The sequence below is a fragment of the Ursus arctos genome, unplaced genomic scaffold, assembly GCF_023065955.2.
Source record: "Ursus arctos isolate Adak ecotype North America unplaced genomic scaffold, UrsArc2.0 scaffold_3, whole genome shotgun sequence".
NCBI classification, from domain to species: domain Eukaryota; kingdom Metazoa; phylum Chordata; class Mammalia; order Carnivora; family Ursidae; genus Ursus; species Ursus arctos.
Genome location: NW_026622985.1, coordinates 46,585,373 through 46,855,552, shown reverse-complemented (window position 1 = coordinate 46,855,552; position 270,180 = coordinate 46,585,373). Strand labels below are relative to the sequence as shown.

General features: G+C 38.0%; 1 protein-coding gene, 2 long non-coding RNA genes and 1 other non-coding gene across 4 annotated transcripts; all 4 read right to left on the bottom strand.

The window, feature by feature from the left end:
- Positions 1 to 16,171: 16,171 nt before the first annotated feature.
- LOC130542101 (uncharacterized) lies at positions 16,172 to 19,932 on the bottom strand. The gene is made up of 2 exons (XR_008956410.1): positions 19,730 to 19,932; positions 16,172 to 17,320 (listed from the first exon to the last, which is right to left on the bottom strand). It is a non-coding gene; the product is annotated as an uncharacterized LOC130542101 (long non-coding RNA).
- A 39,800-nt stretch (positions 19,933 to 59,732) lies between these two features.
- Positions 59,733 to 106,203, bottom strand: AHR (aryl hydrocarbon receptor). The gene is made up of 11 exons (XM_026506964.4): positions 105,449 to 106,203; positions 94,238 to 94,425; positions 79,604 to 79,707; positions 76,884 to 76,973; positions 74,507 to 74,630; positions 73,714 to 73,844; positions 72,104 to 72,306; positions 71,253 to 71,362; positions 70,453 to 70,594; positions 64,635 to 65,835; positions 59,733 to 62,137 (listed from the first exon to the last, which is right to left on the bottom strand). Exons 1-11 carry the CDS (start codon positions 105,511 to 105,513, stop codon positions 61,994 to 61,996), a joined length of 2,502 nt encoding a protein of 833 aa, XP_026362749.2. The 5' UTR covers positions 105,514 to 106,203; the 3' UTR covers positions 59,733 to 61,993.
- A 397-nt stretch (positions 106,204 to 106,600) lies between these two features.
- LOC123001448 (uncharacterized) lies at positions 106,601 to 224,875 on the bottom strand. Its single transcript, XR_006410357.3, has 3 exons — positions 224,483 to 224,875; positions 160,761 to 160,910; positions 106,601 to 110,661 (listed from the first exon to the last, which is right to left on the bottom strand). It is a non-coding gene; the product is annotated as an uncharacterized LOC123001448 (long non-coding RNA).
- Positions 224,876 to 255,100: 30,225 nt separating this feature from the next.
- On the bottom strand, positions 255,101 to 255,207 carry LOC113267367 (U6 spliceosomal RNA). The gene has a single exon (XR_003320733.1). It is a non-coding gene; the product is annotated as a U6 spliceosomal RNA (small nuclear RNA).
- Positions 255,208 to 270,180: the final 14,973 nt, after the last annotated feature.

Below are 270,180 nucleotides of genomic sequence, written 5' to 3'. Positions count from 1 at the left end.
TGTCACTATTTTTTATTTTCCGGAAGAATTTATGTGATATGGGAATTATCTGCTCCTTGCCTATCTATGGAATTTGTTGTCACACTGTGGACATGGGTGTTTTTTTGTGAGAGGACAACAGTTTATTTTTTTTTTTCAATGATTATAAGATTACACAGGTCTTCCAGTTTTTTCATAAGTCCATTTGTGTAAAAGACAATTTTCTAGAAATGTGCCGATTTCATCTAAGTTATCACATTTAGTATTGTTTAGAAGATTTTACTATCGTTCTAGCTTTGTTTCTTCTGAAGCTTTGCTAATATTATTTGTATCTTTCCCCTTTTTTCCTGATCAGTTTTGTCTGAGATATCTGTCTTTGTTTTTTCAAGATGAGGTTTGTTTTTGTTGATTTCCTTATTGTGTCTTTATTTTCTACTTTATTAATTTCTGTTTCTACCTTTATCACCTCCTACCTTCTGGGTTTATTTTGTCAATATTCTTCTAAATTGAGATGGCTGCTTGATTTTCTAATACAAAAGCCTTATCACATAAGGCTATAAATTTCTCTCTATAAACTATTTTTTCTATATCCTACATGTTCTGATAGAAAATTTTATGATCATGAAAAATTATATTTCTTTTGATTTGTGTTTAGAAGTGTTTTAAAATTTTTGAAGTCTTTTCATAATCCTTTTATTAATGACTTCAAACTTAATTTTATTGGTTACATAATGATTCATAGCAAATCTTTCATATTTGTTAAAACTAATTTCATAACTATTTCATGGTTTCTATAGTCAGTATCATGAGTGCTTGCAAATAATATTGTCTCTAATTCTGTATTCTACATAATACAATTAGTTTAAGTCTGTTATTTGTATTCTCAAAGTCTTTTATATCTTAGTGATTTTGGGGGGGTGTATCTGTTTGATCTATTGATTGCTAAGCATTATGTCTAAAAATCACCCACTATAATTTGTCGATCTCTCTCTTTAATTTTTACTGTAAACATTTTGAGTTGTAAAACTTGGTGCATAGGATTTCTTCATCATTAGATAGTGACCCTCTAACTGAAATAACCTTTTTTATCTTAAGGTTTATTTTATCTGCTATTTTTTGTTTACCCTTTCTTTGAAAAATGTATGTGTATATTTTAGATTTATTTCTACGTATTTTGTGGTTTGTGTTTATGCTTAATACAGTTTAGAATTAATCTGTACCTTTCTGTACTTCATACAAGGACTTTAGCATGTCTAACTCTGATCGTGCTCTTTCTGACTTACTTGCTGTTTTAGTTCTACCTTGGTTATTTTTCTCCTAAACTCTAGCTGAAAACAGCCAAAGGTGTGTTGTGCCCTTGGGTAATTCTCTTTCCTTGAGTGCAGGCAGAGCTTGTGACTTGCTTCTAACCAATATAATATTGCAAGAGTAGTAGGATGCCGCTCCCTTGGTTACATTATATGGCAAAGGTGATGGGATGACATACCCCAACTATTGTTTTATACAGACTGGAGAGAGACTCCTTAATAACTTGAAGAAGTTAGCTGCCATATTGTGAGAGGGCCTTTGAAATGGTGTGGCCTCCAGTTAACAGCCAGTAAAAGCTTTGGGTCCTCAGTTGTAGGGCCTCAAGGAAATTAATTCTGCTAATAATGTAAATGAGCTCAAAATGAGTCTTTTCTGTGGTTCCGCCATGTGAGAACATAGCCTATTTGTGCCTTGATTGCAGCCCTGTGAGACCCCAGGTCAGATAACCCAACTAAGCTGTGCCAAGACTCGTGGTCCTTTGAAACTTGGGAATAATAACTATTTGTTGTTTTAAGCCACTAAATTTGTGGTACTTTGTTACACAGCAATAGAAAACGACTATGCTCTAAATTTATACTTTATTTTTATATTATAATGTTAATATTTTTTTAGATTCACTCACATTTACCACTTTATTTGTTCACCTTCTTGAACTCGGTTTTTCTGGAATCATTTTTTCTTACTCTTGAAGTATGTAGTATGTATTTTAGAATCTCTTAATTTTGTTTTCTTGAAGTGACGTTATAATATACAATTCTAGGTACATGGCTATAAATTTTTTAATAAATTTTGACATGATATTACAGTTTATGTTATATATTCATATATATATACACACACTGTGAATGTACAGTTGGAATATCTGAACTCTTTCTAGGTCTGATTTGTTTAATGTTTTTGATGGCATTTACTCCTTCATTGTTTCCTTTTTTTATACTTTTAAAATCTACACAATTTATATCAGGAAATTCTTTGAGGCTTGATCCGATGGTTGATTGATCTAGAGAGAATGATTTGCTTCTGACAGGCACTTGGGGAAACTTCAAGCTTGGGGTTGCGCTTGAGTCTTTCAGACTATGCAGGCAGTGAGGTGTGGGACCCTGGCCTATATGAGGATTAGCTCTGGCTTATTAATTCTTAGAGGACATTTTGTTTTATTTCTTTATTCAAGGCATATTTTATTTTGTTTGCTTTTTCTTTATTCTAATTGACACTTTGACTGAAGATTCAGTTCTTTATAGGTCTCACAACTGGAATCCAACTCTCCCACCAGTGTAGACCTGACCTGAGTTTGTCAAGGTCAAAAACTAAGCTCTAGGTTACTGGCATTAACAGATGATTTCATTGCTTACAAGTTTTTGAATTGGTTTTTCCCAGAACTTCTGGCCTCTGATGACTGATAGTTTCTCTCACTCTCTCCAACTCAAACATTTAGGTGCTTTGCAGCAGGATCGTTTTTCAGGATATTTATTCTGCCAATATTGTTGGAAAAGGAAGTCTCTGTCTACTCTTCACCTTCCTGTAACCAAGATTTGCCCTTAGCATTTTATAGAATCTACTCTTGCTCGGGTCACTGGTGACATCATAATTCCTAAATGGTAAATTCCCATCAGGTTTTTTCTCACTTTGTAGCCTTTGACACTACTGTCCACTTTCTCCATTAATCACTTTTCTTCCTTATATTATCAGAAGCCTCTTTCTTATTACATAGGCATGCACACAGATACACATACATACACACACTAACTCAGAATTTTCCATTATCAACTTGTAGGATATTCTTCTCCACACTGCCTGCTTTCCAAATAAAGTCTACTAAGAAATATTACCAAACCAAGGAAATTTTCCCAGTTCTCTTTCTGTCTAGTGGGGTGTTGGACATACATCTCAACACCTCTATTTCTTCTTATTTTTTAAAGAAGTTAATTGTCTCTCAAGACTGCTCTGTCATTATTCTAAAAATGCACAAGCCTGTCTTAAAGTCCTATTACTTGCTGATTTTATTGCACTTTTGCTTCACAGTTGATTCATTTGCTTCAAATTACTAGTGAGTAAAGCTAGCTGCCATTTTTTTAATGGCAACTTTCCAATTCTATAGAAGCCATAAAAGTCAATTTGAATAAAACTGCTATTGGAATAACTGGGGTAGATGGTTCTAGAGTTAGAAGCCACTTCACCACTAGAGGAGCAAGTTGAGGTCTCCTTTTTAGCCACATCACTGAGGCAGGATGCAGGCTCATCAGTGACTCTTTAGCAATGACTAGTAAGAAAAAAAAAATTGTCTTCGTGCCAATCTGAACATCCCTATGAGGCCTGCCTCTCCATATTTTGTAGTAAAATTCCCTTTTAATTAGAATTTGTTAAATAATGATACTTGGTTGGAAATGTTACCTTTCTTTCCACAAACTCAGGGAATGTCCGTGAACATCAAAACAAATACCAAGATCTGGACTTACTGCCTTAGCTATTGGCAAGAAACTGGAATGGCGTCTGTGCTGAGGAAAACTCCCTCTGCACCAGAAGCAGATATATACCCAGTGTCTCCTTCCTCTCCAGTTCCTCATATTCAAGCTCCTTGACGGGTTCCTGTCCTTTAAATATTACTCTTCTTCCGGTAGATGTTTAGTCATGATCTCTTCTCATGCCACCTGATCACCTTATGAGGAGATCTTGGCATTAATCATCAGATTTGCCCTGGTGCACTCCCATAGGTGTACTGTTAACTTCAATACCCATCTGAGTTTAAGGTACAATTTCAAATTGTTCTTGGTTATCTCTTTTATTTATTTATTTTTTAAAGATTTTATTTATTTATTTGACAGAGATAGAGACAGCCAGCGAGAGAGGGAACTCAAGCAGGGGGAGTGGGAGAGGAAGAAGCAGGCTCACAGCGGAGGAGCCTGATGTGGGACTCGATCCCAGATTGCCGGGATCACGCCCTGAGCCGAGTTGTTCCACCCAGGAGCCCCTGGTTATCTCTTTTAAAGGCACCTAACTTTCAACATGACTGAAAGTGAACTCTCTCCCTGTCGGCTGCCCACTCTCATTGCACCAGCAATTAGTAAAATCTCTTAGTAGCTTACTTCTTTAAAACTGCTCCATAACATTAAGGAAAGCCTAAAAATGGCCAAGACAGAACTAATCCTGCTTTATCATTAGTTGTACTTTTCCCCACAACTTCAGTATTTTCTGACATAAGAGATGTTCCATTCTTCACCTCAGAGTAAAGAAGTTAAAAATATTTGTGATTTCTAAATTCTTCTTTACCCTGAGGCTTTACTCTCAACTCTGGGTTTAGAGCAAAGGTACTCAAAATGGATGTTGCTAAATGCCTCATTTTAATGAAACATTAATGCACATATAAAAAGAAATCATCTCATGAGAATTGCTTAATTTGAAAAAAATCTAATGATAAATATGACAGTCATTATTAAATCTATAAGTAATGCAGGCAATAGGCAGGAAGAAAAATGACCCCAAAATACTGGCTTCCCAGAACCTAGAAACCAACATCTCTCTTACTTCCTGTTTGAGGTAAAAGAAAGCAAAGGGGCGTCAGTCCTTAGGTTGCCATGGTCAAAAGATAAATGAGTTGTTGTTATTTTTAAATCAATAAAGAACTTTCCATTGCTACTTTGGCAACTCTGTGACCAACCACTTCCCCTCGTCAGTCCAGTCAACGGTTCTCCTATCTTCTGAGAAAAATAGGTAAAGAATGTTTCCAGGAGCCTCTGCTGCTGAGGTTGCCCACATTCAGGTAAAAGCATGGGAAATAACTGAACCACCAAAAATCTATGCCTGAGAGACAGAAGTAGAAAAAATTTACACATATTAAAAAAGAGAAGTTGAGGTGTCATGGGGGTGGGGAAACTTCAGAAACTTCCTCGTGGTAAAATGAAATAAAATACAAGTATGTGCCACTGTATTGGCAAAAGCCAAGACCGGTCTTTTTATAGCCACCTCAGAGAATATCTTCATTGCCAAGTGTTTAGATATTTTCAACTTCAGCACCTGGGGCAACAGGAAGGGTGTGTGCAACCCTGTTAGCAGCACCCTTTGGAAGGAAGCTGGATGTGCATTTGAAGACAGCTTATCGTTTCCCTTTCTTGCAGATAGGCAGAATTTAGTGACCTTCTATGTAGTTTTTTTGAATACCGTATGCGAGCAAAATAACAAAAAGATGAGATTTCTTTCATATCTATGTTTTGTTTAAGGTCTGACTTAGGAGAAAATGACCCCAGAAGTCAATGTGTTTCGGGGGGGGGGGGGGGCGCGGGAATCATTGTAGTCTCACTGTTAATTCCACCTGCTGAGATGGATTTTGACTTTGGCATCCAGGTTACTGGGTCTTACTTCTGTGTCTAAAGTTGTATTGTATAGATGTTGAATAATAGGGGTGTGTGTGTGTGTGTGTGTGAGAGAGAGAGAGAGACAGAGACAGAGACGGAGACATTTTTCATGATGTTTCCATAAATTAATCAACTTTACAGTTGCGCTCTGTAGGTGTTGAACTGGGTTCCCCTTTGATTGCTGTGGGATACTGAGATAGGCTGTAAGGAAGAAGCAAAAAGTTCTAGAATTTGATCTGACCTACTACAAGTATTACATTCTCAAGAATAATTTATAATATTTGCCACGTTAGTTATTAGTATACTAATATTTCTTATTGGGTGATTATAATGTATATGGAGTTGTGCTTCATGTTAGGTGTGAGATAGTTTGCTTAATCCCTGTAAGAACTCTGAGGCCACTTCTATTTTTATCCCCATTTCAAGGTTGAAGACACTGAGACACAGAGATTAAACAATTTGCCCAGTCATTCAGCAAATAAGTGGTTAAGCCATGATTTGAATAGAAGCTGCCTGACCCCAAACCCTGAGATTTTAACCCTGCCTTGAAGGATCTGTTTGATTCGGAGACTATTTTGAATGTAGAGTTTAAAAACATGTGCTTAGATTATAAAAGCACAGTAATGGACAATATATCCTAAAGTCCTGTCTTTTAATTGACTGGACTAGTTTTCCTTTGGGAAAGTTGTATTTATTGTCCTTTAGGGGGAAAATGATACTTTGATTCTGTCATAGAGCTTCCTCCTAAAGACATGTGTCCAGAAAGGGATTTGAAGTTGAAAAATGTTTCCTTTTTCCTTAAGGCTATTCCTCATACACTTCTAATTACATGGGGGAGATTTTATGTTGAGATTCACTTATTTCCTTCACTTCCCAACTAAAAAAGATTTCGGAGACAACCAAAACAGGATCTGACACGGGAACAGGCTCCCTGTCATTCATCATCTTTGAGAATGATGTGTCATGAAATGTGACTGTTACCCTCAAGATACAGTGACGTGGGCCAAAGAGACACCGGGGAGGTTTACTTCTAGCTTCTTAATCCATCGTTTCAAAACTTAGCTTTTGTAGATCTGCAAGTGAACTTTGAGAACAGTATCATGGTTTTTGAGGTGGCTAAGAAGTGAGTGAATCTGTGGAAGAAAAGGGGGCTTTTTCTTAGATACTGAAATATCAGTGACTGTCTTCATACGCGAATGTGCATGCGCACACATGTTCCAGCTTCTGACTCTCCGTGATCTATGTCACATATACACAAACACTTATAAAAGATTTAATTTTTTGTGTTTATGTCACTAGTCGTTTTAACATTCAAAAGCCTTAAGTAGCACTATAGATGACTTCTAAGTTATCGACTTCTAACATCTCTGGCAATCAAAGAATGTGGAAATCTGGAAATCCCCCCATTGGAAGCCACAACGTAGCTAAAAACTGTGCTTTGAACAACTACCTCTCAGAAAATAGTCCCCCACATGTTATTGACAGGGATTATCTAACAACAAGTAATGAGAAGTTTAATCAGGCAACATTACTATTTCTCAAGAAAGCAAGAATGGCAAATGTTGCCCCAAGGAACAAGCCAAGATAGAAGACCATAAAATTCACCTCCCTGCAGGGTGCAGTTCTTTATGGGAAGTATACTGAGAGGAAATGCATAATTGCACCTAAAATTGGCCATCTAAGTGTATGACACACAAGTACAAATAATGCATGAAAGCCAGCCTACCCTCGTTATGAGAAAATTAGAGTTCTTTGTAAAGGGAGAAATTCCTGGAAACTACCCCCTAAAATTCTTTTGTCTAGCTTTCCTCTCTTTTAAGCACTTTTTGATGTGATTATTTGGCATTTAAAATGTCTCAACACAAAAATATTCTAAGGACTTGTGAAGTATTTCCACATCCTGATTGCAGAAAGTACATGTCACATCCACGTTTACATATATACACGCACTTGTACACATCTTCCCACTTTGACCCCGTCCCCCGCCTCCACTATGTACACTCAAGAGCCAGAACGATTTCTTAAATAGAATTTGAATCTTGCCTATTCCTTGCCCTCCTTGCTTTCCAGTTTTACTCAGGATCAAAGACCAATCCTTCTCTATGCCTTTTGAGGTCTGGTGTGATCTGGTTCTATTCATCTCTTTAGCTCACCCAACACTTTGCCTGTGATCTTTTACCACTCTGGTTTCCTTGCTGTTTCTCCTGTAGGCCATGTGTCTTACTGCCTCTGCGCTTTTTGTTGGCCTGAAATCTTTTTTTGTGGCTGACTTTGCATTTTTCCTAGTTACTTCTTCAGAAAGGTCATGTCTACTTCAATTTGAAGTGAGTCACTGCTGTTCTGTCGTGATACCCTGTTCTCTTACTTTACAATGCTTAAGTATGTATTTCTGTACTTCTGCTGAAAATCAATTAAAAGAAGGCAGGACCAATATCTGCTTTATTTTCCGTTGTATGTTTAGAACCCGTCATTGCATTGGGTACCAGTATATATATATATGTGTGTGTGTGTATACAGTAATTAGTTTTTTTCAAATGAAAATGGCTCCTGGCTTCCAGCTCTCCTCTATTTCACCTCTGATCACCTCCAGATACCTCACAAGAATCTTTGAAGTTATAGTGAGTTTTACAGTGAAGTGAGGCAACACCAGAGGTCTTACTTGCTGCTGTCCCTGTAAGACCAGAAAACAACGAGTTAAGGTAATGTCACTAGAAATGTGATTCTTCTGGAAGAATTCCAGCTCTAAACTTTGGTCAGTATCCTCATTATGATTATCTGATATGTGGTTGGCAGGATCAGCCCAGATCTTAAAACTCTTGCTTTCTTTACCATGATGACCATTTTGACCGTAACTGACATCTACATTGGCTCCCCAGTTCATTCTGGTAATGCATAGGTAGAAAAGAAAATCAGTCTATTTGGAGGTTTGTATTGTACGACCAAGGAGCAGGTTGGCCAAATTCCTCATTTTTTGCTAGTTATTTTGGTGTCCTAGTGATCCTGCCTTTAGCTTTAGATACTCTGCAAAACAGTCCTTAAAATGTCACATTTCAAAAGGGTCATGGTTATGGCTGCTACTTATTAAGGCACAGAAAAGAATATCTGTCCCTTAGTAGGCTCTGAAGAATGGTAGAGAATGTTTGTATCATTTCATTGAAAAATGTGAGATCACTTTACATGTTTTAGTTGCCATATTAATTAACAAACAAATAACAATCCTTGCTACCTTGCGAACATTTTTGAGTGAGCCTTTCGAAAACCAAACAACAGCTCTTGATACCCTGCAGATCCGTTCTCTGAATGGCTTCTCTTTCCATACCACCATCTTATAGTTCTTCCTCAGTATGTAGCTTGTGTATTGCCAGCTCTCCCACCATGACTAGTTCCATAATCCTTTATTATTCTCTCATGGTAAGCCTACTTCTCTAACTAATGGTGCAAGTATTAAAAAAAAAAAAAAAAAACCCTAGTAGAACCTTATGCAGAATTTTCAGGCAGAATTTGGAGCACAACATAGCTTGTTAAGCTACATTTGTTGACAGAAAGTTTTCACTGTTTTTAGATAATTGAGAAAAATTCCCAAATGGTTGTTGAAATACATGTATGAGTGTGTATTTCAATTTTTAAAATTCAGACACATAGGTTTATTAAACTTGTAGCTGGGCAAACAAAACAAAAAGAAAGGTACTGTTTGAAATATACTACATTTTTTAAAACAAGCAAAAAAACCAACAAAACCATAGTTATTGTGTTGGATCCGTAAGCAACACATTTTAGATTATTATAAAACTTGTGTACTAATAGGTAAATTATACTTAGGAAAAAATTTATTTAAGTTGAAAAACATGTCTCAGTTTTGGCTTGGCACAATAATTTTCAAATGTTAGTGATTGCCTTTTTTTTCTTTTTTCCTATCCAAGGGCATAGAAACATGCACTGGTTCTTTGAATTTATATAAAAGTAGAAAGAAAAACAGTTTATTAGCATTGGATGCTTTTGTGCTTGTGTAACAAAAAAATCTGGCTGAAATGCTTTGGCAAGTATGCAATGCATCATATAGTGTAATAACTTATGGTGTTTGGAAGAAAAATAAAAGCTGCTAAGATATTGTGGTTTTGAACTTGGCAAAAGAGTTGTAGAATGAAATTGGCCTATGTACTTTCACAAGAACTTTCACAACGGATAACAGACTTTCTAAGTGCTGTATGTAATGAGGTGGTAAGCAACTTACTGCACTGAATCCTACAACAACCTTTTGAGGATCCATATGTTAAGAGAGTCTTAGAGGGAGATTATTTTATAGAGAAGGGTCCCTGAAAACATGAGTAAATGAACCTCTTAATGTAGTTTAGGAAAGTCATACTTTAAGTTATAGTCAAGAGATTGCAATATAGCAATATTTTAATTACTTCAACATTGATAAATATTTAGTGAATACCTCCTGTGTGCTGGTGTCTACAGAGGATACAAATGTTAGTAAAAAAGATGGATCCTGCTTTTGTAGAATTCATGTCCACATGGCCTCCCATGCAGGCAGATGACCATAACAATTCTGTAGGCAAAATAAATCTTAGAAGTAAAATATTTCTGTTTCAGGCAGTGATCAGGAAAAGGTTTTGTCAGTGTCACTCTCTAATCTGCAGGGAAGAGCTAATTATTCCCATTCTCACAGCAAATCACAAATTAGGCAATAAAACCACCTTCTCCAAAGACGGAAGAGTAATATGACAATGAGTATGGGACAGAAAATGAATTCCTCAAACATGTTTATTTAAGATACTATAAGAATGAGTGGAGCATTCACCATTCTGTGGGAGGATGGAAGATTTTAGATCTTTTGTGTGCTTTCTTCCATCTCCAATCACAAACGTGGTCTTTATGGGAGTGTCCAGTGTTCTGAAGCAGCAGCTATAATAGGACATTTTGGAAATGGGGGTACCTCTTACTCTTGGTATTAGAATAAAAGGATGGGAGCTGTTGGTAAAGTACAAATGTCCCACCTCTGTGTGGAGAGCACAAGTGAGTTCAAGATTTGTTACTAATCCCTATCTGGAAATCAGGAGACTATTTTTTTTTTGGAGTGAATCCCATGACCATAACCCTCAGAAATAATGCAAAGATGGTGTCAATGCCACTAGCAGCTCATAAACGATTTTAGGATTAGGCATCCCAGCTGTTTCTCCTTAGGTGCTTTATGAAAGAGCTTTTGAAGTTAACCTTGAAAGTCACAAAAGATTTAAAAAATAGGAAGAACATTCTAGAAGGAGGAAATCAGTTATAGGTATGCAGAAGAGTGGGGCAGGTTGGGGATAGGAGTCTTAGAACTGGTGGGGGGAAGTGTTTCAAGAGATAATGATGGAAAGAGAGGTAAGGGTCATATTGAAAGCTAAGATAAGGAAGTTGTGACAGGGGCGCCTGGGTGGCTCAGTCATTAAGTGTCTGCCTTTGGCTCAGGGCGTGATCCCAGTGGGATGGAGCCCCACATCGGGCTCCTCCTCTAGGAGCCTGCTTCTTCCTCTCCCACTCCCCCTGCTTGTGTTCCCTCTCTCACTGGCTGTCTGTCTCTTTGTCAAATGAATAAAATCTTTATTAAAAAAAAAAAAAAAGGAAGTTGTGACAAATCTCTCAGGAGTTAGCCTGTCTCCAACATTTCTACTTGAACACGTGACCAAAATACTTTTCCTATGTCCTAGAGGAAAATGCCCTTTTCCCCCGGTGAACTTCTGTCCCTTCTGTCCCTGAGTAGTCAGATCTCTGTGTATTTCATCTTTTCACTCCTGTATGGAATCTTATGTCTATCTGATAGCTTACCCAGGTAGTCTCCTTTTCTGGGTATTAAAATGCCTTATCCCATGTATTATCAAAATTCAAAGCTGTCATCCAGTTTATAATTTGTCTTCACCGGGTAGGGAATTTTTTTTCAGTTTTTAATATACACTTATTTTCATCCAGGGTTATTTTTATTTCAGGGTCATTGAGTTATAATGTACATAAAATAAATTTTACTGTGTTTAAATATACAGTTCATTGATTTTTAACAACCACCATTATCAAGTTATAGAACATTTCCCCGGAACAAAGAGCTTTTTCCTGCTCCTTCGTGGTCTCTACCCTCTCCCAGTCACTTTCAACTCTGATCAGATTTCTGTCTTAATAGCTTGCATTGTCTACAATGTTCTATAAATGAAATCATAGAGTATGTATTTTTTTTGGCTGGGTTTTTTCCTCTAGCATAATGCTTTGGATATGAATCCAAGTTATTACATATACCAGTACAGGCTTCTCATTGCTGAGTAGTATGCTACTGTATAACGTACCTCAGCTTGTTAATCCATTTACTAGTTGATGAACATTTGAGTCGTTTCTAGTTTTGGCTACTATGAAATGAAGCTGCTATGAACATTCACCTTTAGGTGTTTTTGTAGAAATATGTTTTCAATTCTCTTGTTTTAATACCTAGGAGTGGAATTGCTGGGTCATAAAAGTATATATTTAACTTGTGTAAGAAAATGCCAAAATATTTTTCAAAGTAGCTTTACCACTTTGTATTCCTATCAGCAATGTGTGAGAATTTTCAATTTTAGAAATTTTAGTGAGTATATTTGAAGTGGTGTTAGAAGTTACTTTTTCTTATTATGTCTTTTCCTAGTTTTGGTAAAAAGGAAACACTGGTCTTATAAAATAATTTGAGGAAGGATTCCTCCTTTTCTATTTTCTGGGAGAATTTATCTTCTTCCTTAACTGTTTGGTAGAATTCCCCGGTGAGGTCAAATATGCCTGGCTTCTTTTTTTTCCCCCTCCAGGAAAGTTTTTTTTGTTTTTTTTATTTATTTATTTTTTTTGGTTTTATTGAAATATGACTGACAGCACTGTGTAAGTTTAAGGTGTAGAGCATAACGATTTGACTTATATGCACTACAAGATGATTTCCACTGTAAGTTAATATCCATCATCTCCTACAGATAGTTCTTGTGACGAGAACTTTGAGGATCTTTTCTCTTAGCAACTTGCAAATATACCATACATCAGTGTTAACTCTAGCCTGCATGTTGTATATTATATCTCTAGTGCTTACTTGTCTTATTACTGGAAATTTGTACCTTTTGGCCACCTTCCTCCAAATCTCCCACAGGCTGGAAATCTTTGCAATGGGAAAAGGGAAGTAGTTGGCTGTTCCTGTCTCTTAAAACACCTCTTTCTAGCTGCATATGCTGGTGACCAAAGGAGGGCAGGGAGAAGAAGAGGAAAGTGAAGGGAAGTCTTATTTGATCAGTACAGTTAATAGGTTACTGATACTCTCTACTTACAGCAGATACAAAAACTGACTTTTCCATGGGAGACCTTAGAGTTCCTTGAACCCCGTACCCCTCAACTCCCAGGATTGATGCTGCCTTTACCTGGAGTTCTATGGGCTTATGTACTCCCTCAGTTTCTGTAATGAACATTTGTTGTGTTTGTAGTCAGAAGCCCTCTTTCTTTCCAAGAGAGCTTGCAGCCAGCTCCCTATCTAGCCTGTAGAAAACATGTATCTTTTATTAATTATTGGTTGAAGGGAAGCCCTTTCTCTCTTTGCCTTCTCAAAATACTGCCAGATTTTTGCTCTGGACTATTTTTAGACTGGTCCCAAGCCCCACACTCTAAGAGAAACATGACAAATTCTCTAAGTGGTTCTTCGAAAGTTCACTCGATTTGAGATGAATGGGAAGGATGCCTTTCCTCTCCCTCATGGGAGAAATAACACGTTTACTACTTGCTTCGAAGTTATTAATCACTGCCTTCTTCATTCAAGGATTTTTTCTATGTATCTGGTTATAGATTGTCAGTTGTGCAATTTAGTATGTGCGGTCATGCCTCTCCATTTAAGATCTTGGGTTTCTTGGCATCTAATGCATTTTAGGTATCTCTGCTGAATTTTGACAACAGAGAAGGTCTAATTGAACTGTCCCATACATGAACAGGAGATTGAGTGTTTATGAATCCTGTTTCTATGGATCACACTTATAAGTTGCTTATATGGAACAATGATAGGGTATTCCTTAAAACCGTGTATAATCATCAGTGAAGACCTGTTAATGTGAGTTGCAGCTGTTAATATTTAACATACTAAAACAGGTATTTTTACAACACAAATATACAAGCACATGTTCCATTAGGCATCAGAGGAATGATGTTATCACATGTCATGTAGCCTCTAGAAAACTCCATTGTGCATTTATGAGAAAACAAATAAAAAAGGTAAATAGCATCTTGGTATGATGAAAATAGTTTGACATCATGAACCTGCTGAAAAGGATCTCAGGGACTTCCGAGGGCCCCTTAATCATACTTACACATTGCTTGTGTCTGGTAAAGAGGGGCTGGGATTTAGAAAGGAAGCATCGTGTTTAGGCATCCCAAGTGAAGAATTCTGATAATGGTTATGAGAAGAACGGGTAATGGGGATAGGACAGCCCACATACAGTGCTTTGAAAATGCTACATCATTGGAATAAAGGTGTATTTTTCTTCATTCATTAAATAAATGTTTATTAGCCAAGCACTAGAAAACAATAATAGATAAGACTGAGCCCTTGCTCGCATGGAATGTGTTTTCTGCTTTATAGAGGCAGATGATACAGTAAACAAAGATGCAGGTTAATTTGAAAATCAGGAGACCTTTGAAAGAAAAAGTAATTTGGTTAAAACATGAACATAAATCTCTAGGATAGAATGTAAGCTTCAGAAGATGGCAGCTAAAGATTGATTTTTCAGAAATCAAATGATTACGGTATCATTGCAGGATACATAATAAAAAAAACTCATGCATCTATGGGAGCAGAAAACAATAGGCCCCACTATGCTTCTCAAAGGTCTTCCAGCCCTAAGTCAACTCAACTTGGAAGTCAGAGCAAGATTTTAGGGGAAACAAGACGGAGAAATAATTTGTGTCATTTTAAATCTTATATTTCTTTGGAAACAAATGTCTTAAAAATACAGAAAGCAAGTGCACACAGGGAGAATGAGTCATACTTTGTACTAGGAGACTGAATTTTGGTACCTGTATTTCAGATGAAAAGTTTTGCCCACAAATTGCAGATAGAATTTTTCTGCCATCAAAGAGCACTTTCTTTGTGAAAGACTTCTGATTGGAAATCATTCAACAAATGTCATAACTAACTAGATCTTTCACCCATTGTCTTTCTAAGTCCATAGTCTTTGTATGGGTGTTATAGGTATGCATTTGGGAATGTGTTTTATGTGGGAGCATTGTCATAATTATTTACACCATTCTTCATTATTAAAAATAGTCGGCTCTGTCTAGGTATCTAATATAAAATTCTGATTTAATTTTATCTAATATGAAATCCTAATATAAAATTCTAACTTTACTGAGTTACAAGAAATCTATTTTCTCCTCCATTCTTAAGAGTATATGTGTCATTTCAATTTCAGACTTAAAATATTTTAGGTTTTTTGTTTTTGTTTTTGATGAGGAATGGGGTTTTCCTTCATTCGCTTACCCAGAATTATTAATCCATTGTTGACAAAATATTTTGCCTTGCATGTCTTTTTAAAATAAAAGAATGTGGGTAAAACATTTGGAAAACTGGTAGGAATAATTAAGGGCTAAAATTAATTATCAGAAGCTTTTTTTGTATATGTGATGTGATATTTGTATAAAATAACTTCTTAGCAAAGATTTTAGAACTTACATGCAAGGAAGTATTGTACCTTCAAAATAATCACTATAAAATGATGTTATCATATCTTGAAGTATTTAAATACGATCTATTGCTTTATAGTCACACCTAATAAAAATGTGCCATATTAGTAAAAATTGCATATATTCCACAAATGTTTATAATGCTCACAACATTTGAACTAGGCAAATAGCTGGTTTTAAAATTCTTCTGTACTCCAAATAGAGTATTATTAAACTTTACCCTAAATGTTATTTAAAATACCGAAGTTGATGTTTCGGTATTAGTCATGTGGCTTTAATTTGGTCAAAGTTTGTCCTGGTTTGGCATGAGTGTTGAAGCCATCGTGATTGAACTGTGCTATAACGTAAACAGTTACTTGCTACAGCATGAGATAATAAAAGGAAATTCAAAGAATGACAACAAAACTCCTGCCCATTGCATCATTTTTTTTCTTAAATACAAAAATTTTTTTAAGGTCTTTTATTTCATATTTTGAAAGAAAAGAAATGTTGCATTTTCTCTTAAGGCAAAGCCAAAGCTATGACAATCAATAGGACCCTGCACCAGCACCGACTCTCCGTATTGGTGACTTTATTTGTTTCATCAAATCACAGCCAATGGCATAAAACAGAAGTCCCGGGCCAAGAATAATAAGCTTCTAAGTTATGCCCAGATTCTATAAGTCTTGTAATCCCCCACAATGTACGTGTATGACTAACAGCTCCTGGTGTTAACTGGTTAAATATTTAGAGAAAACACATTTTTCTCAAATGATGATCCTTTTCTCAATTATACTATCAAATTGATATATTGATTAGAGGTAGAATAAGAAATATTAAAACAACCGTATATATTTTTAAAAAATCAGAAATATTTAATAACTGAAGAAACAAGGACTCATAGATTTAAAAGGTATAGAAGAAATCACAATAGAAAAAACAAAAGTTTAAAATTTTATAAACTTTAAAAAAAAACTTGTCTATTTCTGGAAATAATGGAAATAGATTACTAAACTATCAAACACAGACATAGTGTATAGTAATTCCAAAAGGCATATTATATTTTGTTATGGAGCTGTTCATTCAAGCTGTGTACCCTTGATAATATTTACCCATGAAATTAACCAATAAAAGTTAAAAAAAAATTCAGTGACTGTTTTAGAAAGCACAGTTATCTGCAGCTTGCCTTTTTCAAATCCCCACTTATGAGTCGTTTGTCCTTAGGCAAAGTGACATAACTTCTCTGGGCCATTTTCTTCATCGGTAAAATGGGAGAAAAATGCTGACTACCTCATGGTTCTTGTGAAGACCTTTAATACATGAATAAACTTAAAGCAGTATTTGGCTCATAGCAAGCACTTAACAAATATTAGCTATTAGTACACTTAAAATATATAAAAGTTTATATTTAGCAAGCTCATGATAAAAATTTCTGGAAAAAAAGCTGAAAGTAAACATCAAACAATATAAATAGATGTCTTTTAGTTGGCAGAACAATAAGTAATCTTTGACTTTATATTTCTAACATTGTATAACAATTTTGTGTTTTTTAAAAGAGGGGAAACTGTTGAAATACTTAAGAAAGAAGGGCATGCTATCTGCCCTCCTGAAGTTAGGAATTCAGCAGAAGACTGTGCTGAATAGGAGAAGCTATCATTTAGGGCAGAAGAAGTTAATACTAGGACAAGGAGTAGGGAACTGAATGAGCAAGGATGGAGGAGATACCTAACAGGGAAGGTAGCCTTTGGCTAAGGCCTGGCTGAAGTAGGTTTAAGTACATGCAAAGATCTACACTTTTCAGAGTGAGAAAACAATGAAAGCAAAGACAGGAACGTGAAAGGAACAGTTCCTGACAAGTCGCTCAGATTGGTTGAAACATAAGATTCTTGAAGGGACAAAGTTGAAAAAGCTCTCTGGAATCCACAGTGCGCTGAAGGTCTGAATGACAAGCTCTAAGTCGGTACTACTTTTGAAGGCACTTGAGTCTGTTTCGTTTTCTTTGTCTAGAGAAGGATAGATGAGATTTTAATTCTGGTTGAAATAACGTCTTCTACCTAAGGATACCAAACAATAAAACAAACCGTAGTACTGCCCCCCCTTTGATAATTCACAATGAAGAAGCTTCTCCATGAACTTGCTTACATGAGCAGCCAACAGCCTCTGGGGTCTGCCTGCATCCGACTTCCCCAACCCTGTCTGTGCGTACCCCCATGTGGTAGTTTCTTGTCCATCTCTTGAGCAAATCCTCCTTCCCACATTTCCAACTTTGGTCTAGAAACCCCTTTGTCCTTCCACTTGTCTTTTTGACTGTAATGCTGATTTCTATACCCAGTTCATGTTGTGGTTGCACCTCGGCCAGAGTGGTCCTCCGTATCTCTCTATGCTTGCTCTCTTTAAGACCTAGAAATCCTGCCTGTTATAGATGGCCTTGAGATCACTCAATATTCTTGGTAGGAAATTGTTTTTAGCAGTTAACACCATGTTTGGGTTCAAGATTACATTGTGATGCTTCTTGGTGTCCTGCATGTAAAGTCTTGTACACTGAGTCAGTGCTCAGCTTATTCTTTTAAGTGCTCTTTTTTTTTTCCCCCCAAGTCAGTGAATTACTAAACAACACTGGAGACATGAGGAGAATTCACTTAATCTATGTCATTCTTCTTCTGCTCAGGTCTGTCAGGAAATAGACTTAATTTTCTCATTAAACACTTGTAATTTTCAGATGATATTAGCGTTCCTGTAATTCTTACTGAAGAGTTTCAGCTATTTAGCAATAATTTCCAAACACCATCACCAAACACATTTGGCTTCTAGACTCAGATGAGCTTTTCTTGTATAATTTCTAGATGTAAACAAAAATGAGATGTGTATTTAGAACATTACTGGGCTTAAATGTGTTGACTAATATTTGCAGATTAAAGCAGCCCATTTGGAGACAATTAAATTCACCCTCAGTTTTTCAACTAATAAAGAAAGATGTATAAAACCAGCAAGAGGACAGTTGATAGTGGGAAGATACTCGGTTAAATGCGTGTCATAATGAATGCCCCAGAACAATCGTGAGGCTTACTGCTGATCCCTGCCCCTCAGTGCCGGCTTCATACAAACATACACATGAAATATTTGTAATTGGAACTCCATTTTTACATTAAAAATAGCACCAGCAAGGATTTTTAAAAGACAGTACTCAGAGATTGGCAAGGGTATAGTAAATGAGCACTTTCCCACATCATTAGCGGGAATGTTGATTGGTTGTGTATTTCTGTAGCATAATTTATTAAATATTGCCAGATGCTTTAGAACAACCATACCCTTTAATATAGCCATCCTACTTCTAGGAATTTTTCCTAAGGAAATAATCCCAGATGTGCGCACCAGTGTAGCTATCAAGATGCTTATTACTGCATGATGAACAGAGTGAAAAATTGAACAAAACCAAAATGTCCTACAACTTCAGAATGATTAAAAATAACTTATGACCTGTATATACCTAGAAACACACAGCTACTGGATATAACCATCACATAATAATCTGGGAAAATACTTTCTGACATGCAAATGTGTTCATGGTATGGTGAGTCCCAATGAACACACCAACAAATTCTTCCTGAAAAACAAAAATGTGCCTGACACTGGTTATAGGCTCCAAAGGTAACAGCTGATATAAATGTGTCGAGAAATATACCACAACCACAAATTTGGGATTACTGTTAAGGACGATAGAGAAGGTAAAGCAGGGTGATGTGGTAGTGACTGGAAGGCTGAGGATGGGCCACTTTGTTTAGACCAGTGAGGGGGGAGGCCTTGCTCCAGAGGTGACTTGGAATTGAAACCTGAATGAGGCAGGCTCGTGTCGAGCTGGGGAAGAACATTCTAAGCAGAAGAAACAGCAGTGCAAAGGCCTTAGGACACAATGAGCTTCTTAATGCCTAGAAATAAGTGTATCAGAAGGTTAACTAATAATATTTCTTTCCCATCAGTGGGACTACATATTTGTTTTTATTTTATTGTATTTACTTACCTGTAATACTATTTATCTATAATTGACATGGATTAATTTTTAATAAGAAATAAAAGGTAGCATAATAAAATACTTTCATCTATATTAGGTGGCAGTTTTCCAACATGATTGCTTATAGTAACAAAGGTAAGGTCTTAATCTAAAAAACAAGGAGGACATGCTTTGTCAACCGTATGATTAAAACAGCCAATTTTATAGATCATTCTTATCTTGGCCTGCTGTTTTCTTTGGGAAGTAATTCATTTAACTTGGGTAAGATACTCTATGGAAGCATAATGACAATTTAAATTTGCACGTTTACTGAAGAAAATAATCTAGACACTAATGATGGCCCTGCACAAATTGGGGCAAATTTATTTTGGTTTGAAGTTAGGATAAAAAGCATCACACTTACCTAGTGTTCAAATCGAATAGAGGTGGGGCAACAATCCTTCACACATGACTTCTAATAACACGGATCCACATTTAGATGCAGACATGCTACACATGGTCTTACATATAGCACCAGTTGCCAGGAAGGAAAAAGAAGACATCTGCTTTCTATTGATTGTGCAGGGGAGCAACTCACTGAATCATCACATTTCTGCCTAGTGAAATAAGCACTTTGGTCTTTGGTCCATTTTCTGATAAGAGGTTAATAAATAATCCAAGGGAAGATAGACATTTGAAATCACACTATATAGTTATTCTCAGATTCTTTTTATTAAATCAGTTTGACTTAATCTCCAAACACTGGTTGTTTGCTATGGCAGCAGAGAGAAATGTGATTAGAACCACACAGCTGGTTAATTTACTAAAGATGGAGGAGGTCTATGGAAAAAGAAGCTATTTCTTTGCAAATAAAGTCAACAATTGCAAACTTTCTTTGGCAAAAGAAGGAAGAGGCTTTGACCTCTACAGGGCTAAATTTTTATGAGCAGTTGTACCCCCAAATTAAAATGAAGTATGTGTGGGATTTGGATAAAGTACACCTTTGGGGATATGGAAGAAGGCGAGATGGATGTTTTGGAGGAAGACCAGGGGGGAAAATCACTTTCTGCAAATTTTCCTTTAGTTTGGCTCTGCCTATGGGATTTTTAGGATTTATCCGATCCTCTGAAGTTATATCAGACTTTACCTTTTAATGAAAAGCAGGATAGACTTAGAGTCATAAGGGGCTCACTTGGAAGGAACTTTAATTAAAATTGAAGGGTTGTAAGAACATTTATATTAAACATGTCAGTCCACTCAGTTTTCTTGCAGATGCATCTGCTCTTAAAAAAAAAAAAAAAGCTTTTTGACTTCTCTGTACATATTATGAGTCTATGGTTTAAAGCAGTGTATTAAACAGACCTGTATGCTTTTTCTGTAGACCAATGGACTCACAAAGTCTTGGTAGGACAGTAATAAAGAAAACTGTTAGCTTGGATTACATGTAAATCGAGTTAAACTACATTAGACTAACATTTTGAGTAATAGAAGAGACAAAGTATTTAGTATGACTTTGAAGGACCAAAAAAGGTCATTGCTGTTAATACATTATAAATGGCAAAAGTTTGCCCTTCAGAGGGTGTGATAAAAATATGGTGTTCTTCAAATCGTGGAAATTTCATGAATATCCTAGTATCACTAAACAAATCGCTGATTTGGATCAGCAATTGGATTGCTGATTTTTACAAAGGTTGCCAGGGAAAAGTCAGTATTTAAAACCAACTTTATTTGTCCAAAAAACTTGAAAGAATTAATCAAAATAGTTGGAAAATATGAATAAAATAAAGTAGTAAATGGAATAAATTAAACATCAAATATGAGTCCATTATTGCAGATTCGGCCCTGGACGTGAAATGACCGATGAATTGGTGGTTATTGTGTGTATCTAGTAAAATGTACAATCTTATGAGTGATTTTTAAATTTTTTATTTCCCAACTGAAAGCCTTCTATCAGTGACTTCGCTCAGCAGAGCAGGTCTGGACAATGGTAGCCCCCATGGAAGGACTGACCGCATTCATGATTATTAGTCTTTTGATAGTGTAGCTGTACCAAAATGTATAGACAATATTCTTTTAAGTAAATTAGTAAATAGAGTATGTCTGTAAGCAGGCTCATTCTCTAACTCTCAAGAGTAGAAAAGCCACCTCCAGGATAACCTGAAGTTGTGAGTTACATATTTTTGCGGCAGTTACAAAGTTCTCTCTCTTTTCAGGTTTGTTTTAAAATTGAAGTATTTTAAACACACATGCCAAATTGGATTTTCCTTTAAAGAATCTGAATATAATGAGATGGTCTACCCATTGCAAAGTTGTTCAGGCCTGCCTTGGAAGATGGAATGATGATATTTTTTTCCATTTTGTTTTTTTTTTAATTGGAAAATGATTGATATGGCATTAGTCTCCAGTGTTCAACACTGATTCAATATTTGTATATGTTGTAGGATGATCACAGTAAGTCTAGTTAATATCCAATACAAGGCATAGTTATAATTTTTTTCTTGTAATGGGAACTTTTAAGAACATGTTTAAAGACACAGAACCTCTAACTCAAACAAGATAGAATATTTATTTTTAAAGTTGATAAAGTCCGAATACATGATTTTAAGCTACAAGTTGTAAACATATTTTTGGAAACTTTCAATAAAAGAAATGAGAAACTACACACTCCTTTTTTTGAACTATCTTAATTTGTCCTCTTTAGATTTATTAGAAACAAAAGGAAAATGTAGATAAAATTATTAAAATATAAACAAAAGCAGTGAAATGTATTAATAAAATCGAGACAAACTATTCTGATATCTAGAAGAATATTGTAACAAAAATTTTCATAGATAAATTGCAATATGTCTCTGAATTCTCAAAGGCAGTGAATGACTGAAGCTGCATTTGGGCTGTGGCGAGCCCTCCCATGCCTTGGACACTCACATGCAATCCATGCCTTGTGAATTCAGAACCGCATTAAGAGCCATGGCTTCAGTGTCAAACAGTGGACCAACTATTAGTAAAGTGTAGCTTGTTCTCTATTCATTAAAAATAAATAAACAAATAAACTTTAATCTGAGCTCTGGTATTCTCCCTGGACCCCATTGGATCCTTCGGTGTATTTTCTGGGAGGGAAGAGCAGCACTTGACTAATGCTCTTAAGGTGTTTCCGTGACTTAAAATTCTAAGATCTAAGATCAGGTCATTACTCTTCAGTCTGTGACTGATGCATTAGGCTCTGATCCAAATAATGTTAATTATTCATCTGGTTGATATTGCTTCTGTGGATAATGATCAACTCCGCCTTAATATGAATACTTAACCATTAATAGTAATCCTTTTGTCTCTGGGAATGAAAACTAAAATGCTTGGCTATTTTGTACATAATCTGCCTAAACCCTTCACATTTCCTGCCATGTTTAAGGTGTTTGGGAGTATATATACTAATTTGTAATTAATAGACATTATTAATAGAAATACATTACCCATGGAATATTAACATATCGAAAGCAGCATTGGAAGTGTTTTAGGAGAAATCTTAGGATTTATCATAAAACCTCTAAACTAAGAGATATATGATTCAAAAATAGCAAAACACAGTTAGACAAGCTGCCCAGTGGCTCTCAGAACCCGAGTCTTCAGTGTCACCACATGGTTGGAACTAAGGAACTGGCCCTCACCCAGTTGAACTTTGCATTTGGACTTAATATGATTAAATATGGCTACATAATGGTTAATAATGTTAAATATGCTTAATTATATTTCCACTCATTTCCTTTTCGGTTTGTCATGTGAATCATTGAGACAGGAAGTGGTAGATGTAGATAGGGATAGAGAGTCTATGTGCTAATGTTTGGTAGAGAGGATATGAGAGTGCTTCAGTATTTGGTACCCTTGGGTAACTTTCTTTCAAATTACCTTTTTAAACTTGACAGTTGGTATTCCATGGTCCTATAGGTGCCTATTCTTGGCCCAAATTTCATGATATTTTAAACCTAAAACATTATACATTTCTATAGCTATAACTCAATTAGCTTAATGGCCCTTAGATACAATCCTTAGCTTTAAATACTTTTCATTTAAGTATAATTTTCATTGTGAGTTCACTTGAACTCACAGTCCAGTCACCAAGACCATTTCTCCCACCTCCCATAGATTTCCTGTTCTATGAGAGTCATAGAAAGTCTCAGGTGACGTGTTGTTACATGTAACACTTGACTGCAAAAGAATTAGAACTTTAATTGTTAATATTTGGCAGTTTTCATTGCTCAATGTTACATCTACCTGCTAGCTGAAGGAGATCCATTATTTTATGAAGTTAATCCCCTAAGTGGAGAATTATTTATTTTATAATTTGAGGCACAATGATCACGAAATTTAAAGAGAGCCATGACGAGAAGCAATGTGCTCTACCAAGGCTGTCTTGTTACAATATTTTTTTACTTTGGCAAAAAATCTAAAATATCCCCAGGAATATTAAAAAACAGCAAATATCAGCTTAAACACCTTTTGAACTATATGGCAAATAGAAAAAAACAATATAAAAACTAAAGTTGGATCAATTCTGGAAATGGCAACCAAATGAAAGGAATTGCCACGTCCTTGCAAGAGCACTTCTATGAGGGGAAAAGAAGGAAATAATCTTCCATGGGAAAGCCCAGGCACATCCACACACACGTAGACATCTATACACACAAATGCATGATAACCCACTCATGTTCCTCCACATGGGTGTATATTTACATGCTTCTGAATGTTCTCGTTGCCAAATTTACTATATATTTTGTATGGGACTATTCATTTAGCTATTTCTCTATGTCGACAATTCATATAAGACTCTTCATTCCATCTAAAACATACAGACCGAAGCTCTAGAACACAGACCACTCACAGTTAATAGGCCTCATGCACTTTTGTTTCTATCGGTTGAGTTGTGTCTTGACTGAGATTGATTTTATTTGTCCTAAACCTGTAATTACAAATAGTACAAATGAAATCAACACAATAAGGAAGACATTTACTGGGCATATGAAAATTCGGTTAAAACTTTTAAAATGCTTGGGTGCCTGGGTGGCTCAGTTGGTTAAGGGTCTGCCTTCGGCTCAGGTCATGGTCCTGGGGTCCTGGGATTGAGCGGTGTGGGTGGCAAGCTCCTTGCTCAGTGGGGAGTCTGCTTCTCCCTCTTCCTCTGGCCCCCTGCTTGTGCCCTCTCTCTCGCCCACATGCACTCTCTTTCTCTCAAATAAATCTTAAAAAAAAAAAAACCTTATAAAATGCTTTGAGAAAGGGAGTCATTAAAAAAATACTTTTGGTGGCACCTGGGTGGCTCAGCTGTTTAGGCATCGGACTCTCGATTTCGACTCTGGTTATGGTCTTGCGGTTGTGGGATTGAGCTCCATGTGGGGCTCTGTGTTCAGGGCAGATTCTGCTGTCCCCCTCTCTCTGCTCCTCCCCCTACTCACACTCTATCTCTCTCAAATAAAATCTTTTTAACAAATAATTAAAATACTTTTGAATGAGGGTAGGCAAGAGAGTTGTTAATGATCAGGAGGAAAACAGTAACATTCCTAGAGAGATTCTGCAGTCTTTCTTTGCAGTTGTCTCTAAGTTCTCATTCCATTAAAAAATGGGTCTGGGGTGCCTGGCTGGCTGAGTCGACAAAGTGCCCAACTCTTGGTTTCCGCTCAGGTCGCAAGCTTAGGGTTCTGAGATCAAGCCCCGCCTTGGGCTCCATGCTCAGCAAGGAGTCTGCTTAAGACTCTCTAGGCCCCTCCCACCTCCCTGCTTTCTCTCTCTCTGTCTCTCAAATAAATTTTAAAAAGTATGGGTCTCGTAGCTAATTGATGATATAATAGATACAAGAAAGACAGTGTCAAGTGCCATCTTTTTGAGAAGGTAAATTTCTGTGTCTAAAGACAAGGGCTTGGCTCCATATCAAAAGATCAATTAAAAGATGCACACTTATAGGTTTCACATTTTTAAAAAGCCCAAGATATATATACATCATGTTTTCATGACATTCTGCACAACACTGCATTTTTCAGTTAGGCAATTAACCTATTAGTCTGGCTCTCATCAGAAAAGTGCTTCTAATGTAATTAACTTAAGCTGGTTTCACTGCACAAGGCACTTGAGTCAACTTACAGAAACAGATGTTGTAAAAGTATCTAAAATGTTATATGTGTCAAATGTACATAGATGTTAGGTAAAAGTATAAAGTCAAAGCTCATATTTCACGGAAGGGAAAAATGAGACAGTAGTAAAGCCAGTTTTATTTAGTTCTGAGATACGGGTCACATTAGTTTTCTAACTGCTAACGCAAAGAGAGAAATTGACTGCAAGATTCACAGTATCCAAATTAAAGTAAAAGAAGAATGGAAACAGACTAGTTGCTCAGGCAAAGCAGAGCTTTTTCTGATATTAAGAAAAATCTGATGAACAGCATGTCAATCTGGTATGGTTGTTTGGATACTGCAATGTAGCTGAAATAAAATACGTGTATAAAGGGCTTGAAAAACCTGAAAGAACTTTATACATGGCATTATTTCAGTGTAAATTTCCAAGATAACTTTATATTAATAGCAGATCATCCTGGAGCCCTTAAGCATTACCAGGAATAGTTGAGGGCTTATGTGGATTTTCTCCTTCTTACAGCAGTCACAGAGGGTAGATGGTATCAGCAGTGCTGTTTTAAAGACAAACATCGGAGCCCCAGAGGCCAAGGTTGTAGGACTAGCAAGCAGAAGAGCAGCCCCAGGATGCCAGATTCCCTCCCAGCATAAGGCTGAAATTGACTTTATCGAGTATTTTTAGTCCACACCCCTGAGCCTAGTCCTTGAACAGCTTCCCTGAGCGCTTTTGCTTCCAATTATAACCAAACCTGACAGTGTATTAGAATCACCTGAATGGTTTTTTAAAAAAATACTTTTTTGGCTTCTCCCCCAGAGATCCTGATTTCAGTTTGTCTGGGGAGGGACTTGGCAACAATTATGTTTTAAAATCACTCTAGGTTGAGGACCTCTGGAGGTGAAGCAGGCACTTCTTTATTCTTAGTGATAAATGACACTTTGCCAAATAAGCGTCCTTATCCTCATCTTCTAGGTTGTCGTTGCAGGATGTGACATAATCTTTCCCTCTTCGGTCCCCTTCCCCTGACACCAAAGTACAGATGAGTGTGTGAGCTGAAACCAGTGAAGTTTCAGTTTTAGGTCTTCCTTTTGGGTAGGCATTGCTAATATCTAGGAATGACTGTCTTAGAGCTACCTTTCACCTGGCTTGCAGCCACTGGAGAGGACTCATGGGGAGGGGAAGGGGAAAGGTGCTTGCTACAAAGCCTTAATCACAGCCTTTCTCTCTCTTCCCCACCCCACATCTCAGTCCTTCCTTAGATACCCAGGGGTTTGGGCTGATTGCAGAACGACCTGTTCTGCTGCTGTTTAGCCTGCCCCAATTTTTGGCAGTTCTCATTAGAATTGATAAGCTTGTAACACCTCACTTTTCTAGCTTTATGGCATTAGTCACAGTTCCTGGGTAATGCAAAAAGTTTCCTTCACCATCCTGTTACGTTAATTTTTAGCCAACGTTATGGACTTTTCTGGTTGTCTACTGCAATGTAACCTAATTAAAGATTCAAAATTAAAAATAAGATAAAAGATGGCTAGTCCTTTTACCAAGCATGTTTTGTTTATTGGGGCAAATTTACTTCATGAGTCTTAAATTTGAGCTATCCTAGAACATTTCAAAAGTGAATCAACTTCAAAAACTGTTAGTTGCTTCCAAATGTTGGGAATACATTTATTGCATAAAGAAGTCAAGGAAGGGGGGAAATGATAAAAAATAAATAAGATAAAAAATTGGAAAATGGAAATAATTTTAATATACATATATATTTTTGAGCACCAAGAACTCTTAAATAGGTTTGGCATTATTAACCTCAATGCTTTTCCTTATATTCTGCAGAGGTGTCCAAATATATTACAGAAATTAAGATAAATTATGTAGAAGTGCCTGAGTCAGTATCTGGCACATGGCAGGTGTACAAGAAATATTAGCTGAATGTGAATAGAGGCGGTGGCAGCCGTGGGGCCGCAGATGGTCCGCAGCGGGAGGCGATGAATGTCATCCCCAGCGTAGAGCTCGGAGAGACAGGCTTTCCCTCTTTGTCCAGTAGAGGAGAAGGGGGAAAAGGGCCCCTCTCCTCGGCCCTGTGCCAGGGCCTCAAGCTATTAATATTAGCTACCATAAATAACTTGGGTTGACACTGACATGCTTCTAGGCCATCACGTTTTAATAATGTTAGAGAACCTATGAACATGAAATGAGTTTCTAAGTACTTAATACGTGTTTTACCTCAGAGGTCTTTTAACAGTGAGATAACAAATCTAATAACAAGTGGTTACTTTCATAAATCATTGTTGAGCATTTGCCAAAAGGCAAATACCTGATAAATTGCCCTCGCTCTGCCGTGCGCTCTCTTTCTCTCTCCCTTTTGTCAATAGAGTATTAGTAAAAACATTTTTCACTAATACTTCAGTGAGAAAGCCTCTCTCAAAATCACGTGGAGCGTATTGTAAGCTGACCTATCACTGAAAGTAAATACAAAATGCTCTGGAATTTAGCTAGCTAGATGGCTAAGCAGCTCGGGGTACGGGGTGGGGAATTTATCTTGAAGTGATGTTTGTGCATGTGTACTTTACACCCTACTGAAGACGGTTCGCAACCCAGCTGGATGGTCTCTGCTGTGGGGACATGTTGGTGCCTCCCCACAGCGCTCGTCTCACATTTTCTTTTCTTTTTTTTTTTTTTTTTTTAAAGATTTTATTTATTTATGTGACAGAGAGACAGCCAGCGAGAGAGGGAACACAGCAGGGGGAGTGGGAGAGGAAGAAGCAGGCTCACAGCGGAAGAGCCTGACGTGGGACTCGATCCCGGATCGCCAGGATCACGCCCTGAGCCGAAGGCAGACGCCTTAACGACTGCGCCACCCAGGCGCCCCCGTCTCACATTTTCTAAGCTTGTACTGATGACAGTGGAGAAAAGTATTGATTTCTTCCCCACCCCACCACAGCCGCAAAACTCAGATAAGGAATCAGATTTTACTTAAGTTTATGCCACTAAAAAATGGAGTACCTTGAATTCACCATTTGACTGGAAAGAATTGTGCCTCATCGTAGTAACGGTCTTTCTAACCTAAAGTCAGAGTATGACCCCAAAATACAGAAAAGCTCCAAGACTCTTTCAGATCTAAAATTATTTAACTCTATGGTTTAAGTTAGTTATCTTTTCCATCATGGAATTACTATTTTTTAAGGCAGTGGTTTTCAACTGGGGCGTGATTTTGCCTCCTAGGGGACATTTATCAGTATCTGGAGACATTTATGGTGGTCACAACTGGTGGTATGGTGCCGTAGGCATCTAGCGGGTTGCTGTGGACTGAATATGAGTGTCCCGTCAAGATTCATATGTTCACATACCTCATTCACATTGATTGATGGTGTTTGGAGATAGGTCCTTTGGGAGGTAATTAGGTCGTGAAACCTCTATAATGGTATAAATGTCCTTATAGGAAGAGAAACAGAGCTAGTTCTTACTCACTCCCTTTCTGCCAATATGAGGATACAATGAGAAGACATTAGTCTCTAAACCAGGAAGAGGGCCTTCACCAAAAACTCAACCATGCTAGCACCTTCGTCATGGTCTTCCACACTCCAGAACTGTGAGAAATAAATGTGTAGTGTTTAAGCCATCCAATCTATAATATTAAATACCTTACCTAAGACATGACTAGAGTTCAGAGATGTTGCCAGACATCCTAGAATGCATAGGACACCTCCCCACAGCAAATGACACATCCCAGAAAGTCAACAGTGTGGAGGTTGAGAAACGCATGTGTGAGTGCAGGTAGGAGAGAACGCTGTGACTCAGGGAAGAGAACTTGTTACAAGAGAAAGCTAGCACTTGTATTTCCTGGGAGCATTTTGCCAGTTGCCTCGTTGCAGTTTTGCAATGTTGATTTTGACTCAAGAGGAAGCAAAGCATGCTCAGGCTGAGTGGGAGATGCAGATGTGAACTGTCTTAATTACGAGAAGGTTCCTCTGCCAAGTACACACAGGAGTCTAATTCATGCATTGACACAAGCAGAAGATCCTTTTAGTTTTTCTTTTTTTCTGAAAGCACTCACAAGAAATTTCATTCCCCTTAACCATAGCCAAAGAATTCTCTGATGGGAACTCTTAAGCATGTCAGAAAAGGCTAATTCTCGATGGAAAGTATTGCATACCTTTCTCCTAGAGGCTCCAGTCCACACACACCAGGCCAGGGTGTTGCCTGTAAATACTTGATATTCAAAAGTGTAGGCCAACAACTTGGGCGCCACCTGGGAGCTTGTTATAAATGCAAAATCTCAGGCCCAGCCCGGACCTACTGAATCAGAATCTGCATTGTGACAAGGTCTAGGAGTGGGGAGCTAGTGAGATGCACAGTAAAGATCCAGAAGCAGTACAAGGCCATCTTCATTCTCTGCTAATGAAGCCCTAGTTTTTGAGACTGTGAGTAAAATGGATTTGACTCTTATTAAAATATGTGGGCATTTGTTTATCACTGGTTATACTGTATTATGCCAGTTGGTTTACCTTTTAAGCTTTAGTGCTCTCATTTGAAAGAAAAAAGAAAGAGGATGAGAAGACCTGTAAGTTCTTTTCCACTTCCGACGTTGTAGGGAACATGTTTTCTCCAGTATAAACATAATTTATAACTGAGTTGTCCTGGTGAATGTAAGCTTGAGAAAAAGAGAGTTTCTAGCCATAAATGCAGACCCATGTTAATTAATAGTCACTGAATTCTTAGGCAAAATATTCCACCTCCAACCTTGAAACTGAGCCTACTGAAGTCCGGGGTGTGCCTCTGGGTTGGCACTCAGGCCTACTCTTTATAGATTCTTTGCCTCCTTGGTTGCATGAACACCGTGGATAAATTAACCCATTACCATGTACCACCCTTGTCTCTACAAGCAGGGTCTGGGGGGACTCTTCTGTAATGCCTACTTGCTCCTTGTTCCCCCACTTGCATCCCAAAGCAGAAGTGGCCCGGCTCCCTTTGTCCAGCCAGTATCATTTGAAAACAGAAATGCTGGGTCCAGGTGTAGGAAGATCTCTCAGCACAACTTACAAAGATGAAAAGTTTCTGCAATTCAGCTTCTTTCAAGAGCTACCCCTGAAGGGTAATTTGGGGAGATGGTATTTTGCTTTTTTGTGTGCACGGTTCAGGCAAGATCACAGCCATCAGCCAGATGGTGGACATACCACATCTCTATTCCTGTAAAGTACTGGGGGGACCCTCAAAGTTAGTTTTTTTCTGGAAAAGAGGAATTAATTAAAGCAGAAAAAATTATTTTTACTATAAATGAGTTCATACAAAAAAATAGAAGTTTATTGTGCAGGTAGCCAGGTACAAGCTGCTCTGTGATCTGAAGATGGAAATAATGGCACATTTCTTCACTTCCCAAATCAAATGAGAACTGGGCCCAGCTGCCAAGTCAAGTCTTATTTCCTGTTCCCAGATCATTGAAGAACTCAGGAGGCTTGTGTCTTGCTTCTGGGGCAGGTGGCGAGGTGGGAGACGTGGGCTGGCATCCAGGCTACTGGCTACTGCAGCCCTGCAGCTGGTCCTCATGTCGGGTTCTGCTCAGAACGTTCTGGCTGGCCTGGCGGCCCAGATGCATTCAGCTTCCTGCTTGGCCCAGTCGGGCTCTGGCAGATTGCTTAGTCCCCTCTTACTCTCCCATAAGGAAGATGTTGGACCTTAGAAAACACTAGCCCTTCCAGCCTCCAAGAAGGAGAAAGTTAATCTTTCGTTCCTTGCTAATGTTGTGCAGTAGCCACCTTGTCATGCCCCTCCGTGAGCAGGGCACATGCAGAAAAGACAAATGGAAGTTAAATTCCCAGTAGGGCCATCTGCTCTCTTAGAATGTTAATTTCAGACTACTCTCCCACATGCAAGCAGAGAAACAGCTGTTGTTCTGAGTCAACCAGGGAATTTAAAAAATATACATGCATCTATGGGGGAGCAAATCTGTATTTTTAAAAAAGTTTTGTGGGTGTTTCAGGTGCTCAGCTTGGCTTGGAAATCCCTGCAGGAGAAAGAAAGCGTGAATTGGGAAATCCAACTGTCCCAACTATTCGACTCTGTCACTTACTATCCCTATAAACTCAGGCAAATACCTGTATGTCTCTGAGGCTGTTTTTGTTTTGTTTTTTTAAATATGTACCATGCATGTGGGAAAAAAATCATATATTCCAATCTGTCTTCTATCATAATGGTAAAAATTATAGAGGATAGTAATTAATGCTTGGTGCATTTTTAAGCAGTGCAGTAGGATTTGCATTGCTACAATCTTTGAGAGCAGTTGGCAGTTACCTTTCCATATTTTAAATTCACGTATCTTCTGATGCTGTTATTTCAAAACTAAGAATTTATCAAACAGTATTATCTCCAAAAGCGTACAGAGATGTACACATAAAGATGATTATTTCCACATTGTCAGTAAAATAGTAAAAATTATAAACCTAAATTCCCAGTAATAGGGGACAGATTGGATAATTTGTGGCATATGCATACAATAAATCACTACCCAAATTCCTAGAAAGGAAAAATTGAATTATATGTACAGTCATGCAGTTGACAATGCGTTAAGTGAAAAAGCTTCACACATACGCACACATGCAATACATGGAGATGATTGCTTGTGAATACAAAGAATTCTATCTTCGAAGAGTGGTTAGGGGAGATGATACTTTTACTTTGTGTTTTATGCATTCCTTTACCCTGAACTTCTTGCAATAGGAGGTACAACTTTTACAAACATGATTAATGTTCATCCTTTTACATTGGATATATACTTTGTAAGCTAAAGCAAATAATGAAGATGAACAATTTTGATTATATTACCAATCCCACTGTTTTGTAATCAACATATTATCATGGTGCATAATTTAGGGCATCACGGCCTCTCTTCTTGGTCTCTGTATGAATAATTGTCTCCCTTTGAACTCTCTCTGACAGGTGATCTATTCTAGCCAGGATTGACAGAGCAAAGAGCTCTTTAATTTCATGGGGGCAGTTGGAAAAGAGACAGATACAGGATTTAGGTTGGACCTCTCAGACAATTCTACCATTTAATTCCATCTCCTGGACCATTTCCAGCACTGCACCCTTCTGAAATGCTCCTCCTTCTACTAGTTGTTTTAAGGGCAATTGTCTGCCCATCCCTCTAACTCCCAGGTGGCATTTGGCTATATCTGGAGAAATTTTGTTGTCCTATTTGGAGGTGGGGCTGTTATTAGCACCTATTAGGGAGAGGACAGTGCTGCTTCTAAGCATCTCATAGTACACAGACCAGCTGTCCCCACAAGGAAGAAATATCTGTCCCCAAATGTCAATAATGCCACAAGTGAGAAAACTTGCTCCACATCAAGACAAAAGGGGCATTCCTTTTAAGCTGTTGGGGAAACTGTGCTAACCTCACAAAGTCAGCTTCTACCACCAATAATAATCTTTTTTTGTTCAGGTTTATTGAGATATACCAATAAAATTATAAGATATTTCAAGTATACAATGTTAGGATTTGATATCTGTACAGATTTTGAAAGGATTGCCTCCATTGAGTTAATTAACACATCCATGATCTCACACATTTACCCCAACCCCCCTTTTTTTGACTAGAACATGTAAAGTCTACTTTCTTAGCAAATTCAACTATAGAATACACTATAATCAGCTTTAGTCAGCATGTCATACATTAGATCGTCCGACCTTATTTATCTTATAGCTGAGAGTTTAGACCCTTTTATCAATCTCTCCCTGTTTCTCATAGACTCCAGCCCTTGACAACCACTTTTCTACTCTTTTGTTTTCAAGTTTGATTTTTCTTTTTTTAATTAAACATATTGCAGTATTTGTCTCTCTCTGTCTGGCTTTTTTTCCCCTCAGCATAATGTTCTTCAGGTCATCCATGTTGCAAATGACAGGACTTCCTTCTTTTTTTAAGGTTGAATAGTACTCCATTGTATTTATGACATATTTTCTTGATCCATTCATCCTTCAACAAACAGGTTTCCATAGTTAGCTGTAGTGATCCCTTCTGCAATGAACAAGGAAGTACAGATATCTCTTGAAGATAATGGTTTCATATCTTTAGGATATATACCCAGAAAGTGGGATTTTTGGATCATATGGTATTTCTAGTTATTGTTTCTTGAGGAGCTCCATAATATTTTCCATCCTGGCTATACCAGCTTCCATTCCCACAGTATGTAAGTGTTCCCTTTTCTCTACATTCTTGCCTGCATTCGTAATCAGTTGTCTTTTTGATAATAACCATCTTAACAGGTGCACGGTGATGTCTCATTATGCTTTTGATTTGCATTTCCCTGAAGATTAGTGATGTTGAACATCTTTACATGAATCTATTGGCCAGCTGTATGTATTCTTTGGAAAAATGTCTATTCAGGTCCTTTTCCATTTTTTAATTGGGTTGTTTTTTTGCTATTGAGTTTCATGAATTCCTTGTGTGTTTTGGATATTAACTCCTTACTAGGTATGGGGTTTGCAAATATTTTCTCCCATTCTGTAGATTGCCTTATGCATTTTGTTGATTGTTTCCTTTGCTGAGAAGCTTTTTAGTGTAATATAGTCCCACTTGTGAATTTTTGCTTTTGTTGCCTTTGCTTTTTTTCTTTCTTTTTTGAACTATTTTATTTAAATTCAATTAGTTAACATACAGTGTATCATTAGTTTTAGATGTGGAGTTCAGTAATTCATCATTTGCATATAGCACCCAGTGCTCATTACGTCACATGCCCTCCTTAATTTCCATCACCCAGTTACCACACCCCCCCCACCCACTTCCCTTCCGGCAATCTTCAGTTTGTTTCCTGTAGTTAAGAGTCTCTTATGGTTTATCTCCCTCTCTGATTTAGTCTTATTTTATTTTCCCTGCCTTCCCCTATGATCCTCTGTTTTGATTCTTAAATTCCACATATGAGTGAAACCATATGATAATTATCTTTCTCTTATTGACTTATTTCACTCAGCATAGTACCCTCCAGTTCCATCCACACTGATGTAAATGGTAAGATTTCTATCCTATTTAGTGGCTGATTAATATTCCATTGTATATATATACCACATCTTCTTTATCCATTCATCTGTTGATGGACTTCTGGGTTCCTGTTGCCTTTGCTTTTGGTGTCAAATCCAAAAAAATCATTGTCACGACCAAAGTTGGGGAGCTTACTCCCTATGTTTTCTTCTAGGAGTTTTAAGGTTTCATGTCTTTTTCATCTCTAATCCACTTTTAGTTGATTTTTATGTATGGTGTAAGATACAGGTTGAGTTTCATTCATTTGCATGTGGATATACAGTTTCCCAGCACTATTTATTAAAGACACTATCCTTTCCCCATTGAGTATTCTTAGAACCGTCATCACATACTAGTTGACCATTTATGCAAGGGTTTATTTCTGGGCTCTCTATTTTGGTCCATTGAACTATTGAATCTGTTGTTTTTTTACCAGTGCCATACTGTTTTGATGACTATAGCTTTGTGATGTAGTTTGAAATCAGGGAGCATGATGCCTCCAGTTTCGTTTTTCTTTCTTGAGGTTCCTTGGTTCTTCAAAATCTCCTGTGATTCCATACGTATTTTAGGATTTTTTTTCTATTTCTGTGAAAAATGCCATTTGAATTTTGATGGGGATTGCATTGAATCTGTAGATTATATTGGGTGGTATGGATATTTAAAAATGTTAATTCTTTTAACCCATGAAGATGTATCTTTACATTTATTTATGTCATGTTTAATTTCTTTTGTTAATATCTTATAGTTTTCATTGTTCAGATCTTTCACCTCCTTGGTTAAAATTATTCCTAAGTATTTCAATTTTTGATGCAATTATAAATGTTATTGTTTTCTTAATTTCTTTTTTTGATCGTTAGTATATAGAAATGCAACTGATTTTTGTATCCTGCAACTTTACTGAATTCATTTATTCTAACAATTTTGGGGTGGAATCTTTAGGGTTTTCTATATGTAATATCTTGTCATCTTCAAATTTTACTTCAGATTTTCTAAATTGGATGGGTTTTACTTATTTTTCTTGCCTGACTGCTCTGCCTAGGACTTCCAGTGCTACATTGAATAAAAGTACCAAGAGTAGGTATCCTTGCCTTGTTCCTGATCTTATAGGAAAAGTTTTAGCTTTTCACTGTTGAGTGTAATGTTGGTTGTGGGCTTGTCATATATGGCCTTCATTATATTGAGATATGTTCTGTTTATACCCAGAGTGTTGAATGATTTTACCATGAAAGGATGTTGTATTTTTCTGCATCTATTGAAATGATCATATGATTTTTATCCTTCATTTTGTTAATGTGGTGTTTCACACTGATTGATTTATGAATATTAAACAGTCTTTGCATCCCTGGAATAAATGCCACTTGATCATGGTGTATGATCCTTTTAATGTATTGTTGAATTCAGTTTGCCAATATTTATTGAGGATTTTTTGCTTATATGTTTGTCAGGGATTTTGGCTTGTAATGTTCTTAGAGTGTCCCTATCTGGCTTGAGAATCAGGGTATTACTATCCTCATAAAATGAGTTTGGAAGTTTTCTCTCTTCTTAATTTTTTCCGAAGAGTTTGAGAAGATTTGTTAGTAATTTTTCTTTGCATGTTTGTAGAATTCACCAGTGAAGCCATCTGGTCCTGGATTTTTATTTGTTGGAAAGTTTTTAATTACGGAGTCAATCCCTTTAATAATAATTGGTCTATTCAGATTTTCTATTTCTTTATGAGTTAGTCTTGGTAGGCTATATATTTCTAGGAATTTATTCTAATTTGTTGGCATATAATTGTTCATAGTAGTCTCTTAAGAGTTGTTTTTATTTCTGTAGTATCAGTTGCAGTGTCTCTTCTTTCGTTTCTAATTGTATTTACTTGAATCTTCTCTCTCTCTCTTTTTCTTGAGTCTGGCTAAAGATTTGTCTATTTTGTTTATCTTTTCAAAACCCAGCTCTCAGTTTTATTGATCTTTTCTATTGTCTTTTTAGTCTCTATTTGCACTCTGATCGTTGTTATTTCTTTCCCTCTGTAACTTTGGGCTTAGTTTGTTCTTCCTTTTCTAGTTCCTTGAGCTGTAAAGTTAGGTTGTTTATTTGAAATCTTTGTTTTGTAGTGTAGATTTTTATTGCTATGAGCTTTCTTAGAATTGTTTTTGTTGCATTGCATAAATTTGGTATGCAGTGTCTCCAGTTTAATTTGTCTCAAGATATTTTTTATTGCATTTTGGTTTCTTTGACCCACTGGGTTTCAGGAGTCTATTACTTAATTTCTACATATTTGAAAATTTTTGAGTTTTCTTCTTTAATTTTTTAAGATTCTATTTATTTGAGAGATAGAGTGAACAGGGGGAAGGGCAAAGGGGAAGGGAGAGGGAGAGGGAAAGAGTCTCCAGGAAACTCTGTGCTGAGTGTGGAGTCTGATGCATGACTCAATGCCACGACCCTAAGATCATGACCTGAGCCAAAACCAAGAGTCAGATGCTCAACCGACTGAGCTACCCAGGCATCCCTTCACTTTTAATTGATTTCTAGTTTCTTAACATTGTGATTAGAAAAAAATGCTTGGTATATTTCAATCTCCTTAAATTTATTAAGACTTGTTTTATGGCCTCATGTAAGATCTATCGTAGAAAATGTTCTATGTACATTTGACAAGAATGTGTTCTCCTTTTGAATGGAATTTTCTATAAATATCTGTGAGATCTAACTGCTCTAATGTGTAGTTTGAGTTCATTTCTTTCTTTTTTTCTTTTCTTTTCTTTTCTTTTTTTTTTTTTTTTGATTTATTTATCTATTTTAGAGAGAAAGGGAGAGTGAGCCAGGGCAGGAGGAGAGGGAGAGAGAGAATCAGGAGAGAATCCTCAAGCAGACTCCCCACTGAGCATAGAGCCTGATGTGGGGCTTGATCCCAGGACCCTGAGATCATGACCTGAACCAAAATCAAGGGTCAGATGCTTAACTGACTGAGCCACCCAGGTGCCCCAATCTTTATTTTCTATCTGGATGATCTATCCATTGTTGAAAGTCAGATGTTGAAGTCCCCCACTATTATTGTATTACTTATTTCTCCCTTCAGATCTGTTAATATTTGCTTTATATATTTAGGTTTTCCTATGTTGAGTGCATAAATCTTTAATAATGGTATATCATTCAGATGAATGGACCACTTGTATAATGATCTTTTTTGTCTCTTGTTGCAATCTTTGGCTTAAAGTCTGTTTTGTCTGATGTTAAGTGTAGCTACCTCTGCTTTCTTTTGGCTTCTATTTGCATGGGTTATCTTTTTTCTCCCTTTAGTTTCAGCTTATGTGTGTCCTTAAAGCTAAAGTGTGTCTCTTGCAGACAGCATATAGTTGGGTCTTATTCTTATATCCATTCTTCTACTCTGTGTCTTGTGATTGGAGAATTTTAATTCATTTCTATTTAATTATTGATATGGACGGTCTTACTATTGGCATTTTGGTAACTGTTTTCTGGTTGTTTCATAGATCATTCATTCCTTTCTTCCTCTCTTGCTTGCTTCCTTTCTCATCTGATGATTTTTTTATAGTGGTAGACTTAGCTTCCTTTATCTTTTGCATATTTACTCAAGTTTTTGCTTTGTGGTTATCATAAGGCTTACATGAAACATCTTATCTTTATAGTAGCCTATTTTAAGTTGATAACAACTTAACTGAGTGTATACAGAGGCTCTGAATTTTAACTCTCTCTGTGCACATTGTATGTTTTGATGTCATAATTTATACATTTTTAACATGTCTCCATTAACAAATGATTATAATTATAGTTATTTTTAATACTTTTTAATCTTTATATGAGAGTTATAAGTGACTTACCCAACACCTTTATAACATTATTCTGAATTTAATTATATATTTACATTTCTCAGAATTTTATACAATCATTTGTTTTCCTCTTACTAACTGGCATTCTTTTTTATTATAATAAATATATATATATATATATATTTTTTTTTTTTTAAGCTGGAAATATATTTATTTTGCATAGAGGACAGTTGTTCACATGCAGCAATCAGGGCATTGCATTTTTTTTTAATGTTTTTTATTATATTCTGTTAGTCACCATACAGTACATCCCTGGTTTTTGATGTAAAGTTCCATGATTCATTAGTTGCGTATAACACCCAGTGCACCATGCAATACGTGCCCTCCTTACTACCCATCACCAGCCTATCCCATTCCCCCACCCCCTCTCCCCTCTGAAGCCCTCAGTTTGTTTCTCAGAGTCCATAGTCTCTCATGCTTCATTCCCCCTTCTGATTACCCCCCCTTTCTTTATCCCTCTCTTCCCCTACCGATCTTCCTAGTTCTTATGTTCCATAGATGAGAGAAACCATATGATAATTATCTTTCTCTGCTTGACTTATTTCACTTAGCATTATCTCCTCTAGTGCCGTCCCTGTTGCAGCAAATGTTGAGAAATCGTTCTTTTTGATAGCTGAGTAATATTCCATTGTATATATGGACCACAACTTCTTAATCCAGTCATCTGCTGAAGGGCGTCTCAGCTCCTTCCACGATTTAGCTATTGTGGACAATGCTGCTATGAACATTGGGGTGCATAGGGCCCTTCTCTTCACTACGTCTGTATCTTTGGGGTAAATACCCAGTAGTGCAATGGCTGGGTCATAGGGTAGCTCAATTTTTAACTTTTTAAGGGACCTCCACACTGTTTTCCAGAGTGGCTGTACCAACTTGCATTCCACCAACAATGTAGGAGGGATCCCCTTTCTCCACATCCTCTCCAGCAATTGTTGTTTCTTGCCTTGTCAATTTTTGCCATTCTAACTGGCGTAAGGTGGTATCTTAGTGTGGTTTTGATTTGAATTTCCCTTATGGCTAATGATTTTGAACGTTTTTTCATGTGTCTGTTAGCCATTTGTATGTCTTCATTGGAAAAGTGTCTGCTCATATCTTCTGCCCATTTTATGATTTGTTTATTTGTTTCTTGTGTATTGAGTTTGAGAAGTTCTTTGTAGATCTTGGAAACCAGTCTTTTATCTGTAGTGTCATTTGCAAATATCTTCTCCCATTCCGTGGGCTGCCTCTTAGTTTTTTTTTGACTGTTTCCTTGGCTGTGCAGAAGCTTTTTATCTTGATGAAGTCCCATAAGTTCATTTTATCTTTTGTTTCTCTTGCCTTTGGAGATGTGTCATGAAAAAGGTTGCTGTGGCCGATGTCATAGAGGTTGCTGCCTATGTTCTCCTCTAGAATTTTGATGGATTCCTGTCTCACATCGAGGTCTTTCATCCATTTGGAGTTTATCTTTGTGTATGGGGTGAGAGAGTGGTCAAGTTTCATTCTTTTGCATGTAGCTGTCCAATTTTCCCAGCACCATTTATTGAAGAGACTCTCTTTTTTCCGCTGGATGTTTTTTTCCTGCTTTATCAAAGATTAGTTGCCCAACGAGCTGAGGGTCTATTTCTGGGTTCTCTATTCTGTTCCATTGGTCTATGTGTCTCTTTTTGTGCCAGTACCATGCTGTCTTTGTGATCACAGCTTTGTAGTACAACTTGAAATCTGGCATTGTGATGCCCCCAGCTTTGTTTTTCCTTTTCAACAATTCCTTGGTGATTCGTGGACTTTTCTGGTTCCACACAAATTTAAGGGCTGTTTGTTCCAGTTCTTTGAGAAATATCATTGGTATTTTGATCGGGATAGCATTGAAAGTGAAGATTGCTCTGGGTAGCGTGGACATTTTAACTATGTTAATTCTTCCGATCCATGAGCATGGAATATTTTTCCATCTTTTTGTGTCTTCTTCAATGTCTTTCAAGATTGATTTGTAGTTTCTAGAATAGAGAACCTTTACGTCTCTGGTTAAGTTAATTCCAAGATAATGTATGATTTTTGGTGCTATTGTAAATGGGATGGATTCCCTAATTTCTCATTCTTCAGTTTCATTGTTCGTGTATAGAAATGCAACTGATTTCTGAGCATTGATTTTGTATCCCGCCACATTACTGAATTGCTGTATAACTTCTAGTTTTTTGGGAGTGGATTCTTTTGGGTTTTCCATATAGAGTATCATGTCATCTGCGAAGAGAGACAGTTTGACTTCTTCTTTGCCGATTTGGATACTTTTTATCCCTTTTTGTTGTCTGATTGCTGTTGCAAGGACTTCTAGTACTATGTTGAATAATATTGGCGAGAGTGGACATCCTTGTCCTGTTCCTGATCTTAAGGGAAAGGCTTCCAGCTTTTCCCCATTGAGAATGATATTTGCTGTAGGCTTTTCATAGATGGTTTTTATGAGATTGAGGAATGTACCCTCTATCCCTACACTCTGAAGTGTTTTGATCAGGAAAGGATGCTGTTTTTGTCAAATGCTTTTTCTGCATCTATTGGGAGGATATGATTTTTGGCTTTTTTCTTGTTGATATAATCTATCACACTGATAGATTTGCAAATGTTGAACCACGCTTGCATCCCAGGGATGAATCCCACTTGGTCATGATGGATAATCCTTTTAATGTACTGTTGGATCCTATTAGCTAGGATCTTGTTGAGAATTTTGGTGTCCATATTCATTAGGGAAATCGGTCTGTAATTCTCCTTTTTGATGGGGTCTTTGCCTGGTTTGGGGATCAAGGTAATATTGGCCTCATAAAATGAGTTTGGTAGCTTTCCTTCTGTTTCTATTTTTTGAAATGGCTTTAGGAGAATAGGTATTATGTCTTCTTTGAATGTTTGGTAGAATTCCCCGGGGAATCCATCAGGCTCTGGCGTTCTGTTTTTTGGAAGTTTTTTAATCACTGTTTCAATCTCTTCATAATTGGTCTGTTTAAAAAATCAATTTCTTCCTGTTTCAGTCTTGGTAGTTTATAGGTTTCCAGGAAGGCCTCCATCTCTTCCAGATTGCTTAATTTATTGGCATACAGCTGTTGATAAAAGTTTCTAATGATCCTTCCTATTTCATTGGCGTTGGTTGTGACCTCTCCCTTTGTATTCATAATTTTATTAATTTGGGTTCTTTCTCTATTCTTTTGGATAAGTCTTGCCAGTGGTTTGTCTATTTTATTTATTCTTTCAAAGAACCAGCTTCTAGTTCTGTTAATCTGCTCCACTGTGCTCCTGGTTTCTAATACATTGATGTCTGCTCTAATCTTGATCAACTGCTTCCTCGTGTGTGGATTAGGCCTGTTCTTCTGTTACTGTTCTAGCTTCTTGAGGTGAGAATATAAAAACTGCATTTTAGATTTTTCTATTCTTTTGAGTGAGGCTTGGATGGCTATGTGTTTTCCCCTTAGGACTGCCTTTGCAGTGTCCCATAGGTTTTGGACTGTTGTGTTTTCATTCTCGTTGGTCTCCATAAATTGTTTAAATTGATTTTTGATTTCCTGGTTTATCAAATCATTCTTGAGCGGGATGGTTCTTAGTCTCCAAGTGTTTGAGTTTCTTCCAAATTTTTCCTTGTGGTTGAGTTCCAATTTCAAAGCATTGTGGGTGAGAATATACAGGGAATAATTTCAGTCTTTTGGTATCGGTTGCGACCTGTTTTGTGACCCAGAGCATGGTCTATTCTTGAGAATATTCCATGGGCATTAGAATAGAATGAGTATTCTTTTGTTCTGGGGTGTAGTGTTCTATATATATCTATGAGGTCCAACTCGTCTAGTGTGGCATTCAAAGCTCTTGTTTCTTTGTCAATTTTCTGCTTAGGTGCTCTGTCTATTGCTGATAGTGGAGTGTTGAGGTCCTCTACTATTAACACATTTTTATCTATATGTCTCTTTATTCTGGTTAAGAGTTGGTGTGTATCTTGCTGCCCCCCTGTTGGGGGCATATATATTTATAATTGTCATATCCACTTGTTGTATACATCCTTTAAGAATAATATAGTGCCCTTCTGTATCTCTAACTATAGTCTTTAGTTTAAAATCTAATCTGTCTGATATGAGAATTGCTACCCCAGCTTTCTTTTGAGGTCCATTGGCATGAAAGATGGTATTCCACCCCTTTACTTTCAGTCTGAATGTATCTTTAGGTTCAAAATGAGTCTCTTGTAGACAGCAAATGGATGGGTCATGTCTTTTTATCCAATCTGCAACCCTGTGGCATTATGGGAGCATTTAGGCCATTTACATTGAGAGTGATTATTGAGAGAGATGATTTTAATGATGCCATGTTGCCCGTAAAGTCGTTGTTTCTATTGATTGTAACTTTCTGTTCTGTATCACTCTTGGGGCCTTTTTACTTTTATAGACCCCCCCCCCTTAATATCTCCTGTAGGGCTGGTTTCGTGGTTATGAAATTGGTCAGTGACTGGCGATTCTGGAAGGTCTTTATCTCTCCATCAATTCTGAATGACAGCCTTGCTGGATAAAAGATCCTTGGCTGCATGTTTTTCTCTGAAAGAGCTTTAAAAATGCTCCCCCCCCCACAAACCCTTTCTCTCATTCCAGGTCTGTGTAGACAGGTCTGACATAATTCTGATAGCTTTGCCTTGGTATGTGAGAAATTTCTTCACCCTGGCCACTTTCAATACTGTATCCTTGGATCTAATATTTGCGAATTGCACCATGACGTGACGTGGCATAGGTTTGTCATGGTTGAGCTTGGGAGGGGTCCTCTCTGCCTCTTGGACACGAATGCTTGTTTCCTTTGCTAGATTAGGGAAGTTTTCAGCTACAATTTGTTCAAATATCTCTTCTAGACCTCTGTTTTTCTCCACCCCCTCGGGGGGATGCCAATGATTCTGACGTTGGAACGTTTCATTGAGTCAGTAATCTCCCGTAACACATTCTTGAGATTGGATTTTTTTGAGCCAAGTTTCTGTTTTAGCTTTCTCTTCTACTAACCCATCCTCCAATTCTCCAATTCGTTCTTCTGCCTCATTCACCCTGGCCATCAGAGCATCTAGTTTTGACTGGATTTGATTCATAGCATTTTTAATTTCTGCCAGATTCGCTCTCATTTCTGCCCTTAGAGATTCTATATTCTCGTTAATATTTTCATTAATATTTTTTCAAGTCTACCCATCATCTTGACCATTGTTACTCTGAACTCCATTTCTGATAATTTGGTTATATCCATATCCATTAGTTCTGTGGCAGAGGCCACAGACTCATTGTCTTTTCTTTGCTGGGGGTAATTTCTCCTTCTCATCATTCTGATGAGGAGAGGTTGCGGGGTTGCCCAGAGCCCAAATTATTGACCAGGACCCAGGCAGTGTGCACTTGTTTTATAGGGACCTTAGGGATGTGGGCTTCTTGATTTTTTAGCCTGCCTTCTGGGGGAGAGGCCTGCTGCACCGGTACTCAGGCAACCCTGTTTGGGTAGAGTCTCCCTGTCCCCTGCAAGGGGGGATGGGGATGGGCACACTGTGAGCCGGTATTTCCAGGCTTTTGTTCTCTGGCGGCTTTCCCTGGCGGTTTGCTGTGCCTCTTCTGAGAGTCAGAGCAGCAGTGGCCGAATCCCAGCCTCTCTCAGAACAGAGGGATCGCACGCAGTCTGCTCTCCACTGGGCTCTTCTGGTCACTTTAACTCTGTTTCTGTTGGTGCTGCTCAACCCTGCAACGTCCCCGGGATGTGCGCCCCACAGCCAGCATCCCAGCCCTCACTTCCAGGGCTAGCACGTCTCTGTCCTTTGTGTTTCTAACACCGCCAGTGACCCCCATGTGCTCCAGAGCTCCATTTCAGTGTGGTTTGTGCACTCTGGAGCTCCGATTTTCAGACTGGTCACGAGCATTCCCGGCTCACGGTCTCAGTCTGCTGTCTTGGTCTCAGTCTGCTCTCTCACGGGTGCTGGTCCCCGAGTCCGCCCACTCCCCCGTGCAGGTGGCTACTGCTTCCCAGCGCCCGAACGCGGTGGCTCCCTCCCCCTTCCATTTATCTTCTGATATCTGTGCACGGATTCACGGCTCCCCGCTTCATACCTCAATACTCAGTGCTGGAGATGTTCATTTGTAGAGATCCAGATGTATCTTCCTGCATCTCAGGCTGATTCCGTGGGTGTTCAGGATGGTCTGGTACATATCCAGCTCGACTCAGGGGACCAGCTGAAAAAGGGGACCCCTACTCCTCCTCCATTAACTCCTCCCTCCTAACTGGCATCCTTTTGCTTCAGTTTGAAGAGCCCTCTTCAACCTTTCTTGTAAGGCCAGTCTAGTGGAGACGAATACCTTCAGATTTCGTTTGTTTGGGCAACTATTTGTCTTTCTCTTCTGAAGGACAGCTTTGCAAGGTAGAGTATTCATGTTGGCATTTCTTTTCCTTTCAGCATTTGAATAAATCTTGTCACTCCCTTCTGGCCTTCAAAGTTTCTGCTGAAAAATCTGCTGGTAGTCTTATGAGGGTTCCCTTGTATGTAAAAAGTTGCCTTTTTACTGCTGCTTTTAAGATTATTTCCTTGTCTTTAACTTTTGACAATTTAATTATGTGTCCTGGTGTATGTCTCTTTAGATTCTTATTATTTGGAATTCTGTGGGATTCCTGGATCTGTATGTCTGTTTCTTTCCTTAGATTAGGAGAGTTTTTAGTCACTACTTCTTTGAGTGAGCTTTTTGCCTCTTTCTCTCTCCCTTCTCCTTGTAGAACCTCTGTCATGTGAATTTGATCCACTGGATTGTGTCCTGTAAGTGCTGTCAGCTATCTTCACTGTTTCTTATTGATTTTTCTTTTTGCTACTGTGGTTGAATTCCACTGCTCTGTCTTCAAGTTTACTGAGGCTTTCTTTAATTTGATCTAGTCCATTTTTGAACCCCTCTTTTGAAATTTTCAGTTTGTTTATTCTTCAGTTTTATGGTTTCTGTTTGGTAATTTTTAGTGTTTTCTGTTTCTTTTTTGAAATCCTTTCATGTATTGCTCTCCTGACCTTGGTGAACATCTTTATGACTGTTATCTTGAACTCTCTATCAAGTAAATTACTTACATCTGTTCCATTAAAAAATCTGTTTCTGGAGATGGACCTTCTCCTTTTGTTTGAAACATACTTTTGTTTATTTTGCTTGACTCCTTTTTGGTTTCTGTGCATTAGATAAAACAGCCACCTTCCAGGTCTTGACAGAGTGGTCTCAAGGAGATGAACCTCATCTATCAGCTTGGCTTGAGCTCCCGGTTTTCTTTAAAACTTTGTGATTGTCCAAGCTGGTTTTTTTTGTTTGTTTGTTTGTTTGTTTTTGTTTTTTTTGTTCTTAGTGAATCCCAGTAGTTGAAGGCATGCCAAGACCCATGAATGTCCAAAAGGAAAGGATTGCCTTCAATGCCCAGATGTAGATTAAATGGAAGCTGGAACCTCAGGCAGCAGATGACAATGTATGCAGTTAAGTCCCTTTCAGGGAAAAACCTGGAGATGGAGGTCTTATCCTGCTGTCTCTGTTCTGGGCTCAGGTGTATCACCACAGGAAAGTGATCCTGACTGCGACAATCTTATTGGACTTGTAAATGGGAGCCTCATTAGCTTCTAGAGCAGGTGTTCTAGGGATTCACTCCTTAGGCAGAAGATGGGGTATAGCCATGTGTACAAGCTCCTCCAGGGAGATACTGGTGACTTGGAGCAGGCTACAGGTAGTGGGAGGGGTGTCTGTCAGTTTCCCTGGTCTTTAGGGATGATTGCAGCCAGCCCCTATATGTGTGCTAAGTTAGAAGCCTGATTCTTGGGCAGCAGCTTTCGAAGTTTGCAGATGGACCCTTTTAGAGAAAGACTAGGAGATGGGCAATCTTGCCTCCTCTCTCTACACTTAATCCTAGGGGGATAGCCTACAGAAATTCCTTGCACACTGTTAACAACTGTTCCTTTGTTTGCTATTGTCTTATGAACACAATCATTGTTGACTTCTAGATGTTTTGGGAGCCTGCCCCTCATTTGGGAGTCTTAAAAGTTGAGTACTAAATGTTGGCTCCAAACCCTGTGCTTCTCAGGGAGAAGCTGGGGATTGGAAGTTCCCTCCCAAATGTGTGGTGCTGTGTCAGGGGTGGGGTTTATGGTAAGAGTGTATCTCAGCCTTTCCTACCCATTTTGATGGTATTTTCTCATTTGCCTGATGTGTAGCAGTTGCTTATTCATTTCTAGATTTCTTTTGTAGGTAATTGCTCCCTAACTGTAGATTCGATGTGTCTGTGGGACGAGGGGAATTCAGGATCCTCCTGCCAGTGACTGACCTCCCCATTCATAACTATCTTGATGGTTTATGTCAAACTTTTAGACACTCATGGGTTTTTAACTAAAGCAATTAAGGAAGATGAAAGAATTTGAATCCTCTAATGTGTACACTGGCACCATTATAAGACCAGGAAAAAAATTAGCTGTCATGAACATCATTAACATTTTATTCCAGATGGAACTGTGAATGTTAAATGATCTCCCAGCATCAGTTAGATCTGGTGCCATAGCATGTAGTAATCACGGTCAGAACCAGAATTATTTTTCTTTCTTCTTTTACTTTCTTTTTAAAAGCAGTCATTCCAACAAGTAAAAATTAATTTTATAAGGTTAAGAACACATAAAATAGTATAGCATGAAAAGAAAAATAAATGCAAAATAACAGCAATAAAAATATAAATCAGAGTAGGAGGTTAGTGCAAGTTAGGGAGAGGTAAAAATGTAACATAAATGTGCAGGCTATAAAGGCATAAATCATTGCTCTAGTTGTTCCCTGTTTGCTTTTAAGTTTCCTGGTGTTCAAAATAAAAAGAGAGTCAATTACAGTTTGATGAGGAGAAAACATGCTGTTTTCCTAGTTCTAACACTAAAGAAAGCATATGGATCCTTTCTAAGGGACTTAAATACACCCCCTGCAGTAAATGCCATAATACATTTCTTAAAGCTGCTTTTCCTAGCACCCCTCAACAAAAACTAAGATCAAAAACACCAAAAGAAAACTCAGTGAAACTCTGTCAGCAGATGGCCAAAATAATAGGGCTAAACTACAAAGAGTTTTTCTGATGGTCTTGACCAAAAGAAAAATTTAGAATATGTTTATATGTGATATAGATAAGAGACCAAACAGTGATTACTTCTGGTGTGAAAGTAACATTAAACTCTTCCACGTAATGAAAAGCTGGACTGGGCAATCTGTATGCTTAGGCAGAAAAATGGCAAGAAAGTTTAATGTAAATGAGCACATCGCAGGTATTCTAATCTTACCTGTACAATAAGGACTCTGAACCATAGGCTCAATCCAAGAGAAGAACCTGGGAAATTTTACCATAGCCCAGATTTTTCTCAAAGTATTTTCCTCGGAATAACTAGCATCATGTGATAAGCTCTCAAGATGGTTCCAGTGTCAAGTAAGTTCGGGAAATATTACACACCAGTTCTATCTCTTGGAGAATTACGATGTGCTGTAACACATTAGAGATCTGTAATCGAGGAATCTGATTAACTTTTCTTTGCCTAATGTTTCCCAATCTTACTTGGTCATCAAATCCACATGCTAACATTTTGTGTGACTAATATTTTATAAAACACACATTGAAAACCATTTCATAGTTGCAGAAGACATTGACTCAGTGTGCTATTAAGATTAAAATAGCTTTAAAAATGTCATTGTGAAGAATGTTCTAGGAAATGAAACAATAGATGTTAACTCAAAGCTCTTGCACACCCGCAGCCAGAATAGGATTCTGGTAAATCTCTTTCAAACAAGTATAAGATGGAAGTATGGCTTCCTCAAAACACTAAAAGGCTAGTGAAAAATTGTATATTGAGTATCTAGAACATGGAAGAAAACCAGAAGTCAAAGTCCCTTTTTATACTATTAAATTTGTTTGATAAGTTAATTTTTAAATGAATGTTTAAATGCTATCATTTGTGAATTCAAGGAAAACATGGGAGTCTATTATCTAAATGTTCTCATACTTTTTTTTATCCTGAAATGTTCTCATAACATTTTCAGTGTCCAGTTTGCAGTTAAGGACTTTGATGAATATACAGATATAAGAATAAATTTTGTAAATGGCCTTTGTGCAGAGGCACACAGTAATTTTCCAGGAAGGATTAAATTCCGTCAAGAGTGAAGACCCACCTTGAACACCCTAGCTGATAGGAATGTCCAGTGGGTAACATTATAGTTCGTATCTCATTTGAATAAAGGTGAGAAACCTTCTGAATCATGGGCCAGTTAAACGGTCAAATAATTCTTAAATCTGGTGTTACTTGCTAGACAAATGAGGGGCACTTGAGGTAGACCAAGCATTAATTATCGCCCATTCTAGCCTCAGTTCCCCCAACTGGAGGAATAATTCCTCAATAGTAATTCCTTAATAGGTTCCAAAGTAGTAGTCCTGCCTTGCCATCTGAGAATTAACGCAGTTTAGCACCTGACCTTCAAGGGAACTTGTAGCTGCTTGGATCATACAGTCAAACCAGTAATCCAGCTCTTGTTGTATCCTATCAGAGGCCACCCTGAAATATTTTTTTTTAAAGGTTGAACTTGGAAAAAAAATAAAAGTTGGAAGTTGGGGAAGAGAGATGTCTTGAGCAGAGTCTTTGATGCCACCAGTTAGTAGCTGTGTGGCTACTTTTGGATTCTTTCTTTTCTATAAAAGCTTACCTTATCCTGTAGTACTCAGAATCAATTCTGAAAATGGATGTGAAATTGCTATGCAAATAAAGCATTGAACAAATGTAGGCTGCACTGTGTTCAGGAAAAAAAAAAAAGCTTTACTGACAGTTTTAGGTGGCTTACTCTCTTTTTAAAACATTCTATTTCTTGAACACATGCTTCTTGCCACTTACTCTCTTAATGATCTTTTTTAGACCGTACTACTTGATAACTTCAGGTATAGGTAAAAAAAATTTTCACACATAAGCACTTTAGATACATAGCTGTAAAAAGCATGCTCAAATAATATTGTTAATTTTAAATGTAGAACAAATACTTATGGACATCTATCGGACACTACTTGTGTAATGTCTAACTTAGTGAAGTAAAGCCATTTTTTTTTCCCTAGGAATTAGGCCAATTTTCAGGGTTATTTGGAAAGATCAGACACATTTATCAGAACCCTTCTTCAGAAACACATGCGGGGCCGTAAGCAATGTATTTTCTGGCTTCTGACATGAGCGAAACATCTGGAAAAGCCAAAGCTGTAATGAAACTGTGAGTTGGCTGTGTTCTTGCACATTTCTTTGCAATGCCAAGGCAAGGCTGGAGCCCATCAGGCACCACTATCATCCTCATAAAGTGGAGGTCCTTTTGTAGGCCCAGATGTATCTGGGGGTGGAGAGGAAGGATGGGGAACACTGCCAGATCTTCCCGATCTCCCCACCTCCATCCCTTAAAAGGCCCAGGAAAGATACGGAGAACAGCTTTCCTATTTTTCTCTGAATATGATCATAATGGAGGAGTAAATATTTTCTTTCCAATGCCTCCCTTGCCTTCTGAAAATTGATAACCACTGTATTAGTTTTCTGTTGGCTTAAAATAGCACAAACGTATTGTCTTGCAGTACAGGAGGTCAGAAGTCCTAAAATCAAGGTGTCAGTAGAGCTGCCTTCCATCTGAAGGCACTAGGGGAGAATTGGTTTCCTTGCCTTCTCTAGCTTTTAGAAGCTGCCTGCATTCCTTGGCCTGTGGACCTCCATCTTCAAAGCACGCAGCAGAGTTTCTTCAAATTCTCTGTCTCTCCTCATTCACCTCTGCTTCTGTCATCACATCTCTTTCTCTGACACTGACATTCCTGCCTTCCTCTTATAGGGACTCATATTATACTGGGTACACCAAGATAATCAAGGATGGCCTTCCTAGTCCCAGGTCCTGACCTCAATAACATCTGGGAAGACACTTAGGCCATGTAGTCTGGGGATTCGAATATGAACATCTTTGGTGGGGTATGGGGGGTGGGGGGCGTTATTCTGTCTGCCAGAATCATCTTGGTTATTTTGATTGCTTTTTAAAATACTTTCATCATGTATGAATTGGGACAATTATATTTGCCTCATGGGACATAGGGAGTCAATGAGATAACCAGGATTAGGCAATAGAGCAAAGCTCTTGAACTATGGTTGTTAGAAAATTTTCCTCTTTGAAAGTACTCTTAATTCAAAAGTGCCTAGCCTGGATTCTGGATCCGCTATTGCCTAAGCAGGCAGCCTTGCCTCTTTCTGTCGGTTTCCTCATCTCTCTGTGTAACTAGAGTTTTCTCATCAGCCTGTGAAGATGGGCCATAATGACTCAAGTTTCAGTATGACCCCACCTACAAAAGAAAAGACTTATGACCTCCCCACAGTCCCACCCACTGATTTATAGGCATATGAAGGCAATGTTTCTCATGTCTCCACACAGCCGCCCCCACGTCTTCCCCCTGTGCCCTCTTTTGGTTTACTCTGGTTCAGCTAAGAAAGCAGATAATCTGTAGGATAGAGAACAATAGAATATGTAAGACAACTATGACTGGGAATATTAGAGGGGCCAAACCCCAGCAATTTCATGGACATTGCAAGTAACTTTACAATAGCAGTGTCAAAGAGAATGATCGTGAAGAAAATGTTGTAGCCACTGGAGAGGCAGACGGACCAAAGCCCTTATTCATAGTCATCATCACTTGATCTTCAGGCACTACTTCTGCGCCGAGCCAGTCAATCTGCTGTAAATGCTCCTACATTTTATTGCCCAACATTTTATCTTGCCTTATCCCCTGATTCTCTCCATAGCAGAAAGGCCAAGTGGGTGAAAGCCACTGTCCACATTCTTCAAATATGTGAAACAAATCTGTTAATGGTCCTGGGCATGAGGGAGTTGACCGTTAGCCTTTTTTCTCTATCTGGACTGTAAGGCAGTGATGTGGAAAAGTGGGCTGGTTTTGCCGAAACGAAGTATCCCAGAATAGTCTGTTCTAAGGTCTAGGTTGGAGACTGGGGCATGGAGTAGGTGATCTCTGCTTGACTCTTGTGCTTAATGGTGACAATTTTTTCTCCATTGATATTTTTTCTTATTTCTCAATAGCTTCAAAAGAGAGGTGCTATTTATTTTTTACTAAATACTTTAAGTATGTCCACCAAAATCTGTTTGTTCTTTTTCCGTAGACACAGAATTGTAGCTGGACAGACAGCTGCAACCAGGTGTGACCACATGACCGAGTTCATGGGTATAGAATGTGGGCAGAAGTGATGGGTGTAATTTCTGACTTATTTTCTCAAAGATCCTTGGCCTGGACACGTTCCTTCCTTCCCTTTTTACTGGTTGGAAAAGGCGACGGCTAGAGCATACTGAGGATGGAAGGCTTGCCCCATCCATCTGGGTGGCTTTGTGGAGCAAAGCCTACTTACTTATATTAGACAAACGTCTATTTTTTACGCAAGGCATTTTTGGTCTCTTCATTATACCAGTTTGGCCTTTACCATAGCTCATATAGATTTCAATAATAATAATAATAAGATTAATAATAAAAGTAAGAGCTAACAGTTCTTTAACCCTTACTATCACATGCCAGCGAGTATGCTGAGCACTTTACATGTATTATCTCATTAGTTCTCCTAAGGATCCTATAAGGTAAAGTCATTGTATTATCTTCTTTTTACAGAGAAGGGGAGTAAAGACACAGAAAATTTAAATAAGCTCCTCATATCACACATCTAGCAGGAGAGCAGAGTTCAAACCTAATGTGCCCTGGCATATTGCCTTGGGACAGGGACTTGGGACAGAGTGTTAAAGACAGGGTTTCAGAACATTTTCCAAGGAGCTTTAGAATACTGTCTTTTGAGGATAGAGGATATTTCTGGTTTTCCATGTTATCCATCTCAAAGGACAGCTGTCTCTGCAGTTAAGAATGGGGAGGCAGTCAAGCAAGGAAGGTGGTATCCTTGAAAGAGCAAGCAGGACCAGACATAAGTGATGGAGACAAGTTTCTGTGGGTCTCCTGTGTTTCTGCACATCTTGAAGAAAGCCCTGACTGCTTTTGTTCTGAATGGTCTTTTCAAGATGTTTGCATAGTGACCAGCCTTAGAAGGTGCAGGTAGTGTCTCCCTTCAGAGCAAAGGGTGAGGTGTGTGTAGCACCATTGAAAAAGATTTGGATTTCCTCCATTTGGGGTTCCTTTCCTGTAAGTGCCTGTGAAGAGGTTTGCTGGCCTTGTGGGGAGCCAGCAGACGGTAGAGCTGCTATTGTCCTTAGTAGTGTACTGTGCGTGGGCTCTGACGCTGGTGTCCTAGGTCTTTCTGCCAGCATTGATGACACTGTGGCTGGCTTACTTGTTAGCTTGAATGTAGGGTCAAATCTCAGACCACTCAAAGTTCTTGACAATAATGTAAAACTTCCTTCTTCTAAGTGCAGTGACTCAGTATTCAAAGACAGCTAGTGTGATTTTTTACATGTCGGGAGATGCAATAAGGAGGAGGGGAAGTGGCTTCAAAGGCAGCAGAAATTAATACCCATGAAAAAGGATACTTAGAATTGATGGTAAATTCTAATTACTTTAACTAATTCTACAACACAGATTTCAGTCTCAGTTCTAAATGTTTATGCCAAAGTCCCCAAATTACACTTTAATACCCTAGAATGTCAATAAATAGGTAGTTTAAAACATTTTCAAGATACAGCATCATGGGAAAATGGAGTTGAGAATAAATTTATAGATATTCTTCAAGCATTGGGATATCCAACATTACCTGAAACTGTAATTCTGAATAAAAGAAAACAAAAAATTTCATATATCAAAGTTAAAAAAGGTATTTGAGTATTTTGATTTTCCTAAATGGAAATAAAGCCAACTTCTTGTGTAGGGGAAGGACTACTGGACCAGAACTCAAGATACGTGAGGTCATTTTATCACCAACTATAAAACTTGTACAGGATAGTCTCTGGGCCTTTGTTCTTTTCAAACATAAAACAGGCGCCATGAAGTACACCATCTCAAAGGTCATATCCAACGTAGAAGGTATGGAATCACAGAGTCTCAGAAGGAATTTTAGTAGTGATAGTTTATATGACATCAGAATTTTGAATTATTTTCTCAGCATAAATTTGAAATGATCATTTCTAGAGACAGGAAGGTCATTAGATTTCATACCCCTCTATTTCATCTCCAGGCACCCATCCATCCATCTTTCTTTTCCTTCTTTCTTTTTCCTTTTTCCTTTCTTTTTCCCTCCCTCCTTTCTTCTGACAAGGAAAGTGGGGGTGGGAGGCGCAGAGGGAGAGGGAGAGAAGAGAACCTTAAGCAGGCTCCATGCCCAGTGGGGAGCCCAATGTGGGGTTTGATCTCACGACCTTGAGATGATAACCTGAGCCAAAATTGAGAGTCAGATACTTAACCAGCTGAGCCACCCACGTGCCCCCAAGCATCTTTCATAATAGTCTTCTTTACATCAAGACAAAAATCTATTAACTTGTAACTTTTATCATTGATCCTCAATTAACTTTTGTACCATAAATGACAAAAATATGTTTTCCCCCATGTTAGTATGTTAGTTATTTGAAGTGGGCAGTCATATCACAGACCATTCTTTTGTTTTCCAGTATCTTAATCCCTGAGTCCTATTAATTTTTCTGTATGTGAATTTGTGTTCCCTCACAGTTCTAGTTGGTCTTGAAATGTGAGCTGTTTCATGCAGGACTCTATACATCAGAGACCATAAATGGAAGTCTGTCTTTTCCCCCTCCTGAAAAATTTCGCTGGAGGTAGAGAGCACAGTGTCAGAAACTGATCATTAGGGGCTGTGGATCCTGTCCAAGATGATAGTGGTGGGGTTGGAGGTGGGGAAGGAAGCCAAAACTGGTTTTGCCTAGGGTGGAGTTTTCAAAGTTTAAACCTAAAAGCACAGGAAAGCTACTTGGGCAGACTTAAATTCTATCCAAGCAAGTGTTGGTATGCCAAAGATCACATGTTAGGAGAGAAGGGCGGTTCACCTAATGCGGGGATTTTGCTTCTCAGGTGAGAGTCAGAGGGCCAGTCAGGATCCCAAAGACCATGTAGCCTAGGGCAGCCTCCATACTCTAATAATTCCATCATAAGACTATGCTGTTGCTTTTCACATTTTAATGTATATACAAATCATCAGAGATACTTGTTAACAATAAGATTCTCAGGACTTTTGATTGAGTGAGCATGGTGTGTCTTCAGAAATATAATTTTTATAACACTCCCCATATGATACAGATACAGGATGGCCCATGAACACCCAGCAAAATACACTTTTTCTGGTTCTTTTGAAATCAGAGACACCAAGTCCTAAGGACCTGGAGGGACACAGATGGGTCCTACCAGGAGGGAGTCATATAGAAACTATTCAGCTGGATGCTTTAGCTTCAACCTAGAACTGCTCACTATAGCTCTGGTTACCTAAATGTTTATTGAGTGAATGATTTCTTGCTCCCCCTCTCTAATCACTCCGAAATCCTTGCTTGTTAAAAACATGTTTTTAATTTAAAACTTCTCTCAATCCCTATAACTCCTATACACCCCTTTCCTATCTCATGTAGATTATTCTCCCCTACTCTGCCTTTTCTTGCTGTGGGTCAGCACATCATTCTAGCTGAGTTCCTAATTATGATTCTAGTTGAAAGTGTCTAAGATCCTCTAAGTACAGAAACAAAAGGGTCCAGTGTCCAGTGGAACTGACTACTCTGGCAGTGGCGAGGGAGAGATGTGAGGATTTGGGTTTAGGCTCCTAGAAGCAGAGAGTTGGATGTGGACACAAATATGGGAAAATCATCAGACGTAAGAGGGAAAATGGTTCATTCAGTTTTGTGCAAAGACAATTTAAGGTGCTGGTAGGAGAGTTAGAAACTATACTATATGTTGTACAAAATATACCATGGAAAATCTGGGGCAGGAACTCAGAAGGGAGATCTAAACTACACATTGAGTCATACACAGTGATGAGTAGGTGAGATTATAAAGATAGAAAGGTGTAGAGAAAAGAGGAAAAGGACAGACTTAACCTTATAAAAGTGTCTATCTGGAGAGTTACAGGAAGTGGGAGAGCAGGAGCAAGAGTAAGCAGAAGTCAGGAAAGTCAAGTACAAACTTACAGAACTCAAGGAAAGAAAGGATTGAGGAAGATAAGCTTTATCACTTCAGAGCACATTTGTACCCATAAAATTGGAAATAGTGAAACTCAGAGCATGAAGATTTAATAAGAGGTCCGTAATGAAGGCAAGCAAGTCTTAGCCAGCTGCTCTATTCCCATGTAAAGTAATGAAAACAAAACAAAAGAATCAAACAGTAGTTTGATTTCTTTCTCTTAGGAGAGAATGGATTATGCTTGTATGCTGGAGAAACCGGTGCACTGAAGATGCGAGAAAATGGAATAAGGGAAATCTGAGAGGACGGTTGAAAGAAATGTAAAAGTCAGAGTAGAAGAGTATCTTCTACAAAGACTGAAGAGTATCTTCAGTCAACTAAGAGCTAATGCCATTGTAGCGAGAGACATGATGAGGATGTTATTGAGTGGGGGTGGGGTTAACTGAGTCAGTAGTCTTTTTATCTTTTATATAAAAGAGGTCCAGGGGCACCTGGGTGGGTCAGTTGGTTAAGGGTCTATCTCTTGATTTCTGCTCAGGTCACGATCTCATGGTTGTGAGATCAAGCCCCTTGTCCACACTCAGCTTGGAGCCTGCTTAAGATTCTCTCTCTCCTGCTCCTTCTCTTCCTCATCCCCCCCACCACCACCCCCGGCAAGAATATGTGCTTTCTCAAAAGAAAAAAAAAAAAGGGAAGGGAAGAAAGGAAGAGAGAGAGAGGGAGGGAGAAAGAAGGAAGGAAGGAGGGAAGGAGTCCAGAGGTAGGCAGACAAGGGGTGGTTTGGTGGCTCCAACTCATGAGGAACCCTGGTTCATCCTAGTTTTGCTTTACCTTTCCAGTTTCCAGCTCCTGTTTTCCCAGTTCGAGAGAGCTGCTAGCTCTGTCTTCATCACATGCCATGCACTGGCTAGCAGAGGAAAGGAAAAAGGCAAAGGAGGCTCCCTGCTGCTGCATTAGGGCTCTTTCAGCAGCCTTTCTGGAAGTATCACACACATGTTGCTTTCCTTTATTTGGCCAAAACTCGCATTAGCTAACCTATCCATGAAGGAGGCTGGAAAGCGTAGTGGCTTCCCTCAGTGTGACCACAGGAAAGTCAGGCTTCTCTGCCTAAGAAGGCAGGGGAAGTACTGAGTGTAGGTAATTGTCAGTCTGTGCCATAGGTATGGTAGAAGTTTGTGGTGAGGACAATTAGTTCAAGTTTTGTCACTTTTTCCAGCTTAGTAGGAAAAGAAGGTGTTTTGGCCGGGGCTCTGGATTGGAGTGGCCGTGACCAATAAGGAAGTGAGCCATTCCAGGATACAAGCAGCAGCATTGCTGAAATCCTGCTAGTGAGGTCCAGGCTGGTGGACTGAAAAAGCATAATATAATATGCCCTCTGGGGTCTGGACATCACTAGAGAGGGGAGGGCTAGTTAAATAAAGAAAACAGGATTGGGAGAGGAGAGAAGACAGAGCGATTAAAAAAGGGAAATTTCAAGGTCACAGAGGGAAGGCGTTTACAAATGCTCCAAGTCTGACTCGTGGCTGTACTCGCCTGGAATGGACAAGTGGACTGTTATAGTTGATGTGTGGGAGTTCCAGAAATAAGGCTAGAAGGATCATTGATAAGGATGATGTCAGGAGGTAAAAGTGGAAAGGAACCCTGGAGACTAAAAACCAAGATACTCATCATCTCGTCAGTAAACAGAATGAGAAGGATCGTATCATGGGCAGGATTTACCTCCGACTGAGAGGAGCTGGTTGAGCTCTCACAGGGAAAGAAGAATGGCAGGTATTTATTGAGTACTTACCATGTGGCAATCAATAAACTATGTGGTTTTCTTTTTTTAAATAGGAAAATGATTTTTAAATCAAGCATTTTGGAATAATTTTAGATTCACGTTGGAGATGCAAAAATCTGGGATTCCTTTATTCCCTTCATTCAGGTTCCTCTAACACTAATGTCTGCCGCAGCCACGGGACATTGGTGAAACTGGAAGTTAGCTCACAGTCGTGTGCCACTGTTCGACTTTACTGGGATTTCTGCAGTTGTTGCCTTTTGTGCAGTTGAAGCCGTTTCTGCTTTTCTTGACCTTTACATTTTAAAGAATACTCCAAGGAGTGGAATGTCTCTCAGCTTGCATTTTGTCTGATATTCTCTCACAATTAGACTGGGATTTGTGTTTCTGAAGATACCATAGAGCGGAGGCGTGCCTGTCATAGCATCATTTAGGGAGAACAGGCTACTATGACTTACCATTGGTGACGTCAACCTCCATCACTAGTGGAAAGCAGTGCTTGCCAGATTTCTAGAATGTAAGCTCATTATTTTCCCCACTTTTTCTACTCTGTTCTTGGGGAGCAAGTTGCTGAGTTTAGCCCCTACTCAGGAGGAGGCGGTATTAAACACCATTGATTGGAAAGTATAGTATCTACAAATATTTGGGCTTCTTCGTGAGGAAGAAGGAATGACTTCAAATGACCTCTTGCTCATTTATGTATTTAATCACTTATATATATGAGGATGGACTCATGGATGTTTATTCTTTGGGTTTTAATCCAGTGCTAGTCTTTATTTTGTTGCTCAAGTTGTTCCACTTTTGGCCATTGGGAGCTAAGCATTTTTACATAAATTATTTATTGAATCCTCCAACAATCCAGTGAGGCAGATGTTACCGTTACACTTATTCTGTAGGAAGTCTGACTCAGAGTAACAAACCTTCCCAGCGATTCGTATCGTACATGTGGAAAGCCAGGAATGACTCCAGGGTCTGCGTGCTTAGCTTTGCTATGTTTTCAGAGGGAGAGGATGTTCCACAAATGTTAATCAGTAATGGGGTGTCTTTTTATCTCACCCCCCTTTTTAGAGGTGAGATAACAGATTTTGAAGCAATTCATAAAGGCAGGGGTTGCAGAATGGATGTGCTTCCAAAGGTACAGTATATAGAGAAAAAAAAATCACAAATGGTAAGAACTAAGGCTGTTGCCAGATGGAAAGCGGGAGGAGTAGAGAACAAAGGAAAGAGAAGGAGTGATAGATAGGAGGCTGCGGGAGAATTAATATCATGGAAACGAAGGGAGGAAAAAAGTTCATTGAGGGTTCAGTTTGGCTCCTGGGCCACAGCAAATCAGCTTATAGCAGGAGGGAATTAAGTGAACTTCCACAAAGCAGTGTAATAGAAGGGTGGAAAATAAAACCAAACTTCAGGAGATCGAAAGTTGTTTTAGAGAAAGGAGGTACATAATTTAATAAGAAAAGGTGGCAGGGTCAAGTGAGGTTTTTCCAGGACAGAGGGAGAACCTGCACCCAGAGGAGTTTATAGAGAGGGGGGGCCAAGACCTGCCGGGGAGGTGTAGATGCTATGTGCACAAGACTTGGAACGGAAGGGCGTTCATCTTGGAGTGGGGGGAACCTCTCCTCGCATCGTGGAGGTGAGCCTCAGAGCCTCAGGTCAAGGACAGTGGTACGGCTGAGCTGAAGGTGCGGACACCCGGAGGATGTGTTAGGGTTTTCGATGATTTCAATTGTGTTAGTAAAACTGCCAGCAAGGTCCTCTGCAGACACTGGGGGAAAAATTAGTGAGGTATTTAACCAGTCCTGTGGGTAGCTAACATTGCTGGGTCAGTGTCTGGTAGGCTCGGTGAAAGGGGGCAAGTTGAAGTCATTCCTGCTAACAGAAGCCATTTGAGTGAAAGCAAAGATCAGAGATATGATTATCTGGATTTGTACTGGATGTTTTCAAGTCAAATGGTTAAACTCAGTATTTTATGTAACTCTTAGGTAAAAGAGTCGGTCTTTCTAAAATGTTCAGAATTAAGTATGGATACTAACTTGTTAGGTTTATGTATTGAGATGTTGACAAAAATTCCTAATAATTTTATAAAGGCTGAACATAAGACTGTAAAAAACAAACAAAAAAAGTTGGCAGAATGAAAACTTCATTTTTCTCAGGATTTTTTCTTCAAATACTAACTGAAGAATTCTTGGTGAATGTTTTAATAGTCAGGAATTTAATGCCAAAGGCTTATCATATCATTTGTATCTGTTGGAGGATATAGGCTTGAGCCATAGTTATTCTAATCTAAGCACAAAATATGATGAGTTGTTTAAAAAATTTGTCAAATATTCTTAAAACATTAAGATGGAATTTTAAAATTTGAGATATTAACACCACTATATCTCTAACAAACAAAATTTAAAAGAACACTCTATTTCAGAAGCACTTTAATCTATGAAGTTACTTGAGTGTTTTTATAAAAAAATATAAATTCAGGTAAAGGCTAAAATATCCAGGGGAAGAACTTTATGTTTATAAATTATTGTTTAGTGTATTCTTAGATTGTCTTCATACTTCTACTACTATACTAAACATGCTTATTTCCTCTATATGAACCAGAAAGAATTTACATTAAAACATATTGTTTATATTTAGTGATTATTTTATTACCATATATTGTATACAATTTTGTTTGATAAATCATGTTTTAAACAAAAACGTATGCATGGCATAGGTAAGCAGTAACATTTTGAAGAAAAGAGAAAAGCCATGAAAACATGTACCTAAAATTTGGTAATACTGAGAAACACTAGTTGGTGTGCAGTAATGATTGACAGCTTCCTAATACACCGGAGCACCGGTAAATCTTCAGACGCTGTAAGAACAACCTGGTATAGGAAGAATTCAAAGTAGACACATCCATATCCTTGGAAGTGCACATCAAGTCAAAACGAATCCCTCGTTAGGGCGGGTACACACAGCGCATCCTTTGTTTGGCACTTAGCAATATAGACAAATGTGTATTTGGTTTAATGTGATTTTATTATTCTTAGATACATTTTAGTTATTTTATATAGATAAAAATATACACTATTGCTTTAAAATTTTGTATATATAAGTGCATAACTGTCATCCTAGTCACAATTTAAAATCAGCCTATTTTTCTGCTAAATAATTCACCCAATAACATGTGGAAAAGACTAACAAAAATGGTTACATGAAGACTTTTAATGAAAGGCTTAAATGTAAAAAATGGAATATTAATGCAGACCCTGCTGTAAATCTTCAGTGATATCTCATGCTGAAAACAGAGATAAGTTTTTTTCAACATTAAATTGATTCTACAGATTGAAAATTTTGACTGAAAATGCATATAACTGACATATTTTGTCTGAAGCCACTTTTACGAGAAAAAAAAAGTGAAAAATATTTTAATACATCTCAGTTTGAGATTCCATCATGTTTTTATATAATACATGCAATCTGTGTCTGCCCTTCAGATGTCACATTTAAATAAAAGGCTATTTTTAAAAAATCACCTGAGGACGGTAAAGTTAGTAGGGTGATTAATTTGCCTTACTGATAATAAAGGTCATATCATATAAACAATGTTTGAAGTTAAGAGAAAGAACTTCATGGTTCTCTTAATACCAAAGTAAAAGCAGTTGGATTCATTGTATGATTTCTTAAAAAGACACACTGATAAAATATGTTAAGACCCAAATTAGGTGCATATATAGGTGCATATATAGGGTACAGACTTTTTAAACGAAAGATTGAAAATAATTTTGTTCATTGTAAACCATAAATGCACCATTCATTTCACTCATAACAATACTTTGCATCAAACATTGCTTAACACTCCTCAAATATGAGAAAACAAATGGTTTCCACTGTACTAAAGTCAACATACTGTACCTTAAAGCTCATTCTAGATCTAAAGTAAAGAATTTATACACATTGAAATGGGTGATTAATTAAAGAGCTAGAAATAAAGCTACTTCTCCTCACTGCAAGTTAATGGACATGGTTGCTTTCAAGCAGGTTTCTCCACATTGCAACATTCAGTGATCATGGAGATTTTAGTAAAGGTAAATGGTAGTATGTGTCTTCTGAAAATACTGTTGATGTGTTAGTGCTGCGGTCTTAATGTTTATATGATAATCATTCAAAAAATAATTCGGAAACACATTTTACTTTCAAAAATTTTTCAACATAAGGCACAGAGCAACATTTAGAGTCTAGAAGCAACTAGATTATATAATAAATATCTTTTCAATCATTATTTGCCCTTTTCCTGAAGAAAGTGGGTGAGTAGTGCAGTTAAAACATGCTTGGAATAATAAAAATGACTGAATTTAAGAAATACAAATAATATTTGTGCACAGAATGTTATTAAAAAACGGTATATTTTCTATCAAATATACATCCTACAGTGTTATAGGTACAAAAAATTGTGAGGCACTTACAGGAACAATGAAGGAGGAAAGCACTGAGATTATCTTTTATAAAAGCACCAAACCGCTTACTTTAATATCTGAGATAAAAGCCGAAGCTATAAATGAGTTTAATATTGATAATCTGGAAATTGAAAACTCAAAAGTATTTCATTTCTTTCCCTCACAAATCTTGGTTTAGAAGTGTCCTAAAGTTCCCCTAATTAACTTTTGTATATTCTCCAGTACTCAGAATCCCGTGAAATAGGGACGGAACCTCACTCTCTGCGGCAGCACACTTTGTATAATTTTTTTAACGCTTAAAAACACTGAAGTTTGGTTTGGAAAAACAGTGCGAACACCACACATCAATGCCTCCGTGTAAACTTGCAGATGACCAACACTGACAGTTTGATGATTCTGTAATCTTCTGCAAACTCATCCAAAAACCAAGGTGCTTAAAATGGGCTTACAGGAATCCACTGGATGTCAAATCCGGGAACGGTCTGGCTTCTGGTGGGTGATGAAGGGGCTGAAGATGTGTGGCAGTCTGAGTGTTATTTATATTTAATTCAGCTGGATAGGTTTCATTTAAAACGCCTCCATTCTGAAACTGTGAACAAAAATAGCAATTGTGATTAGACTAGATCTTTCAAGTATCTTAAGCCAATAAAATGCATTTTTAAAATATCTGCCTTGTATATTGTTAAACTGCAAATTCTTTACCATTGCTACATTTTAAATCATTCAGTGAAGATCAACTGGGCATATACTATGTGTTGCATTTATAACCTTTGGTTTCTCCATTAGATGGTACAGATGTGTGATACATGGGTCTCATCTCCGATTTTGCACTCCTTACGTTAGAAGAGTATTTGATGAACAAATTGCCTTTTGTTTGGATAGGAACTGATGGATCCCAGAGTACCAGCTCTGAATCAGAGTTATATTTATCTGTCATGAATAGGTTTGCTTCGACCAGATTTCATCTCCGTCAAGTTCTGGGTACTGATGAATTGACTGCATTCAAAATTAATACACCGGACTGCAGACCTAGGACTTTTCCCTAAGAGGTCAGTTCTTATAGAGATGTCTTAATATTCCTAGAATATTACAGAGATGGGTAGGATTTCCTAAACCAATTTTTTGTTACATGCTTTTAATAATCTGTAATTAGGACCGTTATAACAGTACTTAAGTTACCAAATAAAATGCTTGCTCTCATCCTCTTACAATAAAATTAGTCTAATTAGTCTGCAATGCTACTGAAAAAAAAAAGGCAGATACACAGCTCTGTAGGACTTTAGTATATAGTGAAAGTTGTGGAAACTTTCAAATAGGTTGAAATCATACCTTCAGTTGCTTCAAATAAAGCCTACGTAACGTTAGAGTTAATGTTAACTAACATTAGACTTAAAAGATCCTCCAAAACACACATTAAATATAGAGTAAGAGTCACATAATCTAGGTCTTCAATGAACAGCAGCTATGTGCAGTCTTCAAACGAAGTCGGTATTATTCAGAGAATGCTGGGCTTTGAATACATGACTCTTATCAGTCCTAACACCATGCGTGTCAGCAATTCTCTTTAAATATATTGTCAAAAGAAGTGCTATCCAATAGAAATATAAAAGACTTCCCTGGGGGGAATATATAGGTCTACAGACTTCCGATTACCTTACTATTCATAAAGAAGGAATACGGAGTAGAGGGAGAAAATGAAGAACTTGTGGTAATGCATTTTTAAACTATAATCGATTAACTGAATTTTAAACTAAATGATTAACCTGTCAACAGTTTAGTTACCCATCTCTGCCACATCAATGTTGTGAGGTAGACGGTAACTGAAAACTAAATTCTGAGACAACTGAAGGGTGTTGGGAATGAGGATGTACTCAGGAGAAGCTGCCACTGCTGTTTCCCACTACAAAGCTCATCTACAGACAAACCAAATGTATGAGAAATGTCATAAAAAACGATTACAAATATGAATCTTTTTTGCTAATCTAGAACTTTAAGACACAGCAAATAGAGACCAATGAACTTAATTTGGATCAGGATTTTCTTCAAAAGCCTACTTGATTATACTTTAAAGTGAACTAAATATTTTCTAAGGCGAAAGCCTGAATGTAAACATACATTCCCAGGGAGCCACAGAGAACAGCTATCATCGTTAACTTTTTTTTTTTTTTTGATTAAATCTAAAAGTAAAGTGTGGTTGCTGGTGAAAAGATTTTGATGACACATTTATAAAACAAAAATACAGGGGTGTCTGGGTGGCTCAGTATAGTATGTGACTCTTGATCTTGGGGTTGAGTTCAAGTTGGGTATAGAGCTTGCTTAAAAAAAAATAGGTAAAAATTTAAAAAATAGAAAGAAAATACAGTGTCAGCTTGCACCACATGAGAGAAAACCAATGAGCTAGGCTTCTTAAAAAAATGCCAGAAGAAAACATTCCACCTCAATGGATAAACTGAGGAAACTAGGACTGAATTCAGGCTCACCAAGGACAAAGGCATTTGAAGAAAGCACAACTACACTGACTATAACCCATATAAAAAAACTGAGCTTTGAATTTTTTTTTTGAGAGAGAGAGACGATGTGAGTGTAGGCAAGTGGGGGCGGGGGGAGAGGGAGAGAAAGAGTCTTAAGCAGGCTCCACACCCAGCATGGGGCCCAACGTCAGACTCAATCTCATGTCCCTAAGACCATGACCTGAGCCACAGTCAAGAGCTGGAGTCACCCAGGTGCCCCTAAAGAAATTACTTTTAAAAATGAAAATATATTTTGAACTCTAGATTTTTAAAGGACCATATAATTCAAAAGGAGAGAGAGAAACCCAAGGATCTATTCTAAACAATAAACTTTTCACTAATTTCACCTGGTAACTTACGGACATATTCATGTTGCCTCAGCCCTTGACTTGTTTCTCCTTTACAACTCAGGTAGGTAAAAAAAGATCTATCAGTATTAGTAACATACTAATACTAGAAAAGTACTGGCTTATAAAAAAGGAGTCACAGACCTAAAAAGTTTATAACTTGTGTACCTATAATGTGAGAAGAACCACTGAAAGGGTTTATTCAGGGTCTGATAAAACGCTTGCTTACCTGGTTTAGAAATGCCTGTGGAGCCGGCACGGTGGGACTGTAGGGCCCGGGAGCCACGTGGCTGGGCTGAGGCTCTGGCTGGCACTGGTACATGGACACGGCCCCAGCATAACACGACTGAGGACTCACTATGGTTGACTCTGGATTTAGTCCATGTGTTTGGTTTTCAGGAACTTGTAAACATGTGACAAAATCTTCTAAGTTTGTAGCAGGGTATGGGGATGGTTCAAAATTCCCTACGGGAAAGTCTAACTGTGTCCCCTTGGAATGTTTTGGTAACACAGACTGATTGCAGGGAACAAAGTTCTGAGTGTACGGCACTGTCTCGATCTCAGCTTTGTAGGGAAAATCTTGACTGGTCCCAGGTAAGTCGGGAAAGACATTATACTGTGGTATTTCTTGCTGAGGGCAACTAAAAGGCACAGACGGGTTAGAGTTCCAATTGGCAAACATGCCATTAACCTGCATATGCTTCATTTTCTGACACAGCTGCTGCTGCTGCTCGAACCGCAGGTGCTCCTGTACCATGCAGCTCGAGGTCAGAGCCGCGGGCTGCTGCTGCTGCTGGTAATCGGGACACCCGAAGGTAGGCTTACTTAAAGAATCTTGGACATACGTCAGGATTTCGTCCGTTAGGTCAATATCTCTGAAGTCATCCTCAACCGAAAAGTCCGTTCTGAAAAATTCCTCATTCTGTTGCATGTGTTTGATATCTTCAAAATCAATGCCTAGCTGTTTCATAATGCTGTACAGTTCACTATTTCTATTGTCTGGAAAGAGCCCTGACTGACCTCCGGAGAGTGGTGGGTTCATTTCCTGAGAATGACCTATTTCCTCGTGTTTCAGGATACTGTCACTTCCCATTGGTGTGATATTGTCTTGCCAATTACTGCATTCATTCACAGATTCACTAAAAAGATTTCTTTCAAACGGTGTACTACTTGAGGCGGGATAGAGATAAATAGACTCATCCTGTTGCATGATGGCAGCCAGGAGGGAACTGGGATTGAGAGAATCCTTATTTAGAGTTGATTTGGTAGCAGGATCTCTTCCACTTGCACCATTTTTAGTCATTATTGGTAAGGGATCCATCATGGGAGGAAAAGGGCTGGTTATCTCATATAACACAGCTTCTCCAGTAGTAAACATAAAAGGCAACTTCATATTTCGCTTTCGTAAATGTTCTGTTCCTTCTTCATCTCTAAAATTGGGTACCAAAAAAGTTGTAACTGAGTTTGATAGCAGGGAGCATGAACATAATTTTGACTTATATTTTTCTAATGACAAGTGCTATACAAATTGAGATGATTTAGAATTTGCCCCAAAACTTAGTACAATCATTATTTCCACACTTAGTTTACATCCCTGACATCCTGCAGAAAAAAATAAATTGTGACTAGAATAAAGATCCAAATATAAACATAAGCTGTTAAGAATTTAGGAATTAACCATCCTGGCCAGGGTGCTGCCTGTGCAGAGCAACCTAGGATTCTGTGCCCAGCACCGCAGCAGTCACTCAGCAAAAGGTGCCAGAGCCACGTAACTTACACAGGAGATGTTCCTACAGGTTATTCCTTCACAATTGGGAGAGGTAGCTGTTTTACCTAATTAGAAAGTCAAAAATTGAGAAGACAGAAGAATACGCTCCAAACAAAAGAGTAGGGCAAAACCAGAACCAAACTAAACAAACAGTCCACCTGATTAATAAGACTTGGGAGAAGAATTTCAACAGAGAGAGAGAAAAAGTTGAACACTATAACTGAAATGAAAAATACACTAGAGATCAGCCACAGATTAGAAGATGCAGAAGAATAGATCAGTGATCTGGGAGACAGGGAACTGGAAAGCACCCAAGTTGAACGGCAAGAGAGAAAAAGAGGTAAGTGATGAGACTTCTGTTGACCACATCAAGCACAAAAAAGTTCACAGTATAGGGATCCCAGCAGGAGAAGACAGAGAGGGAAAGGAGCAGAAAACATACATGAAGAAACAGCTGAAAAATTCCCTAAACTGGGGAAGGAAAGAGAGTGTCAAACACGATGAACCCAATTAAGAGTAGCAGCAGCTACTTATGTAACAAACGGAACCCCGTAAAGACGGTCAGCTGCTTTCTCAGCACAAACTTTGCAGGCCAGAAGGGAGCATCCTGAGATACTCAAAATGCTGGAAGGAAAAAAACCAACCACCAAGAATACTCTACTTAACAAGGTTATCACTCAGAATTGAAGGAGAGAGTAAGAGTTTCCCAAACAAAGAGAATTCATCATTACTAAGCGAGCCTTATAAAAAGCGTTACAGGGAGTGCCTTAAGCAAAAAAGAACAGAGCATAACCAGAAGAAAATTATGAAAGGAAAAAATTTTACTGACAAACCTACAGTAGAGGTTGATCAGTCATTTACAAATGATTGTTAAAAAAGTAGAATTATCTAGAAAATTAGGGAATCACAAAAGATGTATCAAGTACATAAAAGATGGAAGGGGTACTAAAAACAGTGCTTATACAACGTGTTCAAACTTAAGCAACCACCAATGTAATATAGACTGCTCTGCACTTAGGATATGTCGTTACGTAGGAACCTGAAGGTCGCCACAAACTAAAAATGTGTACTAGATACACCTGGATTCCTTGTGTGTGTGTAACACTAAAGAAAGAGATCAATCACAAGGGAAGAGAGCAAGAAAACAAGGAACAGGGAATAACTACAAAAACAATCAGAAAACAGTGAACAAATGGCAGTAAGTACATCCCCATTTCAACACCACAAGTGTTGAAGATGTGGAGAAAAGGGAACCTTGCGCACTGTTGATGGGACTGCAAATTAGTGCAGCCACTGTGGAAACCAGTATGGAGGTTCCTCAAAAAATTAAAAACAGAAATACCAGGCAACTCAGTAATTCCACTGCTGGGTATTTACCCAAAGAAAACGAAAACACTAATTCGAAAAGATATATGCACCCTTCTGTTTACTGCAGCATTATTTCTAATACCCAAATCATGGAAGCAACGCAGTGTGCATCAACAGGTGAAGGATAAGATATGGGATATTGCTCAGCCATATAAAAGAATGAAATCTTGCCATCTGTAAAAACATGGATGGACCTAGAGAGTATTATGCTAAGTGAAATAAGTGAGAGAAAGATAAATATACGATTTTACTTGTGTGGAGTCCAGAAAACAAAATAACAAATACAAACAAACACATACAGTCTCAAATACAGAGAATAAACTGGTGGTTGCCAGAGGAAAGGCAGTAGGAGGCTGGGTGAAGTAGATGAATGGGATTAAATCATGGGGATGAAAAGTACAACACAGGGAATACAGTCAATAATACTGTAATAACTTTTTATATGCTGACAGCATTGCACAATGTATATCACTGTTGAATCACTATGTTGTACACCTGAAACTAACATTGTATGTTAATTAAAAATTTTTAGAAATCTGAGTAGGAAGAGTCATATCTAAATAAAAAATCTAGACTCTGTAAAGGAAAATAGTGCCATAACAAATCTTGCATGGCAAAAGAATTCATAGATCAAGTTAAGGCATGGGGAAAATATCAGATTTATAATTTCTTATATATACTACATATAGTGTAAGTATAAATATATGCACTTTAATATTTATATTAAGTAAACAGCTCCAATGAGGACCAAGGGAGAGCCAAACAACAGAGTAGAAAACAGGCAAATGATATGAACTGAAAATTCACAGAAGGAAAATGCCCTAGAAAGATATAAAAAGATGTCCTGCCTCATTAATGAGAAAATGCAACAAATAACCTCTTAATAACTAACAGAACAAGCACACATGAAACTCAAATAAAAATATGAACAGCACACACTAGACCACGGATACATGAACACCATATATGCAATACAACATATATTCTTAACGAGAGCACATGGGATATTTTGACCATATGTTAGATCCTAAATAAGCTACCACAAATTTCAAAGAACTGAAATCACTCAGAATGTTTTCTAACTTCAGTGGAATTGGCCTAAAATTCAGTAACAAAAAGATTAGAAAATCCCCAACGTATAAAGTACATACCACTATATTTCTAAACAAATCATGAATAGAAAAAACCAGACCTATCAAAACATTAGGAATGTAGTTGAAGTTGTACTTAAAGGGAAATTAATAGTTTAAAGAAAAGGTTGGAAAAATAGCAAATTATACCCAAAGAGAGTAGAAGGAAGGAAATAATAAGCAGACATAAATGAAGTAGAAAAAAACCTACAAGAGGAAAAAAAGTTGGATCCTTGAGAACACTAAAAATTAATGGCCGCCTAGCAATATTTATTAAGAGAGAAGGCACGAATTTCTAGTATCAGGAAATGTTTGTTAATCACTATAGATCTTACAAAGTAAAAAGAAAATAGAGCACAAAAGAGAAAAATCATCATATCAATGAATCCAGAGGAAGCATTTGACCAAATTCAATACCCATTCATGATGATAATATTTAGTAAACTAGAAAGGGAAGCTTTTAAATTTATATATACATATATATATATAATGTATATTATACACAAACATACTCGACAGTAAAATATTAAAGGGTTTCCCTCTTAGGCTTGGAAGAAGACAAAAATGAAACCTGATATCATTTCTTTTACATTTTACTGAGGGCCTAACCAGTGCAATAAAGGAATTTTAAGAAATAATAAATGTCTAAAGATTAAAAAATTTCATACATGGTATGTATTAGAAAACTTTGAATAATCCAAATTATGAGAAAAAGATTTTAGCAAGGTCACCGAATACAAGCCACTATTAAAAAAAATCAACATGTAGAATACTATCACAAAAGATCAAATATCTAGAAGTAAAATTAAGAAAAATATATAAGACTCAGGTAAGAAAAATACAACTTATTACTGAAACAAAGACACAGGTACGTACTCATGTACGCATATACATACACATATTCACCATGTTCACGGGTTGGAAGAATATTATAAAGATGTTAATTCTCCCAAAATAAGCTATAGTTTCAATGTAATTCCATTCAAAATCCCAACAGATACTCTGGTGGAAACTGACAACGGATTTCTAAAATATGTGTGGAAATATAAAGGGTAAAGAACAGAGAGGACAATCTTGAAGAAGAACAACAAAAAACTCTCAACAAACGTGATCCATTCAGAGATCAAGATTTACTATAAAGATAGAGCGATGAAGACAACATGCTCTTGGTGTGAAAATAGACAACTAGACTCACGGAACCCAGAAAGAGAACCACAGACAGAATCCCCTAATTAAAATGCTGTGCAGCGGGGAAAAGATGGCTTTTTCAATGTTACTGGTCACCTGGATACACACAAAAAGGAAAATATCCATGGTGATCCTTACCTCAAGGCACATACAAACATCAGCTCTCTAGAGCAGGGAAAATATTTGCAATACGGTATTTGACAAAACACTCATATACAGAATATATATAAGAATATATAAAAACCACTGCTTGCTTAGAAAGCATATACTAAACATAGCATTCTTTTATATTTATTTTACAGATGGCACTGGCTTTTCATCGTTCCTTCACATACCAGAGTAAAACCCTGGAGTTTTCATTGTTGATTCTCTTTCTGTAATTCTATCTATTTAGTTGTTCAATAAAGTTTGTCAATTCTATCTCCTCAATGTCCTTCACTATGCCTTCTTTCTATACAGGCTATCTTTTCAATTTTTACTTCCAGAGAAAATTCTCATAGAACTTATCTGGAAGTTTTCACGTAGAGGATTTATAAACCAAAGTGTTATGAAAAATAAAATGAAGACATGAAACATTTTGTCTGCGTACTTACGTTAGAGGCCTCTGAGTTGCAATGATATAATCCGGTCTTCCATTTTTATACACTAAGCGAGCATTAGACTGAACCCAGGCCCATCGGTTGTCTTTGGTAAGAAGTCTGAATACTATCATGCCACTCTCTCCAGTCTTAATCACTAGAATCAGATATAGAAGTTATCAAACCCAAAATCAACATATTAAAGAAAATCGGAAATGAAGCCCCTCTAACATATGTTTGGATGTATTTCGTTTATCACTGCAGAGGATAGATGTCTTGACAACTTTTAAACACAGTATATTAAAATGCATGGAAACAGTTCTTCAGAGTTGTTTTTTTCTATTTCAGACTAAATTTGTTATATTTAGTAGGTTAGAGGGAAGATTAGGTCAGAAAATTCTGGTAATACATGAAACTATAGAGAGAGTATCCAGTGTGGGGAAAACAAAAGGATAAAATTATTTTCATTTTAAAAAGGGAACATTTCTGTCATTTATGCTTTAAAATTGTGTAATTAAGTATTAATCTATAAATCTCTTAACAGATTTATAAATTAGTGATACCATTAAATATGCTATTGAAATTGAGTGAAACACTGGGCAAAATGGTCATTTTCATAGTAATTAAACTGTATTCTTGTGTGGCAGCTGGAGAGCACTTAATGAATAAAGTGTGTAATTCAGGTTAATCATAATGGTATGACAGTGAGTGTAAGTTTATTCAAATAGTTGCCTTAAATACATTTTGTAATATCCTGAAATATGTACTAGAATGTATGCCATTTTTCAGGCATATTTAAAGGGAATACAACTTACTCCGGATATGGTACTCAGCACAGTAAAGCATATCAGCGGCATGAATGAACTGATATCCCGATCCTCTCACGCACAACTCCGCTTCACTATAGCCTAAAACAAGTTTTCCTCTGTTAAAAAAAAAAAAAAAAAAAAGGTAAAATAAGAAACTGGTTATATGCTATTTTTTCTGCACTATGTTTTCCTTGACATTCAGAATTTTACATTAGCAGGTAGAAACAATTAACCACATTCATGTAACTGCTTCCTTGTGTTTATGGCTATTAATTTCAGTTTTTAGATGATTTTCTTCTCCTGAATAAAGAACATGAAAATTAACATGGTTAAAGAGGGATCTAAGAGAATAGATGACATAGATAAAACAAAATCTTTAATAAAAATGTAGAATGCTTATACTCCCAAGTTTGAGGGGCAAAGTTTTTCAAACCTGTCTGAAATCCCCTATTAGAAGAAAAACAGTGATACGTTTTGATATGATATGAATGCTAATATCACAGTCTACTTCATAATTTTCTGGAAGTTACTACACTTCGAGGGCTAAAAATCAAATAAAGTTTGTATGTTTTAAGAATGTAAAACAAACCAACAATAAATGTCATCAGGATACTGAATATTACTAATATAAGCAAATCACCTTTATGATACAGAAATTGGGACAACTATTGTAAAAAATTATTATCAAATCTGTGAGCCTAATGAAACTATTTTAAAAGGCTGTAGTGAAAGAGTATGAAGAAGTAACAGCTCACATCATAATAAACATTATAAGCTACACTCTGTTTTACATGCTAAGAGATTTACTGCAACAACATGTACATTTAATGAAATACAACTGCAAATGCTTTACTTACTTGGCATCACAAGCAGTGGGTGTAAAGTCTAGTTTGTGTTTGGTTCTAAAGATGAAGTTTTTGGTTCGGATCTCGAGGATGGACGGTGGCTGAAGTGGAGTCGCTATTGTAAACAAAGCCAGCTGAGGTGGAAGTATTGATCCATCTTTCCCTTTCTTGTTCTGTCCATGAAGATACTTCAACCTCCCTTGGAAATTCATTGCCTTAAAAAAACAAAACTGGTTCATTAAAATTAACACTTTAAAACTGTTCATTTCAAAAGGCCTAATCGTGGCCATTTCCGCTATTCGTGGTAATTCCATAAAAGTTCCTGAGGCTGACTAATCCTACTTTCATGCCTTTCTCCGCAGGAGGCCCGTGACAGCTATCCCCAAAGGCAGGACGAACACTATCTTATAAAGGGCTGACCAGGGAACTGTCGCAACAAAATTACCTGCGTCATTTTCTGAGCTCAGGACAGCCCTGTCATTCACGCCTAGCAAGCATAGTTCCCCCCCCTTGGCATTCGGTACATATTTCCTCAATGAATGAATAGTGATAAAGTCATGAAGCACACATTAATTTTCAAATTCAGATAAGCTGTAGTCCATAGCTCACTATTTCATAACTCACGGTAATCTGTTATATAGAGATAAAAGGCAATTTAATTAAAATGCTACAATGAATAATGGAATCATGTAAAGAACTCTATTAACAGTAAGGGGCACTTTTAGAAGACAGAGGAAACAAAGATAATTTAAATGTGAACATGATCGATTTAGTTGCTTAAAAGGGTATTACCGAGGCTGAGGGATGATTCCAACCTCAGTACATGATAGCAACACAAAGAAGTCAAGACCCAGTGATACCAATTCCATCTCAGAAATACATGTTCACTCATCAACAGTACTAGGAAGACCATCTCAAAGCACAATTCTACCTCTGAGTCAGCAAAATTATCTTTAGAAATAAACACATCGACAAAAAGCACTGTCTGCTAATGTTTAAGATTTTATCATCTATTTGAAATTCCTGGTAATTCACAAAAGTAATACGCATCATGCTTTATGTTCTCTTCTCCTGTACCCAGCGGAGTGCACTACCTTAAAGACAAAGACCACTACCACTGCGAGGAGCCTGCTAAAGCCGCTCCCAGACGACCCTGTTCAGGTGTTCAGGCCGCACAACGGCAGCTCATACCACGAGAAGATTCTGCAATCGCGAATATACAACCCCTTCTCTAGATGGCAGTGACTGTAGCTATGTAGAAAGGGCCATGATAATTTTTCTGTCTGGCAAGGATGAAATCCAAAGAGGATACGCATTCTGCTGCTACGTAGGACTACAAAGTTCTCTGTGTTAAACATTAAAAAGTCCTCAAAATAGGCAAAATACAAGGTTCTATGTTATTTCACTCAGTCTTTGTCATTACATCCTAAAAGACTGAGATTTTGACTGATGGAAGATATTAGAAATCCAAAAAAAAGTAATCTTTATTTTCCATCGTGAAATTATTTTATAAAGGAGTTTTAAAAACCAAACTCAAATCTAACCAAAGAAAATGGTTTTAGGTTTCTTTTTTGCTTTCTGACAATAACAATTGCCAGTAATCATACAATCTTGCGCCTTACCAGAAAACCAGATGAATTATCCAGCAGACACCTGAGTCGGCACACGAAGCTCCTTTCCATAAGGGAAGAGTTTTCTGGAGGAAGCTGGTCTGGGGTATAACAGCCTACTGCCTGTGGCAGGCCATTAGCTTCTACAGAGATAATAGCAACATAAATTTATATGTCATTTTGCTGTATAATGAAGTGTTTGGATAGCTGAAATTTGTGTTAATTTCCAAACTGGGTTCTATTCTGAATACAAAAAAAGAATAGCCATTTTCAGAAGAGTAGCTAATGAAAAGAAACTAAAATATATGGAATATCACTTTTACTACATAGGATTTTACCTATTCAGTTTTGTTTTTATTGTCAACAACATCCATATTTTCTAATGCCTTTTATCTTAACACTTTCACAGACTTCTAAAAGCATTGCCCTGAGAGAGGTTTTTGTATACTTGCATATTCCAGTTTGTTTTATTTGGTCCATTTTTCAGACAGAACAATTTATACATACTTGAGTATCACCCTTATACATTTCTTCCAATCTGTCGCAATAGTATAAGTGATTTTTATAAAACATATTGCTGAGAGGGGCGCCTGGATGATTCAGTCCCGTTAAGCACCCGGCTCTGGATTTCAGCTCAGGTTGTGGTCTCAGGGTGTGAGATCATGCTCTGTGTCTGACTCCCCAGCAGGGAGTCCGCTTCTCTCTCTCTCTTTCCGCCCCCACCGCCCCTTTCCCCACTGGCACACTCTCTCTAAACAAATAAATAAATCTTTTAAAATCACCAGGCTATTTTTTGCATTCTTACCATCAATTCTTTGTCCAGAGTCTGTACACTGTGAAGGGTTTAATGTCCAGTGTAGCTGACGCTGAAATTCACCTCGGTCTTCAGTATGAATGAGTTCATATACGCTCTGATGTATGACATCAGACTGAAGAAAAAAGATACAAGGAAACTTTTTTAAAGTACTGATTTAAAAAACGTGGCTTACTAAATTAATTTCAGAATGTAGCTCGATTACTGGGTGCTTGTCAGTGGTGATGAGTGTACATGAGATGGTCGCAAAGCTCTCCGGGGAGAGGGGAGCACTGAAACTGGTCAGCCAAAAGTTATCTGCCATCACTTCCTTACCTGAATGCTTTTCGGTCAAGGTCACCTCCTCATTCCTTAATTGGAAAACATTAACTTCTGCTCATGTTTTATCCATTTATGGATCTTTTATTTTTTTTAATTTAAATTCAATTAGCTAACATATAGTACACATCATTACTTTCGGATGTAGAGTTCAATAATTCATCAGATGCATACAACACCCAGTGTTCATCACACCATGTGCCCTCCTAAACGTTCACCATCCAGTTACCCCATCCCCTCACCCATCTCCCCTCCAGCAACCTTGTTTCCTAGAGGTGAGAGTTTCTTATGGTTTGTCTCCCTCTGTGATGACTTCCCAATTTTTCCTCCCTTCCCCTATGATCCTCTGTACTGTTTCTTATTTTCCACATATGAGTGACACCATATGATAAACTTTCTTTGATTGACTTATTTCGCTTAGCATGATACCCTCCAGTTCCATTCATGTCGATGTAAATCGTAAGTATTCATCCTTTTTGATGGCTGAGTAATATTCCAGCACGTGTGTGTGTGTGTGTGTGTGTGTGTGTGTGTGTGTGTGTGTGTGTACACACACCACATCTTTATCCGTTCCTCTGTCGATGGGCATCTGGGCTCTTTCCACAGTTTGGCTACTGTGGACATTGCAGCTATGAACACTGGGGTGCAAGTGCCCCTTCAGATCACTGCATTTGTATCTCTGGGGTAAATACCTAGTAGTGCAATTGCTGGGTTGTAGGGTGGCTCTATTTTCAACTTTTTAAAAATCCTATTTCTTTCACAGAAACTTGTCTGAAAACCCAGTCATCTTAGACTTCCCTAAAGCTTAAAAGTATTATGTATTTTTTTCACTGTCCTCTAATGATTTTCTTTATATTAAATTTTTACTTCTGGTAGACTCCGGAAGAGTAAGGGATTAAGCCTTGATCAGCTTAGAATCCCTCCTCCACCTCTTGCCTCTCAGCAAGTCAGGTTTTGTGGCAGGGCCAGGTTCCACTATCTACTTAGTTTAGCTCTCTAGACTTAAACCTCCCTGTGAACTTAATCTAGCATTAAACCATCTCGATGCCGTCCATTACCCAAATGCCAGAGTTTTCATCTAAAACACAGACTGCAGTATACACATTCCCTTAACAAAAACTCTTCAAGGTTTCTACTGTGTATATGACATAGTTTAAACTTGAGGCTATAAAACACTGTAGACACTGCATTCACCCCAGCAGCCTTGACAACGCCTGTGAGCTTGTTAGAAATGCAAATTCATAGGCCCCACTCTGACCTACTGAATCAGAATATCTGGGAAGTGAGGCCCAAAGACTTTAGAATTTTACAAGTGAGTCTTAGACACATTAGAATTTAAAAAATACTGATACGTAAGAATAGCTAGCATTCAAGCGTACTTATAAAACTGTTCTCAAATTAGATGTTCTTGTCCTTCAAATATGACAAATAACTTACCACTCCATTTATGCACCATTTATTCAATAACACTAAACAAACCAAACGTGCTCTTAAAGTATTTCTAGTCTACTGTTTAGAGGACTTGTCTCTTTTCTTTCCTGTGTTCCCTGCCCAACTGTCCAGTCTGAATCTTAGGCTTTCTTTAGGTTAGCGTAAATACCATTTCCTTCAGGAAAGCTTCCATAATCAGCTGGAGTCAGAGTTAAAGGTATGAGCCATGCTATTTGCGCCCGTACCTTTACATATCACCTCATTCATTTCACAGTTGCCATATGCCCTCCGGTGTCTGTAACCAACGTGATGGCAAATACTCTCTCGTCTGCCCCTCCCATCCAAAGCCTATCTGCCCCCAACCTGAATGTTTCTTATGTGTAAGAAACACAATATCCGTGAATCTCATGAACATTTAAAAAAACTAATGTAGTAAATTATTAATAATATAAAAATTATTAGCTACAAATATATAATTTTATTCTATAGCATATTTTAATTGACATTTTATATCTATAAATTATCAGTTATGTCCCTAAAACACATGATACATAAAAGGAAGAGATAATTTTCTAAAAAAAAAATTTTATTTTTACGTGGCTTAGAAAAATATACTTACTTGCTGAAACCCTAGGTAATCTTGTATGGTAGAAGAGGCATAGAAGACCAAAGCGTCTGTGGTGACAACCAGCACGAAGCCATTCAGAGCCTACATGGAAAAAAATTATAGAATTAGTAATGTGACTAAATAACAATATTGCCACTCATAAATACTGACTTCAGTTATGGCTATTACCTTAACTGCTGAAAAATCTTCTCTTTAAAATGGTTACAATGATTACATCTCATAAACACAGACATACCATCTACTGTGCAATGAGAGGAATCTATTCACACCTCTCGATGTAGATAAGGAAAAGCTTACAGCTAAACTTAATGCTCAATCACCATAACTTCAATAAAAAACTGGTTTCTTCTTCCCCATGCCTTGGGTTTTCAGAGACAGCTACAGTACCTTGGAGAGTCCCCCCAGGACGAGTGGTGGTGGCACCCGCCAGGAACTTAAATGTATAATAAATAACACCTCCACAATTCAATAGCCTCCAATTTCAGTTGGCAGTAAGTTACACCCATTTTTGTATTTTTTCCTTCCGAAAACAACTTCTTTGTAGACGAGACAGTGTGATGCTTACTCGAACAGGCAAATGAATTTAGTACTTTCTAATAAGCTCACTATGCCAGGAAACACCAAGATAATTTAAGGTACAATATCACACACTTTTAGACAAATGTTAATTGTCAGAAATTAACCAAAAGGCCTTTAAAAAGAACATATGCATACCAATTTTATGTATATCTCAAAAGATCTTAAATACTATATGGAACAAGGTTATTACTTATATTGAATGACTGGTAAATGAACAGAAAGAATATGGTAATTACATGCTAATGAAAGAGATTATCATTCTTCAGTCTTGGTCACAAAGATCTATCCTACTTATCTGCAAATTATGACGAGGTTCACTTACTATTTGCTATAAGAGAAACACTGCAATTGATGGTGTTTATAGTCTCAACTGCTGTTAACTGACAAACGAAGCTGCGGATTCTACTGGGCACAGTGGTAAACAGCACTGGGCAGAACAGGAGTAAATAAATGAAAATGACTGAAATAAATAATGGATAATGCAAAGATACAAAAAGTCTTTTTATTTTCCTTTTTGATCTTTCTTTATATAATAGTAATAAATTTAAGCTAAGCTTGAAAGTAATTAAGTTTTTCTTAATAAAACACTCTTACACTTTCTTTATGTTCCTCCTTTGTTAAAACTAAAGGAAACGATTTGCCATTAAAAGTTTCATGGCAAGTGGTTATACTGTATCTCCAGAAACCTTCTCTAAGCCTTAGGGATACTCGGTTGATAATCACATGTTGCGAGTATGCACTTAGATGCCATTATGGCCACTGGATGTAATGAAATACGCCATTTTCATATGTCCACAGTATTTCTGATCATCTGTTCCAGAAGAGATCCAGCCAACCATGGTCCTAGCAAATCATGTAATATGTGATGCTTCCTATTGGAAACTAATCTACAAGTGATATCTTATAGAATTCATAACAGATACATTTATTTTAAATACCTAAATGTGCCCAATTTTCAGATAATTAAAAAACGATACTAGTCTTGCATTAGTATTATTTTTATTCTCTGTCCTTGACATAGAATATGTTTACAATTTGCCTGAATATTCTAGGAGGGGAAAAAAAATCACTGGCCCATAATTTAAACTGCTTTACCAAATGTTAAGTATTCCATATCTGTTTATTTTCACTTGAAATAAAGGACTTCCTTTTTACTTTACTCCATAACCCAAAGTGTGTGTTTAATCACATAAAGCAGGAATTATAAAAATGCTTTCCTATGACCTGAATAAGGAGTCTACGTTTCAAGCTATTATATACATAAAATCCTCAGCCACAGATAGGAAGAGGACTCATGCTTGAATATATTTAATTTGTTTAACCTATTGTGGGCAAAAGTTAATTTTCACAATTACAAAAATAATTTTAAAAATGTTATAAATTGTTGGGTTACACATAAGCATTTTCAGAATGAATTAATGGAGTTACTGTAAGTTGAGCCTACTTTCTGTCATGATGGCAAATTAAGTTTTTCACTCCATTCACTGGGTGGAACTGAAAATGATCACATTACTAATAATAGCACATATCACAGCACACACCTTCATTCTATTTTTCAACAAAATAAATGCCTGAGAATTTTAGTTAAGAATCAAGTATCATATTAGTTCCAAGAAATAGAGCAAAAAAATTTTTTTAATATATTTTTAAATATTAAAAAAATTAAAATATTCTGAGTTCTAAAGCAAAATTTAGGACTTCTAGTTGTTGAGAAAATCTTTAGCATGTTGCTAAGACACACCCCATAGCTACGAGACAATAGTTACAAAACACATTGAAAAATTAAATTCAGGTTAAGAACACTTTTGAACAAGTAAGTAAATACAATTAACTGGTTTAATAAAGCTATATTCCTGAAAAAGCATATATAAATTCAATGTCTTAAATGAGAACCTTTAAAATAATCTAGGAGTTCTTGCTAGTTAAAGAAATACAACAGGGAAATTGCTAAGAAGACTTCTAATCTACTTGATACACTTTTTCATATACTAGCATGACACCACTACTGTGGTTCAGATGAAAGTGACATGAAACGCTGGGTGAGTGCTAAGTAAACTCGAGTAACTAGAAGACTGATTCATTAACCTTTCTACCATGTCCTTATTATGAGAACTCTATGTACTAAAATTTACCTGTAGTAAGAATTCTCCTTCTTGCAGATGCAGGCCTTCTCTGAATTTCGTTCTACAGTTTTCCTGGACTTCATTTCTGTCAGCTGGGGAGGACTGTAATGCAACTATGAAAAAAAGGGAAAAGCAATGATAAATTAAGTAGTTTCTCAGTGATTTCAAAGGGCTACCATGGAAAATCTCCATATACCTCGCGAAGACACAATCTGCAATACTGGTACCATAACGACTAAGTAAATAATCCTTTGTCAATGAGTGGTTTCCAAATCGGTGGACAGATTGCTAAAAATAATTACAAATAATTAATGTATTAAAAATAATAAAATAATTAATTAAAAACCATTTGTGATGAGCTCAGTATGATTTCTGGCCTGTAACTGACGGGTTTGGAAGAACTGCCTGGGGCCGCCACCCCCCCCCCCCCCCCCCCCCCCCCCCCCGCGCCCATTTTCTCGTGAGAACAAGAGCTTCTCATCTATCTGTCTGTCAACAGCGAACGCGCCGTGGTGAGGAGGAAGAATCCGCCAGCAGCCTTATCAAGAAATATATTTCCATTGAGTTTAGAATCCTCCTGTCTAGGTTTAGAGTAAAAAGCAATTTGTATTGTTACTAGAATCTTGTTAAATTTATAAATCAACTCATGGAGAAGTTTTTCTCCCAAAGTGTTAGTACCACTTATTTTTTTTTAGGTGGATTTTTTTTGTTTTTGTTTTATTTTTATTTACTTATTTATTTAACATATAAGGTATTACCACGTTTCAGAGGTTCAGGTCTGTGATTCGTCAGTCTTACATAATATCCAGTGCTCATTACATCACGTGCCTTCCTCAATGTCCATCACCCAGTTACCACACCCCCCTAACGCCCTCTCCTCCAGCAACCCTCAGTTTGTTTCCTATGATTAAGAGAGTCTCTTATGGTTTGTCTCTAGTTTCATCTTGTTTTATTTTTTCCTATCTTCCCCTATGATCCTCTGTTTTGTTTCTTAAATTTCACATATCAATTAGATCATATGATAATTCTTTCCTGATTGACTTAATTCGCTTAGCATAATACCCTCCGGTTCCATTCATGTCACTGCAAATGGCAAGATTTCATTTTTTTTTTTTTTGAAGGCTGCAACTCATGGACAACTAACATTTATGATTTTGAATCATTCTATCCAAGAACACATGTTTCCTTCTGTTCAAATCTATATTTTTTGTCCCACTAAGAGTATTTTGAAGTTGTTCGCAAAACAGATTTGCACATTAATTTTTATGTTCATTCCTACATATTCCATCTTCTAAAGTGGCTTCTCCTTCATTATTATCCTCTAACTGCTTGTGGATCCTGTATATAACGGGAAGTCTGATGCCATGGCGGGATGCTTGCTTTTGGAAGTAGCGGGTTGCAATGCTTTCTCTCCTCCCCTCCCTTCTGTCTTCTTCATCGCACGTATGTGTGTGTGTGTGTGTGTGTGTGTGTGTGTGTGTGTGTTAGTCCAGGAGGCAACACAACTGAAGAGTACTAGCAGCTACTGTGTACTTAGAATTTTCCCAAGCACTCTCAAATATCATTTCATTTAATATTGATAAGTGACAGAATTAAGTTCAAATTTTAGTTCTGCCACGTACTGAATATGTAGGCTCTCTGAGCCTGTGTCTCAAGATGTGAACTGGTAACTGAAAACAAACGACAAAAAACCATCTTGCCAGGTTATTGTGAAGAATAATGGAATATACGTGAAGCTCCTGGCATACAGCAGCTCAGCAGGTCAATAAATGGCAACTTTAATTATTAGCCATGTTTCCTATAGACTATCTTCTTATAAAGTATAACCTTTTCCATACAATTACAATATATTTCGAGTTTTCTTATCTATTTTTAACCTTCACTATTTAAATAAGAGAAACCATTAAAGGAAACAGACTTTGACATTCTTTTTAAGACTTATTTCATTAGATTTTTATTGTGCCAAAGATAATCTGGCTCAGTGAAAAACGAGATTTTCTAATAACCAGATTTCTCTCAGTTTAAGCAAAGCCTCACATATAACACGTTCGTGCCGAAGTCTAATTTCTGGTAAATCCATGCATGTGTCACACGGCGATCTTATGCCAAGTTCTTGCCTTCGCAGAACCTGAAACACAGGGCTCTTAAAGAAGAGGCCAAAAGTTTGGCCTCTGAATGTGACAATTTCAAAATGCCAGAGAATATATTTCCCTTAGGCCAAAAAAATAGTTTGAGGTACATAAATTGATCTAACAGTTAATCAAGACCAAAGGAAATGCTTCATATTTCTCATTGAAAAGGAGAAGAGAAAAAGGCCTTTTCCCCCTTCCTATTCTGCTGCTGCTTGCTTTCTAATGGACAAAGTTCACTGAATGCATTAAAACTTCACAATGTCGGGGTTAACTACACTCTATTACTTTTCCAAAAGCTCCAAGATGAGGCACAAATGAAGAGTTACAGCAAATACCAATAAGATTTACCATTAAAAAGAAAACAACAAAACCAAAAACCTTCACATTGCAAAAAGAAGCAAAGTAATTGTAAAAATGGATAGATGTTACTAGTATCAAATTTTAAAATATCTAAATTATCTTATTAGGAATCTTTTAAAAATAATTTTTAATTAATAGAATTGATGTCAGTTCCAACTAAAATTCTGGACCACTGAGACCATTCATCTCAGAGTAGTTTACGATTTGTTTCTGGCCTTGTTATTGGGGATGTTGGCCAACCTAATTCGACATCAGACAGACTCTGCCTTTAGTTGGGAATATAAGTTAGGAAATAAAGAACTAGAAAAGAAAGTCAGAATCATTAAGTAGCACAATGGGATTTAATTAAAGTATTACAGGAACTTGAAAGAAAAAATAAAGAGAACAAACTCTTTAAAAACAACAATGCTTACAATTCTAAATGTTGGGAGGTTAAATCTTCAATATGTGTAAGTAGGAAAAGTGACAAGTGAATATTAAGGAAGGATCACTCAAGAGTTCTTCCAAAAATATTTCTGTTGCTCTTAAGTTTAAGGTTAATAATTAGTAAAGGATTTAAGCAAAAACCACGCAAAGATGAGTCCAGGAAAAATGAATTCCCTTCGCATTCTCATCTTAAAAATACACTAATGTGACTGTTTAGAAATCTTATTTTATGTTGGGGCCTCTTGACCCAAACTACACAATTTTTGCTCCTCCACGAATTTTTCCTCTATTTCTTAACCTCCTACCACCTCTACCTTCTTAAAAGTGCCAAAACACCTTAATACTAGTCACTTTCATGTAAACATTTCTTGCCTTGATTAGAAAGCAGCAGACTAAGATGACGTGGGGTACTGTCACCTGTGTCCTTCGTACCATCTGAGTGGCCTTAAATATTTCCTTAGTAATAATATGTGATACTGAGCACACACTGTATGCCAAGTTTCCATATATTAGATCTTATTGATCTTTATAATAATATCCTACGAGACTGGTATTATTTTGTCCTTTCAGTGAAGCTGAGACTTAGGTTAAGAAACTGTCTCCAGGTCAGAGGGTTTGAAGTAGTGGAGCCTAGATCAACGCCAGGTAGCCTGACCCCACACGTTCATGCTATTATTAACCACCTGCTGCACTTCTCCCCTATGCCGACCACCTTTGACCTGCAGTGTCTTCATCTCTATGTGAGGACAATGATACCGCTAGAGACAAATTCTTGTTAGGGCTGAGCTAAGATGTAGAGGGCCTAATGCCTGGCAGCCACGATTCATAGCCCAGGACAGAGGTAATGGGCTGTATGTTGAGTTGATATACCCTCAAACCTTTATGAAAAGCCGATACCAAAAATGAGTATTTATTAGGACTCCTATGATGCCTGTACAACATAGATTTGACAGTACTTCAAACTGTGAGTTGTTACAAAATTTATACACATAATCAGATGAACAGGACACTTTAAACACCACATCACCGGAATTAAATTCATGACATTTTATAGAAACAAAATGTAATATCTGAAAGTAAGTCGCAGCCAATTCTGCTACTTGAGAAGCATTTGCTGTAATAAACAGACATTTGCTAAAATCCTCCCCATCTGCAAGAACACTACACCTTCCAAAATATAAAGATCTGACCTTAAACTGTCTGTGGAATATTAAGATAATAAAGCATTGGAATATTTCAACTATTTCCTCATTGAGAGATCACTGAAGCAATTATACCAGAATTTCATCTAACTGACGAAGGAATCTAGAATGTAAATATTATCAGAGCATATTATCAAATAGTCATTTTACCAACTGATTCAAGTCTTAATCCCACAAGTATTTAACCATATCCGTTTCCTATATGACACTTTCCTTCCTTATACATCTAAGCTTGGATTTCCACTTTTCCCTACAAGCCAAATATTTCCTCTTTGAAAAACATGCTCTGAATTGTTCAACAGAGAAATTCATGAGGGAGAAATACTGGCATGTGGTAAACTATATTTTGTATGTTACTATAGTTTTCAATTAAACAGAAAGATGACATGGTGAATATCTTGCCAGGAAAAAGCCTAAGACTTTTAAATCTCTTTGTGTTGATATAAATTTAATTTATTTTATAATAATATTTATCATCTCCTTTATTACTTCTGGCAGAAAAAGTTAAATTCCATTCCCACAGTGATATAAGCATAAAAGAAAGCAAAGCTATCACTATAAAATTCAACCACATAAACTTCTATAATTTAGAAAGAGTTAAGTAATGCAGTATTTCTCAAATACAAGGAAAATATTCCTAGCTTAGTCCAGAACGAATTAGTATTTACAAATAAATTCCAAATAATATATTAAGTGTGCCTAATGAGAGCTTCTTCTACATACTTTGGGGTAAGAGAGAGAGATTTCATTTCAACACAGAGCTTTTATTTGTTTGTAAGTGACGTGTTCTTTTGAGGGGAAGAAGGAAGAAACTGAAATTAAAGAAAACGATACTATATTCTAAGTTCCTAGGACACAAAGATTAGGTCTACACAGTTCACACAATAGTTTCTGATAATATTGACAGATTTTTTTTTCTACCTAGAAATTTCTAATCACCAAGGCAGAATCAAAGTAAATTCAGTTTTTAAAAACACAAATGTTCGTTTATATCTTTATGAATGAATGTAGGTTGCATAACTGATAGTTTAGGGTCTTTTTAGCAAATCTAAAAAACCTATTTTAAAGCTGAGTAAGTCCTTAAAATTAGACCTATTCCTGCTCTCAATTAAGTGGAAACCAACTTCCAAAGATGTTTCACATTTTTCCAGTTTTACATTTCGTTATAGACAGTTCTACCGTAACTGCATTAGGTCACGAAATTACCAGAACCAACAAGAGCAGACAGTTTACCTTTTCGGCGGTGAATGAGTTGCATTCACAGTTTTCCACATGTACAAGAGTGAATTCAAACTGCATTCTGTAGCGGACTTTAATCAAGTAAAGCAGTGATTCTGAAAATTTCACAGATGTTAGAATCGCCAGGAAGGCTATGGCTATTAAAACGCATCACTGCACTTGACTCTCTAAAATTTCGGATTTAGGAGGTCTGGACGGGCCCTTGTAGTTGCATTGCTAGCAAGTTCCAGGTGATGCTGAGGACCCGGTGCCACATTTTAAGAACCAGTGGCTTTGGAAATTCATGAGTTTGGAAATAATTTACAAATGTTCCAGATCTCACTGCCTTATTATTTTCTAAAATTATCATTCCTCTGGCTAAATAATGCTCTTATTAATATGAAGGTCTTCAGGAAATAACTCAATGCCAATTGCATGAAGATAAAACAGAAGCACATAATTTAGGACTGAAACAAAAAATTAAAATTCTGTATGTATAAAAATACAGCAAGTAGCACACTGCCCAGAGTTTCTTTCCTCACCAAAGCAAGCCATGTCACCTTTCCCTGAACAAACTGTCTAGATTTGAGTGTGTGCCACTTCTGAAAAAAGAAACAATATGGGGAAGTAAATTACATATTATGCTAAAAGGCTAAAAAGTTTATTAGCAAATTTCCATCTCTAAATTCAAAATACAAAATTAATTCAAGAGACTACCAGATGATATGAATACCAGGTCTGAAAGACCTCTATGCATATTCCACGATGACCACAAAATCACCCATTAAAACAAGTAAAATACCAGTATTCCGCAAGAAATCATTATAATTTATATAACAATTTTAATTATAAAATTGACTTCACACATCTCATTTTTTAGGATGAATCCACCACAAACTTAAAGCAGGGGGCACGCAGCATTCTTATGGTCCATGCTGAGAGGATGAAGCCCTGGGCGACGGCGAGGTTAAAGGTCGTATCTAAGGCCACAGGATTAGCCTCTATGTCTCCTGCCTGCCAGTGCTTTTGTTAGGAGACAATCATAAAAGGCACCCCACATCATATGAGAAAACTGAAGGCTAGAAGAAACCAGAATAATTCAATACAATTTTACGCTAAATTGATTCAATGTGACTGCTTGTTTCCCTTCTCAACCTCCCACTGCAAACACCTGAATGATGGTCTGGCTTCTATGGACAGTCGAGGACCATAATACTACTCCTGCAGTATTCTGATTTTTTTATATGGACTTTCATTTCATTTTAGTTTATACTTTCATGCGCAATTTTCTTTTGACCCTCTAATTTAAGAACTTGAAACACCAGATGAAGGCATCTTTACGCAAACTATCACCTCAGCGCAGTTTTATATTCCATAAACACAGGATTTGCTTTCCTCCACTTCTGCTCATCCTTAAAACGTCTCATCTCTGGTATTTTTCCTCCTATTCTATATGCTCTCCTCCGGAATATTTTATTCACCTTCATGATTTAGAATATTATTCCCACGATATTAAAAGTATCTCAAAATCTAAATCTCCAGCTATGAACAAATAAATAAATTTGAGTTACTGATTAAAAACGGTTGATCAAAAAGTAGCTGTAAGAGCATGATTTGAAAATAAGACATAAACATGATTACTAAATAAAATCATTAGTGGTAACATAACCGCATTTCATTACAGGATTTAAAGTGATCAATTTTCTACTCTGTGTGCATACGGTTTCTAAAGCACTATGACGGGAAGATGAGGTAGACTGCCACTAGCCAGATCGGAAAGCCACACAGAAAATCAAACAAATTGGGGCGCCTGGGTGGCACAGCGGTTAAGCGTCTGCCTTCGGCTCAGGGCGTGATCCCGGCGTTATGGGATCGAGCCCCACATCAGGCTCCTCCACTATGAGCCTGCTTCTTCCTCTCCCACTCCCCCTGCTTGTGTTCCCTCTCTGCCTGGCTGTCTCTATCTCTGTCGAATAAATAAATAAAATCTTTAAAAAAAAAAAAAAAGAAAATCAAACAAATTAACTACGGGGGGGGGGGGAGGAAAAAATGCTAAAAGTTGGCTGGCTTTAATATTACCCCAATGGTAATCCTCCTCTTAAAAAAAGAAAGCTAAAGCCATCGATTTATGATCAAGCAGTGAAGGATCACAGAGATATACGTAACCCTAGGTAATGATCAAAGAGAAAATCCATTAAAAAGCAAAACATAATATAAAGGATATAATGAACAAAGATTCATTCAGTCTGAATCTTTGATATATACTTGTCATTGTGTTTTTTGAAAATACTTGTCAAAGCAAATGAATACTCAGTGAAGAAAGTATCCTATATAAAATATCATAAAATATTAAATCTATTCATAGAATCGGGGGTTCCCGGGTGGCTCAGTCAGTTTAGCATCTGACTCTTATTTTCGGGTCAGGTCATGATCTCAGGGTTGTGAAATCAAGCCCCGTGTCCAGCTCTGTGCTGAGTGCAGAGATTCTCTCTCCCTCTCTCTCTGCCCCTCTGCCCCCCACCCCTGCTCGCGCTCTCTAAAAATAAATTTTAAAAAATTCATAGACTCTAATGAATAAGTTAGAATATTTGAAGAAAAGAAAAATTAAGCTCCTTATCCAAAGAGATATTTTTAATTTAAGAGCCAGGATTTAAATACCACTTCAACTGGACTCGGTAAGAATATTCTACTATTCTTTGTATTCATCCACGTTTCAATTTGCATAGATTTAAAAGAATCTTTAAATTTTATAGCTTTAGTTATGGAAGCTATCATGAATGTTACAGTTTCATGTTTTAGAATGTGAATTCTGGAAAAAAATACAGTTCAATTACAATAAAGTAGATGATACCGTAGATAAAAGAAACTCAATACTATATGATGATTTCAAATGTGCTCCTCTTTTGGGCAAACAAATCTACTACAGACATATCTAGAATTAAGAAATCCCATTTGCTATAATTCCGTGACACAGAAACTTCGGTAAACTACTTGGTATATAGTAACTTAAAAATTAGAGCAATGCAGATGAAATTAGCATACAAATCCCATGGATGAAAAGCACACATATAAACCCATTAAACTTATAAGACTTCAACCCTCAAAAGGGCTTTTTATTTAATTCATTTCTCTGCTTGTTCAACCTCATTCTTCTCATATATGTTTCTTAAGATAGTGTTCTGGGTTACGTGGACACCAAAACGGGATTGAAATCCAGAGAAACACACAAGCTGAAGATGAATAAACACAATGGCTCTCTTTTGAAAACCTAATGAACTGGAAATGAACTGTTAAATAACTACAAAGGAAGACCAAGAAAAAGCACAGATAACTTTTTAATTTAAGATAAAGTCAACAAAGATCCATGGTAAACAATGAGGTTGAATAAATGTTAGATCATCACATCATGTAAATTAACTATTGTCATCATCCCCTCGCGGGGCATTTTTAGACTTCGTGAATCTAGAACATTCTAAAACGTAAATATTACTACACTTTATAAAATGGTGATTATTTTAAGAATGTGTAATGATTCAGGAATCGGATTTTCCCCTATGTTACTTAGTTCTTAAACTAACCAGAAACTGTTCCCTATGACAGCTGCATAATCCAGGAGTTGGGCATTAGAAACTCTGATCCCCAAACTCACTTTTGTCAGGCTTCCTGAAACCGAGACGAAACCATCTCTTTCTAGTTTCTCAGTTTTCCTTTCCACAGATTAAATTTATAGATCTCAATTATAAAGATGTCCCAAAGAATAACCCATGCCTTAGATATAATGGAGGAAGTAAAAGACCTCACAGGTAATAATTATATTTTAGTGGTGTAATATGTACTACGAATATTTTATTGCAATAACAAATACTACATGCCACTGACCCTACTACTGCCTCACTGCGAGGAGACCTTCTGCCTTTGCTACCTCATTAGATACTTGTGTCTCAGCAGAGAGATGAATTAGTCATTCCCTTGTTTTTAATTTTGGGGGATGTTGTCCAAAAGTAAAATAATTTAAACACAACACTTACATAATGGTGCGTATTTCAAAAAGTGGTAATGAAATCTAACTCAATTTTTTTTATATGCTGCAATTACTCTTACTAAGAATAAAACATCACCATACTGATTCCAATTGGTCAACAGCCCAATGTCCGCTGTTTGACCTGGGACTGAGAGACACAATACAGGAGGAAACAAGCCTTTCCCTTCATATCAACCAATTTCAAAGGCTGGGCTGTAACCACCCAAATCCTAGTCTCCCTGAAAAAACTATTATTGATCATAGTCATTTAGTTATGTAAACTTATTAGATATTTTCCCTCCCAGAAGTAACATGGTATTTGAGTTTAATACTCATTTTGTGCAGAAAAAAAAAAAAAAACAACTATTCTGTAACTCTAGTGTTCCACTTTTCTTTTTAATTAACAAAGTAAGGTTTAATCTCAACATTCTAGAATTTGGTGAAGAAGTCTGAACATAATGTTAACGATTTTCGGCTTTCAGTCTGTTCTTCCAGGATCTGCGTCCACACTTGTGACTTGTCAGATCAGAGCTCTATTTGGTCATTTAACCGTCCTCAGGTCTGGACTGATTTAATCCGTCTTGAGAGGCAAAAATGGCACTTTACCATGTTTAATCGCCCACATCAGAAAACATCAATTTTGGATTTGGGGTATTTATTTTCTAAAAACACTAAAGACTACAGAGAAACTTCAAAGATACATAATTTCGAGAAGTCTTCAGGGGAAAAGAGAAGGTAACACAGAAGGGCAATGTTACTGAGGAAACTGAATAGAACTTAAACAGCTTTTACTATTTCAGTTAGTCTCTCATTATTAATATATTGCGGTTGTTAATCCTCAAAACATGTCCACATGTGTCCATTGTGCAGAAACTAATACTAAAGTTTCACCCTCTGGAATTTTTAATCTATCAAATTTACAAAGGGAGTGAATTTTAAAAAAATACTGAGTTCTATTTGCACATTCCATCTACGCTGACAAAAATTTTTAAAAGTACCAAGACTGCCAGACTGCTGGGAGGTACAAAAGGAGCATCCAACAAAGAAGAAAACAGCCAGTGAACCACGAATAAGATAATATCCGTAGAGAGAAGGCAAAGGAGCAGAGACAGCTAACGATGCAAAGGGAGGCACTGATGTGACAACAGAACAGTTGATACTAATTTGTCCTAAAAAGGTGTATGTAGCTTTCACATTTGCATCTTTAAATACTTGTACACGCTTAACTGGATGAGCCAGCCAATCAGAGGGCACGTACAAAAACGTACTGCTGTAATTCCATAAAATATTTGTCACGTCCGTTTATTTATAGGCAGAAAATAAGATAACTGATGGAACCAATAACTATAATTGGCTACTATCTGGAAAAAGAAAAATAACATTGTAAAGTAAGTCCTAGAACTGTATTTTTGAATACATCATCTAGAATTTCAACATGAATTTGACATTGTCTTTCAAATGTAACTTCGTGAAGCTGAGGTAAGAAATATTTACTGAATGCCTACAGTGGGTCAGACATTGTACTAAGTGCTTAAAATACGGCAGTACACATAACACGCCCAAGGAGTTCCCATGTAGTGAAACAGGCACAGCACTTTTAAGTGCACCAGGAAAACCAAAGCATTTTAATATAAAAATGAAAAATTTTATAATTAGTTCATCTGCAGCATAAACAGGGTATGAAGTGAAAAATAACTCCCTGACAATTCTCTTTATTGTCTAGCAGATACACAGTTCGAGAATTTTCAAGGATTAAGCATCCAAAGATTTTCTCAATTATTTCTTCAGTTCAAACCAAAACTAATATCTAACAAAACTTCAAATCTTCTTACTTCCCTTGAAAATGCTACCTAAGTATTCCCTTAACAATACTGGATAGGCACATTTTTAAAGGATCTCACATACTGTATTTGCCACAGTTGCTGAGACACTATTAGAGCTGTTAGCAGAAATCTTTTTCTCCCTCTTTCTTTTTTGTGAATTCAGCACCTGCACTGTTTAGAATAAAGTGTAATCTTGAATTATAAAATTCGTTATAAAATAATTTTAATCAAATAGTGAAGAAACTGCTTCTAACTTTACCATAACTGAAAAAAATAACTAAATCTTGTTCAAGTACTTCGAAGTTATATTTCAGAATGTTTTGATTCCGTAGAAATGGATAAATATTAGTGTACTTAAATCTTAAGTGCTGCTTTTCAGACAGTCACGGCAGTAGAGCCACGGCTCCGGAGTTTGAGAAGATCCACCCAACCTGGATTATTTAAACTCGCAATAAATAGATGTATTTTCTTGGAAAAATATCTATTGTTACAGTAAAACTGGAGCTTCCTTTCTAGCAGGATTGTATGATTACTCGTTTATATTGTTCTTTCCGCAGGAATTCGCACGGCCCTGCTCGCATCCTGTTATTCACTTAGAGTTCCCCGCGCTTCGCTGTACTGTTGCCCTAACAGCCGGAGAGTGGTTTCTACTGCACATAAAACCCTCGTCGGTCAGCGTACTCCGAGTCTCCTCATGTGCAGTAGTTCATAGGTGTTCAGGCCTTCGGAATTGCCTTGAAAATTTTATTGTCTTTGTCCTTTCAAAATACTGCATGGCCTTCCCAGATCACTGGATGTCTGGAGAAGACTATGGGATCTTTTCTACGGATTATTTCCCTCACCTTCCATCTAACTCTGTTCCTGTACTGAACAACCTAAGAAGCTACTAGGGTACGGCACTCCCCTGAAACCTAAGCAAACACATTTATGGTCTTCCGAAAATTTCGTACATTTGAATTTGTCTTTCTGAAGGCAAAGAAAACAATTTTTAAGTAATTCAGGCATAATCAAAGCCAAGTTAAATCACTGCCTCACACTCACCTAGGATGCATATGAAAAATAGAAATTCCTTGGTTCTACACAGAAACTACACAGAATCAGCGTAAGAGTTACATGCCCTAGAATGTGCTAATTTTAATAGGCCTTCCACGTTATTCTCATACACAATGAAGTTAAAAATCAGTAATGCAAAGGACCTAGAATTAAAGGTAATATAATTGATGAAGGAATGACACAAATAGGGTAATAAGATCCATCTGTTAAATATACTGTACCGGAATAAAAAATAAATTCATTAATGAAGAGTTAAGGAAATAATTTTCAACACGTAAGAACTCCATAATGAGCCCCGCTAAGCTATAGCATTCTCTAGAAGGTAGGCTTAAAATCTCCTCTACTTGAGGCACTGAACAGGACAGACATGTTTAATCATGAAAAAACATATACATAAATATAAATTTATACATTAAATATGCACATATTATCTTAATTAGCATACATACACACACTGTCTAGAAAGCAGTAATTATGTCAACATTTAAACGGCAGCTGGCTCCTGGCTACGCTGCTTCATCCTGATCCATTACTTCTAAACAGAGCACAAAAAATATACATTTTTTTTCTCTTTTTAACATTTATAGTTTGATTTCCCATTATAGAAGAGCAGGAAATGAAAAAGGCAAAATTACTAACATCAATTCATCTCTACCAGAGTCAAGGAATAACATGTCTCTGGCTTCTAGACTGTAAACTCTCTAAGGGCAGAGACCTCATCTTACAAGTCACAGGAACCCCCCCCCCACACACACACAAAGGTCAAGCAGTGAGCACTGCATGTGAACAAATGCTGAGGATTAGGACAGCATTCCACAAGGCGGGAGTGGCCTCAAGGTTACAGTCCACGACAGGGGCTCCCAAACTGCCACATGCACCAACCCCACCGCCCTACCAGCGCTTGATTCTGCAGGTCTAGGTGGGGCCCGAGATCCGGCATTTCTAACAAGTTCCCAGCTGCCACTACTGCCGCTTGTTTGGGGACTACACTTTGAGAACCACAGATCAGGGAAAAGTCTTCAGGACTGCGCTATATAAATGATTCCTAGAAAAGAGAAGTAACTGAGATATGGTTAGGAAAAACAACATAGGGCTTCTAGAAACCGGGGTTCCGGTTCCAGCTCTATCACAAAATGACTATTTAGTTGATAAACATACACACACACACCACTGAATACCACATAACCCATCTCCAAGATGAAGGATCCAGTGTAGATGAAAACTGAAAACTCAAAGACTTGATAGATCAGAAAAAATTTCAGTGTCACTATGAACCCCGAACCATATAACCTTCCCTGAAATGATCACCCTCGTATCAATGTATGTTACCCGAATCACAACTGTTAAACACCACAGCTTTTATGCAAGATAAAGAACATACAGAGCAAGCACACAAAGAAACAAAATGCCCAAGCAAACCATTTAACTATAAACCTAAAAGGAAATAACTGTTTCGCAATAACCTAAAAATAAATTATAAATTCAAGTATCTGTAAATGTGTCCGGGACAGCAGTATCAGCATTGTCTGAGAGCTTGTTAGAAATGCAAATTTCTGGCTACCTCCTAAACCAACTGAATAAGAACCTTCATCTTGACAAGATCCCTATTTGTAAGCACCTTAAAGTTCGAGAAGCACTGGCACAAGCCACTGAGGTTTCATAATTAATTCTTTACTGCTGTTTGTAAAATAACATGATAATTTAAAAGACCGAACATTTCCTGGAAAAAAAAAAAATCTACTTCTGACATAGAAACAGATAAAAGGAGAAACTGGGGAATTATTTTACACGAGAACATATATTGAAACATTATCTTCAAACAAAAACTTCTATTTAAAATACTTTATTACTATGAAATAACATACGATTAAAAGGTGACATCACCTAGCTCAAATCTCTAACTTCAGAGCTGAGTAAAAGGAGGTGCAGGGATGCTAAGTGGTTTGGTTAAAATCCAGTAGTTTGTCACGGCACAATGGAGAGTGAAATCCAATTCCACGGACTCCTACAATAAACTACTCTTTCTGGTGGGAATAAAAACAACTTAAGCACATTTTCCTGGACTAAATCACACAGTTAATATAAAATAGAAGTGTAATTTTTAAAGAATAAGATATCTACACAAAACATATTGAAGAAAATTAGCAAAAATATATCATAGTATATGTGTTTTATTCCATAAAAAAAAGAGAAACTTTCAAAAATTGGAAGAAGTAGAACTGAAAACTGACACTTCATATGGACGTAACGTTCAAACGTACGATTTTCAAAGGACGACGCCACATGTCATTTGAGTGGCAGCATCTTTTTGATGAATGAATCTGGAACACTTATTTTTAGAAATACCTAAAAGTTTGGCTTTGTTACTTAAATTTTACTATACATTAGTTAGCAAAACTTCTTCTTACCATCAAAGAAGCTCTTGGCTCTTAGGTAACTGACACTGAGCCTAAGAACTGAAAGTTTGTCCAGCTTATTAATAACATCTTGTGGAAAAGGCAGCAGACTAGCCAAACGGTCCAACTCTGTATTAAGTCGGTCTCTATGTCGCTTGGAAGGATTTGACTTGATTCCTTCAGCTGGGATCGGCTTGACACTGAAAAACAAACAAAATACCACAAAATACTTTAAAATACATAAAGCAAAAACTTCTACTGCATTATAGCTCCTCAAATATTTCTCAGATAAAACAAACACCTAAAATCACTTCAAGTTAACATAAATCCCTTCAAAATGCTTCTTTCATATCTTAATTAAGAAAAACAAGGGAGTGGGTAAAATTCTTCATAATGTTGTATTAAAAGCTTATGGGCCCAACTTAAGAAAATGCTGAGTACATCTTATGTACCTCATACCTCCTTGACTTCATAGACTTGTAGTATCATGATTCCCAATAACAAATCCTAGTGGGTTTTTCTTCAACCCCAGACATTTTTAGGGAAAGAAAAAAAAAAAGAAATCTGCAATAAATTAGGTGAAAATTATGCTTCCTTTGCTATCTTCTACAAGAAGCATCTTGGAATCATTTATGATGTAGATAGGTAAGAGCTACCCTAAATAAAAAGCTTATCTTTATCACCCCCAGCTTCCTCTATTTAACACTTTCATCCTGTCAGCGACAGGTATTCAAAGCCCTACTGGTACCTCCAGTTGGTTGTCCAGGCATCTAATTGGGCCCTCCGATATTAAAAAAATTGACTTGGGTTATTTATACTTGTTGATTGACAAACATCAGAGGTTAACTGTGATCACCAGTAAATTTTGCTTTTAGGACTGGTCCATAATTCTACTTATTAGCTTTCACAGTTAATGTCTCAATTAGAAAATTCAATGAAACCCCAACATTTAGCATGATTTTCATATGAAAGAAAAGATATTTATGGTTAGGGGTAGAACTTGGGTTTAGAAATGAGAAACTGGATAACTTCACACAAAGGCCTTAGCCAGGATTTCACAGCAGAAATCCATTACTTAAAGTGAATTCACAGATCATCAGACACCCATACTGAAATATAGAGAAGACATTATAAAGTAGATCATGCCTGCACCTTTCCATTTGCCAGAAAAATTCAAACTTATGCAGAGTGTTCTTAGAACAAAGACTTTTTCCCCCAGTTTTATTGAGAAGGCAAAGACATTTTCGACAATTCAAATTATAGTATCTTAAAAGTAGAGACTGGCTTGAGTATAGAGCTATTAATTTGATTTAATCGAAATATTTCTAGATACTTTCTTTTCAATGTTATATGTGGAGAACTAATACTTCATATAAAAAATTAACAAGTCTATATAAAATTTAAATGTTTTTATATTGTCCCTAACAAGTAATTTCTAGAACTTGTCTACTTCTATTTTTACTACAGTTCATGTTATTTCTACAAAAATAAGAGTTAATAAATTGGTAAAGCATATGGCATATATACAAAATAAATCAGGTACTTTTTCCAGACTGTATAATTGCATACTTAACAGAAATTGGTGACTGTTTCTCTAGCTCTTTTCCCCTAATCATGCTGCATTTATAATCAAATTCAAGTTATCTTAAACTTCTTCAATTAATCAAATGAATTTCAAATTTTACCTGTAATGCATGCCTTCCTCATTCAATAATTCTCCACTGATTAATCACTTGTTAATACAAATATTTACTTGCACTTATCATGTCCTGAGCAGTCTAGGGAAACATTCTTCTCCTACATATTCAAGAAGTGTTATAAGAGCTAAATACGTGAGCAAAGGTTTCTTCTGAAGAAAGACTTTTATAGACAAGGTGGTATCTGAGATGGGCCTTTAAAGACGAAGGGGATTTCAGGAGGAGGCGGTAAATCTCCTGTGTGGAGCCTGAAGCCCAGAGAGCAAGAGAGAGGAGAAGGGGGAAGCAGGTTAGGCCACATTCTTGTGACAGTGACCGCCTACCATGGGCCAATCACAGAAGATGAGCAGTGAACAATACAGACTAAAGTTCCTGTTCTCATGCAGCTTACATTTCAGTGGCAAGACACAAAAATAGATAAATGAATGAATAAACATAAGACTTTGGGGGCTGGTAAGTATTCAGAAGAAAAATAAGGCAAGATAAGGTGCTAAGGAGTGGCCATCATGCTGGTTTTGACAGCCAGGAAGGGTCTCCGATGTTATGTTGCCCCTGCAGACAGAAATACGACCAAAGAGCGAGCCATGCGGGTGTCTGATGAAAAGTGTTTAAGATTGAGGAAACAGTCCATTTCCCCAGAGAAACGGTATAAAGTTAGACTTCGGGACCTGGGAGTCATCCTAGCTTGCCGCTGGGACTTACAGGACCGTCTTGTGTTCTACTAAGCCGACTCTGGCTAGGGAGAGGACGAAAGGCATAGGGCAGCTCTCACTGAAGCTAGCGCTCCTCTCTGAACTACAAATCCGTGTCACTCCTCTGATTCAAACCTCTCGGTGGCTCTGCTCCGTCCGCGTTCCTTAGCCTAGCAAGCCAAACGCTTCTGGATCTTTCATGGCCTCCTCACTGTTCCTCTGGCCTCATTCCTCCAACCAAACGCTTCCCAGTCCATTATGGTCCAGAGGGAAGAAATTACTTTGTTACCAATATACACTCTGGTGCTTTCATACATGTCACTCTCCAGAATCCTCCTGCTCTGCGGCATCAGCTGCAAAGCCCCGCTCATTAGACCACTTGTGTGAAGTCCTCCCTGCCCTACTCACGCGACTCCTCCTGTACTACCCCTGTACCTTACGCATCGTATGCAAATGTCTTCCACACCATTCCATTAAGTGTGTGCAGAAAGCATTTCCAATAAGTTGAAACTGAAATCTTGCACTCTTGGAAGCTTTCCAGCAATGATTATAAAACACCGGGGAGAAGACAGTAACACAAACATTGGGGCAAGACAAACTGACAGGACCCAGAGAAGTAAAAATCACGGTAGGAAAGAGTCCTCAAGATACTCCTCAGTATTGCTGCTGCCTATCTTGTGCTGGCTGCCAGCAATACTCAGCCCTGAGCGAGATCAAACCATTTATTTGCACAATGTCACACTGCCCACAGCTCTCATGTGTTACCATGCACATCATGGAAAATTTAGCATGAGATCAAATTTCGTAAGTTACATAACCGGTATTACATACACTCGTTTGTTGCTCTTATTACTTTGTAACTTGGATCATTTTTGTATCTCTGTTGCTCAGCATAGTACTTGACATAGAGTGGACTTTCAATTAATGTTTGCTGAAGTTTTTCTGGAAGTGTCCAGGAAAAAAGTTATCAGAGCCTGACCAAAGTCAGTAATAGTACGCATAGTAAGGCCTGGCACGAGATGTTTCAACACAGCACCTTGTGCCTGTCACAAAGTTTGTTATATACCAAGACTCAAATGTTTGCTGATGGGACACAGGAAGGATGGAAGAGGAAAACACTGAGGGAGGGAGAGGTTGCTAAGGGCTGAAAGTTGTAGCTTGAGGTAACAACTCTATTTCCTAATGGATGGTACACCAAACAAAGAGAAAGACACTTGAGGACAGACCTGGATGATACCAAATTTAGGTATAAGGCTGAGGAAGAGTCAGAGGCAAAGACAACAGAGGAGGAATTATAAGAAGACAGGAAAAGAACCAGGGCAGAATATTTTAAAGGTTACAGAACAAAATCAAATGCACAGAAAAAATTAAGTAAGGTCAGAGCTGAGAAGTATCCACTCAGCATGGCATTTCAAATCCGCTGTGGTTAAAGCTGCAGGAACAGACATGACAGCTTTTTCACTGATTTTGTAAAAAATATTCAGAACTATTTTGTGAAAATATTTCACCTTATCTATACATTTTCAAGATGCACATAATAAAGAGAGTACACTTACATCAATGACACTTGACCTGGGTTATCCTAGTACTTTTACTTTTCTATTGCCTTTAAATCTATGCCAAAATATACTGCCAACCATCTATTTAAATGAAAAGCCACAGTTGAAATATAAACAAACATCCCTGGAAGATTAGATTTGGGAGATTTGAAGTGAAGATAGCTCTTGAAATAGAGAGACCACTGATGTTGAGGAAGCAAAGGAGCAATTTATTATTTTGTTTTAACCTTACCTCAGAATCCCTGTCCCAACCTGCAAATCAAAATTGTTGTGAAATCAAGACTCCAGCTGCCTGCCTGCCGTGCTGCTGTTTTGGAAGCCCTGCCTGCTACACGTGCTGCTGTTCCCTAGCCCGACAGCATGTCCAATGGCAGTCTGGGCGCTATCTTTAAAGCCTTTTCTTATCCCAGTGTAGAATGTCTTACAGGCGTCACTTGTGCCCAGTGTTGACAGCAAAATTAAAATTTTAACCCAGTTTAGTCATAAAAATTACCTTAACTATAAATGTTTGTTTTTATAGGACATTTACCATAAAACCTCAAATGACATGCAAAGATACAGTTTCAGTAATCCTATGAGATTAAAGCAACATTTTCTAACAGAGATTGTCTGTTGCAGTACTGAGTCTGCTCTAGCAGCGTTTTCCTCTCAGTGATTTCATCTACTGCCGAACGTTTCATTCCACTTACTAAAAAATTATCTTTACTTCCAGTGCTTGTACCTGAATGTTCTCCCATTCATATTTCCCAGAACCTAGGCACCCCCTTCTCTCCATGTGATATGGTACCACTCTTCACTCAAGCCAACAGCTAGGACATTGAAATATTCTTCCATAAATCTCTGACTATACTCAAGCTATTCATTCATCATTTCCACCCCATGGCTTCAGTTTGTACTTATTTCTCTCTGAATGTAAATGTTGAATGTGTAAAGTCACAAATTATATGATTAATATGGTGTTGGAGAGGTGATCTGTAACACAAATGAAGTCAGATTTCATTGTCAGGCTGGATACAGGTGAATATTTTACTTCCCTAGATGAGGCGGAAAACATCTATAAACACTTGGAAGAATTCTAGCTGGAAGCTACTTTTAATGAGAGGGGATTCTTCATTCACTCTCTTGCTGTCACTCTATAGCTGTGATAAGTACTTTCTTCTCCCTCTTTTTGCTCTACTAAGGGAGAGGCAATAAGGCACAAATAGTTTATAGTCTCTAGGACTTGAAAGGTGAAAACCAGAACATGAAACATGCCTTAGAAATCATGGTTACTTCCAAAATCCTGAAAAAAGTTATTAAAAATATTCCCCTTTACCCTTATCTCTCTCTTTTTTTTTAAAGATTTTATTTATTTATGTGACAGAGAGACAGCCAGCGAGAGAGAGAGAACACAAGCAGGGGGAGTGGGAGAGGAAGAAGCAGGCTCCCAGCAGAGGAGCCCGATGTGGGGCTCGATCCCGAAACACCAGGATCACGTCCTGAGCCGAAGGCAGACGCTTAACGACTGCGCCACCCAGGCGCCCCTACCCTTATCTCTTCTTATATTACTTTTTTTTTGAAGTATTTCCCTTGGAACCTACATAAAATGTATCTATCATGCCAAAATCACTAAAATGAAAAGTTTAAGTGGCGGTCAATTGTTAAGTTAGTAAATAATGCTCAAATACCTGTGTGCATGATACCAGGAAGCTCTTGTTGCTCCGAGGACAAATAAAAGACTGACTACCATAATATAATAAAAAATCATTATAAAAAAAAAAAAAAGACTGACCTAACTTCAAGAACTTAACGTTTTTGTTTTTTTTTACCAGGTGGAGGTGCATTAGAACAAGGCAAAATCAAACACAACGTATCATACAATAATCCAGTTGCCATAAAAGTGATGCCCAAGAGTTGAGGAAAGTAGGAGCAGGTAGAATAACAGGGGCAGGTTTCATGAAGATGTGACATGTAAATCAGACCTGAAAAGACAGGTAAGTCACTTCCGGTTTCATGACCGCAGAGCACATAACTCTCTACAAAGACCCTTCTCTTCAAGGAAGTCATGCCAGACAAGGAAAACAAGAGACAGTAACAGTCTGTCTCCAATAAACCGAAGAGAGAGCTAAAGCCAGGTAATAATAAGATGAAAAATAGAAACAAAATCGATGATAACATAGAACAGGAGGAAGGAAAATGTAATCATAGCATATCACTTAGCTCAGCAGTAAACAACACTTACAGTTAAAAAATAATGAAACACCAGAAGTGTATTTAATCTAAAACAGTGATAAATATCGGGAGGGTGAAAAAAGGTGAGGGTAAAGGAGAGATGAAAGAACACTAATAACTATCATAATAAAACATCAACAGATAATACCTAATATGCTAAAAAGAAGAAAGCATTATACACATATTATTGACTTTCTTAACTGTGCATGTGTTATTTAATAGGAATACTTTCCCCAAAAAAATTCAATCAAAAAAAGGGGGAAAAAGCCAACAAAAAATTGAAAAATATAAGACAAAGCAAAAAAATATGTAAAGGATACCTCAAGCAGAAAAATCTGCAGATACACTATTACTACTACTAGGACTACAACATACGCATACATAGACTCAGAATCCCAACATTTATGTTCAATTACCTACCCCTCTTTTTTTTTTGCCTATGAAATTAGCAATTCACATTATAAAGCAAAAATGCAAGGACGCAGGCACTCTCACGTACTACCAATAGGAATAAATTCTCTGTAGAGGAATTTGACACTATGTTTCAGAGCATAATATCTGGCTTCACCTTGAAAGTATACATACATACCTTTGAACTTCCAAATTCCACATACAGGAATTTTTCCTAAGGAAACAATTAAGATTTGCATAGAAAGTCATGTATCTCAAGGGTATTCCCTGAAATACTAGATAAAGTATTAAAAGGTTGGAAATAGCAGAATTTACCCCCAAAAGAAAAACAGTTAAATAAATCATGGAATATTCACATTATGGAATATTATGCAGCCATTGAAAACAGTATTTTAAAGGAAGGGAAGGAGATAGTACATCAAGAAGATTGTAGGAAAAGACTAAGAGGAAAGAGCATGAATGCAAATGTGGAGTTAAACACAAGTCTGGGAAATGGTATATCATTTATTTCAGAACACTCATCACTTAAGGAGAAACAGTGGACATTCAGGAAATCCCTAATATACAGGTGCGCCATATATATCACTGAACTTACTCACCTGAGCAATATTGTGAGCCATCAGACCTGAAATCTGATATTCAAACTCAGGTTTTTCATTTACTACCTGACAGTGCTAAATCTGAACCTCAGATCTCCAGCTACAAAACAAGCAATAATACCTTTCATACTACCATTACACAAATAAAATAAAATGAGGCATATAAAACACTGTGCCCACAAATATCACCGTAAGTACTAACAAACAGTAGCTTTTTGAGAATTAAACCACTGTGCAAAAAAATCCATTTTAAAAGAAGCATGGAAGTAGAAAGGTACTATGGTTAGAGATTTGCATGGTATTTACTTCTAAGTAATTGTCCTAATTATATACAATGCTAAGCACGTACTATGTAAGTTTGTCTGTCAGCGGAGTAGCACATTTTCCTAACCATAACTGAGAACATAATCATATGCTGCCTCTTACAGGAGAACTGATTGTTCTGCGATAATGTAAGCTAAAATTATTTAAAGAATAGACTTCATGTTTCTGTTTCATTTATATCATTAACAACCTTTACAGTTTATAAAAAGCTTTTGTTCTGTTAATTTTAGTTGTGAAACTGACAGCGTAGGTGTTGACTATCCTGCTTTATTGGTTAATCACTTGCTCAGATCTACAAAAGCAAGGAAACTAGACCTCATCCTTTAGTTTAGACCAATACTCTTTCAATTTATTTCTCACTTTATCCTCTTTTTGCTATTTATTTTTCATGAATGCTAACTGAACACTTACTCATTTCATAGTCCCAATATGTAAGAGTCTCTACAGTCACTATGTACAAAGTTAAACTATCTGAAAGAAAAATGATGGTGAAGCAATAATTATGTAATTCAAAAGACTTGTCCTTTTATTTTTAAAAGTTATTTAGAATGGTATCATAGTACATTTATATAAAACACTTTTAGTAAAACAATACATAATTTTATTCTAAGTATTACATAAATGAAGTTCACTGGACTTAAATAGGACAGCAATTTAGCTAATATAGCAAGAAAGACCACTCTTTTATATTACATAACATTATTAGTATGTCAATAAAGGAAACAGGATCATGTAAAACTGAGAAGTTATTACCAGTTCTGACATTGCACGATGGCTAGTCTGACCACCACTACTGTGATTGTCATTTTTAAGTGTACATATTATTTACTCAACACTTATTATTTACCAACAATCAGTAATAACTTTCTAGAAATACAGTAAATTGAAGTACCACTAAAACTTTCTCTGTAGTAAAAAAAATTTTTAAAGCTATAAAAATATATACAAAGTTATTATCATTAGGGAAAAAAAGATTCTGTTTAATTCAATAGTGTGCTTTTCACCTATCTTCATGAGACAAATTAAGCATATTAACTAAGCAAAGAAAGCAAATGAAAATACTTTCATCTCCAAAGAAATCAAACAGGAACAAAGTTTAAGTAAAAAAAAAAAATGTCTTCAAAGCAGGGTTATTACATATAGAGCAACACTTTAAGGAAAGTTACAAAAGAATCCATTGCTAAGGGTATCTTTTGAAAATTCCTTTAGGAACATGGGTCTGGCGCAAGGTTGGTTCGGATACTTTAATTTCCTAACTTAATTACTCCAAAAAGAAAGGAAACATTTACTGAGCATCTACTATGTACAAGATACTTTCAGTGGCATTAAATTTAACACATTTAAGTTGTATTTCCTACAATGAGATAATTTTTAATGTTAGACTTGCCACTAGGGGGAGTTTATATTGTTTAATAAATTCAATTGAAGATGGACTGGAAGAGCTTCAGGTTAAAGTTATCACCTACTTGACTCCAAAATTTTATGGAACTGTATATTAAAATGACTGTCTTAGTAACAGTTCTATAATTACGATAGAACATTTTTTTTCTTTAAATAAAATGACTCTCACTTAAGGGATTAAAATTAAATAGATCTCAATAGCATTTTCAGCTCAGACTGGATGTATTTTTCTGACAATGCTGGCATATTTTAGACCTCATTGGTTAAAAACTAGTAACTAAAAATTCATATTAAAATTAATGCTAGGTTTAATGGCCACATTCCTAAAATGAACTATGATTAACTGCATTATGAAGTAAACCATTTTTCATTCAGGAAAAAATTTATAATCAATTTCACGTGATTCTGTAAATGCCAGTACCAGGCTTTTCTTAGGGAGCAATGTAGTGACATTTTAAGGTATTCATATGACTAGAAGCAATGCATGGTGCTCAACAAAGATCTGATAAACACCTATACTAACTAAAAGAAATGAAGGTGACTGTGGAAAATGCTTTATACTGTATTATGAAAGATTATTAAATACAAATATGTTAAAAAGTTTTAGGAAGAATATTAAAATGCTAAGATAAAATAATGAAAGGCACATCTTATATAAATAAAAAATGTAATACATTTAAAGGGAAGATCTTTAATAAAATGTTAATTAAAGCCAAAGTTGTTAAACTTTATAATGAATACAATACTAAGGCTTCTGATTTTTTTTAAAAAAGTCATCTAGATCTTTTGTTACAACAATGATTAAAACCTTAAAATTCATCAGCGAGATGTTCAAGTTTTCTAACCATACCCATAAAACCCCTGATATCTCTTTTTCATATTATGCTAAGTGTACTACTGTATTAATAAATACACAGAACAGGCATTTGGGATACCTCTCAATTTTAAATAACCATCAAGGACAAGGTTAAGTTAGGCAAAGACATTTTTATACAAGAAACCACTCCACAAAACGCATGCCACAGAATTGCCAAGACAGAAAACTGCTGACTAGGCAGTATTCCTAATGTCAGCTACACTGCAGGATAGGACTTCCAAATTTTAATCAGTGTATTTATAGGTTAATATCCTCTGTTAATGCCAACTCTAAATCTGAAGACCTACCATAACTGAAATTCTAAAAGGAAATTAAAACTCCAGAATAATGAAACATAATGAAAATAATGAAAAATCCAGTTACTGGTTCCAAACCCAAACTTTAAACTGTTATTTTTCCGATCTGGATTAATGACCTAAATTGAGTTTTAAGCAAAATGTACACTTCTTATTTGTGCTGAGTAAATGTCTGTGTTCTTAAAATGGTTTATGAAAATCTGAAAAATGTTACTCAAAAATCATTAGTAATAAACACATGAATAGGGCCAACTCACAGCAATCTGTGTCAAGCACAGATTTTTTTTTCTGAACCATTGTTTTAAAGTATTTACCATCTTACAGAAATATCTCACCAAAACAAACAAAATATCTAAGTTTCTAATCACTCTATTAGAATTGACAAAACTTTGAAGTAGGGGGAAAAGGTAATTAAGGAAAGATGCTAAGGATCCAAACGTCTGTTTCAATAATTCCAGCTCCAAATCTTTCAACTCACAGACCCTAAAACCACCTCAAAAGCGTAAGAAAGTTCCCCAAAAGGGTGGCTGAACATACAAATCCCCCATTGTATCCTGTCCACTACATTCACTCATCCCCGCTACCACCTCTATGTATTTTATCGATATGATCACGCTGAGCGCTACAAAATTACTGCCAAATAAGTAAACAGGAGCGCAGCAGAAAGCCGGCTGCAGGGACCAAAAAATATCTTCACAGGAACTCAGAGCCTTTCTTGCAGACCGCACGTGTTCAGCTCTTTAAAACATCTGGCCCTACCAAGGAATGAGAATAATAACCGTCCTTTAACCTAACCCATGAGGATATTAAAAGTGGAAGGGGATTTCAAGGCGGTTTTCTGTTAACTAATCACCAGTCCCACAGGGCAGGCTAGACCTGTCAACAAATTAAGACCACAGAAAAGAGAACACAGGTGCAGAAGGATGGGGGTGCGAGACGGTGCGTGTGCGCCGGGGACGGGGCGCGGGGCGGCTACAATTTTTTAAATGCAATAACTAAAAAGAAAAAATCCAAGGCCTGGGTCTCTTCACTGGCCTCCAAATCTCGATTCCACAGACCGTGTCGGGAATGAACCTAATCTCTGGACAGCGAGGATTTGGGGGCGAGGTAGGGCCACCTCCCGCACCCGCGCAGGGGACGCGCTCCGGACACTCACGTTTTCTGCACCGGCTTCCGCCGCTTGCGACTGGCGTAGGTGATGTGGGCGCTGCTACTGTTCATGGTGCCCAGCCGGCGGCGGCTCCTCCCCGGGAGCGGGCTCAGACTGCCCGGTGCCCGGGACCCGGCAGCGACCAGGAGGACTGCAGCGGCCGGCGACGGCTTCCACGAAGTCACGCCCGCTCCACCTGCGTCCTTCCCGGGCGGTGGCAAAGACGCCGCGCGCCCCGAGCTGGGGCTCCAGCAGCCCCGCGCGTCCGGGTGCGCTGCCCGGGCCTGGAGCTAAGGTGCGAGGGGCGGAGACCAGTGAGCGAAGCGGCGCAGGTGCCGTCTATACCCGCGAAGGCGGCGCAGCGCTGTCCGCAGGTGAGGCGGCCCGAGTGGAGGAGGAGCCTGGGCCGCCTGTTTGGAATCCTGGCCTGGGTCGCGCGCTGTGGCGCCGCGCCCCGTGACCGTCGCCGTGGCCCCTTGGGTAAGGGAGGCGCCGCCGCGCTGCTCCTGGGGCTTCCCCTATCCCGGGTGCTTCCCGCCTGCAGAACTCGGACTCCGGCCGCACTCCGGTGCCACCAGCTTCCGCTCGGCTACGCGGCTGCCTCTGGTCTGAGACAGTGGTCCTGGTCACGTTCTCGGGACCGAGCGTCGAACGGACTCTCCCTGTGAAGCCTCTCGCCGCGGCACACACCGGCTGAATAGCAGAAGCGCCCCCGACCCCTCTCCGGCTCCGCCCAGTATACCGTAGCCCCGCCCAGTCCTACTTGGTCCCGCCCCTCCATTACTTTCCCTTGAGGGCCCCACCCTCCCTGCGCGTGATGACGGAAGACGTAACGACGCGCCCCCCCCTTCCAGTAGCCATCTTCTTGAGGTCAAGGGGAGGATTCTGTGGAAACATTTCCAGTCCAGAAAAGAGGTGTGACAACAGATTACGTAGTAGCCAAACTCTTTGTAGCTAGAGTAGCTCAAGGACAGACATGCCAAATAGTGAGCTTAACTTCACCTATGTAAGAGTGACTCAGCTAACTTTTGGCTAAGAATTACAGAGAGCTGGCAGATAACCAATGGGACTCTAAATATTTTCCTAGAGGGGAAGACTTCATTCTGGAGGCCGCATATGAGTTGAACCTGAAGGCTAAGAGTTTCCTTGGCCTTTTTTTTTTTTTTTTTTTTGTCTCCATACTAGACAATATAATATCTTTTCTCCAGCCACAATAACTTCGTTACTCTATAGTCAGATTTCAGTGGGATGGAAAGGAAGCATGGAGGAAAGAAATCACGGAGCATTTGGAGATAATAATTGGTCTGGTATGATTGCAGAGAGGAGCTGGAAGTGAAGTTCAGGAATTCTAGAATCAAATCACAAAGTCTTGATGAAGGGTCTAGATTTTATCCTGTAGTCAATGGAAGCCCTTTAAAGATATTCAGCAGGAAAGTGACAGTGTGCTGTTTCGGAAAAGTCACTCTGGGAGGAAAGTGCAAACTGGATTACAGGAGAGCAAGCCTGGATGCAGGGGGAGTAATACAAGAGTTGTTCAAATAGTCCAGGTGAAAGTCTAGGGAAGCGGCAGTAGGACAGAGAGAAGAAAGAGCAAATAGATGATGATAGAAAGGGTTAAGGAAATAGAAGACATCGATCTCAAATGTCTCTAAGATTTCTGATTCTTTCTATGCTGATAACCAGGATAGTGAATACAGACAGACAAATATGTTTGCTTGTCAGGAACAGAAGGGCATCCAGACTAAGATGTCTAGATGATATCTCTCACCATATCCGTTCCTACAATTTGATATGTCTTCAAGCCATTTCCATCTGGTGAATTTGTAACCTCAAATTCAGTGCATCAATAAACTGAACTTATTGTTTAGCTGAAACTGCTTTATCGTTGGCTTTACCATTCTCCAGATCACCTATGAAACATCTTCAACTCCCCTTCCACTTCTAATTATTACAGCAAATGCGATTACATTTTATTCTTTGCAATATCCCTAACTCATCTCCCTCCATCTTACTCTTCAATAATTACAGAGATAGAGAGCCCAACTCAAATGGCATACTATTTGGGATTCTTAAACTGATATTATCCTCTCCATACATTAATTCATCAAGAGATATTTTGAGGGTAACACCTATGTGTCAGGAATTGTGCTAGTACTGGGGAAATAATGGTGAACAAAAATAGAAATGTATCACGGTGTCAAGGAATATTGTAATATTGTAATCTGTTAGGTAAATTTGACGTGGTCATTAAAGCAAAGATAGGCTTTCTCAAAAAATGGTAATTGAGTTGAGGTCTGAAGGAGAGACAGGATTACCTAGGAGAAAAGAGGGGAAGAGCATTCCAAGCCAGTAAAACATCCCTTTAGTGGGAAGGAGCTTGGCAGGTATGAGGTACTGAAACAAGCTCAGGACATCAATGGTGAAATTTGTGTTTAAAAAATACCATCATATCTATAGGGTGTAGAACAGATTAAAGAAGGAGGAGCAGAATGGAGTGGATGGAAGTAATACTCCTTAGGAAACCATTTGCTACAGACTACCCCGGAGACGACAATTATTGATACTAGGGTGGAAATGATGGTGGAGCTGAAGAAAATTGAAAAGATTCCATAGCTACTTGGGAGATCTTGGAGGATAGAGTGGACATATGACAGTGAGGGAAGAGGATGTGTCAAAAAATCAATAACAGTTTTCTGGACTATGTATCTGGCTATGTGATGTGGCATGTATTTTGGGGAAATTATTAATTTAGCGTGGATCTCTTAGGTTTGAGGTACCTTTGAGATATCTAAGGGAAGATGTCAGATAGGATATAGAATATACAAGTTTGTAACTCAAGTCATATAAGCTGGAGATACAACTTTAGAAGTCATTTGCATTTAGTTGACAGAGCATGGGGGTTTTAGGATACAAATACATTCTAGGAAAGAAGGACTAGGCCACAAAGAATTTCAATATAGCTAAATAGAAGTTGATGGACCTAAAAAAAAACAATTGAAAAAGAATCACTAGAATGGTAACAGAAAAATAAACAGATCATCATATCATGGAGAGCAAATGTCAGGAGTGGTTCACAGTATTGAATGCTGTTGATAGGTTCACATAAGATGAGAACTGAAAATGTCTGTTGGCTTCTCAACATGGAGTCATTGGAGACGTTAGTGAACATTATGTCAGCAGTGAACATTATATTGGTGGACGCAGAATTGGATTCGCGATGAAGAAATGGCATAAGCAAACACAGACAATTCTTTTTTTTTTTTTCCTTTTTTTTAAAGTTTGGCTGTGAAAGGGAGAGACCTAGGCTGGTAGGTAGGAGGGGACTAAAGGGTTAAATTGGTGTGTGTGTGTGTGTGTGTGTGTGTGTGTGTGTTAATGGGTGATACACAAGCAGTTGAGAGAGAGAGGAGCGAGACTGAGTTGTGTAAGAAAGACAAGGAGCAGTGAAGGAACAATAGATATTAAAAATAGTAAAGGCAGGAAGGAATGAGTGCCACAGCAGAACAGGGGAATTAGGAGTATACAGTAGATTAGGTAATAGCAGAAATAGCTCCTCTAGTGCTTTACTCTTCATACTGGCCCACAGCTTATTAGGGAGTTATAAGAAAGGCAGCCTGTCTGGCTGTCCTTACTGAGTCAGAATCTGAATTTAACAAGATATTTCAGGTAATTCAAGTGTACATAAAGTTTGAGCAGCACTACTCCACAGAAACTGGGGGAAAGGAAGACAGAGAGTGAGATGTAGTAGGCTGGTAATTTTTGATCAGGAAGACTAAGGAGATGTGATAAGGTGGGTATTCTAGCAGGATCTACAAAGAAACCAGGTGTGTTTTGTGGTTGATGGTTTTTGTTTTAATTTTACAAGTCTAGGAAGTAAAAGTAATCTGGAAAGTGGTAACAGGGAACTAGCGGACATGGACCCTATATCCTGGATGTATGATGAGTGAAAATAATTAGGCACCATTTGGGAGATGATAACCTCAGGGACAGTTAGCTTTCAGTTTAAGGCAAAGGAGGGAACAAGTTCCCGAAGACGACAGTGCATGCAGGGGACTTCGCTGTCTCTATCTTACCTTCTCTTCTATTTCTTTATCTCTGTATTCCTGTCCATCACCATTCTACCTAAAATGTATAATGTGTAAACAAATATTTTCCGCCTGGGATAAGAACTTCAAGGGTAAAAAATGTATATTGAAATTTAATATATTTATTGTGTAGCTTAAAACTCCTTTTAGAAAAGAGATATATGAAATGTACTAAATCCCATGAACCAATATTAATTGTTTTTATAAAATATCTACCCTTTTTAAAGTTGTTAGTTGTTTGGTACAATCATTCTCTATCTTATTTTGTCCTACTTCCATACCCTAATTTTCTGTGTGACTTCAGGACTATTTTCATTATCCAGAAATCCTATGATGTTGTCCTATATTACAGTCTTAGTTTAGTAACTGATCTTTGTATGATAGATCATAAATTTTCAGAATTTATTTCACTTAAGTAACACCATTCACTTTCTTGAAAATTTTTGCTTAGTATGTCAAAGAAATCCATCTTTGTAGTATAATTCCATTAAAAAAAAAGAGTTGCCATTTTCTAGAAACTATCACTTTCTACTTCTAACATGACCACTGTTGAACATAATTCTTAAAGTGTGGTTTGTGGCCATCAGTCAGATTTTAAATTTTTCTATGAGCAATTTTTATGTAATAACATGATTTCTTTCTTATAACAAATAATTTGCCTATAAGAGTTTATGAATATTTTACTGCCTTATCTAAAGCAATGTTAGCCTTTTATTTAGTTTATGTGAAATTACTCTCTGAGGTGTCAGATGCAGCTAGAGCTCTATGGGTTCCTTTTTTCCTGCTAAGTATTATGAGAAAAAGAACTAAGTTTTAGGAATGCTATTATAAATTGCAGCTGTTTTAGAATAAAGGAAAATAACTAAAGTGAACGTGAACCCTATTCTGTCACAGTACATGTATTCATTTCATTTCACCAACAAAATGACATCAGTTGGACACCATGCAAACGACTAGTTACCTGTAGTTCAGAACTTCAACATGAAATTGTACTTCTTCCTGTCATTGACATAGTATCTTTGCGATGCTGGGTTTTTGTACGTTGTAATTATAAAACACAAGGACCTCGAGAAAATGACTCTGGAATAGGAAATGAGGGTAGTGGTTTCCAATCCAATTCCAAGGTTTGAGAATCTGTAAAGTGCCCAATAGATGTGCACATCTCATTAAGAATGAAATAAATATTTTAAAAAATATAGGTGCATTATTTTTTAAATAGCTACTAAGTGGTTAGGACAGACGTACATAACAAGTTTGGACCTAACTACTTAATAAATGGGATTGTAAGGCATTTTTTTTTTTTACCCTATGATATTGTGAAGAAATTACTGACACAACATGAGCTGGGAAAGTCTGGGAATCTGTAACATAGCTAAACCCATCATTTAACAGAGGAGAAACCTCAGGCCCAGAGAGATAAAGTTATGGCCTGCTTATCATAGCCTAGAATGCAAGTTTTATGACTTCTGTTCCAATAAAAAATATTTAATTTATCAAATGTGAACTGGTTTGATTCATTTCTTAAAAATAATCAAGTTTATACATCACTTGTTTTGACTCTAACGCTAAAGAGCAGACGTAAATATCTAATGGCTACTTCTAAATGCTTAATGCCTGCTTTCCTTGCTTGGATATGCCACAACAATGTCATAGGCAGAAACCAAAAACAGAAAGCAATTAACAAGTGTTGAAAATTTTTTGAAATACATTTTGGGCCAATGCTAATCTTGACACTAACAAGAAAACTACAATAAAATGTAGGAATAATTTGTTATGAGTCAAAACTATTTTTCTTTACTTAGGGATGTTTTATCATAAGAAACATTAAGAGTTTTAGCACATGCAAGAACATTCTTAAAACATTGACATATATTCCATTTATTTATTTTTAACATGCATTCCATTTAGATTTTGACTTTTGCTTGTTGGAACTTAATAAATGGGAAATTTGATTACAGGATAGGTTATGAAGAAGTTTTATGTTTCACATGCTAAGATTCATGTCTGATTTATGAAACATTTATTAAATAATGCAAATATATAAATATTTTTTGTTTTAAGCCATTTAACTTTACAGATAAATATATTTGGGATTTCTATAATGATACATATTTTATACATTTTAAATGATCATATAGCAGAAATTAAAATGAAGATCAATCATTTATATTAAAGAGATATTTTAAAAATTATATTAAACATGCTAAGGAAAACTTAAGAAAATGTAAATTATTGTGCCATTCTGATCTAAAATCTGTAATTTAGGCCTGCTGAACTTTAAAGACTGGCACATTCTTATGCATATTAAAAATAAAAAACAGTGTTTTCTTTCTTGAAAATGTTCAACTTGGATTTACTCATCTGTAGACAGTGGTTCTCAACTTTTGTCGTACATTGTAATTAATCATCTGGAAGCTTTAAAAAATACTAATGTCTAGGGTTTCTTTACCAAGATTTTGATTTCATGATGTAGGTTGTGGCGTAGGCATCAAGATTTTTAGGGATAATAGTTGTATTGTGGTTATGTAGGAGAAGATCCTTATTCTCAGGAAATGCATGCTATAACATTTAAGTGTGAAATATCCTGGTGTCTATAACTTATCCAAGAATGGTCTAGAAAAAAAATTACACACACACACATACACACACACACACACATATACACAGATATGCATATTTATACTTTCACATATACAACCGTGACGGGTATATAGGTATTTGTTGTATTATTCTTTCAACTTTTCCATATATTGAAGATTTTCACAATGAAAGAAAAAGTAAGAAAAAGAACAAATAACCTTTTACCCTCAAGTTTAGAATTCAGAAACAAAATAATTATTTGAAGACTAATAACTGTTTCAGTGAAAGATGAAGCCAGGACTGATATATTAATCACCCAGCTCTTGCTAAGATAAAGCTTTAGATCTTGCTCTAACCCTTGATATTCCAGGAAACAGATGGAAGATAAGTGAAAAAAAAACCTCACATGCAATTTCTGCACTTCAGTGTGAGAACAAACATAGAAGCCTAAAATCACCATTTTGTAGCATCTGAGGGCTGAGGAATATATGTTATTAGTTGTGCATTTCAAGAATTTAGCTGGTTTGTGCTAACTACAAATCATTCATTTGACTGTATTCGTCAGTTATACATACTAAAATGCTAAGAGTTTCATTTCTATTCTAATCCTAGTTTACTCTATTCTATATTTCTAATACCTTACAAATACTTTTTTACTTGTTTTCATGCTATAAATTTGAAATTTTTTCTTTATCCATTTTCTTGCATATACTCCCTAAATTATATAAGACTTTATAATGCCTCAATAGTCAGGATTTATATCTGTAAGGCTTACATGTTAATATAATAGGTTTTTAACAAATCTTTGGGGGAAAATGTTAACTTGTACACCAAGCTAAATCTTTTCACATTAATGCTAGCAGAACAAGTATGATAAGCAAGGGTCTTAGGACCCTTTTTAGTCAAACCCTGTACCAAGCACAGTAAAAATCTGCCATTACCTGAATGTAAGTTGATAATGATAAAGGAGATCTGGTTACATAATTAATCAAGGGGATGTAGCTAAGGGTGGAGTGTCCTGTATAACCCCAGGTTCTCCACCCTTCCCTCCTAAGGCAGGGTGGAAGAATTTCCCTTGTAAAACTTTAAACTTTAGTTGAGTTTCTTTCCTGCCTGAACATAGATCGACTTCCCATATGCCTTTACAGAGGCAAGGAATCCTGATAGAAACGGATTGGAAGGATTCAGTTCATTCCCAATTTTGAACAAATCTCTTAAATTCTTTCAGTCCCTGCTTTGGGTTGAATCCTTTCTGATTATCTAAAAGAATCACATAAAGCAAAGGTGTTTCTAAAAAAGAGCACGGATATAAAATAATTATTTTGGAATTCATTAGTATTTAAAGAAATGCCAACTAGATTATTTTATAATGTAAACAATCCTTATCTTCATAAACCAGGATTTTCAAGTATTTAATTTATTGGATATTGTGTTTTTCCATATGACTTAAACTAAGATTTCATGAGCACTCAGATTTCTGCCAACTTTTCACACGATTCTTTGAAGCAAATCACCACCACCACCACCATCACCAAAAAAGTAAAGTCAACACATACCTATATTAGTAAAAACAGTAATCTGAATCCTGCTAAAGTGCCTTCACTGTACACAGAAAGTAGATGCAAGATATAAAATGCAAACTTTGACTTTTTAGTTATTGTTGAATATGTCAGAGTTACACGTTAAATTCGCAAGAACTGAATTTTTTATGTAGTAACATGAATTTAACACCTTCTTTTCATTTTAACATAGTATTGTTAGGTCTAAACAGACATATATAGTAATTTATGTTCTTTTAATGTATAGGTAAGGAATTTCTGTACTTAGATCATTAAATGTGCAAATAAAAATACATTCCCAGAGTTCCTTTAAAAAGCATTTGGAATGAAAGTTATGATTTAATTGATAATGAGATATTACTGATGCATTATAAATAAAATATTTACATGTTCTCTATTTTTAATTTTAATATTGAAGTACAAACTTAGGAAGATTTCTTTAAGAGGATTTTCATTCTTCTGTTTTTATGTATGATTAAAATTCAAGAAGATTTGACATCCCAAATCTTTTCTTTTTAAATGGTTTTCTTATGTGGTTAGCAGAAAACACAAATTAAAATAAAGGTAGGCACAAATATTGCCATACTGGCTAGTCTTATCCCGCAGAAAGAAAGCCACTAATGTAGTCTCTAATAATGTGCTTTCCCCCATTTTAATAAGAAGGTTTGTGTTGTTCTGACATTAAATGGATTAAGCGGCAAGCCTGCTGAGAAAAATACTCAAAGGTATTAAACCCTTGCAGTGTTGGTTTAACTGTAAGTACTGTAAAATAAGATTAAGTCTGAGTTTGGAAGAAGAACGAGATTTGACATAAGACTAAAAGGTAACAATATTCACAGATGCCTGAATTAATGCTTCAGTGAAAAATATAATTAGCACCAGATTTGAAAATATGTCTCCTTTGGCAAATGTCTTCAGAGAGTAATCAGTGCTGTAGACTGATGTAGTGGAAAGAGCACTGGGCAAGTCGCCAAAATCTTTGCATTCAAGTTTGTTGCTCTAACACTCGCTAGTTCTGTGACCTTGGATGAGAAATTTCTTAAGTCTTTGAATCGCAGTATTGTGGGTGTGGCCAACTGGCAACTATCCTCCACTTTTTAGTGTGCATTTCTCAACTTCAGAGTCCCCAGATTCCCGTGCAATTGAAGTTGCAAATGCAAATTAGGTTCAGCCAATTAGACGCACTTGTTGAGATTTGGAAGGCAGAAGTCAAGTGAAGGTCATCTTCCCGCTGCTTGCTTTGTTTTCTGCCAGTAAGCGAGATGGTGAAGGCACGATTTTTGTATGATAGGTTCCAGCATCCAAGTTCTTATTTTGTGGGATTCAAGAGGCTGTTGTGGTGGCCGCGGTGGTGGTCTCTTTGATTCCTTACTGGTTGTTTCTGAACTCAATAAATTCTGAGGTGACATCTGGATTCTTCACCTTTCTGACTAAAGAAGGAATAGTAGTTCCCCTAATAGGTCAATTCTGCAGTGTTCTGGAAACTTCCTGGATGCCCAGCCTACAGTCTCTATATCTAGCCTTTCCAATTATTTTGTAAGCTTTTATTTTTTTTATTTTTTATTTTTTTTAAAGATTTTATTTATTTATTCGACAGAGATAGAGACAGCCAGCGAGAGAGGGAACACAAGCAGGGGGAGTGGGAGAGGAAGAAGCAGGCTCATAGCGGAAGAGCCTGATGTGGGGCTCGATCCCATAACGCCGGGATCACGCCCTGAGCCGAAGGCAGACGCTTAACCGCTGTGCCACCCAGGCGCCCCTATTTTGTAAGCTTTTAATTCCCTCCATTAAATTTCCGTCTACTTAACGTTCCTGGGCCTTATAGTGTTTCCTGCACTGAACCCTAGTTGATACGCACGTAAGCAAATTTCATTCATACCATGTGCGTGGTTGAGAAGACCAAACTGTGCCACCGAAGTATATTCAATACCATTTCCTCTTTTTTGAAAGATGGGTGGACATGATATGACCAACAGCTGTTAAAATTATCTCATGGTATTTTCCTGTCATTAATTTTACTCAGATAATATTGGTCTAAACACATTTAGTGAAGTGTTGGTCCTGTTTGGCAAATAACACAGAAAAAAGCAATTGCATATTTAATAGATAGCTAGATATTATAAATCTCTAGTTCCTAAGAATGTCCCTGAGTTTGAATGATGCCTTTCTAATAACTGAAATCAATACTTTTCACTTCAATTTTGTATTTTCCTGTTAATGTTATATTTTTCTGATGGTAATAATTAGAAGCACTTAGGCTAATTCCATAAGTGGAAATGTACTGAGAGACATAACTCCAAGTCTGTGAAGATTTTGAGATTTGAAAAAATTTTGCTCTGTGTTCTCATATTTTCTCAAGGAATAAAGTAATAATAATTAGTTCCTAATTTTACCCTTAATTAGCTCCTAAGTTTTAGATTTATCTAAGAAATCCCCATTTTATCTTAAATACTACCGTGAACTTTGTTCTGAAAATAGTTTGTTCTGAATACATACTCCATTTCCCTTCTCAATAACCTGTAATTTCTTCTTTTCCATCAAATCAATTTTAAATAGCCATCCTAAGAAACCTCACTAACTTTACTTTCTTATCTAATTGTACGCTCCAATTCCCTAACATATGCCCTCCACTTCAATCAGACCAATTTTCTTATGATTTCCTGAATATGACAAATTTATACTTCTCTCTTCAGCAGCATGTTTAGCTGGAAAACCTACTCTCCACTAACACAAACTGAATCCATTAATTTCATAAATTACTGGCTCGTGCCATGTGTTCTTCACATTAACTTATATTTTTCTTATTTATGATTTTTGTTGTTAATAAGCCATATTTCCCGCGTAATTGAAGAATGTGCTGGCGAAATGTTAAGTGTTTAATCAGTATGTATTAACTGAGCTGAATTTATATACTTAATATAACATAGCCTGGATGTTATTTTTTAAGATTTTATTTATTTATTTTAGAGAGAGCGAGCAGAAGAGGGGCAGAGGGAGAGAGAATTTGAAGCAGACTCTGCGCTTAGTGTGGATCCTGACACGGGGCTAGATCCCACGACTGTGAGATCATGACCTGAGCTGAAACCAAGAGTCCGATGGTTAACCAACTGAGCCACCCAGGCACCCCTACCCTGGACATTTTGTTGACGTTAAATATCCTAAAAATTACATTCTTTTTTTTTTTTTATCTTGGTTTAGTCACTCACAAGTTTTCTCTGCTACAGTGTCTCTTATTTTCAGATGTCAGTAACAAGTTTGGTACATTACTTGTAATTCAAGATGATCTATGAGCTAGTTTATATGCTTAAGCCAGATGATTTCATTAATTGTACAGTATAATATTCATTCAATAGTTATAAAGGATGCATTCATTCAACAAATATTCAAGTATCTGCAATGCGCTGAGCAATGGGGATAGCATAAAGAATAAGACACGGTCCTTGCCTTGCTTTCAGAAAATGTCCTGGGCATGCAGGGTGAGCAGAGTGAACAGAAAGTCACCACGGAGTGTGATGAGTTTGAAGATTATGGTAAGTACGATGTAATCTGAAAGCCCGTAAAAAGATGACATCTAACCTCGGGCATCTGAAATGACAAGCTAAGCCCTGCAGAGTAGCCATTACCCCAGCACGCAGGGCTTGAGGCAGACAGGGGAAACCCGGGCCAAGGTCTAAAGGCTGAGAAAGAAAGAAATTCTTGCTTGGCATGTGAAGTTTGAAGATATAGGAAAAATTACTTAATGAAATTTTTCTGCTGGTATATTTAGTTCTGATTCAGATTTCATAGGATTCTAGCTCATTTCTTAAAACTTAATAAAATTACCTCAAACCAAAGGAACATGCTGAGAATACTTCATTTTTAAAATAATATTTCATAAGCAATTATTATTCTTACATGTTTGCAAGGGAAAATTCTTTCCCTTCTGTTTCAGGTCACATTTCTAAGGAGCTTTTACAGAGGGAGTGTTCTCAGGAGAAGGGAATGTGGCAAGAAGGATAGGGTAGGAGAAGCAGCTAAGTAGGCACGTGAAACACCTGGAGCCCAGCGTTAGCTTGGTCCTGTGGGCAATTCTGGGGCATGAATTGCATCCAGAGTTGGTCCTACCTTGAGGCAAGAGGTCTGGCTTGTGTTAAGAAAGAGAGAAGGAAGGATAACCCCCTGGATGCAGAATGCAGTGACTTCCATAGAGCAGAGGGAAATGTTACGGGAAAAGGGGAAACGGTCAGCCTCTCAGCCAACACTCAGAGCGTCTGGGGGATGGGTGCGGCTGGGGGCAGCAGCTGGGGAATTTGGGTGGGGAACTAACAGGACCCTCTAAACCATAGTTATTCCATTTTGAATTCCCACCAAAAAAAAAAAAGAAGAAAGAAAGAAAACACTTATTCCAACGTCTACTATAGTTTCATGAATCATGAAACTTAATTGGCTTTGTTGAGTTTTAGAAAAGTAAGTCATTTAGAGAATAAAGAAGCTACGTACTATACATTTAGCCTATGACACATCTATACGACATGATGCATTCAATCTTAGTGAGATTACAGTCATTTCTTCTAAGTTTTATTATATCCTAGAAAACTGCACAGACATTAACCATTAGTTTGGAAAATAACAGTCACACTGTGATGCTGTTTTATCGTTTTGTTTTGTTTTGTTTTGTTTTAGGCAAAGCCTCGGTTTCTTTCTTTTAGTTTTTCATCCCATGATTTTTCTTTCTTTTTCTTAGTTCTTCTATTTTTCTTTTTTCTTTCATCCCTCTCACTTCTCTCTTTCCTCTCTCTCTCTCCTTCCTATTACCGCCTTCTTTTTCTCTCTCCCTTCCTTTTTTTCCTTTCTTTTCCCAATGCTGTGGACTGCCTGTCACAGGATAACCGAAGCTCAACTTGAAACCCCAAAGAAACAAATTGTTTCAGGAAATTGTATGTGCTTGTTTTTGTTTGTTTGTTTTTTGTTTTTCATTTTTAATTCACTTAAAACGGTGAATCATTTCATGACTGAGTTCGTCTCTGAATTTTAATGTTTGGCATTCACTTCCAAAGTATGGCCTAATAAATTGAATATCACTTATTCTGTTTCTTTGCCATTAAACTTTGGTGAATTTAGAGAATGTTCTTTGAAATGACATTCTTGAGAGAGAAGTTCTTTAGAGACCCCACAACCTAGGGAGCAAGAATTCCCTAAACCGCTGTACTTAGCTAGGTTATTTATCTATTTTTGCATGAAGTCAACTGGTCATCAAAACAAAATGAATATTGCATTATTTTTAGGTCAAGGACACATTAAACATTTAGTGCAGTATGCACAACTTGCAAGAAGATAGAACCATAAACAATTAGTTGCATACACTTCTTATGACGTGAGGTGACTTCCGCAATGTGCAATGCTACTGGTTAAAATTAAATGCTCACCACTACATATTACACCCAAGTAAAGATTATAGGCTGACATAATTTAATTCTAAGAATTTAAAAATTTTTGCCTCCAAATGGTGGTTCTGTTGATGGTTATATAAAACTCTGACATAATTGTGATTGGATTGGATTTTTAAAAATATCTATTGTATAGAAATTTAGGTAACACCAAAATATTAATTACAATGGCTATTCAGTAATTGGTTTACTCAGTTGTTGGATGGGGTGCTGTGTCCATCCCGAGGCCAATGACTTGTCCTTGTTATTGGGGTGATACTTATGAGAAGCACAAACAGCTTGGTGCATTCACTTTAGCACAAACTGCACTAGTCCGGAGAATGTGGCAAAGTGATCCATTGTCTTCCTTTTTTTTTTTTTTTTAAGATTTTATTTATGTATTTGACAGAGAGAGAGAGACAGCCAGCAAGAGAACACAAGCAGGGGGAGTGGGAGAGGAAGAAGCAGGCTCCCAGTGGAGCAGGGAGCCCACTGGACCCTGGGATCACCCCCTGGGTCAGAGGCAGACACTTAACGACTGAGCCACCCAGGTGCCCCCATTGTCTTCCTTTTGATATATAAACTGTAAGAAGTATTTTGATAAAGTTTTAACACACTTGCATTTACTTTCCCTATAGTTTACATAAATTGCATATTATTTATGTAAATTTTCAATTCCCAAAACGGAATAACATCTATCTTTTCCATTCAGTCCTTTTTAAAAAAAAAAATGAAAATTAGTATTATCACATATAGGCCCTGTGCATTTTATACACTTTCTTTTACTTAATCTTACAACAACCCTAAGAAACAGGGTGCTTTAAAAAAAAAAAAAGAAAATTAACATACCATAAAATTTGCCATTTTAAAAGTGTACAACTGACTGTTTTTCAGTGTATTCGTGAGGTTATGAAACCACTGATATTATCTAATTCCAGGACATTTTCATCACTCCCTCCCCCCCCCCAAAAAAAAACCCTGTCACTCTCTATTCCCCTCCTGCCAGCTCTTAGAAAATCACTAATCTACTTTCTGTCTCTAGGGCTTTGTCTATTCTGGACATTTCATATAAATGAAATAATACAATATATGGTCTTTTGGATTAGCTACTTTCACTTCCCAAAATGTTTTCAAGGTTCACCCACGTGGCAATATGTATCCCTATTTCTTTCTTTTTTATGGCTGAATGACATATTACCATGCTGACAGATCACATTTTGTCTATCCATTCATCAGCTGATGGACAATTGGATTGTTTCCCCTTTCTGGCTATTTCGAATAATGCTGCGGTGAACATTCACGTCCAGGTTTTTGCGTGGACATATGTTTTCATTTCCCTTGGGTATACATCTAGAAGTGCAATTGCTGGGACATATGGTGACTTTGCACTCAACTTTTTGAGGAACTGCCAAACTGTTTCCCAAGTGACTGCAACATGTTACGTTGTCATCAGCAAGGTCTGAGGCTTCCACGGTCTCTATAGCCACATCACACCTGTTCTTCTTCTTCAGGACAGCCATCTCAGTAACCACTTGATTATGGTTTTGATGTTTATTTCTCTAATAACTAACGATGTCGTACATCTTTTCAGGTGTTTATTGGACATTTGTGTATCTTTTTCGGAGAAATACCTTTTCAAATCCTTTGCCCATTTTTAATTAAGTTGTTTTATTGTGTTGTAAGAGTTATTTATATATTGTGACTTCCAGACTCTTATCAGGTACATGAGTTGCAAATATTCTATTCTGTTCTAGGGCTTATCTTTTTTCTCTTGAGACTGACTTCTGATGCACAAAGTTTTTAATTTTGGTGAAGTCCAATTAGTCTATTTTTTCTTTTTGCTGCTTTTTGATGGCACATCTAAGAAATCATAACCAGATCCAAGGTCAGAAAGATTTGCCTGTACATTTTCTTTTGCGAGTTTTATAGTGTTAGCTTTTGCATTTGAAATTTGATCCACTTTAATTTTTGTACATAATGTTAGTTATTACATCTGAAATTTCATCCACTTTGAGTTAGTTTTTGTACATAATGTGAAGCAACTTCATTCTTTTGCATCTGGATATCCAGGCAACCCAGCACTTCTGCTGAAAAGACTAGGGGGCGCCTGGGTGGCTCAGTCAGTTAAGCAGTCAATTCTTGATTTCAGCTCAGGCTATGATCTCAGGGTCCTGAGACTGAGCCCCGTGGCAGGCTCCACGTTGGAGGGATTCTCTCTCCCTTTCCGCCCCCTCCCCTGCCCCTCCTCTCTCTCTCTCGCTCTCTCTCCAAATAAAGAAAGACTGTTCTTTCTCCTATTGAATTGTGTGAGCACCTTCCCTCCAATATTAATCATTATCTTTTTCTTTTTCTTTTATTTATTTATTTTTAAAGATTTTATTTATTATTCGACAGAGATAGAGACAGCCAGCGAGAGAGGGAACACAAGCAGGGGGAGTGGGAGAGGAAGAAGCAGGCTCATAGCAGAGGAGCCTGATGTGGGGCTCGATCCCATAACACCAGGATCACGCCCTGAGCCAAAGGCAGATGCTCAACCGCTGTGCCACCCAGGCACCCCTAATCTTTTTCTTTTTAAACAGACGTTCATAGGCTTTTTTATATCTCTTCCAAGTCTTCTCTTATTTTTTTTAGAAAGTAGGGGAGAGGTAGAGGGAGTGGAAGAGAGAGAATCTTAAGCAGACTCCATACCCAGCGCAGAGCCTGACATGGGGCTCCATCTCATGACCCTGAGATCACAACCCAAGCTGAAATCAAGAGCCTGTAACTTAACCGAGTCATCCAGGAGCCCTTTCTCTTCTATTTTCTTTTGGCATTTTTGAAATCTCATCTCTTGTGCAAAATGATTCTTATACCAAGTAACCAAGTTAGAAAATATCACCTTATTCATATCTTCTTTTAACAATTTTTCCGTCAGATTTGTGTCAGCTTGTCAAAAGTTAAAGACAAACTTCAAAAAGATATGTAATATAAATTTTAAAAATTTATATTCTGGATATATCCATAATATTTAAAATCATTTAAAGTTTAATGTGTACAGGGAAAATGCCATATCAAAGGTATGTCCTGTTGAGGTTTCCTCTCTAATAGAGATACTCAGCCTCAAAGGCAGATAAAGACTGGAGACCTTTCATTATGCAAACGTGTTTTGAATACCTGCCATTACACTGATTAAATATAATTCATGATTGAAAACCTGCCATTATCACTGATACGAGAAAAACTAAAAAAGCCTGTCTTCTCTAGGACTTGTCTAGGAATGGAGAAAGATAGTAAACTCATGATAACACATTCAAGCCTTATGGTAGGAGCGTAGTGTTATAGAACAGGGAGCAGCTAATTTTGCCTCAAGGAGTTACTTAGGTGACTCTAATTAAATAGATCTTGAGAATAAACTCTTCTAAGAAAGAGGAAAAGGCAAATTATTTCCAGCCTACTGGATGATATATACAAGGCAAAAAAGTATGACAGAGGAACATGAGGCATTGAGAAAAGGATCCGTAGTTTTGTATGACCAGATGCTAGACTGTATATGGGAAATATGCTGGCGACTGAGGACTGAGAAGTAGACTGAGGCTAGATTATAAACTGGGTTCAACAGTATGGACTTGATCCTCTAGACCTTTGGAAATCACGTGAGCTTTTAAGTAGGAGAGAATCCAGTGCTTCTCAGAGTTTATAGGCTATTGTAGTGACCTGCTTCCAACTCTAAGCTGCTAGTACATGGTACGAGAGACAGCATAACACAGTAGTCAAAACATGTGGACCCCAGAGACATACAGGCCAAATCAAATTGAGTCTTCTCAACTGTACAGTTATGCCATTTTAAGTGGCTTACATAATCTCACTGCAACTGTTTCCTTTTCTGTAAACCTCACAAATTTGTTGTGAGAATTAAATAATACAGGTAAAATATTTAGCCCAGCTCCTGGAACATATTACATGCTCAGTAAATGAGAGTTACATAAAAATGTCTCTGAAGGCTGTCTTGTCTTTCCAATGCCAATGCAGTTAGTAGGCCGTCAATCAGAAGTTTAGAATGACATAATGAGTTGAAGGGTTTAGTCCCATAACATTTGGAAATGCAAGTCTGGAGCGTAAGAGTGAGTTTGGGCGTGGTTGTTACTGACTAGAAATCAGGATATCACCCAAACATAAAGGGAATGAAGCTCTGCCAGTTTTAGAGCTTCAAAAGAGAGAGCAAAAAATAAAGAGAGAATATTTTCATAGTTTAGAAGCATGCAACCTTTGCACAATTAAGCAAACTCTGCTCTTTTCCAAGGAGAACATGCACATACATAGAATGCTTTGTATGGAGTTTAGGGGTTCGTGGACACCATAAACTCATTCCAAGAAGCCCTGATTTAAGTATAAGGAAAATCATAAAGAATAAAAATATAAGACTTGAAAAAAGATAAAGCACAAAATCCCTAACAGAATATATATAACTTAGATTGTATCTCTGGTGACTACTTAAGAACCAAGGATCTTTGCTGGTGATATGGACCAGGAAATCAAGACCAATAACTGCTCGGCATTAGGATCCGATCCTTATTTATCCATATAACCAAGTTCAAACCAAATATCTGGCAATCTTAAATTGGGCAAGGAAAAGCCTCTTGTAGTGTGACAACTTTATAGTTAAACATTTTATGGATATCTTCCAAGTACATTAGTCAAATACTGAGAGTAGACATCAGGCAAAGTATACTGTATCCACACTGTTTTTCACATTCATGTTTCTCATCACCACCAAAATGGCAAGCCCGTAGAATGTGCAGAGAATGATGTTTTCTAATTCTCAAGTCCATGGGAAAATAGTATTTGGACATAGTGGTATAGATAGATACAGTAGTAGAAAAATCTTCCTAAAATGTGTATGTTCGTTTCTTTCTAATTTAGACATATTTTTCCATGTTTTGTAGTCTCAATCTCTTTATCTCTTAAAAAAAAGTAAATAAAGGTCAAAAAGCCCTTAGAATTGGAGAGGGTTAAGATGGTGGAGGAGTAGGGGACCCCTTTTTCAGCCGGTCCCCTGAGTCGAGCTGGATAGGTACCAGACCAGCCTAAATAACCACGGAATCAGCCTGAGACGCAGGAAGATGCATCTGGATCTCTACAAATGAACATCTCCAGCGCTGAGTATTGAGTTACGAAGTGGGGAGCCGTGAAACCGCGCACAGATATCGGAAGATAAACGGAAGGGGGAGGGAGCTGCCGCGTTCGGGTGCCGGGAAGCGGTAGCCACCTGCATGGGGGAGCGGGCGGACTCCTGGACGGTACCTGCGAGAGAGCAGACTGAGACAGTGAGCTGGAGAACGCGCAACCAGACTGAAACGGAGCTCCGGAGCTCAGTGTGCTCACTGGCACCAGACTGAGACCGGGAGCTCCGGGAGCGCGCGAGGCAGCTGGCGGCATTAGAAACACAAAGGACAGAGACGCGCCGGCCCTGCAAGTGAGGGCTGGGGCGCCGGGTGTGGGGCGCACATCCCGGGACGCTGCAGGGTTGAGCAGCACCAACAGTAACGGAGTTAAAGTGGCCAGAACATCAGTGGAGAACGGGCCGCAATCCCTCTGTTCTGTGACAGAGGCTGAGATTCGGCTGCTGCTGCTCTGACTCTCAGAAGAGGCACAGCAAACCGCCAGGGAAAGCCGCCAGAGAACAAAAGCCTGAAAACACCAGCTCAGAGAGTGCCCATCCCCATCCCCCCTCGCAGGGGACACGGAGACTCTACCCAAACAGGGTTGCCTGAGTATCGGCGCGGCAGGCCCCTCCCCCAGAACACAGAAGGCAGGCTGAAAAATCAAGAAGCCCACAACCCGGGGCACCTGGGTGGCGCAGTCATTGAGCGCCTGTCTCTGGCTTAGGGCGTGATCCCGGCGTTCTGGAAAGGAGTCCCTCATCGGGCCCCTCCGCTGGGAGCCTGCTTCTCCCTCTCCCACTCCCCTGCTTCTGTTCCATCTCTCGCTGGTTGTCTCTCTGCCACATAAATAAATAAAATCTTTAAAGAAGAAGCCCACATCCCTAAGATCCCTATAAAACAAGGGCGCACGGCCTGGGTCCCAGTCAATAATTTGGGCTCTGGACAACCCCGCAACCTCTCCTCATCAGAATGACGAGAAGGAGAAGTCCCCCCCAGCAAAGAAAAGACAATGAGTCTGTGGCCTCTGCCACAGAAATAATGGATATCGATGTAACCAAATTATCAGAAATGGAATTTAGAGTAACAATGGTCAAGATGATGTGTAGACTTAAAAAAAGTATTAATGAAAATGTTAATGAGAATATAGAATCTCTAAGGGCGGAAATGAGAGCGAGTCTGGCAGAAATTAAAAATTCTATGAGCCAAATGCAGTCAAAACTAGAGGCTCTGACGGTGAGGGTCACTGAGGCAGAGGAACGTATTAGCGAATTGGAGGATGGGTTAGTAGAAGAAAAAATGAAAATAAAAGATGGACTTAAAAAAATCCAGGCCCACGAATGTAGGTTACGGGAGATTACTGACTCAATGAAACGATCCAATGTCAGAATCATCGGCATCCCCGAGGGGGTGGAGAAAAACAAAGGACTAGAAGAGATATTTGAACAAATAGTAGCTGAAAACGTCCCTAATCTAGCGAGCGAAACAAACATTCGTGTCCAAGAGGCAGAGAGGACCCCTCCCAAGCTCAACCACGACAAAACTATGCCACGTCACGTCATAGGGCAATTCACAAATATTAGATCCAAGGATACAGTATTGAAAGCGGCCAGGGCAAAGAAATTTCTCACGTACCAAGGCAAAGGTATCAGAATTACGTCAGACTTGTCTACACAGACCTGGAATGAGAGAAAGGGTTGGGGGGGCATTTTTAAAGCTCTTTCAGAGAAAAACATGCAGCCAAGGATCCTTTATCCAGCAAGGCTGTCATTCGGAATTGATGGAGAAATAAAAACCTTCCAGAATCGCCAACATTAACCAATTTGGTAACCACGAAACCAGCCCTACAGGAGATATTAAGGGGGGTTCTATAAAGGTAAAAAGGCCCCAAGAGTGATACAGAACAGAAAATCACAATCCATAGAAACAAAGACTTTACTGGCAACATGGCATCATTAAAATCATATCTTTCAATATTTAGTCTCAACGTAAATGGCCCAAATGCTCCCATAAAACACCACAGGGTTGCAGATTGGATAAAAAGACATGACCCATCCATTTGCTGTCTACAAGAGACTCATTTTGAACCGAAAGATACATTCAGACTGACAGTAAAGGGATGGAGTACCATCTTTCACGCAAATGGTCCCCAAAAGAAAGCTGGGGTAGCAATTCTCATATCAGATAGATTGGATTTTAAACTACAGACTATAGTTAGAGACACAGAAGGGCACTATATTATTCTTAAAGGATGTATCCAACAAGTGGATATGACAATTATAAATATATATGCCCCCAAAAGGGGAGCAGCAAGATACACAAGCCAACTCTTAACCAGAATAAAGAGACATATAGATAAAAATACATTAATAGTAGGGGACCTCAACACCCCACTATCAGAAATAGACAGAACACCCTGGCAAAAACTAAGCAAAGAAAAAAGGCTTTGAATGCCATACTCGACGAGTTGGACCTCATAGATATATGTAGAATACTACATCCCAGAACCAAAGAATACTTATTCTATTCTAATGCCCACGGAACATTCTCAAGAATAGACCATGTTCTGGGACACAAAACATATCTCAACCGATAGCAAAAGACTGAAATTATCCCCTGCATATTCTCAGACCACAACGCTCTGAAATTGGAACTCAACCACAAGGAAAAATTTGGAAGAAACTCAAACACTTGGAAACTAAGAGCAATCCTGCTCAAGAATGATTGGGTAAACCAGGAAATCAGAAATCAATTTAAACAATTTATGGAGACCAATGAGAATGAAAACACAACGGTCCAAAACCTATGGGATACTGCAAAGGCAGTCCTAAGGGGGAAATACATAGCCATCCAAGCCTCAATCAAAAGAATAGAAAACTCTAAAATGCAGTTTTTATATTCTCACCTCAAGAAGCTGGAACACCAACAGAGGGACAGGCCTAATCCACTCACGAGGAAGCAGTTGATCAAGATTAGAGCAGAAATCAATGAATCAGAAACCAGAAGTACAGTAGAGCAAATCAACAGGACTAGAAGCCGGTTCTTTGAGAGAATCAATAAAATTGACAGACCACTGGCAAGACTTATCCAAAAGAAAAGAGAAAGGACCCAAATCAATAAAATTATGAATGAAAAAGGAGAGGTCACGACTAACACCAAGGAAACTGGAAGGATTATTAGAAAATCTTATCAACAGCTATATGCCAATAAATTAAGCAATTTGGAAGAGATTGAGGCCTTCCTGGAAGCCTATAAACTACCAAGACTGAAAAAGGAAAAAATTGGTTTCTTAAACAGGCCAATTAATTATGAAGAGATTGAGTCAGTGATAAACAACCTTTCAAATAACCTAAACTCCAGGCCCGGACGGTTTTCCTGGGGAATTCTACCAAACATTCAAAGAAGAAATAATACCTATTCTCCTAAAGCTATTTCAAAAAATAGAAACAGAAGGAAAGCTACCAAACTCATTCTATGAGGCCAATATTACCTTGATCCCCAAACCAGGCAAAGACCCATCAAAAAGGAGAATTACAGACCGATTTCCCTAATGAATATGGACGCCAAAATCCTCAACAAGATCCTGGCTGATAGAATCCAACAGTACATTAAAAGGATTATCCATCATGACCAAGTGGGATTCATACCTGGAATGCAAGCGTGGTTCAACATTCACAAATCAATCAGTGTGATAGATCATATCAAAGAGAAAAGAGTCAAGAACCATATGATCCTCTCAATTGATGCAGAAAAAGCATTTGACAAAATACAGCATCCTTTCCTGATTAAAACCCTTCAGAGTGTAGGGATAGAAGGTACATTCCTCAATCTCATAAAAGCCATCTATGAAAAGCCTACAGCAAATATTATTCTCAATGGGGAAAAGCTAGAAGCCTTTCCCTTAAGATCAGGAACACGACAAGGATGCCCACTCTCCCCACTATTATTCAACATAGTACTAGAAGTCCTTGCAACAGCAATCAGACAACAAAAAGGGATAAAAGGTATTCAAATCGGCAAGGAAGAAGTCAAAATGTCTCTCTTCGCAGATGACATGATACTCTATATGGAAAAACCCAAAAGAATCCACTCCCAAACAATTAGAAGTTATAGAGCACTTCAGTAATGTGGCGGGATACAAAATCAATGCTCAGAAATCAGTTGCATTTCTATACACGAATAATGAGACTGAAGAAAGAGAAATTAGGGAATCCATCCCATTTACAATAGCACCAAAAACCATATGTTACCTTGGAATTAACTTAACCAGAGACGTAAAGGACCTATATTCTAGAAACTATAAATCACTCTTGAAAGACATTGAGGAAGACATAAAAAGATGGAAAAATATTCCATGCTCATGGATCGGAAGAATTAACATAGTTAAAATGTCCATGCTACCCAGAGCAATCTACACTTTCAATGCTATCCCGATCAAAATACCGAGGACATTTTTCAAAGAACTGGAATAAATAGTCCTTAAATTTGTATGGAACCAGAAAAGGCCCCGAATCTCCAAGGAACTGTTGAAAAGGAAAAACAAAGCTGGGGGCATCACAATGCCGGATTTCGAGCTGTACTACAAAGCTGTGATCACAAAGACAGCATGGTACTGGCACAAAAACAGACACACAGACCAATGGAACAGAATAGAGAACCCAGAAATGGACCCTCGGCTCTTTGGGCAACTAATATTTGATAAAGCAAGAAAAAACATCCGGTGGAAAAAAGACAGTCTCTTCAATAAATGGTGCTGGGAAAATTGAACAGCTACATGCAAAAGAATGAAATTTGACCAATCTCTCACACCGTACACAAAAATAAACTCCAAATGGCTGAAAGACCTCGATGTGAGACAGGAATCCATCAAAATTCTAGAGGAGAACATAGGCAGCAACCTCTTTGACATCGGCCAAAGCAACCTTTTTCATGACACATCTCCAAAGGCAAGAGAAACAAAAGATAAAATAAACTTATGGGCTTCATCAAGATAAAAAGCTTCTGCACAGCCAAGGAAACAGTCAAAAAAACTAAGAGGCAGCCCACGGAATGGGAGAATATATTTGCAAATGACACTACAGATAAAGGACTGGTATCCAAGATCTACAAAGAACTTCTCAAACTCAATACACGAGAAACAAATAAACAAATCAAAAATGGGCAGAAGATATGAACAGACACTTTTCCAATGAAGACATACAAATGACTAATAGATACATGAAAAAACATTCAAAATCATTAGCCATCAGGGAAATTCAAATCAAAACCACACTGAGATACCACCTTATGCCAGTTAGAATGGCAAAAATTGACAAGGCAAGAAGCAACAATTGTTGGAGAGGATGTGGAGAAAGGGGATCCCTCCTACATTGTTGGTGGAATGCAAGTTGGTACAGCCACTCTGGAAAACAGTGTGGAGGTCCCTTCAAAAGTTAAAAATTGAGCTACCCTATGACCCAGCCATTGCACTACTGGGTATTTACCCCAAAGATACAGACGTAGTGAAGAGAAGGGCCCTATGCACCCCAGTGTTCATAGCAGCAATGTCCACAATAGCTAAATCTGTGGAAGGAGCCGAGATGCCCTTCAACAGAAGACTGGATTAAGAAGTTGTGTTCCATATATACAATGGAATATTACTCAGCTATCAGAAAGAACGAATTCTTAACATTTGCTGCAACGTGGACGGCACTGGAGGAGATAATGCTAAGTGAAATAAGTCAAGCAGAGAAAGACAAATATCATATGATTTCTCTCATCTATGGAACATAAGAAATAGGATGATCGGTAGGGGAAGAAAGAGATAAAGAAAGGGGGGTAATCAGAAGGGGGAATGAAACATGAGAGACTATGGACTATGAGAAACAAACTAAGGGCTTCAGAGGGGAGGGGGTTGGGGGAATGGGATAGACCGGTGATGGGTAGTAAGGAGGGCACGTATTGCATGGTGCACTGGGTGTTATACGCAACTAATGAATCATCGAACTTTATATCGGAAACCGGGGATGTACTCTATGGTGACTAACATAATATAATAAAAAATCATTTAAAAAAAATGCCCTTAGAATTATACTTCTAACTAGGTCCTATTGATGAAGTGCCTTTATTCTTATTGATTAACAGGATTCTCCTCATCTCTTAGAACGAGAACGCTTTAGTACTTAACAAGTTTAATCCATTGTGGGAATTATTCATCTTATTTTAACTGGTAGTAATCATAAGGATTAATCATGAGACTGATTTTGTTCTATGCTGTATAAACAACTAAAACTAATTACTCTATTCTTGTGTGTTTCAATAATTATGCAATCATTTATTAAAAAACCTACTGTGCCCTAGGAAATATGTTGGGTACCTAGAAAACAAAGATAAATATGAGACTTTTCCTTTCTTCAAAAGCTCACTCTTAATCTCTTTGAAGAGTCAACATACACATAATTATAACTCACTGAGGAGAATGAATTTAGCCACCTTGGAGTTGGGGGTGGGTGGGATCATGCCATGGAAATCACGAAGAAAAGATGACACTGAGAAAAAAATTTCACAGATGAAATATGAAATTACCTGAAAGATATGAAAGGGGAAAAGAATTCCAGGTAAAGAGAACAGCGTGTCCAAAGGCAGGGTGCCATAAGTAAGCATAGTGCATTTCTTGAATTACAAGGAGTTCAGTGATGTTATGATGCAAAAAGTGGGAGAGAGGATAAATGGGCTGTCAAATACCCTGCATCTTATGAAAAAATTTCCATGAGTTTGTAAGCAGGTGTTTGAAAGCCAGAATTGATTACTCATTTTCTGAAACTGTATCTTGATCACGTGAAAGTTTGCTGTGATTAATTTGTGATGTTTATCTTGAGCTTATGGTCTAGAAGGGGCAGTCTTAAAAAAAAAAATCTTAAACAAACTGAGGGCTTTAGAGGGGAGGGGGCTGGGGGATTGGGACAGGCCAGTGATGGGTAGTAAGGAGGGCATGTATTGCATGGTGCACTGGGTGTTATACGCAACTAATGAATCATGGAATTTACATCAAAAACTAGAGATGGTGACTAACATAACATAATAAAAATTATTATAAAAAAATGAAAATAAAAATAAATAAATAAAATAAGAAAAAATTTAAAAAATTAAAAAAAACTTATTCTGGGGAAATCATTGGCAAATGAAACTGGAAAAATTGGCTGGGAGCAGAGCACAAAGAGCCTTATAAACTGTGGCAAAGGTTTTTTGTGCCTAAGAGGTCCATGGATTTTCTTTTAATAAGGCTGTTTTTTAGAGCAGTTTTAGTTCACAGGTCCGTAGATTTTTCATTGAGTAATTATTAATGAATATGATGTTGTACAAACTTTATTTGGAAAAATAACTGGTAGCAATTTGGAAATGAACAGGAAGAAAATAGGACCAGTAAGGAAGTTATTATAACACAAAAATGAAGGTCTGACCTAAAGGCCTGAGAAAGAAAAGAACAGGATGGATTTGATGAGTATTTCATAGGTAAATAGTATTTGATACTTGATGTGGAGGGGTAAGTTTTCTAGGATAACTTTCATGTCCCCTTTTAGTCATCGGGCAGATGGTGATGCCATCGGTGAGATAGGGAATTAAAGGGTGTGTGGTGGGAGGCAGACGGATTTGGTGTTGGACATCCTGAGTAAAAATTGCAGGCTGGACATAAAAATAGAGATATCTGACAGGCAATTGGAAAATGTTTCTGAAGGCTAAGGAAAGAGGAACATGGCAGACACACATACTTGGGTCATTAGACTATAGCTACCAGATTTTGCAGAAGAGACGCACTAAAGAAGCCAACTGGTCATCTAGCAAAGGTTTAAAGAGTGGCTTTACTTTGCATTCACCATCGCGGATCACTGTTTGATTTTTAACTATGAAAAACCAGAAAATTTGTTATGACTTCACAGTTGTTTAGACCCCCAGGAATGAATAATTTATATAAATGAAATAATTGCATCCTGTCTTCAAGGAACATTTTTCCCCATTAAAGTTTCCATTATAAGCAAACAATTTTTTTATGAAAAAAATTACTTTTTTAATGTTCGAAAAGACTTATTTACAAGTTGAGCCTATTATTTCAATTCATAGCACATAGAAAAAGCTAAATACTTTGGAGATGTAAATTTGGCTGGATGATTCACCCACAGTATTTTCAGAGAGGATGCTTTCTGTGTAGACTGTACCCCAGTTGGGAATGGCTGGTCAAATCCTAGCTCAGGGAGTGAATGAACACCGTAACAGAGCCCAGACCCTTGGAGGAGTCCTAGGGCTGTTATTTGGAGTTGGCTTTGTCTTTGGAGCCCAACAAAGCATTTGATGTTCTGGGACACAGAGGGGCCCGGTAAGGTTTTGTCCCTGTCCTAGTTGAGGCCAGGGTCACAGTGCAGGCTCTTAGTGGTGCACGTGGTTTTGGCAAGGTGGCCACAAATTCAACACGGGAAAGTTATGGGGTTTGTGTATGTGTGTGTGGTGGGAAGGAGGCATCAATTCACACTACAGTATGTTCGGGAGCGATGCTTTCTGATGCCAGTCCTCAATTTCCTTTCTGGGTGGGGCTTGGTCACACTGAATAGGAAAATTCAGTGACAGTCCCTCAGAGTCCCAAGAATCAACCCCTTCATCCTCCCACCCCAACCAAAAACACCATGCATGTCATTGTACTCTGCAAAATGAACAGGAGGATGGAGGGAAGGGAATCCCGAAGATCCCAGGACTGCACACTGTGCCTTGGCAGAGATCACTGGGCTGTGTGTGAGCAGACAACACAGCCTGAGGGAGCCTGGGCAGGGGCTGCTGTCAAGTCCTGGGTTTTCCATGGTAAAGTGGATGAACAGTGCACTAGAGGGACAGATTTGGGTAAACATACAGCTTCCTCTTCCTGCAGGAGACCCTCAGGGTGGCCTGAGGCTGGGCCCCTGGTGCTCTCTCACTTCCTTGAGGGCCCATGTCAGGCTTTGGCTCACGTGGGTTCATACTAACCCATACAGCAGCTCCAGCAGCTCTGAGATATTTAGAAGTAAATATCCTTTCCAGGAGGGGTTACCTTCCACATGCATGAACACTGTAAACGTGGTCTGGGGAAGCTGGGCAGCTTCTGGGCTTGCCCCAAGTATTAAAATTTTTCTTTCATATTTTTGGCAATACTTGCATACTTTAGTCATTCATATACACTTGGACTGTCTGGCAGTTGCAAACTCAGCTTTATGGGGTAGAGATGCCGGCTCTACCAAACCTGGAATCGGGATGGTAAGCAAATAGTTTTTTAAAAATTGGCACGAGCACTACATTCTAGGAAGGTTCTTACAAAGTAAAACAACAACAAAAATAAGAACCTGTGGTTCTCAGAACATTTTTAGACAAAGTGTAAGATAAAATGGAGCTGCTCTGGCTGATTTAAGGCTGACTGCCCAAGGTGACTAACAAGTGGTCTTCTGTAAACATTTGGGTTTTACTAGAACCTATTTTGGAAACAGTGGCCTATATGGAGGTGCGCCATTCCCACCCTACTGCCAAGAACATCTTTCTCATTACTGAAGTGTTCAGGTCTTCACACTGCAGTATTTCCTCTTCCAGGGGTGCACCTTTCTTCCCCTCCTCTCTCTCTCTCTCTTTCCCCACCCCACCACTACTCGATTCTGGAAATATGGCACAAAGCAGCAAATTTTTATCTCAGTGCCCCTCTCTGACCAAATACTTTCTCTAGATTGATTTTTTCCCCTTGGGTAGTACTATCACCAGATATATTACAGTGATGTCTTACTCTTCCTGCTTTTCACTTGGAAGAAATTCTGTCTCTTATTGAGTGAGTTCTGCAGATTTCCCTCATCTTTTTTTTTTTTTTTGAGTGAGGATTCAGAAACTTTTTTTCTTTTCATCTACTGTTCCCATGAAGAAGGAGAACCATCTGAGCAACAATCCTGACTTTCTGCTCTCTTTTTTGAAAAAAAAAAAAAGTATTTAAATTCAATTAATTAACATTTAGTGTGTTATTAGTTTCAGAGGTAGAGTTCAGTGACTCATGAGTCTTATATAACACCCAGTGTTCATTACATCCGTGCCCTCTTTAATGTCCATCACCCAAATACCCCCTCCTCCCACCCACTAGCTCCAGCAGCCCTCAATTTATTTCCTATGATTAAGAGTCTCTTACTTTGTCTCCTTCTCTGATTTCGTTTTGTTGTTTTTCCCTCCCTTCCCCTGTGCTCTTCTGTTTTCTTTCTTAAATTCCACATATGAGTGAAATCATATGATATGCTCTGCCTCTTTCTCTGAGTGAAAGATGGAAAATGAGTTACATGACAACATAGCATCTATTGACCCATGTTTCTCAAAGAGGCCAAGTACTAGGAAACTTCACCCTTTTTTCCTTATTCTCTGCCCTGGACCAACGAGAGGAAGCATTTCTGGGACAGTCTGTTCTATATACCCAAACTTGAGCATCTTGGGGTGTCCCAAAACCAAACTAGGGAAGAGGGTTGGCGGGAATTGAGTTGGCAAGCTGTTTTGCTGCAGATGTAAAGCCATGTTCTCCAATTGGTTTATCAAGCACATAACTGAATTTGGATATTTATTCGTCTGTCTCCGGCATCTTCATTCTCAATTAGTTCTGAACATAGGAAGGAAAGAATCCCCTAAAAGTCCAACAACTTTTTCATACTTTGAGACTTCTCAAATATCACTTCCCCAGTGTGAGGACCTCCCTCGGTAAACCGGCCAAATCTTTTCTCTCTTCCTGTTCAACTACTAAAGCACATATTTTGAATCACTCCCCTAGCACTCATCATAAACTACCTTATTCATACATGCATCTTATCCCCTAAGTAGAAATGCATCCCATGCTTCCTCTTATGCCTCTAGAAGGGTACGTGAGTAATTAGTAAGATGGCTATGTCAAGAGAGGCTAAAGAACAGTGTGCGGAGAGAGACTTATTTTCAGTATGCCTTTTGAAGATTCTGGAGTTTGTATCACACATTATCTTTCCAAAAATAAATACAGTAAGAGAATAAACCCTCAAACTAATAAAAAATAATATAAAATAAAACCGCATTATAATTAATTTCCTAAGTCTTACAGATATTGTCTGATCACTAGAAACCACACCCCTATATCCGATCAGTCCAACCCCATTTGGAATGGTGTTATGGAACCACATGTTAATTGGTATGCCTTGGACTTTTACTGGGAAGCAATTTTAGAAATAAACATATGCTGTATATTCCTCTGTATTTTTCTGAAGAACTGGTATTTTTTTCAATAGTCCATAGCTTGAAAATTACTCCCAGAACTCTAAACAAAAAAAACAAAACAAAACAAAACAAAAAAAAGAAAAAATCTCCTTTTGAACAATATGATTCTTCAAGTTATAGGAGTCATTCATCACATGAATATTAAAAAAAAAAAAAGTTATACAGACTGTAGTCAATCTAACACCCATGCCTTAGCCCAATATGGAAAGCAGAGGAACATGGAGCAGCTCTGATTGACTCACAGTTAAAAGGCCCAGGTCTTGACTACTTGTCTTTAACCTTCCTCAGGGAGTACTAATCTGATAGTCATTGTCGCAAACAATGAAAGTGAAGTAATCATCATGTTTCTTTTTTTTTCCCTTGTGAAGTGGGAAGCTCAGAACTGAGGTATGTATCTTTTCATACACATTTCCTGGTAGGAGATCTCTTAATACACCATTTCTCCTCTCTCCTTTGTTTTCTGTAATTATTTTAAGTTAGTTTATCTGTGCTTAGAGTGAAACTACCTCACATTCAGTTGGTCGACTATATATACATTAACCTGGTTATTTATTGTCTCGACTTGAGGGAAATAGACTGAATTAGTGTCTCCAGCAGTTAGAGCCTTTCTCATCCTCGAGAGCAGGTTTCCATAAAGCACATGCTGGGAGGTAACCAGGTCAGGATTTAGGGCAAACAGGCCCCTATACATCTCCAATAGTCTCAGTTGGACTCTGAGATCCAAGATGAAAATAGAAAAATGATGCAGTATATAGTTAAAACACAAAATCGTTTGTGAATTCTGTATTTGTGGAACAAAAATGAATTGGTAATTGTGTGTCTTTTAAAAAAAATACACTTTGAGGAAAACATTCGCCCACACCACTTACTATACTCAAAACCAACGGATGACTCCTATAAACTGAAGCCCATAAAGCTGACAGCAGATATACCTATTTAAGACTATGGATCGTGACTCCTAGACAGCTGGAGAATGATTTAGCACAACAGTTGCTAACTACAGTAGCTGCCTTTTCCATATCTACATTATACCAATCGGCAGGAACTGGTTTCACAGTGGAGCATGAGCTCAGGAAATCGGCAAAGTCATGTCCCTAAGCTATGTTTGTTAAGGGCTTCTAAGTGATACTAGAGAAAATAAATGCCGACCTGAAAATTCATCTGTATGACAACCAACTCTGGAACTTTCCACTTCTCTATAATAAATTGACAATATGTACTGATTTGAAGGGAGCAAAAAAATAGAATATAAAAAAAAAAATTCTCCAGCCTTACTGAAAATTCAACAATTTTTTTCTTGAGAACCTAACATTTGCTAGATACCATATTAAGACAGTCGAGGTTTACAGGATAAGCAGGATGTTTAGATAAAAAGTAGACCTTCCATTGGAAGAATAAGGAAAAAAAAGGAAAAAAAAAAAGAATGCCAGAATTCAGGCACTATTTTAGCATTTTTCTTCGTCCTCTCCCTACTATGACGCTGTGGCTCTGAGCACATACCTAGGGGTCAGACCTGTGGTCCTTCTCGCAATTCCAACTCTCCTCAGCTGAAGTTACTGTTACTTAAGCACTCATTAAAGCACAGATGCTTAAAAGCACAGACTTAAAAGCAGTTTTCCCTTGTAACCAGTTCAGGTCTGCTTGAGGAACCATTCCTTACTCCCTGGCTTCTGGCTGTGGGACACAGGAAACCCTGAAGCCCTGTTAGCAATCAAAATTCAAGAGCTAAAATTCAAGAAACTTAGGCGCCCAAATTAGATTTATCATGATCCTTGATTCATTACTGCTTCCATCATCAATCCCTGCAATTTAGCTGATAGAAAACAAGCTTAGTCATTCCTCTGGCAGAGCAATGGTGTCACGGAAACAGGGGATGGTCCCCATGGGTCCTCACACTGCCTTCTACATATGTGAATTTGGACTAGTGTAACCAACTGTCCCTTTTTGCCTGGGACTATCCCATTAGCACTAAAAGTCCTGTGTCAAATGAAACTAAGTCCTTGGCAAACCAGGAAAGCTAGGGACTCTAAATGCTACCCTAAATGGCCTCAAATAATTCTATTTTTCTTTAAACTGAGCCAAAGCCTGTAGCTAACATGTAATCACAGTATTATTGGGTTCTCGGTATGTGCCACATTCTAACCATTTGAGGAAGATACTACTATTAACTCCACTTTACTAATGAAGAAATGAAGCATTGAGGATTTAAGGTACGGGTCCAGGTCTCCCAACTATGATAGATTCCTGTACTCACATCTTCAAGCACTTCTAGGGCCTAGAGACAAATTAAATAACACATCAGTATATTCCTTAGTGTGCCTCATTTTTTCACTGGTCAAACAAACGTGTGTGCTGTGGATTGCACTGGTAGATTGAAATAGAACGTGCATTTCTAAGGCTAACAGTATTTAGCATAGGTCACATTCTAAAGAAATTGAGCATATTTACATTTTCATTATTCGTATACTATTGCCCATTTTTAAATTGTAATAAATAGTGTTTTTGCCAGCTATCTCACAGAGCAGGGAAGCAGAAGGTTATTGGAAATATACTATTCTGGGTTTTAACATTAACCCTTGCTTATTTTAGGCTTCAGAGCTCTAGAAGGAAGCATCATTTCCACGATATTGGGACTAGTTTGTTCTGATTTCATAGCTTGTCTTGCTTGCCTTTGCTCAGATGAAAGACCACTACCTTTTATCTTTAAATGTATTTATGCACCTACTGAGACATCTTGCCGTCCTGTACTTCTTCAAGGGATGATCTGTTTGTCACCCATCTGTCTGAGGAGGAGACCGTAAGCTCCCTCAGGGAAAGGGTCCTATTTGTTGTGCTCAGTATGTTATGATCAGTGTTTGGCACACAGTCTGCTTCAAGCTGGGCACCCAACGGATATGTTTTGAATGAAAGGTCTGAGAAGGTGACTAAATGGACAAACCTATAGAAACTTGGAGTCAGAAATGAAAAATATGGCTGCCGAGAATTGAGGGGGGGAGAAAAAGAATTTTAAGCTGTCGAAATAAAAGTGAACATGGTAAAATAGCGTTGTAACATAGAATTAAGGTTATTTTATTATGGCAGTTAACATTTATTGGGTGCTTACTAGGTGCCAAACACCGTACTGAGTACTTTTTAAAAAATTTAATCCTCATAACAAGTCTGTGAAGCAGCTGTTATTATTGGCCGCAATTTGACCTATGAGGAAATGAGCCTCTGAGAGCTTACGTAGCTTTATTTTGATTTCACTGCCAACAGGTAGTGGAACTGAGGTGCTAATATTAATACCACACGCTTCCACGGAACCCTGTACCCCCTTATCATGATACTCCTCAAATTTCTTCGTAACTGCCTATTTAGTGTCTTCCCCACTCTATGAAGACAGAATCTGGTCTACCAAACTCACCATTTTACTCTCAGAACCAAAGTACCAGACGCCCAGTAGTAGTGGCTCAACAATATTTGTCAAATGAATGAAACCGTAGTTGAAGAATCAACGAACTTAGCAAACCATAGGACTTCAAAATTATAGAGAAAAATCATAGATTTTTCACCTACTAACAGTCGTCAAGGGTTACCATATAGATGCCTATTCCCTGAGACGGTTACCCTCCCTTGGCTTTTAAAAAAGATTGCGTCTGGAAAAGCTACAGAATGATACATACGGCACACGCTGTCCTTGCTAAGTAGAGCCCCCAAGTCTATGCTGTTGGAAGCTGTGTGGCATGAAGGGAAGTAACTGGCAAAATCTCGAAATGATAAAACTAGAGATTAGGAATGATTCGTTCTTACAAGTGAGGATGACCTTGGCATCAGGACATTATTAAATAAACTATCATTGTGGGGGGATGTTTTTCTCCACCTTCTCTATTCCCCAACCCAAATAAGAACAAAGGATAGGCTGATTTCTGTTGTACTGATCCTACCCTTTTTGTAATAGAGAAGTTAACTGCATGGTGTTCAAATTAGAGAGAAGCCAGGTTAAAGGCAGGGGAAGACTAGCAGCTCTACCCAGTGGAACTGCTTAACATAGGAACACCTGATACACGTAATTCGGTGAAAAATGACACTGAGGGTTTTTTTGTAGACAACTTAAAAGTCGGTTTGCCCGGAAGAAGATCAACCAGGGGTGATGGTGGGGAGGTGGATGGATGGATTCAGGTGATGACAGCAGGCAAAGAAATGAAAGCAGTCCCTAATAAAACACAATAAGTAATCAGGGCAACCTCATAATTCTTCAAATGTGTTTTTAAAGTGGGAGCAAAAATAACTATTTTTGAAGTGCAAAAGCTTAGACTTTTTTAGTTTATTTTTTTAAATGGTGTATTGGAAAGGGCTACAATGTAGTTAGGGGAATGATGAGTTTGGTTTTAGACCTGTTAAATTAGGAGATGGCACAATCTAAGAGAAGAACAGCTGGCATCGTGAGATCAGAATGCTCATTAGAGACCAAGATTTGGGGGTCATCACGTGGACATGATCGTGAGGCCATCCACTAGGTAAACTGGTCTCAAGAAGAGAGCGAGAAAACCAGTGAGCCTCAGGAATACCCAGAGGAAAGGGACCTAAGGATGAAGTGTAATTAGAGGGGTGGTCAGGGGTGGTCAGGCAGCTTGTTGTTTTAGGATTACGGGATTCAAGTGATGAAAGAGTTTTAAAGAAGGGCAATAGTCAAACTCGTTTACTATGACAAAGGAATCAAGAAGGAGAAGATGAAGAAAGGACATCTGAATTAGTCTAGAAGCAAAGTTCCTGAAACCCAGGATATTTACAGGTTTATGGAAAGTCACCAAAAAAACAAAAGAAGGGGTGAGAAGGAAAGGGAGATGGTACGTACGCACATACATTACTCCTGTAAGAGCTTCGGGTATAAAAGGAAGGAAAGAAGTATAATGGTGGGAAATGTTAGGGGCATTAGGTTAACAAAATAAAAGGGCACTGATATAATAAAGACAAATCTAATCTTCCTGAATTCTAAGCTACTCCCTCAAAGTAAATTAGTAGCCTTGAAAGGCTCATTAATTCTGGGAGGGCACCAGGGGTTGTTCCTGCGCTGGACTGCGGGGCCTGACAAAGCCGAGAGGTTATTACTCATAGCTTTCGGAGAAGCACTTCCTGTCACAATGGAGACACTCCCTAGGAAATAAAGATATCATTATAAGACACAGCAGCAGCAGTATCTGCTTTTCTAAAAGGAAGATAAATTTGCAGATAACTGTCAAACCCTTCAGCAAACAGTTAATGTACCACAATCAGATTTTAACCCCCTGGACAACTCCTGTATCATCTTATCTCCGTTTCTTCACCTGTGATAGAAGGAGTTTGGCTTTGACAATTAAAAAAAAAAAAACAAAAAACCTTTTAGCTTTCAAATTCTATGTTCTTTGATTCTTTTCCTTCTCAGGCACCATTACCTGTAAAGAGAAAAAGGGTATCCATAATACAAAATGCCAAGGCATAATGAAGGACGAACACGGGGAGCTTCTCTCTTCTTTTTCTCTTCTTTCTTCCTTATCTCTTCAATCTTATCAAAGGTTACCCCGTTTGACTTAAAAAAATGCCTATTGAAAACTTCATACATTAGGGATCTTATAAATGCTAAAAGGTATGAACATTTCTATAAACTGGTCATCGGCTTTTTATACATTTTACCTATCATGTGGCTCCTATGGTTCTTTTTTTAAGATTTTATTAATTTGAGAGCGAGCGAGCCAGAGGGAGCATGAACAGGGGGGAGGGGCAGAGGGAGAAGGAGAAGCAGACTCCCTGCTGAGCAGGGAGCCTGACTCAGGGTTCAATCCCAGGACCCTGAGATCATGACCTGAGCTGAAGGTAGACGCTTAACTGACTGAGCTACCCAGGCACCCATAGGATTCTTGTAAATAGTATTACTATCAGCCATAATATCAGAAAAATTGTAATAATAAAACTTGCCATTGTGATGTTCATTTCGCTGACATAATTAAATTTTGAAAACCAAGTGTGTATTATTAAAATAGATTTTTCTCCTCCGTAGGCTTCTGACTTCCAGATTTACTTGGAAGAGTGGGAGAATTCTATTGTCCCCCATCCGTATATTGCACATGCTTTTAAGGATGCGTGTCATAAATGTTTGAGCCTCGAGTAGGCAGGGTTTCAACTCAAAACACCTTTGTTGAAAGCCTATCACTGCGAGATTCTGGAGATATCAAAATGAAGTTGGGGTAGCTATCTACAGTATCTAACAGGAAAGAACGGCCATATTTATAACTTTCATCCCGATACCAACTTACAACTGAAAATGTGCTTTCACCGTCATTCTCACGTGACCCTGACAGCTGCCCTGGAGTAAGGGTCCATCTTCGTTTCCCATCTTACAGATGATGACATCGAGGAAAAGAAAGGCAAAGGGACTCGCCCCACGCCAACGACATTAGCGAGTGATGGACTGAAATCTGAATCTTCCCTTTCAAAACAGCAAGCCCTTTCTACTATCTATGGAAGCCGTTGGGTACAAGAAATGTTTGGACAGGTAGACTAGATGTACTGGGGGGAAGCAGCAGGGGAGCATTACTGCAGGAGATAATCCCTGAACCTAGGTAGGAACCACTCATTGGAGGAATTTACATCTCAATCCTAAGAAGTTAGGTATTGTTATTTATGTACTGGGAGCTAATTGAAGGCTTTTGAGCAGGGGCGAGACAAGGTCAGATCTGTGTTTAGGAAAAGAGCCTGATGGCCACAGGTAGGCTGCTGAGGGGCATGAGAGCATGGAAACCAGGGGGGCGGCTCTTCCTACTTGATCGAGGAGGGGGACACGGAGGGCCGTGACCAGCTCGGAGGCAGTGGTACTGAAAAAGAGGGTAAGGGTTTTACACACGGTTTCTGTAACAGGACCCATACCTAACTTTGGATTTAGGGATGTTCTCAGGCCTAGGTTCAGGCTGCATGTCATAGTACCCATTTTCCAGTCTCTAAAAAAATATTTAATCTTTCAAAACATTTATTGTACAAGGTAGGGGATTTATAGCTCACTTTCCGTTACTAGCATCTACACAGTGACTTCAAGTGATTCCCATGGTCAGCAAGCTTTCATGAGAGCGCATTCCTCATGTTTTTCTTCCTGACAATCTTCCTGAGCACCCCCTATACCAGGTCAGGGTATGAAACCAGCCTTTTGGTTTTTCTTTCATTTCAGTCTCATCACAGTTTATGGGTTCCTTCAAAGCAAAATTGATATTTGAGAATCCACACCCATTTGATGTCCTCTATCCATATCCGCACGACATTCCACACAATCCATTCCATGGCGCTTGGTGCCTTAGTCGGTTAAGTGTCCAACTCTTGATTTCCTCTCAGGTCATGATCTCAAGATCATGAGATTGAACCCTCCATTTGGCTCTGGGCTGGGAGTGGATCCTGCCTGAGATTCTCTCTCTCCCTCTGCCCTTCCCCACAGCCCCACCCCACTCCTGCTCACATGCATGTTCTGTCTCTAAACAAACAAATATTCCATTCCAGAAATTGTAATAAGGATGCACACTGCACTAGGCATAGTAACCCTCTTGGGTCTCCAACACTATAACCAATGTCTACACCTTACTACATTGTGAGCCACAAAATACATTTAGATTTTCCTTAAATACCTGAATTAGAGCTGCTTAAATCTCCACTGGCTGAATGTAGGAAATTAGCACCCCCCCAACCCTGATACTCCAGTCCCAAGTATTCCTCCAACTCCTAAGAATACATTTACATGTATTAAAAAACAGAGCCTTCATCTCTCTCACCCTGACCTTTCTCCCAGTGAAACTGTACTTCACTGGTCACAGCTACCATCACTCTGGTCTTGGACTGTGCTCCCCTTTTGGCTTTCTGTGAAGAAGGCCAGACTGGTCCTCTTCTGATTCTCTACACCTGACACTAGTCTGTAATGTTGAACAAAAGGGATCAGAGATGATAGAGAAAAAAATGTATACTTTATAATCATAGCTTCTAAACATAGCCTCACTCAGATATGCATCAGGTCTTGACTCCTCTACAGAGACAGCTCACTCTGCTTCCGGAAGGCCTCAGATGAGTTTCACTAATGACTGGGACAAATCCCAACTGGCAGATGTTGAGAATAGGAACAGGGACAAAGAGTATGAATTTATCTTTCAAGGAGTTTGGCTTTCACCCTTTGACTTGTAGAGTATCCAAGGGTCTCCTATTTTTCTGTTGTGTGCCAAAGCATGCCTCACCCTGACAGTTTTCTCAGTACCTTCAGGAAACTTTGTCAGTGGAAGCCCAGACAGAGACCAATAACTAAGCAAAAGTCTGTCAAACTGAAAGGAAATTGAGGGGGAGTTTTCTCCTTTCTTGGCTCCAGAGAAAGTGGCCCAAGAGAGTTGTGTCATTATCATGAACTTCTCTTGTTTCGTTTTGTTTCTTTGTGTGTGTGTGTGAGGGGTGTGGGGAGTGTTGGTGTACTAGTTTTCTACCACTGCTGCATCAAATTACCACAAGCTCAATAGCTTAAACAGTACAACCATATGATCTTCCAGTTCTGTAAGTTAAAAGGGCAACATAGGTTTCACTGGCAAAAAATCAAGGCATCAACAGGGCTGCATTCACTGCTGGAGCTCCTGGAGGCTGCTCACATTGTTTGGTTCATGGCCCCTTCCACCATCATTAAAGCCAGCAATGGCAGGTCCAACTCTAGAAGTATGATCTTTCTGGCACTTCTTTCATCATTTCTCTCTTTCTGACTTATAGCTGGGAAAGGTTCTCTGCTAAGGACTAGAAGGAGATTGGACCCACCCAAATAATCCAAAATAAGCTCCCCATTTTAAAAACAGCTGAGAAGGGAGCTTAATTCCATCTGCAAACTTAATTCCCTTCTGCTTTGTAACATATATTCATAACTTCTAGAAATTAGAACTAGGACATCTTTAGGAGGTCATTGTTCTGTCTACTATGGTTGGTTAAAGACAAGGAGCTAAGAAATCAGGAAGACATAGGCATTAAAAAAAAAAAAAACTGGATCAAAAATAAAACCCCACAAAAAAACCAAAAAGGCAATAGGTTCTTGAGACCATTAATCCAAAGGAAAGTTGAGAGAATGTTAAAGAGGAGAGCGTAAAATGTCTCTCCCAAATGAGAACATGTTTATTTTTCAGTATTTTATTTAAGTACAGTTCAGGAAAAAATAATGTGCCTTCACTGTCCACAGTTTCTGGTGCTTTTGTGTGTTTCCTGGGGCAGTCCAGATGAGCTTGTTCCTGTCTCAATACCTTGGCTGCTCAAGAGATGCCCTGGTGGGAGAGTAAAGGTTGGCCTTAGCAAATTGTGGGCCAAGTTATCAGCATGGCTTACTCTTCCCTGGGGCAGAGTTCTACCTAGCATTATGCATGGTGGAACATTTTCCAAAGTCACCAAAACCATTCAGGTTGAAGATTTTTCTACTCCCTGTTGCTTCATGGATGTGAAAAATAGAACAGAAGCTATGGGATTTGTCCGTAGTAGACTAATGCCATGGACACAAGTGGCTGCTCTCTGGGGGCAGGTACTCCAAAGCATAATGGCAGTTATGGCTGAGTACCTAAGTAATGGAATCCCTCTAGTGGAGCACTGAGTTGTGAGAGGTGTGGGCCTTGGCACAGTGACTGGTCCTGGGTCCTCTGCTCTGCCTGTTACCTTGGGTGCTGCTTGCCACTCAGTCAGGTTTTTCATAAGGGGGATTCCAATGCATCATGTTTGGCAGCCCTAACCTCAGAATGACCCAGCAGATGATGCTGTGTGAATGCAGGTGAATCAGGACTGAACCAGGCCCTAGCACCCAAGAAGGATCCTGGAGATCCTTCATCAGGTAGTGGCTTGGTTGTAAGGAGGGCTACTGTTTCTGGAAAAGAACAGGGCAAATAAATCAGGGAGGAAGTTATATACCACCAGTACAGAAATATTAATAATTTAATGACTGATATGGGCGCATCATTGAAGAGTAGCCTTGATTTGGGTTCAACCAAAGCACTGAGTTTCAATTCTCAAAACCCAAAGTGTACTCTCATATTCTTCCCTAGGCAAATAGGACTTTCTCATCATATTTATCCTTCTAAAGGATGCCGCCCTTGGTAATTCTTTTTTTTTTTTTTTAAGATTTTATTTATTTATGTGACAGAGATAGAGACAGCCAGCGAGAGAGGGAACACAAGCAGGGGGAGTGGGAGAGGAAGAAACAGGTTCATAGTGGAGGAGCCTGATGTGGGGCTCGATCCCATAATGCCGGGATCACGCCCTGAGCCGAAGGCAGACGCTTAACCGCTGTGCCACCCAGGCGCCCCATGCCCTTGGTAATTCTAAAAGGATATTCTGTTTTTATACCAGGAAGAATTACCCTTTTTCTCAAAAAAGAAAAAAAATACACAAATAATGTTTGGTCGGCTATAGCTTCACTATACATCCTTCTATATTACGCTTATCAAAACATTTCCTAGGAGGTTTACAGGATTCACAATATATTTACCAGTTGATTCCAACATTTTAAAACCTTTTCAAGATTGGGGACCAAAGAAATAGTGTGTGATAAAATTAACATCCAGTTTTCCAAACTTCCATTTTAATTGCTACGACCATCACGAGCAGATTTACTCATGCTACAGTGATTGATATTCCCGAAGATACTCTCCCAAGTAGTATCTTGCAATTAAACTTGATTCTCCTATAAAACAAAAAATCTGTTAACAGTAACATTTATATGATCATTTATATCTATGGTCATATCTGCTAGTTGGTAAAATAGGAGAACACTGTGAAAATCAGTGAAGAATTTCTAGAAGCTATTAAGAAATCCTTAGGGAAGACACTAAGACAAAAAGAGCTGGGTACTAGCATTAGAAGTGTGTATTTTGCAATGGCTTTCCTGTAACTCAGGATTCATTCATTTAATACATTTTTACCGAAGCTACTAAGGCAGGCTGGAAATACAAATAGGACAGGAAGAGATTATTCTACAGATAGGTTTCCTGATGAACAGTTGTTGATACAAGTGATAATAAATGGAAATGGCGGGAATGGAAAGATTTCGCAGAGGAAATGACTAGTCAAGATTCTGTGGGTTTAAAAATATAATATTTGTATTTACACAGAATCATTTTACACCTACATCCTCTTTGTAACGATACATAATCTTATGCCAACGCTGCTGTATCAATCGTTAAGAGTGAAATGTCTAGACTGGACTGATATTCTCAGGGTTCTTGGCAGAATGACTCACTTGGGTATGAAACCACAGACACACAAAACAATCACACTCTAAAGTCCAAGGTGATAGTCTGGCATTTCTCGACATTTACAATGTTAGAAGTGAGTAACCACAGAATGGCAAGTTGCTATACATGGTAATCTGACAAAATACTCAAGGAAGGTGCACAGAGATGAAAATGAGTTTATGTCTGTCCCCTTCTAGTCCTTTCCCACTGATATGACTGGTACTTGTGGTCAAAATAGTGTCTACCACTTTTTCAATGATTAAATCACACCCCTGAATTTTTGGTTCACTTCCTCTGAAGCTTGCAGCGTATAACCTCAAATTTAATTTTTTTTGGTCAAAAATGCATCTGTAGGTCAAGTGTTTAAAAACAACTAGACTAGAACTACCAACTCTGCTAAAAGTTCAGAAAAATGAAACCTACATTACTGTGCACATTCATGGAGTCTGTCTCACACCAGAAAACTCAACAGAATCAAACACCATCAGGAAAATAAAAGGAATCTTTTTGAAGTTTGCAGATAACACCAAGTAGTGCTGTTTGAAGAGGGAAGGTAGATGAGAGTGAGGGTGTATTTGGTTCAGAACTTACACAAACTCAATTAGGTTTCATCTTTAAGATGCAGAAATTAACATGAACAAATTAATAGGTAAATGTAAACATTGTGGCTTTAGAACATTAGGAAACTAGGAAATGAAACAATAGTTACAAAGAAAGAAAAAATATACATAAACATGGAAAAAATACTTTTTAAAAAGGGCATTTTAGAGCTTTGAAAATATTCTGTGATATTATAATGATAATATAGGTCATTATACACTTGCCAAACCCTTCCAACACCAAGACTGAATCCTAACGCAAACTATGGACTTTGAGAGCCGTGATATGTCTCAGTGTAGGTTGATTCTTGGTAGAAAATGCACCACTCTGGTGAGTGATGTAGATAATGGGGGAGATTATGCATGTGTGGGAGGAGGGAGTATTTGGAAAATTTCTGGATCTCCCTTTCAGTTTTTATGTAAAGCTAAAACTGTTTAAAAAACTGCTTTAAAAATAATGTCTTATTTTTTAAAAAGAAAAGGACATTAGAAGTTCAAAAATGAAATAAACTTCAGTTTTCTCTTCTGGAAAATTTCATAGAGCACAGAAGTATCATCTAAGTATTTTCCTGTTAGAGAAAGAATAGTGTCAAAAGAAAGTAAAGATAACAAATACAGTATTTTGAGAAATGTAATATGCTCATGTCTTTGCATTTCCCTGTGAATAGTTGTTTTCTTAGACAGACTTGGGAACTTGGGGGAGATTATGAGAGCTGCCTCAGAGAGGATTTTCTAAATTCCTTCATTTCTCCCTTTAAAGTTTCTAGAAATTTCATTTCTCCCTTTAAATTTTTTAGAAGCTGGCCTAGCCAGATGGATCATACAGTTTTGAAATAAAAAGGTTCTAGCCAGAAAGTAAGAGGAAGAAAGAAAATCTTACCCTTGTGGTCCCAAGGGTTGATGGGAAGAGAAAAAGAGGAGAAGGCAGAGGAAGGCAGAGACACCCATGGCTAGATGTCCCCTTCCAGGTTCAAGTCCTAATGGGAAAACTGCATGACATGAGAGGAGATGCCCCCAAAGTCTCTCATTAATCTGGGCCGGATGTAGCAGGTGAACTTGGTGGTGGAGAGACAACGTGAATCTGGCTTCCTCTTACATCAGCTTCTTCTGTCACAGATAGGATCTCCAGTGCCTGTGTTCCCTGGGCAGGACATGTGCAAGTAAAGTGAGAGTTAGGCTGGGGGCTGTGCCAGGGAGCTCAGAAGTCAAGGCTCAGTAGCTGAGTAATCAAGCGCCTGTGAAGATCACAGTGGGGCTGAGTCAGCAGGAAGATGACTGTGCCTTGACCCAGTCCAGGGTGTTCAGACTTGAGTTTCACTAGCTCACGCTTCCATGGCAGATGCCTGAACACTCCTCAGATGCTCTGGGAGCCCTTCCATTGCCCCTTGGCTGAGGCAGCAAACCAAACCAGCCACCACGCATCAGAGGCCAGAGAGGTTCCAGAGGGGACCCCTTGCCACAGCCCCTACAATGGTCAAATAAACCACACACTCCCAAATGGCAGAAACCCTGGGAGTAAAAGCTCAGAAGAAAGCCTGATCTGTGATACTGTTCATCTTACCGGAGATTCATATCATAGTGGATAGAGTTTTGGGATGAGACTAAATTGTTTCTTTTTCTTGTAATTCTTCCTACCTTGTGGGTGCATGTGATGAAGACAATCTGATTGTTACCGAGAAAAAAGGAGGCTATGACTTCTTTTCAAATCTGAGGATGTGAGTAAACTTATAACTCCATTACAACCACCTTGTGATTCCTTATTTCTTCAGAGGTTTCTAATCTTTTCCTGGAGGCCTAGACTACCTATTTTTCAAATAAGAATCTTCTTCCTTGGCTCCCATGACATTAACCTTCTTTGTCTTTTCCTGTGCCATCCAGGATGCCTTGTTCCACCTGTCCTTATCTGCCGATCTTTAAACTCAGCCACATCTCAAGGCTCATGTTTCAGTGCCACATATTGATTCATTCGGTTTGATGTTTTGTGTCATGGGAAATAGTTTCATATATAGCATGGAAGAAAGTATTTTAGAAATAATTGTGCTCTGACCAATTTCTTCTCTTGTCGGTAATTTTGTATTGGAGAATTGTTTCGCCATTGTCTTTAAACGAGTCCATGTGTATATGGTTGATCTATACCGACCATCTCTCAGTCTTTCAACATCAGGAGTGTCATCAACAGGATATTGTGCAATGCTTTATATACCCTAGGTATTGATTAGAACGCTAAACTGCTTTGGTTATGATGAGTAGACCAAGGCGACATGTAAGAGAAGTCAAGAAGCATTTTTGTTTTAAAGTAAAAAGAAACAAAACAAATGGCTAGCAACTAATTTCAAAGTAAAGCAACAAACTCATGCTTCTTAAAGAGAAGGTGCCAACAAATACGTGTCTCCACTCAAGCTGCATATGACCTCGTGAAGTAACCAGGTCCAATTTTGAGTTTCTATGTCCACTTTCTTTCTTTCAAATGGATGAAACATTTGAGAAAAAATCACAATGAAACAACGGCTTGCAAAATCCAGTGAGCAAGAAAATCAATTTTAATTAATTCAACTCCAAGTGTTTCAACATAACCAGCATTGCTCGGGCATTTACTATATGACTGACAAATTCAAAGAGGAAGAAAGCATGATCCTGGCCTCAAAGAACTTTAAGTTTAGCAGGAGGAACTAGGCAGAACTTAAGGCTATAGAGAGGTGCAAAAAAGGGGAAACTTATTGTTACCCAAAGGGAAAGGTTTCTATAAGAAAAAGGCCAATGAGTTGGACTCTGCAGATGGGCAGACCTTGGGAAATATTCTGAGCAGAGAGAATCATATGTGCAAAGGCATTTCCACAAAGCTTGTTTCCTGCCTCTTTGCTTTCATGAATAATGATTAAGAATATTAAAGTAGGGGCGCCTGGGTGGCGCAGTCGTTAAGCGTCTGCCTTTGGCTCAGGGCGTGATCCCAGCGTTCAGGGATAGAGTCCCACATCAGGCTCCTCCGCTGGGAGCCTGCTTCTTTCTCTCCCACTCCCCCTGCTTGTGTTCCCTCTCTCTCTGGCTGTCTCTGTCAAATAAATAAATAAAATCTTTAAAAAAAAAGAATATTAAAGTAATCCTTTTAATTGTAATATAAATGTATCAACACAGTCTACCAACACATGTGTATTTATAGTAAAATACAATCCCAGTACAAAGTTAAAGAAAGTTTCCATTGTTATAGCATTTTTAAAAATTTTTTAAAAGATTTTATTTATTAATTTGACATAGAGAGACAGCCAGTGAGAGAGGGAACACAAGCAGGGGGAGTGGGAGAGGAAGAAGCAGGCTCCTAGCAGAGAAGCCTGACTTGGGGCTTGATCCCAGATCGCCGGGATCACGCCCTGAGCCAAAGGCAGACGCTTAACAACTGCACCACCCAGGAGCCCCCGTTATAGCATTTTTTAAAAAAAGATTTTATTTATTTATTTGACAGAGAGATGGAGAGAGAGCACAAGTAGGCAGAGCAGCAGGCAGAGGCAGAGGGAGAAGCAGGCTCGCCACTGAGCAGGAAGCCTGACGTGGGGCTCGATCCCAGGACTCTGGGATCATGACCTGAGCCGAAGGCAGCCGCTTAACCGACTGAGCCACCCAGGCACCCCTATAGCATTTTCCTTTAATGAGGTAAAATTAACATATAATTGACCACTCTGGAATGTACCGTTTAACGGCACACAGTGCATTCACAGTGCTTGCAATCATCAGCTCTGTTTCTCATTTCAAAGCCATTATAGGAAAGATTAAAACTATCTGAATGATTGAATACTTACATAGTTTAAACTCGTTATCATTCCATCTCTCCTAACAATTGGTCCAAGCTAAAGAAAGTTCCGATTTTGTAGGAAATTAAATTAGCATTTTTATCTAAATTAAATCTGTATTTTTAGAACTCCATACATTCAAATCATTTCACACAATTCAACAATTCAATTTTCAGTTTGTTTTTTTTAAAGATGTTATTTATTATTTATTTACTTACTTACTTATTATTTGAGAGAGAGCATATGCACCTGGGCACATGCATGAGCGGGGGAGGGGCAGAAGGAGAGAATCTTCAAGCAGACTCCCCACTGGGGGCTGAACCCCATGCAGTGCTCATGACCTGAGCCGAAGGCAGACACTTAACTGACTGAGCCATCCAGGAGCCCCAATTCTCAGTTTTTAATACTGTTTTTTAGGTATTATGTCCATACAGCTTAGGTTATAAGGTGCATATTATTTACGGCATATACATATAAAAGAGTACCATTCAACCTTAAAAGGGAAGGACTTCAGACACATGCTATAAAATGGATGAACCTTGAGGATATTACACTAAGTGAAATAAGCCAGTCACAAAAGGACGAATATGTCTGATTTCACGTATGTGAGGTACTTAGAGTAGTCAGATTCATAGAGAAAGAAAGTAGAAGGGTGGTTGCCAGGGTCTGGGAGGAGGAAAGGAGGGGAGTTTTTGTTTCATGGGTACAGAGTTTCAGTTTGGGAAGATAAAAAAGTTCTAGCGATGCATGATAGTGATGGTTATACAATAACATAAATGTACTTACTGTGACTGAATTGTACATACAAAAATTGTTGAAACGGCCAATTCTATATTATGTCTATTTTACCACAATACAGAGAATAAAAGTAAAAAAAAGCCTATCTAGATGATCAGAGATAAGTTACCCCACTAAGAAGCACTGATAAACAAACATTCCTACCGCCATGGGAAAAGACTCGGGTAAAAGTCCTTATTGTGCTACAGACATACCATCTTCATGGTTATATTCATAGCTCCAGGTCATTCCAAGTGTAGAAAAATAGTAAGGAGGGCACGTATTGCATGGTGCGCTGGGTGTTACACGCAACTAATGCATCATCGAACTTTACATCAAAAACCAGGGATGTACTGTGTGGTGACTAACATAATATAATAAAAATATTATTATAACAAAATTCATAAAGTCATATAGTTTGCCAAAACTCTGTTGTTAAAAATCACGATTTTCCTGCTATTTATATTCTATTGCCATTAAAGATCTAATTTATGATCAAAAAAAAGAAAAAGAAAAATCCATGAAATTTATTTAATCATCAGGAACACGTTATCTTTGTGATGAGGCTGGCTCACAGGGAGAAAGCCAGCTTCTCCTTGGAGAGTTAAGCCATCCATTTCTTGGGACCTCCTGTCTTAAAACTGTCCTCATGATCAGAGCATCCTAACCGGCTTCATCTCTCTTTGCCAGAAAAAAAAAAAAAAAATGAATGACTGTAACAAAATCTCCTGAAAACAAAAGAACCTTTCTTGCAGCATCCTCTAACCACGGAAAATTATTCTGAATGTGCACCACTCCGGAGGAAGAGAACTAAACTCTTTCTGCTTTTAAGAACAAAAGCCACAACAAATGCTTAAGTATCGGACACATCCATATGTTATCTTCCTGACTCCTGTTCCTGTTAGATTATGGTTATTGGAATACAAATAGTCTAAAGAGCCTTATTGTAAATTTGGGCATTGGCAATGTAGCTGGGCATCTGGAGAAATACCTAATTTAGAAGACATCTATCATATAAAATAGTCTTTTAAACATTATGTTTAAATTACAGTTATTCAAAGGAAAAATTATTTTTGTCATTGATTTTTATTTACAACATGAATATTATCAAATAGTGTGCCATCTTATAGGTAACTGCACAAATTACGTGCGTCAGGAATATTTTTTTTAAATAGGTGTCTACTTTAAATTAACTTTAGGGTTTTTTTTTTTTTTTTTTGAGTTTTTGGGAAAGACGGTGTGTTGAGCCTAAGCCCAGTTGAAAACTGTCTCAAATAAAATTATAAGATTAGATGAAAGTATTTTTTTGTTGGTGATGGCGGTGGTAAAAAATTGGGCAATAAATAATGCCTTGTGTCAGGACAAGCTCAGCTGTTCATAAATTTTGCTTTGTGGAGTTTCTGCCTGTTCTTGGTTTCCCAGGGCTGCCGCACCTGGCTGTTTTCCGCACTGAAGAAGATGGGAAGGAAGTATTTCCAAGCTGTCCCTTACCCCACCTTTGCCTTCCAAATTAGGCCTCTGTCAGAATGTTCCCTTTTTCAGTAAGGTCAAACCGCTTTCTTTGGTAGGGACTGTAGATCGGTCTTTTATGCCTTCCCTTGGTCTGACTCCTCCCGCGTTATCTACAGAAGCTTTCTTAAGAAAACACTGACTTGTTTCCCTGGACACAAGGTGTTACTGTTTGATCACAAGGTAAAAACCTGGAATATCATTGCTCCCTTAGCTTTGACTCTGACTAAGGGAATAAGCTTAGGGCTCTCTGTTCTTTGAAGGGAAAAAAACAATCCTCCACCTGCATTTTAGCACTTGTGATTATGGCATTTCTTTCTCTACCCCGTAAGGCTAACTGAAAGACTGCCTCCTACGACTCACTGCCCAGTCACACCATGCTGCCAAAATCTACCGGCCCACCTCACCCATGATCTCTTAATTTCTAAAACAAATGAAGACTTTGGGATGCTTATCTTACCTGATGTCTCAGCATCATCTGATGATACTAGGGGCAAATCATTCCTCCCTGAACTCTTTACTCCTTTGGCTTTATTTATTTATTTATTTATTTATTTTTGGACACCATGTCTTGTTTTTGTCTTCTATTTTCCCTTCTGTTCATGGACTTGTCTTCTATCCATCCCATAAATGTTGGTGTACCCAAGGTTGCTTTCCTCACGTCTTTACCCGTACACATAGTGGGTTTTCTCTCCCCATTTATGTATCTTCTTGGAGCAGCAATATGCTTTTCACACAAATCTGCAGTTTTAGCTTGGGTTTCTCCCCAATACCACCATATCCTCAGGCTCAAGTCCTTCCTGAGGATCTCTAATTAAAGTCCCCAAAGCTCCTCACACTCAAGCTTTTCAAATCTGATCTACCCTTCTCTTTTCTCACATCTTCTTTCCCACCTTACACTCAAAGTCAGGAGTTAGCAGTTACTGCAAATGAGCTAAAGATGAGAAAGTCAACAGAAGGTACTTCTACATAAAAGAATATGATTTTTTTGGTCACGAGAATGCATTGTTTCTATAACAAACTAAACATGTCCTCGATAAACTCATATTTCTCAGCTCTCAATTTCATATCCAGATAAAATAAGACCTTAAAATTTTCATTTGATATCCTGCCTGCAAGTTCCAGATTAGGGTAATTGATTTATATGTTTTTCTAAGCAGTAAGCATTCTGCATTTCAATGAGGCTATGATAGGAAATAATTCAATAAATATGGTCTATGCATGAGGTTTCCTATCTGTGTGTCGACGATAAACTGAAGTCACGTCAGGCATTGACACATGCACACTGATAGAAAGTTTAGATATAAATCAGTTTCGGGCAAATGTTCTTATGCCTGAATTTTAAGTAGCAGAACTTTATGTCTGGAAAGTATTTTAAGAGAAACAGCACCAAATACAATCAGGCGAAATGGTGAATGTTGACTATTTACACTCGCAGTGCTGAATAGGTCAGGACTATTTTATGTTTTATATGCCTCTTTCTTCACACGTTAGGCAAATGCTTACCAGAATGTGATGTTTTGACCTGTGAGAAGCATTACTTAATTCTGTAAGGTTCAAATATAAGCTTAAAACTATAAGTTGACCCTTGGCCTGTGTGAATTGTTTGGAAACTTCATCCTAAATGTCTTCTTACAGAGCCTGAGCTGGCGCTGGAAAGGGAAGGTCAGATTAATAAACAATTCAAGTCAGACTGGCGCATTAATGTTAAGGCCTCTCATCATTACATTTCCATTTTCTTTTGCATTTGTGTTTTGGAAGCTGTCTTTAGCCTCTGAACGTAATATGGTCCGGGTGTGAACAGTGGATATGTTCAGCAAGGAATGTTGAAAAAATTCTCACCAAACAAGTGTAGCAGTTTTATTCAGAATTAGCTAAAGGGCAGAGCACTGTAAAAGAGAAAATGAACCACTCATGTGCTGTCACCAACAATGAGGAAAATGGCTCCAGGCAATAGCCGAATAGTCCTTTTGAACTTGAGAAGCTCAGGGATTTGGCAGTGAGGAGGATCTCGTTTGTCCTGCTAGTTCTAAAGAACTATTTATTCTCAAGTAATTCCAGTAAGAAAGGCACAGAGAAAAAATTAATCAATCTCATCTTTTTCCTGAATTTCTCTTATTTTTATATTTTATATCACATCCAAAATATGACATTGTTTTTTAAATAGATCTTGTTTTGTGCTCTATCTTCCTATTTAAAATAGATGATCTCTGTAACCTAATACTGCAAATAAGGCAATACATGCCTTGAAGTTAAAGTCGTTTTGAAAAATGACATATCTGTTGTCATAAGAAACTAAGGAAAGAAAATTTAACACGGTCGCAACATTCTTATTTTTATCTTTGCTTTCCTACCGGCAACGTATGGGTTATCCCACATCCTCACCAGCATTTAATATTATCAGTAATTTTTATTTTAGCCATTTTCTCTGTGTCCAGTAACTCACTATGGTTTTAATTTGCATTTCCTCAATAGTTAATGATGTTGAGCATTTTTTTCCTATGTTTCTTTGCCTTTCAAATATTCTCTCTGCCGAAATGTCTGGTAGTTTGGTTTTTTTTTTTGTTTTTTTTTTTTCCACCGTGTTGTAATAGGGTTGTTTTCTTACTGTGGTATTTTGAGAGTTCCTTTTTTATTCTGGGGTGAGTCCTTGTCAAATATGTGATTTTCAAATATTTTCTCTCTGTTGGGAGCTTGTCCTTTCATTCTCTTAGATAACTGATTTGTGACAAAGATTCAAAGGCAATGTAGTAAAGACCATCTTCTCAACAAATAGTCCTGGAATAAATGGACATCCCTATGTAAAAATGAATTTCGATTCCTATCTCACCCCATACACAAAACTTAACTCAAAAGACATCACAGACCTAACTGCTAAATTCACATTATAAATATCTTGGAGACAACAGTGAGGAAAATGTGCGTGATCTCACATCAGGCAAAGATTTCTGAGATGAGACCCTAAAAGCATACTCCCTAAAAGAAAACTGACAAACGGGATATGATCAAAATTCTACAAGTCTGCTCTTCTAAAGACAAGCACCATTTAAAAGAACAAAAATACAAGAAGCTGAGAAGAGAAGGAATCCGCCAAGAAGTCTACCAGCAAATGTCTAATGCAACAGGAAAACTCAGAGCAGTGTCCTGGAGAGGAAGTAGAGAGATGGTGTTAAGACAGAAGGCGCCATCCACTGGGCCAAATCTGCTAAGGGAGAGTGACTGTTTTAGTTTAAATCGAGGAGTAAACAGGGGCAAGGAGTAAACAGCTCTACCAGCTCTGGTCAGTTTCTGTCCCAGTCATGACCCAGCCATTCCACCAAGACAGGAGCCACAGTAGCATCACTGGTGCGTTGTCTGGTGAGATGGACTCATGTTGATGCACTCAGCTTTGTGTCTGGTGCACAAGGGGTTGAGTTCAGGCTGATGGGCACTTGAACTTCAGTCGTTATTATGTGTCTGCATTCATTCATCCACTCCTTTGGTAGTTATTGAGGGCCCTCTCTGTGCTCAACATTGAGCACACACTGATGATGGTATACACTAGTGATTTAAAAACAGGCCCAGCACCTGAATGACAGAGTTTATAGAATGGAGGGGATGACAAGCATGAACCAAATAGTCACACTGGGTGAAACGATGATGCTTCTTTCCACTACACAATAACAATGACAAGTTCATTATAATCCTACTACTATGAGGTATTATTAATCATAGCATTATGAGGCCTATGTTTGGAATAATTATTTGGCCATCAGTGGCTAAAGGTCCACCTCATACTATAAATGTGACCTGGGTATGGATAGGTCCCGGGGTTTTTAACTCATCTTTCTGTTTCTGACAGATTTCTTTATCCCTTATCCCTCCCCAGACTGGAGTTGCCATCTGCCTGAATTCCATTCTCATGCCTAAATATCTCCCCTCTTTTTAATTGAGTCCTTTTAGAAATGAATAAGTCACATACAAATTTAAGGACTAGAAAAACACTAATCACGATTAACTGGGATGAATCTGAAACGTATGTAGAATACAAATATTCACAGGTTTTGCCCCTTGGGAAATTGATAATTAAAAAAATATTGGCAACAGAGGTTGTCGTTTCATTCTCTTGGGAATGAAATGCCCCTTGGGAAATTGATGCCCCTTGGGAAATTGATAATTAAAAAAATATTGGCAACAGAGGTGGGAAATAAAGATACAGGAAATAAAGATACATGCCCCTTGGGAAATTGATAATTAAAAAAATATTGGCAACAGAGGTGGGAAATAAAGATACAGTCGAAAAAATAACTTATATTCTATTTCTGCAAGTATATCTTCATAGAGGTATATTTTTATTACAGAAATTGCATTTTTTTACTGTGAGAATTTTTTTTTTCCAATGAAAGAGAATATAACATCGAAGTTAAGAACACAGATTCTGGAACTAAATGCTTAGGCTTCTAGTTTGTCTGCCTACCAATTGTGTTGACGTGAGCAAGATAACCTCTTTAGGCCTCAGTTTTCTTATCTATATAGAATATGTAATATTTGTGCTTATTTTAAAAGTTACTATGAAGATTATATGAGTTAATACATATAGAACATTCGAAGAGTTGCTAGCAGATAGTCAGTTCATAAAGAGAGAATTAGAGAGAAAGACCCAGAGAGACAGAAAGAAACCTGAGGCTCTGGGGTGACAAGGAGGTTCGAAGCCTGGTTTTACTACTTATTCTTTGTATGACCTTGGGTAGTTAATTAACCTCTTCATGCCTATTAGCAAAAACAGGACTCATAATAATAGCATTCATTCCTCATAAAGTTGCCATGAAAGACTGCATACAAAGGAATTAGCACATGCAATTAAAACTAGCTTTTCTTTTAGGATCGATGGTGATGTATTTCCACAAACGTAGATGGAATCATGTAAATGGAACACAAATTATTTATTATCTATTCCAAAATAAAATAAGAAAACTAAGATAAAAAGGGAGGGGGAAGAAAAATATAAACGAAATTTGCCTGGATTCTAGCCACTCCGAGAGAGTTTGGTCACTCAGAGAATTTCTCACAGATAGTAACTTAAAATCCAAAAGGAACATAGAACAAAAAAGTTAACTGAATGCTTTTAAAGTTATGGGAATGAATGGCTTGTCATTATTAATTGGTGGTCTATTCCGTGATTTACTCGCTGTGAAGACAGATTTATCAATGAAAGAAAGCTAACTACGTCACCACTTTCGATGGAGTGTCTGTAAGTAATAACTGCATATGAACAGGCTGTCCAGACAGTTGTTCAGGGAACTCTAAAGGAATAAGAATGGAGATAGAAAAAAATATGATTTTTTGATGCTCTGGGGTGAGTTTGTAAGAGAAATGTCGATAACGAAGAAACCAGGGCAGCCTACATAGGAGCTGGCAGGCAGCCCTAGGAAAAGCTCAAAGACTGGGGCCATTGTGCATTTCCAGGACTGGGTTAAGAGTAGCTACAGGCACCATCAGTAACAACCGCAACAACAATCAAAAGACAATCTACATGCACAAAGAGCATGGGAAGAGCTGCTGTGACCACATGCATCTTTCCTGCGACACCTGCTGCGTAGACGATATTCACCAACAGCGCCGCCTTTTTGACCGACACAGCACTATCGAGAGACTTAACATTTTTAACCAAAGTAATTGAACTACTTTCCCTATGTAAACCCAATTTCATTATGCCAAGGAAAGAAATATAGGCTTTTTTACATTTTATTTCCCATGGTGGGTTTTGGTTTTTGTTTGTTTTGCTATCTGCTATAAAACTAACAAATGGAGGGAAGATCAGATGGGCTAACATTTCATTTTAATTATAAAGTCATTTTTGAAAAATACAACCTCTGTTAGTAAATTGACAATAGGAAAATATGAGGAAGTATTTAAATTAAGGAAGTGAAGACTTTTTAATTCACACTTAGAAGTTTCCTGAGATACCACAGCAACCTCTCTCCTCAAAATAAGGTTAATTTTACCATGATAAGAGGATGTGATTGTGCTTAAGATAATTTGCTTTCACACTGAAAATCCCCCTGAAGATAAGAAGATCAAGTACTCTGACTTGGACCAAGTGACGACGAAAACTGTATTTCCGAAAACTGTATTTGGGTTTTGATCTTCAGTCATTGCCTTGACTGTAATTTAAGTGAGCAAATGTTTTATGTAAGTGGAAATATAAAACCTCTTTAACTTAATATTCCATAATATTTACTAACTAAGAATCAAAGACAGAAGTTTCTGCTTTTCTCATAAAAGAATAACAGTAGTTACAAATATAGAACTCTTAGGAAAAATTCTTGCACATCTCTTTCCTTAGAATTCTTAGTATTTCATTGTCAGGGCTTTATTATTTGCCAGATGGTGGCTATTACTTCTTATCTAGAATTTACTTTTTAAATGAAGTTATTTATTTATTTATTTATTTATTTATTTATTTATTTATTTATTTATTTTTAGTTTGTAATGACCATTAACATTTACAAATTAAACCTGCTTCATTTTTACAAGCCAGCACACAACCACACAGTCAGGGTTAAGTAGAGAGCTGAGTAATTTTCCAGTTAAAATCAGTGCATGGCGTCACAATCTACTTCTACCACCAGGGATCCAGAACATTCTTTATAGGCATGGTGAGTTCTTTGCGAAGTATTCTCTTTCTCTTTCTTTACTTAGGGGCAATGTCACATCAATAACTCCATTGTCACATTTACTTTATCAATTCCTCTGTAGTGCACAAGGATCAGTGCATTCTAAGTGGGAAAAAACCAGACCAATGTAGCTTTACAGCTAAGGTTAAAGTCAGTGTCCAAGTAAAATAATGAAGGTTTCTGGACTCTCACAAACTTCAGAACTTCCGCAGCTTGCCAACTTCAGTTAAATTTTAATTGAAGTGTAAATATTATTTATCGTAAAATGAAAAGGAGAATTAATCCCAATTGTTTAAAGCAGGTAGAAAGTATTCTACGTAATGTTTTGTTAGATATATATCAATGGGGAGCAAATACTGTTCTGCCTGATAACTTCGGATACTCCATGCCTTTTACTTCCTAATGGTATTATGCAGTGGTCTAACAGGTAGTTCTTAAAACGTGGTGGTGAAAAGGTCACGGTGCTAACAAGATTAGATTCACAGCCAATCATCTTCAAAAATGTGTATGAAGAGTAAGGGAAACAGAAAGTCTGTGCACTGCAAAAAAAAAAAAAAAAAAAAAGTTTCTAGCTCTCTCAAACCCTGTGAGCTAAAAGGTGATAATCAAAGCATCAAAAAATAAAATGTCTGCAAAACTGGGTTTTGTGTGAAACACCTTAGTTACATTAGCAGAATCCTGTGTTAAGGTGATACAAGAGAGGATATGAGTGTGCACAATGGTTTTGTTAGAAACAGCATAACCTACCAGAGATATGAATCCCACGGTTGGATTTCACACCATCTAACCAAGTCTTCCTTTCCCAGGCACTGAGAAATATTTCCTAGCAGTCCAACAGACTTCCTTACCAATTTAGGGCTTTGTGTTCATTCAGGGCAATGGAAGGGAACCATTAACCTAAAAAAAAAAAAAAAAAAAAATCAATGAAATGGATGGTACTGGACTTTAAGCGTACTTAGAAATAGCCTTTTTCTAAAGCCTAGAAATGAAAATAATAGTAATAATGTGATCTTGCTTAGTGCCACCCTTTGAATTCAATTCCAGTCTCAAGTGGCCCTTGTTCTTCTCTTTCTCAAAAGAGTGTTAAGTCTTTTTGGAACAACAGAGACCATTAAATGTATAATATTTGTTTTAGGTAGCAAGTTAAGGGTTCATATTCATAAATATTGTGTATTATTCAATCTCTAGTGATTGCGTGATTGCTCTAGTCTGCAGGGCTTTTGTATTTTCAGGGAATAAATATCCTATCTCTCCTGAGTATGAGAGGAATGAAAAGGTTTCCTAATCTGCAGCATATTAAATAAGTGAAGAAAATGAAAGTTATAATAGCAGAGACTGAAAAAAGTATGTTTAGAATTGATTCAAAATAAGAGCATAACATATCATAATTTGTGATACATAGACAAAGCTGTACTCAGAGGAAAATTTGTCATCTTCAGTGTGTTTATTTAAAAATTAGATTTAAAATAAAAGAACTAAGCAATCAATCCAACAATCTAAACCAAGAACAAAAATAAATCCAAGAAAGGAATCAAGTAAGGTAAATAGAGCAATTAATAAATAAAGCAAATTAAAATAACTGATGAATTGATATGATTCAAAAATCAAAAAAATAATTCAGTAAAAGGTCATAAGAAATGGATAAACCTTTGAAAATTACAATTAAGAAAAATAAGGCACAGATTTAAAAAATACGACTATACAGGATTACATCTATACAAGATTTAAAAATTACTAAAATTGGCAAAAGAAGACCTGGAAAACTTAAGAAGACAAAAAAGTAGTATTACATTACATTGAAATGGTAACGAAATAATGACTTGCCCCCTACTAGTCCTCATCAACAGCTCCAGACCCAGGCTATTTTATGAGCAAGTATTAAAAAATCTTCTCAAAACAGGAAGTTTCTATTTTAAAAAGACAGACTGTAGATTCAAAATAATAAAATGGTAACACATTAAATCCAACAATGTACTGTAAAAAAAAAAAAAATAGCATGACCAAGTAGAGCTTTATCTTGGGAATGCAAAAATGGCTTCACATTATAAATCTTTCAACGGAATGCACTATATTAATGCATTAAAGGAGGAAAAACCATTTGATTGTCTTACTTGATTTTGAAAAAGCATTCTAAATGAATTCAAGATGCTTATAACAATTTTTAAAGCTTTTGGTAAAATAAAAAATATATCAAGTAATTTCCTCAACTTTATAAAAGGATCTACCAAAGTCCTGCATCAAGCATTACTCTCAATGATAAACTATTAGAAGCAGGCCCATATGGACAAGAAGAAGAAAAGTGTTCAGCCTTCAACTTGAGGTCCCAGCCAATGTAATAAAACAAGGAAAACAACTCAAATATTGGAAAGGAAGTTATAAAACTGTGACAGTATACAGATAATATCAACATTTGTATGAAAACCTCAAAGGGGTAAATAAGGGACTTTAATCAAGATGGCCAAATACAAACTCATCATATAATAACCTGTAGCTTTTATTCATATTCATAAGCCAATTAGAAAATAAAAGAGAACAAGAGGTCTGTTTATGATAGTAATAATCACATCAAATACTTATGAATAATCCTAATAAGACTTCACTGGAAGCTATAAAAGAAAACCTAAATAAATGGGGAGAAAATTCTTTGTTCATAAATGAGAAGGGTTAATATTTTAATGATGTCTGTTCTCTCCAAAATAATCTATTAGTTTAGCACAATGCTAGCAAAAAAAAAAAAAAATAGGTTTTTTGTGGAAATTTAAAACCTGTTCTAAAATCCACAAAGAAGAGTGAATATTTAAAAATAAATACTCATAGTAAGTACTCATTTGGGCAGCACATACACTAAAATTATAATGATACAGTGAGGGTGAGCGTGACCTCTGTGCAAAAATAACCAACATAAATCTATAAAAGAAAATGAATGGATGGCCTTGCCTACTACATATGGAACAGAATTCTAGTAATAAAAGCATTATATTAGTGGGACAGGAATTTGTAAGTAGATTAGTGGGATAGGAGTCTAACAAATAGATAAAAGCATATGCTAATTTTAGAATGATTAAAGTGGCATTTTAGATAAATGGGGTAAGAGGTACTTTTTTTAAAAAGATTTATTTATTTTAGAGAGTGAAAGAAAGAAAAAGAGAGAGAGAGAGACACCATGCCTCCATGTGAGGAGAGAGGGGCAGAGGGAGAGAATCTTCAAGCGGACTCCCCACTGAGGGCGGAGCCCCACATGGGGCTTGATCTCATGACCCATGAGACCATGACCTGAGCCCAAACCAAGAGCTGATAGCTTAACTGACTGAGCCACCCAGGCACCCCAGGGGTACATTTTTTAATACAAGTTCTTGGGAGAATTATTTACTCGTTTAGAAAGATACAGTTAGCTCATATCTCATATTCATAAAGATAAATTTCCAATGATTATAATCTAAGCATAATATTATAAGAGTAGTACACTACATATTTTTTTAATGTTCGGATCTGGAATGTTTTCTTAAATAAAAAATTTCTAACAACAAAGAACTGGAAGTAAACTCATTATCTATGTGTAGAGGGACTCCTAATCTGTGGAATGGAATGAAAAGCAGTTTAAAGGAGAGAGTCACTGATAAAGGGAAAAAAATCAGGTTTTGGTGTCATGGTAGTTACATGATGGTAAAATTTTTATAAAAAAGAAAAGAACAAAACAACGCTATACATTTTCTCTATAATTATCAATTCTTGCAAAAGCATGAAACAAAGTCTAAAGTACCCATATTAACCTGATGGCCATGGTTGGCTGCGGAGAGCGGGACTAAATTTAGGATTATTGTTACAGGTACATTAGCCTCGTAGATAATACTTAAATTTTAAATAAGGATGTATTAAAATGGATAAATTATAGGTAGATAGTAAGTAAAAAAAAAAACCCCACCATTGTGGGGAAAGGCTAATCCATCAATTTTATAATTTCTACAAAGGAAATGACAAATATGAAGATCAAATGTTATTAGAAATAGAACAGCTGTCTGATTTGACAACTATGGCAAAGAATGAGTTTGTTTTACCAATTTAGCTGAAATCTCACAGACTCAGGCAGTTTTAATTTATTCTATGTTTTAGTAAAATACAATGTTTTCAAAATATTTCAAAGGATAAATTATTTCATCTCAAATTACTTAAATAGGCGTAATTTATAGTGCAAATCAAAATATTTAAACCACGCTGTTTCTGTGTTATTATGAGACGCAAACTTTGTATCCAAATGTTCTTCTTTGTAGCTTAAATGCATACTGTAACCCAGGGTCCATATTATTTTAAGTGTATTTAGTGCCTAAATAAGTTCTAGGAATTTCTCTGCTCAAAATTAGCCAATGTTGACCATGCAGGATTCAAAAGCAGTATTAACCCAAGGTCACTGAAATGGCCCTAAGAAAACAATTTTCCTAAAAGTAAACACATAGACCAATTTTGTGCCTATTTTTAGAACTACATGCTCTTTTTTCTTTTTTTTCACTGTTGCTGATCATTTCGTGCATGTTCTAGCTCTACCAGGAATCCTATTTTGATCTCCTCATGCCCAAAAAAAAGATAGAAAAATAAGGAAATAAAGAAAAAAAAGATAAGGAAAAATAGAAAGGAAAATGAAAAGTAGCTGTGACTCAGAGCTTAAATTTTATTAAAGTTAATGCTGGTAAAGATTTTTTGGAAGATAACTAATACTGCTGGGTTAGTGAGAAGGGTCTTCCTACACATTGCTATTGGGAGAGCAAATGAATAGTGTGGGTCAAGAACCTTGACAGATACTCAAATAACCGCTCAAAGTGGATCTATGTCTAGGGATTTATCCTTAAAAAAAATAGCAGCTGGAAGAAGATTAATACCCTATGATATTCATTATACCACCATTTATAACATCATAGGCAAACTAAAATTCTAGCAACAGGGCTAAGCAATAGGGTACTTCTGGTTAAACAAACTGTTCGATAATCAATTATTACCTACTCAATAAGATGTTTCTGAAGATGAATTCATGACATGGGAAGATGCTTATGTTTAGTGAAAAAGACAAGATACAGGATTCTATTTATAATAATGGATGTGCACACATACGTGTATATAAATACTTGCATCTCTCTGCCTACTACCTACTTACCTACCAACCTCTATTTGAAAGGAAAGATATAATTGTCGAGTGACTCCTGAGATAAAACAGTACACTTTCACTTTCCCTGCCCTATGTCAATGCTGCAGTCTAATTTGCAGCATTCTCTGACAGTAGGTACTGCAAAGGTGAAAAATCTCTTTATTGTGTAAAGTGAAAAATAAGAGAACAATTAACAATAGTCCAATCGTTTCTCCTCTAGTGTCCCATCCCTGGTTCCCAGTGGCAGAGCCTTTAAATCAGCATCTTCTTCTTCAAGTGCGTGTGCTTGGGCGCCTCCTGCACAAAGACCTGACTGCTGCTGCACTCTGAGTTTCCATTTCTCTGCTTAGTCTTAAGGTCCAAGTGGAGAAGGTGTGTGTACTCAGAGCCCCTACAGCACAACCTGACACTGTCTGACAGGAGGTGGTACTGAAGTGTGAAACGAGTGTCACCTTGAAAAGCAGATTGTAACCACTCCGCTCCTCAGTCTGAAAGGTGGAGAGAGAGAAGGAAGAAAATATGTCCACAGTTAAGAAGAAACTGGGTCTCAAATAATGTGAATGACAAAGATATTTGCTGCTGTGCTCTTGTCATCGACTGGGGCTCAGCGGGGACTATGTCAGGGCCCGAAGGCTCAACACCAATGTCATTGCCACCACCACCTCCACCCACTCCAGCTTCTGCTTATGAGAATGAGGCTAATTTCTCAATGGTCTCTCTCTTTCAAGGCTTCTACTTCCAAAATGGGGGTGGGGGGCGGTATCTTTTTTTGGCTCAATTGATTAGGGAGGTAAGATTTGGCAATATTTGAAATCAAAGCATTTCTCTGTCCCTACTGTTCTGACCACTATAACATTTCTTTGTGATCAATTCTAACTTTTAAACTAAAATATGCTTATTACCATGTGAACCGTGAATATCAGCATGACCTCTGCTTCTGCTTCTCTTTTTTTCTATGTGGAGCCAGCTACCTATTTTATTTAACCTCATTTCACAAAGGTTAAATAACCACAAACAGAACTTGAAAAAAAATCAGCTTTCGTAATAGACCAACATATGAGTAATATTTACTTTTATGTTTTTGAATTGTGGGTAAATTTTATTTAAAATTAAGTTTCCAAAGTTTTTTTATAATGAGTATTACTTGTATACTAAAAGAGAAAGAGATATGCATCGTGGGTCATGTCTGACCTTTGTCTAAGCTATTCTAAGTACATTTCAACCAAATCAAATTTACTGATGGGAAAAACATACATATGTAAGATGAACAAAAATGTATACTGTTAGTAATTTACCTCTCTATGGATGATATTTCTATACTCTGTTTTTCACAATATAATGTCACCAAATTTTGTGCCTTCTGGTCTATCAGGTTTTGGCTCAAACTTTCCGAAATTACCCTAACACCCTCCCTCCATCTTCCTACTAATCCAGTAGATATCACCTTGTACATTTCTTCCATAACTCCCACCATCAAATCTGTAATTATTTTATTGTTTACTTGTTTGTTTTCTGTCTCCTTACCCCTGTAGAGTAGCTTCCTGAGAAGCCCACAGGCTGTGTGTCCTTTTTCTAGCATACCGCCTCATATCAGAGAGTACTCAACTGATAGTTACAAAGATTAAATAAATTATATAGCATTTTTATAGTTTGGCTTATTTTATTTTATAACCAGATATCAGAATAGCTCCCAAGATGATGATGAGGTAATTCATACTCCAGTAATATCAAAAAACTATCAATTTTGCTTTTATTTCACACGTGAACCATCACTTTTCCTGACAACGAATAAAAAAAATAAGTTTTGGATCACGCTGTTTTCACATAATTTTCCATTTCCGCCTGCAACACTCTTTCCAGCTCCAGCTGGAATGATACTAAAAGTCCTGAAATATTATGAGAAAAGCTATTCCTGCACAATGTCCAATCTGATTTTGCAAACGAAGTATGTTTGGAAAAGTTGTGGAGAATATGAAAGAGATTTTAGATGCTCATGCCACAAACATCTTGGGCCTAGTCTCAAAAATTGACCCCAAAAAGTCACTTAGTATTTCTGCCTTTCGCACTGCACAAAATCGATAGCACGTGCTCTATTTCAAAATAAATGATCAAAGTAGCAACAAAACAAACATTACATACAATGCTTGCTATGTGCCAGGCACTGCTGTGAACGCCTCGCGTATATTATTAGCTCCTGTAATCTTCTGCACGCCTGTATCAGATAGGGATCGTTATCGTTCTTAGTTTACTGATGTGGAAACTGAGGCACAGAATAAGCCCATTAGGTGGCAAGAAGTCCACAGCAGTCCCTCTGAGTTTCCTTCATCAAGTGCCGTGCTTCACCACGTGCAGCAGTTTTCCCCATCCACAGTGACCGTCAGCTGGCCCAGGGTCACACAGCTCAGAGGAGCCGGGAATGAAACTGAGCCTGGCATCAGGGCTTTGCTCCCTGCTCTGTCATGATGCTTCTCTAGAGCCCTGTAATGGCGGACACGTACTGGAGCTCAGTCTGCCATCATCTACGCTCAGGAACCCGCGGCATAGATGGCAAGGACGTCGGAGTGGGGTTTAGAAGCCTTGAGATGAAATTCCGAGCGCTGTTCCCGGACCTGTTACTCACGTAGCTCTAGTTCGCTCGGCTCTGCGGTGGAGATGCACGCCCTCCGCTGTCGTGTTTTTGTGAGCAGCACCTGATTAAGTGGGAGGCGTGTGCTGCCTCGTTCTGGAAGCCTTAAAGGACGATTATCGTACTCTGTGAATTGTGGCTGCCTGTTTACAGACCTCTTTATTCCCTCTCTAAATAATGAAGCTCATGAAATTATTTAAGCAAATAGGGACATCAGATACGCAGGGCGGCTGATCCGGGGGCGGGGGGGGGGGGGACCGGAGACCCTTCCTATGTCTTTTACACTTCAAGGTTTGACTCTTTCAAGTGTGCTCAGGAACCAACCCCGAGCAGGCCCTGTAGAGAGTAGCAGGAGGAAAGGGTATGGTCATTGTTCTCACAAGTCATGGACAGCAAAGGAGGTAAGACCAAAACCAAAGCAGATCATGATACATGCTGTGAGAGGGGGAAAAAAAGTTCAGTGAACTCAGAGGAAGAAGCAGTACTTTTGAGTGGGGAGATTAGAAGACTTCCAATATATGAATATTAGCAGAAAAGAGGAGCAACATATATAAAAAATATTAAATTCTGAGTCAATTTTCGCCTTTCATCAAACATCTACTCTTTTCAAGGCACCGCGCTGAGTGCGGAACCAAGGAGAGGAAGACAGAGCTTAGAGGCTGGGGAGGTGGTCTGAGTTCTCTCTGCCAGAAGGACACCCGTAACTAATAACTGTAATCCACGGAGGTGAAGTGAAAAAGGAAGTAGGTATAATGTCGTATGTGAATCCTGATGAGGAAGCATTTGATTCTGCCTGTGGGAGACGGAGTCCAGGGAGCGCTACAAGAAGGGATGGTTGAGCAGTCTCAAAGGAAGTTTAAGGAGGTAGTTTCCAAGGAGATAGGAAGAGAAGGGAAAGATAGTCCAAGCAAATGACATGACCATTGATTTTGGATGTTTCTCTGGTTGTGTTTTTAGAGAAACACAAAACTGGGGACATGGTGGGGTGGAGGGGTAAACTCCCAGTTCTCCTGTTTTCTTTCAGAACATAGCTGCTCTCTCCTTTTGCTTAAAAAAAATTTTTTTTAACTACCTGGCTTGACACCAGGATCTTCTATTTGAGCACTGATCACATCGGCAGTTAAACTGGCTTAGTTTCCCACGTCAGTCTCTGCTCCCCACCCCTAGAGAATGTCCCAGAAGGTTGGGAATGGAATAGGGGGGAAAGGATGCTTTTAAGCAGAGGAGGAGTAGGTTCAAAGTGGTTGATGGGGGTAAGAGAGGAAAACAATGAATTAAATTTTAAGGAGTTTGTATTAAAAAACATTTCAAAACACATAGTACATAGAATAGTATAACTCTTTCTTTTTATTGCCTTCTGTATTATTTTGAAACAAATTTTAAACACATCCTTTCATCCTTAAGTATTTTAACGTGTATCTCTAAGGGCAAAAGGACTCATTATAACAAACAAACAAAAAAACCCAAAATAATTAACACACCTACAAAATTTAACAATATGAACAAACCTTGGAACATTTTTTGAGACTGGGGAGCTTATAAAACATAAAGTTTTGATGCACTGAGGAGATATCAGAGCTAGAGATGAAGAATGTTAGTGTCATCAACACGTGAGAGATAGCGAGGTTTAGGAAACAGGAGGCAAATAAGAGATGAATGCATGAGGGACAACATTTGGATAAAGGCCATAGACATAAGGAATTTGAAGAACATGAAATCTGGAAGAGCTGGAGGAATCAAGAAGTCTCTCCACTTGTGGATACAATGAGACAGGCTAGTCCTGGAAAGAGGCTAGAACAGAAGCACGTGGTGACAATGGTGGTGGTAATTCACCTGAGGGAAATGGTGTGAGAGATTCAGTGGAGCCTGACTGGTACAAATGCTCACCTCCCAGGAAGGTAGGGAAATGAGATCATCTAGAGAGGGGAGACTACAATTCAAGACTTCTAGCATTTAAATTTCATTCGTTGTTTCAACAAATGTTGGTTGGACATGTAGACCATGCTAGGAACTAGGGATACAAAGATACGACCTCAGACTTCCACTCACAAGTAGATTTAGGTCTAATGGGGGAGGCAGACAAGCAAAAATACCACAATAATTATAAATCATTCAATGAACATTTATTGAACATCTTCTATGGGTCAGTACACCACATAAGCTGCAAATACAATGATAAAGGAGCCATGGTCCTCAAGAAACCACCGAATCATCAATGAGTTTTGACTGGATGCTGACATGAGAAAAAGCATTTTTAGGGGAGATTATTTTTCTTTCTGCACGAAGAATCAAGTAAAGGACAATCTGAGTCAAGAAGACAAAGTGTTAAACTGAAATAAGGTCATAGCAACCAAAATGGAGATGACGGGATCATATAAGAGATGTATCAGTGGGGGGAAATGGAAGGAGAAACTGAGTAACTGATGTCCTGAAGTCTCAGTTTGTGTATATGTGTGTGTGTGTGTGTGTGTGTGCACGCACACACACACATTTCAGGTGTGAGCCAAGTCAGTTCTCTTTTCAAATGTCTGCAGATTTTCTTTATGACTAATATTGAGCTGTATAGAGATCACCTTTCTTTGATACAAAGAAAAATTTAGTTTTCTTGCCGCAGTGTCCTGAAACATCTTTCTGGGGACATCGCTTTTCTTTGTAGAGGGGACCTTCCCCCACTGCTGATGCCTTGATGTGCCTGTCTGTTCCCCTCTGATGTGAGTGTTGTCTTAATAAAAAAAGAAGTGTTCTTTTGAATATCAGTATTAAGGTCCACTTGGAACATTCAGAACGTTTCTTAAATGATTGACCAAAGTAAACTCTTATGCTCTCTGCATGTTCACTTGGAGTCAGCAAATATCACATAGTTAAAAACAATCGGTAAATTATTTCCAAGGATTGGAAACAGAAATCCTCAGATGATTCACTGATGATTCAGATTTCTGTGTATCGCTTCTACGCTACTTGTTGCCAAGGGAACTTGGGGCCTACTTCCTACCACACCACGGCTATAAAAAGTACCAGCAAAAGCCACAGGGGAGAAACTTCTCTACTCTTCTATTAAAAATGTCTAACAGACTAAATGTCAGTTACACAAAGGAGATTTGCATTTTATCTATGGAGGTCATATTCATGAGGCACTGAGATGCCACGTTTTTTAATTTATCAACCGCTTTTGTTCTTCTGCTTTCCTCATGCAGGGTACTTTCTATAAAGAACTAAAGATGCCAAGAGAATTCGTATTTTTTCCCCATAAAATCCAGGCTGGATGTGCTTTGGTAGTAATAACTATGGTCTGTGAAATCTGTGTCAACCAGAGTTAGGACCCACAGTCGGACAACCACCCTGACTCTTCTCTGGGTAATGAGGGCAAGAGAAGGACTGGGACAGGGAGAAGGAGATAGGGTGCCTACCACCTACAGGTGCTGTACACCTTGTAGCCACGATACGTTGATTTTTCTCTGACAATCACTGTTATCAAGCAACGTAAAAATATCCTTACAGTCAAATATTTATAAGAGAAAACCAGTGATGGGTGGGTACATTCTACTGCAACTATCACCCAAATTTTCCCCTTTAATGTGTACTTTGAGTTCAATTCTCATCTGGAAATAGGGCACGAAGGCTGCCTTTATGCAGTTGTTAGGAAGACACAGGAGACATAAGTTAACAGCACAAACAGGCACGCTCTGTGTTTACAGAGGGCAGGGTCTGCTCTCCATTTAGGAAGGGCTGGTGGGACGAGACAATTTAAAGCATCCCAGGAATAATTCTTTCATTTGCCTTGGATGCTTACTAAAAAATTTGCAAAGAAAGGAGATTTCCTCTTTTCAGATCGACCCATTTTTTCTCTACACTTTCATAAGGCCGGAGAGGCTCCCAGCTATTCTTAAGTGAGCCGCCCCTAAGGGGTGTACGACACGTAAGTGCGTTTGTTCTTTTTTTTTATGTTTAAATTTGTATAGTATTAGAGCTCTTCTGCTCCTTGAAGGGGCAGTGTGATTGAATATGAACCTGTAAATTTAAATTTGTTAAATGAGTGTTAAGTATTACTTGTAATAAACTGATATTTTGAAAATGCAAACTTGATCATACCATATTTTCTCTCCTTAAGATCTATCCTAAGTTTCCTATTTCGTAGCGAATGAAATTGAAGCTCCTTTTCATGAGATGCAGAACCCTTCATGGTCTCATCTGACCACCCTTGGTACTTGGATAACACAGAGCTATTTGTAGCTCCCAAATCCCATTACTGCCCCGCACCTCTGTGGCTTGGCACATGGACCTTTCTAAACCTGGCACGTCTTCCCTCTCTTCATATGTGATTAATTCCTATTTGAATAAATAGCACAATTCAAGTATCAGTTGCTCTGCTGAGTCTTTCCTGATTCAACTGCTATCAAATGCAATTCTTATGTAGACCTCTGGCTTTGTCCGTATTTGCGATATGGTCCTTATAATACTAGATGTAAATATTTGTTCATGTGTACATGTACATTTTCTTCTGTTACACTGCACAATTCTTGGAAGCCAGATCCCTATTATTATTTTTTTGATCTTTGCGTTTCCAGTACGTTGCACAGTGCCCAGTATACATTAAGTTGTAACTTTTGTTGAAATCCTCTTCCATTTGGCAAACCTTATGATTATTGTTAGAGGAAAATTTATTTTAAATAAATGCATCATTAGAAAATATGAGTGATACTTTAAATGAACTTTGCATATCGTTGCCTTAGAATGCCTTGTAGAGGAGATCTGAGTCCAAAACTCCCTGTTGGATAAACAAGGAAAAGGTCAAAGTATCTAAGTCAGGTGGATGTAAATTAGAGAGATATTTGTTCAACAAAGAACAATAACAATGAGGCCCTCTCCCTCTCTGATGTTGGGACTAGCTGGTGGAAAACTTAAGATTTAATTTTTCTGATTGCTCCAGGGACTCTGAATGGAACGAACATTAACATCTATCTTCATGATTTTATCTGATTATCTGATTCAAACGGAAGCTTTGCAACGGGCAAATGCATACACTCCGCATGCATACACTCATTTTTCCCTACTCCTCAGTGGCATCTTCCCCCAGAAGATCACCCAGCAATAGTAGGTAACCCAAGGGAATAAGTGCTTTTCTATCCCCACAAGTGGCACCAGAACGGATTGAGCAATAACCCTAACAGCAGCAGAGGAATGAAGCTGACCAGAATAACACCGCAAGAGCTCAGAAAACCAAACTGTCATTGGAAACAAAGCACAAAAGTAGGCCAGAACCTATAAGCTCAACCCATACAGGGCAACTGTCTTCTGAAACAGAAGATATAAATAGGATCAAGAGTTTCCTAACATCATAACCCAGAAGTCCAGGATATGATAGAAAATCACTCATCATACTAAGAACCAGGAAAACCATAATCTGAACGAGAAAAGACACTCAACTGATGCCAGTATTAAGATAAATTAGATGGTGGGATGTCTGATAAGGATTTTAAAGTGGCTTCAAAAATCAATTATACAAATCGTCTTGAAATAAATGAAAAAATAGAAAATCTTGGCAAAGAAATAGAAGTTATGACAACCTATGAAATAGGAAAAATACATACGCACGATATATGTGATAAGGGGTTAAAATCCAAAATATATAAAGAACTCATAAACTCAACAGAAAAAAAAAATCTCAAAAACCATCCAATTAAAAAATTGGCCAAGGACCTGAATAGACATTTTTCTAAAGAAGATACAGGAAGGGCCAACAGGTACATTAAAAGGTACTCAACATCACTCAACATCAGTGTAATGCAAATCAAAACCACAATGAAATATCACCTCACAGAATGGCTATTATTAAAAAGACGAGATAGCAAACGCTGGCAAGGATGTGGAGAAAAGAGAACTCCCACTGTTGGTGGGAATGTAAAATGGTGCCGCCATTGTGGAAAACAGTGTGGAGTTTCCTCAAAAAATTAAAAGAATCGAACTAGCATATGATTCAGCAGTCCCACTTCTGGGTATATATCCAAAGGAAATGAGAACGCTGCTGAAAAGTCATCTGGACCCCGTGTTCATAGCAGCAGCATCTTAAGGCAAGGAAAGAATCTAATGAAAAGATAAAGGAATAAAGAAGTTGTGATATATTATATATAACTTTATTATATATAATTGCATTATATATATCAATGTTAATATATCAATATAACATGTATTATATATGAAAAGAGACAAATTTTTTAAAAAAGAAAGGAAAACAAAGAAATAGAAGTTATAGAAAAGACCCCAGTGAGCTCACATAGTAACATTTCCAGACCAACTTCCATGATTCTGGTTGTATTTCAGTTCATCATCAATATTACACACGGCACTAACAGTTGTGAACTGGCACAGCCCCGGGACACACAAGGATATGCAGTGGCTCTTAAATGTCCTCAGCTCTCATCAGTATTTTACCCACCTCCCACTTTCCCAATTTGACTCAGTACAGTAAACTCTTAAGGAAAGGTCAGATTATAGTATTCTGAGAAATAAAAATAACATTTATCCATGCCCCGTTCTGGGATTACCCAACCCAACCTGACTTGTTATTATCAAAATTCACATCCACAATACTGGGAAACAAGCCACCTTTTTGTAAGAATTTCCCAGTTTAACTATCTCTAAATCTACATCTAGTTTTAAGATAGATGGTCTTACAGAGGTCAACTACTCTGAAGGGAAACTGAAGGCACAGCTGATGATCCAAACTGCCTTTCAAGTTTGGAAACACTGCCTTGAGTGGATCTGCTCTAATCTCCCAGCTCAGCTTGCACTAGGTGAAGTGAATTTGATTCTCAGAACATTTTAAATTCACATTTGTTGCTCATCAAGCAGTCAAAACTGACAGGCTGATGCCCAAGAATGTTAGCAAGATCTCTAAGCACTGGCAAAGGCATCTTGCCCAGAAAGATCCTTGTGGGGAAAAAAAAAGAAAAATTCAGCTAAATCTGGTTACAACTGACTGAAGCAAAATGCAGAGATACTACTGCCTGCATGTCGGTAAGTCATGTCAAGAAAGGTCAACCAGAAGGCTGAAGCAGCTGGAGCTCAAACGGAGTGGTGGGTGAGGGACCTCAAATAATGGCCTTAAGTGTTGCTGCTGTCTCCAGCTCATTTGTGGTCTGGCTTGAAGGGCCAAAGGCCACAAGACAACTGAAAGGACAACACAACAAGTAATTGTTCCAACAAGATTTTCAATGATAGCTTTGGTGGTGGAAAGCTGAAATGTTTCTCTGTGGACAACAGTTTTAACTATGCTATGTCATGTCATGTCACTGGAAGAGCTACTGCTATTGAACTTCCAGTTTGCTATGAAATAACGTGTTACGAGATAAGATTCAAACTCAAATGGGCCAAAGGTCAGACTTGTTCCATTTGCCCAAAGGAAAGATCATAACGAAAGTTCCTAGAGAGGTTTTAGGATGTCAAATGTAATTATATTTCAGTCAATTCAATGTTTTTGAGCACATTCTTCATACAAAGGTAAATGTAAAGTGCTTCATATTTGTATTTTCCATGAAACTATTTTATTGGTATAAGTTTTAGCTTCAAATTTAAAAGGGAAGCACAATTCTCAAAAATCAAAATATTTCTCTTATGAATCACTTTTTTGTTCATGGATGTCTATGCCCAGTCATAAAATAGCCATTTATTCCAATCTTCTATTTCCATGTTCCATCTCTTGTTAGAAGTATTTTGAAATATGACCAAAGAATAATAATCCTTAATCAAGTATAAATATGATTGGCCATATCATCAAGGATAAACATAAATTAGTTCATATTATAATTAAATGATTTTGAAGTAGAAACAAATTCAAAGATAAATGAATAAATTAGGAAAAAATAATATGGCATATAGCTATCAAAATTTTTCACACATTATGAGAATGTTAAAATGTCCAACTATAAATATTGTTTTCTTTTATTCCAAGATCAACTAGTTTAAAAACATTTAATATGTGGAACAGACAAGTTAAAATACCATTTCATGATATTGCTCAGACCAAAGACTTAAGCAAACATCCAGTATTTGAAGTAAAAGGATACTTGCCTTATTTTACACATGATATTTTTGAGTAAGATGTTTCTTTTTCTTGGAACAGTATATGCTTTAAGTGGTCAGAGACTATGTGAATTTATGTTCCTGATCAAGCTCTTTAGAGTATTTGTTTCAGTTGGAACTCTTTACATTTAAGCTACTTTGTTTGATTAAGTTCAATGCAAGGAAACCTCTTATTTGTTCTTTCTCCATAAAAGGACTAGTCTTTGATAAACAGTTTTGTCTCTTATCCTGGCCTATAATCATAAGTGTTTACTGGGAAAGATAAAGTCTCTGACGTTTTCATGCAGGGATGGCTTTTAAAGAGTGCAAATTGTACTCTGCCTAGTACCTCACACAGCGTCAATAAAAGGTAGAACAATTTACTTTGATGGTTTCATTTACAACCCTTCTGCCTTCCCTTTATTCTGTCATGTTTTCACTGGTTTCATTACTCCGCTCTGCAGCTGAGGAGTGCTAATAACCAAATGGGCTCGCATTTCGGGGGATTTTCCAGCTTCCGAGGACACTTACATTTGAGCATACTTTTAAAATGAGTCCCAAGGAGATTCATTTCTAATATCTGAAGGCAGCTGTTTGTGAAATTTGAATCTCAAATACTACAAATTTCAACTTTTTAATTTTATCTCGGTAAGTACGTCTTACGAATGGTAAACATTCAAGAAAAAATGTTGACTGCATAAATGTATCGTGTAGCCCTCAATACACAAGAATACTGAAGTTTTAAAAATTATTTTTCATCATACACCATTCTTTACAAATCTACTTGTGGACATTATCTTCCTCTTGGGCGGTTAGTACTCTCTTTAGTGAAAGGACAGTAAGGCTGCTGATGTTGAAGAACTGAGTTCAGATCCTGATCCTACCTCTGCTGGCTGTGTGATATCAGACACGTTACTTAGCATCTCTTAACCTTTTTTTTTTTAAGAATTAAATACAAAATACATAAAGTAACAAATTGAACATAGTACGTGTTCAATAATAACGGAGGAATTGCCCAAAGGAAACAAGTAGGGGTAGTTTAGGGTTTACCTGCCTTGCTTGTTTCTATCAGCTCTTTACTCTCGGGGCACTATAGTGATGCTATCCCTTGGACAATAAATACACGGCTTTGGAGGATGCTCTTTTCTCACAGAAAGAGAAAAGGAAGAATCCAAAAGCTCCTCTGCCAGCCTCTTCCCTGCAGCGGGACTCCAGGCTGCCTGTCAGCTTCCTACAAAGCCACCCTGCCCTCTATCCGCCTGGGTTTCTCAGTGTTGACCTTAGTTCATGGATCCGCTCTTGCTCTCCCTCCCTTACATAGAGTCTACAGCGCTGAGTTGGGGAGGAAGGCGGCATCATCCGTAGTTTGCCTCTCTTGTTAGAAATGGCAAATCTCAAAATCTGCACGGGGTAACTTGATCTAGGAGCCTGTGTGAGTCTATACAGGAGTCCTATGTGAAAGGTGCTAGGAAGAGTTTTGAATTATACGTCGTGTCTCACATGGCGTGATCATTGATTTTTCTATCAAAGTAAAACACGTATTGATTTTCAGGATGTTCAATGAGAATTAGAAAATGTTTCGAATAATCACTCAACATTCCTGGAAAACAAAACATCCATTCAATTGCTGGATACAACTCTCTTCCTGGAGTGGGAGAGGAAAGAGCTTCAGATGCAGATATGCGCGCGCACACACGCACATTACATAATGTAGTTATGTTTTAAACACCATGTGGCAACACTTTCTGTGAACCAGCTCGCTAGAGATTACTTTGACCTGGAGGTGGGGGGAAAGCAGCAGTCAGGGTTAGGGTAATATCGGAGGAATCAAGGAATAGCTTCTGGGTGGTGGACTGTGTGCTGTCAGTAGAATGGATGCGCATCGCGGACCACTCCCACTGTCTTGGTGCACGAACAGGGTAACGTAAAGCACCTCACCCTCATACCGAGGGGATCTGCCAGCAGGATGAAAAAAAGCACTGCCTGCATCTTAATTATTTTATCTTCTCTATTTCTTAGTATAATCACTTTCCTCGTTTTCTCTATTACATGTTCACATAGGAGTTCAGCCTTTCTTTTTGGAGAAAGAATAGAGCTGGTGAAAATGACTAGAGCCCGAGAGGTAAATTTCCTTCTTACTTTTACCAGTATGAAACAGGCATTCCAGGAGCACAAAAGACTTTGCTCAAAGTAGAAACAGAGAAGAGAGACAAGACTTGGAAAATGACTGTTCTCTGTCATGTCTACTATCTATTTGGTCTGATGCGCGTCCTTCAGTACTGTAGGACATAAGGAGAGACTGCAAAGCTGCAAAGCCGCAAAGCCTCGAGTGGATGACAAGTTGGCAGAGTTACTAGGAAAACAGCCTTGATGACATCTGGATCTCTTTCAAACACACTACCGCATGTCAGGCGGACAAAACTTTCTACTTTCATTTAAAACCATTATATTTTACAAGGATCGAATATAATGAAAAAGAATGAACACCAATAAGAGCTCACATTGAAAATACTCATAAAAATTTTTACAGAAACACTGCATGGCGTCTATATTGTCACAGTCCAAATACTGAGGGTGGATTTAATACAATTCAGTAGTAATACTAATAAGCCATAAAATAACTGCGCCGAAGTATTCCCATTTGTCTTCACAGCTCATATTCTGATAGCAGCAGTTTCTGAAGAAAGGCATTCAGCAAAGAAATCCACAGATTTGCAAAGCTCCTGAGCCCAAAGGAATTACTGGAATAAATAAGTATACGAATGATGCTTTGTTAATCAAGTCTAAATGACAAAGCTTAACACATGATGAGCACTGGGTATTATATGCAACTGATGAATTACTGAACTCTACGTCTGAAACTAAGGATGTGCTGTATGTTGGCAAATTGAATTTAAATTAAAAAATGCTTAATGCATGTATATACAGAATCATTTTTACAATACTGTAACCCTGCTGCGCATACCACTTTGAAGTCTTTTTCCCATAAGACATTTTAAGTAATCTTCCTTTTAAATCGTGAATTTTAAAAATACAAACCACGGATGCACTGAATTTTAAGCCCTTATTAATTGGACACTTGTTTTTTAAAATTTCATGGCTGTCTGTAATGTTTTGATCAATTTTTAATAAATGAATATTTGGGCATATGTTTCAGGATTCCTATTGAGTAAATTCCTGGCAATGGAAATGCTGGATCAAAGGGTGTAGGCTTTTGAGACATTTTGCCAAAATCTCTTCCAAAATGGTCGTGTCAACAAACACTCTCATCAGCAGTGCATAACTCTACACTTATAAAGTGTTCCCTACAAATACCTCAGTGCTCTGTATTATCATCTAGATAATCTCATATTGTATCTTTGTAGAAAGAAAGTCTTTGGCCACTGATCAAAATACTTCTATGATGACATCTACAGAGGTAAAAATTCCAAATAACCAAAGAACCTCAAAAACACCTGCACAAGAGGAGCCAATTCATATTAACCATCCAACTCTGGATAAAGATTAAAAGCTAGTTGCTTTGTAAAGTTGTTTTCAAATTTGATTACCTAAGACATGAAGATGTAATGAGTCACCCCATCAGATTAACATACGTAATAGATTGAATGTTGGGCAAGAGTGAGAATTCAGAGGGAAGAAAAATGATCCCTGGGGTAAAGATATAAGAACAGTCTTGGCAAAACTTTATGTCTAGATGTGACAGATTAATTACAAGGCCTGTTTAAAACCTTAAGTGCAGATTCATTCTGACTGTATAGTCAAAAATCATAGGAAATCAATTGCTCTCAAATGATTTGGTTTTGGATATTGGATATTGGTTGTTGACTCTTTTCTGGTAGAAGAATCTAGTAATTTTCAATCTTTGGTATAATGGAAAGAGCACAGGAAGATAAGTCAGAAAATGTTTAGTATCCTAGCTTCAGTATACATACTAAATGACTTGGGGGAGCGGGCACACTTTAATAACAACAGCTAAATTTCATTTAGCACTCTTTCTATTTCAGGCCTGTGCTAGCATATGTATGCATTCTAATCTAATCTTATAATATCTGTAGATCATATTCTGTATCCCCACCCCCTTTTTGTAGATGTTAACACTGACACTAAGAGTTCATAGGCCTTGTCCAGTAGGACTGACTCATTGAGTGACAGAGACCCAGTGCCTGTTTGCCTCCAGAATCCAAGGGCTTAACTACTGTTTAAGTTGCTCATTTAAAAAAGGGGGCATTTAGGGAGTTAGACTACATGTTTTCTAAATCCCCCTCTAAGTCTAAAATTTTCTTTTCTTTTGCTTCCTATCCTTTCTTTCTTTCTTTCTCTTTCTTTCTTTCTTTCCTTCTTTCTTTCCTTCTTTCTTTCTTTCTGTCTTTCTTTCTTTCAGAAAAAAACTATTCCTCTGTTCACAGAATCAATAAGGTCTGAAGATGTCACTTAAACCTTCCAGTTATATTCATAATACTAAAAAATTAACAGCATTACAAGTCATATCAAGTATACAATTCAATGGTTTTTAGAATATTCACAGAGTAGTGCAATCATCACCACAATCCATTTAGAACATTTTATCACCCCAAGAAACCCATTTCCCCTCCAGTCCCTATTTGAAACCTAGCCCTAGGAAACCATGACCTATTTTCTGTCTCTATGAATTTGCCTATTTTGGAAATTTCATATAAATGGAATCATACAATATACGGCCTCCTGTGACTACCTTTTTTTCACTTAGCATAATACATACTCTTTCCCTTTTATGCTAAATAATATTTCATTGTAGGGCTATACCACATTGTGCTTATCCATTCCTCAGTTAATGGATAATTAAGTTGTTTAAATTTCTTGGCTTTTATGGATATTGCTGCTAAAACCATTAGTGTACATGTTTCATGTGAGCCTAGGTTTTTATTTCTCTTGCGTACATATCCATGAGAAATGCTGGGTCACGTGGTAACTCTATGTTCAACATCTCGAGGACCTGCCCCGAGTATTTTCTAAAGCAGCTGCACTATTTTACACTCACACCAATAGTTGGAGAGTTCCATTTTCTTCACGTCTTCCCACCATTCATCATTGTCTTTTTGATTATAGCCACCCTAGTGGGTATAAAGTGGCATCTCACTGCAGTTTCGGTTTGCATGTCCCTTATAGCTAATAATGCTGAACATCTTTTCATATGCCTATCTGCCATTTGCACATCTTTTTTGACAAAAATCTCTATTCAATTCCTTTGCCCATTTCTTGAATTGTCTTTATTATTGAATAGAACGCTCTCTTCATATATTCCAGAGACAAGTCTCTTAAAGGGTAAAAATTTTCTTCATTCTCTGGGTTGTCCTTTCACTTTCTTGGTAGTGTCCTTTGAAAGACAAAAAAGCTTTTAATTATGATGTCTAATTTACATATTTTTTTCTTTTTTTCTCATGCTTTTGGTGTCATATCCTACTATTCGTTGCCTAATCCAAAGTCAAGAAGATTTACCACTTCATTTTCTTTTCCGAGTTTTATAGTTTAAGGTCTTACATGTAGGTGTTTGGTCCAGTTTGGGTAATTTTGCACAGGGTGTTCGGTAGAGTCCAACTCAGTCTTTGCTGTGTGTGTATATATAGTTGTTTTAGCATCAACTTTTTGAAAAAAAAATTCTTTCCTCACTGAATGATCTTAGCATCCTTGTTGTCTACCTTGTTTTTGATCTCTAATTTTTCATGTTCACTTATTCACTTTGTTTCCCTGCGCACTTACAATCTAATTGTAAGGTCCTTGAGTTGAAGGACCATGTGTTATGCATGCCCCACCCTCAATATCTGGCAAAGTACCGAATCTGTAGTAGGCACGTAATAAACACTTCACTGATTGGTTGGTTGATAAAAGGAATTGAAGATATCATAGGGGTAAAGGAAATAAGCCAGGTGGTTGTAAAGATAAAAGTTGTAAGCTTCATGTTTCATTAATGTGTCTCAACTAATATTTGGAAATGTTTAAATAGTTAGCTAATATTTGGAAAATAATGCAGATTAATAGCCTATTAAGAGTCATTTCTAAGGGCACCTGGGTGGCTCAGTCGGTCAAGCATCTGCCATCGGCTCAGGTCACGATCCCAGGGTCCTGAGATTGAGCCCCGCGTCGGGCTCCCTGCCCAGCGGGGAGTCTGCTTCTCCCTCTCCCTCTACCTGCTGCTCCCCCTGCTTGTGCTCGCTCTCATTCTGTGTCAAATAAATAAATAAAATCTTTAAAAAAAGTAAAGTCATTTCTAAATCATTATATTCAAATACATTACTATGTTGGTAATACTTGCTGTTGTGGGAATTCCTTTATAAACATTTAATCTCCAAAATCCATTCAAGACGTGGAGTCAACTTCTTTCATATATATATTCTTATTTAAGCATCCTATATACAATTAATTACATTCTTATCCTATCCTTTCTTGTGTGCCCACTAATTACATAGCCAATAGCATATTTTTTACTAATTATTCAATATATTAAGACAAACCACCTATAGACATCAGTCCGAATTAAAAGAAACTAATTGTAAAACATTGTGTCTCTTTATTCATTGCAAACACATTTCTTCTAGATACTAAGTTCATGTTGTAAGCTTCAGAGAATTTGAGAAGTAGAAAAAGAAAAAGCACATTTCTGCCTGACTTACAAACATGAAACATAAAAGAAAAAGTTCTGGTTTTCCTCCATTAAATGAATATTAAGTTAATCTAATCTAAGACTCATTTTTTAGTTAAGGTTTATAAGCAAGTCTCTAAAAATGCAAATTGTATAATAGACTCTTGGATTTTTCCTGTCCTTTTCCTTCATCTTATTAATCTTGCAAGAAATATTGTATATGTCTTTCAGAACATCAAATTTAGTGGAGATGTTTCTGAGTAAAGAAAACAAAGCTCCTCATAAGTGTTTAACAAACTTATGAAAAAAATTTGGAAAGAAGTTTGAGAAATTAAGGCTCTTCTTTCATATTTGAACCGATGACTATCAAATTAGAAACAATGGCTTTCATTTTTATGTAACATTTTTTTTAAATTTTAAAGTATGCAAAAGTGCAATTCTGTAAAATCATGTATAGAAATATAAATACAGGAAAATACAGGAAAGTAACATGTGTATATAGAAAAGACCTGAAGCCCTAATCAGCCTGTTTAGGCAATTCCCCTTGTTATATATACATTCAAATACATATGCATTTTAATTCTTCTAGATTTAAAGAGACCAAATGAGGAAATTTTGATGAAATACTTGACCTACATCAGGAAATACAAATAAAGTCAATGATCTAAATATTTGCTAGGAAACTCTGCTTAAGAGTTAGATTTGCATGTATCTCATATTTCTTTGGTTATTAATTTCATTACCCTTTCAACTAGCTTAACCATATCGAGTACAGCATAGCAAGTGGCTGATGAAGATCTGGTCCATGGTAAATGAATCTTTCAGACAGCAAACATTACAGTGGGATTTAGGAAAGATTAAACTCTTTGTACCTTGCCAGAGCAATAATTAAAATGAATGGAATCTGTTTATATAAACAGCTGTCATTTCTTCTTCAACAAGGAATTTTGCCATTTACCAGTATCAGAAAAGCTCATCTCCTAAGAGAAAACTGTGTTTTTCCACTCATCTAGTGGTGTTCTTTTTTTTTCTTTTTTCTTTTTTTTTCCCAGGAAGGACTCCTAAAAGAGCAATCCGAAGGCATGTGTACTTTGAGGAAGTTTGGCATCACAATGCACTCTAGCCACTGCCCAAACTCATGGAAATTTCAAGAAAAGCTAGTTCAATACTTTTTCTAATTTTTGTGTCTTTTAGTATCTAACTAAGGTTAGGATTCTTATTTATTATCTTCCTCTAGCATCTCTACACCAATCCTCAGATTTCAGAAGGCTAGTAAACATGCTCCATCAAATCTTCGAAAGGCAAACTGCGATTTTCATCTAAAGAACTAAAAAGGTGTAACGTTAAAAAGTAAAAGGATCTTCTGTTTATTGCTGGTTAAAGCAGTGGACTTCTATTCAATTTAAATGGTCATCAGTAGAAACTAGTTGTCTGAGAAGCTGGACATGCCAAAGTTATAAAAGCTTTTATTTTAGATGTTTTGATGACTATAAGCTGTAGGATAGAGAGTCTAACTGTTATGAGAGAGGGAAGAATATTGAGTCACATGTGAAATATAGATTACTGAGGGATGAGGAAAAGTGTACAAGTTATTACAGATCCCTAAACCATGTTCCTATACTATGTTTATTTCATCTTCAAACACTGGGTAGTAGAGTAAACCTGAGGCTCTGATAAACGTTATGGTTTGCTTGAGAACCAAGACTAGTTAATTGAAAAGTCATGATAGTGCCCAAGTCCCCAGCTTCCATGTTTTTCCTCTTATTTTTCCAAGAGTGTTATGAAAACGTATGAACATAGATGTCAGAGAAAATCACACAACTGGCCCTTAAACATGTGAAAAGGTACTTGATTTCAATTTAACAAAAGAAGTTCACAAAGATACCATCTCTCAACTCTCAGACTGGCAAAACCAAAAGTAGAACAACAAACTCTGTTGGCGAGACTATAGGGAAAAAGGTACTCCCGTATATTGTTGGTAGGATGAAAATATGGTACAATCCTGTGGAAGAGAATCTGGCAAATTTAATCAAAGTACAGATGTGCAGATACATTTACACTTTGAACCAATCCCACTTTTTGGAATCTAACTTACAAACACACCCATACATGTCTGAAATGACATACGAACAAAGTTTTTCGTTTGGGTATTATTTGTATAACAATAGTTAGAACTAAGTCAAGTATTAACAATATGGAGTTGTCTGAATTGTAATATATCCATACAATGCAGTCATATGCAACAATAAAAAGTAATGAGGACTATATATGCACTGATAAGGAGAGATCTTTGGGATATATTCCTTAATGAAACGCAAGGTGCACAATAGTATATATGGCATAATATCTTTTATATATGAAATGGAGAAATATATATGTTACAAAAAGAACATTGGAAAGATGAGCAAAAAGCTAATAAAAATAGTTAATTACAGAGATCAGGGAGGGGTAAATTAAAAAGAAAGGCCAGGAGAGGCATCTAGGCATACATTTTTGGGTATACTTTTGACTTTCATACTATGTAAATGAATACATAGACCTTTCTGTTTTAAGGATATAAAAATGAAAAAAGAATCCTTAAAACTAGAAACAAACTTAAGTAATTACATATAACTATATAGACGGGTAACATAATCACACAAAAAAAAGGTTTTTTCCAAGTAACTTTAGAACATAGATCTTTAAATGTACATCTTCAGGGATGTACTCCATAGGAGAACCACAGAGACATTTTAAACTTCCTTTAATAGTTTTATTGTTAGTGTTTCGGTAAGTACTTTATTTATAAACCGTTCAAAAGCTCTATCATTAAAGTCCCACCAAGGCACGGAAGTCATTTTTTTAAAAGAGAATATAAATTAGAGAATCAAGTGCAACAGGTAATGGAAGAGCTGAGAGGCCATGGAGAGGAAGCGACAAGGCCACCCAGATTTCAGACCCATCAGGAAGCTGCTCCAACTTTAGACTAGACAGACAAAAAAGAAAAATTGGAGTTCTAGAGTCCAGAGGACCAGGTCACCTATTGGCAGCTATAACTGATGTGTGCCTGTCCTGGTGACCTGGAACCTACGAAGCAGTCACATTCAGAGACATCTCCCAAGACAGGGAGAAAAGGGTAGAGATACTCTGGCTTCACCCTTCTCCCTATTACCACCCCACCCAAACCTCCCACCAGTGACTACTACTGACTGGCATGGAAACCTACAAAGGCCATGGAGTGTGGAAAGAGTACAAAGCAGATCTGGAGGCAAACAGGCTAAGGACCAGCTAATAAATATCATCAATTTTATTAGAAATCAAGATTTTCAGCATTAGGGAAAAATAAGTTTAATTATGAAATCAGAGAAGTTACATAAAATTGATGAATTGTTAGTAATTGATTCAAAACCTGAATATAAAACCCATGATTTAAAAAAAATTTTTTTTGCTTCATCCATTGAAATGGCCTTAATATAATTTCACTTCAATACTGATGAACTCATTTAGACAGATATTTTGGTTTTCATAGTGTTCCTCAGTAAAATGAAGCAGAGCTCCCTGGAGAACTGGCTCATTCTTAATCTGACACAAAAGGTATAAACTAAACATGGGATATTTTGAGCTCAAGATATGGAGAAAAGGAACCTTTGTGTACTGTGGGTCGAAACGTAAAAGGGTACAGACACTATGGAAAACGGTATAGAAGTTCCTCAAAATTTTAAAAATAGAATACCATACGATCCAGCAACCCCAAGATATGGAAACAACCTAAATATCCAAAGACTAATGAACGGATAAAGAAAATGTGGAGATATATATAAACACACACACACACACACACACACACACACACACGCATTATTTAGCCATAGAAAGAAAGAAAATCCTCCATTTGGGACAACTTAGACGGTCCTTCAGGATATTATGCTAAGTGAAATAAGTCAGAGAAATACAAATACTGTCTAATCTCACATTTATATGGAATCTGAAAAACTGAACTCATAGAAATGAAGAATATAATGGTGGTTGCCAGGGACCGAGGAATAGCATAAACAGGAAGATGTTAGTCAAAGATTATAAATTGTAGGGGCACCTGGGTGATGCAGTCAGTTAAGTGTCTGACTCTTGATTTCGGCTCAGATCACCAACCCAGATCTGTGAGACTGAGCCCTGTGTCAGGCTCCACGCTCAGCACATAGTTTCCTTGAGACTGTCTCTCCCTCTCCCTTTGCTGCTCCCTCTCTCCCTCAAATAAATAAACGGATCTTAAAAAACAAAACAAAACAAAAAACTTTCAATTGTAAGATGAATAAGTTCTGGGGCTATAATGCACAGCATGGCGACTATAGGTAACAACATGAATTGCACGCTTAAAATTTGCTGAGAGTACAGACCTTAAGCGTTCTCTTTCTCTTTCTCTTTCTCTCTCTCTCTCTCTCTCTCTCACACACACACACACACACACACACACACACGGTAATGATGGAGGTGGTGGATATGCTAAATAACCTAGCTGGGGTAATCATTTTAAAATATATTCATTTATCAAATCATCATGCTGTGTACCTTAAACTTACACAATGGTATTTGTCAATTATATCTCAATAAAACTGGAAACACATCAAGTTAAGTGTTTTGAAACTAAGATAATTTTCACAATTTAGTGGTCATTTTAAAAGCAGAGGAAAGCTTGAAAGGGCTCCCGTTAGTAATGTTTCACTATATTGGACATCAAAAAGAGTAACTTTTCTGGTTGACTTAAAATTAATTTTATAGGGACACCTGGGTGGCTCAGTGGGTTAAGCATTTGCCTTTGGCTCAGGTCATGATCCCAGGGTCCTGGGATCTAGGCCCGCATCAGGCTCCCTGCTCACCAGGGAGCCTGCATCTTCCTCTGCCTGCCTCCCTCTTTCTAACAAATAAATAAAATCCTTAAGAAAATAAAATTATATTAATTTTATAAAAAAATCTTCAATGCACAATTACACTAAGGTAAGAGGAAGGCCAGCAAAATGTATTTGTCCTCTGAGTTAGGTATTGAACCAAATCTTAGGAGATAAGCTTTGTCTCCTACTGTAACGTGACCCGACACAGCACCAGGCTCAATGCATTCCAGCCCGAATGGTGAATTTAAATCTCATCAACCTTCTGACTGAATTTCCAATTAATAAAAAAATTAAGGTTAGATTTAAAACATGCTAAGAAGCAGGTAGGAGAAAAATCCAGAGATCTGTTATCTTCAAGGAATGACATGAAAACACTCTATATTGTCTTAAACTAACTGAGGCTTATGGGACATTATAACCATTACAATGCATAGTTTTAGATTGGATCTTGATTTTGGACAAAACGGGAAAATTGGAGATATTTGATTATGGCTGGATAAACAATGAAATAAAGAAATTATTAATTTTGCTAGGTATAAAAATAGTTATGGTGGCTATGTAGGAAAATATTTTTAAGAACTGAATACTGAAATTATTAGGAGTAGATTGTGATACCTAGAATTCTTTAAAAATACTTCTGTATAAAAAAATTATTTTCTTAAAGAGAGATTTAGCATGATCCTTCCTGATCTGACTCCAGCTTACTTTTCTAATTTCATCCAGTCATATGGTGAAATAATAAGTATCACCTGTATCTTCACTACCATTTTAAAAATACCTCTTTCATCTTTCAGGATAAGTCAACTTATTTTACCATATGAGAAAGTTTTGTTTCAGATCAAGAATATTTTTAACCTGAAGTCCTTGAATGGACCTCAGGGTGCTTGAGAATTGGTGTGTGTGTGTGTGTGTGTGTGTGTGTGTGTGTGTGTGTGTGCACACGCGTGCGTGCTCATGGGAACATGTATTTATCTTGGATGAGTTTTATGGCTTTCATCAGGTGGTCAGAAGGACATGTGACCCAAAAGGTATGGGGAGTGTTAAGAGGTTTGTCAGTTTTATTTGTATAACTTGCTGCTCTGTATCCGTTAAAAGAACAATGCGTAGCTACTCTGAGGGTCTTTAAAATAACTGAATCAAGTTAAAATATTATATGTGAAAAAAAATATATTATATGTGAAACTTATGGTTTTCCTCATTGAACTTTTGGCCTCTTTACAGATGATGTTTCCATTTATATTTTTCCATTGCATGCCGAGGATTAAGTCATTCCTGAGGGTTATTCTTTCATATACATTCACATATGTTATAAACTATGTCTAGTTTTCAGACAATGGGGGGATGACAGTTGATTAAAGGGTCTTGTCTTTGAGGCTTTAGAAAAGAAGGATCATTTAATCCTAAATCATTAGCTGGATCATGTATCTGGCATTAAAGCCTGAATGTTTACTTGGTTTGAGATTAAAATAAACTTCCAGGGACATGCTAAAGGCTGGGCCACCAGAGGCAATTCCTACAGGGATAGGACTAGTGTTATGGAGAGAAGGAAAGACATACGTGCAAGGCTGGTCCCATGACATGCAGCCTGAACAGCTGCCTGGGGCTCCATACTGAAAAGGGCCTGGTACTTTGTTTGATGCTTGGCTGTCACTGCCTTGAAATTCTTAGCCATTTGACCCAGGTTCCACGTTTTCATTTTGCTCTAGGCTACATGTTATGCAGCCAATCCTGTGTGTGGCCCTGGGCTTATCTGTGGAGCTGACTGTACCTCTGTTCAACCTGTTTCTTGCTCAGCTACTGCTACCCCCAGTTTCCTTCCTGCAGATAAGGGCTGAGGTTGGGCTGCTCCAGTTACTACAACAGTACGAAAGCCATGAGCAAGCATGTACTAGGATTGGGGAATGTGAGGTAGGGTAGGCAGAAAGAGCTCAGTTGAGCTAGAAAGAGTTCATCTCAACAGTAAGTCATTAATGTCACGGTGACTTTATTCAATTTATACAACTTTCACTGACAATTCAGTGAATTTGTTCGGTAATCCCCATTCTTCTGTGGCGTCTGACATCCATGTGTTAGAAGAGGGCACCTCATCTGCTGATAGAAATGGTCTCAGGATTCCTCCATGCCCCCAAACTAAAAATGGTACTGAATGGTGCTCAACCTGGCAATTCTGGTACTTTCTCTCCAAACATTGAAAAGCATTGTTTTTCTAAATACCCCTGAAGACCAACAGTGGCAACATTTTGACAAGTCAACATTTAAAGATTTGTCTGTATACCAACAACGTCATGGGGGGTTTGGCTTGGTTTGGGCTTGGGTTTTTTTTGCCACGAATTTGCCGTTTACCAGAACTGCTTGGAGAATTGCGCTGTGCGCAGCCTGCTCAATGAAGCTCAGCGGCACCCAAAGGCTATGTGTGGTCACTGACCTCTTATCTGATTCTAGCGTCCTTGCGATCAATGCTACTGAGTTTTCAGCAGGGGAAGAGCTCATGATAAATGGGGCGGACATTTTTATTTTTTTTTCCCCAAGGTGGACAAGCAGTAGCAACAACAATATTAATAATAATAATGATAAATGGTAATTGGTAAATGGTAATTGTATACGGTAATAATAATTATTATAATGGTTAATCACCATCCATGAGGCACTGTGCTAAATGTTCAATGTGCTCCATTTCATTCAATGCCCCAGCAACCTGAGAAGGAGAATAACTAAATGATCCACTATTAAAGGGGTAAAGTGAGATTTAGCAAAATGAAGTGATGTGCTCAAGGTTACGTACCTAGTAAATGATGGAGCAGAAATTACAACTTAGGCCAAAGGAACAAAGAGACCGTGTTCTGAAGCACTGCAGTGCTTCACCAGAGGAGCCATTTGAGATCCAAAGAATAGAGAGGTTCTGAGGGGGTGGGTGGGGGGGCATAATTGGTTGATGACCATTAAGGAGGCCAGAGGCAACAGAAGGATTAATAGGAATAGTTTAAGAGGGATGCCCGGGTGTCTCAGTTGGTTAAGTGTCTGCCTTTAGCTCAATTCATGATTCCGGGGTCTCGGGATCAAGTCCTGCATCAGGCTCCCTGCTCAGCGGGAGCCTGTTTCTCCCTCTGCCTGCCTCTCCCCCTGCTTGTGCTCTGTCTCTGACAAATAAATAAAATCTTGAAAAAAAAGAAAAGAAAATCACACAAACAACATCTCCTACATAAATAATAAAAAAGTATTAAAATACTATACAATAAAAAAAGTCTAATCATTATTCAAATGGAACCCGAAATTCTCTAATACAGGATTCTCTTTTTAAGATTTTGCTTTATCCAGACAGTAAGTATGAGAGTAAATTTTAAGAAAACTCCCTGGGAGGAAATTCCGATTTGAGGATGTTGCTGTGACTGCGTGGCTGGTGAATGTGGAGAAGGATGCAGCCATACTTTCGCAGCTCTCATTTTCCTAATTACCTGCCAGCTCTATAGGTGAAGACATCTGGGAAACCAGATGCCAAAGACAGAACCAGTTTTGTTTCTTTTTATTTCCAAAAGTCCTTTAAAACGAATGATCCAAAATATCACGTGAGGAAGGGTTTGTAGGTAGGTATCAGCAGAATGAGAAAGTTCCATCCCTTCTCATCCTAGGAAGACACATGTAAGTCTCAAACAGCAGAGAACTCCTGAAAAGCCACCATGTAATATCAAAAAGGAAAATGATGTCAGTGGAACCTCATTTCCCCAAAGAAAATATTAGTAAGGGTTTAGTTATTAACCAAGTCTAAAAAAATATGGCAAATGATATCTCCATAGTATGTATTTTTTAATTGTTATGTGTATTATGGGCAGAATATAGTAATCGGTTGGATATATCTTAGGTATGTTTATGATTCATTAGTGATTAGAGATTTGTGACAGATTTCTTGAGACTTCTTTTTGCACAAACTTAGAATCATTTTATGATTTTTGAGAAACTGATCTAGGGACATTGTCTTACTGCCTGTTTAAAAAAAAAAAATCTGGGGCGTCTGGGTGGCACAGCGGTTAAGCGGCTGCCTTCGGCTCAGGGCGTGATCCCGGCGTTCCAGGATCGAGCCCCACGTCAGGCTCCTCTGCTGGGATCCTGCTTCTTCCTCTCCCACTCCCCCTGCTTGTGTTCCCTCTCTCGCTGGCTGTCTCTATCTCTGTCAAATAAATAAATAAAATCTTAAAAAAAATAAAAAATAAAAAATAAAATAAAAAAAAAATCTTTCCCAAAGATAGGCTTTAGGGATACAGTTCTTAATTTCCAAAGTCTGAGTGTGACTGTGATCTTCATTCACCTGACATCTTGGTTTACATGCTGGCTTCCGTAAGTATAACTGACTATGGATATAAATAGAACTGCTTTGTATAGACAACTGTATGCATTATGCCATGTTCATATTACAAATTTTGATACTGAACTACTTTTGGATTTTGTTAGCATGTAAATAGCATTAGATTCAAATTTCCTAACTTTCTAACTTTAGGACCACTTGCAACATGGGTCTGATTAGATCATATAACTGCAATAGTCTTCATACTCCAAATTTGATGGAACCCGGGGTGCACACTGATTCTTCTGGGAGGGCCATAAAATTTTAAAAGAAGGAAAGGTATGGGTTGGAGTCCCAAGATGCAAGTCTCCAAAGGCAGCTGCACCCTCTAATATAGAGGATAAACAACTTAGCCATGCTAACCTGGTCATCCTTTCTGAAACTTAATTCCGTATTATCCATGGCTTGTCCCTGGTTACAGCCCTTTGTTTCACGATTGTATATTTTCTCTTGATCCCCAGTAATCCCCTCAGCTTAGGAGCACATCTCTGCCCAGTCACTCAAGCCTCGAACCCTTTCCTTTGCCTTACTTACCACACACCAGTCAAGCGGTGGGTCCTGTACAGAGACACCTTCTAAACATTTCTCTATCAGCCCTTTCATTAACAGCCACAACTAACCCTCCCTGTTTCTAAGCTTTATATTATTTCTTGCCTGAACTATCTCAAACTCCCTCCTAACTCTTTCTCTACTTCCTTCTCACCATGAACTTTCTTTTTTTTTTTTTTTAAGATTTTATTTATTTATTTGACAGAGATAGAGACAGCCAGCGAGAGAGGGAACACAAGCAGGGGGAGTGGGAGAGGAAGAAGCAGGCTCATAGCAGAGGAGCCTGATGTGGGGCTCGATCCCACAACGCCGGGATCACGCCCTGAGCCGAAGGCAGACGCTTAACCGCTGTGCCACCCAGGCGCCCCCACCATGAACTTTCTAAAGTGTAATTTTTATCATGTCTTTTTAATAATTCCCCTTTGCTTTCACATTCCTTAGTAAGTAATCTAGTAACTCCTATGAACATGTATCATATCAAACAGCCATAAGAAATGTATGCGCTCAACGTCATGTTTACAGTTTCCTTGGCCTGCAGATTTCCTCCCACAGCATGCTGGGAAATGAAATATCTGCTCTTCACACATTCGTGCTCCTCAGGCTTAGCTCAGACATTCTCCTCTGTGATGTCTGTCCCTGAATGAGGTACTCCTTTATCTCTGCTTCCAGATTGTCTTTCTTTATTGCTCTGTTTTTGCTTGTTTTCTTATCTATGTAGACTTCTAGAAGTAAAGAAACCAGAAGTTCCTATACTGTGTCTTGTTCACTATATTGTATACCCAGTACCTAACATAATACCTGGAGCATAAAAAAAGCCCAATACATATCTGCAGAATAAAGATACATATTTATGACTTCAGCTATGGGTCCCTACTTCTAATTTTCAAGTTCCATGGAAAGGAGAAGTTATGACAGAAGTGGAGGGAAAGGGAAAGAATCCATTGTGCTGTAGGCACTCCTAGGTACTGTCTGTGTATTTTCTCTAGTCCTCACACTATCCTGAGAGGTAGGTATTAGGATTCAGACAATTTCAGAGACATTGAGTTACCCGCACCAGGTCAGCTGAGAGTCAAATTCTGAATTTTATGCCTCAGAAGCCTACCTCCTTTCCATTACACTATGCTTCCTTAACAATTTTTTTCTCCCAATGGACAGAAAAATATATTGAGGATTGAGGCTGAAACTATTCCAAAACAGCATTTTCTCCTTAAGAGATGTGCAATAAAGCTTCTTTGCCAGATTGTTTAAATGATGGTTGCATGAGAGACCCAGAGAAGCATGGGAAATGATGTAATCAAGTTGACATTTGTAGACTGAATTAGATTAGATCAGTCAGTGAGTGCCTTTGAAATGCTGTTTTATAATTTTTAATGACTTATTTTGCATAAATAGCAGGTAAGAGATGGTTACAGATCTTTTTCTAGTTTGTTAGACATGAGTGTAACTTGCATTTTTCATCAATGGCCAGTTTTTCCCTTGTTACGGATTGTGTAGCATTCATACAAGAACTCAGTCACTTCCAAGAAAGCTCGGTATTTGCATACACCCTTAAGAACATGGATCATTGGGATAGACCAGTGATGGGTAGTAAGGAGGGCACGTATTGCATGGAGCACTGCGTATTATACGCAAACAATGAAGCATGGAACACTACATCAAAAACTAATGATGTACTGTATGGTGACTAACATAATGAAAAAATTTTTTTAAAAAAGAACATGGATCAAGTTGAATAAAGTGTGGAACTTTATCTTACCTTTTACGATTGTATTTTTGTATTCCATTAAGTAGCTAAAAGAGCAGAATAATTCATTATTGCATCAGACCAGTGATTGATTCAGACCAGAATTCTGATGCCAAAAGAAATCCCATTCAATGGGCCTTGGTAGATGGAGGGAGGGAAGCTGCTGCCTGTCTTGAAAAATATCTTAATCATTACCTGTACATCAGAGCTACTCAGGCTCTTGCCATTAGTAAAATTCCCAAATCCTTTAAAATATAACACGCACTATTCAATTTTCTGTGTTATTCACAAAAAGATGGACACGGAAAAACACCAGTAGGAAAAAATGGAATTATGTAATTGCATCATTTAAAATAAACATTTTTATGATTTGTGTTCTTTCAGGTTGTTTCTTTCCGTGTGTTTTTTCAAAATATGTCTTTTCTAAAGATCCCATAATGCCTTTTCTAGGTCAATTCTAATGTGTCAATGTACCATGGTTATTATTGTAGCATTCAATATTCTCCTACAACCCTATTTTAAAGGTCGTATAGTATTTTATCATATGATAATACTATTTTTTACTTAACCAGTTCAGAATTATTGAGAATTTAGATTTTTCCCATTATTTTGTACTTTTCGATGCTAAAAAAATTTCCCTTGTAATACATCCTTGTATTGACAAGGCAGACCCTCAATATTTTCTTGACATTAAGTCTAGAACTTTGTGCACTGCTTATTTTTTCTGGCTTACTTCAATTCTTGTGCTCAGTTTCCCAAGTATACCCTATCAGAGTTAATTGTACATTATTTGATGTATATGTGTGTGGGCATGTGTGAATTTAACAGAGTATCTTTTTTCTTAGCATTTTAGAGATCTCGTCCCTGAAAGAGTTATGACATAGCGATTTTAGCCACATGTACCTTTGCTTTGATGGTTTGAAGTTTTAAGGCAGTGTAATTGGAACAATGCCTGGACACAGTAGATACTCAATAAATATTTAGTGATGTATTACTTAGATAAAAAGAAAGTGGCAACTAACTATAAAACAAACTCAGGGACGTCATGGTTCTCATAGGTCCATTCATGAATTCTTCTGTTGACACATATTTTATGAGAATCTACACTCTGTCACCAATTCTTTGATTAAAATTAAGCAGTATAGTGCCCAGGGGCAAATCAGCTGGTATAGTATGATGTCATACTTCCTATAATGGGAGTGTAAAAGATGCCATAAGGGAACTTTGCCATCAGGAAACCACAAATTAGAACAATAATAAGATACCACTACATATTCAAGAGAAAGTTTAAGATAACAAAAGGATAGACAATAATACCAAATGTTGGAGAGGAGGGCTGGCAAAGAGAGCTCTCCTACACAGTTGGTGGGAGTACAAATTGGTACAAACATTTGAACACTTGTTTGCCAATATCTACTAAACCTCAACAGTGACATACCCTTTGAACAAGCAGTTCTGAAAACACACTAATAGAAATTCATATATATATGTATGTATATATATATATGTATGTATATATATATGTATGTATATATATATGTATGTATATATATGTATGTATATATATGTATGTATATATATATATGTATGTGTATATATATATATATATGTATGTATATATATGCAAAGACCTGCACAAGAATGTTCTCATGAGCAGTATTCATGACAGCTTAAAGTTGAAAACAACATTAATGTCCACCAACAGCACAATGGAAACATAAATTGTATATATTTCACAATGGAAGATCAGATGACAATAAAGATGCTATATGCTATGAACAGCTCTTAAAAAATAGGGTTGTCATATAAAACACAATTAAATGCCGTTTATATAAATATTGTTCAATATAAAGTACAACAAAACACACCCAGTTAAATATTGCATAGGACATAGCTATACTAAAAGAATTATTTATCAGAAATTCAAATTTAACTGTGAGGCCTATATTTTTCTTTCCTAACTCTGGCAACTCTACCTACAAAAAACACTCAGTTAAAGAAATAAGACACAAAAGAGTATGTGCCAAATAATCACCCTTACACAAAATCCCAAACCAGGTGAAAACAGTTTCATGGTGCTAAGAGCCAATTTAGTGGTAATTTTTGGAAAGAGGTAATGATTGGGCAGGAGCGCTAGGGTGATCTGGGAAAGAGTCACGCTCTCTCTCTTCATTCGGGTGAGGGTTACTTGTATGTACTTTGTTAAAAATCACACTGCACATTTGGATTTATTTTGTTTTACTTTTTGGAATATGTATTCTACTAAATTAGTTTATTTTTAAATGTCGTGATCATATGTGTATGCCACAAAATACTACTCTGGAGAAAAGTTGACAGTGAATTAGAAAGAAGCCAGGCTGCTGCTGAGAGACCAATGTACTAGGATAAGGGTTTGAAATGGGGCCATGGTTCTAATTATGGAGAAAAAAGAACACAGTGTGCATATATTTAGATGGTAACACTGGCAAAACTTAATTAATAGAATATTTAGGAATAATTAAATAGTCTAGGAATACTACCAGATACTTTGCATAGAATATTAGGTGAGTAGTAGTCAGGTCACCATTTATGGTTGAAAAGTTTGGCTCTGCACAACCATAAACAGCTACTCCATTCAAATCTCAGGGATCATAGATTTGTATATGTATTAAGAAAAATAACTTGGCAAACAGTAGTGAAGTCTCTTATTTTAATAAAATAAAAATGTATATATATATATACTTTCATCTCTCAGAAAGAGATGAAAGTAAAGTAGGTGTGGCATACTCTTGTAATTCCCACAAATGTTTTATTTGGGCTAGTGATAGGTAGCCCTAATAAGGTTCTCAACACCCAGAAAGAGGAGAGGAGAGGAGAGGAGAGGAGAGGAGAGGAGAGGAGAGGAGAGGAGAGGAGAGGAGAGGAGGGAAGGGAAGGGAAGGGAAGGGAAGGGAAGGGAAGGGAAGGGAAGGGAAGGGAAGAGAAGAGAAGAGAAGAGAAGAGAGAAGAGAAGAAGTCAGTGGGGAGGAAAAAAAAGAACAATGAGCTCAATTTTCAGCCATTATACCTGAAGGTCATGGAATATTCTAGTAGAAATATGAAGCAGAAAGCTGAACATGTGGGCTTGAGTTGCAGAAGCCCTGTCTGGGGTAGCAATAAAAATGTGGAAGTCATCAGTGTGTAGGAAAGAGTTAATGGATACTGAGTAAAGATCACCCAGCAAGAGGTGGGAGCAAGAAGCAAGGATGGTCAAGAGCAAAATGCTGAACAACCATGTCATTTACAAATGACAAAAAGTATGGAAACAGCTAGAGATGTGCAGCCAGAGAGGTACAGGATAAAAACTAGGAAGGAATGGTGAAGGAAAATGGTAGAGCACGGACTGGAAATTGCTCTCAGGCCTTGGCGAGCAGGAAGACCTTGATAAAGGGCACGTTAGGGACATGATGCAGAGCCAACTGAGCAGGTTGAAAATAGACTAGCAGTTGAGAAAATATCAATTTCTTTCTCCAGAAATTTGGTTATGATTCAAAAGAAAAAAAAACTGATGGTTGGAAGACTCAGAACAAACAGAGTGGTGTTTTTTGGTTTTGTTTTATTTTAAGATGGAGGAAACCGAAGCATGCTTATGTACTGAGGAGAACCTAGTCATTGAAAATCTAGAAAAGAGACTCCGAGACTTGGATCCAGATCTTGGAATAACATGGGAATATCTTAGACCCAAAACGTAAATGAAAAAAATTGGCTGATTATGAAATGGAACACTTCATATTCTGAGACTGGAGCTAAGATACATGCATTTAATAACATGTGTGGTATGAAAGAGGAAAATCAAGAGAATTCATTACTAAAGCTTCTATTTTGTCCATCAAATCATATGGAAGGTCATGTGCTAAAAGTGAGAGCAGGAAAACAAAATGGTGTGTTTAAAAATAGTGATACAAGTTCAGAGCAGCTATGGAGGGGAGCAGGAGACTATTCTGGTCAGGCAAAAAAAAAACAAAAAAACAAAACAAAACCAGAATTGCTGAGAGCCATTGCCAAGTATCTAAGCTTGGAGGTCACCCACTTTGTTAACGCCAACTCCATAGTGGTGTAGTTTCCAGAAAGGCCTCACAGCTCAGAAGATGAGATAGAGAACTGAGATTCTCAGTGTGGGATTGATTTTGTGGAGGACACAGCATTTCAGAGAGTTGAGGATTGAGATATTGTGGAAATGAGGCCCCTGAGTGCAGCCAGTGAGAACCTTTGGGCTTGTAGGAAGGGGGTTTGTGGACAAGGACTGGAGATCAAGATGAGTACAGACGGAGGAAGTGTCGTGGGAGTAGACCGTGTGAGAGCACAGGAAACAAAGGATGCTGTGGTCAGATTGTCAGTTCTCATAGTCGTCGATTTTGGAGATGGAGCTCTTCAGCAAGTGACCCCGAGAGTTACGGCTGAGGTGAAAGAAATGCTACATACAGCAGATCAACAAAGGATGAGGTTCCAGGCAGGAAACATCCTCGGGAACGGTTAGGCCTCCCCAAAATAATGACTGCTGCTCTGGTGGGAGCAAAGGTTATGATCCGGGTGTCAGAATGCTTGATAAATGCTCAGAATGAGGGGGAGGTCAGTGGGGCCCGGTGAAGAATCCAATTCACAGTAAGTGAGCTGGTAGAGTAGTGTATCAAAGGGCGTGGGTGGGGCAAAAATATTGCAAGAGCAGAGTCTGGAATCAGAGCCGTGGAGCTAGGAGAAGGTGGATCTTAGAGCCTTTTTGAAGAGCAGCCTCATCTTAAGAGAGCTACAAAGAAAGGACTATCCTCAGGGAAGGATCAGACTTCAGCATGGGCAATTAGCTGGGTGGAGCACTCTGCAGAGAGGGAGGCAGCACAGAAAGTTTCTTTCCAATGGAATAAGGGCTTCAAGCGTCATGGAGCGGAGGGGTGTTGGCAACGGGAACAACGTAGAATAATGTGGCAGAGCAGCAAAGAAGCTACACTGCAGGAGACGTCTTCTTGCAAATATCTGACAGCTGTTGATCCTTTTATGCAACTGAGTTCTAGCATCATGGTAGGGGTAGAGAGGGATGGTCAGTAGTAAAGCAGGGCCCCAGCACCCCTGATGGCCAACTGTTGTTGGGAGGCCATATCAGCAGGATCACAAATGAAAGTAGTGTATTCATAGCAGTTTGGGATTTTCTCTAGTGCCTTCTATCTTCTCCATCTCCAGCCATGAAAAATTAGAATTGATATTTAAAGGGATTATTCTAAACCAGTGATCAGAGAAAGATTCAGTAATATTCTTCTAACCACAAACAATAATCGATCATGGCTTGTTTCTTACGTTGTACTCGTTAAGCTAAGCAAGTGAACAATTAATTTTTAAATCAGTACTTTTTAAGATTTTATTTATTTATTCGAGAGAGTGAACACAAGCGGGGGCAGGGGGGAGCAGAGGGAGAGGGAGAAGCAGACTCCCGATGAGCGGGGAATCTGATGTGGGACTCAATCCCAGGACCCCAAGGGCTGAGAACATGACCTGAGCTGAAAGACACTTAACTGACTGAGCCACCCAGGTGCCCCTAAATCAGCTTCAAAAGCAAGGCTCAAAATAAAATAATAACTGAGAAAACTCAGTTATTAAAAAAACCATTTTATTTAAGAAAGTTCAAATATGGATGATATTTCTTAGGGGTAAACTAAAAATAGGTGAAAGAATAAAAGCCTGAATTGACTCTTTTTTTTTTTTGGTATGCCAATGAAGCGAATCACCTCTATTACAATGGCTACTGAACAGTTACGACAGAAAGAGTCTGTGGAGACGCCACCAGGAAGGGCTGCTGAATATTTACACGAGAATATGGGAAGCAGAGATTGGAAGATAGAGTTCCCTGCCAGTGTAGAAGACTAGGGTAATTTCTTATACCTACTCTCACACTCTTAAGAGAGAGCACTTTGAAATTCTTCCAACTTCATGGTAAAATGTCGGCCATAAACGTGCTTAACATGAAATTGGAATTCCAAGTGGACCTTCACTAATGGAGTTATGCCTTGTCCTTGTACATGCACATACTTACACATTCTCAGATTGAAGAACTATTTCTTCAATCATCCCTGATTAATATCAACTAAACCATATGCTACACAATTGGGAAACTTGTTTCGGAGAAGAGTTGTAAAAAGGCCAACCTTATAGCTGCAAATTAACATTGACACGCGTAGCCATTGAGTCCAAGACGGAATTTAACAACTTGGTGTAAGTTCATTCAAGGTCAACAAAACGTTTGTCTTTCATTCTGAAGAAAAGTATTTCCACTGGAGCATATCCCCAAATCTGGCTTGCCAAACTTTGTATCTATAACCCACGCAATAAAAAAAATCCTAAAATATTAGCGTGAGAAGAAAATTTGAAAAAATCAACTTTCCTTCCTCTCTTTCTTTCTCTCCCTCCCTTCCTGCCTCCCCACCTCTCTGTCTCTCTCTCCCTCCCTCCATCAAGAAAGTGAAGGCTAGAAAAGTTCCAAAGGTTGCTAAGGCATGACTTGAGTTAGCATTGACTTGATATAAGGGAAAATTTTAACATAGAGGTACATATTACTTTGGCGCGAATCAACATTAAACTCATTATTTGTAGTACAGGATAAACACAAGAAAACTTCAGGCTTGAAATGCCATATATTTGTGCCACAAATTGTAAATTGGGATGCCCTAAAATTAGAGTATTCTGGTTAACTTTTTGCCCAGAAATACCCTTTGCTTGAACTCTTCATGGTGAAAAAATTTTCTTCGAGAAGATAGGGTACTTTCTGGCCTTTAAAAAAAGACTATGTTGTATCTGAACAAATCATTTCCTTATTTTTGAAGCTAGAAACTTCTTAATTTTTGTGCTGTGCCATGTCCTTTTAATGTTCTTCTTTGTCTTGTTTAATACGCCTTCTCATCCCTGGAACTCACTGTGCAGACAATGCCCTGGGATTCCCTCTGGAGAAGTAACTTTACCGCCCGAGCCCACGCTCCGCCAGTGGTTCCCAAGCTAGCTTGAGATAAATTGGAGAGATAAATTGGAGATAAATTGGAACTTAATGAAAAGTAAATATCCGGGCATGGGAATACAGGTGTAAAAAACATGCCCAGGCACATTTTGTGCAGTCAAATCTTACACCAGCCATTGAGAACAAAGCTTTAGAGCAATCTCTCCCTCTTTACTTCAATGCAAATGCAGCATTTGCATTGGGTGGCTTTTTAGTTTGTTTTATTTGTTCATTTTCAAAGTATCAAGCAGAAAGAAACTCAATAAAACTAACCAGTGCTAAGGTTCTAATAGTAGTTAAATCCTCCAATGTTTACTCCTTCCAGGATACTTTGCAGTCTCATAGTTAATCTGTAAAAGGCCAAATTCGAATTCTAAGAAATAAGTCTCTTCAATAGACTTTGAGGAACCAAAGCAGCCAGAAGGGCTGATAGACGGAGAAAGGAGGAGTTATAACCCACAGTGTGTCTTTCAGGCCAGCTCTGATTGTGGTGCTTCTCGGAGTGATCGCTCCGAATGGTAGTTAAGACCTACCAACAGCTTGACATAGTAATTTATCCCATCCTCAACACAGAAGATATTTAAGTTCACTTTTAAGCATACATAAAATATATGTTAAAATATATAATTTAGAAATGAGGAAGAAAAAGGGCATAAACTAGAGCCAAGAATGAGAATGAAACAAAAGGAAAAAATAAAAATAAAAATGAAAAAGGCAAGTGCTATGAGTTCTTACTATCATTCATTCATTCATTCATTCATTCACTCCCTCATTCAGAGATGGTATCTGCCTATCATCGGTCTGGCAATCAGCTAAGTGGCTGTGAAGTGACATGGCTGTTTACTATTCTGGGGTCTGGGGTCTATTCTGATGACTGATGCCTAGGCGTTCTGTTAATTTAATATTTTGAATATTACTCCCCGCTGCTGGGAATATAACAGAGAGAAAACGAACGTGGATCCTGCCCTCATGGGCTTCTAGCCTTTCGGACAGACAGATGTGTATACAAGCCGCTACAACAGAGCATGGCAAAATCTAATATAATGTATTAGACAAAAAATAAACAACAATCAAACTATAGCAAAGGCAACAGAACAACAGCACGAGTCGGAGAGAGGCAGAGACCACCACCTCGTGAAGGGCTCTATGACATTTACAAGAAGTTTGGACTTGACTCACTGGATCGCAAGCAGAAGAAAAAAGTACGTAGAGTAGCATGTTACAGAGATCACTGTGGCCCAAGCACTGAACATCTCCTGCTGCCCCCACATGGTCAGATCCCACTAGTTAAGATCTTGCCTGGGACTCTTTGTACAGTGAGGCTAATTATGAAAAGCAGTGGTTAACATTTTACCCCTGGAGCTAGAATGCCTGGGCTCTACTCCTGACTTAGAATGAAGAGCTGTCTTACTGTGGGCAAGAAATTTTAACTTCCCTTTTTTTCAATTTCCTTGTCTGTAAAGTGGGGGTGAGTCCCTACCCTGTAGGTGATTGTGAGGAATAAAAGAGACTAGAAGTAAATAATCTAAGAAAAATACTTAGAACCTTGTCTGGCACATACGAATACTCACTGGGTGCTTTACATACAACTTTTTTCAACTTTATGACAGCACTGTAAGGGACAGATCATTGTCGCCATTGGAGCCCATTCACAATCTCTCATTTCACAATACCGATTTTTAGATTTGGTTAACATTTTGCGATTCCTCTCTATCCCTCCCTGTTCTCATTGCATTTGGCAATCAACAATAATTTTGCATTATGGATTCCCTTCTTTTTTTTTTTAATATCATCAGCATGAATATGAAAGTTTCAGTTACTAACATGTGGTTTATGTTAACTTCCTAGACGAGTCTCAATAGGTCATCCCCAAGTGATGGGGCCTCTCCCTATAGGTAGATAAAAATGAAGTGACGTTAGCACTTTCTGTGTCTCTAAAGCAACAGAAAGCAAGTGGGCTCCGTAGAGGCCGCCGTGGAGTATTTCAGGCCCCCAAAGTAGCAGGGAGTGCCGGCCGCAGCGATCCCCCAGCGCCGTGGCCTTCTCTGACCTGAGCTTTTATGCAACTTCTGCAGAAGGGAAGGAAAACATGACCTGGTTGAGCTAAGACCTGCCAAACTCGGAGGGACATTGAAATAAATATTTCAGCAGACAAAATATGGAGGCTTTTTGTCTGTGCAACTTAGAAAACATTTATGGGAAAGGGACGAGCAGAGAGCCCCTATTTTCCTGTATTTGTCCGAGATGAAAACAGAACTGTGTGCAGGTGTCGGACTCCGATGGAGGCCTCAGTGGAGCCAGTGTGCTTTCCGTCACTGTGGTTGGACATAAAGAATTTGGCAAGACATTTTATTAGGAATTTTAGGAAATAAAAAACCATAATTTTCATGACCCGTGTTTTTTTCCCTTGTAAGACAAGCAGCACGCACCTGGCCTCACAGGAGATGCTGCCTTCGAGGAGCCCAGACCAGCTGGCGACCCCACAGTCTGCTGTTACCCAGGGATGAAATAATAGCACCTCAAAAAATCTCTCCAAACGTCACCTCTAATAAAAAAAAACAAGAGCCTTTGCAATTTGTTTTGTTTTCTGTGGTTTCAAGTCTACTGTGCCCTGAAGGTTCTCACCTCTCTGATTAGCACTTTTGGTTTGAAGCTTCTCTGGTCTTTTTTTTTTTTTTTTTCTGTTGTACCTTTGTCTTAGATATTATTTCCTTTCTCTTTCTTTCTTATTTTTCGTGTAGGGTCGGGGGGAGGCAGGCTGGGGAGGGACAACTTAACTCAGAACCAAAGGTGAGTCTCATTTCTATTCTACTGTCCAGGCCAGGGTCAGAGAATTGTAGTCCAGCTGAACACTGGCACCGGAGTCAGGAGAGAACAAAATCTGAACTTGATTTTGGGAGCCAAGTCATCAGCCTTGAACCATGTCTGAAGCCCCTGGAAGCCTAGTCTTGGTTCCTGTTGCAGTAACTGTGGAGACCAGTTCAACTTTGGCATCCTCGTCTCCCCAATCCATAGTAAATATTTTTCCTGCAGTGATTGTTTGCCTAACTTTTTCGCACTGTATCAAGGAGCTGTCCACTTCCCTGAGGAGATTATTCAGACAGCAAACCCCAGCTATTCAGGGAATTCAGGCCCATGTTCTCTACATTACCCAGCACACCCTGACGCTATCAGACAGGAGACAGTGTTCCGTTTAAATCTGTGGGTGCCGGAGACAGGTAGATGGGCATTCTGTTTCAGCTCCTCCACTGAGACCTTGGACAAGTTACTTCAAAAATAATTACTTGACTTTGGGGCGCCTGGGTGGCACAGCGGTTAAGCATCTGCCTTCGGCTCAGGGCGTGATCCTGGTGTTATGGGACTGAGCCCCACATCAGGCTCCTCCGCTATGAGCCTGCTTCTTCCTCTCCCACTCCCCCTGCTTGTGTTCCCTCTCTCGCTGGCTGTCTCTATCTCTGTCGAATAAATAAATAAAATCTTTAAAAAAATAATAATAATTACTTGACTTTATAAAACTTACATATTTAGTGAGGTATAATATACATATAACGCATATAAACCTTGATGAAATATCATAGAGGGAACAGTGCTGTATCACCAACACCCAGATCAAAAAAGACATAGCCAGCCCCCTCCTGCAGATGTCCATGGGCCATTCTTTCCAAGGGCACTGCTCTGAAAGGTAACCAACACCAAACCCTATAGATTCTTTGACCCTGTCCTTAGCCTTCCTAAGCCTGTTTCTTCTTATGTAAAATGGGGAAAAATATGAGGGTCAGTTTCAAACAATGTAAAGATTAAAGGAAATAATCAATGTAAAGCATTGTGCACAGGACTGGATATTTAATAACCTCTTAGATACTCACTCCTACAATTTATATTGATATTTCCCCGTGTATTCAGCTCAGTTCATCACCTGCCTGTCTGATGCACGGAGCGAGCTCCATCTTTTTCCAAGGACTGAAAGCTATTTTTTCCCCACAACCTTCTAGGCTTTGGATTTGGCCAAGGGAAGTAGGTTAGTGACAGCCCATAGAGAAGAGGGAAAGAAAATGAACACAAACACGTACGTGAACAAACTGGAGGGTCCATCTTGCAAAACATTGGAAATTATCAAAATAAATTTGATTGTCAGAACAAAGAAGAGGAATGGAATGGGAACAAAGGAGGTTTTTTTCTCATAGGAGGTGAGGGGAGAGGGTCAGACACTAGGTTTCCAAAACCAGAGACATTCAATTTGAGTTGAGCAGTCATGGAAACCATAGCCATGCAGAGTCCTCACACTGCTGGGCATTGGTGCGGCCATCACACAGTGACTTTGGGAGGTCCATGATATACCGGTTTGTTGTTAAGAGCAAAGTAAATCTTCCATTTAGAGCTCGGTTCCATCCTTCCTTGAAGATAATATCAATTTAGAGGTACGTGAGCATCTAATAGGCTCTGCCGTGACCTCTGGCCTTGCAAAAATTTCTCCATCTTATCTCTCAAATTTCTGGATATAGCCTTGCCTCTCATTTTAGTTTACAGACCTCTTTCCTCCTCCTCAATTTTGTATCATTCACAGTCCCATGGACTGGAAGGAGAAGTTTTCTGATCTAAAAGCAGTTTGTTGTGCAAAGATCCTGAGACCCAGACCTTCATAAAGACATCTAACAATGAACTAAGGGCATCTTTTCAACTTTTGCACAAAGATCAGTTGTTCCTTTTGGGAACCCAGGGGTAGTTTGGAGAAAAACCATCAACTGTAGACTCTTCTCCCCCCGACCCTCAATTCTGGCCCAAGTTAAGAAATTAGCTTGGTTAAAAGCTGAGGAGCATTACAATGAACAGAAAGCATACGACCCTGAAATCAACAAGCTCTTGGTAAAAGAGCATTTCCTCAATGTCCCTTCTGTTGGACACTGAATTGCAGCCCAGAGAAGTCTGCCAAGATGGCTGACTAAGGAGTCTAACATACCTGGGTTTGCAATCTGCTTGTGTACCGACTAGCTATGTGGACTTGAGCAAGGCTTACAACTTTCCCAAGTCTTCCCCTCCTCTTTTATAAAATAGAGTTCCTAATACTCATACGTACTATCATTGCGAAACTTAACCTAAGTGTTCCCCCGGAGCATCACGCTCAGCATCTAGCACAGATTGGGTAATAAATACAACCATTCTCTTTAATAATCACCATCTTAACAAATTCGCTTTGCATTTTCTGACTTGATTGTATTGTTGAACTAATAACATTGACAACGGCAAGTATTTATTGAGCCTTCGCAGTGTGCCAGACACTGTTCGAAGGCTTATCTTATGATCCTAACAATTACTCTTTAAGTTTGGTATTGTTGTTTTCTCCAGCTTTACAGAGGAGAAAACAGATTATGTAACTTGCTCAAAGTCCTACAGGAATAAGGGGCGGAATGAGCTTTGAACTCAAAAAGCTTGACGCCAGAGCCCATGATCTTAACCATGTATCCACCCACCAAGTTGCTCTGCCACTTACTCTGTTTACAGATTCAATTTTAGAGCTTGTCCAGTACATCTGTAACTGTTTTTTAATAAAGCATATTCATATGTTTTTGCAAAGTGCTTGGGTTCAAGGTTTTGAGTCTGGCACATTTGCCAAACACGTGTCAATTGGATGTTAGGAGGAGGGTACTAAAACTTCATGCTCAGTTTTTTTGAATTACAAATAGTAACTGACATGTTCAACTGTCTGCCCAATTCCATTCTTTCATGAGATAAGCAGAGTTTTGCAACAAGTTCAGTTTTAAGGATTGTCCTCCATAATAGCCATGTTATAGGATCAAATCCACAGTATTTGAGAAAATGATTAATTTTATGGTGATCCGGACAAATTGCAATTATAGCTCACAATTCTCACATTTCAATATTCAAAACAATGCTGAGAGTTTTCAAATGAGGGTGGGAGCCTGGAGAGAGACAATGTCCTCATACAACATATATTTGCTATTAGATATTCATATATCAGACCTGTTACTAACAATAAAGCAGTTCTTACTATGGGGCAGATGTTCTATGGTTGATAGAAATTACTCCATTTTGTCTTCCACTCACTTATCACATAGTCTCTTCTCTCTTAATTGCCCTATATCTGAGATCAGCAATATTTTTTTTCCTAAATGATACAATTCTCCGTATGAATTCCCGCATCTTTGGATTATCCCGTCACATCTGGAACTACTCAACAGCATCTCTTCCTTAATCCTCACCTCTGTTGACTACTATGACTTTCAACTTCCAACTTAATTTCTACTTGTTGAAAGACTGACGGGTGCCAGATACTCTGTGTGCTCTGGGAAACAAAGAATAAGGAGGTTTGACTCCTTCCCTCAAGATTTACACAATCTAAGCACGCTGTATATATAAAAGTGTGCTCTACAGTGAAATCACAGAAGTATGCGTAAAGTCAAAATACAGCTCAGAGACGGGGATAGGTAACTCTATGGAGAGAAATTGCAGTGCTGGTTTCACAAAAGAGTTGGCCTTGGAGCTGCTCATTAATGGATGCATAGTACGTTGCCATAAGTGCCAAATGAAGAAGAACATTCTAGACAGAAGGAACAGCATGAAACCATTTGTAAAGGCATGAAATAGTGGACTATATTGAGGGAAATACAAGTAGTTTCTTATTTGGGGGGGGGGGGATAAAGCAATATGCAGGGAGTTCCAGAAGCTCAGGCTACAGAGGTACTTACAACTCAGATTAAGAATGAACTTTAGATGCCCATGAAAAATCATCGAATTACTCACCCATTTGGTCATGCATACATTCATTCCCACAAAAAGTATTCTTGAACATTTATTATGTGTCAGTCTCTGTGAGAGATCCTATGGAGATAATACCAAGCAAGACGCTGTACAATCTAATGGAGGTGACACTCTATTAAATAAGAAACGATAATAATGTGATGGAGCAGGAACCGCAGCCGAGTCAAGGTACACTTCTGAGAGTAATGGCGTTCAGTATGAGGGGGGTGAATGGGAGTCAGACAAGTGAAGTCCCTGGGAGACGGGGTGGGAAAGAATAGTGCAGAGGAAATCGCCCCTTCGAAGGCAGAGAGGCAACACAGAACTCGTCTCATCTGAGTAACAGAATTTCATTATGACTGGAATCAGGGTGTAAGCGTGGGGGCCTAAAGGTAGGTGGCAAGGGCTGGAGGCTGCCTACAATGAAAGTCTAGTAACAAAGTTTAGGAGTTTACACTTTATTTTGAGGGCAAAGGGGACCCCTTAAATGGCTTGAGGTAGGGCATTTTAGAAAGATTACTCTGGTAGCATCACAGAGAATGTATTAGAAAGGAACAAAACTAAGGGCTGCTAGATGAGTTAGAAAGCTAATTAATACTGGTGGTGGGAGTAGCAGTAGTAATAGTAATAATAATAAACAATAAAAATCTTCACTGGCATTTAATTTAGGCTTATTATAAGCCAGACACCATGCCAAGGGCTTTGCATTTAACACATTTAATCCTTAAAACAGACCTATGCGGTAGGTACTGCCCCCTTTCACAGATGAGAAAACTGAGACACAGTCATATGTTCAAGGTCATATAACAATGTGTGATAAAACCAGAACTAAAATCCAAGCAATCCAATTTTAACACAGTCTCTATTATTCTGTGTAAAGGTGATATTGGCAGAAACTAGATTGGGACAATAGAATTGAGAAAATCAAATAGAATTGAGAATTCTGGGGGTAGAACCAATAGGATTAAACAAAGCAGTAAGAAATAGAGGGGAAACTTATTTAAATATTCTTTAAATACTGTGTTTGTACTAAAACTCTCCAGATCAAATGGCTCCCTATTGCTCAAAATATCCAATGCAAACTTACGCTGGCATTTAAATCCTCTGCTAAATAAAGCTCTCCCTCATCATTCATTAACTAAATCAACAAATATTTAATGACCCTCTCTATACTGAGTTCCATGCAAAGTCATGGGAGTTACAAAACATACACAGTTCTTGCCTCATAGATCTCAGAGATCACGTGCATAAGGTCAAGCTGTGTGTTTACTACATTAGTATTAAATTTTCAAGGGCGAGGACTGGAGCGTCTATTTTCTGAATCCAACACACATGCTCCAGTTCTTTCTTTAGGTTTAATTTTAATAATTTTTAAATTTTTAAATAAATTTTTATTTATTTTAAAAATATGCTGATTTTAAACAAGTATTTAAATCACATAATCAATTTCAGCAACTTAAAATAGTTTATTTTATTTATTTTTTTAAAAGATTTTATTTATTTATTTTATTTTAGGGAGAGGAAGAGAGCGGGAGTGAGGAGAGGAGAAAAGAGAGAGGGACAAGCAGACTTCGTGCCGAGCACAGAGCCCAATGCAGGGCTCAATCTCATGACTCTGAGATCATGACCTGAGCTGAAATCCAGAGTGGGAAGCTTAACCGATTGAGCCACCCAAGCACCCCTAAAATACTTTATTTTAAAATATATATTCAGGGATGCCTGGGTGGCTCAGTCAGTTAAGCGTCTGCCTTCAGCTCAGGTCATGATTCCAGGGTGCTGGGACTGAGCCCTACATGGAGCTCCCCGCTTAGCGCGGAGCCTGGGTCTCCTTCTCCCTCTGCCATTCCCCCTACTTGTGCTCTCTGGTTCTCTCTGTCAAATAGATAAATAAAATCTTTAACTATATATATATTAAAGACTGTTGATGTTGTATATCCAAAAATGAAGAAAGAAAACCTTGTATATAACATATTTATCTTTGTTAATGGCCCAATAATGCAGTACAATTCAAGATTTAAAATCTCTTCTATATTATGTCTCACCATTTTCATTATCTATCAACTCTTAATTGGACTGAATTCAAATTAACTCTTGGGGATGGTTGCCTAATCAGCTAGAGAAGTGGACAAGATGCTGACAATCACCAAGGGATAAATTTTGCAACCAGATTGGCCTACTGACCAAAAAACACTAATTCAATCATAACCTTTAAAATATAATCAATGAGAAGAGTAATTTGTTTAATTTTTAGAGATTTAAAATAATGATGACCCTGGTCACATTTATTGGTTAAAATGTTATAGTCTCTTAAGGAACTAGAGAATTTGAACACGTATTAACATTCTGTACTTGGAAATAATAAAGTTCTTTTTACTAAACAATAAAAACTCTAAAAGCTGGAATACTCGTGTTTCTAAGGGACAGTGAGGAGAAGAGACTTCAAAGTCAGGAGAAGAGACTTAATTTCAAATTTGACAAAGACTCACTGAAGGAAAACAGTATATTCTGACTGTCCTGTTTGCCCTTTACATCCCTTGGCGAAGATGAAGAGTACCCTTTGCGACACTATTTTGTCCTGCAGTGTTCGCATAAGTACTGGTTACCTTCACAGTCAGGGCTTCCTGGCATCAGTTGGAAGTTCAGCAGTTTGTCAATAACTAACTCTTCATTAAAACACATTTTCCCAAAAAGAATAAATCTCCCGTAAAAAAAAAAAAAAGCTAGCATTTTTCTTGCTGGCAAAGTTTAGTGAAACTTAATATAGGTATAGAACTAGAAAGAAGAGATGTGCATACAGTAGTTCTCAATATTCCATTCTATTCTTTGCCTATTCTTTCTTGTTCTAAATGTTAAAAATTAGAGCTTAAGTAATTTTTTCTCACCAAATTTTTAAATATAGCTTCAGATAGAAATCGGCCGGACTATAAATAAAAGAAGTTTTGGCTAAGCATTTTAATTTGTAGCCTAGCGCCTGTGTTAACAAACGTTAGGTTTTCTTGATAACCGATCAGTACTAACTTAGCTAAACACAAATGAAACCCCAATATAATGTCCTTCCTCATTCTATGACTCAAGTTATTTTACTGGAAGAACCTAATTGTTGATTTTCATGTTTGAAAATTTTTTAAGTATATAAATACGCTATCCAAGTTGCAAACCTTAGGGTTTTGTTTATCAGACATTCAATTACATGAAGCAATTGATGTGATTATCTTCCAAGTTTTGATTCATTGTAATTTTGACTTGTAATCAAGAATCTTTGAGTTTATTTAACTTTGGGAGATCGTTGTGAAGATGTGAAAATCCCCAGTGTTGCTTCATACTGAGGTCAATTAATACTCTTGTATTCAGAAGATTCTCCAGTCCACAATCGTACTTCTTAGAGGAATATGCAAGCTATTTAGGATGATAATTTATTTTCTGACAAATAATTATTGACCAATTCCTTTAGTATCATGAATTACTTTTGTTTACTAACTGTTTAAAAATACCCATCTCCCCTCCTATGGGTTTCTCACAGCCTATGGGTTTTGCTATACAGCAATTCTCTTTCCTTATCCTTTGGCTCTGTGTCTAGATCTCCACTGAGACAAATGTTTACAACTTGTGCAGTGTTTGGCTCAGTTCCTCTCTCCCTCTTCACATAATTGCAGGCAGGGTGCTCCTAATCAGACCTCATGATTTATTTAGTAAGAGCCAATTAGCCAACTTTTATTTGGTGACAATGTGAGCATACTGTGTAATAAGGGAGAGATCCTTTTTCTCTGGTCACAAAACATGGTTAAAGCCAATGACTTAGAGCTAAACTGAAAACACATTAAACATATATAAACATGTTGGGTCCAAACTACAAAATGATACGGTTCTATCATGACTTGACTTTTCTACCATCTTTGTTGAAGACTTATGACTTACTGACTCAGGGCCAACAATAGCATGTGTATATAATAGAAATTCAACTGTCAACTATTTAACAAACCCATTGGCTTACATTTTTCCTGAATAAAACAAGGTGTCAAATTTCCCTAATGATGGCAGTGTGGACCTGGACAGGGAGGCCCCCGAATCTGATGAAAATTGGAAGCTAGACAAAGAAGAGACTAGGTAGAAGGATGTATGGAACCACAGCATTCAGAAAACAGATCCAAGACAGGAAACTTCTTGTGAGCATGTCTGAGTCTAGAATATGAAGTTATTCGTGGTTGGCACATGAGATAAAGTCTAGATGAGCAGACACTGGTGTCAGAGAGACAAAACAGCAGTTTGCAGGAGCGAGTACAGAGCTGTGGAAGTCTGGCTAGGTGCAGGGCTAAGAACCAGACAATGACAAAAGCTGGGCCAAGGAAGGGACCCAGGCCTGGGGATTCGAGGGTCAATACAAACACAGTGGGACGCACAGAAAGAATGCTGGAAAGCTGCATATGAGAAATACTGAATATACCCCCCATATATCCCCTAGTCCCCCAAAACCAGGTCACGCTGAGACAGAACAAGCAGGCAAGGCCTGAACAGACACATGAGGGCTCAGGAGGAATGACTCCTGGATTTAGAGGATGAGGACATAAAGACCCAGGCAGGCCACATACGGCGATAACCTTGAATACCATGTCTGAGAAATGGAGCCTTTATTTTTATAGATCCTACCTTCCTTTAAAAGTATAACTCCTTTAAAAAAGATATCAATCTTGTCAGATTTTCCTGCTTCAAGCAGAAAGGTATTGGTAGCCTTTTCTATTTTTTCCCCACCTAGTTAGAAGGCCAGCAAAACCAGTTCACGGTGAAGCTGTGAAGTCTAGAAAGTTTGTCTTCTTGCTCTCCCATTTATGCAGTGATTTATCCCCTCTAGTAGTTACTTAAAATTCCCTTGTTCCAGGGTGCCTGGGTAGTGCAGTCGTTAAAGCGTCTGCCTTCGGCTCAGGGCGTGATCCTGGCATACTGGGACTGAGCCCCACATCGGGCTCCTCCGCTGTGAGCCTGCTTCTTCCTCTCCCACTCCCCCTGCTGTGTTCCCTCTCTCGCTGTCACATAAATAAATAAAATCTTAAAAAAAAAAAAAAAATTCCCTTGTTCCTGCATTTACTCCTAAAATGGGATGAGATGTAAAAGCCTGCTATTTTTATTTTTGGGTGCACAGTGGATTGCAATGTGACCTTTAGCCTTAACATTATCTCCAAAGCAGCTTCATTTTAAATAGGCCATTTGTTCCTAATTCCTCAAAGATATGAGTTTTACTCTTAAGAAGGGGAAGTGGGAAGAGCAGGGTTGAATCCATAGAGGTTGAAGGTGGGTGGAGGTGGGGGAGCTGTCAGCGGCAGTAAAAGGTACATTAACTAATTCCAGGAGCCTTGCCCTCCATGCGGATCTGACCGTTGTCTTTTAAAGAAGCTTGGAAATCATGTAAGAGAGGGTTAGAAGATATGCTTTCTCAAAGCCAGCCCACGAGTGACCAGGGCGACTATATAAGGTGCTAGATGTCTATTTCCTGAAAACTGAGGCATGGGGAGGGCCATGGAAGTTGCGTTTGGTTTCTTTGTTTTTTTTTAAACCAAAGTACTAAAGAACTCCAAAAAATATGATAATGCTGAAATTATCTTATCTGTATTCAGGAAGCATGAATGTCACCCCAAGAATCTAGTCCAGAGGACATTGCTGCTCCGTTGTAAGTGGTGTATTCTTTTTATAAGTAAGTGGTCAGTTCCTGCAACATTAGACAATTATAGTTAAAGTGAGTAATCTAATTTATTGGTCATGGCAGAGATTCAGCACTTTGAAAATTATAGTCATTTTTAACTTTCTCATTGTTTATTGTTATGCATCTGACAATGGGATTTAATTTTTACATATTTAGGCCTTTTTCTTATGTATCGGTACCCTAAACGTAGTCATTTCCGATGCTATTTGGAATTCCGAATCGCAATTCTTTTCTGTGCACAATGGAAATAAACAATCCATTTTAGGTCTTTCCTTGTTCCCTTCCTAAATAAAGTCTTTCCACTTACAGAGGCCCATGCTCTCCTTGTGAGATCAGGTTTAATTTCTACTAGTTTACTTTCTCATTTTAAGCCATGCCTGAAAGTGGTACAAAGGAAGTGTTCAGTGTCTGACAGCTGTGTTACTCTAGAAAGTGAAGAAGATTTAATTTGTTGCTTTACATTTACTTTTACACACACACACACACGCGCGCGCACACACACACACGTTCCTTATTAGGTAGTTCGAGGCTATGACATTCTTAAACTAAAAAGTAATTTCAAAATAAACATCAATTTATTTTTCAGAGTATTTGAAAACAAGCTGCCACCATGAAACTTCCAAATGTTCCCTCTTTGAGTCCATATCCTCATGAAAGTATTTCCCAAACCACTGAATCCCCATCTCCACAAGGACAACATGGTGTTTCTGATACAAGCTCTAGGGCCGTAAAAGAGAAACTCAGTTCTGAACTATCTTTAGGGGACCAGTCAAGTACAGGTGTCAATTACTTCTGTCCATCAAAACAGCTGACTGATTTTATATTGTTAGAAATCTTTATCACTTACATAAAGAAGTTTCAGATCTCCTTTTTTCTTGTTGTTGTCTTTGCTGTTTTTATTCCCAAATTAATTGTCGAGTACACATTAGAACTTTTGTGAAATACAGGACATTGTATTTCTTAACTGGCTTTAGGCTAACTTTTAAATAGAATCTAGGAAGTGTAAATCTTTGCAATTTTAATGTTTTGTATGAAAATTGACCTCTCAGTTCACCTTTAAAAATTCATTAGTGTTGGCTTTTTATTCTATCTTCAGTGGCTCTTATTTTAATAAAGAATTATATGAAATCAACAAGCAGCATATTCTTTTTTTTTTTAGTATAGGGATTTCCTCTTTAACACATTTTTATTAACTTACATTGATTCTGTCACAAAGACTTTTATTGAACAAAACTGCAAGCACTCACAGATCCAATTTCTTTCTGAGTGTGACATGCATATCCATACCATTTGACCCGCTTTCTTATTCTCAAGCATTATTTTTTGTTCAGCTTTACTTCAATTATTGTATTTTACCACTTGCTAACTTAGGTTGTCATAGTGAAGGAACAGTTTAAATGCCACGTTTAAACTGACAAAGTTGGCAACCCCAGAAAGAAATGATAGTGCTAAGAGCAAACACGTGTCTGCTCTGGGTGAGCTTTTCTCTTCAGAGATAAAAAAAAGAAAAAAAAAAAAGATAGCGACCCCAAGTTGCCAGAGTTTGACACAGTGGGCCAAGATCTGTCAGGAGAGAACGAAATAAATTTATAGGAGTCAGAAAGTGAACTTTGGACATATGACACACACTTCTGTTTTGACATGAATTGTTCGCTTGAAAGGCATGCTCGGAGCCCCTTCAGATTGGATCTGGAACTCCTTTTAGGTAGGAAACTCTTCCAACTGATCGGACCATGAGCAATTAGGTTAACACACCGAATCATTCATCTTTGGTGAACGGCTTACGTTCAGCTAGTTTGTCACATGTATTATGTTTGTGATTTACTGAGCATTTTTAAAAGACCTTTGTAGCTTTTAAGAGGCAGCAAGTCATCTCTCAAAAGAGTTACACTTCGCGTGCACTGTCGGAAGCTCCAGCCCAGCCCGCAGCTGTATTGCTTTTCCCACCAGCAAAAACGAATGGCTCCTCTCTCCCCAAAGCCTCCTTTCCCAGGCTTCTCAACGTCTACAGTCCTTCCCGCCCACAGAACATATACGGGAGATGCGTATTTCTGAGACATGGGGAAGCATTTCTTCAGGCTGTTAAATATTGTAAATATGGTTCCTACTCCTTGGTATCATGTATCCTGAAACAGAATAGCAAATACATAATTTCAGAGATACAAAAAGGAACCACTATGGGGCACCTGGGTGACAGAGTTGGTTGGGCATGTGAGTCTTGATCTGGGCTAGAGTCGTGATCCTGGGGATCCAGCCCTGTGCCGGGCTCTACGATCAGCACGGATGGAGTCTGCTTGTGAACCTCTCTCCCTCTGCCCACCTCCCCACCCCATGCTCTGTCTCTGTCTCTCTCAATCTCTTAAATAAATAAATAAATAAATAAATAAATAAATAAATAAATAGAGTTGCTATCAAAGGCGTACACGATAATAAGTAATGTTCATGTAGCATTCCATGTGATTTTATATTTGAGTTATTTTTGCCTACATTTTTTTTCTTCAGTGAAAGCCAGTCAAAGAATCACCAAAGTTAACTTTTGAAAATCTCACAGGAATGCCCTTATTCACTTTCCTCATTCCGAAGATGTTCTATCTCTGAAACCCCGTCTAGCACAAAGGGCTTTTTGGAGTTTGCCATGAGTGACCTCTCAGTTCACCTTTAAAAATGATTCCCATTTCAGTTAATTAAGTCTTCCGGTGGCTCACTCTGTCTACTTGAAACACAGATGTTTCATCTTCATTTTCCCTCCCTGTCACAAAAATTTTTCACCTTTGAATGTATTCGTTTTCTTTTCATTCACGTTCATACTCTTGGAAAAGACACAAAGAAAAACGAGAGTGGTATAAATCAGGAACACATCAAGGTAGACAGAAAAGATATGAATGCACCAAAAAGTTAAAGATAAAATAATAATAAAGGAATGCCAATAAATGGTGCAGACAAAAACCACCTTGAGGAGGGAGACAAGGAGGCAATTCATCTAACAAATAAACGAATGACTCGGGATCTTGGAGAGTCAGCCGGTGGGATGAGCAAACTAAGAAGTGTGAGCACACAGGAAGAGGAAAGATGCGAGGGCGAGATCGTCTAAGGCAGGTAGAGGCAAAGCTTACGCAGATGCATTTTAATTCTATTGCACTACTGTAGCAGCCACTGGAGATCTAAAATTAAAGATGTGACTGACGCCATCATGGAAATGATGCTCTAGTGGACAGGTCTGCTGCGTGACATGTCCTTAAATCAGATTTCCAAAAGAAAGTTTTATCTGGGCCCCTCGTTCATCTATCGAACAAATATTTCCTAAATGTCTACTTCGCGTCTGATATTCACAGAAGCACTAAGGTGAAGAAAAAGACCGTGTGCTCTTCTTCGGGGACTTATATTCTGATGGGGTTGGGGAAGACAGTTAACCTGTCATTGAATAGTTTGTCATGTTGGACAAATTCTGCAGTGAAACTAAAGCAGGATAAAGGTGCGAGGAGGGTGGGGAAGCTATCTTGCATGGGAAAGTTTAAAAAAAAAAAAAAAAAAAAAAAAGGCTCACTGATGAGATGCTCCAGCCAGTCCCCGAACAAAGTGAAGGAAAAGCCATGTGGCTCGCTGAGGGAAGGGCATCCTTGTCAGAAGGAAGAACAGCAAAATCTAAGTTAGGAATGCGTTTTTTTCAGGAACAGCAAGGAGGCAGCCTATTTACAGAAGAGCAAAGTAGTGGGGATGGCTCCGAGAGAAGGGGTGGGAGGGGGATCAAGCCACCAAATCCTATTAGGTAGCACAGCATGGGGCAGCCAGATGGCCTAGGGTGAAATCCTGCCGCTGCTGTTTACCAGCTGGGTGGGCATCTTGGACCAGTTCCTTAAATGCTCTGAACCTCTGTTCCCTTACCTATATGAAGTGGGAGTAACTAAGAACTTTCTCATGGTTACTATGAAAATTAAATAATACGTTTTGCTCCACAACACTTAGAATTGCTCCTACTGAGAGTAAATACTGAATAAAAATATTTGTTATTATTGCTTTAACTAATTGGTCACGAATTTCTGTCATTGTCCCCGTTTATATGCCCCTGTCATCTCCCAGGCTGGGTTATGTAAAACAGCTTTCTCCCCAGTTCAGTTCATTTTCCACCAAGTCATCAGATCTCTTTTGCTTAAACACTGCTATCATCATCATGTCATTGGTGGTTTCTTATAAATTTGGTGCAAACATACAGTTTCAAAAGCATCGCTCCTGACTTTGCAGCTGGGACCATCTGTTCCAGTCTGACTGGTCTGTCTGTTCACTCACCCTCCAATGGGTCTCTGAGTTTGGGTAAGACTTCAGAGCCCAGGTTTTGATCAGCCCATTCGAAACTGCCCTTTCCTACACCTACTTAGACCTACCAACATTTCTAGGCCTGTTCTTTTCTCAAGAGAACCATGCAAAAACTACTCATTTCCTCCTCTACTTTTAAAACAACATCCTACTGTTGGATAGTCTGTCGTTTTCATGTTATTTTAATTAATGCTATTACAGTAAGTGTGGATTTGATCATGGGTGGGTTTTTCTTTTCTAAAGAAAGCTTTCAGTCCGAAAAGAAAATTTCTTACAGGGGCAGAGGGGAAAATAAGATCAGCAGTCCTGGTCAATAAAAATATTTAGTCCTATCATATTTTATAGATACCCCCCAAATTTCTACGCTCATTCATTCTTACTATGCGCAATGTGAAAACAAATAATAAACTGTCAAATAGGATTTAGTGAGTTCTTACAGCATGTCCCAGGAAGGGGTCATGTTGTAATATGGAACATACTGTCTTTAATAAAAAGAAAAAACAAATATGTAACGTTGACTCCACAGCTTTTTTTTTAATAGTTTTGTCATTTTGATATTATTCTAATGTAGTTACAGTAATAGTTTTTATTTTGGCATCTCTGCAATCTTTAAAGGAAAACTTTTTACAAAGAAATCTGGAAAATTAAAACAAAATTAAAACAAATGTCAAATTTTTGCCTCACCAAATTCAGTTTGCAGAGTTTAACATCTTGTGCTATTTATGGTGTGTTTCTCTCTCTCTCTCCCTCTCTCTCTCTCTCTCTCTCACACACACACACACACACAACTTTCAAAATAACCTTATTTCTAATATTCTAATTTGAAAACTGTTCTTTAAGCATGTGAGAGAGAGAGAGAGAGAGAGAGAGAGAGAGAGTGTGTGTGTGTGTGTGTGTGTGTGTGTGTGAATGTTTGTGTTAACTTCACATTAACTTGCTTATAAGCTCTCAGGGCAGCACCTGATTGGCCAGGCTTACATGGGAACACCGGCCAAGGAGGGATAGTCTGGTAAAAACCAAAGCAAAACAGCTCTTGTGGACACATGCAGTTGGAGGGAGGGAAGAGAAATTTCCGAAGAAAGATGATGATATTTGGGAAGAAAATAAAGGTGCTAGGCAGACAGTGTATGACAATGTAAGTGCATTTCTGTCAAACCCCATTGCTTTTACTTATCTACCAGAACAAGAAGAAAAGACATAAAAATGTGGCATGAAGATTCTTAATAACATGACCTGTCCTACAATAAAAGCTGGCTACAATCTTAATTTTTTTCCAACTAGTTTATGGGGAGATTTTATCCTTAGTAAAATATAAGATAGAAAGAAAATAGGATTAACCCCAAAATAAGCTTTTCTGAAAAAAAGTATTTTCTTAAATATTTGCTTATTTAACTGTAAAAAATAACTCATGGACACAGAAAAACTTTCTGACAATATAAAAGAATAATAAATACAATAAAAACTATTTTATTTCCCCATTCCGGGTTTCAGTTTCTCTTTCAGGAAGAAACAGCTTAACAGTTTCTTATGCACCCTTCTAGAAGTGTTTCATGGATATATTGCATAGAAAATCACATAAATGACTTTGTGTGAACGTGAACACATATGTCTGTCTGTTTGTATGTATGTATGTAGGTGTGTGTATGGATGCATACTCCTATTTTTACTCAAGTGGTAGCAGAGCACCCATAATCCTATATAATTTTACTACTACATAGATCATTATTAATTTTACCAGCCCTACATTGGCTAGATACCTATGTCACTTTTTCTATTACAACAGTATTGCAATGAATATTCACGTCCTTGCAAATACATTTGTATGATAAATTCCTAGAAGTAGAACTGCTGACTCAAAACTATTTTTCGTAGCTCTATTATCAAATTATCCCATCTGAAGTTCGTCACCACTTATATTCCTACTAGCCAAGTGTAAGAATGCTAATTTCCATACAAACCCCTTGACCGTACTATCAATTTTTCTTTATCTTTGGCAACCAGTGGAGTACATTTTATAACTTTATGGCTCTATTTATTCACCTTCACAATCACCATGGTCAAGGGCTATCCTCTCAGGAGAGCAGTACTTACCTCAGCAGCATAGAGACCTTCCCCCCTCAGGCATTCTAACTTGCCTCCCATCTGTAAAGTGAAACATTTGCCGTACTCTCCTAAGTGTCATCCTCGGTTACAAGGAACAGTGAAAACGAACACGGCTTAAACCTTGGACGATGGCATGTATCAATAGATTATGTTAATACCACTTAACCCCCTAATCATACCAGGAAATTGTTCTTTAAGTGAACCTTCTGCTCTTTAGAATTAATTAGTCCTCCTGGCTGGGGCACAAAACTCAGAGTGGCAAGACTGTAATATGATCATATTAAAAAACCTGACAGTGAGCCTCGTCCATTAGACATTACTTAGGAATAAAATTTGATTTCAAATGGCAAACTGTGCTATTACATACCTCGTAATTTCAAAGAGAATCTGTCATCATACAAAGACAAATTTATTTCCACAAAAACAAAACAAAACAAAAAAACCCAAAACATCTGGTACTTTTTTATACAAGCCTCAGGCCAGCTCTGCGCAATGAATGAAAAATGTGCTATAGAGTGTTATTTCATGTTGCTTTTCATTTAATCAGCCAGTGTGGCATGTTTGCATTAAATTAAGCATCTCAAAAAATCTGCTTTCTTCAAGGCGAGGGTGAAGTTTAAGGGTTTTTTAAAAAATATATATCTATTTCTCCATTTAATCAAGAGTGATGAAATCCATTTAGGTTATGTGAGTCCTCAGGGGAATGGATTATTTGTTAGGATAATTTATGTTGGGGTGGCGGATTTAACCCTTGACTTGGATTTTCCTTCTGTGATGTTTTGTGCGAAGTGACTCAATCTATTTTCCAGGACAACCTTTCTACCTTGACAGCTATCAATATGGACCCAGATAAGGCTCTAACAGTTTTTGTCATCTAATGCATACTTTTAAAAAATCAAATAACATATGGAGACCATTTAGAGAAATATGTTAATTTAGAAGAGTATCTTTTACAGCTCAAGGCACAGGCCAAGAGCCAGCATTTTCTCCCCCTCTACCCACCAAAGTTCTGCAAGTCCCCAGCAGGGTGGAAAAGCTTTAAGCATGTATCCTACATTTCTAGCTCACTCGTCACTGGTGGATGGACGTATAGCATACCGCTGACATCTGAAATAGGAGACATCGCTTATCAACAGTGAAATGTGTCCTCTTTCTAAAATTGCAAATTGAGGACGTGCAGCCACTTTATTAGCCATTTAAGGTCAGTGAGCCTCAGGGACGAGACACTTCAAGAGAATGAAGGAGACAAAAGGATGGTAGTCAGTGCTTGGCCGTGTAGTGTCAATTTCAAAGTGCAAAGTTCACACCGGTACGTTAAGCTTCATTCGGGCAATACCGTGAAAGCATCCTGATAGTATAATACAATCCTGTGCATGCTATCATTTCACATAATTTCTTTTCTGGGTGACGTGCCTCAACAGAAAGTCACCTAGGCACTGAGTAAACACATCAACTGAATTTAGAAATTATTAGAAATAACAACAGTGAACTTCACTGGAAAGTAGAACGGGCGCTTCTAGTTTCCGGGAAAAGAGCAATCATGATTTCTTGGTATGGAGGTGTGAGATTAGACCCTAGCTGTTCAAATAAATTTCCTTTAGAAGACTCTGAATGCTCCCAATCACCCCATCTCTAGTCCTGTGAAGATTTTCTGCATCCTGTCCTTTTCCCTTTGGAATGTATGTTTGCTGTTCAGGGGCTTATATGTTACCACGTGTACATGCTGCTTTCACAGTCATCTAAAGCTTTTCCTACTTGTTTGACAGTCCCATGGCTCCTTGTGTTCCTGCTACTGAGCTGTGGGAACCCACGAGTCATCAATCTGTCTGATTTGCCCCTTCTCACCAGGAGGCCATAGCCGCAGCTCCAAGGTGATCAGAGATACTCTCTGCTTGAGTCTGACGTGGGCCAGACTGGAGTAGCTTCCTTTTTCAATTGTCCTTATGAGTAAGGCAGTGGTTGGGAAACCTTCTCTGTTGCTTTCCCCATTGTTACAGGATAGAAAGAGAACCTTAAGACAACCAACTTGCCACGCCCAAGAGTGGGCCACTTCCCTCGCAAGTCCTGGCTTCCTCTCTGATCTGGAGCTGAGAGTACCCTCCTCTTCAAACTTCCGGGACCTAACCGATGTGCTCTTCCCTCCTCTGCTTCCATCACCGGAGTACAAACACGGTTCCTGCTCCAAATGCGGGTAACAACATCAACCCCTTCAGCGTTTCAGGGAGACCTCAAATCTCCTATTTCTTTTCTATGATTCTTCCAGGTATAAATGCAATTCTTCTTCCTTTTTTTTTTTCCATTCTGACCTTATGAAGTTACCCTAGGGTGTGCCTGCCTGCATTTCCACTTACTTTATTTTCCTGCTTTGATTTCTCCAATTTTATAGCACAGAACGTGTTTGGGAAACTTTATACGAAGGACCCTAAGACCTCATTTTTCCAATGCTTAGGGCACGAGCAGATGCCTGTTTTGCATTTTTTTTTTTTTAAGATTTTATTTATTTGTTTGAGAGAGAGAGAGAGACACAGCCAGCAAGAGAGGGAACACAAGCAGGGGGAGTGGGAGAGGAAGAAGCAGGCTCCCAGCAGAGCAGGGAGCCCGATGCGGGGCCCTGTTTTGCATTCTAAGTTTACATTACAGTTTAGTTCGTCAGAGCATAAGCCCCAAAATAACTTGAGTCGAAAAAGCAACCCAAGTATCTCGAACTCAATTGCAAAATAGAATTCACCCCCAGCTAAGAGCCAACCAACTTAATAAGAAATCATGGAGCCACTTGGTATTATACCTTGATAACAATTCAGAACTAAATTTATAGATATACATGCAACTTCTGGCTCAAATTATAAGGTATTAGTATTCTATACAGTCTTTTTCCCCACTTTTAACTGTACAAAACTTTAGTTTCTTTGAAGGGATTAGAAAAAATTTTTGTGCTTAAAAACGACAGTATCCCTTATAATAATATCTAGGGTTGGACCAAGATGTAAGGGAAAGCTGACAGCTTCCTTCCTATATGCTATGAGCTAACAAGTCTGAAAGACCCGCCTAACCAAAGAGAAACAAAACAAAACAAAACCTTTTCCTGGGACTTCCACACAGGGCTTGAAACAGTTCTCTGTCTAAAGCACCGGCCAAAGCCCAAGCCAAACCCTGGTGTTCATCGCAGTTCAGTTCTAGGTAACCAACATTTGTAAAGCAATTATTACTTGCCGAGCACTGCACTAAGGAGAAAGGAGCCTCAGGAGCAAATAGACCAGCTGGAGAAAAACATCAGAACAATTAATAGTATTTTTAATTTCTTACAACGTACAAAGAGCAATATTGGGATCGTCACAGTGTTACGGGGCCTCTCAAGGTTGGTGGGGAGGGGAACAAAGGTCTCATGACAGAGATGATGCTTCAGCGGACTATGAAGAGTCGGCAGAATTTCTGCTGGGAAAGGAAGAAGGAAGAGCATTTAACGAAGAAAGTACAGCCATAACCAAACAGAGAGGCATGGAAGATAGGACGTGTTCTGGTTAAAGAAGAAGAAAAGAAGGAGGAGAAGACGAAGAAAAGAAGAAGAAGAAGAAGAGGAGGAGGAGGAGGAGGAGGAAGAAAAGAGGAAAAGGAAAAGAAAAAAAATTTAAGTATCCATGTCCATGAAAAAATCTGAAAAAATTGGACCTTTGGATGCATGGAGAAGTGAAGCTAAAAATACAGCTGGAAAAGTAAGCTGTGACGAGCACACAAAGGGCCTTAGACTCCATGCCAAGGACTTTGGGCTTTTTCCCAGGGGTAATAAGGAAAGCCTGAGAGGTATGGAGCAATGAAGTGACATCATAAGGCCTGTATTTCAGAAAGTTATTCAAAGCATAGAACACAAAGAAGCAGAAAAAAGACTAGAGCTTAGAGGCAGGAGGATATTTAACAGCTAACCCTGCTTTATAGGGAGGGGCACTGTAAGCTTTTGGAGGGCACAATAAGCAATTAGAGTTGAGAATATGGGACACAGATTAAAGTTTTGAAGAAGGAAAAGTCAGCTTAAAAAGACCTCAGGTGGAGGGTGGAGCCTCAGAGGTGCCCTGGTAAACTGGAAGCATCCAGCCAGTTGACTAGAAGACACCTTGCACAGAGCAAAGGTCATGTGGAGGTCAGTAGAGTTGAAATTCATCTTCATGATGAGACTAACTATGTCAACTGGATAAACTGTGAACATTAACTCTGTGTAGTGATCAGAGAACTATTATGGCAGCCCGAACGTGAGAAGCCAAGATCAAGCAGCAAAGGAAACCACAGTGAAGCGAGCTTGGAATCTCACGCTGTTTCCCTCAAGGCATTTGCTGATTCTTAAATTATAATATCTCCACATGCAACAGACAAGTAAGGGCTTACAGAGGGGACCCCTCAGAAAAGCTGGGGGAAGAAGCTAAGAAAGGACCAGTGAAATAGTCTGCTTTTGAGGTCATGTAGTCTTCTGAATAGAAAAATCAGAAATAGAATAATCAGAAATAATCATTTCCTCTTCAAAACAATAGAATAAATGTTCCTTTATAAAGTAAAACAACTTTCAAGCAAAACCAAATCATTAGGCCCTGAACAAATTGCGTACATGAATTAGGACTGTCAGAAGAATTCTGAGCTACTCTGTAATCCCCCATGGAGCTCTCCCCCTTTTAGGATTCCTCACTGTTAATAATGTGAAATACCTGGAAAGGAGCACCCTTCGAAGTTGAAGCCAGTATCACTGATCTCTCAGAAATGTCTGCTCCACCGACAGCTTTTCAACTCCACGGAAACCCCCGGTAAAGCAAACATTTTGCCTGGCTGAAAGATTTTTTTCAAGTACTGATAATTGATCTCTTCACATTTACAGGGGTACTTTTTATAGCAGATCCGTTATCTTCTGTGCGTGTTAATGCGGGTTCAGATGTAGTTCAGGCAAATCGAGTTAGGTAAACAAGTTACAAAATAATTTAATTTCCTCCTGTCATCTCCATGATGAAACTTAGCAAAACGAAACTAGCCCAAGGTTGAAAAGAATCAACCAATCAAATTGAGTTAGAAAAGTCTTTCTACATATATTCAAAATCAGCTATGGAATAAGTTCTGAAACCTAATGTATGATAAAAGCGTGCATAGTGAATTAAAGCCTATATATATTTGGTTATTTATATTTGTCTTGCCACTACAAGGATTTAAGTTTCAACAACCAAACAGGGCAATGTAACACAGTATAGAAATAGGTGTAAAAGAAAACAAGAATCAAGAGTAGGGGTGTAAAATAGAGCCAGAAATAAGATAACAGAATGATTCAATACACAGCCCTCTACATTAATAAAATAAATAAGCCACACATTTACTCTTAGCTTTTGTGTAGGCCATTAGAAAAGGAAAAACTGATCCATTGCAGAATTCAGTGTTCCCAGTGGAGAATCAAGTTGTTAAGGATAAAACACAATATATTCTGATACAAAGACTAGAAAGGCATGTTTTCCTCGCTGTCTTCATCAGGGGGACACCATGTGATATAATAAGTAACAGTTATCATCTGTGTAATATAGAAAATGGAGAACTTTGCAGCCCTCATCACAGGCTAATACGTCAAATACCCAACTAGGTTTTACTTTTTTGGGGTGAACTGACCAGTTATTCTGACATGATGCAAAATGGGAGTGTGTAGTGGAAAAACACTGCTAATGGGATGAGGCTCAGCCACTGATTCTGTTACCTTGGAAAGTCGCTTAAACGTTCTGTGTTACAGTTTCCCAGGCTGTAAAATCACAGGACTGATTTCTAAGGTTCTTTCCAGCTCATGATTTCTATGTTTCTAAGAAAGAAACCATGTGACTTACTGCAAACTAGGGAGTCGGTAAGAAGAGTTTAGCCTTTCACTCTCTCTGTCTGCAAAGTCATTGTGAAACAAATTGAGAAAAACTGTTCTCTCGAGAATAAAACAGAAACTGTCCCCACGTCTTGCTTGGTAAAACATGATGATATTTGAGACCCTTCTTTACAAAAATTATAAATAATTTATAAGTAGGTGTAGCCACATCATTAGTAACGATGCACACAGATCTTACTGGCATCAAACACAAGTACCCAGCAACCCTCGAGACAGACTGAACTGGAGCTCACTGAGGTTTGGGAAGGAAGTGGAAATAAAATCTCCATGAAAGTGCAACTATTTTATGAGCATTAATAGAGGATATTGCTATTTATGAGCGAATTCATTATTCTAGGCATGGTGTAAAATATCAATAAACACATGGGCTGGAAGCTTCGAAGACTCTTTTAGTATTATTTCTTTCACTTGCCACTGACAGGATTTTTTATTAAAAGATTTTATTTATTTATTTGACAGAGAGAGAGAGAGATAGCAAGACAGAGCACAAGCAGGGAGGAGGAGGAGAAGGAGAAACAGGCTCCCCTCCAGGAAAAGGGAGCCCAACTTGGGGCTCCATCTCAGGACCCCGGGATCAGGACCTGAGGTGAAGGCAGATTCTTTTTTTTTTATAATAATTTTTTATTATGTTATGTTAGTCACCATACAGTACATCACAAGTTTTTGATGTAAAGTTCCATGATTCATTACTTGCATATAACACCCAGTGCTCCATGCAATATCGGCCTATCCCGATACCCCACTCCCCTCGCTCTGAAGCCCTCACTTTGTTTCCCAGAGTCCATAGTCTCTCGTGGTTCATTCCCCCTTCTGTTTACCCCCCCTTCATTCTTCCCTTTCTTCTCCTACCGATCTTCCTACTTATGTTCCATAAATGAGTGAAACCATATGATAATTGTCTTTCTCTGCTTGACTTATTTCGCTTAGCATTATCTTCTCCAGTCCCATCCATGTTGCTGCAAATGTTGTGAAATTGTTCTTTTTGATGGCTGAGTAATATTCCATTGTATATATGGACCACATCTTCTTAATCCAGTCATCTGTTGAACGGCATCTCTGCTCCTTCCACAATTTAGCTATTGTGGACAATGCCGCTATGAACATTGGGGTGCATGTGGCCCTTCTCTTCACTATGTCTGTATCTTTGGGGTAAATACCCAGTAGTGCAATGGCTGGGTCATAGGGTAGCTCAATTTTTAAGGGCCCTCCACACTGTTTTCTAAAGTGGCTGTACCAACTTGCATTCACACCAACAATGTAAGAGGGATCCCCTTTCTCCACACCCTCTCCAACATTTGTTTTCTGCCTTGTCAATTTTTGCCATTCTAACTGGTGTAAGGTGGTATCTCAAGGTGGTTTTGATTTGAATTTCCCTGATGGCTAATGATTTTGAACACTTTTTTCATGTGTCTGTTAGCCATTTGTATGTCTTCATTGGAAAAGTGTCTGTTCATATCTTCTGCCCATTTTTTGATTTGATTATTTGTTTCACGTGTATTGAGTTTGAGAACTTCTTTGTAGATCTTGCAGACTAATCTTTTATCTGCAGTGTCATTTGCAAATATCTTCTCCCATTCTGTGGGCTGCCTCTTAGTTTTTTTGACTGTTTCCTTGGCTGTGCAGAAGATTTTATCTTCATGAAGTCCCACAAGTTCATTTTTTCTTTTGTTTCTCTTGCCTTTGGAGATGTGTCATGAAAAAAGTTGCTGTGGCCAATGTCAAAAAGGTTGCAGCCTATGTTCTCCTCTAGGATTTTGATGGATTCCTGTCTCACATCGAGGTCTTTCATCCATTTGCAGTTTATCTTTGTGTATGGTGTGAGAGAGTGTTCAAGTTTCATTCTTTTGCATGTAGCTGTCCAATTTTCCCAGCACCATTTATTGAAGAGACTGTCTTTTTTCCACTGGACGTTTTTTCCTGCTTTGTCAAAGATTAGTTGCCCAAAGAGCCAAGGGTCCATTTCTGGGTTCTCTATTCTGTCCCGTTGGTCCATGTGTCTGTTTTTGTGCCAGTACCATGCTGTCTTTGTGATCACAGCTTTGTAGTATAGCTTGAAATCTGGCAACGTGATGCCCCCAACTTTGTTTTTCCTTTTCAACAATTCCATGGCCATTCAGGGCCTTTTCAGGTTCCACAAAAATTTAAGGGCTGTTTGTTCCAGTTCTTTGAAAAATGAGAATTACAGACTGATATTCCTGATGAATATGGACGCCAAGATTCTCAACAAGATCCTAGCTAATAGGATCCAACAGTACATTAAAAGGATTATCCATCATGACCAAGTGGGATTCATCCCTGAGATGCAAGGGTGGTTCAACATTCACAAATCAATCAGTGTGATAGATCATATCAATGAGAAAAGAGTCAAGAACCATATGATCCTCTCAATTGATTCAGAAAAAGCATTCGACAAAATACAGCATCCTTTCCTGATTAAAACCCTTCAGAGTGTAGGGATAGAAGGTACATTCCTCAATTTCATAAAAACCATCTATGAAAAGCCTACAGCGAATATCATTCTCAATGGGGAAAAGCTGGAAGCCTTTCCCTTAAGATCAGGAACAGGACAAGGATGCCCACTCTCGCTGTTATTATTCAACACAGTACTAGAAGTCCTTACAACAGTAATCAGACAACAAAAAGGGATAAATGGTATTCAGTTCGGCAAAGAAGTCAAACTGTCTCTCTTTGCAGATGACATGATACTCTATATGGAGAACCCAGAAGACTCCACCCCCAAACTACTAGAAGTTATAGAGCAATTCAGTAATGTGGCAGGATACTAAATCAATGCTCAGAAATCAGTTGCATTTCTTTTTTTTTTTTTTAATTTTTTTTTTTATTATTATTTGACAGAGATAGAGACAGCCAGCGAGAGAGGGAACACAAGCAGGGGGAGTTGGAGAGGAAGAAGCAGGCCCATAGCAGAGGAGCCTGATGTGGGGCTCAATCCCAGAACTCTGGGATCACACCCTGAGCCGAAGGCAGACGCTTAACCGCTGTGCCACCCAGGCGCCCCTATCAGTTGCATTTCTATACATGAACAATGAGACTGAAGAAAGAGAAATTAGGGAATCCATTCCATTTACAATAGCACCAAAAATCATATGTTATCTTGGAATTAACTTAACCAGAGACGTAAAGGATCTATATTCTAGAAACTACAAAACACTCTTGAAAGACATTGAAGAAGACACAAGAAGATGGAAAAATATTCCATGCTCATGGATCGGAAGAATTAACATAGTTAACATGTCTATGCTACCCAGAGCAATCTACACTTTCAATGCCATCCCGATCAAAATACCAATGACATTTTTCAAAGAACTGGAACAAACAGCCCTTAAATTTGTGTGGAAACTGAAGGCAGATTCTTAACCAACTGAGCCACCTAGGCATTCCTGATAGGATTTTTTTTTTAAGTATTATTCAGATTCTTCATTTAACATGATGTAGTACTTTTGAACCTTTGGTAAATAGCAAATACATCTCAAAAATCAAAGTTGGTACCAAAGAATAATTCAAAAATTTTGTTTGCATTTTTTACTGAAAAAGATAAAAGAATAAAATGAAACCCCTTTTGATTTAAGTACCATTTGTCTGAGTCCTTTGGATTTTTAATCCCATATACTACACTGCAATTACACTGTCATTGTTTGAGAAACCATTACTGCTTTGTCAGGCTAAATATTTGAAATAGCAGAAGCCTTTTACTTTGCCTATAAAAATTGTATCTTGCCTTACCTCAAATATAAAAACAGGGAAATCTGGAATTTTTCATAGCTAGTATCTTATAATAAATGTAGTTCATGGGTAAAGATTCTGGAAAGAAACAAACTGGGCTATGGGCACCCAATAGGAGGCCCTCTGGGTCCAACAGATGGTGGCAAAAATCACATTGAAGACATTCCAAGCATAACTGACACTTCTCCTAGGCCTAATTCTTTCATACTTTCCCTACAGCTCAATGTACTTGCCCTTTAGTTCTTGAAATTTGATGAGGTAGAGAAACATTCAGACACAAGTGAAATTAAAATCCTTCTGTTTATCTATATGATAAATTTATTCCAGTTCAGTGCTGATCAGTATTCAGCCTGTTGGCCCAGCTCTAAATCTCCCCTTTTTTGTGTTCTCGACTTTTACCTCAGGATGAATGCCTTTGTCTTTCTGGACATCAGTCTTCCTTGACTTTGGCCTTCTGATTGGCTTTCTAGCTCCCCAAATTCCTTTGTTTGGACAAAGTTTTTCCCTAATCCTGTATCTGTGGACCCTGTACTCTAAGAGTAAAAAACAGGATAATTATCAATTTTTATATGTATCCTGCTCATAGTCACCCCCCAAAAAGAAAAATGCTAAAGTTCAAAGTTGTCCAATAGTTTGGCTAATTGAAATGAAAATAGGAATTTGGACAAGAAAAAAATAATTAAAATAGAGATTGAAGATATGCTTTCATGAAACAAGGAATGTTTCTATTATTAGAAAACATTCACATACCTGAGGCATCATGGTGTACGTGGTACCAACATGGACTCTCAGTGACTATTCATGCTCTACTACCTACTCTCAGGGAGATACCAGCTGAAGTTAGCTAACTTCTCTGAGTCTCAGTTCTCTCAGTTACAGAATATAAAATAAAAGTTCACCCTTTTTCATAGAATTGATGAAATACATAAACAAAATCATTGTTAAATCCCACCACCTGGCTACATAAATATTATTGTACCTCAACTAAGACATATCCGTTTTTCCTAAGAAAGCTAAACTCTCTCCCTTCACACTTGCCCTTCACATTTTCTCCTGCTTTTGCACACCATCCTTTAAGATGAGATCATCTCTCCATTGCAGCACAGCATCTTGTTGACATAATATTTGGAAAATGAGCTTTCATTTTCTTCTGGACTAAAACTGCAGCAAATAATTTCTATCAGGTGGTATGGTGTTAACTCTTCATTTGGGGGGCAATTATTCAGGGTTTGTATAAATAAAGGAGGGAGGAAGGAACTTCATGTGGATTGCTTATAGAGTAGGACTACATACATTTGCCCATTCTTGAAATGCACTGCCTAGTTTCAAGAGAGCAGTCGGGCACCTAGTCAAGAAACAATCTCCATTCTAAGATATGCTTAGTGTAGGACTCCACCAGGCGAATCTGAATCCAAACATGAACTCCATGACTTGCCAGAACTTAGGAAAATCACTTAGCTTTCTTGAGTATCTGTTTCCTCATATGCAAATGATGAAAATATTCTCATAAGACTTTTCTGGGGATTTAAAGTAAAGCAACTGGTACACACTAGGCATTTGATAAATGCAAGCTCCCTTTCCACAATATGAAAATCATAAAAATAAACTCTAAAAGAACAAAGATCTTCCACCAGATAGAAACCATAGCTTAAACCTAACTTCTTTCTGTTTTGATTATTATCTATTTTGTACAAATCAGTAAGACATGCAGTTTTATGATCCTGTTTCTCTGAATTTTGTTGGGACTTGCTTCGTGACCTAGTATTTTCTGATATTTTTGTCTGTTTGATCTGCCAGGCACTGGGAGAAGTTTATGATCTCCATCGTGATGATGGCTTGTCCATTTCTTTTAGTATTTCTGTTAACTTTTGCTTTATATATTCAGAAACTTTGTTACTAGGTTTATATGAATTTAGAATAATTACAGTCTCCTGGTAAAATTAAGCCTATTATCATTTCATTGTGATTTGCTTTATCCTGTTTTTTGAGAGACTGTTTTTTTCTCCCCCAATGTCATTATAATAGCAAGATAGTCTCCTTTATATTTGGCACGTCATCTGCTGTGTTTTACTTACCACGTTTTTGTGCCATTAGACATTAGGTACAATAAATATGATAGAGCTAGATTTTTAAAATCCAGGATGATTCCACTCAAATGTGGAATTCAAAAAACAAATAAAAAGCAGAATCGGACCTATAAATACAAAGAACTGATGGTTGCACAAAAGATAGGGGATGGGAAGAAGCAAAATAAGTGAAGATGAGTGGGAGGTACAGGCTTCCAGTTGAGGAATGAATAAGTGATGGAAATCAAAAGGAATAGACAATGCTATTGTGATAGTGTTGTATAGTGACAGACGGTATCTACACTTGTGGGGAGCACAGCATCATACACAGAGATATTGAGTCACTAAGATGTACACCTGAAACTAACGTAACACTATATGTCAACTATGTTCCAAAAAATTTTTTTAAATAAAATAAAATCCAGTATATTTCTTTATTGAATTTAGTCCATTTACTTCTACTATAATTATTAGTATGTTTATATTTAATTCTACTATCCTATTCCACGCATTTTATTTCCCACTTTTCTTCTGATTATTTTTGCTACTTTTTGATTTCTGTTGCATTGTTTGGAAATTATCTACTCATTGTCTGGGGGTATTAGTGGTTACACTATCTTTTTTTATTTTATTTTATTTTATTTTATTTTATTTAAAGATTTTATTTATTTATTTGACAGATATAGAGACAGCCAGCGAGAGAGGGAACACAAGCAGGGGGAGTGGGAGAGGAAGAAGCAGGCTCATAGCAAAGGAGCCTGATGTGGGGCTTGATCCCATAACGCCGGGATCACGCCCTGAGCCGAAGGCAGACGCTTAACCGCTGTGCCACCCAGGCACCCCCTACACTATCTTTTTTTAAACAGCAGTTTTATTGAGATAAATTTACATACCATAAAAATCACCCACTTAAAGTCTAAAACTCAATGTCATTTAGTATAGTTGGTTGTGCAACAGTCTAAATTTAGCACATTTATATCACCTAAAAAGAAGCCCTGAACTCATAAGAAGTCACATCCTATCCCTCGTATCCCCTAACCCTAGGAAAACAATGAACTATGTTGTTTCTTTAGATTTGCTTATTGACATTTCATATAAATAGACTCACACACTATGTGATCTCTTGTGACTAGGGCCTTTAACTTAGCATAATGTTTTAAATCAGCATAAAGAACAAAGTTCAAGCATATTATATCATGTATCATTTCTTCATTGATTTTTATGTTCAAATAATATTCTGTTGTATGGTTATAACAGTTTATTCATCAGTTGACAGACATTTAGATTATTTCTACTTTTTGGCTATTATGAATAATGCTGCTGTAAACATTTACATACAATTTTTTGTGCGGACTTAGGTCTTTATTTTTCTTGAGTATAAACCTACAAGTATAATTGCTGGGTTATACAGAAACACTGTTTCTAACATTTTGAGGAACTGAAAAGTTGTTTTCCAAACTATATTATTTTACCATCTTACAACAACATATGAAAGGTCTAATTTCTCCACATTCCTGCCAACACTAATCATTGGTTTTATGATCATGGCAATCCAAGTGGGCCGGAGTGGCATCTCGTAGTAATCTTGACTTGCACTTCCCTAGTGGTTAAGGATGGTGAACAACTTTTCATGTGCTCATTAGCTATGTGTACATTTTTGTTACAGAAAGGTCTATTCAGATTCTTTGCCAGCTTTTGGTTGGATAGTCTTTTTTATTGTTGAGTGGTAAAAGGTCATATATTTTTAAATACAAGTTCTTTATCAGTATTTGATAAGCAAGTATTTTCATACATTCGGTTCATTGTCTTTTTGCTATCTTAATGCTGTTCTTTGAAGCACAAAAGTCTTTATTTTGATGATGTACAATTCATTTTTTATTGTCTCTTGTGCATTTGTTGACAAAGTTAAGAAACCATTGCCTAACCCCAAACCATGAAGATTTACTTTTTTTTTTTATTTTTTTTATTTTTAAAGATTTTATTTATTTATTTGACAGAGATAGAGACAGCCAGCAAGAGAGGGAACACAAGCAGGGGGAGTGGGAGAGGAAGAAGCAGGCTCATAGCGGAAGAGCCTGATGTGGGGCTCGATCCCATAACGCCGGGATCACGCCCTGAGCCGAAGGCAGACGCTTAACCGCTGTGCCACCCAGGCGCCCCGAAGATTTACTTTTTTGTTTTCTCCTAAGAACCTTACTTTCAGGTCTTACATTTAGACCTATGATTCATTTTGAGTCATCTTTGCTTATGGCGTGAATTAGGGGTCTAACTTCATTCTTTACATGTGGATATCCCATTGTTTCCACATCATTTGGTGAAAGAGTCTTATTTACCCACTGACTTGTTGAGGTAGCCCTTGTTGAAAAAAAAAATCAACTGCAAACATGTTTATTTCTAGACTCTTAATTCTATTCCATTCATCTGTAGGGCTGTCTTTATATCAGTAACGTGCTATCTTGATTACTATAGCTTTACAATAAGGTTTGAAATTGGGAGGCATGGGTCTTCCAACTTTATTCTATTTTAAGATTGTTTGAACTACTCAAAATTCCTTGTTTTCTATATGAAGTTTAGAATGATTTTGTTAATTTCTCAAAAACAACAACAAAAAAGCCAGCTGGATGGGGATTATGTTCTATCTATAGATCCATTTGGAGACTACAGTAGGTAAGTGATTCCTAAAAAATATGTCCACAGTCTAATCTAATCAATAAGACCTTACTTGCAGAGATAATCTTTGCAGATGTAATTAAGGATCTTGAGATAAGATCACCCTAGATCATCCAAGTGGGCCCTTAATACAATTACAAGGATTCTTAAAAGACTCAGAAAAGAGAAAACAGCTATTCAGAAGGGAAGGATATATGAAAATGGGGACAGACACTGAAGTTACACAGCCACACGCCAAGGATGGTCTGGAAGTATACCAGAGGCTGGAAAAGGCAAGGAAGGACTGTCCTTTACAGACTTCAAAGGGGTACTACCCTGTCAATACTTTGATTTTGGACTGCTGGCCCCTAAATTCCAAGAAAATAAATTTCTCTAGTTTTAAGGATGAAGTTTTTGGTAATTTATTTTGTCAGCAATTGAAAACTAAGCCAAAGAGTATCACCACCTTAACAGCGTTTTCTTCCTATTCATAACTTTGGACTGCGTCCTCATTTATCTTCTTTACGTTGAACAACGTTTTACAGTAGTTTTCACTTTACAAGTCTTGCATTTCCTTTGTTAAACTTAATTACAGGTATATTCTTTCGGATGTTACTGTAAATTCAGTTGTTTTAATTTTCAAATTGTTTATTGTAAATATAAGTACAATTTATTTTTGTATATTGATCTTATATCCTACAAACTTGATGAACTTGTTTATTGGTTCTTAGAGTTGTTTTCAATTCTTAAGATTGTTTATATAAAAGATCATGTCATCTGTTTATAAAGATACATTTTTCCTTTTCCTACCTAGAGGCCTTTTATTACTCTTTTTGCCTTGGATAGAATATCCTGTACAGTGTTGAGGAGAAGAGAGTGGACATCCTTGTCTTTTCCTTATCCTAGAAGGACAGTTTTCCATCTTTCACCATTAAGTATGGTGTTAGCTCTGGGATTTTTATAGATGCCTTTTCTAAGTTTAAGGAAGTTCTGTTCTTTCAGTTTGTTGTGTACTTGTATCATGAAAGAGTGAAGAGTGCATATCTCAAACACTTTTTCTGCATCTATTGAAATAATCATGTAATTTTTGATCAATATTCTATTGATAAGGTCAATTTTTAACTTATTTTTGAGTGTTAAGCCAAATATGAATTACTGGAATAAATTCCACTTGGCCTTGATATAGGCTGCTTTTGTGTATATATTGCTGGATTCCATTTGGCAGCATTTTGTTGAGGATTTCAAATCTCTAGAGGAAACATTGATCTGTTGTTTCCTCTCCTAATATCTTGTTTGGTTTTAGTATTAGGTTAATATTGGCCTTGGAGACCAAGTTTGAAAATATGTCTTCCTCTCCTAGTTTATAGAAAAGTTTATGGGTCCTTTGTATTAATTCTATTTCAAAGTTTGGTAGACTTGACCTGTAAAGCCATTTAAGTCTAGGCTTTTGTGTATAATTTTGTGTATAATTTTTAAATTTTTAAATCATAAATTCAATCTTTTTACCTATTTTAAGTGTATACACATATTCTACTTTTTTGAGCCAGTCTGTACTTTGTATCTTTCTGTGAATTTGTACATTTCATCTGTTATCTCATTTGTTAGTGTACAACTGTTCATAGTATTCCCTTTTCATATATATGTAAATTTATATATAAATAATATATAAATATATATTATATATAAATATATATTATATATATTTTATATATAGACTATATATAATAAATATATAATATATATTATATATTTATATATTTTATATATAATATATAAATATATATTATATATATTTATATATATATTATATATTTATATATTATATATATTTATATATTTATTTATATTTATTTATATTTATTTATATATTTATATATATAAATTTACATATATATATTTTTTGTAAGGTAATAATGATAGGCCCTCTTTTCTTCCTGACATTAGTAATCTCATTATTCTTTTTTTCTGCATTAGGCTAAGTAATGATTTACTAATTTTTTTGATCTTTTTGAAGAAACAACTTCTGGTTTCATTGATTTTATATTTTCCATTTTATTTTTAATCTGGTCTTTATTTTTTCTTTATTTCTGTTTGCTGTAGGTATAGTTTGCTCTCCCCACCCCCCAAGGGTCTAATGCGGAAAATTATTTGATATCATTTCTTCATTTTAAAGAAAGGCATTTATAAACTCTCCTCTAAGCACTTTAACCATACATATGGCCTAGAAAAATTTCCAAGCACTTTAAATGGTTATTTTTCATAATTTTAACCAATTATAATTGTTTCACTGGGGAGTGGGACCACAGAGCTCCTCACAGCACTATTCCTTAAGTGCTTCCAGGATTATTTTTATAGCACTAATTATTAGCCAGGAACTAAGGTTACTTTTAAGTTACTAAGATGAATGCTAATAAGTGTAAAAGAAAGAATACTGCAAATTACATACTACTAGGATTTCATCTTGACTAACCTAGTTTTGCCTAAAAGAGCATGAACTAGTTTACTAGAATTATGCTTCCCAACTTCGAGACCCTTATTCAAATCACTTTTACGGCTAAAGCCTGAATATGGCACTTTGGGTTTAACCATGTGAATGGCTTCACAGAGTAAAAGCTGAAGTGAGTACTTCCCTATTTATGTATTTTTATCTCCAACTATATGTTATCTAAGTATCTCTAGAAACAGATGTTATTGCTGGAAATACTGTCTTCACCATATAATTCAATCTGTATTAGGCTGCAGGTGGAAAAAAATGAAATTAAAGAATAACTACTTGCTTTATTTCACTTCCTTCTTGTGTGTGTCAATTTCAGGACAGAAGAGACCCTAGTCAGAGGCTTGAGAAGATATAAAGAAAGGTGGGACAGAATAAGATTAAAAAAGTGGCTAACTATTGAAGTAAGGTTCAAAAGGAAGTAATTTAGGATGGAATCATGGCCTCGGTCAATAAAAGCATTAACCTTAAGAAGAACTCGGAGAAGATTTCCACATGGGGATAAGCCAATTTTGAATGTTCTTGAACTAATAAATCAGTAAATTCAATAATCTGTGAGAAGTGAGTTGAAAAGCTAATTTAGAGGCTGAGCAAATAGGACATTTCAATAGGTGGTGAAATGCTGGAGGCCACTTGAGATGAATAAAAAAATGCAAAACAGCAGTGAAGAGTTGGCTACGTTTAAAACAGCAGGAATCTGACATTTCTGTGCTTTATTTCTGTAGTGACATCATCCAGTATTACATGGCAAACCAGAAGTAAGAGGTGGCAAAGAAGTTAAGGACTGGAGATTCTTCTGAGTGGTAGGTTAGAGTTAAACACAGAAGTGACCCTGGATTGACTAGCTGTGGATGACAGAGCAACAAAGAATCAAAGGGAGAGGATGCAGGGTGAGTTCACAGAGGTACCGAATGCTAGAGATTAGGACCAGGGTTAGGAGCACAAGGACTAGAAGTGAGAGAGCCAATACTGGCAAGCTTGGGACCAATGACAGATAGAAAACTTGGAAGAGTTAATCACGATTCAAAAGCTGTTTTTCTCTGAGGATGGTCAGATGTTGAGTCAAGGTGATGGTAAACGGAGTTGGTGGTTTTGTACACCCATTCAGATTCCCTCAATGCCCTATTTTTAAAGAATCTACATTTCTTTGTAGGCCACTGGTCACTTCGCTGGTGTTCTTGTCTACTTCTCGGAGGAGGCTTGAGTCACATTTACAAATACTAGGCCTAAGTTTTCCTCATGTCCCACATGCTCAACTCATCTTTGCCAAGTCATCTCTGATTCAATAAAATGCCACACTAGCGGCTTCCTGCACAGCCAGACAAGGCAACATAAAAGTGAAGGAAAGTCAACTCTATGTGGAAACCCTGACCAATGGGAAGTGAGAGTCTAAAGGTGCCAGGCAGATAGATTTCCCTTTCTCTGTCTCTTTGGTTGATATTTAAAATTACGGTCATTTGTTATAATCCTTGCAAAAATTCCTGCGTGTCAGAAGAACGTACCTACTGAGTATGCTTCTGTGTCTTTCTGCAGCTGCTTGAGGAGGGAGGCCAGGGCAATAGCCCTGTGTTTCACAGCTCTGCAGCTCTCCTTACCCTACTGTCATTTTCCCACTGTATCATTGCCCTAAGCTGGCACTTCATCAGTCAAAAGTATTATGATCCTTGCCTTAGGCTCTGCTTTCTGTAGAACCCAGGTTAAGACAAGAAATTTTGATGGGACACTTATCATCATAAATATGAATAGGGTCAAAACATAGGAGCATTCTATTAATCACATAGAAATTCTATTAATCAATTTTGGGGTAAGGTAGAAGAAATGGAACTAGAAGAATAAGGTGATTTATAGATGGCCACCGAGCGTTTGCAACTCTCAAGACAAACAAGGTGACACTGAAATATGTTATTGAGAGTTTAGAAGAAAGGCTGAAAAAGTAGTGATCTCAGAGACAGAGTGCAATCCTAGTTTGAAGACATTTATAGTAATTACAGTATTATGGGACAAGGAAAATTACCCAAAAGAATATACATGCATATAAACACACAATCACATGTAGACATGGTTTCAAGGACATTTCTGATGAACAAGTTGATTGTGTTTTTTATTGAATAAATTAAAATTGATATTCTTTTTCTGTTTTGTTTTGTTTTTTTTTTTTTTTTTAGAGAGAGCACATGAGTGGATGAGTAGGGGCAGGAAATGCAGAGAGGGACTATCTTAAGCAGGCTCCATGCTCAACGCAGAGCCCAATGCCGGGCTTGCTGTCACAACCCTGAGGTCATGACCTGAGCCGAAATCAAGAATTGGACACTCAACCGAGCCACACTAGCGCCCCGAAATCTTTTCTTATTTTCAATTATTAACTTGCATCCCTACAAGAGTCTTGATCTCCTTTACCTCTGTTTATCCCACAGCACTTTCTAACTTTAACATACAGAATTTACTTATTTTGTGTACTGTTTTCTTTGTTTTCCTCTCAGAGTTTAAGTTCTATAGGGCAGCGTTCAGGGGATGTTTTGTTTGCCTGCTTATCGTAAGTACTTTAGAAGAGCACCTGTCTCATGATAGGTCTAAGTGGGTGTTTGATGAATAAAGATGAGGGAGGGGTGCCTGGGTGTCTCAGTCAGTCGAGCCATTGGGTAGTGTCTAATTCTAGGCCCCAGTCCTATAACTAAAGCTAAGAAAACAGCACCCCCCACGAGGAAAAAATATGCTGGTCTGGAGGGGGAATACAGGGATAACATTTAAACAAAAAGTTTAAAATCCTATTTAAAGGCTGAATTTATTTGAGTAGGAACTGATCTTTGAAATTTAAATGTTTGCTTTGCCAGGAATTTTCTAACTTCAGTTGAGGGGTTTTTTTTTGGTCACTTACTGGTTTGGAAATATTTTAACCTTTATATTCTAGACAAGAATATACAAGACAAATTGACAATTTCAAGAGCAAGAGGATTCTTTAAGTTACTTCTTCTGAATGAATCATGTATACTATTTTATGGGGATGTACCAAAATACTGGGTATGGGCCTAATCAAAATATCAGTGTCTTAAGAAGAAAGAGAGTAGTCATTGGATGTTAAAAACCTGAGTGGCGAGTTTTAATTTCTACTGATACTTGTGCATGAAATAACAAAATTACACTGAATTTTAAGGGAGGAATACTTTTTAAAGAGTTGCTAGCATTTGAGGACACATTCACATCATAGATTTTATGAGTCTGTTTTCTGGCATTCATTTCATCATTAATTCATTTTTTCTAAATAAATTTTTAAGATTTTATTTATTTGTGAGAGAGAGAGAGAGAGAGAGAGAGAAAGAAAGAAAGTGAGCGAGCACAAGCAGGGGGAGTGGCAGAGGGAGAGAGCAGCTCCCCGCTGAGCAGGGAGCCTGGTGTGGGACTCAATCCCAGCACCCAGAGATCATGACCTGAGCTGAAGGCAGATGCTTAACTGACTGAGCCACCCAGGCGCCCCTCATTTTTTCTAAATTTATTAAATATGCGCTAAACCTAGGATATCCAAAGAGAATCTTCATTCTTTGGCCTAATGGAAATGCATACAGTGCTTCCTTGTGCCTCAGTGCTCTGCAAGTTTCCAGCGAAAATAATCCCTTCCAATTTTACTTTCAGCCTCCTATCTCCTAGTACTTGGAAGTCAACTCAGACTGAGAACAAGACAAGGATACAAAATTGAGATACTATCATTGGGCTAATTTATTTGCCTGACGTACCCTTCTTTTGGAAGGCAATCCCCCTGGGGCACCTGGACGAAGCAAGTAAATTGATGGCCAGCAAGCTGTCTTACCAGGGCACCCCGCACGTGCAGGTGAGGTGGCACCGGTACAGCTAATGGTCTAATGGGGACTCCCTTTTAAGGTTAAAGGGTGTTCACGTTGGGAAGTATTTTTTTCTTCCTTGCCAAGGAGTGACTGGGATTTTCCCTTGGAGGGAATGGGAAAATGTCCTTTACAGGGATGGAAGGACATCCAAGGGCTTGAATGGGTGTTTGGGTGAATTACCTGATAAACTGAAAATGGATTATGGAAATGTAGCTTTAAACCTCTTTCTGTCCAGGGAATTTTGAAATTGGTTTAGAATTGACCTTGAAATCATGCAGCTTGGTTCAAAACTACAATTCACAAGTGTTATCAGTTATTCACCTTTTTTAAAAAAATATCATTTGGATGTACAGCAGTATTATGTAAGAGTTACAAGGAAGTTGCATACAAGAAGTGTGGCTGATGGGTAATGGGGAAAATCTCCCCCTTCATTATTGTTAGGAATTTCTTCCAGCTTTCTTATGCCCCATTAACATGTTGCTGTTATCATTTTGCAATAACCACTTCGGGATAAAAAAGAAGACATGTAGCTTAATCTTTGTGCAATTACACTTTAAGAGTAATTTGGGTGTTGAAAGAGTTAGTGGAATAAAAATCTGAGACCCAAACACCTTTTTTTTTTCCATTAAAACAAACTTTCTCATATACACCAGTTTGATCACATAATGCCAAATATTACAGAGCATACGTAAAAATTTGAGCTGGCCATGGGATGCAAATGAGGTACAGAATTAATCAGAATGTACCGTAGCGATGGCAACAGTTTATTTTTGTAGAAACAAAAATCCGAGTGTTACTCATTTCTCTTCCTCAGAATTCACTCACAGGGTTTGCCCGGATCTTAAGAGTTCTGCTACCAGCTTCAACCCTGGGAAATAGTCCTGCTTTGTCTCTGCCTCTTCCCCAAACCCACTGTGGAAAGGTTGGAGGAGAGCCTCAGCTGAGAAGCTGTGAAGCATTAAAATTGCTTTCAAAATCACTATCTTTCCTGCAAAGACAGAATGCTTGATAAATTCAAGATAATCATAATTCACAAAGAAATATCAAAACACCATTTTCACAGCAGCTTCTTGCAGTGGGTTTTTTGTGTCCAAATTGTAATTTACATTTGTCTCCAAGCCTGGAAACTGAGATACTAAGACCATTAGACTATCTCATGAAACCAGAATGAGACTAGTTTTATAACTCAGACTTGTCTTGGCTACTAATGGATCTTGGTAGATGATGAGGCTTTATAAAGTGGAAGTAACATTTAATTTGATCTTTCGATGTGATATTAACTGTATCAATTATGTTAAAATAATTCTGCTAAAATTTTCCATTTATATCTGGTATGCTTTTTTCCCCTATCTGTATTTCCCTAAAAATGAGATACTAAGTTAAACATGTTTTCTCTTTTTTCTTTTTTTTATATAGACATTTCTATACTTCACAGTCAAATTAGATTTCAGCAGAACAATGACAAGGGGGGGGGGTAAGTATAACAAAAACAAGGGAAAGTAAACTTTTCTTTCCTTAGCTCTATTCCCCTAGTCTTGCCTTCCAACACCTTTCTACAATCCACCCCCACCAACCAAGACGTTTCAGGAAAAGCTTAGAGGCATGTAAATTCGAAATGAGGAGTCCATCCTTTGAAGCAGCCATCCTCAAAGGGGCACGAGCATTCCCAGGGAGTTGGGGAGAGCATTGGTTCTTGGGGAAGGGTGAGTAAAATCTTAGATGCTAAAATGGCTTCTGGCTCTCCAAACAACATATATATTATGTATCTGGAGATAAAGATGCATACAGTGTGGCTTAGGTATTAAAATTTCATAGGGGGTTGCAATGAGGAAGGAAAAAAAAACTTCATAGGGGAAATGATGGTAATAATAAAAACAGTTGGGAAACGCTGCTATTCTCTTCTAAAATGACTTACTCCTATAGTAACAATGCAACGGGACTGTTTCAACTCCAAACCTAAACCACAAGGAAATCTTTCAGCTTTCTCTCAGTTTTCCAAGTACTGTTTCTATGTCACTGTTGTCATATCAGTTACCAAGATTTGATGATTTGCTGTACCTGCAAGACTGTTTTTAGTAGTACTTTTCTCTTTGATGTCATTAGGAAAGACTATCTTATCTCTGTCTGATTGCTCAACGTCCTGTTGACTCAACCACCTCCTTCTTTATCATTAATAACAAATCATTCTTTTGTCCTAAAGCTTTTATAAAGCAGAATGATGTTATTACATCAAATTAGCATGGCCTTAGAAGTATTTATATACCGATAATTCCCAAATGTCTTTCTTTCATTCAGACCTCTGTCTCAAACTCTAAACAGTAAGTCAGCAAACTATGACCCTCAGGCCACATTGGGCCACAGCCTGTGTTTGCAAATGAAGTTTTACGAATCACAGCCATGCCTCACCCCACCTTTTTTTTTTTTTTTTTTAAAGATTTTACTTATTTATTCAACAGAGATAGAGACAGCCAGCGAGAGAGGGAACACAAGCAGGGGGAGTGGGAGAGGAAGAAGCAGGCTCATAGCAGAGGAGCCTGATGTGGGGCTCGATCCCATAACGCCGGGATCACGCCCTGAGCCGAAGGCAGACGCTTAAGGACTGTGCCACCCAGGCGCCCCAACCCCACCTTTTTTTCCCCCCATATCGTCTGTAGCCCTCAATGGCGGAGTAGTTGGGGCAGAGAACATTTGGCCCACAAAGTCTAATAAAATATTGACTACCTGGCCCTTTACAAAAGGCCCTTTACAAAACAAAACAAAAACCTTCTCTAGATGCATAGACCTTTCTCCTTTATCTCCATTTAGATGCCCGTACAACCTGCCAAACTGAAAAGGTTTAAAACCAAACTCTGTGCTTTTCTCTAAAATCTGTTCCAAATCCCAGTTGATGGCAACTTCATCTTTCCAGTTATAAAGCCAAAAGTTCTAGAGTTACTTCTTCACTTCTTGGTTTCTCTCACACCCTGCTTCCAGTTAGACCATCCCGAGGCTCCATTTTCAAGTTGTACTCAGAAAGGAGGCTCTTCTCCAGCACCTCCTCTAATGCTTTGGCCTGAAGCAGTGCCACGTTTTACCTGAGCTACTGCCGTCGGGGGGTCTGTCAGCTTCTGTGTATGGCCTTTACAATCTTTTTGTCTCTTTTCAGCCCACAGCTGGAGTAATCATGATGAAATGGAAGTCACTCTATGGCCTTTCTCTTCTCTATCATGGATCCTACTGTTCCTCAAAGTAACAGCCAAACTGCCAGTAATGGCCCACAAGGTCCTAAGACAGCTAACTGTTCTGTTACCATGTGACCCTGTCCCTCACCACTGTCCCCATTGCTCACTCTAATCCAGCCACCTTAGCCTCCTTGCTATTTCTCAAAACACTACTCCTGCTTCAGGCCTTTGCACTGGCTGTACTTTCCACCGTAATTTTCACCCCTATGATAACCACATGGCTCATTTCTTCACTTTTTGAAATCCTTTCTTATTTTCTTTTTTTAAAGATTTTATTTATTGATTTATTTGAGAGGGAAAGAGAGAGCGCACACAGGTGAGCACGAACAGGGGGAGGAGCAGAGGGAGAAGCAGACTCTCTGATGAGCAGGGAGTCCATGTGGGGGGAGGGGCAGAGGGAGAGAGAGAATCTCAAGCAGACTCCCCAGTGATCGTGGAGCCCTATATGGGCCTCAATCCCATGACCCATTGGATCATGACCTGAGCTGAAATCAAGAGTCAGTTAACCAACTGAGCCACCCAGGTGCCCCTCAATTTTATGTTTATATTCTTTTTGCTTATCTTCAAAATTTCAATAAATCCCAAGTACACTTCTAAACAAATCCAATGAATATATTTAGATTCTATTATTAAATATTAATCACACACACAAAAATGGTTTAGTGTACATCTAAATGATAAACATAGTGTAAATGCAGTTATCTCACACATACACACACACACACACACACACACACAATCATTGGTACTTGTTCATTTTCCAGATAGACTCTTGCACATTATAATTAAACACATAGTCAAAGAATGTAGTGTCAATATTTTATCTGGAAGGAAACAATAGCTCAATCTGAAATAATTTTGAATCTAAAATTACTCTTCAATGGAATTGATGACCACTGAATGTTATTAAAATGGTATAAGATGACTAATTCTACAAGCTGCCTAATTTCGTAAGGAAAGCCCTGTAGTGTAGTTCCTAGTCTGCTATTTCAATATTATAGAAGGTAAATTTGACAGTGCCAGTCAATGTGAAATTTAAGTCTAAGTTAAAAATCAATTACACATTTCTGTATATTGGAGTTAGGAAGATTTCTAAAATGCCACATGGTTATGATTGAAGTTAGTAGTTCTACTTTCCATGACATGAGAATGACTCAGGGGTTCTCAGACAATAGCTACTTTGTCTGCTAGTGGCTTGTTAAATAGCTGTTTACCATACGGGATGAAATGTATGCCATGATACATTGTGGTTGGAAGAACCTCTGTTCTGTGAGAGAAGTCAAATCTCTTCTGCAGCAGAGTACGGTCATTTTTATAACCCTAGCCAAAGTCAAATGAAATAAACAGGATCTACTTCAAGCCACCTGAGAGTCATGTTAATATGCTGCCGTGAAAAAAAAAGTAGTAATGGGACTTTGCCAATAAATCAAATGGGCTGGATTCCTATCTGAATTTTCTAACTTAAAACACTGTACCATACGTAGTGTTTTGGAAGCTGAAACATCAGTTAGTCAGACTCATATGGGATAAATTTATCTTCCAAGTGACAAAGCTCAAGAGTCAGAGCTCATGAACCAAACATATTAAAAATAATACTATAATCATATGATAATATGGATATCTAGTTAAAATAATGTTCTTTATTACTGGTCTTCTGTTCTTTCTCCACAAAGAATTACTTCAGTAGTTATTAAACTGAAGGAATTCTCACTGCTATAAAAATGTTCCATGATTAATTATAATTAATAATTTTGATTTTGTTTTTAATTATGGTAATTTTAAATAATTATGTTCTAATAAATGTCCTAGAAAATAGTTGTTTTCCAGAATTTAACACCTTGTTCACGCAGACATATCATCAGACTTTTTTCTATTAAGTAGAAGAATATTTATAAATACTGTTCATACAGTTTATTCACAACTCCACTTCTTTAGAGCAAATCAAGTTTGCTGTGCAGGACCAGTATTTTCTTTGAGGCTCTCTTCTGTGCTTTATGTTATGCTTTGCTGAATTTTCTAAGCATAAGGAGGAGAATCTGGTACCAGAAAAGTGTATCACCCCAGGGACACTCAAATAGTTCTTCTATCAGGAATGTCCTCGTCTGAAATACCACCCTGCTGTTGACCATTACTGTGTAGAAAACTCTAGCGCAAGTGTTTCTGGGAAGAGGAGGTAAAGACCCCACAAGAGAGACTAATAAGCTTTAGCTTTTGGCTTACCAATGTTCCTAGCTGTGGTAGAAAGTCAAAAAGACTTCCTAAAACAGTGTTTTAGTATCTTTAAAAATCTTTATTAGGACATTGTTGCTATTATTTTTCCTGATACTGCTTGAACCACTGTCCGGTCAACCTTCATCAAAAGCCACCCAGGTTCCTCTTTATTCATTCATTCATTCATTCATTCATTCATTCATTCACTCATTCATCCCACTAACATTGACCCTGCTTTGACAGATGAAGGAGTTAATATGTCTGGCCTGGAAGAACTCACCTCACCTCCCTGTTTTCCATAATCTCTCTTGGCAGCCCCACCCTGCTTTGAAGAAAGCAGAGAAGTAGTGAGGACACTACTCTAATAGTCTCTCTATTTAGTCTCAACTTGCTAGATCCAACCACAAACCATGTATAAGAAGGCAGTGCTCGGTTTTACAGTCACCTTCAGAAAGCAATTCTGAGAATGAGCGGTGTAGAGCTTAAGAAATATCCATTGTTTTTGATGCTTTGGTTAATTGATTCTTGAACTGAAACTGAGTCATCTATAAAAATTCAGGGTTTGCAGCCAGGGTGCCACATCTGTCTCATCTGTACCCTATGAGCCATTTCTTCTGCCACACTTGAAGTCAGGTTCTCCCCTGCCATGTAGACACTCAGACTTGAATATGCGTAGCACCGCCTGGGGGAACTTGTTAAGGTTCCTGAGCCCCGCCACTTAAACAAACTGAATCATAGTCTCAGGGGTTGGGCCCAGTCATTGGCTTTTTAGTTCTCTCTACACACTATTCTCATGCACACTCATGAGTGAAATCCAGACCTATAGGGACAACCACAATGACCTCTTAATTCCCAATTGCATTTTTATTATTTCATCTAATTTGCCTTAAATATCTTTGTTAAAATAATGGTCTTGAAAAACTTTGACAGCGTCTTATCGTCTAGTGAATTAAATAAAATTTTGTTGGACTTTTAGGGATTTCCAAAAATGTAAGCTTTCTTCAATTCCTAACTTATTATTCACTCTTAACCTCCCAAAAATCTATGCAGGATTGTTTCATGTTTCCTAAATATTTGCCTATTTTCCACCTCTAGCATTGCCCATTCTGTTCCCAATGATTAAATTCTTATCAGTGCTTTCAAGTCCATCCCAAATGCTCCCTCCTGCTTAAAGCTTGTTTTCCTAGTTAGACACAGTGTTTCTCTTTTTGAATTCCTCAAATCCCTGTATTTATGTTAGGATAGTGATCCCTCGCCTTATATTAAGATTTACATTAAAATAATGTAAATTATTAGTTACATCTGTACCTATCTTTTTCTCCCTCTAGATTGTAAAATGTTCAAGGTAAAAAACGGTCTTAGCACAGTTGATACTCAGCATTCGTTCACCTTGAATGGAAACAATTCATGCTTTTTTAGTCCTTGATCTTAGCAGAAATCATCTATGTTTTTCTGAAATTAAGGATTAAACGTGTATCAACTGTTCTATATCTCTGGTGGATCTACCTTGAGTGTAAGTTTTGCTTTGCAATTTATTTATTTTTTTTAATCCCATCACCTCTTCATCAGTTGCCATTTGGGGATGTTTGCATTCCTGCTATTTTCTGATCAACTTAAATATTGGTAGGTAAACTCTAGCACAGATTTCTCACTACCTTTTTTTTCTTATATATATGATGCTATGAATCTTGCTATAAAAAACGATGTGTAAAAGGAGGGGGTGATAAGGAAATGAGAGTGGTAAAAAGAAAAAAAATGCTGATAAATCCTTAGATACTTGCCGATAGCATGTTTCTTAATACAGGTTGAAAACCTATGTTCTTTTTTAAAGTATGTAATTAGCTTTCTTTTCCCCTAGTGAATCGTAATTTAAAAATATCTTTTGTATAAACGTTGACTGAAAGTACTTTGTAAGTGGCTTTTTGATGTGGAGGAAAATAAATATAGGTGACAGAATGAATAGGTGGCCCCATTTGGAGGAGAACCAGAAATTTCACACAATAAAGGAAGAAGACATGTACTGGAAGAGAAGTGAAAAGGCCTAAGATGTAAATTGCTTAGAGGAACGGATCAGGGCAAATGTTTATAAATGAAAATTTTTGTTCTGCATTGTACAATGAAATATTAGTCATAAGACTCTCTCCAAAACTGTGTTTTCGAGTCTTACATACTCTGCATTTTTCCTACCATCCTAGCAAACCTAAAATATTAATCATCAGATTCATTTTGAAGAACTGAAATCTTCAAGGAAAGTTTAAAAAAAAAGAGAGAGATCTAAAAACAAGAAATTGAAAAAAATGTAAAAAGTGTACACTTAACTATATAAACATACTTTCAGATAAAATTAAGCTTCAAAGTATACTTTTAAAAACCTATTTATTAACATTTCTTTACACCAAGGGTGGAGAGCCGGGGAGTTTGGGAAATAAGGTCCCTTTTGGCCATTGGTAAAAGGTGTTTGGTTTTAATAAATGGAGAGAAGGAATATAATAATTTCTCTCTTACTCATGGAAAGGTTTCCAAGTCATGCATTATATTCTGGCAGTCAGTCTCTGCAGAAGATACAATGGATGTGAAGCAGAGGATAGACTTGTGCAAAAGTGTACGCACTGTTCATCGTGTAAACACCGCAGAGGCGTGTTAGTTTTCTCTCACTTCCGTAAAAAATTACCAGAAAAGTACTGCTTTAAACTAGTACACATTTATTATCTTATGGATCTACAGATGAGTTCTGTAGATGCAAAGTCCAGGACGGGTCTCACTTGAGTAAAATCAAGATGTAATGATGATACCAACCGCTGGCCAGGAGCTCCAGAGCAACAGGAACTCTCGCTCACTGTTCATGGGAATATAAAATGGCCCAGCTACTTTCAAGATGGCTTGGTGGTTTCTTACAAAGCTCAGTTTTGTCTTACTACGCAACCCACTTATATAGAATAATGCTCTTTAGGGATTGACCTTACTTCCCCCCTCCCTGTAAGTTGTACCCATGTACTGCTTTTATTTTTCTTTTTTAAATAGCTTTGAGGCATAATTGATTTTTTTAAAAAAACTGCACATATTAAATATGTAAAATCTGACGAGTTTGGACAGAGGCAAATGTCCATGATGCCATTACCACAATCAGGTAAGAGACCTATTTAACACCTCCCAGAGTTTTCTTGTGTCCCTTTGTGTTTTTTTTTTTTCCCACGTGCGTGGTAACATTTAACAGATATTTACCCTCTTACCAAACTGTGAAAGGCACAATGTTGTATTGTTAACTACAGGCACTATGTTGTACAACATACGCCTAGAATTTGCAGACAATAAAGGAAGAAGACATATATTGGAAGAGATGTGAAAAGGCCTAAGATGTAAATTGTACTTATTCTAGCATAACTGAAACTTTATAACCACTGAATAACAACTTACCATTTCCCCCACCCCCAGTCCCTGGCAAACACTATTGCATTATCTGTTTCTGTGATTTTGACTACTCTGGGTACCTCATAACAGCTGAATCACAAAGCATTTGTCCTTCTCTGACTGGCTTACTTCATTTAGCACAATGTTCCTCAGGTTCATTCATGCTGTCACAGATGGTAGGATTTCCTTATTTTTAAAGGCTGAAGAATACTCCATTATATTTATATGCCATACTTTCTTTGCCATTCATCTGTCATGGCTACTGGTTATTTCCATATCTTGGCTACTGTTAATAGTACCTCAAGGAACAAAGGAGTGAAGATATCTCTTCGAGATTCTGATTTCAATTCCACTGAGCAAATACTCAGAAATGAAATTGCTGAACATGTAGTATTTCTATTTTTAATGTTTTGAGGGTCTCTGTACTTTTTCCATAGCTGCTGTACCATTTTATGTGCCCACCAACAGTGCACAAAGATACCACTTCCTCCACAGCCTTAACGTTTGTTATCATTCGTTCTTTAGGTAATAATCCTAATTTTACCTAAAGGTAAAAATCCTTTAGATATAATCCTAACAGATGTGAGGGATGACTCATTATAGTTTTGATTTGAATTTCCCTTGTAGTTAATGATGTTGGACATTTTTTCATATACCTGTTGACCTTTCACCTATTGGAGAACATCTTGATTGCTTCCTGTTTGGGGCAATTATCAATAAAGCTGCCATAATGATTCACATACAGGTGTTTGTGTGTACCTAAGTTTTCGAGTAAGTTAGGTAAATGACTGTTAAAGTCCTTTGCCCCCTTTTTTAAAATTAGGGTTTTTTTGGTACTATTGAGCTTTAAGAGTCCCTTACATATTTTAGAAACTAACCCCTTATAAGATAGATGGTTTGTAAATATTTTCTCCCACTCCACATATTGCCTGTTCATTCTGTTAACATGAATCTTTGTCAAACTGCTTCCAAAAACTTTAAGAAGAGAAAAACTCACAAATTCATTTTATGAGATCAGCATCACCCTGATACCAAAGCCAGAGAAAGACACTACAAGAAAAAAAAAAAATTACAGGCCAGTATGTCTGTTGAAAACAGATACAAAAATTCTCACCAAAATACTAGCAAACCAAATTCAAGAGCACGTTGGAAGGATCATACACCATGACCAAGCGGGATTCATCCCTGGGATACAAAGATATTTCAATATATGCAAATCAAGGTGATACACCACATAATAGAATGAAAGATAAAAATAACATGATCAGGTCAATAAATATAGAAAAAAACATTTGACAAGTTCAACATCCTTTCATGGTGAAAACACTCAACCAACAATGAGTAGAAAGAACATTACTCAACATAATATGGGCCGTATACAGCAAGCCCACAGCTAACATCATACTCAATGGTGCAAAGTTGAAATCTTTTCCTCAAATATCAAGAACAAGACATTGTGTCCGTTCTCACCACATCTATCCAACATACTACTGGAAAGCCTAGCCAGAGCAATTAGGAAAGAATAAGTATCCAAATCAGAAAGAATCAGGTAAAATTATCTGTTGGCAGATAAGACCGTCCTACAAGTGGAATACCGCAAGGCTCTATCAAAAACCGTTAGAGCTCATTAACAAATTCAGTGACGTTACAGGATATAAAAATCAACATACAAAAACCAGTTGTATTTTATAAATTAACAACAAACCATTTGAAAAGGAAATAAAGGAAACAATTCCATTTACGACAGGATCAAAAAGAATGTAATACTTAAGATTAAACTTAACCAAGAAGGTGAAAGACTTGTATGCTAAAATCTACAAAACATTGATGACAGAAATAAAAATAGACAAACATAAACGGAAAGACCTCCTGTGTTCATAGAATGGAAGAGTTAATATTGTTAAAACGTCCATATTGTCCAAAGTGATCCACAGATTTAATACTATCCCCATCAAAATCCTATTGGTATTTTTTATAGAAATAGAAAAAAAAATTTTTTAATTTGTATGAAATCTTTAAAGCCCAGAAATAGTCAAACCTATCTTGAAAAGTACAAGCACTTAATTTAAAAATATTCAGTACATTATATATACAGTACAGTCACAGTAATTAAAACAGTATGGCACAGGCAGAAAGACAGACATACAGATCAATGAACTAGAACCAGAGCCCACAAATAACCCCCCACATGTGGAGTCAACTCATCTTTGACAAGGATGCCAAGGACACAGAATGGGGAAGGACAGTCTCTTCAACAAATGGTACTGGGAAAATTGGCTATCCACACGCCAAAAGAAAAGAAAGAAATGAAATGAAATTAGGCCCCACCTTATACCATACACCAAAGTCAATTCAAAATGGATTAAAGATTTCCACATAAGGCCTGAAAATGTAGAACTCCTAGAACAACACATAAGAGAAAAACTTCTTTGACACTGGTTTTGGCAATGATCTTTTTGTACATAGAACACTAAAAGTGCAGTCAACAGAAGACAAAATAGACAAGTGTGAGTACAAAGTAAAGAATTTCTTGTAGCAAAGGAAACAGCCACTGGCGTGAAAAAGTCATCTACAGAACAGGAGAAAATATTTGAAAACCATCTATCTGAAAAAGAGTTAATTTCCAAAATATGCAAGAAGCCTCTATAACTCAATACAAAAAAAAAATCTGATAAAAAAATGGGCAAGGACTCAAAAACTTAGTTGAACACTTATGGCCAAACACTTGCACATGAATCATCATAGCAGCCTTATTACTAATTGCCAAAAAAGGGAAGCAACCAAAATGCCCTTCACTAGGTGAATGGAGGGGAATAAAAGGTTGTACATCCATTCAATACTACTTAGTGATAAAAGGTAATGAGCTATCACACTATGCAGAAACATGAATCTGAAATGCATTTTGATAAATGAAAAAAGCAGTTTGCAAAAGCTACAAGCTGCATCATTTAATTTTAAAAGACATTTTAGAAAAGGTAAAACTATAAAGATAATGAGCGCATTACTAGAGGTTAGGAGGATGTTAAATTGGTGCAGCCCAGAAGTTTTTAGTATGATTAAACCATTCTGCATAAAGATGTAATGGTGGATAAATGGCACTATGCATTTATGAAAACTTACAGAACTTTACAGCACAACGAACCTTCGCATAGGCAGATCTAAAAGAATCCTCTAAGAAGTCACAGGATCTCAAGACCAAACAGAATGCGACAAAGAATCCAACGGTATTACAAATGTCGGAGACAACCTCACTGAAGACGATGGCGGAAAAGATGCCAGCCTAAGTAATTTGGGAAATGAGATCTCTAGAGTTAAAAGGAACTGTACATAAGCACTGTATTCTAGTTAATAAAGTTTCTCCTGGGAATAGGTGTTAATGATTCTGAAACCACTGCACATGTATACTGGAATTCAACAACTAAGTAAACCGAAATGGATGATGGGAACAAGTTTTCTCACGGTGGGAGTAGGAGGTTACATACAAGCAAAGGGAAGAGACTAAAATGAGCCACGTGGTAATGGATTAGTGTTGGAAACCTCCACGTGAACTCATTTTCAGCTCAGTATCAATAAATATTGTCACATATAAAAATACTTACAGGTATGTGTATGTATACAAGTTAGCGTTTACATAGCTATTTCCTTACTGTGCCACCTGAGAGAGCCTAAAAGCAATGGCTCCGGGGTAGCAATGGGTTCACCTGACCCTCAGATCTTGGTTCTCATACATTCACCATTAAAAATAACAAGAGCTTCTTGGGGCGGGGGACAACTGATTCTAGGACTGGGGCAGGAAAAATACAAGAGGAATCTGGAGAGGTCTTGAATTGCCAGGAAGTAAGGTAACACTCAAAACAAAAACAAAGAAAAGACCAAAACCACAGTAATGTGAATAGATCAGGACACAGGAACAAACTTAAGGAACTCCCGGTGGCTGAAGCGAGAACCGGTTATCAACACAATAAAGTAGTGTTGCATTATAAACCGAAGTATAGGAGTCATGAGTCCATACTGCTATAAATAATTTACTCAAAAAGTGGAGAACAGACAATCTGTACAGAATTCCACATAACTTATGCAGCTGTATTCCATATTCAAGGAGGTAGAACCCAACCCCCCACTCCTTATGTAAGGAGTGGCACATCATAGGTTTCTTCCAAAGACTAGAGGATGGAAAAAAGAAAAAGAAGAAATTTTACAGTGGAGAAAACTGACCAACACAGTCTCAGCCAGGTGATCAAGGGCTTCTCCCGCCTCAGACTGCGCCAGAACATTCCAGAAGGAGCAGAGATTATGGAAGAGACAAATGTACGATTTCTGTTGTTGCTTCCCTACGTAGCCATGCTCAGATCCAGACTCCACTTCCCTAACTCAGCTCACCCAAGGCTTCTCAGGAAAGCTTCAGATGAGTTTCACTAGTGATGGAGTAAATCCAACTGAGAGAAAATTAGAGTAAGAACAGAGCCAGAGCGTGAATTTTTCTTTCTCCAAGTTTGGCTTTGACCCTGTGATTGGCAGAGTCTCAGCCTCATGTTTTGTTTTGTGCTGAAGCATGCCTCCCCCCGACGGTGTCCTCAGAAGCTTCAAAAGAACGTCAGTGAAAACCCAGATCAGAAATCAGCAACTAAGCAAATGTCTCTCAAAATGAAAGGGAATCAAGGGGGAGAATTTGCTCCTTTCTTAGCTCCGGAGAATGTGGCCCCAGAGAGTTACATTATCAAGTTTCATAAACTTACTCGCTTTGTTTGGGGAAATGGGATAGTTGCTTTATTGATTTTCTTTTGCTGTTGTAAAAATTAACAGAGATGGGGTGGCTTACAACAATGTGAATTTATTCTCTTATAGTATTGGAGGTCGGAAGTCCAAAATCAGTTTCAATAGGCTACAAGGTGTTGGCAGCCCTGAGTTCTGTTGTAGGGGTTCCATGGCAGAATGCATTTCCTTCTCTAGCCTCTAGAGGCTATCTGCATTTCTGGCTCAAGGCTGCCCTTCTCCATCAAAACCAGAAACAATGTGCTGAGTCTTTCTCACATTGCCCTCTGATTCTCTGCAGCTGGGGAAAGCTCTGCGCCTTCGAGAACTCGTGTGATTAGATTGGGCCCACCTGGACAACGCAGAATAGCCTCACCATTAAGATTCTTTTTTTAAAATATTTTTTTATTATGTTAACTTCAATCACCTGTGCAAAATCCCTTTGCCATATACAAGTAACATTCCTCAGTTCTAAGAACGAGAGCACAGATATTCTGTCACACCTGGGAATTGTGGATTCCTATGCATTGCTAGTTATTCACTGGTTATTAGCTCCCACAGACATCTCAAACGTATGATCTCCAAAACTAAATTAACCTTCCACCGAATTTATTTCTTCCTTGACTGGGGATAGATCCATCAACAACTTAAGCTTGAGGCTGAAAACCATTTTTCCTGCGATCCTTCATCAGATTGTTAAATCTGCTCATTTTAACTCCTGTATATTTCTTCAATCTTACCCTGCCCTGTACCTCTCCTACCACTAACTACACTTGCGCACTTTTCATTTATCTGAAAAGAAAGTACTTCTTGATTGATGGGGTCTGGTCTTTTGCTAGGGGGTGGAGCTACTGATGTGAATAAGGTACCCATGTTGTCTGCTTTAATGGAATTTACAGACAAGCATGGAAAACACACATTAAACAAATAAACACGTATAATAAATGTCCTGAAAGAGGACATTCTTGATCCTTCTGATCAAGTACCCCTGGTGAAGTTTTCAAAAACTGAGGTTCAAAATTGGTGAATTTTCTAGAAGGGAGCTATCAAGCTAACACCGAGAATCTGTGTGTCATCCTTGTGCAGGGGCCATGCTAATCTTCTCCGTATTGTTCCAATTTTAATATACGTGCTGCCAAAGTGAGCACAAGCTAACTAACTTATATGCAGTCAAAAGTAAGTACTTTTATGTATGTCACTTTTCCCTGATTCTGTAGTATGAATATGGAAAAGAAGACTACCAAATTATATCTTACATATGGCAACTTATTTTTAATCAAGCTAGAATGGCTTTTTGAACTCATCTTAATAAACTCTTGTCCAAATGGAGTTAACTTTAAGACTAGATATAATGAATCCCACCCTAGATCTAACCCCACACTAGATACAATGAATCCAAATGCCTGAGGTTAGGCCTGGTGAGATGCATTTTAAACAAGTAGCCTGTGAGTTGTTGTACCCGTTAACGTTAGGAAATTATTGAACCAATTTCAACTCACCCATACTCTGTTCCACTTCCAGCTTCTGTAGTCTGTCCACATTCTTCAGCTTGAAACCTCTTTTTACCTTCAAAGCCAGGAATAACGGGTAGAATCCTCAACCCACAACCCTCTGACTCTCCGTCTGTGGACACATCTCTGACCGGAGCTGGGAAGTTTCTCTGCTTTGAGAGAAAGACGCAAGTGATTAGATTGGTTCCACCTGGATCATCCAGGTGTCTCTCCTTGTTTCAGGATCCTTCAAATTCATTCCACCTCTGTAAAGTCCCGTAAACCATGTAAAGCAGCGGAATCACAAATTCCAGGGCTTCGGAGGTGGGCATCTTCGAAAGGAGGGGGAAATCACCCTTCCCACCACAGCATACACTGTGTCCTAAGAGTCCCCTTTTTTTATTGAAGTATAGTTTACATAGAATGTTACATCCGTTTCAGGTGTACAACATAGTGATTCAACAACTCTAGACGTTATGCTGAGAGTCCTTTCTAAGCTGCTACACTTTAAGCACTGTATTGATATTAGCACATTCGTTTTACTCAAGTGGAAACAAGAATGGAGAGAAAACTTTCAAGAGCCATACTAATGAGACTTTTTACTACTCAACTTTTGATCCAAAATGGAGTCTTAAATTCAAAGGGAGAACCTGTGTCTTCCAATATTCTACATAGGTCTCTGTTTGACTTCTAATACTAAATACATTTAACTTGATATTAAAGTTAAATAAATGGCCAATAGCTTAATGGTTGTTCTAGGAGCTCCATAAGGCTATAGGAACTTAGGGTATTATTTTAGTGAGTCATTGAATTAGGACTCTCCAGAGAAATAGAACCAATAGGACATGTGGAATATAGAAAGAGGTTTATTATGAGGGACTGGCTCACACAGTTGGGGAGGTTGAGTAGTCCCACGACATGCTGTCAGCAAGCTGGGGGCCCAGGACAGTGAATGGTGTAGTTCCCATCCAAACCCAAAGCCTGAGAACCAGACGAGCCAGTGTAAACCCCAATCCAAGTTGAAGGCCCAAGACATTGGAGCACTAAAGTCTGAGGACAGGAGAAAATGGATGTCCCATCTTAAGCAGGGGCAAATTCACCCTTCCAACACCTTTTGTTCTCTTCAGGCCCCTCAGGGACCGCATGATGCCTACACACATCGGAGCAGGTGGACCTTCTTTATTCGGTCTACCAATGCAAATGCTAATCTATTCCAGACACACATAGGTGCACCCAGAAGTAGTATTTTACCAGCTATCTCAGCACACCTTAGCTCAGTCAAGAGGACACAAAAAAGTAACCACAGTTACCCAATGTCTGTAGTGTGTTGGAGTGTCATATAGAGATAACAGTTTGGGTTAGAGACCAGACCTTTAATTTGGGCTATCATCTTTTTACATAGATCATGTTAGCATCAACAAAATCAAACGTGAAGACTTTGACACATAGCCTACGATTCTTATTTTAACATAGTCTCCTAAAGTAAATTGCCATCAGCTTTTAAAGCTTGAGGCTTATATAAGTTTATGATATATATTTTTGTAGTTTTGTGGCACGCTTAGGAACTCACTAAGGAGCTATGGACTGAAGCATAGGAGATGTTGACCTTGAGGCATTGACATTTTTTGTGAGCGGATGGTTTGTAGTATAGATTACGAGTAAAAGAAATAAAAGGCAAATGAATTAAGATCTGCTTAATTTTCGACTGACCTCAGTTCTTTTCAGCAAGAAGTAACTCCTGACACTTGGCAAAGGAAGATGCCATAATCCAAACTATATAAATGGCAATGCAACAAGGTAAAAGCTCCCCAAACCACAGCATACTCCGTGTTTGTGTAACTTACAGCCCTCCACTGAGAAAACCCCACCATGACATACTGTTTTCATCACACGTATTTACGCAGAGATAAACAATCCAATACAGATGTGCGTTTGTGGAAAGATGGTCATACATTTCATTTGAACTTCTCCGCCTGCTGGTAAGATGAAAGAAGTCTTGGCTGGTTGGTTCCGGCTGGAGGTTCTGTGAAGCAAGCACAAAGGAGCGTGTGCTACACTTACTATAACCCTTGAGCGCCAAAGCGAATTTAATTTGTATCAGGAAGGATTAAAACAAAGATATTTTTCTGAATGATGAGGTGCTCTGAAATACAGGATCATGTTCCAAAAATGATTGTGCTGAGCCCGTAATCGGATGTTTTACTACATAAAGATCTCCATAAAAGATTGGGTTAAGGAAGTCTACAGTCATGCCAATCCCATTGTTGTAAATCTCTCTAAATCTACTCGATGTCATGGAAAGCACATTTGAAAGGAGGACATGTTACCTGTGTCTATTAAACAAGATACCAGCAACGTTCGCCCACATACATTTCTTGATTAAAGCTCAGATGTCTTTCCCAGAGCTGACTGTATCATCAGAGAATGCTTTTAGTGGCTTCTCACATAGTTCATAAAGGAATCCTGAATGTTATGCTTGCTGTGATAACACAGTAGCGACACAGGGTGTCCAGCATCAGGCACAATTTAACAAGGAGACCGGGCTCATGCTCCCCAAACGCTTCTGTTCGCACAATTCATTAGTGGCTTTGTCATTCAAGCCCCTCAGCCGGCATCCTTTTCTCCCTGGTGTTTCTGATTCCTGGAGGAGCACTAGAAGCAGACAAAAACGTCTTCCTGTTCTCTCTCCCTCACCCCAACCCCTCACGTGACCCACAGCCACAACAAGTGTAAGGCAGCTTATCAGAAAGAAAACAAATTCAGATCTCAAAAGATGAAATCGATTGGGCAGAGCTGGACAGCAGTTAGAGACGGAAAGACAAAGATCACAGTAAACTCGGCCACTACAAATCTTCGACAGAATGCAGATGTCTGTGAAATTGGCATCTCCGCTCCTGACTCTTAGCGTGTTCCAGACGTACTCGCCCGGCTGCCCTGAAACATCTGCGGTCCTGTAGCAGCCATTGTCCACAAACTGAAGTAGCTATTTTTCCTCTCATTAATTTTTTTCTGTCTGTTTTTGTCACTTTCGCCATCATTCTTCCCGGCTAGACACCTTGAAACCATCTTTTACTTTAAGGCAAAACACGTAATGGACTCTCCACTTCTTTTAGCTGTTGTTCAAAGTTTCATAGTTTAGGCACATTCCAGAAGCTTAATGACTTCTTGATGGAGCTTAACACAGTGAACCAAACTGGGAAAGACTCCTATTTTTGAAATCAATCACTAAAAACTTTAAACTTTTAAAGTTTTTTAAAGGACTTCAACTACCTCCATTTTGACCTCAGTCTGTACTTTCTAATTGATTAAGTTTTTCTTTCTAGCTTATCTCTTAACGCAGGCAAAAGACCATGAGGGCAAAGCATCCCCTGATGGGAACTGAAACTAGCCCCTTAAGCATAAGGAGTGCCCTAACCTGGCAAGACCCCAAGTGACTGACCCCAAGACAATGATCAATTTGACCTTCACTGCCCACCTGCACGTACCCACTGACCTTTGTCACACATTTTCCTTATACAAACCTGGAAGTATTTTTGGCACTTTGGAGACAGTCTTTGAGAAGTTAGTGCATTGTCTTCCTGGTGTTGGCCTCAATAAAATAAATTCCTTTCTGGTTTCACCACCACTGGTTTTTTTGCCTTTGGATTTTGTTAGTGGTGGGTGGCCAAACCTTGTCTGTTTGGGACCCCCGGAGACAGGCGTTCTTGCGCTCCTGTGCCTCGGCTACAGTGGTTGGGAATGACAACAAAAATCAATACCAAGTTTGGACGCCTGGGTGGCAGTCTGTGAAGTGTCTGCCTTCGGCTCAGGTCATGATCCCAGGGTCCTGGGATGGAGTCCCATTCTCCCTCTGCTTCTCTGTCTCTCTCATGAATAAATAAAGTCTTCAAAAACAATCAATACCAATTTTATTGAAGGTGCTTTATGATGTCAGTATTCTTCCACATGTAACTATTATTTAAATGAAACATCTCCAACAGTTTTTTTAATGATCTACATTCCTCTGAAGATCTAACAGAAATCTTTATAATATATTTGCAATAATAAAGCTGTCTTAAGATACCTATCTATATTCTTTACTCATATAAATCCTTATTTTTTATGTTAACCCCTCTAAGGGATGTATTGCTGGCCAAGAAAATAGCAGGAAGACAACAACTGAATCATCCCTTTCTACCCACCATCCTCACAGCTCTGACATCTTCCCTCTTCTCTGAGATTTGCAACTGGGGCGCATTCCAATGGGGGGGGGGGGTGACAGCAAGGGCAGTGAAAGATCATCCAGGCAGAACAAAGGAGATAGATATTTCTTGAGTACACTGCAAAGGAGCAGCGGGCAGGGCAGGAAGGGAGAAGCTGTCTGCCATGAAGTGGTGGTGAGGGGCTATGGTGATAGGGTGGAGCAAGGAATGGGGACGTATGGAATTTTCCCTTTTTTGGTAATGGCGCCTGGTGGTAAGTAGTCCATTGGTTAGTTAGGGCCTATGGCCATTTTGAGGTAGGTCACCTAAGGAGCCTGTTTGTATTCAGCTCACGGATCACTGTGGGCCCTTTTGCCTTCCTCAAATTTCTATTGCTCAAGCCTGTTGCCTGAAAGTGGCCTCTACAGCACTCACTAACATGACTTGGTTTTCATTCAAACAAGGGTAAAGATGTTACTGCACTGCCCTTGAGAATGAAGCAAGTGAAAATGGCCTAAACTTTTACATAACAATGTGAAAAACGGTGTGGCTTAAGTATACTTGAAGGCGAAGAGATGGACAGATTGCTCTCTCAATAATCCTTTGGTTCCATTGATTGAATAGAATTATGGACGTTATCAGAGGTGTTTAATAGCAAATTATGAGACCTAGCACAGAAAATCAAAAGCCTTAATTCCCCAAGGATAAATTCAATAATTCAGTTTGCTTCTGTCAGATGGGCATAATCCCCCCACTTTGGGGAAGACTAGCACAGCCCACCATATAGATAAATATGGATTACCTTGGGCTGGGGGTGGGGGAGAGAGTTTAAGCCTATGGTGAAGCAAACGGCTGAGCATGAAGGGAAACATCTCTTTTATTCCAAGAGCAACAAACCAAGAAAAGAGAAAAAGTTGAAAATAGAGAGTGCCTTAACAGATTTGTAATTTCATATCTGGTTTTGTCTATTTTCTATAGTATGTCCTTAATCCAATGATCTCTTCTAGCAATGAAATGATCTCTTCTAGTAATGAAAATGCTGTATCCAAAACCACAACACAACAAATATCACCCTTCACATTTTCCAAGACACACTAATTCTGATTCTTTCTAGACAATTTAGATCTACTCTGTGGGAAAGAAAGGACATTTCTTTAACTCTCTACTTAGGCAGAAAGGCATACTCATGTAAAATGGTTCCTTATTCCATAGAAGACAGTCAGAACGTTTCCTGGAATGTATGCCTTATTCAGCCTTATACACTACAAAAAATCAACAGGTAAAGAGCCGCATAAAATTTTATCAGGGTGAGAAATTCTAGGATGTTAGGAAACAGGATGTCACTGCCTGACTGCAACCATACCCAAACCCAGACATATCTCATAATCCCAGGGAGACCCAACCATCGTTGTCACCAGATAGTGCACTGATGCCAGGACTGCAACTATAACATGTGTATGGAAAGATCTACCATACAAGCAGCCACTACCATATACTGCTCTAATACTGAAACTGGAAAAAAAAGAAAAAGGGGAAGCCTAGAAGTATTCAAATGGGCATCAGTGGGACAAGAACAGCTTAGTTCCATCCAAGCTTCAGCTCCTTTGGCTCTGGTATTTTGGCTCCTATATTTCCTTGAAACTAGACTGACCTTCCCACACTTGACCATGAACTATGACTGAACTTCCACTCAAATTTCTTTTCTTCCTCTGTTTTGACGTATGGTTTAAATCCTGGTGCCCAAGAAATGATTCCTCCCTTCCTCTTTGATATCACCAACTTCTGCTTGTGTTTAGTGCTCCATGAAATACTACTTACTATCTGGTCAGATCTGGAGTCTGTTGAGTAAGTTGAGATGAAGCAATATATGAGGCAATCAAGGGAGCAAACGAATCATGAAATACCGAATGACTACCATTTGCTTAGAACCCTGTTAGATCTGGTGATGCTGCTGTGATTGATTCCTATACTCAGGGAGCTAGGAATCTATCCTGGAAGCCTAGACTATAGAACATAAGAGTAAAGCAAGACAGTCTAATCATGAGCCGAACGGTGCATGCAGAGCTGCCACGCTGTTAAGGTTCAGGGCGAGAATCAGTGAAGTCTAAAACTATCAGAAGAGGCATAGCACAAGAGATCAGCCTAAATTAGATAATGAGGAGAAGAGAGGATTTGATAGGTAAAAAGAATAAATGTTCCAAGCAACATGAATATGATGAATCAAGGCAAAGATGTGGAGATGAGAACGGTGAGTCCTCAAAGTGCTAGGATTATATGTGTCTGTCACCCGTGGCCAAAGCAGAGGGAACCTACAAAACGGTTACAAGTGAGCTTGAATAAGGGCACCTGGCTGGCTCAGTCAGTTAAGCATCCACCTCTTGATTTCAACTCAGGTCATGATCTCAGGGTCATGAGATGGGGCTCTGAACCGTGTGTGGAGCCTGCTCGGGATTCTCTCTCTCCCTCTGCCCCTCCCCGCCCATCACTAGTGTTCATGTGCTCTCTCTCTCTAAACAAACAAGCAAAAAACCAAGTGAGCTTGAATATATAAGGAGAGGCCTGACTCTTGATAAAATTTTGGAGATAACAGATGGTTATTTTAGGCTAATGAACAGCTGTATTAGGCTAACAGAAACCTGTGTAACAGATAAACCCTTTCATCTTGGCAGTTTAACATAATAAACATTTCTTACTTATATGAAGTCCAACCAGGTGTTTGTGCTTGGAGACAAACTTGTGTTTGGCTTGATTAAAGAAATGATGTCATAGCTCATATATAACTTTCTGCCAACACGTATCTCTTATAAACTCACTCAGCAAACATCTTTTAAGCATCTGCTGTATACCAGGCACTATGCTCGACTGACACTGGAAATACTGACTGAAGCAAAAGGCATGGTCTCTGCCCTCGAGAGCCCTCAGCTGCCGAGGAAACCAGACAACAAGAAAACAAATGAGTATTACATTGTCTGCTGTGGAGCCCAAAGGAAGGAAGTATTTCACAGATTGTGGAAGCAGAAGCTCAAATTAGAGCCTTGTAGTGAGAGTTACTTGACCGTCCAATGGGAACGGTTTGCTCTTGTAAGTGCTTGAAATAAACATTGTAAATCCCCTGAGTTCAGTGGGAAAACACCTGATTTTTATCTATTGATTCTTATCAGCTACCACGATACCTGCCATGCCACTGGTCTCCAAATGTGGGTGTTTATTTTTCTGTGTCTTCTTGTGGCATTATAAGCATATCCTATCATTGATGGCCACTCCCGAACAGAATGTGGTCAGTTTTACATAGGTATATACAACTGGGGACATGACACAAGGCTCTTATTCTGACTCTCCCAGTGAAGAGATATGTTTGTCTTGGAGACTTATCAGGGCTTTAGTTTTCTCCTTGTACAAAAATTTATGAAGTCCCTTCCAGCACCAGCTTGAAATACATACTTCTAATACTGTGATCAAAATTTTATTTCTTCTCGGAACATGTCTCTACAATGTAGTGTATTTGATACTGTCACGCTATTTACATAGTTATATACATAGAAACAGTAGAGTGCACTGGTTTCAGGTGTGAGATTTGAAGTCAGTCTGACTCAGGTCAGATCCTGCAAAAATACTCTTTTTAGCTGTGTAGGCAAAGTAGCAAACCTCTTTGTGTCTTAGTTTCTGGGAAATGGACATAATAGGACTTATGTTGCTTGGTTGATGCAAAGATTAAATTTGCAGAGGGACCTAAACTTTCTTTGTTCACAGACCCCTAAGCTAAGTGTCTCCATAATTCCTTTCCCCGTGTCCCTATGAAATGAAATACTAAATAGTTCTATTTCTTAAACACCTATTTCCAAACAACCAGTAAGCGTTTGTGTCTTAACAACTTACAGTAATAGCCACTGGAAAATATGGAACACATAATTTTTTTAAAAAATAGTACTGCAAAGATAAAACATTATTGTAAGGAATAGATGTAATCTAAGGTTGAATCTGAAATAGCTTGAGCCAGAAGCTACCACAGTGTCCAACAGATTTCGAGCACCACATTATCTCTCTTAAACATCTGAAATTCCTCAGAGCCTCTGTGAGTTTGCTACAATGATCCACCGGAAGACAGTTGGGAATCACAGAACTAATTCATATAAAGCAAGTAGAACAGTGCCTGCCACATACCAGCATTCAATAAATGTTAGCTCCTTGTCGATTTTATCTCTGATTCAAACAACAACCTACAGAGGTAAGTTTCAATTTTATTACCACTATCTTGAGATGAAGAGAACTGAGCTTCTAGAGGGTCAAGTATTTCACCCACTGACATTAGGAAGTGGAGAAAATAGAATTTTCATTCGGGTTTCCCTGGATCCAAAGCCTATCTAAACTCTTTCCGATATGTCATACTGCTTTCTTTCAGTTCAGGATCTAGCTACACTGACGCGTTCTAAACTTTAGGTTTGTATCCATGTAGGCCCCACAGTGGTTAAGACAGACATTTCCCACATAGCTGAAGGGCAGCTGCTGTGTTATACCCTATCAGGAGATTTACATTTGCATGTTAAATTATGTAACATTTCACACAGACGAGCACAAAATATATAACTGCTACCAAAATTTCACAGGTGTGAACATTTTCCCATATTTGTTTCAAAATTCTTAAAGAAATGAAACAAAGTTATGCTCTAACTTACCAGCCTCTACCTATCCCTTCTTTACTCCTCCCTCCTCAGAAAGACCCACTATTCTGAAGCTGGTATCACCACTATGCACATTTTTGTTCTTTCGCTATATCCATATGTGCATGGTGTCCACCAACTGTGCACACTCTGGGGGGCTGAGATCTGTGTTCTTTCCGACGTTGCATCCCCAGGGCCTAGAGCAGAGCCTAGCACCTGGCAGGCACTCTGCAGATTTTCTGAATGATTAAACTATAGAGCTGTTGTTCCTATTTTTAAATGCATATCAATATTATCACATCATGTATTCTCTTGTAATTTGTTGTTTTCCGACATTACGTTTCTGAGATCAATCATATTAATGTGTGTAAGATCTAGTTCGTTCATCTTAAGGGCTATATAGTATTCCCTTTTGTGAACAAACAGCATATTATCCAAATGTTCCCCTAAGGACATTTAGATTTTACTGTTTTACAAGATACTTCACTAAATATTGTTGTACAAATTATAGTAATACTGAGATATTTTCCCATATTCACCAGATTGATGAAATTTACTATAATGATAAATCTAAGTATTGGTGGTAACCCTTATACATTGCTAGTGGGAGCTTGGCAAAATAATTAAATTCAAGATACACAGATCCCCATGATCTAGCAAGACTACTTCTGGGTCTAGGTTGACAAGGCCCGGAGTACAAGAATGTTCAAGCTCAATATTTTTAACAATACATGTTATTTTCTACTTTCTCTTGTTTTTTTGTTATATATTAATGCATAACAAATTTACCCCAAAACTTAGTGGCTGAAAAGAGCCATTTTATTACAATCACGAATTTTGTAGGTGGAATTCCATTAGAAATGGAATGGTGGGACATCTGTATCTGCTCCATGATGAGGCTTCAGCTGGAAGGACTTTTGAAGCCTGGAGGTGGAAATCATCTGAAAACATCTTTATTCACATGCCTGGGAGTTGATGCTGGCTATTGTCAGGAACCTCAGCTAGATCTCCTTAGACAATCTGCCTGTAGCATTTCATTTGGCCTGGGCTCCCCCACAGCGCGGTAGCCTCAAACATCTTCTATGGAGGCTCAGAGTCCCACCGCAGATTGTCCAGGGAGGACCAGGTGGAAAGCGTACCATTTTTTATGACCTACTCTCAGAAGCCACATGGCATTCCTTTTACCAGAGTCACTAACCCGCCCAGATTAAAGCTCTTGCACTGTAGACATAGGCCCTGCAGACTGAAACAGAAGAACAAGAGACCTCATCTCTAAATGAGGGAAGTATCAAAGAACATGAAGGATAACTAACACTGCTGTAGCCATTTTGGGGGGAAAATAACATTTGCTACATCTCTCTGGTCTTCTTCTTCACTCTCCCTCTCTTTTCTCCATCTTCATTATGTTCTCTGAAATTATTAGGCATTTGGGCCTCTGTAAAAATCTGTGTGTCATGTCTAACTTCTAACTCACGCTATCTTTTATTATTATTATTTCCATGTATAACGTAGTATTTTTATCAGCCTTTGCCACCACATACTATTATGTCAAATTTCATTCCCTCAATGGTTTTGTTCTTGAATGATAAACAAGTGAAACAAGCATTTACTTGCAGTATTCCTGCAGGCCTTGACCTGTTGTGCCAGACATGATTATCCCTCCTGCGTTAGCCTTCTTCCCTCTGCAGTAGGTTCTGCTCTTGTTAGAAAGAGCTAGATAAAAATAATACTTGTTCCATTATTATTTTGCTGTTCTTTGGTAGAAAATATATCTCATGACTTATGTTTTATACTTCTCCTATTTGTAGTAAGTGCATGCTTGACTTCCTGGTTGCCCTGCATGTTCTGGACAATCTTAGAATTTTCTTTTGTGTTCTATTTTAGATTTTACATATCAGCACACTGCCTCCTGAAATAAATCGCCAGACTCTCAACCTAAAAAATTACATTAGCCTCTTTAAACATCAGCTCAGAAAACCCTTGTTCTAAAATAAATTTACTTTTCTTTTGGGGTTTCCCCATGGGTTGTGGTATAGTCAAATGCCCGAGATAACCTTAGGGATTTTCCAACCTCATGAGTGGGTTAGACACTCAGAAATTAAAATTTTTAATTATGTGTTGCACTCCATATCTTTTTTTCTTTTTCTTTTTTTCTAGATCATCTAGGATGTTTCAGGGCTTTTTTTTGACACTTAATTTTTAGAAATGACTTTTGGCCTAATTAATGGAATATCTCTTTTCTCTTTCCTCTTACCTTGTCAAGTCCCTGAATCTACTGTAAGGCATTTGGTCATATTTTTCATCTCAGTGATCATAGTTTATGTTTTTTTAAAAATGTAGCCACTGTAAAGATTCTGTGAAAATAATACGTAAACAGTAAAGAAGAAAGGCGATGGAAAAAGAAGGAAGTCAAGGGCAAAAGTGTTGAAATCAAAGATTGAGTGAATTATTTAGCTCTTTCAAGTGGGCAAGAAGAGTTGCTCTTTCTTCTCTCCCAACATTCTATTCCAGCTACACCAACTCATCAGTGTTCCCCAAGGCGCTCTGCCCCTCATGCCTATCCCTGCACGTTCAGGTTATGATGGCTAGAATGACCTTCCCTTTTCTTCTGATGAAATCTTACTCTCAGCTCAAATGTTATTTTCTCTGTATCAGATCCTGGTTTCCATTTCAAGCACATCGTTATTTTCATGTCATACTGAATAGCTATTTCTGTGTCTATATCTCCCACAGAGTTCCTCAGGGCTGGACCCATGTTTACTCATTTCTGTAACTCTAGTACCAGACAAATGTTTGCTCAATTCATGTATAATAAATGACTACCTGTATGACCTTGAATAAGTGACTTAGCCTGTGTGTGCTTTCTGCATTCTGAAATGGAAATAATAATTGTATCTAATTTAACAGATGGTTGTGAGGATTAAATTAAATAATCCATGTAGAAAACAATGCCTGACACATAATTCATGTTCAGTCAATATTAGGCTATTTTTGCTTTACGTATTTTTTTAAATATTGCATTAATTATCAATATCCTGTAATTATAAATGGTCATGAAAATGAATGTTGCAGGGCACCTGGGTGGCTCAGTCTGTTAAGCATCTGACTTTTTTTTTTTTTTAAGATTTTATTTATTTATTTGACAGAGATAGAGACAGCCAGTGAGAGAGGGAACACAAGCAGGGGGAGTGGGAGAGGAAGAAACAGGCTCATAGCGGAGGAGCCTGATGTGGGGCTTGATCCCGTAACGCCAGGATCACGCCCTAAGCCAAAGGCAGACGCTTTAACCACTGTGCCACCCAGGCGCCCCAAGCATCTGACTCTTGATTTCAGCTCAGATCACAAACTCAATTCGTGGGGTCCTGGACTGAGGGTCCCGGGTTGCTGGGCTCCACACTGAGCACAGAGTCTACTGGTCCTTCTCCCTCTGCTCCTCACCACTTGCACGCTCCCACTTGCTCTCTAAAATAAATAAATAAAATATAAAAAAAAAAATGAGAAACTATTTATTTCATTTTTTAAGTTTTTTTTTCTCTTTTATCTGCCAGATGGCCTAAATGCCAATGTTAAACTAAGAGACGTGTTTACCACTACAATGAAATATCTTTCTATAGAAAGACTGTATAGAGGCTGTTCTCTCTCTGTTACAAAACGCCAATTTTAAATATGACATCATAAAGTGCCTAGAGGGAAAAAATACTCAGAAGAACTGCTAATACTCCTGGTCATCAGTGTACACTCTGGGATCTCACACATCTTTCTTGGTAGCTTTTTTATCAGCTGCCCTTTATCATGCAAATCATCAGATATAGTTCATGGTTTAAATTTTTCACATTAAAAAATCAGAACAGATTAATTCACCTATAGTAACTGTTTTTACTGCCGACAACTTTCATGAATAAATAAAGCTTATGAGACGCAGGCCACGACCTGTTGGTGCTGATTCTAAGAGCAGAGCACACTTTGATGAGAACATTTCTTAAAAATAACAAAGGAATTAGAGATTCTAAAAAGCAGGATTCCAGCTTTGTTTTCTAAATTGTTAAAAAGTGGAAGAGGGGAGCATGATCCATGAACATTAAACAAATGCAGATTTTAGCCATTGGATTTGAAAGAAGTGAATTCCACTAAGTATTTTCTAACTAATAGATGTGTTCAGATAAATACTAAATGCCACATTACCCATACGATGCATTCCGAATGTTCTATGTTAAACTATTCAGCTATTTTGCCAGTAATAATATCTCACAAACAAAGTCTTATATTGTGATGTGAATATGTCTGATTCCATCTTTCTTTTTTTATTTCAGTACAGTTCACCAAATACATGGTGTAAATAAAAGTATTTTTGAGGCTTATTTATTTGGGGGGATTCCAGTAAGGAAACTTATTTTACCATTTATTTGTATAATTCTTAGTAACAGTTATCAGACTTTCCCAAAATGGACATGTTGATTGAAAACATACCTCTGGCCAACTTCATCCAAAAAAAAAAAAAAATAATAGAAGAAGCAGCATACAGAATTCGAATGGCTGAATGGTTTGGCTTTCTAGCATCATGCAACTGATCTGATTACTGACTTCTTAAATTATATGAACCAAACATTTTGTAACTCAGATCTTTCACTTATTTTAACAACTCTGGCCGATAAACCATCTGTAAACTACTTATACCCAGTATTTTCTTTTGACCAAACCCTTCTACACAAACACAAAGATTTCTTAGTAACAGACCAGATGATACGGCGAAGACAAAGGGGACAGGAAAAGGAAAAAGAGAGTTGAAAAACAAATTATTAGTGTGAAGTTTTCCAACTTACAGTCTTCACCCAAATCTGCTTCATTATGGAGACCACATTTTTTAGTCGAACGGGAATAGCAGGGAAATGAAAGAGGTTGTTTTTATCAGTGAGGACGGGCTAAGTTTACTCTGTACTAACAAACAACACCCAGATCTCAGTGGCTTAACTCAAGAAAAGGCTATTGCTTATTTTTCTCAATTATGCAACATGCCGTGTGCGTCTGTTGATGCACACTGCTTGTTGTAGGAGGTAATAGAGAGGACGTGACCGCTGCTTGATCCTTGACTGGACTCGGACAATGAGAGCCTCCTCATCTTTTCCCCTGTCCTTGGAATGAACACTCTGCCTACTGTTCCCACAGTGGGAACTGTTCCAAGGACTGAAGTGAGAGTAAGGTGCTTTTGAGACCATCTGGATGGTATATGTGACCAAACCCTGTTAAGGTCTTCATAAAAACTTTCAAAATTCTGGTGGGCGGGTACAGAGATCTACTCCTCTTGTGGCTGCCCAAGTTAACCCTACATGTGTGTTCCCTCGTTTCTTCAACTGCTACCTACCAGTCTGGAGTGGTCTGCCTCTATTTCCAGTCTCTCTCTGCCCTCCACGTACAGGTTCCAGTTTGGGAACCAAGACTGCTTCCACCACTGGTACCAATCATCTGCCCACCAAGCCCCCTCTGTACTTGCTGCAGTAGGAAGATGAGAACACAAGAGGATCTCACATGATTAGATGCTTTGGCCCAGAAATGACACAGGCAACCGAATGCCTCATCCTATAAGTCATTCCACTCTCAGCTCGTGGGGCTGTTTTTCATTTGCCTAGAAGGACAGGAGATCCACACATGGCTGAAAACACTAGAAATATGCTTATCATGGGATTTTGAACAGAACCTAATGCAATGGTTTCCCCATAATTGTCACTGCATACCAAGGTAATTTTAATTTCGACTAAGCAAATAACTTAGTCTTAATTTGGGTCTTGCATAAGTAG

Excerpts from the sequence above, each read along its gene's own strand:
- AHR (XM_026506964.4), bottom strand. The coding sequence starts at position 105,513 with ATGAACAGTAGCAGCGCCCACATCACCTACGCCAGTCGCAAGCGGCGG. Across the intron at positions 79,708-94,237 it reads AGCCAAGAGCTTCTTTGATG|TTGCATTACAGTCCTCCCCA; the intron begins GTAAGAAGAAGT and ends TTTTTTTCATAG. Across the intron at positions 74,631-76,883 it reads ATTACCTAGGGTTTCAGCAA|TCTGATGTCATACATCAGAG; the intron begins GTAAGTATATTT and ends TTTTTTCTTCAG.